Source organism: Panthera onca, chromosome E3 (genome assembly GCF_046562875.1).
Source record: "Panthera onca isolate mPanOnc1 chromosome E3, mPanOnc1 haplotype 2, whole genome shotgun sequence".
In the NCBI taxonomy this organism is placed as follows: Eukaryota; Metazoa; Chordata; class Mammalia; order Carnivora; family Felidae; genus Panthera; species Panthera onca.
Genome location: NC_138354.1, coordinates 28,205,544 through 28,412,021, shown reverse-complemented (window position 1 = coordinate 28,412,021; position 206,478 = coordinate 28,205,544). Strand labels below are relative to the sequence as shown.

Here is a 206,478-nt window from a genome sequence, read left to right as displayed (position 1 = left end):
ATTAGCACACTGTATGTGAATTTGTTTTTTAAAAAAAAGATGGGTCACCCTGGATTGAAATCCTGGCTTTGCTGCTCACTACTCATCAGCTGTGTGGCCTTAGACAAGTTACTTAACCTCTCTGAGCCTCTGTTTCCTTGTCTATGAATAGGGATACTCATACCTAATTCACAGGGTTGTGATAAGGGTTAGAAGATAGGATGTTAGCAAAGTGTCTACCAAGAATCATGTCACAGAATAAGCAGATGTTTCATAAGTGATAAATTAAAGGTCCTTCATCCCTACCTCCTTTACCAGTTTTCCTTTAAGCTTTTGGGAAAAAAATTAATTATTAAGACACAGGGAGAACTATCCTTAAATCGCAGTCATAATCACAGCCAGCATCACTCTGTTCTTGGCACTTTGCTCAGGACCGTATGTCCGCGATACTGTTGAATTCCCAGGGCAACCTCATGAGGGTGGCGCTGCTTTCTTTCCCATTTTGTGACTCAAAGACTGAGGCTTTGAAAACCCATGGAGGTTGAAAAGGGGAGGATGAGAGTCTACACTAGGCTGGAGTTTCATTTCTAGAGCTCATCCACACTGCCTATCCTATCCGCCACCTTCCTTCTGGGGCTCTGTCGGATTTTTTTAGCTGACAAAGAAGAATAATAGAAGGCCCACCTGACTGGTTATCCATATGACATGAATCTGTTGTTCGTTGTATTGTAGCTTCTCTCCTCACGCCAACCCTTGAGAATGAGTCTGGAAGCATTTTGTGCGTACCGGCACACGGAACGGTGGATTGACAATACTTCTTCCTAGGGATTAGGGCATGGTGATGTGCGCTGTTGGTAATTAGTGCATTAATGTAGCATGGATTGTATCACTTACGGGGATTGAAAGGAGTGGCAGGCGCCGAGCACTGTTAACAGCTGAAGTTGCAAGCTGTCGGGTGGTGGCATAGTGTGGCTGGTAGGGGGACTCTGGGGAAGTCCGGGGACCTGGCGTCTTGGCCCGGGCCTGCCGCGTACATGCTGTGAGGCTTTGGACGTGTCATTTCAGCTCTCTGGACTTCAGGTGCTTCACAGGTAAAATGAAAAGATGGGATTCTGGTATGTGCAGGAGACAGGAGGAAGGAAAGGGGGGGAGATGCTGATGGTGAACACCTTGGGTAAGAAACGCGATGGGCTTGGTTGATCCCTTCTTCCCCTGCTGAGACGAGGAACCCCCAGGGAGTGATGTATTTAATCATTGTGGACCAGGCTGTGCCATAATGACAGGCCAACCCAGAAATTTGGTGGTTTGGCACAACAATGGTTTCTGTGTCACTCATGCAGATTCCACAGCAGGTTAGGCAGCTCTCCAGGGCTACCTTCCCAGTGGTGAGGCGGTGGTGAGTCAGAAATACAAGCTGCTTTGATCTCTGCTGCCACAGGGCGCAGATCGCTGGAGCCTGTCACACCTGCTCCTGAATGCTTTAGCCAGGAAGTGACCCAGTGGACTTGCACTCCCATGCCATTGGATGGCCCTCTGCACACGGCCCTGCCCGGCTTCGGGAGGCTGGGAAGTGTGGGGAAGCTCGCGGCCAGCGGCCACGAAGCGAGCGTGGGGAGTGTTTCTGCTACTGGGAATACGGCAGCCTCTGAACCCTTTGAACTGACAGAGTAAGGAGAGGAAATGAGCACCTTCCTACATGCTGAGACTGGTGTACATAAATTATCTCATTTGTTTTTCACTCCTCCTCCTCCTGTCATCCTCATTTTTCCGTAAGAACTTTGAGTCCCAGAGAGTTAAGTGTGAATGCAGAAACATACACCACTGGTAACTTGCTGAACGTGACTTTTAGCCCAGGTGTCTGATACCAAAGCCCAAGAGCTTTGTACTCCCTGTCGGTGTTTAAATGCAGTTACAGGGATCTCTGAGTCTGTGTGATTACTGGCTTCTCTCCTCTCTGAAACTCTGTGCCTCTCACGTTCTTAAATGAAACCCCTTGCTAGAATGAGAAACAAAACAAAACTATTTTGGGGGGATTAGGCTCAGTGTCACCAACGCTGACTTGCAACTTGCTGAATATGTAGGTTTGGTTGATTCGTCTATTTTCCAATTGACTCGAAATCCTTGCTGCCTTATCAAAATTCTTTGTGATGTCCTTATAAGATTAGGAGAGGTAAAGAGAGGGAGAAGGACTCATTAATCTCACAGTAGCACACAGTGGGTTAAAACAGGGTAGAGGGAGAATCTATGGTTTCAGCAGTCATAGAGAGATGAGAAATAAAATCTGACGGTTCTCTGGATCCGTTGTCCTTCAGAGTCCAGAGTGCTGACCATTACACCATGGGGCCAGGATCCGTTGTCCTTCAGTGTTGTCCCCAACATAGGCAGCAGTGTTACAGGTGCTAAAAAAAGCATTTTTTTAAGGAGAAGATGTTGCAGAGATCCAGTGCCGTGGACAGCTCCACAGGTGGCAGGAAGCCCCTGGACGTGGTGATACAGTGGTCAGTGCTGAATTCTTGTTGAGTGGACTTCAGGAGAGTGGTGGGAACAAAGACCCGATTTCAAGATAAGTGAATAGGAGGTAAGGAAGTAGAGATGGCAGTGTGGGATAGGCTTTCAAGAAGCTTTCAAGAAACGGGGCAGTGATGGGGGGGCAGAGCTTGAAGACAAAGTAAGTGCTAATTAAATTCGTTGATTGAGTGCTTTTTTAAATTTTTTTTTAATTTTTGGCTTAGCCAGTTTAGCTCTTAGTTACTTCGTTACTTCCTGTCCATTAGTTTGATTGCTACTTAGGGAACAAGAATTGGTTTTGTCGTTGGCTATTTTAAGTGGTAATTTACGAAGGTCAATCTACTGAAAAAAATCCATATGTGTCACCACGTCCACCAGGGATTATTTTGCAGTTACTTCACTGTTGTGGATGCCTCAGGCCACTGCTTTAAACCATTAGCACAGATAATTAAATGCTGGCTATAACAGAATTCCATTCTTCTGTTATTCGTTACCGTGTTGTGGTTGAGACCATGGACTCTGGAGCTCAGTGGCACCACATAGCTGGACAGGTTATCTCGCCTCTCTGTGACTCCGTTTACTCATGTGTCACAGCGGGGATACTGACGGAACCCGCTGCCTAGGGACATTGGGAGAATTGCACGGGTTAATACGTACGGAAGGATCAGTATACTTGGCATGTAGTAGGTACTCACTGAAATGTTAGCTGTTTTGTAAATACTTACTGAATGCCTACTGCGGATGGGTGTTGTTGGTGGCACTGGGGATGTAAGTGTGGGCCAGATAAATGTGATCCCTGCCTTGGTAGAGCTCACGGGACAGACGATGTTACTGCGAAGTAAACAGGAGATTCCAGAATACCCGAGTCGTGACGCGTGCTCAGGTCGGGTAAGTGCAGAGTATCACAGGGCCTGTGAGGGGCACCTCAGACAGACGTGCGAGTGCGGACGAAACTTCGTGAAGGAGGGGGCGTCCTGGGTGTGTGTGATGAGTTGAGAGGTACTGCCTGTGCCGGGGAACGGGAGGAGCATGCACTCTGGCCCCTCTCCAGTTCCTTTCCCACACTAGTCGGGGATTTTTGTTCAGACACATAACGTGAACCTGCTCATAGGACTTTAATGACTTCCCTTCGCTTTTGGGGATAAGTGCAAACACCCCCCAGCATGGCCTTTAGTGTCCTGCATCAGGCCTCCACCTCTTTTCTGGTCTGTCCTCTCACTAGCTTCTCTGTGCTGTGGCAAAATCTGGCCGTTTGTATTTATCAGAGGTGCCAGCTTTCCTCTAGTCCGTGTTTCCTCCCTCCCTGCCCTCTTGCTACATTAATCTCTGCTCACCCTTCATACTTCTGATGATTGGTCCTTTCTCGGTGGCCTCCAGAATGCCCTGGTTGTACCTCCAGGTACTTTTCCATCAGGGCGCACTGCTGTTTACCTCCTCTGTGTTGACGCTAACCATTCATGTTTGGCTCCCCCCGTGGGATGTGGGCTCTAGAGAGACATGGATCACGTATGTTTGCACCCCCCTCAAACTCTAGCGCTTTGTACTGTGCTGTGCAGCGTGAGCACTGAGTGGGCATTGTGGAAAGAATGATGAACACTCCTTGAAGGCGAGCACATTTTTAAACCTGCAAATCCAACAAACCCCAAGGCCCATCAGAGACGTTCACTGTCGGATTCTGCAGGCAACCTCGGGGTCTGCCTTCTTGGCGGTGGTGTGGGTGGACAAGGCAGCCAGGTGGAGAGCTGGAGGGCGAGGGGACTCGACAAGGCCCAAATCCAGGGTCTTTAGTGAGGGAGTCTGAATGGATTTGTAGAGCAGGATGGGTGGGAGAATGGTAACCTGGAGCATTAGATGCCCAGTTTTCAATATGTAGACCCTTGTTGTGGGCGCTAAGCTGGGAGGAGCAGTTATCTCTCAGGACCGTCTGTGATGGGAAATTGAGATGTTAGGCGTTTGTTATCTTGGCATTGAGAGAGCTTCTGCTGCTGGAACTCACGAGAATAGTGCAAGTGGTTGGGTGAGTCCTGGTGGGAGGAGTGAAAACACTCGAGTCACACAGCTGGGTTTTAGTCCCTCTTACCAGCTGTAGGACTTGGGGAATTCCTTAGTTTTCTCTGTGTGCCTCAGTTTACACATCTGCAATATGCAGATAATGACATTTACTCACAAAGCTCTTAAAAGGATTAGGAATAAAGTAGGTTAAGTGGCTAGCACAGGACAGGCATTATGATAGGTGCTCAGTAAATGGTGGCTGGTGATTGTCATCACCCTCCCCCTTGTCATTAATTTACCTGAATTCAGAAATTTGCCAGCATAAAAAAAATGTGTAGTGCAAATTATTTTGCAAAAAAAAAAACAAGTCAATAAAAATCACTGCATGTCTGTTTATGTGGGAGGGGCCTGTGCTAACCCTGGGTGTCAGGGTAGCAAAAGACAAACAAGGATTCGACCTCATTGATCTTAGAATCAGTGGTATTTTATTTATTTTTAAAAGAGCTTTTATAATTAAAAGAATTGTTGGGGGAGTGCCTGGGTGGCTCAGTCAGTTGGGCGTCCGGCTCTTGATTTCGACTCAGGTCATGATCTCGCGGTTTGTGAGATCGAGCCCCACGTCTGGGCTCTGTGCTGACAGCGTGGAACCTGCTTGGGATTCTGTCTCCTCTCTCTGCCCCTGCCTTGTTCTCTCTCTCTCTCTCTCTCTCTCAAAATAAATAAATAAACATTAAAAAAAATAAAAGAGTGGTTGGGGAAATATATCTATAAAGTTTGAAAAAGTAGAAGGAGGAATTATCAGTAGGCTCAGACTCACTCTTTCAGAAAAGCCATTGTAAACCTATTGGTGTTTTTGACTTCAGTCCCTTAGTGTTTGCTAATTATTTTTACTTAAATATATGGCACAAGTATATTTCTGTGTTGTTGATAATGCTTTGTGTAAGTAATTTTTAATGTCTGCATAATGTTCTATGTAATGGATGAATTTACCAAACCAATCACCTATCATTACGTATTTGTGCATAATGATTTTTTCCCCCTGTATTTGTAAATGCTTCTTCAGGATAAAGCCTCTGAACTGAAATATTTGGGTAAGAAGTTATGGAGATTTTTAAGGCTTTTGAAAGATGCATAAGCAAGTTCCGCTTATGTTTCAGAAAACATTTCTTATAATGTCCCTTTAAAAGGAGATTGAGAATTCTGCAAAAAAGATACAAAGTTAAAGCCAAATTAATCATCATGGCCTAGCTTGGAATGCTAAATATTAATATCCCTCTTTAGCATGTGTGGCATATTATGTACAATTCATCTGAATATAAATAGTCCAGATTGTGACATACATTATTCATGATGAATCAGCTGTCCATGCTCTGTATGGCGCATCACTCAGAAATGCAGTGCTCTTGCTAATTAATCAGCAGGTAGAAATCGGATTGTGGAAGGGGGAGGGAAAGGGTCTAATGTTTATTGAGCATTTATTATGTGCTAGGTGCTTCATATAAATCATCTCACTCAATGAACAGCCCTTGAAGCTGGTAATTGATGGGCCATAGACTCTCCTTCCACTCTTTCTTCGGCTGCCAAGCTCCCCCCTCCTCCACCCCATGCCCTCAGTGGTAGCTTCTACGTGTCAGCATTCAGGCAGTCAGAGAGCTGGATCACAGCATCACTGGAAGGACATTATTTTTCCTGTGACATTAGGACGGTGAGTTGGTGGTAATGAGAAAATGAAGAGCTTGGGAAGAAGGAAAACAGGTCATGCCGTAGTGGCCGAGATAGAAATCCTAGTGGTCAGTTGCCATAAGCTTTTTCCCCTTCATCTGTGGCAACTCAGATGATTTTTCCATCTCCCGTTAACCACTAAAGACCTCTCTACTGCATGTGAGAAGGGACCTAAGGATTCTGCATGGCCCAACCATGCTTTCAAAAATGCTAAATTAGAGTCTTCGGAGAACTCTAGGAAAACAGTGATGTTAGTTCCTGAATACCAGTGTCTTTAATCCTTAATAACTGATTTGGTGGCTTGAGGGTAATTAGCTTCAGTCATATGTGAAAACACAGAAATCTGTGGAATTATGTGCCATTCAATAAAAGACGTGTTGTTGATTTTTTTCATGACATAAAAAGTCATCGTATTTTTGATTAGTTTATGGCCAGTGGAGATGGGGAGACAGGGGGAACCCTCAAGCCAAGTCACAGAGCCTGGCTGTGGCAGCTTGTGCTGGATGTGCAAGTTGCAAGGAGCCAGTTCTCACTTACTTTTGGGTGAGAACACATCTGCAGCTCACGAACCCTAACATGGGACATACGCTTTTTACCTTATTCTGACCGCCCTCCAAACTTCTTTCAGCATAAGGCATAGAAAGAGAGGAAATAAAGGATCGGTGGTCGCCAAACCACTTGGGAACCCCTTTGGCACATCTTCAATGGGGAGGGATAGAGATGTCAGACAACAGGTGCATCTAAGTAAACCTGATCTGAGGTCTTGGCCAAGAATGATAGGGTCAGGTCCTCTTCTGCGAGTCTCCCATTGCAGCCAGCCTCTGGAAGGTTGTAGGAAATCTGAGCATGTAATTGGTCCAGGTAGGAGCCTCTCTGCTTCATGTGCTGCCTTGAGGGCAGTGAGCTGTCAGCCCTGGTGAGGAACTTACAAAATGGCAGCACACACAGGCTCTGGTTTTCCGAGTCCTCCAGGAGAGGGAGCCGCTGAGCTTGGGAAGTCCTCTGTGCTCCCTGTGGACTGGAGAATCCTTGACCCATGGCTGCAAAGCATCTTGCTAAAAGCTGGGATGTTTTCACGACTGTTACTGTTGCCACTGCTACTGCTCTTGCTACCACCATTATTACAACTGTCATTGCTGTGTTATTACAGTTACCATTACAATGACTGTTACCATTTAGAGCATAGGACAAGGTCAGATTCTAGCTGCCCCGGCTATCAAATTTGTAATTTTTGTCAAATCTCTTCCCTTTTGTTTCCTTATCTGTAAAGTGAAGTAACCGCGTCTGTTGTACAAAGATGAGGCGAATTTGCAGAGAGAGGGAGGTTGAAGGCCTTGGAAAATCACATAGTGCTGTATAATATAAGGGGATGTTGTTACAATTTAGTTGATCATCTAGGTAAGAAACATTTGCTGTGTTTAACGGCAAAATGAGAAATGTGTGCATGCTAACCCAAAAGTCTGAGTTTCTGCCCCATGAATTTCTGTTAGAGAAACCAGTCACGAATCAATTGCAGCCCAATATCAACCGAAAGCCCAGTTAACTTAGTCATTTATCTTGAGTCTCCAAGCTCTAAATGAGTAATTCATGGGATTTTCATCAAACTAAGCCTGTGAACCTAATGTTCAGCCACACGGCGGAGCCTTCCTGGAGTTCCTGTTTAAGGTTATACACTGCTTGAAGGAGTATTCCCAAAGCTTTGTCCATTTGAACAATGTTTTCGTATCTTTCCGTTAAAAAAAAAAAAAAAAGCCAAAGAAAGTGTTCACACCAAATTGTCTGGGGGAGAAGAATGCTCAGCCCTGCACATACATTTGTATGCTATCTTTTATCTGAAAGCAAGTGCTAGGGAGTACACGATTTTCGGCCCCCCCTCCCCCCACTTCACTGTGACTTCCAGGAAACAACAAATTCAACCTCAGCTATAACAGTCTGTTGATCTCATGTTCCTCATGACAGCTGATATGCTCTTTTCCAGATTTATCCCTGATTATCTTTTTTTGCATTGTGTTATGTTTAAAAACAAGGTGTGTTTGGGGGAGAGGGAACACACCTGTCTGCAAGAGTCGTTGCTGGTAATGCCTCAAACATTTCATCCATCCATCCATCCATCCATCCACCCACCCACTCATTCCTTCCTTCCTTCTTCATCCAGTTTCAATAAGACTCTTAAACTTAACAGCTCTGCTCAACAATGTCTAGTCCAGTGTTGTCGTGTTTTTCTGTATTTTTTTGTTTTTACCATCAGGAATCAGATTCCAGAACAGAAAAGCACCTTAAAGATAATCTTTTATTGCTTGTTCCAATTGCATGGACTTCATCATCAGACACACCAGGTTGTGAATGCTGGCTTTGCCATATGATAGGTGTGTAATCTTAAGAAAATACCTGAAACTGCTTGCACCTTAGTTTCCTCATCCATAAAGCAGTGATAGTGACACTCTAAATAGCTAGGTTGTTTGCAATGATAATGATAATTTATGAAAGCACTTAGCATCGTAGCTGGCACACAGAAATTGTACAAAACATGGTAATTACTATATTGAAAAATGAGGAACTAGATGAGGCAATGGGGAAACTTAAAAGATAATTAGTGAATGTTAAATGAATTATTGGACTGAAATATAAATACCCCTGTGTGAGGGTCATGCATATCTACCTATTTTAAAACCTTAACAAGTTCACGTGTTGATTTTTCAGTTTATTGGATGAAAGATGAATACCCATATACCAGCCACCTAGTTTCTAGAATTGTATTTTACTCTGCTTGCTTTATCATATATCCCTCTATCATCTCTTTATCTTCCTTCCTTCCTCATGAGCTTCATTCATGATCTTATATTTTTGATGCATTTCAAAGTAAGTTGGAGGGCTGCCTGGGCACTTCAGTCAGTAGAGCTTCTGACTCTTGATTTTGGTTCAAGTCATGATCCCAGGGTCCTGGAATTGAGCCCCCCATTCGTGCTCTCTTTCTAAAAAAAAAAAAAAAAAAAAAAAAAAAAAGATGTTCAAACTAATTTGCAGACATCAGCATGCATGTCATTAATCAGAGTTCAATATTTGTTTACAGTTCTTTTTTTCTTGTAAAATTTGCATACAATGAAATGCATAGTTCTTAAGTGTAGCACTAAATGAGTTTTGACGAATGTATACATCTGTGTTACCCAAGTCCCTATCAAGACATAGGACATGACTGTCACCCCAGAAAATTTTGGGGAGTCTCTTCCCTGTTAGGCCCTTCTCCTTTCTCCACCAGAAGCAATCACTGTTGTGATTTTTTTCCCGCAGTAGCTTAGTTTTGCGTGTTCTGGTCTCACATAAATGGAATCATATAATATCTGCTCTTTTGTGTTTGACATTGCACTTAGCATAACGTCTGTGAGATTCACCTTTATTGTCGCATGTATCAGTATTTTGTTTCTTTGGTGTTTTGAGTAGTACTGCACTGAATGAGGATTCTAAAGTGTGTTCCTGAGTCTCCTCTTGGTGAACAACGGTGCCAGCTTTGGGCTGTTGTGAATAGAGCTGCTATGACATGCTTGTGCAAGCCTTTTGTGGTCCTGTGCTCTCATTTCTTTAGGACATCTGCCTAGGAGTGGACCAGCTGGGTCAGAGTCTGTTTGTGTGTTTCATCTTATAAGAAACTCAGAACCTTTTACACAGTGGTTGACCCGTTTTACCTTCCCACAGCAATGTATGAGAGTTAGAGTTGCTCTATATCCTTGCCAACATACAGTGTTGTCCCAACTTGAGCCATTCTGCTGAGGGTATAGTCGCATCTCATCCTGGTTCAGAGAGAGGCTTTTATTTTTTGCCACATTTAATAGTATTTGGGCTGCATCTTACAATTTAGGTTGGTCTGCTGCTTATTATTGTCGTTTTTCCCAAAACAAAAGTTCCCATTAAATCCATTGTGCTTGTTCCAGTCAAGAGCTTCTTTTATTGAGGAAATCCCATACTCAGAATATTGCTGCTCTGAGCTTCAACACAGGGACCCATCTCTGTCGTATTGGGTATAGCACGCCAAGGGCTTAGGACAGCGCCTGGCACACGGTAACTGATGAATGAATGGATGAATGAATGAATGAGTGAATGAGCGGTCCCTCCTTGCATTGGGCCATTTTGGATCATTTGGGCTTTTCGCGAGGCTTGGAAAACTGAGCATGTGATCTCTATTATATTCCCCGGAAGCCCTCTTTCCTAATTATTCTATGCGACCCAGAAGCCCAAAGGAACACATATGATGAATCCCGAGCCAAGTCTGTTGGAAGGTCAAAAGGCCCCAGCCAACTTCATGTAGACTTTAAAGCCCATGTCCAGGTTTCTGGGAGCCAGTCAGTCAGTACTTGGAAATGCTCAAAAGAGTAGGAAACTAATCACTTGGCTTTGATCCATTAGCTCAGCTGTAATGTAGCAGAGCTAATGCACTCATAGGCAGCAGACAGCTTCTCTGGCAGAAGAAAATCGAGAGCGAGCTCCTTTCACTTTTGCGATGAAAATTAAATGTGGAAATAATTCCCTGCTCCTTTTTGGAATATTACTGTGCTATTAACTAGGCTAAGATCATTAAAAAGTAATGACATGAAGTTGCATGCATCATTATTTTAAGAGAGATTGAATGAAAATATGCTGTCGATCTTTTCTGCTTCTTGCCTCATTCCTGGCTTAATAGGCATTGGTAAGGACCCTGTGAACATATATTTTCATCTTAGAGCTATGGCTTTGGCCTTGAAGAAGGGAATCCGGGTCATTAGAAAATGGACCAACAGCTCTCATAACATACCTTCCTGATTTTTTCTTTTAAATCAAGTTTTCATGAGTACAAAATCAAGAGTGGCTCTCAAAGACGGAGTTGCTCTGAAAAGGAATATGAAGTTCACCACAGGCTTGAAAGAAAAAGCACACTTTCCTCATTGATATTTGCAGAAAAAAAAATGTCAGTGGAAAATTACACCGACCCCTTCTTTCAATCCACAGGACCTATTTCTTTTTCACTGGAGTCGTGGCTTCTAATGTCCTGGGCAAACGTAAATTAACATGGACACTCTACCCCACAGAAACTTAAGAAATTTTACTGACCATGTGGCATGTCTCATATCCAGAATATCTGACAGCTGTTCTGAAAGAAGGTGAGGGGGTTCTGATTCTGAAGCACAGGCTTTCCTAAAGACATCATGAGTTCAAATTGCAATAACTTTTCACATGTCCTCCTCCTTCCTCTTTCCTCCTTCGTCCTTCCTCCTTCCAGCCCATGACAGTAACTACCCCTGTGACCAATGGTGTGGTGGTAGCAGGAACATAACCAGGACTGATTGCAGTATTATCCTTTGTCCAGAGAAGTGTCATCTGTGTGCAGCCTAAATACATGTATGTGACAGGTATGTGACAGGGGAATTAGATGCTGCTCCTCCCCCCTCGTCTGGGCTTGGCAGGAAGACTGTAATTGGTTCCCACACCTTCAGATAAGTTTGTTTAACACAGGTGTTCTTTTTTTTTTAATTTTTTTAAAATGTTTATTTATTTTTGAGACAGAGAGAGACAGAGCATGAACGGGGGAGGGTCAGAGAGAGAGGGAGACACAGAATCCGAAACAGGCTCCAGGCTCTGAGCTGTCAGCACAGAGCCCGACGCGGGGCTCGAACTCACAAACCGCGAGATCATGACCTGAGCCGAAGTCGACCGCTTAATCGACTGAGCCACCCAGGCGCCGCAAACACAGGTATTCGAACTGCATGATCTCCGAAGGAAAGGAACAAAGAGAAAATATGCAAAGAAAATGCTCTCTAATGGTGAATGGGCACGGGAGCCAAATCTGAAAGTTTATTCTCCTTTCAAGTTCATGATCAAATCTACGTTAGACCTCCATGTAAATTTTAAAATTATAACCTAACAGGTTGTAGTTACTTCAGTGTTTATTTTCCTCTGTGACAAAGGCAAATATTTTCATTGAGGAGGATTTGGAAAATTCAACAAAGTATATAAGAAGAGAAAATTTGAAGTCTCCATAACACCATCTGTCAGCAGGCATTGTTAGCATTTTGGTGTGTTTATCTTCAGGTTCTCCCCCGCTCCCCCTCACACACCTTTTAGATATTTACATAATTATCGTCAGACCCTGTGCAGAGTTTCATACCTACTCATCCTTTTTCCTTAACATGCTTGTGTGACAATCTTCTCACATCATTAAAAACTCTTCATGAAACCTAAATGGCCTTTCGAACTTCATACCCAAATTGCGGAGTTTTGCATCATTTTATTTGCACGCACAAGCTCCTTTGTCTAGGGTTTCTATCATACTCTTTTGGAAGTTCTTAGCACTCACCATGAAAACCACACTGATGGCATTTAGTGTTCATTAGAAAGCTTGTCCCATAGCCTGTCCCAAAAGGTAGCCAGAGTTAAAATCTCTTATAGGCACATCTCCAGTAGAGTTCTTCACCCAGATAAAACTGGACTTCGAAGTCAGGAAGTGTTTTTAGACTGGAGAAGTGGCTTCTGTAGCCCCAAAGACCCAGAGGGGCCCTGAGGCAGCACTGGAGCCGAGCACTGGGTTTTTCTGAGTCTGCAGTCTGGCACAAGCAGGAACAAAAGAGTTTGGGACGTGCAGTGCAAGGTTGTTACCTTTTTTCTGGGCGGTCGGTAAGCAAATCGTCGTGCCTTTGAGACTGCTGCTTTGATGGCAACGTGGAAAGGCTTCTGTTTTGGAGTCAGATTTGAGTTCTGTTTCTGATGCCACACTTAAAAGCTGTGTGTGTCTGGCCAAGTTGCTTCACCTCTCTGAGCCTCACTTCTCTCGTCAATAAAATAGGGGAAATGACTATATCTACTTCATGGGATAGTTGAGAGAACTAAATGAGATGCTGTGTGCAAAGCTGTCAGCGTGCCGTAAGTAAATGGTAGTACTTGCTCTAGGTTCAGATGATCATTGTCTTCCCCAAGTTCACCCAGTGATGGGGACCTTGAGTAGTGTCATGTACAGCAGCCACATACATGAGCTTGGGAATCAGTCTTCACTTGTAACGCAGTTCTAGCATGTACCAGCATGTGCACCTGAGGGCTTATTCCCTAGTCACTCTGAAGGTCAGTTTACTTCTATCAAAAAAGTCCATTTAATGAAAAGCATCTTGCTGTGAGGTTGTGAGGAAGGAGATGATACTATGTTCCATAAGTCAAAGGAGGAGCAAGATTTTCTTTAATACAATACCCTGGAATAGCAGGAGTGGTCTTAATGGGAAGGCTAGAGACATGTAAACTGTAAGGAAGAAGGTGAGTACATCTGCCTTCTTACTTTCACTCTGTTTGCAGCGCTGTAAGTCATGTGTGTGTATGTTTCTGCACATTTGTTAAAATGTTCACTTCTGACGAGCCATACAGCTTTTCGAAATCTGTGCCTGGCCTTCCATTCAGAATCTGGGCATCTGGAAGGGGACATGTGTGTCTTTCACAGGCAATTGGGACATCCTAGTGGGGGCTCTGATAGGGACAAGACAGGCCACTGTGGAAGAAAATGAGGCAGACCTGGTCCCAGGAATTAGATAATTGGAAAGTCTTCCTGGGATAAGTGATTTCGAGTGATTTCAGCAACCATGGAGCTGTTCTCAGCCTTCAGTGGTCATGGGGCTCCCTTCCATTGCTACTACGGATTTTCCTGGGCACTAAGCAAATTTTAATATGGTTCTCAGGATACTCTTTTTCAGAATCATACATCACTTCTGGATAAGTGTCATTCTTTCAAGAACAAGATCAAGAAAGAGAAAAGACTTGTCTAAAACTGTGGCTTAGCTAAGAAGGAATGGCTGCATAATAGGATGGAGTAAATATTCCAAATGAAATATTCATGCATGCAGGAAATAGGATCCGTGTTTAATAAAATGTCCATTCTGGGTTCCAGGGCTCCCCTGCACCTCTCTGAAAATTACGCCCCGTCAGCTCTCCCATGCGAGCATTAAAATATATAATTAATGTTCATTATTAATAATACATTTCTAATTTCCAGTTGCAAAAATATAGCTTTTCCCTCTCTTGGAGGATCACCTATATTTTGTCATTAACATTTTGTCATAAGAGGCAAGAAATGATTTAAATGGACAATAAATCGACAGGCAAGCTGCTGCTTTGGGCTTGGGCCAAACTCTTTGGGGAAGGGCTTCATTTATCACCTGGGGCTTAGCATGGGCTTTCTGCTGATTTATCTGCAAAGGAATGGGAGAGGATCCTGTGGAGGGGTCTTGGGGCCCTGGAGGACTAATGACAGGACCTGGAGTGCCTGGAGAAGTAGCTGTCAAAGCCAGAGCAGCTTCAGCTGACAGTGGGACTCAGTGTCTGATTATTCGTCCAGTTCTTGAGAACATATGGCCCCACAGCTCTGTATATGCAGTGGCCTAACCCCACATCTCCATTTGAATGGTTCACTAGCTAGAGAAGCTCAGTTTGAGCCACACTGAATGCTTCTCCTCCAGTGTTTTTCTTCCAAGGTGTCCTGTCTCACTCACGTGATTTCTTGAGCCAGAGACCTGAAGTCCTCCAGTGACATCCTGCTCCCCACCTCCTACAGCCAAATAGCCCAGGTTCCTTTCCAAACACTTCTTCTTCCATTAGCTCCCTAGGTCCCTACAGATGCCTTTGGGGGCAGGTGGTGCAGGATCTTAATCTTCTTATTTTTTTGAAGATAAGAAACTAAGAAACTCACCCCTAACTACACTGCTAGTTAATGACTGTCAGAATCTAGGAGTTGAGTGGATCTTGGATCAGGAACCTGTTTCCTTCTTTATACCTTACTTCTCTGTTTTCATGCCCTACAAGACTTTGTGGGTCCTCATGGTTGTTCAGCCTTCCCTGCCAGGAAGAATCCTATCCTCCCTCAAGGAGAAAAACACTAAGACAGTGTTTTTGTACTTTGTCGCCATCAAAACTTATCTACCCTGTGTCCCATTCTCTTAGAGATCTTTTTTTGAATTGGCTAATGTTGTAATTAATGTAGATAAACTGACAGTGATTCAAGGAATTAACCCTTCCTTGGTAACATTTTCAAAATGACATCTACCTGTGCCTTAAATCTATTGACTCCAGATATGAAAGTTTCAGTCCTGACTAGGGACAAAAAAATCTACTGAGGATATATTCAAGGCAGATCTGTGCTAGAGAATTAGATTAAGACTTAGGCATATCATGAGTATTAGTATCTTTCATTTTGACTTTTTGAGGGAAAGCAAAAGAAACAAACAAAAAATAAAACAAAAACAAACCAAACAAAACCAGTGACATTTTAGGAGTAATTGTGTCCCTTTATGAAAAGACAGTCCAGCTCAACATCACTCATCATCAGGGAAATACAAATCAAAACCCGCAATGAGATACCACCTTACACCTGTCAGAATGGCTAACAGTAACAACTCAGGCAACAACAGATGTTGGCGAGGATGCAGAGAAAGAGAATCTCTTTTGCATTGTTGGTGGGAATGCAAGCTGGTGCAGCCACTCTGGAAAACAGTATGGAGGTTCCTCAAAAAACTAAAAATAGAACTGCCCTATGACCCAGCAATGGCACTACTAGACATTTATCCAAGGGATACAGGTGTGCTGTTTCGCAGGGGGATGTGCACACCAATGTTTATAGCATGGGATACAGGTGTGCTATTTCGAAAGGACACATGCATCCCCATGTTTATAGCAGCACTATCAACAATAGCCAAATGGAAAAAGCCCACATGTCCATCGATGGATGAATGGGTAAAGATGTGGTATATATATACAATGGAGTATTACTCAGCCATAAAAAAGAATGAAATCTTGCCATTTGCAACTCTGTGGATGGAACTGGAGGGTATCATGCTGAGTGAAATTAGTCAGTCAGAGAAAGGCGAAAATCATATGACTTCACTCCTATGAGGACTTTAAGAGACAAAACAGAAGAACATAAGGGAAGAGAAACAAAAATAATATAAAAACAGGGAGGGGGACAAAACAAAAGAGACTCATAAATATGGAGAACAAACTGAGGGTTGCTGGAGGGGTTGTGGGAGGGGGGATGGGCTAAATGGGTGAGGGGCACTAAGGAATCTACTGAAATCATTGCTTCACTATATACTAACTAATTTGGATGTAAATTTTAAAAAATAAAAAATAAAGTTAAAAAGAAAAAAAAAAGACAGTCCACCTGGCCCAATGGAATGATGGTAATCGATGAGTGACCTCAGGATCTTCATTTTTGAATGACTTTGTTGTGCAATACACATTCTTGCACATAATTTCATTCAAGCTGTACCAACATTTGTTTTGTGGGGCTTTTATATGGATGCAGAATCTGATTCAGAGTAGTTAAGTAACTTGTTCAAGATCACACAGCAGTTCCATGGCAGGGCTGGGGCCAGAATCTAGTTCTTTGGATTCCCAGATACATAGTGTATGGGGGTGGGGAGATCAGCGTGGGAGGGCACTAAAGGAAAAGGTTCTAAAGGTGGATGGTAAGGCTTGGACTGTAGGAGCTGACTCAGACACTCCTGGTTCTAAATGAGGCTGTGCCTACCATATGTGAGCTACGAGATCTCGGGACAAACTGAGGACTCTCTCAGACCTTTTGTTTCTTACCTATAAAACTGGCACAACTACACCAACAATTCTCCTTCTTTTTAACCTTATAAGGGCCCCCAATTCATGAAGCTATACGAATGCTTGTGAACTCTGAGATGCCGTGCAGATGTCTGGATGCAAAAACATAGTGGGATAACTTTTATTTCTTCAGATGGAGCAGCATGCATTTGCAGGCACTCTGCGGCAATGGGAAAGAGGAGAAGACAATGAAGAGCTTGTGTTTTCAGCACCTTGAAATTGTGTCTGTTACAGTGTTTTTTGGCTGCCAGTAACAGAAACCAAGTCTGTGCAAAATGGCAGTTTATAAGACAATGTGAGGGCATCTCAGGATACGTATTCAGTGATTATTTGAGCATTAAATGCAACGTAAGACTAGAAGAAAGGGTGGTAATGTGTTGACAAAATTTGTGGATCAGTGACTCCTTTTCCACATGTCCCACTTCCTGGAGACTCATATTTCTACTCTTTTCTCAATATTACAGAAGGGCGATTTTCTGCTTTTTGTTTTGTTTTTGTTTTTTGTTTTTTTTGTTCTTTGTTTTTGTTTGTTTGTTTGTTTTTGTCTCCAGCCTGGGTAAAAAATGGTTTATTCTCATGCTTATCTAGGAAATATGCATGAGGTAGATTGAGAACTCCTTTTGGCCTTAATGCCCCTTTATAGATTAGTGTACCAAGCTGGGAATTTTTCTACAGAAAACATTTATCTCAATGACCTGGGTGAAATTCTCCAGGTTATAGAGCCCCTGTTTCTTGTAACGGTAGACTGAGCCTCAAAGTATCTGAGTTCCCTTCACGGGATTACCTGGCCCTTTCTCTTTTGAATGGCTCATCACCTAAATAGATGGATTTGGTCCCCTACTTCTGAGATTCTGTCCCCTAGATGGACTTGTAGGGGTTTTGGAGTCGTTCTTTCCTTGCCAAATTGGCTAACCTTCAGAGGGTCTATACCCCAACTGCCTGTTTGGGCTGTTTTAGTAATCAGAAGGTCTAAGACCCTCATCCTTTGAGTGGACTGCCCCATTCGAATTAATACCTGAGAACGGATTTGTCTAGTATATCACAAGTCTGAATCTCCAGTCTCCTTGCTAGAATGGTCCAGCCCTCAACTTGTGAGATTCAAATTGCCTGGAGTCCCTGTGTTTCAAAGTAAAATGTGCTTCTCTAGAGGCAAATTTGTCCTAAATTTGGTAAAGGGGCCTTGTTTCCTAAAGAAAGTGACTGCTTCAGTTGAGCTGTCCTGCAGAGGAAGTTGTAGTATGGAAAAACTTTTTTTCTTAAGACAAAGCTTATTTGTGTGCATTTCTTTCCTTCTTTTAAACCTTTGTGAAGCAACTTCTATTTGGAGATATGCTATAGAGCATTCTGGTGGTTCTGTTGTGTGGGCCTTCTCCGCGGCTGCATCAGTGCTGATGTCTGCTCTTTAACAATTTATGCTGAAATTAACATGTGTTGGCTCACTTGCTGCCGTTATTTCCTATTGTATATTTTGGGAGGAAGCAAAACCTTGGATGCATGTTATAATCGTGGAGCCAAAGATCCGATTCCATCTCTGCTGACAAAATGAGAAATGCAACCTGGTGGGCCAGGAAGATAGTGTTATACATGAACATACTAGACCTTTTGGGGGGTTCTGTGAGGGATGATCTAAAATAGGAATTTACACTTAAAACCCTTAGAGAGGCGGGCAGTATTTTTATCTCCTGGCCTTTAAGATGGCAAGATCCACCTGGCCCTTATCTCTTGCTGGTTGCCAAAGTGAGCCCCAAACACAAGCAGATGTTACCGTACATGTTCTTAAATTGTGTCTGACAAACCCTGTGATTCTTCAGAAATTCTTTGAGGCTGTTCCTGGGGCAGGGTGTGTGTTTGTGTGTGTGTGTGTGTGTGTGTGTGTATGTGTGTGTGTGTGTGTGAGAGAGAGAGAGAGAGAGAGAGAGAGAGAGAGATGGATGCCAAATGGCCTGGGTCTTGGATCCCAACTCCCCTCTATCCAGAGACATTCTGTTTTTTTGTTTGTTTGTTTGTTTTTTAATCTGATTTAAATATAGAGTTCTAGATTTCTTATTTTGGAAGAATCTCATGTCAGGTTTTAAGACCTAGAAGCAGACCAGCTTACTTAGGCAAAAAAGGAATTTAGTAAAGAGAATTGAGGGGACATCAAGAAGTTAAAGGAAAGATGGATGGATTTGCAGGCTCCAGGAAGCTTGTACCTGGGAGAGCTCCAGGATCTCACTAGCAGGAATTAAATGGGTTCACTTTTCAGGGCTTCAGTGTTGGGCTTCCCAGCAGCTTTCCCGTCTTTCTGTTAGGAAATGGTTTTGGAATTTGTGTTTAAATTCTCAGGAGCAAGAATCTGATTGGCTTAGATTGGAGGGGTAACTGGGTCGAGTAAGTAGGCTCATTCTTACCCATTTTGTAAAAATTTAGGTTGTGTATGGAGAGCAGTGATGAGACTGTGTTGAAATCTACTAGATAAAAGAAGCAGGACCTTGAGATGCATGGAAAGTGATCACATTATGGCACCTTTTTTTTGATATTCATCTTCCAGCAACAAATGGTGAAATTTCCCCTGCTCCCCCAGGTTTACCTGCCGCCCGGCTTTGCTAGTAGTACATTAGAGACCTCTCTACTGCTTGGGTATGGAATCCACTGTGTGCCTAGGGGAAAGTGGAAATATCTTCACTGATGTTCTCAAGACAACATGGGAGGAGTAGTTTGCTAAAGGAAGGTTGAGGTGATGTGGCCAAAGGATGTGACCATGGATGCTAGGTGGGACCAAACAACTGTCAGGACGACAACAGAGATGCCGTATGGGAAGGATTTTCTGCTGAGAAGAAGCTCACAGGCCCCTGGGTCTTGAATATTCATGCTAGACATTCTCGGTAAGCCAGTGCTTAGGCCACTGCTTCTTAAAGCTTGGCTCCTGGACCAGCAGCATCAGCACCACCTGGCGTCTTGTTAGGCGTGAAGTTTCTCGGGCTCCACCCAGACCTTCTGAATCAGAAGCTCTGAGACTGGGGCCCAGCACTAGGTTTTAACAAGGTCTGCACGATTCCGATGCACTCTCAGGTTGGAGAACCAGCAACCTTGCCAATCATTCTGAATGTTAAGCAGATGTCCAGAGATTCCTTTACTCCTTCACTTCCAATATTTGCTTTTTCTTAATACTCCCACCCGCCACCACTGGTTCTGCGCTCCTGGCTCCACAAGAGGAGCTGGAACTCTTGAGAACACCGTGCTCTCCCTAACTTCACATGCAGTGTTGCACCACCACTTCTCTTGCAAGATTTCTGTGGTAAGCTTACTCCGCGGGCCTCAGAAATATCCTGTTATCTGTGGTGGAGGGAATAGTGTCACATCCCAGTTTCCAAAGAATCCCATTTTTTCTCAAAAAAGAAAAGTATGGGGCACCTGGGTGGCTCAGTTGGTAAAGCATCCAACTTTGGCTCAGGTCATAATCTCACGGTACATGAGTTTGAGCCCCGCGTCAGGCTCTGTGCTGACAGCTCAGAGCCCAGAGCCTGCTTCACATTCTGTGTCTCCCTCTCTCTGCCCCTCCCCTACTCGCTCTCTGTCTCTCTAAAATGAATAAACATTAAAGAAAAGAGAAGTATGAACATAAGCTTAGGAATTCAGAGGTGTTCAGGAGTTACTTTGACAGGATTAGTTTGCCAAGTACTCCTAGATCACTAGACTGGATGACAGAGAGTGCTCAGTGTGTTCTATACTGCTGAACTTCTCAGAACTTTTAATAAGCTAGAGAGAGCGGAGAATCTCCAAGAAGGGGAATATAGTATATAATTTACCTGAATGCATTTAATTAAGCAGGGCTCATATTCTAGGAACGTATTCTGACTTAGACACTATCCCTAGACACTAGCTGTGACTCCCCCCTCCTAAACTCTTTCGCCTTGTGGAGTGTGCTGGGAATTTTTCTGGTGATTGTTTCTGAAATATTTAATGGTGTCAGTGAAACTTGACATAAGGGTAAAAATTAAGTCTTCCGTCATAAATCTTCCATTCCTACATTCGAAACTTAATGAATGAGTTCGCTGGCCCGAGGGTCAAGAAATTTGGCTTCAAGTTCTGTAGTTAGCCTCCATTTTGCCAGTTGTGGGGATTTGGAGATGAGGGTGTGGGAGAACATCTCAAGGGCTCTGTGCATTTCTAACCCTCCACCAATATTAAAATTCCAAAAGAGGCTATCATGTTTTATGGCATTTGAATTGTAGCAATTTATGGTTAACACTCAACTTTACCTTTTTATGACCATTACTGTTTGACATTTGGAGTGCTTAGAACATTCCAATATAGTCTTAGCACCTTTTTACCTCCAAAGCAAATTTCTCTGGACATCTTTAATTGCCTGTTTCTATTCAGAGCAAAATAAAGTAAAATTTAAACTTAAAATCTCTGACCTCAAGCCCCCAAGCAGACTGAATTACCTGTTTTTTTTTTAATAATAAATTTCGATAGGTTATATCATGCCTCCTGTGTGCCAACTGAGAATTTTTCTGAAGAATTATTTGACCTCAGAGCTGGCTTGAGTTGGTTCCATATCTGATGGGCCCTGATCTGGAGGCTTTGGTCATCCAGGTGCATGGGCTGTTCCATTTCAGATCCTTGGAGGAAAAGCAGTTACTGTTCAGGTCACTTCTCAGAGCTGCACTGACTTGTGGGACTGTCACATGGCCTAGGAGTCACATGGCCTAATTTATTATTGAGTGCTGGCTGTGTGGAGATGAGAGTTTAAGACCATGAACTTTAGGGTTGGGTAGACCCAGATTCAAATTTATCTTTGCTATCTATAACTTGAGCCATCTCAATGATGTTTAATATATCTTTACACGCTTTGGTGGCAGAGAAACAAGTGTTTTGGAATGCTGGGGTAGAGATTTTTTTTTCAGGGTGACTGAAGAATTGTCTACTCTTTCCCCTCATTATCTCTGATGATATTGAATTTGGGTTTGAAAGCTTTTTTTTTTTTTTTACAAAAGTGTCCTTAAATGGAAGAATATAGTTTATAGTTGGTGAAATTTATTTATTTTGCAGTTCTGATGTGTGCCTTATGAACAGTTAAGGATTGTAGTTAAGAGGGGGACTTTCCAAATTGGGTGCATGTGAATGTGTACCTTTTAGAGATCCTGGAGCTCAAGGGAGACTAAGCTGAGACATGTTGTAATGGCTCCTGTTCTTTGTGACCACTTTGATTCCAGTAGGTTTCTGTGTCTTTAGCTCAATACATTAGTTACATCAGGCAGAAATGCGGGAGAGAAAGAGGAAGAGAAGGAAAGAGGGATAAATATACATAGATATACAGAGAAAGAGAAAGTGAGAGAGATTCTCACAAACCCATAACCCACCCTAAATGCTTATACATGAGAATATGAATACACATTGTGACCCACATACAGCCAGGACCCTATGTGGCCCTGTCTTGACTAATGTCTCATTTTTATCAGAAACAGAGTTGAAAACAAATCAAAACCTTATTCAAAGTCTTAGAAAATGACAAAGAAGGGAATAAATTCCAATTTCCTACCTATTTCATAAAACTACTCTATTTCTCTGTCTCAGTGTCTCATACTTAGGAATGATTCCTTTTCTCTGTACTGCCCCCAATGTTTCTTGATATATAAGTTAGGAAGCTCTTCTGCTTTTTCCACTTCCCTATCTACTTTAGTATTTTAAAAATTATTTTTATATGTATCAAATAAGCCTTTTTTCTTTACTTTTCTTCCCTATGTACGATCATTTGGATTCTGCCTGGATTAACATTCTTTAGAGAAACAATAGGATAGACATTATATATAGAGAGACACACATACACATCCATATATCATATCTGTATCTATATATCTATACCTATATCTTTATATCTGTATCATCTATATCATCTATATCATCTATATCTATATCTGTATCTATATCTATATCTATACCTATATCTAATCTATGTCTGTATCTAGAGAGAGAGAGGGAGGCACTTATAAGGAATCAGCTTATACAGTTATGGAGACTACTAAGTTCCAAGATCTGTAGTTAGCAAGTTGGAGACCCAGGAGAGCCAAAAGCACAAATTCCAGTCTGGTTTCAGTTCAAGTTCAGACAAGGCCCATGTCCCAGCTCCAAACAGTCAGGGCCAACCTCTTTCTTCTATTCAGGCCTTCCACTGATTAGGTGAGGGTCATCCACATTAGGGAGGGTCACCTGCTTTACTCAGCCTATCTGTTCAAATGTTAATCTCATCCCCAAACACCCTCAGGGACACCAGAATGTTTGGCCAGATGTCTGCCCCCACTCTAGTCAAGCTGACACATAAAATCAGCCATCACACTTACTAATAAACGGGATTTCCCGAGCTAGAGCAAGATTTGTTCCCCCTTAACAGGCAGGAGAGTTATATTACAAACGGAATTTAACACATCTTTCTTTTAATCCAGTCTCAAAAACTTTACAGGATAGGGGCTCAAAGGAAGGAAGCTGTGTTTTCAGTCATCCTCGCTTTCTTTTAGATTTGGACAGGTGCTCATAGGCCGGGTGTGAGACAATGCACAAAACAAAAGAGAAAGAACAGCGAGTCTGCTTTCCAAGACATGCCCCCTCCAGGTGGTTGTGTGGACGAGTGAGTGTTAATGCAGCTTAATGCAGTCAATTGGCGAATAATGGATTACCCTGCACTGTGGTGGGACGGCAGTACACCCTCTGGATACACACAGAAACAAGACAAAGCCTTTTCCTTGGAGGAGCTCACCTTTTAGTAGAAAAGATAGTCTGGTAAACAGATTTAAAAAGAAAAAATAAACCCAACAATGTGTAAAGCGCTAATTAGAGAGAGATACAAAATTCCCAGAACACAGAGGATGGAGTGACAAAATCCACCTGTGACAAAATGAGGAGACTTTGATCTGGGTTTTCAAGGATGAGTATGTGTTCTCCTGAGAAGGAGAATAACAATGATTTTGCCTCTAGTGTGTTAGGCATCTTCATGTCTTTCAAATTTTCGTGCTAAAATTTTTCACTTAATTTATTCCTTATGAGAGCCCCTAGGAGATGGATATTAATACCCCATTTTACAGATGAAGATACAGGCTCAGAGAGGTTCAATTTTACACAGCAGGGAGGAGGGAAGCCGAGGTATGAACCAAGGATTTTGTGGATTCAACCCCGTAGAAAGGAAGAATTGCAAAGACAGAGTGATGTGAAAGGGCCTGGGTGCACTCTGAACATGTTTTAGGAGTGCACGACTAAGGGTCCCATTGCAGGAAAATCATTCTCTGTGGGGATATGGCCTTTGGAGTTGGAGATGGAGCATTGGATCTGGGAGAAGATAGACGTGGGTGGATGGGACACAGATGGGGATGGGGAAGGCGATCGCTGTGCGGAGTATTAATGGTTGTCTGTCTCTCCACTCATAGAGGTGTGGGTGGGGGTCAGGTTTGTAATTAAGAGTGTGGGGCTCACACGTACCTTATTTTGAACTCTGCCACTGCTAGCTCAGAAATGCTAGCTCCACAACCGTAAAATTTGGGTAGTTACAGTACCCAACTCCAGGAACTGTTGATGGGAAAAGGAGACTGTGCATGTAAATTGCTTAACAACATACCCAACATCGATTAATTGCTCAATAAATGTAATTGTTATCATTACTGCCATCCATTCTCTTGGCAGGGTATAGACCCGTTTTCCTAGTGTACCTACTTAGGGAACTTTAAGAATAGTCATCATACATTTTTGGCAGGTTCTCTGTGTGTATCTGTGCAATCATATGCTGTAGATACAGCTGTGCTCTCCAAGGGCCCCTTGTAATTTATGCCAGGCTGCTGGTCTCACAGGCTATTTATATTTGTCCTGCTCTCTTATAAGGGCTGCCTCTGCGACATAATCATTTTTGCAACTCGTCTGCAAGACTGATGAAAGCAAACCCACGTTCATCTGTGTCTGTATGGCAGGTGGAGGTGACTGCAGTCGCCATGGTCATGTGCGGCTCTTCCCCTATGCATGAGGCTGGCGTTGCATATGGGATCTCAGTGGTAATGCAGTTTCCTGGAATGCGGTTAACTAGCCTGCATTTGCCTTGTGCTCATTGCTGTGCCCAGTGCTGCATCACCACACACCCGCGTGCGGATCTTCATAGGGCCCTTTACTGTGTGTTCTTGGGCGATTTCCTTAAATTCCCTGAACTCTGTTTCCCCAACTGTACTGTAGGGATGATATTCTATATCTTGTAGGGAAGTTATGAATATTCAGATAATGTGGTTAAAATATCCGGCATCTCGTAGATATTTAGTGGATGTAAGCAGTTAATCTTACTCTGCACATTCATGCACTGGACTTTGAATTCCCAAGGAAAGGAACTCTATCTCATTAATATTTGTATCCCCAGTGCCTACCACATAGCAGGCACACATGTGTGTTAATTGAGTGAATAATCAACTAAGTAAGGTGGGCATTATCCCCCTGCTTTTTTTATAGGTGAGAAAATGGAAACTCAAAGAGTGATAGTCACCACATGGAGGAGAAGGGACCGGAACTTGATTTCTAGAGGACTCCAAAGGCCAAATTCTCTTCTCTGAAACTGGAGTTTTGATTCTGCCAGATTTTGATGAAAATTAGCATTTAGTGCCTTAATCTCTTTCAATTCTGCTTTGTTAAAGGGATGTTAATAAGAGTAACATTTCCTGAACATCTGTGTACCAGGGGCCATGCTGGATATTTTATGAACATTACATTATTGAACTTGCAAGCAAGCAGCAAGACCCAGGTTCCAATCCCAGCTGGTTGAATGCCAAGCTGATCTTTAAATTCTCTTCCACACTCGTGTTTGCTTTAGCTAGAGATGTGGCTCAACATGGGATGAATCTCTGAGATGAAGGATTTCTAGCAGACTTGTTACAAGAGCTCAGGTGGACAAACCCTGAAAGGCAGATGCTGAATCAGAATCAACACATATGTGAGGGTCTCCTTGAGATGTGGTGGTTTCTCCCTCTCTAATTCCACCAGGACTGGGCTGATCTCCATTTACATGCTGGGTGATGGATATGTCCTAAGGCAGAATTATTTATTTAAACCATCAGGTGCACAAATCAGATTTCAGTTACCAAGAAAAGTACATTGCATACCCATTTCTGTAGAAAAATCAGAGAGTAAAAACCTTGATTAACAATCCATATATATCTCAGCTATCCTCCCCCATTGTTGTTACTTGAAAACTTCCCAAGGAGGCCATGGGGGTTTTCCTTGATAGGAAGAAGTCCTTGTCAAGTGCTGAGATGCTTGGAGAGTACTGTAATTCAGGATAATGAAGCTCCTTTACGCTGGCAATTCAAAAAGATAATTACCTGACATTGATTTACTCTTCTTCCTTATTAAAAGAACTCCAATTTTGTTCAGGGTAGAAGTGTACCCAACTAAAACTCTTGATTTCCCAGATTCCCTTGAAGCTAGAAGTAGCCAAATGATACAGACATGGCTAAGGAGATCAAAACAGTTTGCCGGGTGGAACTTCCAGGAAAGTTTCTGCTTTCTTGGTAGAAGGGGGCAAGTGTCCTTTTATTCATTACTGCTACTCATTGCTCATTTTACTCATTGCTACCGCTGCTATTATACATGCGTGTGCACGTGCTCACACACACACACACACACACACACACACACGTGCATGTTTCCTGCTTGATGTTACTTATGTTGCGGATATGAGGCCTGGGAGCAGAGCAGACCGTAAAGGAAAGCTAAGAGAGCTACAGAGATGCTTATCTTGAGACCATGTGATCACTGAACCAAGTCAGCAGCCTTCTTGTTATATGAAAGGAGGGACCTATTTGTTAATTGGCCATTCTATTACTTGCAGCTGAGAGCTTTCCCAAATGAATTATATGAATTTACTGAGGCATGTCTTATAAGGCCTACCACTTACAGGAGCATGTTGCCTGGTTCTCAGATCACTAGTGTGTGTCCTATAGTAGGGATGGGGGTTGAGGGGAATCAAGATAGCCTGGTCCTCATTTCCTGAGCTGGTTCAGAGTTTTATTTTTGAGTCTTTTAATGAATCTGAGCTTAAGGGGAGAGCCAGGCCCCTTTCCTCCCTGCATTATACATCAGGGAGCAACAAGGTCAATGGGGCATAGAGTGAGCCCATGAAGGAGAACTCTGACAGTCTCTCATATGGATGAAGACTTGGAGATATTTATCAGCCTTTTAAGAGATGTGAATTTCCCAGAGGGAAGGCAATTGGCTTTTTATTTGAGCTATGAGGATGATGGATCCAGAAACAAGAAGCATGGTGGAATGCAGGTATAAATAAAGCTGATCATCTCTGAGGTGGATTCATCAACATAATCTATGAAGACGGCTTGGTTTTTGTGGGAGCTGCCCCTTGCTCATATCACAGTGCTTTCTTAGTGTTGGGAGTGGGGTTTGTAAGCCAGTGAGAACAAATATGGTAATTGGAGAACTTCTATAAAGGGTAGCAAATGAAGAAATGTATCTGTTGCACCATTGACTCTTAAATAGATCTGACACATCTATGCAAAGAGCTTTGGGCCATTTGGAAGCCCTGGCAGAACAACCAACTACAGTTGTCTGGGTTGTGCACTGTGGAAAGCCAGGAGGTGCCAGTTGCATAAAATGATCATATGTGACAACCCCATGAGAAGTGCATGGTGATTTTAACTATCTCTGATGCTCATCTGAGCTTTTCTGGCAACTACCCACATTGACCTTGCTTTTTCCCCCCACTCCTGTTCATTTATTCATCTTCCAATTCAAAAAAAAATTTTTTGAGCTGTTGCTCTATTCCAGACCCCTTGCTAGGGCCTGAGAAAATGATGGCGAAAACAGGCAGATCTGGCCTATTCTTACAAAGCTTATATGCCTAACAAGGAAGATAAATATTAAACACAGAAATAAATGTAAATATACAGACATGGTTAGCATAGAATGGAGAGGCATTTCATTCTAGGAAAACTTAAAATGTAGAGTTTTCAGCTGGTCTGAAAATCCAGGGACTACTTGAACTGCAGTCTGTAGGACTAATGGAAGTTACTGGAGCAAAGAGAAGGAAAAGCATGCCTGGGTGAGGGAACAGCATGTTCGAAGTCCTGTAGTGGGAGGAAGTTGGCTGAGTGCAGGGGACTGAGAGGAAGCCAGGATGACCAGTGTGGTGTTGGAGAGGGGGTGCTCGCTCTCTAAAACTAATTCAGCTGTCTGGTTTTGAAAACCTGTTTGGACACTCTTACTGCTAGCTGTCCTGTGTAGGTCTGTTTTGGCTCCTTCACATCAGTCTCATCTGAGCCCCCATCATCCAACTCTACCAAGCCACCCACACCACAGGATGGGGCCTCACCTCTCACCTCCCCTTGAGATTCACAGCATGAGAAGCTTGAATATAGCCACAGCACTGTTCTACTCCCCAGCGTCCGAAGAACCCAGGGCTCCCAAAGCATTGTTATTTGTCCAGACGGGACAAGACGGACTGTCCAGATCTTCTCCACTTGCCATCTCAAGTAAAACACTAGGATGCTACAAAACGAAGGCTGGCCTTTCCACCCTTGCTCTGTATCTTAGCTTGCAGACCTCACATTATTTCCATTGCCAGTCTTTTTGGAAAATGAACAGTTGGATGAGCCAGGAGGGAAGGGAGAAGGAGGGAGGGGAAAAAAAGAACACACGAACTCTTTCTTAAGAAATCAGAAGGGCAGTAGGCGGACGAAAGGACTCTGTTTGTTCCTTGCTCTTGGCATGGTGGTCAAGAGCATGGGCTTTGATGGAGCCAGGTGCTCAGCCCAGCTGTGCTGTTTTTTATCCATGTGATTCTAGGCAGAGCTTTCTACTGCTCAGAGTCTGTTTCTTCAACTCCTCAAAAAAAAAAAAAAAAAAAAAAAAAAAGGATGATTATACTTACATTCAAGAGTTGCTTTGAAGATGAACTCAGATAATACAACAGAGCTCTTAGGCACGTGGTAAGTTGTCAGTAAATCGTAGCTGTTATTATTTTATTATCATCAACAAGCATAAAGAAGAGAAAGGTAGACTTTTGTTTATCAGAGCAGAAAACTAAAAAAAAAATTGCTAGAGCTCATAAAAGATGATAGAATAATCTTTTGGGACTGTCAGCATTTTAGACTTCAGACATTGAAATATCAACAGGATGGACCATCTGTCACGGGTGTTGTAGAGAAGATTACCACTTCGAGGGTCCTTCTGTGAGGGATAGTAGAGGAAGGCCATTGTATTAAATCATCAGGGCTTCTCCTTAGCTACCAGATGCTCTGAGTTTGCCGCTCTTCCAAGAGCTTACCACACTCTGATCTTTGGAGATAGCTTGGCATCATTCCTTCTGTCTGTCTGTCTTATGACATAAACCTAAAAGTCCCAGATGTAGTATTTCTTGGGTAGTGGAAGATCCTCTGAGTTTTTATCTGATGCAGTTTTGAACCTCTCTTGATGGTGATGCTGTCCAATTAGAGAGCCAGGTCTTCTGGGACACCTGGCTGGCTCAGTCGGCTGAGCGTCTGACTCTTGATTTCATCTCAGGTCAGTATCTCATGGTTCATGAGTTCAAGCCCTGCATTGGGCTCTGTGTTGACATTGAGAAGCCTGCTTGGGATTCTCTCTCTCCCTCTCTGCCCCTCCCCCACTTTCTCTCTCTCTCTCTCTCTCTCTCTCTCTCTCTCAAAATAAATAAACTTGAAAAAAAATTCTACTGAAAAAACAAGCCAGCTCTTCCTATGCCTAGTGCATTCCTATCAGCATGTTACTGACACGGGAGAACCTGAGCTCTTTGGGCAGATAGATTTGGGTTTGAATCCCTCTAGGCTGGCTGTGTGACCCTGAGTAAGTGGTTTACTCTCTCCGAGCCCCGTTTCCTTATTTATCAGGAAATGATACCCCTGTGTGAGTGCTCTGGTTTGGGGGGAGGTTTAGAGATAATGTCCACATAGTGACTAGCACAATCTCTGAAACAGTGTGTGGACTTTCGGACACAGGAACCAGAAATTATAACAATAAACACAATAATAATAGTTAATATTAATGATATTGCTAGTTATTCAACATATTTTTTAAACTATCAAAAGACTGCTTCATTTGAAGCAGCCACAGAGAAATGAATACCTTGCCCTTGGTTGGGGAGAGAACACTGCAGAGAGATGAGAAAGACTTGATTGGCAGAAGTTTGGGGCTCTCTGTGCGTGTATGTGTGTGTGTGTGTGTGTGTGTGTGTGTGTGTGTGTGTGTGTGTGTGTGTTTACAAAATTGGCAGTCCTAAAAAGAAGTTACAAGAGTAGCTACCCAGGGAGAAACTGATCACAAAGCCGAGTGTAAGCAAGAATTATGCTTTCCTTCTGTGCTACAGGAGTGCCGCACCCTCTGGGGGCTGCTTTTCATTTGTAATCTGAGTAACTCAGTCGAGCTGCTGACAGCCAACCTTGCATTGATTGGGAACTCTGCAGGGGCGCTTAGGCACCAGGGCACCCCGGGACCATCGTTTCTCTTATTAGTCATCACTCTCCATGGTGAGCGTGTGTGTGTGTGTGTGTGTGTGTGTGTGTGTGCGCGCATGCACGCATGTGTGTCCGTGTCATAGTGCTGGGACGATTATTCTCGGCCTTTGTGGGACCTGGTGGAGAGAACTGCAGATAAGAGCTCTGTCCAGACGTAGCCTCTGACAGCAGAAGGCCCTGTCCTTAGGCTGACCCCAGCCCCCTATCAAAGGGCCTGCCTGAGAAAGCTCCATGCTGCCCAGAGACTGTTTTAGTCAACACCTGACGTAGACCACTGACTTTTCTTTCTTAGGCCATTTACTAAAAAGGTCTTATAATTGTAAAGATGCATCTCTTAAAACTCAAGTGTTTTTCTCAAGGAAAAGCCTTTCATTTTAAATATACTGATCAGAAGGATAGGACCTCTGTCTTCCAGTCTCTGGAGGAGGGTAGAATCCTAACTTCGATGACAGCCAGCTGGCAGACACAGCTGGCCTAATCTCATTTATCCTGACCAAGCCTTTGTAAATTTCCTCCTCTCTGACTCGGCTGAGCCCCTGCTCCCCCTAACTCTCCCTTCAGAACACCCAGATCGTTTTTGCACAAATGGAATGGAGTCCCGCTTTTCGCCCTGCTGTCAGTAGTTACTGAGTAAAATAGAAAATAAAATCTGTTTTTACCACTTTAATTATTGTCCACTGTGTTTGTCTTGGCCTTGGAGAGGCTTTCACAGGGCAGAGTGGATGTATTTCTTTGATGTCTGGTCACCGGCAGAGGGTCAAGGGATGTTTCTCTTCTTTCTTTCCTGAACAAGAGACTGCGTCAGGCCATTGTGACAGTGCCTGGATATTAACACAATGGACATAAAATGGGAATGATAATAATACCTGCTTAATGAAGTTGTCCTGAGGCTTAATTAAGTTAATGGAGCTAATTGACCTGGAGAAGCAGAGTATTTCAGACTCCTCACCCTCCCCTGGGATGCACTAAGGCTTCCAGGAATCTTACAGCTCTCAGGCACACAGACCCTTTCTTTTGGGGATGTCAGAGAATGTCCCTGGTGAAGGTGAGAGACATGGTATGGTTATCGAGCACGTAAGTATGTGCCAGGCACTAAGCAAGACCCTCTATCCTTTGTCTCAGGTAGGTCTTCCAACAGAACTTCTGTTTGTAAGGTAAGGAGGGAAAAGCAATTTGGCAGATTGGCCACCAGAATTTATCTCTTTTCCCTCTTCTTAAACCCCATCGGAGAGATAGCAGGAAGGAGGGGAGGAATGAGGGAGGGAGGGAGGAAGGTATTATCTTACAAAGAGCACAGAATAGACCAGGAGAGATTTAGATGGATTCTGGGAGGTGGAAAACAGAAAAGGTGATGAGTGGCATCGAAGAACAGAGACAGTTATAACTGGCATTTTGAGGCACAGAGTACTAGGGAAGGCAGGAATGAGTTGGTACTTAGAAACTGTACATGGAGCTTTGACCCTCCCGATCCCCCTGCCCCTCCCTGACACAGTCAGACAACTCCCTCTCCTCCCACCCCTCACCCCTGCCACACGGAAGTAGAATTTCTATATTGATAAACGAGAAAAGCCCAGGACTCATGGGGTCAACAGGGATAGCAGACAGTTGGAAAGAGAAATGGGAAAACCCTGGGGCCTCTCAGCTCCCTTGTCCTCCTCATCCAGATGCTTGGAGGATTTTTATCTGGAGAAACGGACAGATCCATGAGAAAAGACGTCAAGATACTGAAATCTTGTGGTTCTCCAATGAACAAGCTGACTCACTGCCTCATCGTCTTAGGAGAAGTTTCATCAGCCAACACCATACCCCGCATGCGTGGAACTCACGAAGGGCTTTCTAGAGTCCTCTCTTCAGTCTGATCACCACTCAGTGCAGGAAATCTCCAGGCTGAAAGGGAAAGACCCAAATAAGCAAGAAACAAGGCGAGAACAAGAAAAATGTACAGTATTTAAATAAGGGGAGGTAAATATTAGGAGGATCAGCTAAAGCAGTGGAGAATGGCTGCCCCAGGGAGCAAGATTCAGGAGCGAGGAGGATTGAAACTGCTGAGTTTCATGGTAAGACTTTTAGCACTCTTTGATTTTTCTTTAAATGTGTGTATTTGGCAAATATAAAATTCAATTTTATAATCTTACGGGAAAGAAATGCTTCCCATTGAACAGAGGAGTCAACAGAGGCTCAGAAGGGTAAGGTGACTGGCCCAGTATGACGGCAGGCAAATCATAGAGCCAGATTCGAACCCACAAGTATCTGTCTTAAAACCTCAGGATGTTGCTCCTTCTCCTGAGTGATTCCGTGCTCGCTATGTAAAAATCAGTTAAAGAAAACCAGCCTCTGACAGGTAACATTCCCCTTACGAGCCTTCTGTGAGGTCAGTTCGAGTGAGTCGAGTGTTCAGTAAAGTCTTCAAGTCCCTCATTAAGGGAATGAGACTGGGGGCTCTGGGCTGTTCACTGCATGATTCCAGGCACGATCTCCGTTGTGGCCCAGACGGTTATTGCTGCAACTCAATATGGTGGCCCCCAAGGACTCCCGGAAGACAGCAAAGAATGAGAAATCCATGGCCTTAAAATACATTATTGATGTCTGACTGCATTGGGAACCAGGGAGTTTGGAGGCATCCTTTTAGAGTTTTGTTTTTTTCTTTTTTCTTTTTTTCAAATCTCCTTCCTTTTCCAAAATAAATAAATAAAATGGACTCCATGCCAGAAATCCAAATCTTTGTAAGCGTTTCTGTTTCAAGTGTTAGCAGGAGTTTTCATAGTTTGGGTTGCCCCAAGAAATGCCAACCTCTTATTTTCTCTCCTGCCATTAAAGGCAAGCAATGCAGGGCTTCTAGAAGTTTAACCTCTAAGTTGATCAATGAAGACAGTTGAGGAGGGAGAAAGACCTTGAGAAAGACATACTGTGTCTTGATTCAGGGTCTGACAACTCATATGCATTTGGGACTGATATTGGGGAATCCAAGGATTGGTGGGTTTTCTTTTTAGTGGAAAGCACCCTTATCCAGGTCAATTTGGAATAATAATAGTTCTGTTCATCAAAGGCCATCTCTTCTCAGAGGCCTTCTCTGACTGCCTACCTACCCAACCATGGGATAGGTTAGGTGTTTAGGTTTAGGTTTCTATGGAAGCCCTTCTACTTCCTTTTTAGCATGAGTGGTAGCACGAACTGTGCTTAAATGGAATTGTTGGTTTATTTTTCAACTTACTTTCCTGATTATAACCTTTGCAAGGTTAGGGACTGTGCCTGTCTTGTGCAGTACAGTATTTCCTCACCTGGCACACAGCAGCCTTAATAAATATTTCCTGATAGACCAAAAGAATAGAATATTGTAACTCAACGGTACATTCTCCCCAGACCAGTGTTTTTATTTTTTATTTTTCTGAGTGGTATGCCACCTTCCCATCCTTATTACTTAGAATCGCTGAAATGTGACATTCATGCTTAGCAAAGGTTTGTTTGGTTTTTTTTTGTCCTTAAAAAAGCAATCCTAGACAATGTGTGTGTGTAGAGTGGGGTGACTACACACGTGTGTTAGAATAACTGACGCAATCTCCATCTGGAGAACAATCATCACTCCCTCAGCCACTGCCACTGAACCCTTTTTCTGAATGCCTCTTGTGTGTGTCACCATATCCAGTCTTTCAGCTTTCCAGATCTTAAAAATTCGTTGGGAAATTTCTCTGCTCCATCTGACTTAATCCTTTGTTATAGCAGAGTGTACCAGGACCTCTGTCTTGATATGTCTGTGATCTTGTCCCTTTTCACCAGCCTCAGGCTTCAAGCAGTGAGAAGGGAACTTAATCGTTCTTGTTGGCTGCCATCTTGTTTCTCTCCTCCTCCTCTTTATTTTTCCTAAAATAACTGCAACACTAAGTTGTTAAAGCCTACAACTCATAGCAGAGTTTAGCTAGACAAAAGGCTGATAAGCACTAAGATAGCTGAGATGCCAAAGAAATTTAATAGTACCCTAATATGGCTTATGAATGGAATGGAATGGGTAGTTACGAGCCTCTTACCACATCTCATGGCTGGAGTGAGTCCAACACATAGGATCTAGAAGGGATTTTAGTGGATAGAAGGTCCAACCACCTCATTTTATAGTTGAAAGGTGCACAGAGTGGAAGTGAGTCCTCCCAAGTCAAGTAAATCCCTTTCAGCAATTGAAGAATGAATTTGGTAATGAGAATAATATTTTAAGATATTATTTATTTGTTTTCATCTCCTACCACAAGAATCATGTTCCCAGAGAGCTGTTGTACCATTAGAGCCCCAGGGAAAACAAGAGAAAAAAACCCTTTGGCTCAGAAAAGAGCAGGATAAGATATAAGTGAAATTCTCATAAAATAAGAAGGATAGAAACCCCCCTTTAACCCCTGGCTCAGAATGGGTGAAACTAAGTAAAAGTGGATGTTGGGAGACACATGGATCCTGCCTATTTCTTTTCAGGATCAAGCCTGGAGGGTAGGTTGGGATTTGGGGACTTGACTCCTCCCTAGCTGCCCCAATATTAATATGGAGACTTCTGTATCAAAGTGATACTAATATAATAAGATTGGAAGGGAGAGAGACAGATACAGTGACTGGATTAGCATTCCCAAGTGATGTTAGAGTCCTATGTTGTAAAGTGGACCAAGAAATTTTCCTGTGCATCACCGTGGAAGAGAAAGAGTGTAGAGAAGAGTCTATTATTTGGGAAGTTTCCCAGGGTGAGGAAATTACCCTGCCAGTAGGTGCTACCGTACAGGAATCCTGGAGCTGGGACCTTGAAATCAAGTATATCCAGCCCAATATGGGGTTGAGTCAGAATGTGAGTCCCGACAAAATAAGAAGACAGTCACTGAATTCAGCAGCTTCAGACTTCTCCCTCAGATCCTGATTAGTGATTATCTGGGCACAGTGCATTTCTGCAGAGAGTGGGGAAGCCAGAAGTACGGAAGCACCCAAGGTCGGCCTCTTCCCCTCTCCCCAATGCCCATAATCTATCTCGGGAGTGATCAGGAGAAGAGGAGGGAATTGGGAAGTCAATCTCGTCCAAAAAAAGCGTGTGTTTCATATAAAAATTGTTTACATTATTGAACAGGATCTGGCTTGCTGTATTTGGGCTAAATGTAGAGCCCTCTACTCCGCCATTTACCTACCCATCCACCAAAGGAAGGTGGGAATTCCTACAGAGTGTGATGCTAGTCATAGGAGGTAAATAAAGTACACTTTACATACCTCAGTGTCATGGGAGCATATTGGCCACCCACTTACAGGTTTTCAGTGTCATTGCTGAACTTTCTTACCTGCTTTAATTCAGCCTGGTGCTAACGGCAGGTGCTTACTCATAGGTGCTTACTGGTGAGCCTTATTGGTAGGCCATGGAGATCTTAGGGGTGTTTGGAAAATGAGTAAGTAAAAAAGGGTCATGGATTTAGTCTTTTTGTGAATGATGTTCTATATCCCTTCCATGAATAGTGGGCATGATAGACAATTCAATGAAGCCTTCCTTTCCTAGTTGAAGGACAAGTTCATGTGTCCCTATAATAATGATACCTTTGTTCTTCACAGCCTTAGCAGCTGGAGTGATAGTGTCGTTCTTTAATTAGAGGGAGGAATATAAGAATTATTTAACCCAACCCCTTCATCTCACAGGTGGGAAAAGCAAGGCTTTGTGATATAAGGTGGTTTACCCATGGCTACCAAGAAAGTTAACAGCAGAAGCAAGCCCAGAACTCAACGCATCCTAATTCCTGGTGTTCTAGACTAGTCTGCTCTATATTTTGCAACCTTCTCTGTACATAAGAGATCACACCTAAGGAGAAAACCATCTGGTGTACATGAGTGAAGCAGTTGCCACTGGAGGATAAGAGGATGAACTCTGATGACTTCTGGGAACTTTGGTAACTGTCTCACCTCTGAGACTCAGTTCCAGGACACTTTTCCCTTGAGCTTTGGCACATCCAAAACTTGATACCCCTAGGAGAAGAAGCAGCACAGCCACTGGGACTTGAAAAATTCCAAGAAAACACTGACATGTGGATGGCAGGAATCACAGTGTTCTCTTTCTTCTCTAACAGAATCCGCAGGATGCCAAAAAGACAAATGCATTTTTTCTCCTCCAAATTATTCCTCCTACAAATGCTAAGTATCTCCATCTGGGAGACATTTAACATTTCAAGGAGTACTCGCCACGTATCAACTGTCTCCCCAAAATAACTCCCCTTCTTGCTGTAGGAACTGCCAAGATCCAGCCCAGACAGAAGGGAAACAGTGTGTCTGGGAGGCCTCAAGTTAGAGAGCAAGAACAGCCATCCCCTCACCTGGGACCATCCCCTCTTCTCTCTTCAGAGTGTATTTCGATGACACAGAGTCTGGATGTCATTGCATCCCTCTCCTGAAAGGCTGGGTTTCCAGAAAACATTTCGTCCGTGACATCCCGCCACATGATTGTCTCATGTTTCTTCTGACTCCTTCAGTTCATTCAGATACATACAGGAAGTCACATACATTTCCTGATAGACCGAGTAAGAGTGTGTCTCATGAAAGATGGTGGTGATGGGAATATCTGAGCTCCAAATAAGATCCAAGAACTTGTCTTCACCACTTTCCTTTCTGCTCCGCTTGAATTTGCCAAATCCAGCCATGGGGGAAATGAACACTGCACTGACGTCTCCAGGCCATGGATCCTGCATTTATCCATTGCCCACCTCCTGTTTATTTGTTACCTACAGTGTGGTGGTAGCTAGGAGAGAGCCAAGGAGAGAGGAGACACACAGGCTTGGTCATCACAGCGTGCTGTGTGACTAAGGGGGGAGGTGTATAAAATATGTCCACAAGTGTCACTGCATCTGGGTAGAATGGTACAGGAAATCCTGCTAAAGGACCATAAGAATGGCAAGAAGGCACTGCCAGCCTTTGTGGTATACATGGCACTTGTCCTAACAACTTTAAGGAGGAGGATTAGAATTTCAACATGTGGAGATCAGTTGAGTGAAAGACGTCTCCGGTGCGTGGAAAAGCTTGAGCAGACAATTCAATGTTGTAAAGGAGTCCGGAGCTGGATTTCATTTATTCATTCGCTCCTTCATTCATTCAGTACAAATGACATGTTCTTAGCTCAGAGTACGTTCAGGGCCATAGAGCTAGGACCTGGGCATATGAAGATACATAAAAGATGACCACAAGAGTCTTACCTAGTGGGCGCATCAGAGAAGTGGAGGAGAAAGTGCAGTGTAGGGTGGCAAGAACCATAACCAAACAGAGGTGGGGACTTGCTTCAGGCTTGGGAAGCCAGGAAAGACCTTCTGCAGGGGAAGAAAGCAGATGCCAAAGATGGAACAAGTACTTTCCAAGCAGTGCTTGGCTCTGCAGGCAGACTGGGGGGGGCCACTGCCAGGTGGGTAGGTGGCGAAAGAGTGGAACCTGCTTAAGCTGTTTGCGTTTTCTTAGCACAGGAGTTCCTCCATCCATGCTTCTGTTTATGGTGATGCAGTGGAAACAGCAAGGCTGTTGATTCACACCAACACCGGGAGTCCTGCTGTCAGCCTGTGACGGGTAGGAAGGTCTAGCTCTGAAATGTGCGGCACTGCCGTTGACCACTTGTTCGCCAGTGTTCTCGTCCCATTTTATGCTGTTGATTCTCTTTTCCTCAGCACGTTGGTCTCGGTTGCCAATGACTTCGTTGAGGGCAGGGAGTAAGCCCTTAGAGCCGTTAGCACAGGGCTGAGTCACATAATAGATGCCCATTGTATACCTGATGACCCATTGTCATGGGTGTGTGTGTGTGTGTGTGTGTGGGTGGGTGGGTGTGTGTGTGTGTGGGTGTGTGTGTGGGTGTGATTCCATGGGGGCTGCAATAGGGGATTGTTCTTGTTTTTGACAGACTATAATATTTCTCCAGCTTTTCTTTTCATTGGTGATGCTTTCTTATTATGTGCAATCCTTTGTTCTCTTATGTATGAATGATAGTTTATTGGCTGGGAACAGAATCTTCTGAAAGGAAACATTTTTAGGTAATGTATGTGTTTATAGGTGGTCCGTGTCAGTGACTTGCCACCAGAACACCTGTCATCAGATGGTTAAAAATTTTAAAAAGTATCTATTTTGAGTTTTTTGTAAACTCAGATATTTGTTAAACCCCTGTGTATCATTTAAAGGGGAGGAAGTATTGCTTTATACCAAACATTTAAAAGTATTGTTGATTATTAAAAAGAAAGAAAAGTTAAAACTAAAAAATCTAGTGTCATTGTTAATATGTTGCTATGTTTGTTGCATATCTTTGTATTCTTTTATGCATGTGTATATATGCACTGTGTGCTTTTAAAAATTAGGATTGTAGGGGCACCTGGGTGGCTCAGTCGGTTAAGCATCCGACTCTTGATTTCAGCTCATGTCATGACCTCATGGTTTGTGGGTTTGAGCCCCACATTGGCCTCTGTGCTGGCAGCATGGAGCCTGCTTGGGGTTCTCTCTCTCTCTCTCTCTCTCTCTCTCTCTCTCTCTTTCTCTCTCTCTCTCTGTCTCTCTGTCTCTCTTTCTCCCTTTGCCCCTCCACCACTTGTGCTCGCTCGCTCTCTCTGTCAAAATAAGTAAACATTAAAAAAAGAAAAAACATAAATAAAAATTATGATTGTTGGTTACATCCTGACTTAGAGGATGCATTTTAAAATACTGTAAGTAGCATGTAGACATTAAATCCTTTTATGTGAACATAATTTTTAATGGCTGCACCGTGCACCATGTGAGAATCTAAGTCTTGAGGGGAGAATCGGAATTAATCCAATCCACAAATAAATACGGAATTTCTGCTTTGATAAGGAGATGCTCCAGTAAGAGTACACGATAGGGGATTTGACATGGGGGTCAGGAAAAGCTTCCACATCACAAGAGGGTGATGACTCATTGGAATCTAAATGATAATTCCAAGTGCCCCTAGCGCGCTAGGCAGGGATGGCATAGATATGGCATGAGAAGGGACTCCCAGGAAAGATGACAGTATGTGCAAAGTACTGGCAACAGGGAATGGGGGACCTTTTGGGGACTTCTGTTGTGTAACTGATTTTCACTGCTTACTTGTATGTCTTTACATCACCTCCTGGCCATCTTACTGACCTCTTTCATTTTCCTGTTGTGTTTTCTAGAGCTACACGCATATTGTTTCCCACTCATCCTAAGACCATTCATGATTTCAGCCTTTGCCGGGAGTCAGGCCCCTTGCCTGTGTCTGCTTGTGTAATCCTCACTGTCCTTTATGGGAAGGGTTCAGTGTTCCTCATACACAGGAAACCCACACTTGTACCAGCCAAGGAATTTACCAAAGTGGTGTTCAGTTGCTAGTGAGTGATGCAGCTGGGATCCAGACCCAACCCTAACGTCATTGTGTGTGTGTGCATCCGGCCTGGCATTAAGCTAACCTTTTTATAATTTTTTTGATGATAAATTAAAAAAAATTATATTTGATTCTCAACCCCTGTACTAAGAGTCAAAGCATCAAGCAATTTCTATTTTCTTTTGTTAAATAGGGAATTCTTTTTTTTATTGTGGAAAGAACACTTAACATGAGAGCTACCCTCTTAACAAATTTTTAAGTGTACAATACAGTGATGCCATGTGTAAGCATACTTTTGTACGGCACATTTCCAGAATGTACTCTTCTTGTAAAACTGCAACTTTATATGTACAAGTTGAACAGCTGCTCACTTTTCCCTCCTCCCCGCAGCGCCCGGAAATCAGCATTCTACTGTTGCTCTGAGTGTGACCATTTCAGATGCCTCATGCAGTATTTGACCTTCTGTGGCTGGCTTATTTCACTTAGCAGAATGTCCTCAGCGTTCATGCGTGTTGCTGCATGTGGCAGGATTTTCTTTTTTCTTTAAGGCTGAATAATATTCCACTGCATATGTAAACACCACATTTTCTTGATCCATTCCTGTCAGTGAACATTTAGGTTGTTTCCATATCTTGGCTCTTGGAAATCATTCTGCAGTAACATGAGAGTGCATATATGTTTGAGATCCTGATTTTAGAATTTTTTTTTTTTTGGATAAATACCCAGTAGTGGGATTGCTGGATCATAAGGTAGTTCTGTTTGTGATTTTTTTGAGAAACCTCTGTACGGTTTTCCACTCTGGCTGTACCACTTTATGTTCCCACCACCAGTGTGAAAGGGTTACGGTTTCTCCACGTCCTTGCCAACACTTGCTATCTTTTGCCTCTTTGGTAATTGCCATCTAATGGGTGAGACATGATAGCTCGTTGTTTTATTTATTTATTTATTTATTTATTTATTTATTTAACTTCTATTTTAGAGAGAGAGAGACAGAGAGAGAGAGAGGGAGAGGGAGAGAGGGAGAGAATCATAAGCAGGCTCCATGCTCAGTGTGGAGCCTAACATGGGGCTCGATCCTACGACCCTGGGATCACGACCTCATCCGAAATCAAGAGTCAGATGCTCAACCGACTGAGCCACCCAGGTGCCCCATCTCAGTGTCATTTTAATTTGTAACCTAATATTTTGGAGGGTTTTTTTACTTCTCTTTTTAAATATCTAAACTGTTAAAAAGCAGGGACCTTAATTTTGTCCACGACATTAATGGTTGTGTTTCTGGTGTTTGTAGGTGGGTAAAGAACTGGTTATTGATACCTGGAAGCTGTTCTTTTACAAGGTTAGCAAAGTCTCTATTCCAAGATTTCTGCCTTTTTAAATAAGGCAGAGGTGAATATCAAATTTTGTCAGAAACCTTTTAAGTATTTGATGATGGTCTTTCCTCTTTGACCCACTGATATGATAAATTATGTTAATAGACTTCTAAATATTAATTGACTCCTGACAGTAAATCATCCTTGGTTTCCTGGAGTAAAATCTGCTGGGTCCTGGTGAATTACTCTTCCCAAGCATAGCTGAGTCGGGGTGCTAGTGTTTTATTTTGTGCGTTTATGCCAGTAAGTAAGATTGGACTGAAGCTTCCTCCTTCCCTGTTCGTAGTTGTTAGATCTCAGCAGTAGAGTTATGTCAACCTCACTAAAGAAATTAGGACACATTTTCTCTTTTTATTTCTTCTTGAACAAAACATGGGAGTTACTTATTTTTGAAATGTTGAAGTAGTTAACATTTAGAATAATTCAGGCCAAGTACCTTCTTCAGAGGTGATTTTTATATGACTTGTTCAATTTCTACAAAGTTAGTGTTCTACTCCGATTTCCACAGAGTCAATTTTTTATAATTTGTGTTTTCCTAGAACACCATCAATATTACAATTTTCATATTTATTTGGTATATGATTATGTATTTATTATACATGGCATTATCTTAAAAATTACTAATTTGTAGGATTTTTTAAAAATTCGCATTTCTCCATAGTGTTGAGAGGCTAACTAAAGCACTGGTCAGAAGTCCGTTGTGGACCAAGGTGGCCGGATTTTAATCTCACCTCTGCTGCTTGCCTCTTGGGTGATCTTAGGCTCACCAGTTCTCTGTTGTCTTCCTCACTTTCTTCATTTGTAAAATGAGGGTAACAATAGTACCCTCCTTGTAGCGTTGTTAATAAGAGTTAACCAGAGCCAGGCACAAAACTAATAATGTTAGCTATTATTCTGTTTTCTAATTTTTTAACATTTCTGTTTAAAAACAAAATGGTATTCAGGTTTATATATTCACTATGCAGGTTATAGATTTGTTTCCATACATTACTGGGTTTTAAAAAAAGTCTCCCCTTCATTTCTTTCTTATACTTTTCTTAGTTTTCACTTGCTGCCTTTGAAAAAAATCTCATTGAGGTGCCTTCCTTAGTTCATTTCTTTTCATCCTTTCTTGTTTAATAATAAACTTTCAGGCTAAAATCTTGGACCATCACATTTTTGTATTCTGTGTCTTCTCAGAAAATTTATTTCTAAGTAATCTATAACCAATGTTTTCATTTTTCTCTTTGACCAACATATTATGTAGGAGAGAGTTTTAATTTGTAAAAGCTTGGGCTTTTCTAGTTTTTGTTTGTTCATTTAGATTTTAAAGAATGTTTTCTGTTATATATGCTCAGAAAATAGCAATTTCTATATAATTTTATATACTTTTCAATATATTCACAGAGAATGTGACTTGAACTACCACTTTTTGTTTTGAGTGTGTGTGATCTAATATTATATAAATTTGAGAAACCGTACTAATTGAGCTCTTAAAAGAAGTTTCATTATCTTCTTGGTATAATATTTAAATTTTTTTTACGTTTACTTTTTTTGATAGAGAGAGACAGAGCACAAGTGGGCAAGGGGTAGAGAGAGGAGACACAGAATCCGAAGCAGGCTCCAGGCTCCGAGCTGGCAGCACAGAGCCTGACACAGGGCTCAAACACACAAACAGCAAGATTATGACCTGAGCCAAAGACAGATGCTTAACCGACTGAGCCACCCAGACTCCCCTTCTTGGTGTAATATTTAAAAGTCTTCTCTGGGGCGCCTGGGTGGCGCAGTCGGTTAAGCGTCCGACTTCAGCCAGGTCACGATCTCGCGGTCCTTGAGTTCGAGCCCCGCGTCAGGCTCTGGGCTGATGGCTCGGAGCCTGGAGCCTGTTTCCGATTCTGTGTCTCCCTCTCTCTCTGCCCCTCCCCCGTTCATGCTCTGTCTCTCTCTGTCCCAAAAATAAATAAAAAACGTTGAAAAAAAAATTTAAAAAAAAAAAAAAAAAAAAAGTCTTCTCAATCAATCTCATATTATGAACATCCTGTACATTGTTATTTATTTTGGTCTACTTAACGGGTCAAAAACTCTTGAGAGTTAAAATCTCTCAGCACCAAAGTATATATGTTCTCTGTCCCTTGTATTGCTAGAAATTTAGTTTAAGGTATTTAATGATTTCAATAAGTAAGCATTGTGACTGTTGGTGTGCCTTGTACATTGTGTATTTATCAGTATAAAATAATCTGTTCTATTTAAGATACTTTACTTGAATTCTACAGTGCCTGACAATCATTTTGTAGCTCCCAGGTTAACTTTGGTTTGCAATAGACCGGCACCTCTTTCATATTTTTTTCTATTTAACCCAAATAAGTAATTTTGTTTTTTAGGCCTGGCCAGTGGAAACAGCATAAAGTTGGATTCAGAGTTTTTTGTTTGTTTCAAGTTTTTAAATTCCAGTTAGTTAACTTACAGTGTAATATTAGTTTCAGGAGTAAAATTTAGTGATTCATCACTTACATACAACACCCTGGTCAGCATGACAAGTGCTTTCCTTAATACCCATAGCCCATTTAGCCCATCCCCCCCACCTCCCCTCCAATAACCCTCAGTTTGTTCTGTGTAATTAAGAGTCTGCTTTATGGTTCACCTCTCTTTTTCCCCCTATGTTCATCATTTCATTTATTTTATTTTGCTTTATTTATTTTATTTTATTTTATTTTATTTTTAATATCGATTCAAGTTAGTGAACATATAAGTATAGTATTGGTTTCAGGAATAGAATTTGGTGATACTTCATTTACATATAACACCTGGTGCCCTTCTTAATGCCCATCACCCATTTAGCCCATCCTCCCACCCAACACTCTACCAGCAACCCTCCACTCGTTCTCTGTATTTAACAGTCTCTTATGGTTTGCCTCCCTCTCTGTTTTTTATCTTATTTCATGTTTCCTTCCCCTCTCCTCTGTTCATCTGTTTTGTTTCTTAAATTCCACATATGTGTGAAATCATATATTTGTCTTTCTCTGACTGACTTTTTCGCTTAGCATAATACACTCTAGCTCTATCCATGTTGTTGCAAATGGCAATATTTCATTTTTTGTGATCACCGAGTAATATTCCATTGTGTGTGTGTGTGTGTGTGTGTGTGTGTGTGTGTGTATACACACACACATACACATACCACATCTTCTCTATCCATTCATCTGTCAATGGACATCTAGGTTCTTTCCATAATTTGGCTATTGTCGATAATACTGCTGTTGATAATCACTGGGGTGTGGATATCCCTTTGAGTCACTATTTTTGTATTCTTTGGGTGAATACCTAGGAGTGCATTTGCTGGATCATAGGGTAGTTCTATTTTTAACTTTCTGAGTAACCTCCATACTGTTTTCCAGGGTGGCTACACCAGTTTGCATTCCCACCAGTAGTGCAAGAGGGTTCTCCTTTCTCCACATCCTCAACAACATGTGTTGTTTCCTGTGTTGTTAATTTTAGCCATTCTGACAGGTGTGCGTTGGTATCTCATTGTAGTTTTGATTTGTATTTCCCTGATGGTGAGTGATGTTGAGCATCTTTTGATATGTCTTTTGGCCATCTGGATGTCTTATTTGGAAAAATGTATGTCTTTTGTCCATTTCTTCACTGGATTGTTTGTTTTTTGGGTGTTGAGTTTTCCAGTCTCTGAGTCTCTGACTTTTCGTTGGGGAGCTTAAAAAAATATGCATTCATTGCCATAAACATGTTTGCTTGGGTTTATTTCTATCATTTGTTTTCTTGTTTCCTCAGTTTTATTAACTGTTCCCCATCCATTTTTTTTTAACTATAGGTGGCATAATAATGAAGTAGTTAAAAAGAAACCTGGAACAGGTCCAGCTCTATGACTGACTATGGGCATTGTGTCCCATAACCAGGAGTAGTTTGAGGCATAGAGATTGCCTGGAGTGCACCCAGAAAAGTGTGGTCCCAGTAAAAGTTGCAACATATTGCCATATGAGGATTAGATGAAGAATTAGACTGGGGGAAAAGTTGAAGTGCTGATTGGAGAGTTAGGGGCAGGGAGAGGAGGCAGTGGGGGGCAGAGGGAGGAATGGAGAGATTGGAGTGATTTTGTAGAGCTTCTGGATCAGAATCCTAGGTAATATGTAGGTCTTAGGAAGTCAGAGCTATGAAAAATATTCCAAAATTGGACTCTGTTCCTCCCTACAGTTATGAGTTCACAATCATTAGAGATGTACAAGAAACAACTGGACAACATCAGAATGCACTTTAACTGATTCATATTTTGAGCAGAGGCTGCAACTCATTCATATCTACATCTTTTCAAATTCTGAAGATCTTTAATTACTTGAGAGATAGTGATGTTCATAAGAATTTAGTCTCTTCTAAATTTTTTTTAACATTTATTTATTTTTGAGAGACAGAGGAGTGGGAGAGGGGCAGAGGGAGAGGGAGACAGAGAATCTGAAACAGGCTCCAGGCTCTGCGCTGTCAGCACAGAGCCCAACACTGGGCTTGAACCCACAGACCGTGAGATCATGACCTGAGCTGAAGTCAGACGCTTAATCAACTGAGCCACCCAGGTGCCCCTAATTTAGTCTCTTCTAAATTTGAAGTCTTTTAAGCTTCTTATATTTAGATTTAGATTCTATAGAATAGCTTTCAAAAGAAAGTCCTGTGCCCAGGTATCCTGTGTGGATGGGTGGCTTGTATGAAGGTCTGTATTTATACAAATGTACATAGAGTTCTTCACCCTGGCAAAATATTAGAATTGGCTGGGGTGCTTAAAAAATACGTCTAGTTCTCATTCAGGGTGTTTGATTTCACCTTTCTGGGTTAGATCCTGGAGAGCGTTTTGTTTTGTTTTGTTTTGTTTTGTTAACAATCTCTCCAGGAGATTCTAATCTGCAGTCAAGTTAAGCAACATTGGCACAGAGAATGTTACCATTGATTTTCAGTTGGGCACACATGGCAAACATTTGTGATTTGCCTTTGGCACATCCATTTTTCCATTTTGGGGCCACCATCCCTTACTTTGTTTGGGGAGTCATCACTTCTTTCTTTATATCTCTGCAGATTTGAAGGCATTGACTCTGAATTTGGGTGGAACAGGACTGTCAGACTTCACTCAGCCCCACGTTCCCCAGGACTTTTCAAGAGACGTCCTCATTTCAGCTGGATTTCAACCCAGTAGAAGGCTGGAGAAGTGGAGGCCACCCTGGATCCTAAGAAAAGGTGGCACAGAAAAAGGTAAGGTTGAAAGATGGACAGAAACTAAATCCCGATATGACTTGAGCCGTGAATTCAGCCACTCTGGGGTCATCGTGCTCTCCGTTTCACAGATGAGGAAACTGAGACTAGGTGCGATTTGATTACTTGTCCCCCAGTGTCAAGACAGGATTTGACTCTATAAGGGTAAAATTTCACAAGTTAGAGAATTTCTGCCCTACTACACCATCACGGCTAGTAAACACGTCATGTCCTCTGAGTGAAACTAAATAATTAAGAATTTTGAAACGAGTAGGTCTGGGTTTGAGTCTGTCAAGGAGATTTTATGCTGTTTTGGCAATGCCTGTGTTGTATGGGATAAATACTTATTTCTGTTTCTCGGGATAAGTCACAGGTTTTGTTTGCTTGGGTTTTTGATCACTTTCAACAGACAGAGTACTATTACATAAATGGTAATGAGTGTCTCTGTAATTGTCCTCTTTTGCAGATTTTCTTTGGGTATATTCTTGCTGGTTCCCCAAATGTAAGTGCACAGCAGAGAGTATGGAAGGTAGAGAATGCTTTGAAAAGATGGGGAGAAGAGAGCCAAGAAGCAGTCAAATGTACACCACAGTCTTTTAGGATGGTGTGTTTTATACTTTGTAGAAGAGCTTTCCTGAGCAATCCCAATAGAGTCTTAAAAAAAAAAAAACTGAAACCCTGCCAGATAGATCTAGGTGGGCTGGGGAAACTAGGACATAGTAACACCATGTGCTAATAAACCCTTACTGTATCAGTAAGTGACAGGGATGGGATTTGATTTCCAAATGCAGATGCTTTCTTACACTCCACGCCTGCAAAGCACTTCTAATTCCATCACTGTTCCGCTTTGTTGATAACCAGAGTCATTATGAATTTTAAGACGATCAGAGTTATCTTGAAGGTTATCAAGATTTTCTGTTCTTTGGGTGATGTTTATCAGGCTAACCTTGGAACTGCTCAGAAATGGCAGAGTTGTTCTATGAGACGGGGAGCTATGAATCTGGCCTGAGTATTTCTTGAAAAAGAAAGGAAATCGTTTTTAAAAAACATCACATTCCAAGGAGTTCCCCATCTTTCAGACTCAGAGTATCTAATTCCAATAACAAATCAGATGAGAAGGGATATATTCCTATTCTCTCCCAACAAGCACTTTGGTGGGCTCATCTGCTATTCTATAGTGATATTGTCTAACTGTGATGATCCCAAGCATGGCCTTCGTCAGAGCATTTGTGATTCAAAGTCCAAGAAGCAAGTTGAAGCAGTAACACAAACCAATTTAATTACTCTTGACTAGTCACTTGATCAGCTAGCTTACAAACCAATTTAATTACTCTTGACTAGTCACTTGATCAGCTAGCTAGTCAGTGGGATATCATGGTTAACCAAGGAAGAGGCCAAATTAGACCCAGACCCCAGAGATTGTCTGAATTCCCAGCAGTAAGACTGCTCACCTTTTCTCATCTAATTGCAGCCATCAGTTTAATCCTTAAAGAATTATGTCCAATTGGTTTCCGTCTGTCTGCATTTGTAAATGTCATTCTGCCCAGCATGTGTTGTAAAGATTAGCTGTGCTTCATCGTTTTGTTAGCATGAATCAATAATGTGGGATTCTTGGCTCGCTGAATTTTTAAAGTCATCTGCGAATCAATGTATGCTATTTGTGCAGTACCCCTTATAACATGCTAATTGATATCATTGGATAAAATGCCTCGTTTTGGAAGACAGTTATTGAAAATTTTGAGATTAGCCTTAAGGTTAGCTTACGCTATAGAGGAGACATCCTGGACATGCTGTGTTATGTCATTTTGCTGATTCACACTCATGGAATCCATTCTGGGGGGGGAGGGGTAGAATCAAATTACCAAAATTCTGCACAGGAGCTTGGTCAAAGAAAATGCAAAACAAAGGTCCCTACACAGAATTTTTGTGGTGGGCCCTTAAAAATATCTGCCAGCGGTTCAAAAACGACTCACTCTTGGAAGATGTAGCAATGGTGCTGGAAATTACATCCTATGAAGAAAGCAGGGGGTTATAATGCATTTCCTGGAAATTGCACCATAAAGGAGGTTCATCTTTCTTCAAAGAGGGTGAAAAGCAAGCAGTACTTATGTGGTAATTCCATAGGTTGTTTAATATTTTTTTTTTCCATCTCAGGAAATTCAGTCAGACGACTTGATGCTCTCCCAAGGCCAAACTCTTCCTAACCCTGTAGAAATGGGTGTTGATACTATGTTGTTATTAATCAGTAAAAGATGCCTTATAAAAATATTCCAACTTCACTAGTTATAAAAGACAACAATATAATTTATCAAATTAGCAAATACTGAAAAACTATTAAAGCTGCTGAGGATGGGGTGATTCACTGCTGGGTGGTGTGTAAATTATTGCAATCTTTCTGACAAGCCATTTCACAGAAGTATATGAAGGCTGAAAATGATCTTACCCTTTTAGACCTAATAAATCTAGTTTTAGTGAACATTCAAATTTATAGGCAAACATTTATGCTTAAATATGTTTATGACTGTGTTAATTCAAATAAAAATTGTGGCAGCAATCTAAACATCTAACAAAATGAATGATTGAAATCATTATAGTCTCTCCCTTTGAGAAATTATCCCAAATTCATTTAAATGAGAGTTTGTAAAGAATTTTTAATTTCCTGGAAAAATCTTTAAATGTGATGTTAGATAACCAAACCAAGATATAAAGTCATATGCATGACATCATCTTACCTGTATAAGGAATACATTTTGGGAAAGGTGCTGGAAATTAATATCTTGAGATATTGAGTCATTCATTCTATAAACACATTTGTCAGGGACTACTTTTTCAGACACTGTTCTCGAACCAGAGATTATAGTGATACTAGACAAGTCCCTGCCCTCATGAAACATGAATTTTAGTAGGAGACGTAGGCGCGTGCACACACGCGCGCGCACACACACACACACACACACACACACATCAAGGCACTCTCTGGAAGTGATAGTAGTTATAAAGAAAATATAATATGACAATGTTACTTAATGGTGCCAGCAATGAGGGACACACCAGAGGACTTCAGATTAAACGTCATGAAAGCCTCTGAGGAGGTAATCATTAAGCTGACCTGAAGACAGGGAGGGAGAAATGGGAGAATCTGGTCCAAGAGTGTGCCAGGGAGAGGGATGAATAAGAGCAAAGGCAAGGACAGTTGGGTATGTGCTAGAAATGTAAAGAGGAACCGCTGGAGCTTACTGAGTGAGGGCTCAGGAGGCACAGTCCAAAACAAACAGATCTTGGAAGCTAGAGCAAGGCATTTAAATCTCATGTATATGTGAGGAGAAGTCTTGGAGGCCTTTGAGCCAGGGAGTGACTTAATATGATTTACACTTTTAAGGCACTCCTACAGATGCCTTTGGAAATATAATGTAAAGGTCAAGAGAGGAAATAGAGGAACCAGGTTCCCTTTGTTTCAGCAAACCTACTTCTGATAACTTATCATATGGATATAATTGCGTATACAAAAATACAACATAAAAGGCTACTGCAGTATCATTTGTGATTGCAAACCCTGTCGTCAAAAGATAGGTTACTGGTTAAATACATTCTCTTTTAGCCATATAATGGAACACTAAGCAGCTACATAAAGAATCAGGAAACTTGCTCCAAGTATACATATGGGAAGATCTCTAAAGGTATAGGAAAGTGAGAGGAGAACGGGATGCATCATGTGCTCACATGTAAAAACTAAAATTTGGTTACCTGTGAAAGGTCGGGGTGGGAAGGGGCCAACGAAGAGCAAAGGTATATGTATTTTGATATAGTTTGAGTTTTGAATATGTGTCCCATCTATTCAAACAACATTAAAATAGAATATGTGGATTTCAGCAATCCAGGGAGAGATAATGGAGATGCTGAAGTAGTGGCATTGTAGATGGGGAGAAGTTGATAGAATTGGGGTAGGTTCAGTAGATTCTGTCTATGGAATTTGATTAGGGGTTTGATTGTGAGCTGTGAGGGGAAATCAAAGATGGTTCCTAAGATTTTGGTTTGAGAAACTGGATGGTTGTGATAGTTCCAGGACTGGAGTAGAAGGTAGTTTTGGAAGGAAATTCAGAAGTTCTGATTTTTGAGCTTATGTTTGAGTTGATAGAGGCATCCAAGTAGAGATTGGGCAGGCAATTGAACTTAGGAGTCTAGAGATCAAGATAGACATTGGATCTGGAGATGTAAACTTAGGAGGCACCAATATATAGGTGTTTTTTAAAGCCATGGGATTGGATGAGATTATTTAGTGGCTGAGGAGTGTACTCGGAGAAGTGAAGTCTTGGCGGCACTGAGCCCTGTGACAATTACTATTTCAAGTTGAGCCAAAGAGGAAGATCTAGAAAAGGATACTCAGAATGTGGGCTGTGGAGGAGTTAGGAGGAAAACTGGGGTTTTTCAGTGACACAGAAGTTAAGGGGAAAAATGAAGTATTCCAAAAAGATAGTAGTTCTCTATGTCACATGTTGCTGGACAATAAAACAAGAGGTTAGAGAAATGACTGTAGGATTTTTCAATATGATACTCATTGTTGATTTAGAGTGGAGCCACAGTGTGGATGAGTGGTCTGAAGAAATAACATAAGATCAGAAATGAAGAAGTGGAAATGGTGGGGCTCCTGGCTGGCTCAGTTGGTTAAGTGTCTGACTCTTGATCTTGGCTCAGGTCATGATCTCCTGGATCTGCTTGATATTCTCCCCTCCCCCCCGACCCTTCCACTGATGAAGCTCATTTTCTCTCTCTCTCTCTCTCTCTCTCTCTCTCTCTCTCTCTCTCTCAAAATAAATAAACTTAAAAAAAGAAGTGGAAGTGGTGATTAAAAATCACTCTTTTGAGGAGTTTCTGTTTGTCTTGAAAAGAAGCAAAAGGAAGAGGAAATGTCTAGAGAAATTTTGTTTCTTTTCTGTCAGATGAGAAACACTGGGATGTGTTTGTATAAGACTGGGAATGGGATAGTAGAAAGGGAGAAACTGATATTAAGGTAAAAGGGATGATAATTCAAGGATCCCAGACCAGGCAAATCTTTGAGAAGATGAGAGGAGACAGGATCTAGAGCCAAGTGGAAGGGTTGGCCTGTGAAGGAGCCCAGCTCTTTTCCATTGTCAGCGTGCTTGCCACTGGATGGTCAATTTAATGGATTGTTATTGCCTCAGTTCTCCTCATCTGAAAAATGGGGAATATATGGTGCATACCTCGTACGATAAAGTAAATAACAATGTCTAGAAAGTGGCATACTCTCAGTAAATAGCAGGCATTTTTGTTATTATTTTGTTCTATATATTTTTCAGATATTCCCTTTTAAGCATCTGCTACAATAATGTGAAAATGTGTGTTAGTGTTTTGTCTTATATTTCCTGGTCAGTAGGAATAATAGAAATGCAAAAGTGACCCAGAAACCCTCAGCACACTGAGACTTTTTCAGCACCAAGGACAGCAAACTCCATAATAATCAGTTCGCAAGATTTCCGCATAGGATTGCTTAGGGGCCAGTCACTCTTATAAATACATAAAGGTAGGAAGGAAGCAAGCCTTAGATTGAGCCCTGCGGGAAATTCCACTTCCCACTTGCAAAGAACAAGGCTGGGCTTTTTCTTTGTGGTGTTTCTGCCACTTGCACATAGTGCTGGCATTGTATGAAGCACTGCTCCCTATCTCCCGGGAACCCAGTGTGTTTGTGCTGGTTTAGAGAAAACCGAGGGAGAGCAGGGAAATAAGAATCGGTGTTTCAGAGGCAGGCTTACAGGACACCTGCAATGCTGGGAGAATGGCAGATTACATTGGGATGCGACGTGGGCCTGAGTTCTGAATATGTTGACTTTATCTTTTAATAATGCATTTCATTAGGAACAGGGGCTATTGATGTACCCAGCAAACAAAATGCATTCTTCACAGGCAGCCTCACTCTTCGGTAGTTCCTTAAGCAGAGGGAGAAAAAGCAATGCTTGATGACTGTTTCTTTTATTAAAAATTGCCCATTACTGGCTCTGGGGAAGGGAAGGGAACCAAATCTCACCAGCGTCCTGTTTTGAACCAGACTCTTCATCTAATTTAGATCATTTAATTCTCTCACATACCTTTAAGGGAGGCATCAGCCCTGTTTGTACAAGGGAGAAAGCTCTGAGAAGTTTTGTAACTCAAAGTCACATAGCTCATGAGTAGTCAGTTGACATTTGAGCTCAAGGCTTTCTTTCTGTGTTTACTACCTGTTTCTTTGAACCATGGTTTCTCAACACCAATGCTGTTGACATTTTGGGTTGGATGGGTGTGTGTGTGTGTATGTGTGTGTGTTGGAGAAGGGGCTGTCCTGTGCATTGTAGGATATTTGACATCATCACAAGTACAATATCCTCCCCCCAGGCCCTGCTTGTGATAACCAAAAATACCTGCGGAAATTGCCAAATGTCTCTTGGGAAGCAAAATTTCCCTGCCTGAGAACCACTGGTCTACATGATGCTGTCTAAAGAATGCCTCTGCAGCTCATTGACCAGCAGCGGCTTTCTAGATTGTGGTCATAGATCATATTTGTGTGTGCTACATTCATTTTTTTATTCACCTACTCCTTCAGCTGCCTGTCAATACTTTCTGAGTGTCTACTCTAAGCCAGGCACTCTGCTAGGTACTGAGGTGAAGAGATGAATGGATCATAGTCCCTTTCCTTTGGGGCATGCATTCTGAGGATACAGACAGCTGCTCAGGAAGCATAGTGCCAGTGGCTGCTAAGAGAAGAGACATTTATCCTAGTGTAGGGATCCAGGTCTTTGAGAAAAGAATCTACGAGGTATGCAGGGTCCACAGGTTGACCTAAAAGATTACCTTGTCTTATGGGCTTTTGCTTAAGGATTATTGTGAGTTTCTAGTGAATGAATCTTTAGTGACCCAGCTGACAGGATTTTTTTTTACATATTTTATTTTGATATTAACATACATAAAGCAAAAAGCACATTTTATATGTGCAAAGCTTGAATAATTCTTACATATACTCATACTTGTGTACCCACTACCGTTCAGGGTCAAGATAGAGAATATTTCTATTTTCCCAGAAGTTACTTTTATGCCTCCTGTTCACGAGAAGCCCCCACAGTGATAAATACTGTACAACATCTAGCTAACTTAGTTTTGCCTTTCTTGAGGTTCATATAGGTAGAATCATTACAACACGTTTTCTTTGGTGTCTCTCCTTTTTATCTCATCATTGCATTGTGAGATTTATCTATACTGTTGCATGTAGCAGTATTTTATTCTTTTTTATGGCCATATAAAATTCCACAAAGTGAATATTGCCATGATTTATTTATCCATTTTCCTACTGATGAGCATTTAGGTTGGTTTTCAGTTTTGACTGTTATTAACAAAGCTGTCATAAATATTTTTATGTATGTCTTTTAATGGACATGAATATTCCTTTCTCTTGGGCATATACTTAGGAGAATTGTTGGGTTATAGGGTAAGTAAATGTTTAGCCTTAGGAAATACTGCCTGGGTTTTTTCTAAAGAGGCTATACCAATCTGCACCCCAGCTAGCACCTCTTGAGAGTTTTGGTTGCATCGCAGGTTAGCATCGTACATAGCTAAGGCAAATATTTTAACCCTAAGGTTGCAGGAAGCAGGGGATCGATTGGGGGAAAAGATAACAGCACTTTTGTCCCACTGGCTTACTCTCTGTCACCATCCCCAAACCTGGCCACCTAAGGCTCTGGAAGAGAGACTCAGTGGGTCAGAGCCACTAGTGAAGAGGTGGATGAAACTGCTTCTCCAACTGTAAGATACTGCTAAATAACAGCTGGCATTATAGGGGTGAAGAGAGAAATCAGGGTGAGAACATCCACCAGCCTGATTGCTTTTCTGATGCGAGACACACATCAGAGGTTGGTTATCTAAGGCACCGATGGCATTATACAGAGAGCCCTGGGGATCCTGTCTCAGCTCTGCTATGGGACCAAGGAGAATCAACCAATACTCTTTGAGGTCATTTCCTCACTCACAATACTGCCTTGCCCACCTCCCAGGGTTGCTGAGAGATCAAGTGATAATATGTACATAAAGAATAGTGTGTGCCCGAAGAGACGCCTGTTTTTCCAAGGTTGCACTGTGGCCACCCTGCTTTTGCTCCAGGGATTGGGAGCCAGAGAAAAGCTACACACCATGGTGGAAAGAATGTGAAGCTAATAGCACCCTTAGTCAGTCACCACTGTTGGGTCTGGTTTCCTCTGTTCACCTTTCTGGTCCTGGGTGTCCCTATCTGTGAAATCATGTCTTGGACCTGATCAAGTCTGATGGCATTCCCCTGGAGGCATTGAGAGAATGAGAGTATAAATGACTCCAAATCAGTTCCCATTATTTGCTTCAGACCCCCTTAGCGATAACTATGTTGGCTAACTTTTATTGAGTGCCAGCAACTGCCCTGCGCACTCTGCATGCATCATAGCGTTTATTCCTCACAACCAACCTCATGAGGGAGATGCCATTATTATTCCCATTTTACTGATGAGAAAAATGAGGCACAGAGGAGTTACCTGAAGGCCCATAGCTGGTAAGTATAGGCAGTACCTTAGCCCAGGCAGACTGACTCCTGAGTCAAGTTACTAAGGCTCTGATAGGAGACTTGAATGGGTGGTCCCATCATATGGGAAGAAAAGGAATTTGGCGAAACAATTGAGGACCCGGAAAAAACTCTTTGCTGCTTACTAGCTGTGTGCTCGCAAGCCAGTACCTTCAGCCTACTGGATCTCAGTTTCTTCGTTATTGAAATGGGGCAACTATTTTCTCTCAAAAGGGTAATATGTAGGAATCACTTGGTGCCCAAGATGATAATCAACAACCGTTAGTTCCCATGTCTCTAACACTGTGAAAGTCAAGGTAGAAATGAAGCGTGACATTTGGAAATGGCCTTACCTTCCATGTCCTTGCCACAAGAGAATGCTCATGGAATAAGGCCAAGGTGAGAGCTGGAGTGCACTGTAATATGACTGAACAGGAAGGAAAACATGAGGTAAACTGGACTTTCATCTTTTATTAAATTCTCCCCCGCTTCCCACCCTATCACTGGAAAATATGGAAAAAATGAAGGAAAGAAGTATCCACAATGTTGGCATCCAGCCCCAACTGCTGTTGACGTTTTGTTGTATTTCCTTCTAATACACTTGCTTTTTAAAAAATACATGAAGTTGTATTGGGTATCAAGTTTTATAGTTTGTGTCCCTGACTAAATAATATTACATGAGCATTTTCCTTTGATAACGGCAGGCTCTCTCTGTAATCATCCTCAAATTAAGCTGTGTGATGTTTCATTCTATCATGAATTTACTTTCTTCCATACTGTTTCTAAATTTTCCATTATTAGAAAAATACTAAAATGACCACGATTTCATATACAAAACGTATCCACGCTTCTAGTCATTTCCCTAAGGCATAGGCATTTTTAAAGGCTCATGATATAAAACAAAAAATAAAATAAATTAAAGGCTCATGACATACATTGCTGAATTGTTTTCTGGACATGTTTAACCAAGTTAATGATTAATGTTTTAACCCAAGGGCATGATAGCTTTCACTTCACTCATGTCAACAATGAGAATTATGGGATTTGGAATCCTTGTTAATTTGATTGTTAATCAAAATCCTTGTTAACTGATTTAAAAAATCTTATCCTGTTATTTTAAATTTACAATTCTTTGACTGAAAGTGTTGTTGGGGCACCTGGGTGGCTCAGTCAGTTGAACATCGGGCTCTTGATTTCGGCTCAGGTCATGATCTCACAGTCATGAGATAGAGTTCCATGTCAGGCTCTGCACTGAGCAGGGAGCCTGCTTAAGGTTCTCTCTCTCTCTTTCTCTCTCTGCCTGCCCGTTTACCCTGCTTGTGTGCGCTCTTTCTCTCTCTCAAAACAAAACAAAACAAAACAAAAAAGGGTTGTCGAATATTCATATCATTTTTAATTTTTTAAAAAATTTTTAACCAGTTTTTGAATTTTTGGTCTGTTTTTTCTTTTTTTTAAATGTTTATTAATTTTTGAGACACAGAGACAGACAGACCATGAGCAGAGGAGGAGCAGAGAGAGACACACACATAGAATCTGAAGCAGCCTCCAGGCTCTGAGCTGTCAGCACAGAGCCCTATGCGGGGTTCAAACCCATCAACCATGAGATCATGACCTGAGCTGAAGTCGGATGCTTAACCGACTGAGCCACCCAGGTGCCCCTGTCTGTTTTTTAATTTTTCATTTTTATTGTGACATAAATCAGAATCATATGTATGTATGGTTTAAATCATCATCATAATCCAATAAGACACTAATTTCTCCACCACCCAGCTCATGAAATAGAACATTTCCATACCTTAGAAGTCTCCTGGGTATTCCTCCTATGTGTCTTTCTTTCCTTCCTTCTGAGGTAACTATAATTCTGACACTAGTGGTAATTATTTCTTTGATTTTTCCTTATAATTTTACCACACTTTCATGCATCTCTAAAAACAAAGTTTTGGAAAACTTCATAAAAAAAAGTTTATAAAGAAAAAAATAATCTAAATATCCTTCTCTGGCTTATTTCACCCCAAACTGATATTCATCCATGTTAATATGTATAATAATGTGTTAAGTTTTAACTTCATTTTAACATATGTTGTAAGTACAGTATCCAGATTATTTGATTTCTAAGATTATGTAGCTTTCTTTCACAATTAGAAATTGTTTTATTCTACATGAATATTTTTCTTTTGTGACTCTTTCATTGTTTCAATACCTAGAAGGTTCTCTGTCACCCTTAAGTGGATTTTTTTTTCATTATTTTCTTCTGTTTTATTGTTCTTTTCCTTTTCTGTCTTTGAGCATTTATGTATGTATTTAACCCACACCATTTGGAATTTATTTTGCTTTATAGCAAGAAATGAACATGTTTGTTTTTGTTAAGTTTCTAACCAGTTGCTTTAAAAAAATTTTTTTTAATGTTTACTTATTTTTTTTAATTTTTTAATGTTTATTTCTGAGAGAGAGTGAGCGCATGAGCAGGTGAAGGGCAAAGAGAAAGGGAGACACAGAATCTGAAGAAAGCTCCAGGCTCTAAGCAGTCAGCACAGAACCCAACGCAGGGCTCAAACTCATGAATCATGAGATCATGACCTGAGCCAAAGTTAGATGCTTAACTGATTGAGCCACCCAGGAGCCTCACCAATTGCTTCTTAAAACATTATCAAATAACCCTTCCATGCCAGGTATTGTCTCTTGATTCTCAGCCCATACCTGTCTTTATATATGTTCTATTCTACCCTGCCACAGCTGGGAGCTGAAAACTATATTTCCCAGAGTTCTTTGTCAGCTGGTGTTAGTTTCTGCCAGTGGGAGCCAGTCACATGGATTAACAGGTGGGGAAAATGTAAAAGCTATTTTTCTGCTTGCTGCAACAGTAACAGCCAAAATGCAGACTCCCAGGCTCTTGATAATACTACCTTCTATATTTTAATTCTCCAGCCCTGGAAGAGGTAGTGTTCATCTCTTGGCAACACAAGATATACTCCTCTTTGTTCTTCTGGGTTTTCTATATACGTGTAATCAATTCCCTGCATTAAGTCCCTCTCTGTTGGATATACCTGGAGTGCTTTCAGTTCACTTTATCAGTGTATACTGATAAATCTTTTAACTGATTTGCATTGCCAGGTTTATTACATGTATGCATGTGTGTAGGTGTGTGTGTGTGTGTGTGTGTGTGTGTGTGTCTGTCTCTCTGTCTGTGTGTGTGGTGCAGAAGGGAAGAGAGAGAGAGAAAACATGAGAAAATGTATTTGTTTTGGAGCTATATATTTTGGTTCATTGATCTTCTTGCCAATTCGTGCATGCACATATTTATCATTATAATTGTTATAGCTTTAGCATACACTTCAATATGTAGCAGTGAAAATCTTCCCTCATTTTTTTTTCATGTGGTCTTCCCTATTCTCATCTACTTATCAAACTGGGCTTTTAAGAAAAAAAAAATTTAAAGGACATTCGATTATGTTCTCCCTACTATAATTTATTTTCCTGCATCTTGGGGATGCTGAGAGTATTGCTTAAGAAAAGCTAACATTGCTTCACTGTGGAGAATCACAGAAACAGTCACACATATACCTGCACACACATAGCACCTCCCTTTCCCACGGGCATAGAGGGCAGTTGTGTATGGGTGCACAGGTGATCAATTATCATGCGCTCAGAGTGGTTCTTCCCTGCCACCTTGGGGTCACCCTACTTGGAGGAGAGGCTGCAGAACTGTCGTCTCTAACAATGAAAGGGGATCTTATTTTCTCTGAGTCAGCCTGACTAACAATACCCAAGGTCAGAAGAGGTATTTCCTGCCAGACCTTGCAATTTCTCAATAATCCTATTTGGGCTCATTGGATGAAATGGCTGTGGGGAAAATGATCTGATCATTACTTTAAACACTGGGGCAATCATAGCAGAAGACGCCTGTGAAACATACTATCTCTGCTTTGGTAACTACTCAAAGGAAGAAAATTGGACAAAGTGCCTTGTAGTGCTTCTCTCTCTCTCTCTCTCTCTCTCTCTCTCTCTCTTTTGTAAGAGGAGACTCTCATAATATTCTGAAAACACCCCCAAGATCTCCCCAGCAGGCTCCCCTCATGCTCTTCTGTTAAGACTGGTTTGGTTGGAGACAAAGGCTGCCCCCATTTAAGAAGTCCCAGCCCTGGGGAAGCCTCTGGCACTCTCCCCACACTTTTGGCTTTCTGCATGAGACTGCTTTGGAACAAGAAAGCAGGCTCCAAGACCCTCAGGGCTTAGTGCCCTGGAGAGTGGGGCACAGTGAGTGTGAGGAGCAGTGAAACTATTTTAGAGGGAACATGGGGACGGTGCCAAGGCCTCCCTGGCAGGGGAAGCTGTTGAAGGGCAGTGTGACTTTGCACAAACTTGGAGCAGAGTAGGAATCCACCCCTCCCCCCTGCACCCATTATCGCCAGGAGCTTTAGGGTCAGACTTCCTGGGTTTGAATTCTGGCGGCTGTGCCTCCAACTAGCTGGGTACTTTCTGGGCCTCAATTTCCTTTCTTTTACAATGCTAAAAACAACTATGAGTGTGTCGCAGGCTAGATAGGGTTAAATGAAGTAATTTATGTACGAGCTTAGAATAGTGCCTGGTTATAATAAACAATACATATTAGTCCCCTCTTCCCATCCTCATTCCCCAACCTCCTCCCCTCCAACCTTAACTCATAGGTGGTTAACTGCCTAGGCTTGGGAGCCAGACTGCCCGGTTCATATTCTGATTCTGCTAATTCCCAGCTGTGTGACTCTCAGTGAGTTGCCAAACCTCTCTGGGCCTTAATTTGTTCTTCTGTAATACAGTTAAATAACAGTACCTCCTCACGGTTATCACTGTGAGGATTGAATTAATTAATTCACAATAAGCACTTAGACCAGTGGATCTCAAAAGGGGGCAAGTTTGCCTCCCAGTGGACATTTGGTAATGTCTACAGACATTCTGGTTGTCACAAGTGGGGTGCGGGATATTGGCATATGGATAGAGGCCAGGGACGCTGGTAAATAGTCTGCAGTGCACAGGATAGCCAGCCCTTACTCACAACAAGGAATCATCCTGCCCCAAATATCAAGAGTGCCAAGGTTGAGAAACCCTAATAAGCTGATTTGTGCCTGGGAGTAAGCGCTTTAGTAAATGTTGGCTATCACTATTTGAGCAACAGTTTTGTGCACTTATACTGTGCCAGGAACTGCACATATACATATTCTGGGAATACCAAGACAAATCACCCGCTGGCCCTTCGCTCAAGTGACTCGGTCTGGAGGGGAAGGTAGTGTGAGGCGTTGGGACTGGAACGTGGGGCAGCGTCTCACAGGGGCTTGGTCTCAGAGCAGCTGGTCAAAGAAAGCTCCCCCTTTATTCCGTTGTTCCTGTAGTTTCAGTGGGACACCAGGTACACAGATAATAGTGATACAGTTTGGTGGCTATTGTGCAGGACTGTACGAACCCACACGGCAAGGCCCGTATTTGAAGAGGTGAAGACAGGTTTCTAAAAGGAGACGATGCTTGTTGCCATCTCATGAAGGGAACGTAGGAATCAGGAAGGCAGAAGTGGGGAAGGGAAGGGCAGAGGAGACCTCACATTACAAGAGGGCAGAGCTATCATTTATTCCAGAAGTGTCTGTTGAGCATTTGATATTCCCAGGCACAGTGGTAGGCTCTGGGAATATAGCAGTGAACCGAGGAGAGTAACTGGTGCCCCTATGGAGCTTACAGCGTAGTGGTGGGGACTGGATCTAGACAGCAAACAAACACATACGTCATGTGTCAGGTGGTTATGAGTACTATAAGCAGGACAAAGAGAGAGTTTACAGTATTACGTAGGAGAATTAAGAAAGTCCTCAGTGAAGATACTCCCTGAACGATGACCTGAAGAAAATGAAGGAGAGAGCCTGTGGATGTCTGCGTTCCCAGCAAAGCCTTGTGCAAAGGTTCTGAGGCGGGAGCTTTTCTGGCATGTTTTAGGACCAGCAGAAGGATGGCTGGGGGTGAGGGAAAGAAATGGATTAAAGTGGGAGCAGTAGTTAGGTCAAGAAAACAGTCTTGGATGCCATAGTAAGGAGGATGGACTTTCTTCAGAAGGTGACAGGGCATTCTGTCAGCCATCAGGGAGATACCCAGATATCTTCCATAGCACACTGACCCTGCCTGAAGCACATGGTACTTGTTCAGAGTTTTCTGGGTTGCTGTGTCTCCTGAGTGTTGCTTTGATTACCCAGTACAGTTGTTGGTACCATTTGCCTTCGAGATGCATTCAGTACCCGAAGGCTCTTTTTGTCTCCCATCCTGGTAATGTTTCGTGGTGGCAACGGAGTTCCTAGTTTCAGTCCCAGCCGTGTGGCTTCAGGGACATCACTCTGATTCTTCGAGTCTCAGGTTCCTTACTAAAGGAGTGAGGAGACTGCTAACTTCCGTTCTGGCCCCAGGCCTCTAGGGATGCCTCAGAGTTCTTCACAGAAGCCTGTAGAACAATTGCTACAACTTGTGGGGCACTCACTGTGCACCTGGCACGATGCTGAACATTTTACATATACTGGCCCCAGGAGTGCTCAGCATGACCCCGGGATGCATGCAGTGTTACCACCCCTTTGGAGATGAGGAGACAGAGGCACAGAGGGGCTGAGTGATGTGCCTGAAGTGGCACATGGCTCGTATGTGGCAGCCAGTCCCAGCTCTGTCTGCACAGCCCATACTCTGTGGGCTCCAGCGGCAGAAATCTCAAAGGCGACCTCAGAGTGAGGCTCCCCCAGCGTGTGGCATTCTGCTTCTCCCGTTGGGCTCTCACACCTGCTCCACTGATGTACCTTCTGAGGGGCTCGGAAGGCCTGTCTGGGATCACTGGGGTCTCTTCCGCAAAGTCACAGTCTGAGCACCAGGTCATTGAATAAGGATTGAAGTTTTATCAGGGACTTGAGCAGGAGGCCCCTTTGAGCAGTGAGTCACTGGCTTATTTACGAGGCTTCAGGGGGCAGCCCAGACCCCTCTGGAGGGTTGGTTAAGAGCCAGACTTCAGCATCAGACGCCAGGAGACTCACACCCACAAGAGGGAAAAGGCGGCTGTCACGTCGGCCTTACCACCGTGCACGGTTGCCTAGCAACCGCACGTGACAAACTGCCAACTCAGTGATACAATCGCAGCGGAGAGATCAGAGTAAAGCCAGTTAAAACTTCTGTTTGTTTGTTTGTTTGTTTGTTTGTTTGCATTTTCCTTTTTTATGCCCATAATTTCATTTCGTCCTGACTGCACTTAAACGCGGATTTAGAAGCCTGCCAGAGGAGAGCGGAACTTGGTGTGTGACCTAGTCCTGTAGCCCATTTGCCTCCCGCCGTAGTCAGGATTTAGGCTCATCACGTGCCAGTGTGGAGGGGAGGGTAATGTTATGAAAATGTAGGTTCCTGTACCTGTCTTCGGTACTTAGCTTCTTTATGAAGTTTCAAATTTGCCTGGATTTAGAGCTAAATCTGGTTTTCATCGCTGTATGTCAGCGCCTTCCCCACTGCCAACTCCAGTACCTAGAAAAATGCCTCCCATGTAGTAGGTGCTCAACACACGACTGTCTAATGAATGTATGAAGCAGACCCCAGGGAAAATGGCCAAGCTGACAGCCCCCTAAGTGAGTCTGATGTCCCTGAGTTGTCAGACGGTAACAGAAACCTTAGTATCCTCCACTGGATTTGCTTTTTTTTTTTTCTGTTTTCATTTTGTCCATCATATCTCTTCAGCTTTGCAGATGGATTTTAAGAGGCAGTAGAAAGAGTCCAACTTTAGACATAAAGGATGAATGGGGGTCGAAAAAAATGTGCCACATTTATTCTCACGGCTTCTCCAAGCTCTGCATCTCCCCTGCTCCCCAATACACTTCTGTCCTGACTCTGTGTTCTTTCTTCTCCATCTGCCCATGGTCACAGCACTCAGACAATATACCTCTTCCTAAGGACCCCAGAGTTGCATAATTACATCATGTAGGCTATTGGTTTTACTTCCATAGTGTCACCTCAGTGGGGAATGTGAGTGAAGGAGATGTGGGAGGCTTGGGCCTTGCTTGTGGAGATATGTATATTTATATATTTATATTTATACATATAGTTTAAAAAAATCTTTTTAATGTTTACTTAAATATTAAAGAGAGAGAGAGGGAGAGAGAGCATGAGCAGGGGAGGGCCACAGAGAGGGAGACATAACTCTGAAGCAGGCTCCAGGCTCTGAGCTGACAGCAGAGAGCCCGACGTGGAGCTTGAACCCATGAAGCGTGAGATCATGACCTGAGCCAAAGTCAGATACTTAATGACTGAGCCACCCAGGCGCCCCAAGGATGTATTTATTTTTGCATAAAAAAGTGGAACATACATTGGTCTAAGACAGAACAATTCATGGTCTATGCCGGGCTTGTTCACTAACCCCCTTTGTGACCTTGGCAGTTCTGAACATCTGGGTCTTTGAGGTGCCTTTTGTAAGATATTCAAAGAAAGAGGTGCTCCCTTCCAGCTTTAGATATTTATGGTTTTAGAACTATGTTTCTCAACCTTTTTAAAAATTCTATTGCTAAGCCATTTTAGACATTTTTTTCCCTATTTCCCCGTGAAATTTTAACACCATAGATACACTGTGTATCTGTTTATGCACTATATGTGTATCTGTGCTATGTATGTAAAAAGCATAAGATTGTTTTGACTTCCCCCTGAAGAGCCAATTTTCACCCCATTGGAGAGGATATAGTCTCCTTTGAGAAAGCATGTTGTAAAGGCCCCAGTCGTTTCCTTTGGCTTCTGGATCTCAGTGGAATGAAAAACTAGTCTGTGCGTGAAAAGACAACACTCATTGGAAAAAAAAAAAAGACTAAAAACCACTCACTTCTTTTTGGAATGAGGTCATTGTAATCCTTTCTCTGGTACCACTTTCAGAACTCAGCATCTTGCCTGGCCAGTGTCACCTCTCTTATTGTTGGGCCAGCTTGAGCTCACGTTCATACACCATGTACTGGGCCCGTGGTGCGTGCACGGAGACCAGGGGCATGTGATGGTTGATTTTACATGTTGACTTGACTGAGCCCGGGGATGCCCAGATGTTTGGCTACACGTTATTCTGGGTGTGTCTATGATGGTGTTTCTGGATGAGATTAGCATTTGGATTGGTAGACTGAGTGGATTGCCTTCCTCAGTGTGGGTGAGCCTTTTCCAGTCTCTTGGAAATCTGAATAGAACAAAAAGGGGGAGTAAGGGAGAGTTTGCACTCTCTGCTCGGATGTTGGACTTCTCTTGCACTCAGGCTAGAACGGCACTACCAGCTCTCCCGGCCTCCACTTACAGATGGAAGACTGTGGGACTTCTCAGCCGCCATAATCCCATGAGCCGGTTTCTTATGATAAATCTCTTTATATTGGATCTGATTTTCTGGAGAATCCCGACTAATCCAGAGAGCTTGGGGGAAGATAAGGATGCAGAGAGCTAGGTTGTGCTGGCTTTGTAGATCCCTATTTTAGCAGACTTATATTTTGTCTTTCGTACAGTCTCGCCCATCCCTTGTACTCTTTTTCCACACACACTCCTCCCCCCCCCCCCCCACAGCCTCTCTGTGCTTTGCTGCTAGCGGCTACCATTTGTGGCTTTCTTCAGAAGATTGCCCTTGGCCTACTGGAACCACCTCAGTACTGGGAACAGCTTGCATCCCATGGGTGGCCTCTGGTCAGTGACTGAGTGGTGAGGAGCACAGGCCCCTAGTCTCTTTGTCTTGATACACAGCAAACTGAGGCGTGTTTATGCCCATAGCTCCGTGCACGGTTGGGCTGGGGATGGGACATAACCTGAAGTATCACTCTTCCTTATCTCCTCGTCCTTCTTCAGCCTTGTCTCCAGTCTCTTGGAAGCACTTCCTTAATGAGTCACATACTCTAGAATCCTGGGCTCAAGATCTGATTCTAGAAGGAGCTGACCAACAAAGGTCATAGTGAGGACTGGGACTTTCTCGTAAGAAAAGTGGGAAAATGCTGTGGTTTTAATGCAGGAGTGAAGTGATCACATTTTAAAAGTCTGTCTCCTAGTCCTAGTCATGGCCTAATTGCATCAGTGTTCCTGGCTGAACTGGGCTTCTGTCTACCCTTCTCTGGAGTGACTGGACAGACCACTTGAATTTTCCATTCCTCAGAAATCAGTTGAGTTTTTGCATACTTGGATTGGTGTGTGTATTTCTGAACCTGGCTGGTCTACTCCTAGGCCTGCATTTAGTGCTCTTTATCCATTTAACAAATACTTATTTACTGTACATATAGTTCCATATATATATGGCCTGCTCCCTATGCATCTAGTCTTTTGACTTCTTGAACCCCAAACTACTTATCTTCAAGCAACCCTCCTAATATCCTAATATCTGGGTCACACATAGTTTTTTGTATCTCTTGTGTGACCATGGTTTTAAGAAAGTTCTAAGCACACTGATAACATGTAAAACAGAGTTTTGACAATTACGAACCTCCTGGGTACATCAGGTGGACCTCACATCGCTTCCACACCTTGTGACTGCATGTCCTACAAGACCGTGCCAATGTCATCAAGTAATATCAGAAGGAACTTTTCTCTGGATATCACTGAAGGGCATTTTGAGAACAGGCTATGCAAATATACTATCAGGATGCTCAATTTATGTTTGTTTGTTTGTTTGTTTTAACTATCAAATAAGCACACCTCTCTAAAAGTCATTACATGAACTTGACCATGGGCTTTTGTTGCCCTTGTTGGTCTCTGAAGGCTTTATATGAAATAAGAGGGTTTATATCTGTACCAAGGCTTAAAGCTCTTTGGCTAGAGTGCCTGCATGAATTACGAGTATGTTTTTTAAGTTTTCATTTTCCGTAAGGTAAATTCACTTACCACTTATCTCTATCCCCACCTCAGTATTCCGAAATGATTCCACAGTGACCCACAATACGTATTTCCTCAACAAATAGTACACCTTTCCTGTTCAACCCTGTTTTGTCCTGTCGTGGTCCCCTCTTGCGTCATGATTTAGGAATGTGCAGATTCTATCTAATTATTGCTTTCGTGCTGTAGTGCTGCTAGTGTCTTGTTTTTCAGGTAAGAGCACAGCATTAGAACGACAAGCCACTCTGATATGAGTTGACAAATATCCATCAAGACCACGGGGAGAGTGAAATCTTTTTGACAACTCTATTATTTTTCTTTATCTCCGAGTCTTTGGGGGGTAATCTTTCCTTCAGGGAGATCAAACTCTCCCTCCTTCCTTTGCTCCATATGCGAGAATGGGAACCTGGATGGTTTGTAAAGCTCTTTGCAGATATAACTTTTGACAAGTCTGTGAGATATACCTTCCACGAGAGAAAGAAAGATCCTTAGCTGCAGCTTTTTCAGTGATGAAAAATTGCATATACCTATATGCAAGAAGGCCCCCAAATACATGGCGATCGCATTTTCTCCACGAGAAGATTCTCACCTTTCCAGAATTGTTAGCCAAATTACAAAGTTTACAGCTGTGGGGTATAGATTATATCATCTCACACCCACCTCTTTTAAGAATAATAACTTTATTGTTTTGTCACATACATACTTTAAATTACACGCAGGATTATAATTTGGAAACGAAGCTTCTTGTTCACTCAACATCTCTGGAAAGACTTTAACTCAAACGTTCACATGCATTGCTTACGTGATTTCCTGTGGTATGACCAGAGCCGGTTCTCAGTGATTTCGGTTTTTCCCAGCATGCCAGCTTTGCCTCCTTCCAAAGTATTAGCAGCTTTATAAATACTATTTTTTTAAGTTTATTTATTTATTTTGAAAGAGAGAGAGCCAGGGAAGGGTAGAGAATGAAGGGGAGAGAAGATCCCAAGCAGGCTCCACACTGTTAGTGCAGAGCCCGACATGGGGCTCAATCTCAGGAACTGTAGGATCATGACCTGAGCCAAAATCAAGAGTTGGATACTTAATTGACTGAGCCACCCAGGCGCCCCGGAGAGACAGCAGCTTTTTGAGTTCGCATGTGATACTGTAACTAAAAATTGTATTCCAAGCCCCCAGTCCTACTTTACGCAAATTTAGGTTACCTCTTCTTTTATCATGAAAACATAACAAAATACAGAGATATGAGTAAAGCATGCAAATGGTTCAGTGGATAATTATACATTGAACGCTTTTGTCGTAGCCACCCAGACAGAAACATGGGATCAGTATTTCCAGGCACTCAGAAGATCAAAACTCATTTCTCCTCACTGAAGGTAGCACTATCTTGACTTTTGTGATAAGAAAAGCATGAGCAGTTTTGGTTTTTGAAAAATATTTGTCTCTGTATGTCCGCTGGCTGCACGATCCGAGCTCTTAGTCTGTTTTGTGTTAAGTGGCTTTACGGGTTTAATTTGTAACGGTAACCCACGCTTGCAACTAGAAAGGCCATACTCGCAGGAATAATTACTAAATGTGTGTTAAATTTACCTGCTTCCTTGTTTACTGATGCTATCATGGGACCTCAGGAAATACCTAAAGCTAGCATTGAGTAAAGCCTTTTCAAGATAATGTGTTTTCTCACTGAAGTACCTTGTTCTTCGAAGTAAAGTAATTGGCAAATGTGTCCCATGATTTGAGAAACTATAAGGAGACACATATATAAGTTGACTCACACGTTTCTGAGGTCTACTTCTGAGCCGGTATCTTCCATTGTATGAAGGCCTATGAGGCATGTCTTTTTTTTCTTAATTCATGTTTTCTTTAATAATAAAAGATTTCACGTGTGAAAAATAAAAAGGGTTTTTTAAATCTTTTTTTAAAGTTTATTTATTTATTTGGAGAGAGAGAGAGAGAGAGAGCGAGCAGGGGAGGGGCAGGGAGAGAGAGAATCCATGAAGGCTCTATGCTGTCAGTGTGGAGCCCAGTGCAGGGCTTGAACTCAAACTGCAAGACCATGACCAAAATCAAGAGTCGGATGTTTAACCAACTGAGCCACCCAGGTGCCCCCAAAATAAAAAGAATTTGGCACATGCCCATATCCTTACCAATACCCAGATGTCATACATGATGTCATTATGTAATCAATTATGAAAACAAGTAGGGAAAACAGCTTCAAAGTGGTGATTATCTTTGGATGTTGTGTGTGTTATTACATCACAGAGGCTATTCTGCAATTTAACCCAAATGCTATTTTTGAGATTTATCCATATTGTTACATATGGATTTAGTTCCTTAATTTTATTATTTTTAATTAAAAAATTTTTTAATGTTTATTTATTTTTTGAGAGAGAGAGACAGAGCATAAGCAGGGGAGAGGCAGAGAGAGAGGGAGACACAGAATCCGAAGTAGGCTCCAGGCCCTGAGCTGTCAGCACAGAGCCCAATGTGGGGCTCAAACCCACGAACTGCGAGATCATGACCTGAGCCGAAATCAGACGCTTTCCGGATGCCCCTGTTTCCTTCATTTTAAACGCTGTCAACTAATCCATTGTAGAAATATAATATACTCATATACTCCCCTATTGGTGGAAATTTAGGTTAATTTTGTTACAATATTGTATTTATGAAAAATTTCAAACACAGATCAAAGAATTGTGCAGTGAAGAGCCATATACCCAGATTCTGTAACTAATGTTTTGTTACATTTGCTTTTTTGTTCCTTCCACACATCCATCCATCTTTCCTTCCTCTCTCCCTCCCTTCCTCTCTCCCTCCCTTCCATTCTTCCTCCCTTCACTTCATCCTTCCTTCATTCCTCCCTTCGTTCCATCCATCCATCCATCCATCCATCCATCCGTCCATCCATCCATCCATCCATATTATTTTTGTGATGCTTAAAAAAGGAAGCAAAGGATAGTGTTTTACTGTCTAAAATAAGGATTGGGTGCCTGATCCCAGGGTTTACGAGTTCAAGCCCTGTGTGGGGCTCTGTGCCGACAGCTCAGAGCTTGGAGCCTCCTTTGGATTCTGTGTCTCCCTCTCTCTGCCCCTTCCCCTGCTTGTGCTCTGTATCTCTCTCCCTCAAAAATCAATAAACATTTAAAAAATTTTTTTTACATAATGGTAGGAAGAGAACAAAATAGTTGTTCCCAGCAGTTAGGGATGGGTGGAGGGAGCACAGGAAGGTGACTATGAAGGATGTCATGAGGGAAGTCTTTGTGGTGATGGAATAGTTCTGTACTCTCTGGTGGTGGTTTTGTATATGTACACATGTGATAAAATGACATCAAGCTTTGCATGGGCATACTGCACCAATGCCAACTTCCTGGTTTTGATATTGTCTTAAAGGTATGTAAGATGTCACATTGGGAGGGATTGGGTGGTGTGTACATAACACTTCCTTGTACTGTCTTTGTAACTTCATGTGTGCCTATAATTATTTGAAAATAAAAATGTTGGAACAAATGTAAGAGCAGGAATAAAGAGCTAATTTGAAGCCCTAGGCATTATTGTTAAGTCAGGAATGTTGAGATCAAGAGGTGAACAAGTATAGTAAGTTGCTGCGGCCAAGGTCAAAGAGGTTGTTGCCTGTTTTCTCCTCCAGGATTTTGATGGTTTCCTGTCTCACATTTAGGTCTTTCATCCATCTTAAATTTATTTTTGTGTATGGTGTAAGAAAGTGGTCCAGGTTCATTCTTCTGCGTGTCGCTGTCCAGTTTTCCCAGCACCACTTGCTGAAGAGACAGTCTTTTATCCTGTGGATAGTCTTCCCTGCTTTGTCGAAGATTAGTTGGCCGTACATTTGTGGGTCCAATTCTGGGTTGTCTATTCTGTTCCATTGATCTCTGTGTCTTTTTTTTTTTTTTTTTGTGCCATGCCATATTGTCTTCATGATTACAGCTTTGTATAACTTGAAGTCCAGAATTCTATGCCTCCAACTTTAGAAGTATAAGAGAAGGGGTCAGCAAGCCAACCATGGCAAAACAGCAAAATGGAAAGAATCTGGGTTCCTGAGGTCCTCACTGAGTCACAAAATCAAGCAACTCTCCTAGACTTCTAATGGAAGATAATACATTTTTCTCTGTTTAAGGCCACTTCACTGATAATAGAGTAATTCTTACTGGTAGAGGAGTTAAAGAAACCAACTTTGCTACCTTCCTGGGATAACATTTTTTAAAGTACAGATGTTGCATTAGGCAGCATTATCTTTGTGTATAGTTGTTTCTCTAGAGATGTGTGTAGGAATCAAATTGTTGCATCATAGAGTGTGAGTATCTTCAACTTTACTACATATTTTATCAATACTAAGAGGCCATCTAATGTAAGTTGCAACAAAATTGCTATCATTTAGAATCTTAAGATGCTGACAGTTATAAAAATGAATCTGGATTTCAGAAATGTTACAATGCAGGAGGTAGGGTCGGTGGGGGGGGGGGCGTGGTGGAGGTTGAGAAGCATCTTAGAATTAATGCAGTGCAGATACCTCTAAATTCCTTTGCAAAGTGCTTGTAAAAACTTTCACTCCCACTGGCAATATAAAAACCTTGATCCTTCCAAACACCTTGATCATTTGATGATATGTTTTTTTTAATTGCAGTTCCCTAAGCACCTTTTCAAAATGTTTATAGTAGATTTATGTTCCCTTTAGTGTAAATTGCTGTTGCCTTTAAAAAAATTTTTTTTAATGTTTATTTATTTTTGAGAGAGAGAGAGAGATAGAGAGAGAGAGAGAGAGACAGCGTGAGTGAAGGAGGGGCAGAGAGAGAGGGAGACATAGAATCTGAAGCAGGTTCCAGGCTCTGAGCTGTCAGCACAGAGCCCAATGCAGGGCTCATACTCGTGAACTACAAGATCACGACCTGAGCCGAAGTTGGACACTTAACTGAATGAGCCACCCAGGTGCCCTTCTACTGCCTTTTTTTAAAACTCAATTTTGTGTTACTGACTTTAGGAGCTCTCTATATATTCTAGTTTTTCTCATATTCGGATTGTTTTTGTAGCGCTTTTTTTTGTTGTTTTTTTCTTTTACATTATTCTAATTCTCTCTCTCTGCACTAAATCCACATTCTTTTATCTGGGTTGATAACTGGTCACATCTTACACATATTTCATCTCTGTCCTTATTGAAAACTGTCTTGCCTATTCTTGACTCCAGTGTTTCTTTGTGAATTTTTAGGGTCTGCTTGTTAAGTTATATGAGAGAAAATCTTTGAAATTGCATTGATTGTATAGATTCATCCAGAACATTTTCGCCTCTATTACAGTGTATTTTCCCATCCATGAACCTGGCATATTTTTCCAAATGCTCTTATTTCATATCCTTCAATAGAGGGTTGTGTTTTTCCCCAGAAAGGACTTGGAGATCTTGCATTAGATTTATTTCACGGAATTGTATATTTTGTTTGCGACTATGAGTAAGACATTAAAAATTACATTTCCTAACTTATTATTGGTGGTGTTCAAATGCACTAATTCTATTTGTGTCTATACCCATATATTTTTTTAAATCTAATAGTTTGCATACACATATTTTCTTACATAGATAATCCTATCAAGTGCAAATGTTTCTTCAAATGTTAAGGATTTTTCCTACTATTCCTAGTTTGCTAACATTTCTTTTTTATTTTTATTAAAAATTTTTTAAATATTTATTTATTTTTGAGAGAGAGAGTGCGAGCAAGGGAGGGTCAGAGAGAGAGAGGGAGACACCAAATCTGAAGCAGGCTCCAGGCTCTGAGCTGTCAGCACAGAGCCCCACACGGTGCTCCAACTCAGGAACCACAAGATGGTGACCTGAGCCAAAATCGATGCTTAATTGACTGAGCCCCCCAGCCGCCCTACATTCCTTTTTGAAATACATGAATGAATGTGAAATTTTGCCAAATGTTTCTTCTGTCTCTGTGGGGATAGTCATCATTTTTCTCTTTTAGTAGTAATTTATATTAATACATTTTGTAATGTTACACCATCCATACATTCCTGAAACTAGCTCTGCTTGGTTATGGCTGTCTGTCCATTTCTTATTCTGCTCATGGGTGTTCTTTACCAATGTTTTGTTTAAGAGTTTACATCTAAATCCATGCATGAGATTGATTTATAATTTTCCTTACCTGGCTTTAATATCAAGGGTTATGGGGTTTTTAAAATTTTATTTATTTATTATCTAATTTACATCCAAGTTAGTTAGCGTATAGTGCAATAATGATTTCAGGAGTAGAGTCCAGTGATTTATCCCCTACAGGTAACACCCAGTGCTCATCCCAACAAGTGTGCTCCTTAATGTCCCTTACGCATTCAGCCCATCCCCCCACCCACAACCCCTCCAGCAACCCTCAGTTTATTCTCTGTATTTAAGAGTCTCTTCTTATGGTTTGTCCCCCTCCTTGTTTTTATATTATTTTTGGTTCCCTTCCCTTATGTTCATCTATTTTGGGTCTTAAATTACACATATGAGTGAAGTCATATGATATTTGTCTTTCTTTAATTTCACTTAGCATAATACCCTCTAGTTCCATCCACGTATTTGTAATGGCAAGATTTCATTCTTTTTGATCGCCAAGTAATACTCCATTGTGTGTGTGTGTGTGTGTGTGTGTGTGTATCACTCTTCTTTATTCATTCATCCGTTGATGGACATTTGGGCTGTTTCCATACTTTAGCTATTGTTGATAGTGCTGCTGTAAACATTGGGGTGCATGTGCCCCTTCGAAACAGCACACCTATATCCCAAATATCAAGGGTTATGTTAGCCTTATAAAATTAACTGCCATCTCTGCTCTTTTTCTGTTCTTTTAAAAATGCTCTTAAGAAAAGGATTCTATGTGGGTCAGATAATTGTTTTGTTTCCTTCTCATTCTTTTTTGTTTTGTTTCATCAAGTTCTGTGCACTTTAGGTACTGTTTCTACTTTCTTTGAATTTACTCTTTATTTTCTGGTATCCCAAGCTAGGTCTTTAGCTCATATTCTGTTTTTGCTTCTTTTGTAATATATGTATTTAAGGCTATTCATTTCCCTTGAAGTACTGCATAAACAGAATCCTGTAAGTGCTCGTATTCATCCATTCACTCGTTGAACATGCCCCTGCTGTGACTCAGACAATCTTCAGTTCTCTGTGTGCACTGGGAGTACTGTAGTGAATGTAGCTCTTTGACCTCTTAAAGGTTGCATTCACAGAAGAAAAAAAGAAAATATACACACAAATAAGTCATGTCAGGTAGTCTTTGAATGATTTAGAAGCACGATTTTAAATTTGCAAATATATGGTGCGTTTTTCATGTGCCTATCCAATAGTTTGGAAGTCTTACTTTTATTTTCTTACGTGTTTTTGGAACATGGTCTAAATTCTATTGATACCTGGTTTCTGACCAATATGGGGTCAATCTTTGTAAATATTTCATGTGGGGCTGGAAGGAACTATATTCTCTAAATCTCAGGTGTAGGATTGTTAATGTTTTGCCATATTCGACTCATTTCTGCTTCTTGTGTAACCGATCTGGGCTTAACATATGCCCTGACTCTGTAGGATACTTTCAAAGCCTTTACTGCTGTATGACGTTCCCAAGACAGAGTCAGTGGCATATTGCACTAAGCCAGGAGTCCTGAATGCAGGATACAGCATTCACACTATAGCACCATATCTAGTCCTTCATTCGTGGACATTATTAGTCAATCATGGAGCTTAACTCCCCAGTCCTGGCAATCATTAATTAATCAGATTTGGCTCATATAATTAAACTTTTTAAAGTTTTGTATTTATCTTGAGAGGGAGAGAGATAAAGCGTGAGTGGAGGAGAGGCAGAGAAAGAGGGAGACAGAGGATCCAAGCACGCCCCCCACTGGCAGTGCAGAGCCGATGCTGGGCTCGAACCCACAAACCATGAGATCATGACCCGAAACGAAGTCACCCAGGTACCCCTATAATTAAACCTTTTTTAATAAAAGTGACCGCTTTAGGGGAAGAACACTTGATATTTTGCCCTGGAAAATTTGGCTTTTTCTTGAGACGGCTTTGTCAGTGCATCTGGTAGATATATCAGAACACTGTGGATTATCTTGTGTTGGAATTAGCATTGAAAAAAGCAAATGGATGCCCTACCACATCTCCCCATCAAGCCCATGGGAGATGTTACCTATCCATGCTGCCATATTTCTCATCCAGTCTTAATCCAGCCTCAGAATCTTCCTCACCACAGTGTGCCGGACAAGACTGGCGATTGACTAGAGTTGACATGTAATGTGAAACCTTAGATCAGATTTGAATAATTGCTCCCCTTTCATCCGTGCAACTTTCATTGTTAAAATCAATAGTGGCCCTTTTCCTCCAAAGGAAAAATGGGGACATATTCTTCATATTCATATGAAAAATGTACTCCTTTTCTCCTTAAGTAATATTCTGGAAAGGGATATTAAGTAACTGTGCTGGAAAGAGAATCTTAGTCATGTACTAGAAACAACCAAAGATAGCAAAATCTAATTTCCAAGGATGAAGTTCAAAAAAAGAACAAAATGCAATTCAGCACGGAGAAATATGCATGCTGTCACTTCCCAGTGGTGAGGGTGATAATCTGAAACGGATATTAAAAGGGCATAAGACATCTGGACATCAGAATTGCTGAAACCGAGGGGGGAGCATGCCGACTCACTGGGGCTGAGTATAAATCCTTCTCCAGAGAAGATGAGGGACAAAGATAGGTGTGAAGAAGCATCACATCGTAGTGGGAGAACAGGGGTCCCTCGATGAGGCCAGCTGAGCACCAGCTGGGTCGACCTTTCCATCTTAGGCAGTTTCTATATCAGCACATCCTGGATTGGCTTCCAGAACTTCACTAGGTAGTAAAGGACAGGAAGAAGGGTGAAGGGAACATGGGACGAATTTGAGAAGAGAAAACGGAAGCATGCAACATCCATTATGTCCTTGACTGAGTACTTAAGGAAGACCAAAAGACACGAGGCAGTTGTAGTTCATCAAGTGAGAGTGAAGATTAGATATTTCTGGGGATAATCATGTAGTGAAAGGGGTCTTCCTTGAAAAACAGGAACTGAATTAGAGGAGAAATATTCATGTCCCTGCCCATCTAGGGTAGCAAGGGAAGCAGGAAGCAATAAATACAACATCTTTTCTTGGGGCCTTCAAAGTACATCCAGAACAGCCGTTACTCAATAGCCCAGTCTCAGAATTAGATTGAGGCGTGGGCCCCCTTCTTCTGTCTCTAGTTTCTCCATATTTCATGATGTATTTTTGGAAAAAAAATACTTTTAATGATGCCAACTTGCCTCCTTTCAGCACATTAAAAAAGGGAACGATTGGCTGAGGCTGTCATGATGATGGGAATAATTTTGTCGCTGTGCAATTTGGCTCTTGCTCCAAAGTGAAGTGCACATTTTCCTCCAGTATATTTTAAGCTGGAGACTTCTAAGTAAATGGGAGGTGGCTGATTTTATTTCTGTATGCAGCCAGCCTTCACTGGCACGAGCTCTGATTTGGCCCAATCAATTTTGTATTCATGCTGAGAAGCAAGTTGATCAAGTTCAAGGAACATCTGTATGCATTTATCTGGATTGGGTGCAAACATGGGAGCTGCTCCCCTGAAAGGTTCCCAGCCCTCCGGTGACGGCTGCAAGACTCCTGGACAATGACCTTTACAACTCTGGCAATTTCACTCCATCTTTAAATAACCACGGTGGCTCTTTAACGCACCATCTTCTTTGTAATTTATAAGGTTGTTTTTAGGAGTCTAGCTCTGGCAAGTTTGAGAGTTTATTAAGTAAATCTTCATTAGCTGGTTAAATGATCTCCAAAAAGTTATCCAACTGAGTGTGCCAGTGTCGGGTCATCAACCCATATATTAACACGACATTTCCATAGGCACATCTGTCTTGGTCTTCCCTTTCTTTTTATTTCCCCTCTCCTACTGCCATAAATTTTGTGTGCCAGCAGCTCTATGGCTCGAAGAGGGTTGTAAACATCTTCTTGTTCAATTACATCAGGATTTTTCCCTTTATGTCAGCAATTAAATTTATGAGCAAAAAAAAAAAAAAAAAAAAAAGTTTACTCTCTAAAACCTAAAGAGGCACAGTCAAGTTCAAAGTAAATAAAAACAGAATGCAATCAACATATAGTTGTAGAGTATAAACAAGGCAGTGGAATCCAAAAGACCTGGCTTCAAATCGCAGTGCCACCAACTGGCTGATTAATTTGGAGGGGAGGGGACTTATCCTTACTCCCTAAATTATAGTTTCCTCCTTTGCAGCGTGGCATGCATGATTGCAATTTCATAGAACTTTTGGGAGAATTAAATGAGATGAAGTACATGAATCGGGCTGTGCAGAAATGGTCAGTCCCTTTGTCCTTTCCTTCTCCATTTGCATAGCAGGCAAGCTGATTGGGTACACGACCTATGGTGTATATAATTTTCTTTATCCAAGGCCTGGGATACAGTAGGTGCTTAGCAAATATTTAACGGAAGGATGAGTGAGTAAGCCAGTTAGCGAAAGGTATTGGGTTTGATTCTTACTCTTGGTTTGGGCAGTGTAGGTTCGGGCAATCTCAATGGATTGAGGCCTTGCTACCGCACGGGTGGTCCTCGTCAGTGGTGCACGGGTATCACGCATGGCCCTCCACAGTGCAACTGAGTCAGAATCTGCCTTCAAGTTTTTTTTAAAACTGCCACTTTACATTTGTTTTTAATTTTTCATTTTATTTTACTTTATTTTATTTTATTTTATTTTTTGCTTTTTAAAGAACTCAGATATAACTCACATATTATATTACTTTTTAAAGAACTCAGATATAACTGACATATTATATTACTTTCAGTCAGAATCTGCCTTAAAGTTTTTTTTAAAACTGCCACTTTACATTTGTTTTTAATTTTTCATTTTATTTTACTTTATTTTATTTTATTTTATTTTATTTTATTTTATTTTATTTTATTTTATTTTATTTTTTGCTTTTTAAAGAACTCAGATATAACTGACATATTATATTACTTTCAGGTTTACAACATAATGACTCAATATATACATTGCCAAATGATCACCACAATAAGTCTAGTTAACATCTGCTGCCACTCATAGTTATAATTCTTTTTATTTTTGTGATGCCTTTTAACAAGATCTCAGGTGACTTGTGTGTACATTAAAGTTTGAGGAGTGCTGGGTTAGAGCCCTTAATTATGAAGCCAAGATTATGAGTTGGTTTCCCAAATCCGCTCTGCCGACGACAGACCATCTTGACCTTGCATTTGGTCTTGAAGGGATCCTGGTGTGGGAACACAGATGAATCTGTGCCAATAAATCCTTCCTGCAACAGAGTGGGAGAAACAGCCGTGGTCATGACAGGTCACCAGGATCAGATTTCCCCTTCATCTGTTGTATTGTAATATCCTCTTAAGTGCTATACTTACATCCAAATCCAATCCAAAGCATGCCAGTGACAGCTAACATCCACTCCTTACGTGGGTCTCGCAGCCACCCATTTGGCGGCTGAGGCTTGGCAGGTCCAGTCACTAATTGGCGAAGGTCACAGAGGTAGAAACGGATATGAGACTCGAGCTCAGAGCTGTCTGATTCCAGGGGCCTTTCTCTCAACAGATCTGCTTCCCTCCCTCCCAGCCAGCCCTCCACACTGATGCCAGGCACCTTCTTAAGGTGCAGCCAGGGAGAGGTCTGCCAAACAGCCTGATGCTGTTTTTTTTTTTTTTCTTGGTGTGTCTGCAACGCAAGAAGGCAGACACCCATACCCAGCAATGGCTCAGTTGGAACACAGGACCCTCCTCTGTGTACCCTCTCCTTGCTCTGCCTTCCTTGCTTCATCTGCTTCTGCCCTCCCTTGCAGCTCTGTGCCTCAGCACTTTTCTGATCAGCCCAGCTTCTGTGTACTTGCTCAAGCGGTCCCTCCACCTCGGGGGCCCCTTCCCCCACTCACCCACCTGGCTGACACATGCAGCCAGGCATTTAAAGGTCTCTCTCCCCAGTATTGCTCTCCCTGATGTCCTTAGGTAGACCTGAATTCTTTCTCTTTGGATCATTCTCAAAATAGCTTTTGCGCAATTAAAAAAAAAAAAAAAAGTGATTTGCTTGTAAGTTCCCCTTTCCTGCTGATCTGTGAACTTGAGGAGCAAGACCCCACAAAAGGCCGTGCGGTTCAGAGCACGGTGCTGGTGCCAGACCTGGCGGGATGCGAATGCCCCAAGCTGCATGACTTTGGGCAGGATACTTAAACTTCTCTGTGCCTCCGTTTTCCCTTCTGCAAAGTGGAGATCCTCAGAGTCTCTACCTCTTGGGTTTTTGTGAGCACTAACCTAGTTAATACAGGCTTAGAATGGTGCCTGGCACGTAGTAGGTTTCGTCTTCCCACCCCAGCCACCTACGCTGTGCGCGTTCAGAAAGTGATGTTCCAATGGATGAATGAATGTCTCGGGGGCTGCCTTCATTGTCTCTCTCTCTGGCCAGGAAACTCCTACATACGTTTTAAAGCTTTAAGAATGGAAAAACGTTTGCCCAAAAAAGTCTCTGTCTCCTTAGTATTTCTAATCTCTTCCCACACATCTTTTCCTGATACAGGAACCTACCTTTGCATCCCTTCATCTTCACTCCCCGGTTGTTTGATTAATGATGGTATCAGTACATTCCTACCCTCATCCCTCACGCTTTCCTAAGTCTGTATGAAAACATGCAATTTGCAGAGCTTCTACCCTGTTCGGATAATGAGCAGCCTGGGCTGTGCCCCAGAGCAGGTCGAGGCGTGACCACAGGTGTCCGCTCCACGGCCTCCTGAAATGATAGGCGGGCTCTGCTGGCTGCATGCAGGTGTATCTGCTGCACCGAACAGCTGGCCTTTATTTCTGTCCATGCTTCCTCTCTCTTCATTTTGAAGGGAAGACAGCCTGTCAAAGCAAACCCGAAGGCGTACTAGCTGCAAGGATTTGAAAGGGCAGGGTTTATATTTTTCTTTGCTTTCCTGGGGTTCTCTGAAGAAGCACAGAGCTATCTTAGTGTTTGGAAAGAGGCGATGTAGCATGGTGGTAACCACAGAGGCTGACTAACCTTGGTTTGAAACCCAAACCTGCTACTTACTGGCTGGGAAGTGTTGGGTAAGTGCTAGAACCTCTGTGAGCTTCAATTTGTTTTTGCCTTTTTTTCTAAACTATAAAACGGTTCTAATTTTTAAGCAAATAGACTTCAGAAGTTAATTCATCATACAAAATACCTAGCACTATGTCTTACCCATAGTCAGAGCTCAGTCTGATTATTTTCAAGCGTATATATGTGTATACACGCACACACACACACATGCACATATAATCACATGTTCTCTTGACACTTAATCAATTCCATTTCTCTTTAATTTAAATATCTTTTGCATAATAACTGTATAATATATGTTTGAACAAATGGATGGATAGAATGAATAGACTCGTGAGAGAAACCGTTTTATGTTGTACGTACAACCCATGTGTCAGTCAGGATGAGCTAAGTTACACTGTAGTAACAAACAGCCCCACCTGTCCATAGCTTGAGCAGAAATCTATCCTGGGTCAGCCAGGAGTTTTCCTCCTGTCTCTGGGACCCATATAGATGAAACAGCCAGTCTGGAGTGTTGCCAGCACCATGGTCAGGGGGAAATGTGCATGGAATATCACATCCTGGGTCTTAACGTTTCCACTCAGAAGTGAAATGTTATATTTCTGCTCAAGTTTTGTTTGAGAAAGCGAATCACATGCCCATATGTAACCTCAAGAGGGTGAGGAGGTGCCCTTCTCTAGGTGCCCCTGGTGAGAGCCGGCAGCGTCTGGTGGAAAGCACTACCCGACGAACCTGTCACACTCTTGTACCCAGCAGACCTCAGCCCATCTTTCGGGTTGTCATCACTAGATGGTATGCAGATGACTAGCTGTATATTAAGACCCCATTTATAAGTACAAGCCATGTAACATTGCAAAGAGAGTGATTAAACCATAATGCCACTAAGTGCTCTTTCTAGGGCTAGCAAAATATGTAAAGGCATTATACAGAGAGTATCACGGCTACATTTCCCTATGCAACAGAGAGCCTATTTACATCTCAGATCTGACAGAAGAATAACTACTTCTTCTCACCCAAACACAGTAACCAGCCCTCACTGAGTTCCACAAAAGAATATTAATTCTGCAGGAAAGAATCTAATGCTAAAGAGGACAGAAGTACAGCAATAGGGCGCTTGGGTGAGGGAGCTGATGGGGGAGAGAGAGAGAGAGAAAGGGAGAGAGGGAGGGAGAGGGAGGGAGGGAGGGAGAGGGAATGAGCTATAATACTGCAGCACAATGGGAGGAAATAGCGTCTGCCACAGAAATAAACTACTACGAGTAAATTCAGAACAAAGCTTAGGGCTTTAGAATAAAAGCAAGACGTGATTATTCCAACATAGAATAAAATGATGTGGGGCTCCGATCCCTCAAACCAGACCAGGATAATTCTCCTAGGCTCTCTGATAAAGGGTTCTCGTCACTTCCTTAGCAAAGGAGAACTGGAGGCTGAGATCAAGTTGGAGTGTCTGCTTAATCTGTATTTCCTTTGGAATGTCCACTTGTCATAGTCCTTACCTGATAGACAGCACTATTTGTACTGTATGATCTACCCTTGTGGTTACAGCTAATGGGACCAGGGTGAGTCCATTTAATCCAAGATGAAGCAATTCAGAGTCTTGTCTCAGCCAATCGGATTTGTTTCTCAAGATTTTAAAGTAAGACAAAGAGAAGATACCTAGGCCACTTAGGCTTTGACTTCTGTAGTGTTTATTCATTCATTCAACTAATTTTTATCAAATGCCCACTTGGGGACACAGGGCTCCCAAATCCAGACTTCACAGAGTCCATTCCCATTCCACATGACTGTCCTTAATTCGATATCCCTGGTTATTTATTGAGATTGATAGAAGCATATGTCAACCAATTTGATGGTTCTCCTCCCACAGTCATGCTGTATTATTCCTAATTATTCTGCCATTTTAATAAATTTAAAATTTTAACATTAAAAAAATTTTCCAGGTAGGTACCATTCCATAGAGACATCTGACTTGAGAAGCTGTCTTCTGATCTATTTCAGTGGGAGAATGCAGAGGAGGGAAGAACTCAAGACACCCCACTAGATCCTCTAACTTCCTTACAGAACTCTGCCTTCATTGTTTACCCCCGCATGTTCTGTGTTCCCTGCGCATGAGGGAGCTTCCGGTTTCCCATCCCCCACTCCCTGTCTATCACAGAGCATGTGCACGCACAACTGCTGGCAGGTGCTGTGGACGTGTGAGAAATGCACAGAGACAAAAGCTAAAATTGGTTGTGCAGAATGCATTAGAGCGAACCCCTGCAGTGGCTGTCAGAAGCTTACACCCCAGATTTTCTGGGGGAGTTCCAACTTAAAATAGCCTGTCTTGCTATCCCCACAGACACTTATTTTTGGCAGATTGTGCATCCCAATTTTTGGTTTAGGAAACACTGTCACTTTACATATACTACACACCCAGACGTACTCTGGAAAGGGTCCTAATCCAGCTGGATTAAGTCACTTTCTCAGTGAGAGAGGCACTGCTCTCGTCTTAATGATCTCCAGATTCCTAGAAATAGTCCCTGTATAATGACTGCCCTATACAATGGTTTTCTAAAGGTCCCAAAATTGCCCCCAGATTAAAACCTTGTTTCCCAACAGTGCCATCAGTAACAGGCCTGTAGTTAATAGTGTTCACAGTAGCTGGAATCACTAAGTAATGCTGCCTAATGTGTCTTTTCTATCTCTTCAGGGCACATAATAGATGCTCATTAAAAGACTGATGAGTCAGGGCACCAGGGTGGTGCAGTAGCTTGAGCGTCCAACTTCAGCTCAGGTCATGATCCTCATGGTTCATCAGTTCGAGCCCCACATTGGGCTTTGTACTGAGAGCGTGGAGCCTGCTTGGGATTCTCTGTCTCCCTCTCTCTGCCCCTGCCCCTCCCCACTCTCTTTCAAAAATAAACAAACATTTAGGGGCACCTGGGTGGCTCAGTCGGTTGAGCTTTCTACTTCGGCTCAGGTCATGATCTCGTGGTCCGTGAGTTCAAGCCCTGTGTCAGTCTCTGTGCTGACAGCTTGGAGCCTGGATCCTGCTTCAGATTCTGTGTTTTCCTCTCTCTCTGCCTCTCCCCCACTCATGTTCTTTCTTTCTCAAAAATAAATAAACATTTAAAAAATTTAAAAAAGAAGATTGATGAGTCAGGTGTCCACGCATTAAATTGAATCTTTGAACTGATGAGGCAAACCCCACATACAGACTCTGCTCTTTCTTTCACCTTCCTCTATTGTGGTCATCCTTGGTTCTGTGAATGTGGCTGACCTCAATTCCTGCTTCCTTTTATCTTGCAGTCTTGACCACGTTCATTTTTAGATCTCTGTAAGCTTCCTGGTCAACGAGTCCCATTTTGGTAGTCATGGCTCTTTGGGGTCCTAAGAACAACACCGAGAAGTCAAAAATTGTTGCACTTGGACAGGCAGGTTTTTTTCCCTATGCACAGAGAATGCATCACGCAGACATTTGGGGACCTCTGTTGCTGTGCGTATGAGAAGCATTTCTGACCAAGGCATTTATAGATCATAAGGAGACCCCAGGATAGCACATACAGTCTTTTTCTGGGAGCATCCTTCCTCAAAATTTCAGCCCTCCCTGTACCCATATATCATCATAGGAAAGAGAATGGGGAGAATGCTATTGAGGTTGCTAAGGAGAGTCAAGAATGCTCACCTTCTAAGCTCCGTTTGCTGTGACATGGAGACATATGTTCTGGTTGGTGCATCAGCCCTCAGAGACCCAAATGGTAGAGGATATCATAGCACATGCACCCAGACAATATTAAAATTATTTCAGTTTTTAAAATTTTTATTCACTTTATTTATTTTTTTAATTTAAATTTTTTAACTTACATGCAAGTCACTTAGCATATAGTGCAACAGTGATTTCAGGAGTAGATTCCCTAATGCCCCCTACCCATTTAGCCCATCCCCCCCCCCACAACCCCTCCAGTAACCCTCTGTTTGTTCTCCATATTGAAGAGTCTCTTATGTTTTTGTCCCCCTCCCTGTTTTTATATTATTTTTGCTTCCCTTCCCTTGTGTTCATCTGTTCTGTGTCTTAAGGTCCTCATATGAGTGAAGTCATATGATATTTGTCTTTCTTTAATTTCGCTTAACATAATACCTCTAGTTCCCTCCACGTTGTTGCAAATGGCAAGATTTCATTCTTTCTGATTGCTGAGTAATACTCTGTTGTATATATATATATATATATATATATATACTACATCTTTTTTTATCCATTCATCCATCGATGGACAGTTGGGTTCTATCCATACTTTGGCTATTGTTGATAGTGCTGCTGTAAACATTGGGGTGCCTGTGTCCCTTTGAAACAGTGTACCTGTATCCCTTGGATAAATACCTAGTAGTGCAATTACTGAGTCGTAGGGTAGTGCTTTTTTTAATTATTCATTTTTGAGAGAGAGAGGGAGACAGAACGCAAGCAGGGGAGGAACAGAGAGAGAGGGAGACATAGAATCCAAAGCAGGCTCCAGGCTCCAAGCTGTCAGCACAGAGCCCGACACGGGGCTTGAACTCATGAATAGTGAGATCGTGACCTGAGCCGAAGTCTAATGCCCAACCGACTGAGCCACCAGGTGCCCCAATATTAAAATTATTTCAGTTTTACATTTAAAATCATTCCAAACAATGAGAGTCCCCAGGCAACTTTATTACAGTATTGCCAAAACTTTGGTTGCTTTCGTGCCATTATCATTCATTTTTGATTTATCTGCATTACATAGTAACTAGGATTTAGTCATTTTTAAAAATATTGGCTCAGTTATTTTTTAAAAATACATTTATTTTATTTTATTTTTTAATTTTTTTTTTACCATTTATTTATTTTTGAGACAGAGAGAGAGCATGAACAGGGGAGGGTCAGAGAAAGAGGGAGACACAGAATCCGAAACAGGCTCCAGGCTCTGAGCCCTCAGCACAGAGCCCGACGCGGGGGTCGAACCCACGGACCGCGAGATCATGACCTGAGCCGAAGTCGGCCGCTTAACCGACTGAGCCACCCAGGCGCCCCTAAAAATACATTTATTTTAAAAGGAGATGTTGAATTGCATTCATGTTTTATTTCAGTAAAAGTTAGGTTACTTTATTGGGTGCCTGAGTGGCTTAGTCAGTTAAGCGCCTGGCTCTTGACCTCAGCTCAGGTCGTGATCTCACAGTTCGTGGGTTCAAGCCCCATGTCTGGCTCTGTGCCGGCAGTGCAGAGCCTGCTTGGGATTTTCTCCCCCCAGTCCCCACTCCCCCACTCACATGTTCTGTCTCTCTGTCTCTCTCCCAAAATAAATAAATAAACTTAAATTTTTTAATTTGCTTACTTTTTTTTTTTTTTTCAACATTTTTTATTTATTTTTGGGACAGAGAGAGACAGAGCATGAACGGGGGAGGGGCAGAGAGAGAGGGAGACACAGAATCGGAAACAGGCTCCAGGCTCCGAGCCATCAGCCCAGAGCCTGACGCGGGGCTCGAACTCACGGACCGCGAGATCGTGACCTGGCTGAAGTCGGACGCTTAACCGACTGCGCCACCCAGGCGCCCCAAATTTGCTTACTTTTTTAAAGGAAACTTCATTTCGAGATTCCAAATGTCAAATCAGTATCCCCTGTCATTAATAGATGGAAAGGAAGGAGTAAATTAAATACAATGATATTTTTACTTACTCTTATGCTAATTGAATAGAATAATTCTTTAAAAAAATAAAGTTTTCTCTTCTCCTTCTGGATGCCCCAGGGTCCTTCCCACCCTGGCCCTCCGTCTACATAAACTCTGAGGCATTAGGTGGGGGAGCTAGGATTTAAACCCGGGCCATCTGCTGGCAGAACCCACGCTTCTCACACCTGAAGCCCAGATCTGGATTCCAAAATATCAGTCCCCACCGAGAAGAGCCCTTTTCTTGGAGAAATGGCCCCTTCCTGATCTGGGACAGGGGGATACAAGGTGAGCCATGGCCATCTACTTGTTGCAGGAAGCAAAGATGTGTCAAAAATGATGGAGATGTGTCAAGAGGGCCCCTGACCCAGTTTTAAGGGACTTGTAATGTCCAAATTTGGGACACTTTTAGCATGAGAAATGACAGAAGTTGTCATTCTACTTTGTTGATTGTTATACATTGAATGGCTAAAATTTCCTGAGTCCATTGTTGGACTCTTGAGACAGAGAGCGGGAGGGAAAGGAGAAAGGGAGTGGAGAGAGAGAAACAAAGAGACCACCAGCTAATACAGAAGGGGTAACAGAATGACTTAGAAAAAAATATCATTTTTAAACTTGACGTTTGGTAGTCGTTTCAGGCAAGAATTAACAATGGATGCTCCCTCCTCCGGGAGAGAGTTTACTGGGGACAGAAATCTTGTCCAGTGCCAGTAAATCACCTGTGGCTGCCTTTCTAAAGTAAAGGGGGTAAAATGTGTCTTCACAATGGGTGATTTGGTACCCCCACCTTAATGTTCTGTATCTCCTGACATGGTGCACTCTGAGGTATAGAGCCTCATCTACAGAGGATCCTTGCCAAAAAGGTAAAACTTGAATCTAATTCAAACTAACTAGAATCTAATTTAACCTGAATCTAATTCAAATTAACTAGAACCTAATTTAACCCGAATCTAATTTAGACCCAAATTCCACTTTACAGAAAGAATAGGGGACAGGGGCACAAATCAAATGGCAACATGGGAAAATAATCAGACAAATTCAGAATGTGGGCCATTCTACAAGACAACTCGCCCAGACCCTACAACAAAAACCACAACAACGGTGTCCTAAATTATGCATGTGTTGGGTGCGGGGGACGTGCGGGTAGAGGTATTAGTGTCACTCAAAAGACATAACAGACCACAAACAAATATAGTGTGTGGATCTTGATCAGATAGTGGTTTAAATAAGCTTTAAAATGCATTCTTGGGACAAATGAGGAAATTTGAATTTGGAGATTAGGTGTTCTGGAGTTGTATAATAATGATGGATGTGGCTGTGTACAGGAATGCCTTGCTCTTAAGAGGCTGGACTTTTAGTAAAGAGTCATGATGTGTGCAGTTTATTTATTTATTTATTTATTTGTCTGTTTGTTTATTTGCCACGGGTTCAAGATTTTAAAATCTTGACAGATTTGTGTAGATTTTTTTAAAAAAAAATTAAATTTTTATTTAAATCCAAGTTAGTTAACACATAGTGTAATAATGATTTCAGGTAATAATCAATTAGTGGTTCATCACTTATATAAGTACCCAGTGCACATCCCAACAAGTGCCCCCCTTAATGCCCATCACCCATGTAGCCCATCCCCCACCTCCCTTCTTCCATCAACCCTCAGTTTGTTCTCTGTATTTAAGAGTCTCTTATGATTTGCCCCCCTCTGTTTTTATCTTATTTTACTTCCCATCCCCTACATTCATCTGTTGTGTTTCTCAAATTCCACATATGAGTGAAGTCATATGATATTTGTCTTTCTCTGACTGACTCATTTCTCTTAGCATATCTTCTTCTACCCAGTCGTTGCAGATGGCAGGATTTCATTGTTTTTGATTGCCGAGTAATATTCCATTGCACATCATGATGTGTGCAATTTAAATGGTTCAGGAAAAACTGCACACACTTGCATGTGAATAGACCACAGACTGATAGGTAGGTCGACCGAGAGCTGATAGACCAATCATCACAAAATGTTAGCTATTGAATCCAGGTGACCTTTACTGCGTTACTCTTACAACTTTTCTGAATATTTGAAAATTTTCATTAACATCAAGTTTGGAAAAATACAGCAGAACTTGTGCTCTAACGGCCCTTCCCTGCTGCCTGAGGTCAGACAGCAAGGCAGCAGCCCACTGTGCATCTGTCCCCTACAGTCACCTCGTGTCTCACCTTGTGGCCTTCAGGCTGCACATCAGAAACCCGCTGACCACAGCGTTCCCACAGACGAGGAAATGTGCTCAGGCTGTGAAGTGTGATATGATCCCTTCCAGAAGTGATAACTACAGCTCTCAGCTCTCTCTGCTTCTGTGGGGAGCCCACAACGCTCCCCTGTCTTATGGAAAAGCTCTAGCTTGCCGTGTGGCCCTTAGCACCCCTGTTTGGTGGCTGCAGAATCACCCTTGCCGCCGCCCCGCTCTGTATCTCCCGTCTACACTGCAGGTTAGAGAGGGGTTCAGAATCGCCTGGACCCTGTAGCTTCCCTTTCTGAATTGCCCTCCTTCCCTCTGAAGCACAAAGACCTGCCGTGACATTCATTTGCAGAGAATCTGCTGTAAATCTGCCCGATCCCAGACCCGACGCATTGTTACTTGGCAGGTGAGAGGCACATGCCGCGGGGCTCCCGGAATTGGAAGTTAAGACCTTGTGTCTGCAGCCTGGATGGCTATCATGAATCTTTCCATAAGAACACTTTCTCCGAGATTAGGTCGCGAGCCATCAAGCATATGCCCTCCCCTCAGTCAGAACCCAGTTGAGCATCCTCGACGAGCCTCTGAGGTCTGGAATTTGGAAGTGTGCTCCTGGCTCTGTGGAAGCTGATGGTCACAGGCCAGTGGAGACAGAGTTCAGTCTGTCATGGGGAGCAAACAGCGGTTGGCACAGCCATTTCTTCCAAAGAGAGGCGCTTTCCTGTTTGCCCTGGCTCCCTCCTGGGCTCCGAGCTTCCTTCTGGGCTGCTCTGGGCCCGCCCAACCTTGCCTTCCGTTCAGCAGCCAGGAAGTCCTGCATGAGATCTGACCTCAGCCTACTGTGCTGTAGCTTGACTCCAGTTCTCTTTTTTCTTTTTTTTTTTTTTTTGACTCATGTTAATTTTTGGAAGAATTAAATATCATTCCTTTAAACCCTCGTTTAGGGTGACTAACTCATCCTGATTTGCCTGGGGCTTTCCTGGATTGACCACTGAAAGTCCCATATACAAGCAAACTCTTCAGTCCTGGGAAACCAGGATGTTCGGTCATCTTTCCCTCCCTCCCTTCCCCTCTCTCCCTTCCTCCTCCCTCTCTCCTTCCCTTCCCCTTCCCAAGAGGAATCCTTTCCACCTGTTCTGTTTGCTCCATACCAGCACCACCTAGGAGGTGACCGTCAGGGCCAACCACATCAGCACATATGCATTTTCCTGCGACAGGCAGACTGCCCTACCTCAGCCAGTCCTCTCTAACCCTGGGGGATGGTGCTCTGCCTTCTCCACTTGCAGAGGAGAAAACCGAGACTCACTCAGGTCGCGGAACTTAGGTGAGGTCACACAGCTGGAGAGTGGGGGAGTTGGGCTTCTGATGCAGATGAGAGGCCTTGACCCCAAATCCCTGTCGCCCACCCAACTTCAGACACAAGGCCACTGTTGCCTGTGGTTTCCAAGTGGGAGCAGAGTCGGCAGGACCCAAGGGCCGGACGTCAGGGACCTGCGCTCTAGCCAATCCGTGTCTGTGTGGACAGAGACCAAAGTCCTGAGTGAAACCCTCAGTCTTCTACACTCTGTCCAGAGCCCTTGGGTCCTGGCCCTGCTCACCTTTCCCTCTTCACCTCCCCACTCCTCCACGTGATGCCTACACCACCCTGAACCACGCTCCTTCCTGCCGTGTGCGGGGGCTCCAACCTCTCCTTCACTCACGTCTGTACAGCCGGTGTTAAACCCTCCTGCCCAGCACCTTCCCAGCGTGCTGCATAGACTACCTGTCTTCACTGGCTCCGGAGCACTAGGTTGAACCCTCCCACTTACACCTAGACCCTCAGATAAGTCTCCTACTCTCTCTGTACCTCAGTTTCCTCCTCTGTCAAATGGGGATGATGGCGAGGGTAAGAGTGGCCTAGGTCTGTAATGGCGTTTATACTCCAGGGGGCAATAAACACAAACGAGGTAATATTAGTAGCAAACACGGACCCAGTGCTCACTCTGTGCCAGGTCCTCACTCTTCTCTGCATACTGTATTTATGAACTCATTTAGTCCTTGCCAGAACTCTTGGGGGTGTTACCTTTCCCACTTTCCCAAAGAGGAAATGGAGGCACAGTGAATAAATGACTAGCCCAAGGTCTCCTAGCTACTGATCAAGTAGCTGGGGGTGGTGTCCTCGATCTTAGACTCGACTCATGGCAATCTGGCAGGCAGGGGAGGAACTGTCTAGCTGGGCAGATCTCAGGTCCTGGTGACTCAAGAGAATTGCCTGCGGATAGTTTTACGAAACGCAGTGCCCGAGCCCTACTCCAGAGCAGTTCAGGGAGGACCTTTGTGGGTAAGCCCAGGCCTCCATATCTGTGAAAGTCTCGGAGAGAGTCCACGCAGTCAAGATTGAGAACTGTTGGTCTTGATGGGGAAGGCATCGCCGGGAGCAGGAGCACGCGTCCACTTCCCGTGGACACTTGTGTCTCTGCGGTCTCCACCCCCACTGCAGCCCTGCCCTGAGTCATAAATGAAGGGCCAGAGCGAGGAATTAAAGCCCCAGTCAGGGGAGGGGGGCTGGAAAGGTTGAAAGCAGCTTTTGCCTCCTGAGTTAACGGCAGCCCCGGAGGGGGCTGAATCAATGCGGCTGCCCGTCAGGCACCCGATGACAAATGACATTCTGAACTGGTATCTCCCCAGATACTTCTAAGCTGACCCTTGGAGATAGCTAATAAAAGACCAACCTGTCTTCCAAGATTAACGACTTGGGAGAAAGACACAGGGAGGGGGAGTGGGCGAGCGGGGGCTCTGGAAACCTTTGCTGCCCCCAGAGCCCTCCTTGTTGACAGTGAGGAGCCAGAACAAGAGCGGCTGGGGGGCAGAAAACAGGACTGGCTCCATTGTTTATTTACACCCTGCCCTTCTGCTGGGAAGCCCACCTTGGCCTCTTTCCCTGCCCTGGGCCCCTGCCCCAGGCCCCTGCCCCGTGCCGACCAGACTCCCCCCTCTGCACCAGCGCTCTCCATGCTTCTGCCAGAGTCTTGGGTTGCTCTCTGGAACTGCTTTTCCCCCTGTGTCCACTCTCCCCTGAGCTGCCGTCTCCAAGCCTCCTCTGTGCCTCTCTGCCCATGCCCTTCCTAGCTCTGCTGTCTGCCTTCCTCTGTCCTCACTGTCCTCATTTCCCCATTGTGCTTTTCCCAGCTCTTCTTCGGGGGGTGTGTGTGTGTGTGTGTGTGTGTGTGTTACTTGTGTTTTTCTCTGACTCTCAATCTAGCTCTGTCTCTATCTCTTTCTTCCTTTCATCTCTGTGTCTTCTGTCTCTGTGTCTTCGCTGTTCTCGGCTCTCAAGTATCTGTCTTTATGACTTCTGTCTATTTCCGTCTTTTCCTTGTCTCTCTGTACCCCTCCTGTCTCTGCCCATGTTTGTGTTGGTTTCATGTCCCCTCCCCTCCCTGTCCCTCTCTGTCTCTCCGGCTCCTTATCCTTGCCCTTCCTGGGGCACTTGGTCCCTAGAAGAGGGGCTCCTTTTCATCGGGTATGATCAGTAGTGGGCAGAGCTGGTAATGGAAAGAGGCAGCACCCGCCACCCCCACTCTCCCACCAGTGCCCAGGACCCTCTTGCTGCCCAGTGTATATGAGTGTGTGTGTGTGTGTGGGGGGGGGGGTAGTTCTGAATGTGAACGTGTCCTGCCGTTGCCCCCCTGCAGGCTCCTCATCACTTTCCATAGGACAGCACAGATCAGACCCCTCAGTTCTCACCTTCACTTTGCCCTCCCAGTGTCAGCGAGAAATCCCAAGCCCATCGTGGATTGCACTTAATAGCTAACAGCTCTAGCTATGACGTACTAAATGCATATGGCCTGCTGTGTAATCTGTATGTGTAACTCATTTCCACAATAATCCTGCCACGTAGATACCATCATCCCCATATTTCAGGTGAGGAGACTGGGGGTCAGAGAGGTTAAGACACCTGTCCAAGGTCCCACAGCTAGTGAAAGGTAGAGGCGAAATTCAGACTCATTCTGGGTCGGCCCTTTTCTTTCCACTGAATCTTTCAGCACTGTGCTTTCTCATGAGATAACCCCTAGCCACATACACCTATTTAAATTCATTTAAATGAAGTAAGATTTAAAATGGAGTTTCTCCATTGCACTTGCCATGTTTCAAGTGCTCCGTGGTCCAAGGTAGCTAGTGGCTGCCATATTGGACAACACAGATACAGCACATTTTCATCCATGCAGAAAGTTGTGCTGGACCGTGCTGTCTTAGATAAACACAGAGGAGTTTTCTGTATCGTTTATTATGGGAGAACAAAAGAAAACCGGATACTGAAATAACCCTGGGCCACTCCCAGGTCCCAGTGCCACCTACGGGAGGGGCTGCATGGAAGAATGTGGACTGAAACAGTAATCCTGTCTCCAAACACCTATGGGCAACATCACCTGTGCCATGCAAACCTGCCTTTACAGCCCTGTTTATGTCGGGATCACCACTGAGGAACACTCTGCTTTCATGAGAGGGCGGAGGGCTGGATGTGTATATTCTCCTAGAAGGCAGAAAAAGCACAATCTTATGCCAGAAATTGAATTTTCTTATTTCAGCTGGTGTCCAGGGCTTTGAACCCTTCCAAAACATGAGCAGCTTATCTTGTTCTACTCGATCAAAAACATTTCATAATGCTGGCTCCTTCCTCAAGGTCACCTTGAAATCTCTTCCCTGCTCAAAGCATCCTGAATCTTCCTTCCTCTAATAGAAACATTCTTGAAATCTGAGTAAAATGGACTTGCCCAGCCCTGTTCCCTCTCCAAGAAAATTATATCTGGCCTCTCTGTAACAAGTCACTAAGAAGAGGGAAATATTTATAGTTTCTTGACAGCTCACCTATCAGGACAGTTGGAATACCCAGCATCTTCTGGCCCTACCTATACTGGAGATCTTGGCCTCATGCAGATCGCTTTCCAGGGGGCTCTGAACCCCCATGCTTTCTCGGATTGCTCAAGAATGCATTCCCTCCTAAAAAAAAAAAAGAACACATTCCTTCCTAGAGTTTTCATGTACCCCTGTGCCACTCTGCTGGGCACCATCATTCCTGCCCATAGAGTTCTTCTCCCCTCCTTGCTCTGCCTCCAGGTTGCCTTTAGATGCCAAAGCTAGCCTATGGTCCAGGATGAAACCAAAGCTAGCTTACGGTCTGGGAGAGAACTTTCTCTCCTGTCAGCCCTATTCTGATAACCAGTTAGAAGTGACCCAAGGTAGTGTTGTTTGGCCCCAACATGTTGCAGTGTTTCCTGGAGTCCTTCCTACCGATTTGATTTCTAATAGTGAAGCCTCATGTACAGTGGTTAAGAGCATGTGCTATGGAGCCAGGTGGCCTCAGTTTGAAACCCAGTGCTGCCACTTCCTAGTTGGGTGACCTTTCATAAGTGACTTAACCTCTCTGTGCCTCAGTTTCCTCATCTGTAAAATGGGGATAATAATACCAAACTCCTAAGTGTGAAGACTAGATCTGAGTTGTTGTTACCTCGGTCTGCTCTTGGGGCTTGGAAATGCCTCCTGGGATGGTTTCAGCCATGACCACCAATCACCCTGTGCTTAGATCGCCCCTTCCCCTGACCTCAGAGAAGTTTGGCCCCCAGTTGTTTGCTGCAGCTGACCTTTTTCACCCTGTCTTCCAGGAGGCTTTTCCACACCATTCCTACCCTTGAGGAATCTTCTGTCCACTCCCACCCCCCACCATCAGGTGGCTGGATATGCCTACAGATATGCCCCCACATGTTTGAGGTTCAAGGGGGTGGTGGGAGGCTCAGCTCAAGCAGACATGCCATCTGCTCTCTCAGCCACAGACCCCTTCTGCGTTTTAGACATGAGGGAAATGAGGCCTAGGGCAGCGAGGCCACCTGCTTATGCTGACCTTTCTGGTACCCTTCAGAAAGGGTACAACCCACAGCTGCTTTGTTTGGCACAGGATTCCTCTCCCTGCAGACCTCAGGTGGTCTCAACATGGTGAGTGAAAGCATCGTGAGTCTTGGGAGCGAAGCGTGGACACAGCTGCCTCGGGAGACTTGCCTCTGGCTGTCGTCCGTCCCGTTTGGTCGAGTCCTTCCAGTCTCAGCCTTTTCGATGCATCCGGTTCACCCCGACTGTCCGTGATTCACACCCACTTCACCTTCCTTCCCAGATTCTCCAGCCATCACGAGACTCCTTACTGAGATCTTGACTCCCGTCTCCTCCCCAGCCTTCCCCACCTCTTGCTTGACTGTGTCCGGGTGCTCTCTCCTGTCATTCAAACTCGGCATCTTGCCTTGGACGTGGGATCAGCGTTTGCCTACAGCTCAGAAAGGACACTCCTGTTCCTGGCCTGGCCCCAACAGGATAGAAAGACCAGAGTTACCTGCTCCCTCTTCTTTGCATGGGGGAGGACAGCACAGGGAAGGACACAGGGACCCCCTGATTCCCAAGTTTACTCTGACAGTACAACCTCAAGAAGTTTTTCTTTCTTTCTTCCTTCCTCTTTCTTTCTTTCTTTCTTTCTTTCTTTCTTTCTTTCTTTCTTTCTTTCCCCTTCCTTCCTTCCTTCGTTCCTTCCTTCCATTCTTTTGTTGTTTCATTCGTTCTTTCTTTCTCTTTCTTTTTTTTTTTTTTTTACAATAACCTCTAAATCCCTTTCCAGGCTGGAGGGACTCATGACTTTTTATTTAGTATCTACTCTCCCTCTTTCTCGGTTCATTGGCTCCAGACTTATTATCTTGCATTTGTCTGCATTACACTGCCTTTTCCTCTGACTGCCTGAGTCACCTGCTGTAACCCAGGCCAGTCCCATCCCAATCTATTTCTGAGTGTGTGTGCATGCACGTGCATGTGCCCACCCTTGCACTTGATTCCGTTGTTCCCAGCAGAGCAGATCCTCTGATGGAGGTGAAGAATATTGCCCTGAGTATGGGCCACATTGGACACGTAGTCGGGGGAGGCCTAGTGTCACAGCAGCTATACTTCTGCCTCAGTTTCCCGACATGTAAAATGGGGATAGTTGCTACTTCACAGTTATCGTAAGGACCAAATCAGTTGAATCATCCAACAGTGTTGGCATGTAATCAAAACTATATGGAAACGTGCTCTCATTGTTGTGTCATGACCACTGTTCAAGAAGTTATGGTAGATGAAGCCCCAGGATTCACAGAAGGATAAAATAATGGCCACCGCCAAGTACCCTCTAGATTCCAAGGACTATGTGCTAAGTAGTTCATTTTTCAACAAAGATAAAGCTCCTTATTTCTCTGCCCTGATTACAAGAATAATGCGAATTGTAAGGAGAGATCTATAGAGCTGATTACTCGATAAAACTGAAAAGGACGAGTGCCTAGCAGAGTGTCTCTGATTTACAGTGAGACTTTCATGAATATCCATAAAGTAATGGTAGAACTGAAGGAATGATTAAGGGCAAGGCTTTATACACCATCCAGAACAACCACTGTCAGTATTTTAATGTGTGCGTTTCCAGAAGCTTTTCTTTACATAGAGTTATAAACTTCTTTATTCTTGTAGAAAAGTGTAATTATATTGTTCATAATGATTTGTGAATCACTTTTATTCCCACTCACCAATTTATTGTAGTTACATTTCCGTGCCGGTAACTCTAGCAGGAAGGACGTATTGTGTGGCTTCTCCACCATCAGCCACGTCGGAGTAGATGGCTGGGAAAGGGAGTTCCTCAACCATACAGTGTTACCAGCTGTCTAGTTAGGGGGAGAATGTGGGATTTAAGTTTTGAAAACCTATAATAAGCACATACTGGTAATTGTCATGTGTTATTTGAATTATGTGAGTGATAGCAGAAGCACATGCACACAAAGGGGGTATAAAGACCTTTGAATAGCTGCGTGCTGTTCCATTATGGAGGTGCTATATTGTGTTTAATTCCTGTTTGATGGATACTTAGGTTATTTCAAAAGTGTGACCCATTTGGCTAACAGCCATTGATGCATGGAAGAATTTTCTTTTTCTAACTAACTCCGCTTTGTCAAATCTCCCCCTTTTCTGTCACCTAACAGGCTTCCTCAGGATCTCTGACCTAGACCAGGCAGACACGTTCTGGTAGGAAAAGTCTCGCCTCCATCATTAAGACTCTGTCTTGGTCAGCAGCACAGTTTCAATCCCACGCACTGTTGAAAGTCCCCTCCCCCCACCCCTTCCACCTTGAGAAACTGGAACTAGAGAGAGCAGGGTGGTTCCTGTCCACTCTGCCTGCTGGTCAGTCTGCACTATCACTGCATCCCATTTCATTCCCTTCCTTTCCTTGCCCAGAGTCCTGGACAGCAAGCAGGGAGGGAGAGGGTCACCCCTTTTATAAATATCTCCCATGACCTCCCTTGTGGCTCCCTCCATTCGCTGCAGTGGGGAGGGGAGAAGAAGAAGACACTCACTTCCCCAGCACTGCACCCCTCCAAAAGGTGACCTCATGTCCCTCCCTGTCCTTTTATACTTTCACTGGGGGCGTGGCTAGAAAGGATCTTTGCCCTTGCAATGAAGCCACCCCTCTAACCTAGGGTCTGCTGAAGTTCGCTCCTCTTTGCTTCCAAGCTCCGTGTCGGTGGTGGCACATTGGTAGCTGGGCATCAGCCCCGGTGGGAATGTTTACACCATGGAAGCTGGCGTCATCAGACAGACCACCCTTACCCCGACCCCGGAGCCCGGTGTTAGACACTTACGAGCACGCCACTGCCTCTTACCTGTCCAGCAGGTGGTTGTCACCGTATTGACAGCGTGGGATGCTTACTACCTTTTTGTTCTCAGCCTTTAGAGGCCAATTATAGGAACTTGGGAAACATCACACCTTCATAACAGGCATTTCATATTATAATTGATGCTTCAATGAGCCATTTTTTTTTTCTGTTTAACCTGCCCATTTGAGTGATTATTTCCTTTGGCTAAGTTCCTGGAAATGGAAGTGCTGAATCCAAAGGTACGCCTAGTTTAAAGTTTCAGATCCATATGGTTGAGTCGTCCTTCAGAAAATACGTGCCAATTTACACTCCTGTCACCAGCAGGCCTGCCATAACTAAATATGATTTAAAAATATATGTTTTACTTTTGGGGCAAAGGTGCATTTGGTTTTCATCTGTATTTCTCTGACTACCAATCTGCCTGAGTAGTTTTATGGAACATTCATTTATTGATTAATAGCGTTTCCCAAATATCCTCTTCTTTCATGAATTTCCAAAAAGGCAGGCAGGAAGGCCACCAGCAGGTGACGACAGGGGACTAGAGGGCTCCTCTGTCGAGTGGCCCCCTACTTGTCCCGCACCTGCCCTGAGAAGAGCACCGAAGTCTAGGAACCTTTTTAGAGGCCGTGCTTTAATTAAAACCTTTCTACATTATCTATAAAAGCAATTTGGGTAGAATATTGATTCTGCTGTGTGGTTACAGTTCTTATAGGATGTCTTATTCTACCATCTGTGGCTTTCTGGCCATGATAAGCTTCTTTGTAAGGATTCCATCCTCACTCACACTCATATGCCTGGACACACACACACACACACACACATGCACACACGCACAAATGCACACATGCTGTCTCACACACACACACTCACACACTTGCACTCATGCATCTAGCCTTTTCTCCCCGTCCCACTCAGTGCTGCTACCATGTTCAACTTCCTCTGGCTCTTGGAACGTGTGCACTTGCTCTCTTCTTGAGAACTCTGTACACAGTATTTCTTCTGCCAGACTCCTCCTTCCGCTCCTCATCTGGCCAACTCTCATGCACTCTTCATGTCTTGGTCTGATGATCTCTTCCTTCAGACACCTGCCATAGCTCCCTGGGCCACCCTGGGGTCTCTTACACCCATAATGCCCCTGGTGTACATGTATCCTCCACTTGGAGACACTCGCTGTCCTTTTGTTACACTTAATTCTGGCAGCGGAGGTTTCTGTAGGCTGTGACCCCATGCCTAGGAAGCGCACATGGTAGGTGTGCCAAAAATATTTATTCTCTGAATGAGTAGTCTGGGCAACGGGATGCTCTGACTGACTAAATACATGTAGTTACTAAACAACAGAAGCAGGACTTGAATATCCAGACTCTGACTCCAGAGCCCACATTCTTTGTCCTCTGTCCCTGGGCTCTTCCCTCACCAACACTTGGTTTTTCAGTGCATCTTTTGATTGTTTGTACACACACACACACACACACACACACACCAAGCAGAGGAAAGGGTACTTATGTGACTTTCCAATTGGGAGTTTATTCATCCAGCAGTCCATTATCTCCCCCACAATCCTAGTTCCCTGAAGAAGTGGATTCTCTACCCTGTTTACTGTGTTAATAACCTCTTCACATAACACAGTACCTTGCCCATAGCAGGCACTCAAAAGTATGTGTTAAATGAACAGATGAAACTGTTCAGTAAACAGTCACTGAACATCTACACTGCACGGGGCTAGGTGCTAATAGGATTGCAGAGATGAATAAAAACAGCCCTTGACCTCAAGTATCTTGCTGTCTGGTTGGGGAAGCTGGCAGATAAATCTTTGCCCTTTTGGATATGCAGACAGTCTGGCTCTTTCGTGACCCTGCCTTATTCCTGTGTGCACACCAAACAAAGGCACACACACAATCGCGTATGTGTGATTGAAACTCTGAGTGCCCTCCACACATGCATACGTACACCTGTACACCCAAGCCCCCTGTCCGAGCTAGAAATAAACAGGCTGAAGCATTTGCAGCCCAGCCCGGTTTGTTTCCTCTGAGTTCAAAGGAGTTTATTAATTTCAGCCCCTTCATGTGGAACTTGCAAAGCCTCCCAGAGGAGATATCCATAGCAACTGTGGTAACCATCTGAAAAGGAAGATGTTAACCTTTTGGAGCCTGCTGCCCACTTTGCACGTCCCCCTTAGCATATTTACAGTGTGTCTCAGAATCTCTGAAATAACAAGCTCAACTGGGGAGTAGTGAAGTCTGGGGCTGGGGGATGCCTCCCTCATGGAGCCCTGGACCTGTGCCCCACGCAGGCTACTTCCCGATGAGTTAAGCCTGGCACCAGCTGGTATCGGAAGCTGGAGGTAGAGAAGAGGACTGGGATGATGTGGGAATTGGCTTCAGCTTTGCCCCCAAGCTGCAGGCTGAACTTTCTGAAATTGCTAAAAGGTCTCACTTTGGGCCCCACTGCCTCTAACTTGACCTTTTCAACGAGAGTGAAAAATGCTCGGTGCCTCATCTTTGGATCCAGAATGGATTGTTTCTTCGAGCAGGTCAGCCATTTCTACTCACTTCCTGGCCTTTGGCACACCACCCCAATTTTCTGATCTCATCTTGGGGTGAGGAATTCATTCAAGAATGGCCTCCTTTCCAGCTTGGGGGAGAGGGGAGGATTGAGCCTACAGCGCAGGTTGGGGAGAAGGTGCCTCGTTTCCTGCTCTTGGGGGATGCTTGGTAGAGAGGAGAGGTTTGGGGGCCATGCAGACCTGGGTTCAAACCCCAAGTCCTTTTACATTCTTGCTGTGTATCTCTAAATGAGTTCCTTTTCTCTAAGCCTTAGTTTCTTCATTGGCAGAATGGACATAATGATCTGTCCCTTATAGTCCTATTGAGAAGATTGAAAGGAATCATGCATGCAAGCAGTTTAGCAGTTGTGGTATACAGTAGGTGCTCAATAAATAGTAGTTGACTTTCTTCCCTGTCTGCCCTGTCTACTACCCTCCACTCTGTGCCGACTCCAGATACAGATATAAGTGAATCCAGCCCTTGAGGGGCTGTCAGTCTAGCAGACCAGACAGATGAGCAAACAATTATGTGACAGTGGAAGGAGTGGCTAATTAGACATGAGGAAGGCAGGGCATCTTCCCAAAAGAGGTGACAGTAACCAAGAACAGAATGACCAAGCAGGCTCAGGAGGGGAATCCATTTCCTGTGGAGCACTAGTTCTCAACTGGGAGCAGCTTTGCCCCCAGGGGACATTGGCAATGTTTGCAGACATTTTTGGTGGTTACAGCTGGTGACAGGTGCTACTAACACCTCATTAGCCAGAAATGCTGCTAACATCCTACAAAGCACAGGGCAGCCCCCGAAACAGATAATTATTCATTCCCAAATGTCAGTAGTGTCAAGTTTGAGAAAACATGGGGTAGAATATCATTATATTCATCATCATAAAAATTATAATCAGTATAATTCTAGGATATCTACTCTGTGCCCAACATGGCCCTAGGGGCATTATTGCATTTACTTCTTATAACCAGAGTATGGGATAATTGTCAGTGACTCCATTTGAGGCTCAGGGAGATTAAGAAACTTGCCTGAGACCTCCCAGAATCAGAAGTCAGGTTTGAAATTCAGATCTGCCTGACTCCAAACCCCACTTTTTTTTTTTTTTAAATCTCTACGTGCTATTTCAAACGTCCATTGTGGAAAGACCTGAGGCTTGCCTTGACCACACACTGGACACGTGGTATGTGAGTAGGTTAGACTGGCTTCAAGCTCCAGGGAAGAGGGACCAGCACAGCCTTTGAAGGTAGCACCTGGGTGCTTTCTTCAGGCAAGAAGACTGACTGGGTCCGTCTAATCCCATGACATTTCTGTGAGTGGAGAACAAGTAGAATGGGGGCAGCTAGTCCTCCGGCCCCATCACTCACAGCCTGAGACAAATTTTGCTGGTGCTGCTGTTGCCACCACTATGCTTCCTACTGCCAAGTCAGCCAACAGTGAAGGAGCGCTCTGTCAGCTGTGCCTTTTATCACTTTATGTCAGTCCGTGTTCCAGCAACCCAGTGGAAGAGGTGTGATTGCTTTTGTTTCACATATACAAAACAGAGGTCTAGGGAACTGTCCGGCATGAGTGGAAAGGCTGGTAATTGAACCCCTGTCATTCTACCAGTGGTTCCCACCGGGGGGGAAGACTCCCTCCCAGAGGGGATATTACCTGAATATCCAAATATTATGTGGAGACAGTTTTCACTGTCACAACTGGAGTGAGTGAGTGAGTGAGTGTGTGTGTGTGTGCATGCGCATGCTGCTAGCATCTAGTGGGTAGAGACCAAGGATTGTAAGCATCCAACACCGACAAGACAGCTGCCCACAACACAGAATTTTCCGACCCCAAGTGACAGCTGCACCATGGTTCAGAAACTTGAATTGTACATCTTAAGCCCCTCCTCTGCTTCAAGTGCATTATCTCTTCAGCATGCAGTGGGATTGATAGTTTTCAATTTGTGTTGAATAAATGTTTATTGAAAGTTTCCTCAGGACACAAAACTCTTTGCATCACTCCTGGAAGCGTAGAAGAGCAGCATGAAAGTTAAAAATTCTTTTTTTGACTCGTTGTTGACAATGGGGTGACTTTTGTGGCAAAACTATGAGAGAGGCCAAGAACATGAACACTGCAAATCCACCTGTTTATGGCTGTGTGAGGGCATTTTGTTTTTTTTTAAGATGGTAATTGGGAAGGCTAGCAGTGAGCCCTAGTGAAATATTCATGACCCCCATCTAATTTCTAATTCAATTAAAAGGTGCTAATGTAGTTAACTGTGACAACAATTATTTTTGTTAATGAATATATTTAAATGCTTATCAGCAAAGGTGATAAGGAGTGCCCACAAGACCCAGCTACAAACTTGAATTTCAAATTGGTTTCAAAGTTTAAAGGTTGTTTTCAGAAAGCTGTGAACCAAATTCTGAATTTACAAAATGGATAATTTCTGAATTAGCTATTCACTTCTACAGGCAGTCTTCCATTTTCTTGAAGATTCAAGACAGGATTCTCTTAAAGTGCAAGTTCTTCCACTGCATTTGAAATAGGATTTGATTTATAAAAATTCAAATTAGAGTGACTTTGCAAGAACCCAAGGCCAAGAAATGGGGCAAAATCCAGTGTTTGTTGCCAAGCAGAGGACAGAGTTTCTCTGCCTGGGATGTCACAGGACAGATGTATAAATGGCAGTTCTGTTCCGGGGGCCCCTTTCAAGAGGAGTTGAATAGCATCTCATCCTAAAAAGTGAGCTTGTCCTGTGGGATGGAGGGGCGGACAACGGGCGAATGTACCCGAGCTGGTAGACCAGATGTCTAGACTGGCATTTAAACCATGTACTTGATACTGCCTAGTTTTAAATACAGTCATCAAAATGTGAAATTGCCTATTTTAAATTTTACAGTGTTTGCGTGACTTTTAAAAGATAGGTTTCTAGCTTCTGGATGAAAAATGTCTCCTTTCATGTTCTTGATTCTTACTTTCACTGTTCTGCTAGCACCAATAGCTACAATGTTGGGTGTGAGGCCATCTTTGCGACCAACAAATCTGCTTTGGACACTTAATTCCACCACTCACTAGCTGTGTGACATGGGGCAAAACATTAAACCCGTCTGAGCCGGTTTTTTCATCCATGAAGGGAAGGTTATAATACCTTGCATACCTTGGCAGGCTTGTCGGAGGGTTTAGAGAGGTAACCCCATAGGTAACCCCTGAAGTTAAGTGCCTAGCAACCTAAGTGCCTAGCAGTGTCTTGACATATAAATAAATGCTCAATAAATGATGGTGATGGTGGTGTTAGCACTAGGAGTGGTTGTTATGGTTGTTGTTAGTCCCAGCATACTTTAATCTCAAAACATCCCTCAGGATAGGGAGCATTATTTTCATTTTATTGATAAAGAGACTGGGACTCGGAGAAGCTTTAGTTACTTGTCCAATGTCACATCATTGGTAAATGGTGGGATTGAGATTTGAATCAGATTGGTTTGGTCCAAGAACATGTTCTGTTCACATAAAGTGTCCCTTCCATTTACATTACATATTTATCTTTCCTCCACTAGACTGAAGTTTCTGTGAATCTTACAAGTCCTGGTATTTCCAATTCGCTTGTGGATCTTTCATTGGCATCATTTGAGAATGACCAGTTTTCACCATTGCTTTGATCAGAGCTCACTCATTTCCTATATTTTTACACTGGTTTCTTCTCTTCAAGACAATGCAGAAAATAGAACAAAAGGTTGTGAGGATACATCAGGCAGTAATGTCTTTGATGCTGTTTGGAGAAAGATCCAGGGTACTGGGCTCTGCATGTAGACCTCATTCTAACTATAGAGACCTCTTGAGTAATGTCTGACATAATTGTTTATAAATCTAGCCCTTCTCCTGAATCTAGTCAAGCTCTAGAAATGTGAAATTCTTTAAAAATTAGGAGTGGGAGGAAAGAGCTAAGACATGAGCATTTGACTGGTGATATTGACTCTGTAAAATGAATCAGCAGAGGACGTCTGGCTCGTGCTCTTGGAAGTCCCAGGAGTAGCCCAGTCTGGAGCTTTCCCTGGAGATCCCAGGAAAGGGAAAGTACATAACATTCAACTGTTTCTGGTAAGGACTTGAGACAGGAGTGCTGTTGGTGTGGTTTACAATGACAAAAGAAGGCTCAAAGACTTGACTTGAAGAAGTCCGCCCAAATGACCCATTGAGAGAGAGAAGGTAGTTTTAAAGCCATTCAGATCTCAACAGCCTGTGAACCTTGAAAACATTATGCAAAGTAAGAGAAGCCATTTACAAGAGAATGCATATTATATGATTTCATTCACATGAAAACTCAGAATAGAAAAATTTGTTTAGACAGGCAGTAGATTAGTGGTTGCTTAGGGCTGTGCGAGGAGGGGGAAACAGGAGTGTGATAGCTGGAACGTTACAGGGCTTCTTGTGGAGATGATGAAAATGGCCTGAAATGGACTGTGGTGATGGTGGCATGTGTCTGTGAAAATACTAAAAACTACTGAATTGTTTACTTTGAATGTGTGCATTGTATGGCATGTGAATTGTATCTAAATGAAGCTGTTTTGAAAACTCTCAATAGCCAACATGGGTAGTCTATTGCCCATGACCATGATCCCTGCTCTCAGTGCCTGTTCATTGCTTTTTCAAAGCTTTTTGTGATCTTGCCTTCCTTATCCTACCAATCTTACCAAATTAATACTCTCCATATGGTCCCAGAGTACCCATAATGATAAATATCTTGAAAGCTAAAGGGTCTTTTTTTGTTTTTAGAGCATGCTGATTCTTCTGATCACCTTAATTTGTTTTTGTATATTTCAGATATACATTTGAAAGTTTAGGGAAATTTATATACTATCACCACCCTAAAACCATCTGTTTTCATACTTTTAAACCTACTCTGGGAATCATTGGAAATTGGGAGAGGAAATCACTTCAGCATTATGTTGAACTTCCCACTCTGTGTCCTCAAGGGAGGCACAGAATAACACGTAGACCTTGGGAGCTCGTTTCCTGACAATATTTAGAAGTTACCACCTGTGAGATCTAGCGAAAATTACTTAACCTCTCTGAGTCTGCTTTCTCAGCTACAGAAAGAAGATAATTATAATACCTCTTGAGTTTGTTGTGTAAATGAAATAAGATGATGTGTATAAATCACTTAACGTAGTAGGCCCTCTGTGGATCAAAGCTATTTATTATAATTGCTGTGGTTATATTACCTCTGAAGTTTAATCTTTATGACTTCCTTAGGACCTCTACCCTAGGGAATACCCTGGGAACACACACCTTCTGGCAGACACCCCCTTTCTTGAAGTGACTACCTTTTTAACTCCCCTAGGAATGCAGATAACACAAAGGGCTCTCTGGTAGCCGTGACAGGGGTGTAGCAGAGAGCTGGAACTTCCTATCGGCTGCATCTGTTTAGATGTTGCAGACCCAGAGAGGGCCTGGTAGCCAGAGGTGGTGGTTTCTTACAGAGTGAAAGGCAGACTTACTATCTAGATTTCTGATTCCTCTGGGATGATTGAGCACACATTTCTGAATGGCAGCAGCCCGCTGGAACTGAAAAGCAGCTGCCGCCTTTTACACAGGATGTGCCTCCTCCAGTTCTCTCATCTTTCACCCTTTTCCTTGACTTATTTATGTTACCTGTCTGGTGTCTGGATGCACTTGAGTTTGTGATCCCCAAACTAAGCCTCTGTGATCCCCGTGAATGAATTGCTCATAGTAGTAGATAGCCTTTCTTGGCATCCCTGGAAAAATCACAGTGTATGAGACCACGTATAGGGATTAAGGTGTTTTGTCTAGAAGTATACAGGAACAGGAGCCCAGCTAGGACAGGAAACTGGTTCCAGTCTCCATTCTAGGGTGTATGAGGCTAGGAGATGAAGCTTGTAGGACAGAGAGAGCGTACTATCTCTGCCCAACTTGAGCGCAACATCATCCTTTAATATGTCATCGTTAAATCAAACCCTCTAAGGGGAGATGCCAGGGAATCTGCACTGCTCTCTCCCTTCTTCACTGTGTCAAAAGAGGGTTGACTCTGCAGCTCTGACGGTTGCTGGCGGGTCTCACAGCACAGCTCTGAGGTCCTGTCCTCCTCTCTAGTCCAGAAGCAGATCAGCTCACATTTTAAATTCTCTAATAGAAGCACAAATGAGGTTTATGAACCATTAAACTTAGGTCAGTTTTCCAAAGTCTCAAAAAGCATTTTAAAACAATTAATTACTTTGCTTCACTGGAAACAGATTGCAGACCAGTGCAAGTAGGCAGATGCTGGAGGTGAAGCATTTCACTAAGATGGACAGCGAGCTCCCACCCCAGAATTTTTTGTGGGGGGAGGAGAAGCTTGTTTCTCACATCTACCCCCACCCCAGCCTGGCAATGTCATGATCATTTCAAAGCAAGGTCTGTTTGCATTTTCCAAGCCCCTTTCTTCTTATAGTTTTGAAGAATAACCTTGAATTTTCACTGTGCTTAGGGAATGGGCAGTTCTGAGCAAATAAATGAATTTGTAGGTTAAGAGGAAGATGCTCTTAAATTCCTTCAGTTCTGTTTAAAATTTCTTTTAGAAGCATGAGTCCTCCATTGCTTTGTATTTGGAGAAGCTTAGAAAAAAGCTGATTAACAAGGTACCTACTACGCTGAGCCCGGGGTACAGGTGGAGATGCTGACTCCCTCTTGTAATTTCTCAGGGCTCTTGGAGCAGAAGTTAATGGCCCGAGACCAGGATACGGGGCGAATGACTTCCTTCTTTGTCCCAGCTCTGCTACCATCAATGCTGTGGAGGCTTGGACAAGTCAATTTCCTTATATGAGTCTCCCTCTGTTCTTCTGTAAAATGAATGGATTGGAATGGATCTCAAATTTCCTTTCTAGCCCTGACATTCTATGATTACTTACGAAACTTATTCTGTAGACACAAAAGGCATAAGAAATCAGGCTACTCCTTTCAGTTCAAGATGGCTGATTGAGCACATCTTGACAGAAGAAATATAAGAGCTAGAATAAGTCAGTGGCAGTGTGAGAAAATGGGGAATGTTGCAATCAGCGGGCAAAAATGTTGAGAAAAGTATGGAAGAGATAAAATATATGGCATCAGATTAATGGTGATTCCTTAACAGCCTTTAGGCAACTATAACCCCAAGTAGATAAAAAGGACATGATTGTAAACTGAGTTCTCACAATAGAACTCTGGAGAAAAATCAAAGTCAGAGACAGCAGTCTGGGAGAAGCAATGGTCTCTGGGTAACAGAGACAACAGAATCGTTATACACATTCCTCTTTCAAGAGGGGCTGGCTGCAGCACTCACTGACGGGTTCTCAGTGAAGGCAGTTTTCTATAGAAAGCTGGGACTGGAGCTTAGGTGGCTGGAGAGAGAAATGGGTCACTGCCCAAGTAACCGTTGCTAGATGCAGCTGAGATGGAGAACTTTCAACCAGAAGTCAGGCTTCCTTCCCTCACATCATGAAGGGAAGCTCACATGGATGTACCTCCTCTCCACTCAAAGCAGCCACTTCCACTGTCTGGGGGACAGCGACTGTCACATGGTTGGAGGGAAAACGAGTCAGTGCAGACCAGCACTGCACTGTAGAACAGCCTGCGGTGATAGAAATGCTCTATCAATCTGTGCGGCCAATAGTATAGCCTCTAGCCACATGGGACTCTTGAGCGCTTGAAATATAGCTAGTGCAACTGAGGAACTGAATTTTAATTTCAATTTAATTAAAAAAAATTTTTTTTAACGTTTATTTATTTTTGAGACAGAAAGAGACAGAGCATGAACGGGGGAGGGGCAGAGAGAGAGGGAGACACAGAATCGGAAGCAGGCTCCAGGCTCTGAGCCATCAGCCCAGAGCCCGACGCGGGGCTCGAACTCACGGACCGTGAGATCGTGACCTGAGCTGAAGTCGGACGCTTAACCGGCTGAGCCACCCACGTGCCCCTCAATTTAATTTTATTTATCAGATCTGAGAGGATGTATGCTCCATACAGAAACCTGAGTTTATTCATAAAGTGCTTTAATGATATAAAATAAATTGTGCATATTAAACTGATTGGTAACATTACCAACTGAGTACGAGGTCTGAATGGGAGAATTAAAAATTAAATAAAAGAGGGTGCCTGGGTGGCTCAGTTATTTAAGCATCCAGCTTTGGCTCAGGTAATGATCTCACAGTTTGTGGGTTCGAGCCCCATGTCTGGCTCTGTGCCAGTAGCTTGGAACCTGGAGCCTGCTTTGGATTCTCTGTCTCTGTCTGTGTCTCTCTCTGCCTCTCCCCTGCTTTCACACTCTGTCTCTCAAAAGTAAATAAACGTTTTAAAAAAACATTAAAAATTTAAATAAAGGATCGACTTAGTGATCAGAAATATCTAACCAAAGCATTCTGCCAACCCCCCAGAGCAATGCCCTGAAAATGACAACACAAAAGCCGACACACGGACGATGGATCCAGGAGACCCAACGTTCATCAAAGAGAGAGCAGACATAATGGAATTAAGGAACAAGCTGAAAAAACAAAACAAAACAAAACAAAATGGAAAAACATACAAATAATTGCTAATAGTGCAGTTGTTAAATAGAAGTTAATAAAATAGAAGAGGCATGCCAGAAAACCAAGTATCTAAAATCCATGCATATCTACAGCAAAATATTAATCTTATACCCAAATTCGACATCATAAGATGTGGGAGGTGGAGAGTGGAGGGCAGAAGAGATGAAGATATTCCATAAGGGTTGTGTTTTCAGAGAGGAGGCTCTAGACTACTGCTGACTTTCTGGCATTGCTAAGAAAATAGGATTTGAAATATATTTGTGTTTGTAAAAGTACATCTAAATTAAAATATAAGTATAAAAAAAAGGAAGGTAGTCTTCTATTTCACTGGAGAAATAAAAGCCAGAAAGAATATTTGCTTAATTAGCTAGAAGCTGGAAAGGGTAGCCCTCAAGAAAAGATGAAAAATAAGCAACATAAATGAAGATGACAGAAATAAAGCCAAACATATGGTGATTATAGTAAATATAAATAATTTAATTTCTCCTGTTGAAAGACAAACACTGTTAGCACTTTTTAAAGGAAACATGTTACTTAGGAAACCTTAAATAAAATCATTTCAAAAAAGTTTAGAAATAAAGGATTAGAGAAAGCTATAAATATTGAATTAGGTTGGCAACTATATTTTCTAAGGAAAGATTTTCTTTGTTTAAAGATTATACGTCCCACTGTTTTTCATTCTCGCCCTATCAGAATACTCTTATTTTTGTAAAATGTCACCCTTAGATGAGTTGCTGAATTATTTTGAAAATTTGACTCGTCTCTACTCATTTCTCCTTCTAGAAAGACTTTTTGACACAACTTCTTGTCCAGAAAGTCTAAATTCAGGATTTTCTACCTGTCTCCTCCTACAAAACTCTGTGTTTACAACAGTAACTCAGTAAAATACTCCAGAATGTTAAAGCTGAAATTTCTCCTTCATCTGAGGAACTCCTGATGATTTTTATCCAGAGTTTCTCCTAGATGAGGAAACCCAGTGGCAGAGGGATCAAGAGGCTTGCACAAGGTCATGCCGTAGTTTGTGGCAGAACCAGGGCTAGAACCTAAGTGCAGAGCTCCTTTTTGTTTTAGGTGAGAGAAAACCAAGACAGTCTCCTTTTAATGCCTATCAATGAAAAGTTGAGGATCAGAACTAGGTTCAGATGGCACCTGACCCAGGTATTAAAATTATGCCATCAGAATGAGGTCTCTGTCTGTAAAATGCTTGCTTCTCTATTAGCTTCATTCTCATGTTCCATGTGGTGGCAATTTGCTACCAACTTCACCACCTTTAACTCCAAATTCAAGTCTAACCTTAAAGAACCTGCTAATCTTAACCATCAAAAGTATCTCTTTGTCTCACTGGCTCAAGTTGAATCGTGTGACCATCCCTGAACCAGTCAGTGGCATCACAGTAATGCTTGCTCCGTTAGGTCTGGCCTGAGCCACATGCACATCCCTAGGGTAGAAAGGGGATCCAACCCCACCCAAAACACATGGGCTGAGAATCAGGAATGTTCCCTGGAGGAAAATCTGGGTGCTCGAAATAGGAAAAGGCTGAATGTGCGTTGAAGGGCCAAGTCAAGTCTCCTTCCTCCTGGTGCAATAAGTTCGCAGTGCACCATCACCGAAACGTGTCCAGTCCTCCACTCAAGGAGGCAACTGGCGCTCAACCTCCTCATCCTGTTTCAGGGGCGGGAACAAGCAGGCAGGTGAACTTGGCCTCTTTTTTTTTTTTTTTTAATATTTTTCGTTTTGTTTTGTTTTGGAATGCTTCCTAAAGGGCACTAGTGAAGGATGACAGTAGCAAAGCCATTGTTCATTGTTCTGTCATCATCTATTGCAATTTCCAAATCAGCAAAACCAGCGGCTGTCTGGAGTGACAAATCCCTTGACAGATGGGAGCCTTCCTGGTTGCCAAGCAGTAACCCTGCTCCAATCAGTGATTGTGAAAAATCCGTGGAGAATATGGAACCTGAGATAATAATACTCTCAACTCCATATACTTGCAAAATTGGCTTGAGTATCAAGTTTAGACAGCCTCCGGTCCTACAGATGTTGCTTATGGAATGCTTTCAGTCTTGGTAATGCACTTTAGGAAGATATGTAGGAAGGGTGGTACCAAGTATCCCGGCCTGTCTTGGAGCTGGGCTTGTACGGAAAGACCTCTGTAGTTTGTGACCACTTAAAAACAGGGGTCTTGTGGAAAAAACAAAACAAAACAAAACAAAAACAACACTTTCACTCATCACATTCCCTAGAGAATATCCTCCTCCCTGACTACAATCCTGCGTTTTGTGTGAATTTGAAAAGCATAGCATCTTGCCTACAGGACTGGACATGACCCAGGAACTGGACAATCAGTATTTCTATTCCTTCTGGTTAGGGTGCCTGGACCCAAGTTGGACCCATGAGAAACCAATGAGAAAGGCTTGGAAAAATTACCTTGGAATTTTTATATGGAAAGCTGGAAGGAACAGTTCTTTTTTTTCCCTGGAGTTAAGGTTGTAAATATCTGACCCTATAGCTGTTGGTGATTACAATGAGTGGGGTTTAGAAAAGACATGTGCAGGGAGGGGTGGTATTGGAAGAAAGAATGTCCTCCGCTCCTACTAGTGAGGCATTTGCATACACATTTTCAGTTTTTATCCATAAGCCTCATTAATGGAAGCTTCTCTCTGATTCTGACAATAGGCTTATGCTAAGTCCTTGTGGAGTGGAATAGCCAAACCAGATTTTTTCCTTCTTTCGGTAAAGAAGCTGCCAGCTGCTCTTTGTTCTGGTGGGGATAGATGGTCAATTCAGAGCAGATGTTTATGCTCTCTCTTTAATATGCAGATATATTGCAAACAAACTTAGATTTGAAAACTGTTATGACGAGGCCTTTGGTTTGACTTAGAGGAGCTACCTATATACTCCTCTTTGCGAAGACATGAAGGCCGCTTTGCATATGGAGATCAGGGGTTTTCTGGGAGAGAAGACACTAATGTTCCCACAATACTTGCCCCTGATTATTTTACTTAGGAAGCTCTTGTGGAGAGGACTGGAGCAGACCTGGACAAGATTCAGTGAAAGAGAACAGCAGTGGGGCCAAGAATTAAAGTAACCATAAGCAGAGAGAGATGTTAGACCAATGATCTCTTTCTGGCACTGACTCAGGAGATAGTAGTAGAAAGTGGTTCTGGGGATCCAAGATGAATAAATCTTAGAAAGGCTTCTGCTTTAGCATTTCTAGTGTCAGCTCATGTCAGGAATCAATTGTGTGTTAGTTGGTGTGAAGGGCCCAAGCATCTAAGTTTCCTATGTACAAGGAGGTTTTAGAGATGTGGGTAGGGCCACCTCCCTAAATTCCGTTCTCCACCCACACTACAGATAGTAAGTTCAGTACAAATACTGAACTAAGCCACTCTTGGGTGCCCAATGATGTTCTTTCTCTCCATGTCTAATTTCTGGTGCTGATAGACCAAGAGGCTACCCAGGTGGAACAAGTGCCACCCCATGGAAGCAAAGGCCTCTTCAGGTGGGACCTTGCACCGTGATTATCATGGTGTGAGATGCGTATGTGTGAATGCATGTGTTGGTGGGTTTTCCTCATTGCAGAACATGCTAACTGTTCAAGTTGCATTCTGTTACCTAAACTTATAGGGCTTGGCCAACGTTTGTAATCCATAGAGTATGTCCCCCATGGCTCGTTGGCTTTCTGTTTGAATACATACAAGTAGTATAATTTGGCACCTGGGATGCTCATAGCTACTGAGTTGGTGGTTGTTTTTAGGAGTTTTCAGGAAAAAATTATTACAAAAAATCTCAAGGATTCATTGTTGATACTTCCAGTTTTAAGTTAAGACTTTTACTTGACCTCTTTTTACTACATCAATATGTCCTCTCTTCCATTCCAAGAATCCTGGCTTTCCAGGGTACAGGGGGTGACGGAATTAGTATTTATCATTATTTCTCACTCATTTTATCCAACCTTACTCACACAATGGTCTTGGAATAACAATACTAATTTATTATTACAGCTGTTATAGTTACTGAAAGTAACTCCACCTCCATTATTTCTATCGAAACCATCAGCACAATTTTGCTATATGCTCTTCTCATGCCCCTCCTTTTTGCCAAGTTTATTGAGATAAAACCTACATATAGGAAAGGTTACCTGTTGTAGGCACACAGATGTATAATCTTGATGTTTAAAAGAAAAAAAACTTATATAGACCCTCCATTCTTAGTAATTGTGCAAATATACATTGGCAGACATGTAGCCATTTCATAGTATGTTTCTCCTTGTGTGTCCTCATTTGTCTTTGTCTGTCTGTATGAGTAGCTATTTGTTTAATGCTCATTAGCCATCATTATGTCACTGGCCCTTTAATTATTTTGGTTGTCTAAAACTCATTCCATAGTAGATTACTCAAGAGGGGCTTGTGGGAACAATATTTCTTGAGTTCTTGTGTTTCGATAAGTTTATCTATGCGCTTTGTACTTAAAAAATCAATTGTGCCGCGTAATAAAATTCCTCAGTGCTCTTTCCCTGAGTATTTTAGATATGTTACTCAATTTTCTTCTGACATAAAGCCTGGCTTTCATTGGCTAATAATAATCTAATTTTCTTTCCCTTTTAAGTTGCATGGTTTTTTTCGGTGCTAGATGCCAAAAGGGTTATTTAATGTCTCAGATCATACTGGAATGTGTGTTGGTATTAATAATCTTGGGTCAGTATTCTCATGCTTGCATTGTGCTCTTTTGAAATCTAGTTTCCAGTTACATTTTTATTTCAGGAATGTTTTCTTGAAATAGAGTTTTTGGTATTTCTTCTGTTTTCTCACCTTGGTTTTCATCTTTAGAAATGCCCATTATCTGTGTGTTCAATCTTCTTTGCCTGTTTTCTTTTTTTACCCCTTTGAAGTTTCAGTATTTGTTACTGTCTCAATTATTTTTCTCTCTAAATCTCTTACATTGAACTTTAGGGTTTTTTTTTGGTTTTTGTTTTTAACGTTTATTTATTTTTGAGACAGAGAGAGACAGAGCATGAATGGGGGAGGGTCAGAGAGAGGGAGACACAGAATCTGAAACAGGCCCCAGGCTCTGAGCTGTCAGCACAGAGCCCGACGCGGGGCTTGAACTCATGAACTGCGAGATCATGACCTGAGCTGAAGTCGGCCGCTTAACCGACTGAGCCACCCAGGCGCCCCTGAACTTTAGTTTTTTAATTGTGAAATCAATACAGCATGAAATTTAACATTTGAATAACTTTTAGGTATACAGTTCCATGACATTAAATACATTCACATAATCGTGCAACCCTCACCACTGTCCCATTTCCATAACTTTCTTTATCCTGCAGGACTGAAACTCTATATTCATTTTAAAAAGAATTCCTAGGGCACCTGGTGGCTCAGGTGGTTAAATGTCCAACTTCAGCTGAGGTCATGATCTCATGGTTTGTGAGTTCGAGCCCTGCATCGGGCTCTGTGCTGACAGTGCAGAACCTGCTTGGGATTCCCTGTCTCTCTCTCAAAATAAATAAATAAATAAATAAACTTAAAAAAATAAAATAAAGAGGAATTCCCATTCCCTACGACCCCCCCCACCCACCTCCTGGCAACCGCCATTCTACTCACCGTATCTGCGAATTGAGCTACTCTAAGTACCCCATGTGATCGTTATTATGCAGTGTTTGCCCTATTTTCACTGGCTTATTTCACTGAAGGGAATTTCTTTCCCTTCTAAGGATGACTAATACTTCATTGTGTGGCTCTACCACACTTTGGGTATCCCTTTATCTGCTGTTGGACTTTTGAGTGGATCCCACCTCTTGGCTACGGTGAAGAAATGCTGCTGTGAACACGAGTGTACAAGCACCTGTTTGTGTTCTCCGTTTCTTACTGACTTTTCAATTTTCCCTCCTTCTCACCTTCTGCTTCTTTTGTTCTTTCTGCTTGCCTCTCCTGGGCTCTCTTTTCCTCGGGTCTCTGAGATTCTGCCTCTGTCACTTCCTCGGTCTCCCCCATAGACAAGACTATAAGGCATGTCTTATACCTGTTAGTGGTCTGTCCCCACCCTCCTGTGTTTGGGGATTCAGGGGTATCTTGTTCCCTGGATTTGTTGCAAAATGTTGTCCATGTGTTTCTAGTCTTCCTAATCGACTTACTCTGTTTTCGTGTCGGGATTGAAAGAGGCTGAAAAACTGAGCTGCCATTGCTACTATCTTCCAAGAATCTCCCATAATTGTTTCTCTTTCTCTTACTTTCTGCTCCTTATGTCTTATTTCCTGTGTGCTCAGACATTTATTACTGTGTGCTGTTCATTTTTCCTGGAAATTTATTTGTGGCAATCCCTTGGGGACTGTGAAAAGGGTGCGTTCTTCCGAAAAGCATTTTCAGTTGTGTTAGCCGGACACCTGGGGGCATAGCCTGCAAATGTGTTAAACCAATTGATGGCTTGGAGTTTTCTGGTCCCCATGGGTTGTCCAATTTTGGCTGTAATTCCTGTGATTATTAGGGCCTTTTACAGAAGGTATTTTTCTCCCTACTGTGCTGAGTACTGAAGAATTTTTCTTGCAGACTCCAGGAGCTGGGGGCTATATAGGTGCAGTCATTTTACCTCTGGTTCATCCTTACATGGCTGTTGTAGCTCTTTGGGTCCTGGGTTTTGGAGGTCTTGCACTTAGCTTCCCACTTTGGGAAGGTCCGAGTCCATTGCGCCCCACGAGGTTATGAAAACTGAAGCCTGAGTTCGTCAAGTTTGAGAAATGTTTTCAGCACAAAAATGGTTCAGTACCATGCTTCCCCTTCTGGATTTCTTCCTTCCCTGAGATTTTGCCCTGATAATTCTTCACCAACAGCATTTTTAGTTGTTTTCTGTGGAAAGGCCTGACTTCCACTTGATCAGAAATGGAAGGCCCAAAATAATTTTTTACATGTAAGCTTTTGTAGAAATATTATCCCTTTGTGTGGTCATAAGAACTGTTCTTCCAGCTAGACAGTAGGAACCATGTTAGGTGAGGCTGGGGCATCCAGGCCAAGTACTGGAACCCACAAACATCTAAGAAGGCTTAAGGGAACCAGATCCAACCCAACAACCCAGATCCAATCTACACACAGGACAAGTCCTGTTGAACAGCCTTTTTTAACCTTTCTTCCTACACTGTAGGCACTGGCCAGAGAAGACTCACTTCAGTTTTGAGATGGCATGAGTGCATTTTTCTTAGTTGATACATGACAGGTACATGGGATCTGGAACCAGACTGCCTGGGTTTGAATCCTGGATCTGCTATTTATAGTATTACGATCTTGAGCATGTAAAGTCATCTCTCAAATCTACTTCCCTCACTTTCAGAGGGGATGAAAATAGTTCGTGCTTTATTGCGATGTTCTGAGGATTGCATGTGATAAAGTATTTAACACAGTGCCTGGCACATTTACACGCCCACAGTGAGGACTAATTGTAACCTCAATATCCCCAAAGGGAAAAGTCTTGTGGCATTTTTTCTCTCCGCTCGTTTTCCTCTTTTAGAGGCATACCCCATCCAGCATCTCATACCTTCATCCAGAGGAAGATCTCTTTTGTTTACCGCATTTAGTCTTTGCCATAATAAAAATGCTGAACCAAAGTTTTAGGTGTTGAGATGGGAAAGCAATTTGAAAACACAAGGACAGAGTTTTCTGAGTGAATGGGAAGGCATCTGATGGAGTGAAAGAAGCCACACCACAGAGATGAGGTCTTGGGGGTGCTCAAGGGAGAAGACAAAGGTGTGGCTGATATGAGGGGTGGAGGAGCAGGACATTGGGAACAGTCCTGTGCATTTAAGGCACTGAGTCATTAATTATTTAACAGTGGTGTATTTGGGTGCTGAAGTCTCATATTTACTGTGCTACTGATCTCCAGAATTCTGCAAACGTTAAGTTTGAGTGGGCCCCAGGGAACTGACCCCTGAGCTTATGTCTGAGTTTTCTTATTTCCTGAAGTCTGCTTGTCTGCTCTCTCTTCTTTTTTTTACTTCACACCTTAATTCTTACCGTCAAAAGACCCAGTGCCCTTTTGGTAGCTTTGTTGCGATGGTCCCAAACACCCAAGCTTTCTGAACGTCCTCTCCACATCTCCATCCAAACTCCTCTCTCCTGTGAACTATCTGAATTTTCTCTCCCTTGCTAATTTGACAAACATGACGGATTCATTTAGTCTCCATTCTCAGAACATTCTAACGAGGGTTTTCTGGAAAGCTGCTCGCTTCAATCCCAAAGTGGCTTATTGATCCTGTCGTGTGTGTCGACTCCAGCCCTTGCCGGGGAGAAAGGTGAGAAGCAGGCTCACACCATACATTACTGGCGGGAATATAAAATGGTATAGTTACCCTGGGAAATACTTTGGCAGTTTCCTATAAAACTCAACACACAACTGTCTTATGACCTGGCAATTGCACTCCTGGGCATCAATCCCAGAGAAATAAAAACTCAATTTTACACATAAACCTGTATGCAAATGCTTATGGTGCTTTTATTCATGATGCCCCCGCCTGGCAACAAGCCAGATGTCCTTCGGTGGGAAAATGGTTAAACAGACTGTGGCACATCCATACCATGGAGTACTACTCAGCAGTAAAAAGGAGCATATTGTTGATACTGCGACAGCCTAGGTGAATTTCCAGAGAATTATGCTGAGTAAAAAAAAAATAAATAAATAAGTCTCAAAAGATTGTGTATTTTGTGATTCCATTTAGATAGCATTCTTGAAGTGGCACTCTTATAGGAATGGGGAAGAGATTAGTGATGGCCAAGGATAAGGAGGGGTGGGGCGGGAGGGCCATGGGCAAGATGAGAAAAGGGCAATATGAGGGATGCTTCAGGTGATGGGATTGTTGTATGTTGACTGTGTGAATGCCAGTTTCCTGGTTGTGGTATTGTGCTCTAGTTTTGTAACACGTTACCATTGGGGCAAACTGGGTAAAGAGCACGTGAGACCTTCCTATCCTTTTTTATAACTGCATTTGAATCTACATTTATTTAAAAATAAGAATTTAGGGGCCCCTGGGTGGCTCAGTCAGTTGTGTCTGACTCTTGACTTCAGCTCAGGTCATGATCTCAGTCATGAGATCAAGCCCCGCATCGGGCTCTGTGCTGAGTGTGGAGCCTGCTTAAAATTCTCTCTTTCTACCCTCTCTCTGCCCATTCCCTACTCATGTGCTCTCTCTCTGTCTCTCTCTGTCTCTGTCTCTCTCTCTCTCTCTTAAAAAGAAAATGCTAACATACACCAAATACTCACAACAGTGAGTGGCACAAGGTCAGAGCTCTATAAGCCTTTGCTATTATTAGTAATGATAGTATATTAATTTGTCAGTTCTGTTTGGTTCCAATCCCACAGATGCTAGAGCTGATCTCTATCTGTGCACATTGAAGATGAGGAAGTCGTTAGGCAGGCCAGCTCCTCTAGAGGCAACCACAGGAAGCCTCTCTAATAACATGGAACCTCCTTGTCGTGAAGTCCAGAAAGCTCATCCCTTCCACTCGGCTCCTTCTTGGCCTCCAGAGGACTTTGCATGCCCTGACAGGCCCACATTGGCCTTCCCAGAAGGCCGCAGATGTCTTATGACTCCCAGGATCTGCTGTTTGAGTCCAGAAGGTACAGGGCTCCCTTAGCTTTTGGGAAAGAAAGTTCCCCAGTTCTCTTCTCGAGACCCAGTCCTTCCCAGAACTTTTTAAGCAGAATCCAGAGCTTTGTTTGCTTCTGCCTGTGCCCGGATGATGTAGATACCTTAGGCCTGCAAGTGGAGAACACGGTCTCATTCCGGTTGCCATGCTGAGGAATGTCTTATCCTCAGAACTTTTCTCTCGCTCCTGTGGTACCATCATGACCCATGTTCCCAGCATCCTCCCTGGCCCTCCCTCTGGAGGACCCTCATGTCTCAGGAATGTTCGTGTTTGGCCTAGTGGTTCCCGATGAGGGCTGATACCATCCACTAAAGAGCAGGGCATTTGGACACAGTGCCGGGCTTTTGGTTGCCCAAATGAAAAGCCACCCTCTCTGCCCACAGAGTGCCTGGCACATAGAAAACAGTATCTCCCTCCTCCCTTTCCTTGGCATTACTGCATGGCTTGTCTCTCTTAGTTGTGCCACATTGCAATATGGTTAAAAAGCCGTAAAGTCTCAGCACACATGAATGAAATGTAGTGTTGACATTAAGATTTTTAATCAAGGTCTTCTTACACCTATTGAATGATAAACATCAGTGTCTCCAGGCTCTGGGACAATTAGGAATGCATTGCACACCTTGCATGCATAAAGGAAAGCTTTTCTTTTCTTCCCCAGGCCACATACTCTTAGAGTTAAGAGAACACCAGCTGGGAAGATAGTGTAACTCAGTACAACCTTCATCCTGGCTGGAGGAAGACATTTCCCTTCCTGGTCCCCAAGGGTCTGATCTCACATTCTTTAAACTCATACCAGGATCAAGACCAACAGGGAGCCTGCTGTCATCTCTCTGACATCCTATGCTTCTCCCTTCCTTAAGAACCAAACCAGAATTCAGACTCTTACTCAGTTTAGTCTGGTCCATCTCCAAAATTAGCAGGATTTTCTTCTGGTAGGTGGAAGTTGCCATGTGCATAGGTCTGTAGGTGCTTTTTACCTTCAGCCCCCGGAACTTGCTCTGGAGAGTTTACACAGATGTGAACTCCCCACCCTGAGACCCGGAAAGGTACAGTAAAACCTTGGCTTGTGAGCACAGTTTGTTCTGGAAACATGCTTATAATCCAAAGCACTTGAATATCAAAGCGAATTTTGAAAACCATTGGCTCAGTCGTGATCGTGTGATGTTTGGCATCACGTACTGCTCGCATTGCAAGACTCCGCTCGTTTATCAAATTAAAATTTATTAGAAATGCTTGTTTGTCTTGTGGAACATTCGCAGAACAAGTTCCTCGCAATCCCAGGTTTTACTGTTGTTTGTCTCTGGAGTTGGAGAGGTCTGCGTTCCTTTTTGAGCTCTGTCGCTTACCTCCTCCCTGAACGTGAGCCCATTACTTGCCTCTCTGAGCTTCAAGGACGTAAACTCTACAATGTGGACATACTTGCTTGGCTAGGTTTGTTTGAAGTTTGAGATCATGCTTATTTAGTTCCTGGTACATCTCTGACACTTCGTGGCCATGAGCTCTAATTATTCATCATAATTAAGAGAGAGAGAGAGAGAGATGACAGAGAGCCAAAGCTCTGTGATCATTGCTGACACGTGTAAACTCGATGTCCACTGGGATTTCTTTGTCCTTTAAAATTCAAATGAAATTGGCTTTACCTCCACCCTACATATGGTTGGAGAGCCAGCGTCCCTTCCCATGTCACTAGGACTCTCTGAGACCTGGTGCAGATCAGCCCTTATGCTTCTCTGGTCAGTGTCTTTGTGTTTCTCCTCTCACGGGATTAGGTCAGTTTCAGGCCTACCTCACTGTCTTGCAAGCCATGTCCACAAAGGGTGCAACCCCAATGTTTTCACTTCAGTTCCCCTGAGATGACATTATATTCATCAGATGATTGGTAAAGTTTTAAGGCAATGGAGTTTTATGTGACAATCCGCCCCCCAAACCCATGCTGGAGTATTAGACATTCCTGCTCCAAAAAAATGCCCTTCAACCACCTGCCGTTGGGCACTTGGCACTGATTACGTTTCTCTCCAGGCTCCATCTTCCCATCCTGGTACTTAATCCCCTCTCCTTTCCTCCTCACTTCTCTTATTTCAATCTAACCGTCCTCTTCCTGCCACCCACCAAATTCCTGCCAACTATACAGAGAGCACCTTTGTCAAGGGAGCCGTCTCCTTCCACATGGATAGTCTTCCTACACAAATGTAGCCCATCAAGGCATTTTCCTAATCAAACATGGTTAACACGCTAAGGGGTTCTCCAGAGCCAGCTGTTAAAATAACATATCTTATTCCACTGCTTGGGAAAAATCAGAAGTACAAATATCTTAGGTCTCTGGGTCAGGGCTGCCATATAAGGTTTTGCAGGTTGTGCACTGCACAAGGATGTCTGGCCAAGAAGATTAAGTAGGGGTCAAAATGTAGCCACTTTTCAGTCTTCAAGTTGTGTGTCCTTGATCAATATTGGGTGCATTCAGAGGAGTACTTTTTCCTAGGTCAACCACTAATGTAGGGAGAGCTTATTCTAATTTTCTACTGGGGCCAGGGGAGTAGTGGCGGTGACAATGGCAATTTCTTCTGATTTGTCTTTCCAGAAGGGGTGCCTCTTTCTCATTCTCATAAGGGTGTATGCGTTAGCAGTGGCCTTGCTTGAAGTCAGGGCTTTTGCAGTCACTGGGTAAGTCAGAGTCCTGAACTGAAGTAACACGGCGTCAATATCTGAGTGGGAGCAGCAGCAGGGCTGTGTCATTTTGAGGGAAAGACATCTGCAGTTCTCCCCAAGCTGTCACTGGGAGGTATCATTTGCATATTAAACAAATATTTAAAATTAGCCATGCAGCAAACAATCAGAAGCTGCATTGCAGACACCATCCCTTCAAAGCAACAGCAGGAACTAAAATGTACCTCCAGGTGTGCACATCTGGATTCAGGGTGGCATGACTGGAGCTGGGATCAGTGGCTATGACAGGTGAACTTGTCAGGTGAGGAGAAGGGAAAAATAAAAATAATAAAACTGTTAATAAAAATGACAAAACTTAGTTTTAAAATGAAATAATAAAATAAAATACGCACTCCTTTATACTCCCGCAATCCCAGTGGGCTCTTTGGGGGTTAAATGAGATAATACATTTAGAATAGTGCATGGCTGCAGTAAGAGCTCAGTAATGTTAGCTACAACTGTCATTATTCCTAGGGTGACAGCCAGATATTTACAAACTGATCAGAATGGACGACGCCTACAGTCAGCGCAGACATTACCTGACCTGATTTGCCTCACTTGATCAAAATGTATCATTCAAATAATAGACCATTGTTTGCGTAGGCTGAGAACTTTGCATGTTTTTATTTTGTCTAATCCTCATGAGAGCCTTGTGTAGTTGGGAATAGCATTACCCCTGTGTTACAGATGAGGAAACAGGCTTAAAGAGGTTAAGTGAGCTGGCCAAAGACACAGTGCGGCCCCTGGGACTCAAGCGGGAGCTCATGTCCTTGGCTTCTCCACGATAACTGTTTCCTCCACTTCTGCTTCAGGCGCTGTGTAAGGACGTGCCCACCTTTTTGATTCAACAGGTAAACCCTGTTGGCGATATAGTCACTGTGCCTGGATAAGTACGTTTTTCAAACCACCTTATGCTTTCCTCTGTTTTCCAATTTCCCACGGTTGCCCCACTATTTTTGTAATTGGTAAAAGAGCAATTAATAAAAGAAACAGTTAAATTTAAAGGAGAAAATAAACTGATGCGTCCCGCCCAAACAACGGGACTATCGATTTGTGTCATTAATTAAAATGCTTTCCCGGCACACGCACTGCATATCCATTAGCTCACTCCTTCTTCATGGCGCGTTGGGGTTGGGGGGTAGGGGGAGTGGCCATCTATCCAAATCTGATCGAGATTAAATATGTCAGGGGAAGCGGGTGCTGGGGATGTGCTTCAGCTCCCAAGCCTCCAGGGTCTCCTCTCTCATGCTAATCGTGTTCAGGATTTGCCCTTCTGTGTGGGCAGAAGAAACAGGGAGGACCCGCTCTTGTGATGTGAAACTGCTGTTTATTCTTTTTCCAACGAGAACAGCATTTGTTTATTTGTATAATTTAGTGAGCGGAAGGATGGGATGTGTGTGTGTGGGGGGGGGGGGGTTGAAAATGTAGATAGAAAGAAAGAAGGAAAGAAAGAAAGAAAGAAAGAAAGAAAGAAAGAAAGAAAGAAAGAAGGTTCCCATACTAAGAAACACTGGCTTATTACAGTGAGGGTGATCCCAGGGGTTTTCATGCCTACGAAGCACCCCAGAAGGTTCATCTGTGCTTTGGATGCGGCGTGGGTGGGGAAAGGGAGGACAGATGACTGTTTTTCTGAGCCATGCCTGGGCTGAGCATTTTGGAAGTAATTTCCCATTTATTTCTCATGACCACCCTCCAGAGCACCATTTTACAGATGAGTAAACTGAGATTCAGAGAGTTTCAGCCAGTGGCAGAGCCATGGTTGGGGACCAGAACTGCCAAACCCCAAGGCCCACCCTCTTGGCCGGCATGTTGACAGTCATTTCCAGATCCAGGCCTATCAGCTGGTCCCATCATGGTCACTGAGGAGTTTTGTTAAAGCACATATTCCCAGACTTCCCCTAAGCTCACGGAATCAGAACCTCAATGCAGGGCCCAGAATCTGAATTTTTAACAAGTGCCCCCAAGTGGTTTTGGATGTGACGACAGGCTTATGCTCCAGAATTCTGTCTGAGCAGGGCTGTTTTCGGTCGGTGTGCAGCTGGCACGGTTATCTAAGCTGGTTAAACTCTGAAATACCTCCATTTTGATTGGTAGGTACCGGCTGCCCTGAATCTCTGCCCCCTGCCCTGCCTGCACAGTCCCAGCCACTCACCACTTATGACTTCTCACGACCAAGCCACCGGAGGGCTGTTGGCCCGCTTACTTGGGGTGAAAGCTTACTTACTGCAGCTTCTGCTTCAGTACTGAAGCTACTGTATCTCCTGATTTGTGGGTGCTCGTGCATAGCTGTTAGCAGATTTTGAATTTCATCCTGAATATGAGTACATGCCCCTGTTTAGATCATCGACTCTGGCCGACACATTTTACATTGCACACAGGGCTTTAGACATAGTTAACTGCTCATTAAATTTAGTGTTTTTTAAATTTTTTAAATGTTTATTTTTGAGAGAGAGAGAGACACACACACAGAGTGAGAGTGGGGGAGGGACAGAGAGAGAGGGAGACACAGAATCCGAAGCAGTCTCCAGGCTCTGAGCCTCCAGCACAGAGCCTGATGCGGGGCTCCAACCCATGAACCGTGAGATCATGAGCCAAAGTCAGACGCTCAACTGACTGAGCCCCCCAGGCGCCCCAGAGAGAAAGGGAGCAAAGGATCCTAAGCGGGCCCCGGGCAGACAGCAGACAGCCTGAAGCAGGGCTTGAACTCACGAACTGTGAGATCATGACCTGAGCCAAAGTTGGTGGCTTGACCGACTGAGCCCAGGTGCCCTGAATTTAGTTTTTTAAACAATCGTAACTGTATGATTTTTTTTTTCTTGTATTCACTGTAAGAGGGGCTGATATGGAAGGGGAGGTGGGGGAGGAGGACCCAGAGTTGGTTTCTGGGGGCTGTGCATCAGGGTGGTCTCTGGGGAGACCAGGGCAGAAAAAGAGCCCCAAACTTCGAGGAACTTGGGAAGATGAGAAAGCAGTGATATCGCTGGAAAAGAAAATGGGGTGTTCAGCAGACAACAGGTCCTCAAAGAGACATTTGTTCAATGTTAGGTGAGGGAACATAACAAGAGAATTGCAATTGGGCTCATTTTTCACATAATCTAAAGAGAAGAAAGGACCCGCGGGTAGAAGGATGTCAGTTTCAATTCCGTTGTAGCTGTGGCATGTGGAAAAGACATTAAATTCTCGGGAAGGAACCCATTAAGCCAAATAAACGTCACCATAGCCAAACATTATTGGCTCTCTGACTTCCACAGATAACTTTAGAGATGGTTATTTCCTTAGTTGAGAAATCATGGCCAGGTATTTTCAATGGAAATGAGTTTTGCAACCTCTAACGTGTTTGAGAAAAAGAAATATTTTGACACACCATTCCAATAATAGATAATGCAGAATAATCTCCCGGGTAAATCACCAATGTGGAACAATTTGCTTCATCACAGAAAAGCTCGTTCTCCCCCACCCCCCACCTTTCCTTTCTGGAATGTCTGTACCCTCTCCCATGCTGCTCTCGGTGCTTCAGAGAAGCAATAAGAAATTTAGGATAATGGACTGTAAGTGTATCTGTAGCACAGAGCCGCTTGTCCGCACTGGTGGCCCGCCCACCAGCTTCCTTGGCACCTGGTCAGACTCACTGCCCAGGGTGTTGCAGTGGAATCTAAGGATGTCTAACTAATTAACCCCTGATTATGGCAAAATGAGGTTTATAATAGAGGAGAGTGTGCCAAAGCTGCATTTGGGAGACTTAGAGAAAAAATAAAACCATAAAACTGTAACCAAGCCAACTCAGAGCATAAGAAAGAAACCACAGCAGAATGCAAACAGATGACCAGACTGTTATTCCCTGCCCCTCAGCTATGGGATTTTTAAGTTGAGGTCAGCTTTGGAAATAAATTCTCTACTCTGGCTACTCAGTGCAAATTTCTAACCATTTTCCTGGCAGGAAAATGAATTCAGTGTTAATTCTTGACCAGAGAGATGATTCCCAAGTAGGTGCTAGTCCCTAAGGAAGAGGAGTACCAAGAGAGAAGGGTCAGTGTTGTGCGCACTGTCTCTGCTTCCTGTTTTTCCATCCCGCTCCTCAGTGGCAAACTAAAGGACGTAAGCCTTTTTGGCAAGGAAAGCTTTCTATTGCCTCCTGCAGAAGTGAACCCAGCGTTTTTATGTTCTTTCCACAGCAGTGGGTTGTTGGTGGGAAATGAAGTCATAGGGTTTGCTGATGTCCTAGAAATAACGTGAAGAGATTTTTCAACAAGGAGGCATCCCTAAATGTCCAGAGAAATTGTCAGGGAGCTATCAAGTAAAGATAAAATGTATATGTATAGTTCTGTTCCCAGCCCTCTCAAATACTATGGTTTCCTGTCTGAGAATCAGCAAAGATTTGGGGTTTAGAAGGCCTGAGTTCAAATCTCAGCTTTTCTCTCCTGAGTGATGCTGGGAAAATCCCATATTTTTTCTGTACCTCAATGCTCTCAACTGTGAAATGGAGATGACCATTTCTGGCCAAGGATGCGCCAGAGAGTTCAAATCAGAGGGAGGGACAATGGTCTTCTCCTCAGCCTTTCCTTACACTTTGTCATCTGCCCGTGACATAACTATGAGAATACCCAGAACCCATAAACTGTAAGGACTAGGCAGTTTGTAAGCTTCCAGGACATACAAGGAAGGAGCGATCCAAGAGATTTCTCTGTCCCCCTGGGGTTTGATCCAACAAATACTGCCTCCCCACTCTTCCCCGATTATAAAACAAAAGCCTCTGTGTCTATCAACTCATGCACATCAATGCTGAGCAGAAAAGAAAGAAAAACTTGCAACATTCGGTGACTGAACATAGTCGGCCAAGACGTCCTGACATTTTTATCATCATCGTGGCCGTCACCATAAATTCCTTATTATTAATGTTGATTGTGGAGACATGCCACCACCTGGCTTTTGGCAGAAGACGGGGGGCACAAGTTTCAGAACAAAGAAAAATGATGCTCTGCTCTTCAGAAAAAGTTACATGTTTCAAAACTGAGCACAGAATGAACACGTACCTATTTTATATTTTCACCATGAATTTTGTAAGACGAATCACCAGACCAATACAGCACAGTGCTGATTAAACTGGAGGCTTTAAAATAGTGATTTTTACACCTGGCTACACATTAGAAACAACTGAAGGTCTTAAAAAAGAAACAAACGAAAACAAGCAAACAATGTCCAGGCATTCTCCCTACCCAGAGATCCCGATTTAATTGGTGCCAGAAGTGAAGTTTTGATAGATGAGCCTGGTGTGAGTCTTCCCACTGAGCTGTGGCCTGTCTTGTCTGCCTACGTTCATCAAGGCCTGGGAAAAGCACCCCACCCCCATTCGCCTCCAGCAGTCTCTCATATACCTGGTCTCCTCCTTGGGCTCTTCCCCATTTTCCTTCTTTAATGCCAAGGGCACTCTCTCATACCTTACTTCACTCTTCAGGGCAGATCCCTATATCCTATAAAGCAAACACAATTGATCTTTGGGGTTTGTAGTAGATTTGATTATTGGTCTTAATTATTCCCTCCCCTAGAATGGTATTAGGCACCCACCCCCTTGCCATAGTCACACAGTGAGCAGTGTTCCCCTACCCTCTGTCTTTGGGCCACGTGAGTTGCCTTGGCCAATGGATAGTATGAATGGAGACTTGATATGTGCTTGTCTGAGTGGGTTTACTGTCTTATGCTTTCGTCATTGCTGTGGCATAAACCTGCCCTGACGTGTCTGTTGGTCCAACGAGGATAAGAGACATGTGGTTAATAACCTGAATTCAGCTTGCAGCTTGGAGCAAAGCATAACTTAGATCAGCTGAACCCCAGCTGGCCCACAAATCTGTGAACAAGAAATAAATGCTTGTTGTCATATGTGACTGAGTTTTGGCATGGTTTGTTACGTAACATTATTGTGGCGATAACTGTCTGGTGCTAAACCCGTGTCTAAGCACATGGCCTTCAACCATTGGACTTTTCCTACTGTGATACCTGAAGTCATCCTTTGATACCCTCTCATTGTGTGTGATCTCCATTCTGAATCAGCGTCCTCAACCTGCTCACTCCACTTGCTGGCATGTTCCACATCTTTCTGACTTCTGATCCTTGGCTGTGGATGGCCTTATCTTGCTCCACTGAAATTGTGCCCTTGGCTACCCATCTGATTTTGCCTCCTTTCCTCTTCAGGCATGAATTGCATTTGGTCTTTTTGCTCGCACTGGTTAGACATCTGTTGAGGATGCTGGGACTGTGCAGCCGTTCTGAAAGCCTCAGAGGTGGATCCATACCTGAGCTCACCTGTTCCTGTGACTGAGATCCAGATACATGTCCATTTCCCCTCGGTTTTCTCCCAAGCACAGAATGGAGAGGCAATACGACTGGTTAGAGCACAGACTCAGGAACAAATGTGCGTCACCTTCCACAAGCATTTCTCTTTCTTTACCTATAAATGGGGGAGGCCGATGCCAATCTCCTAGGATGGCAGTGAGGATTAATCTATGGAAAACACTTAACACAGAGCTTGGCTGGCGCATAGCAAGCACTACATAGGTTTTTGCTATTACTATTCTCCTCCTCCCCTCCTCCTCCTCCCCTTCCTCCTCCCCTTCCTCCTCCCCTCCTGCTTCTCGTCCTCCTCCTCCTCCTCCCCCTCCTTCTTCTTCACCTCCTTCATACTACTGCGTTCTACTTAAAACTCTCCACGTCCTACTTTGTGATTAGCATACAACATATGAATAGTCAACCAAGGGTTGATTTTCTGAAATGCAAGTCGTGGCTTCATGCTGTAGTGTGAGGCTTCTAAATCTGAAGTACGCAGTACGGCAGTATCCTATACTGAAGTACAGGATTCTGCTAGCAAGGACTCAGAAGCTGTGGAATAACTATGGTGCAACTTTCTAGAATGTTCTTTTGGCGTGACTGCAAATTATTACAAACACTACCTTTATGTGCTGAAGTTAATTTTTTTAATCTTAATAGCTTCAAGAGAGTTTCTGTTAGGAAAGGAAATACCTGTGTTTACCCAAGGGGCTTTTTAGCCTTGGGATAGAAAGAGAGGCCCCTGACATAAGGAGCCAAAACATATAATAGAAGTTAAGGATATATTTGGTTTAAAGTGACAGAAAAATCAACACAAATTGGCCTCAAAAACAAAAGGAATTTCTTAGTTCTTGTAACTAAAAAGCAGGAAGATCTGGTTTTAGATAGGGCTTCATCTAGTAGCTCAAATGATTGTATTAAGGACCCAGGTATTATGTATCCTCTTTGCTTTCTATTTTGTTTGTCTTCATCTTCAGGTCTGGTAGTTTCTCTTTCCCCGGCTCTGACCTCTCTCCCTGTGATAATAAAATGGCCGAAGTAGTTCTCATCTTGCAGTAAATACATTGTCCAGAGGAAAGGAGCATATCTTTTCTGCCATCTCCTCCTTAAGTCCTGGGATTACCTCTCTCTCATTGGCCGAAATTGGGTCTTGTGTTCAACTCTGAACCAATCACTCTGTCCAGGAAGCTAGGACTCACTGATTAGCTTAAGCCAAACACAGCCAACTGCTGTAGTTTGGGCAGTTAATTCTACCCAAACAATAAAACTGAGAAGGAGGGAGAGGGGCATTCCTCTGAGATGCTATTTATGGGAGAAAGGGACAAGGATGTTTGGGTGGTAACCCACAAATGTTCAATACTCCAGCGAAAGAGATGATTGAATAGATTTGTAGGAGATTTAGAAAAGCATTTCATTTTGCACAGATAGAGAAGTAGGGAGAAGAATTACCCATTCTGAAGGGAGGAAGTATAGATAGATAGATAGATAGATAGATAGATAGATAGATAGATAGATATTTACTGTTCAATTGTGTTTAGGGTTATGATATAAACCCCTTTTTAAAATGTTTTTATTATTTATTTATTTTGAGAGAGAGAGAGAGAGAGAGAGAGAGAGAGAGAGAGAGAGAGAGAACACGAATGGGGGAGAGGCAGAGAGTGAGAGGGAGTGAGAGAATCCCAAGCAGGCAAGCAGGCTCCGGACTCAGTGTGGAGTTCAATGTGGGGCTTGATCCCACAACCGTGAGATCATGATCTGAGCCGAGACCAAGAGCTGGACTCTCACCTGACTGAGCCACCCAGGCGCCCATATATAAACCCCTTCTTAGTGGTAGGCTGGTGAATGTTTAACAACTAGGTCTCTGGGAACCATATATAAGTATATTTTAAATTTTACTGATACAGAAGAATATGTAGCATACAATTTACAATGATAGCAAAGTATACACTATTCTTTCCCATATAGCTGATTGATTCCCACAAAATGCTTCCTTGAATTTTGCAGAATTCCTGTATCTATAGCTGATCTGTGCTTGCAATTCAACCATGATTTGACAAAATCGGGCTCTAAATAAATAGTTGATTACGAGTGTAGTTCTGACATGAATGTTGGCTGATATTTTCATTTATGTTGTTGAATAAGATGGAAGAGAAACAAGGGAGACACGCAAGTCAGAACTTCATTTGTCAGTGATGTGAGGGACTGTTTTGCTGAACTGGGTAGCGATTTTCAAACACTGAAAAAAAAATTTCTTCAACTTTTTGTGCTCGTCACAGATATGACACCCTGAAATTTAATTGGCATTATTAACATATTTTCCATTATGTTTAAAGTCCAGATAATTAACAAAACAATAAATCAAGCCTTGCTTTGTAGCCTTTGCTGCTTTAGGTGGTATAAATACTCCTCTCACAGCCAATTCATTTTATCAGTGTGAAATCAGTAAACACAGAATTGGGAAGAAATGCACTACCAGCCCATTTTTATGGTATTTCTGCCACACAAATATAGTAGGCAAATAACTCCAACAGCACAGATAATAAAATGTAGTGAAATAGTAAGTAACGTTTTTAATATTTATTACCTTTATTAATCATATGGTTTATTTAATTGTTTTTGTATTACTTAATATTTAATAACAGCTGTGTTTAACCACCAGATTGCAAAACCCCTGAAACTTTAATAGCTGGCTCTCGCAAGGCTGTGTGAGACAGGGCCAGCACATCACTGCCCCTCCTACATGCATTCGTCCCTTGTTGTCCCCAAATGATCACCATTAGCGTGTGCCTATGGGAGTGAATTTTAGTGGCAATCAAGTATCGATCACTTTATGTGCATCAAAATGTAGAGATGATATCCACGGGATGATCAAAGAATCCCGAGACGAGTGTGGTGGGAGAAACAATTTAAGGCCCAGAGGTGAACCTAAGGATATGAGCACTTACGCCTACCCCACCAGGTTTTTCCGAAATCCTGGGCAGTTTATGTAAGTTCACTGGCTAGAGCATGGGCTGTTGTAGGAAATGAACAGATATTCTGGAATCAACTAATATCTGGGGTATGTACACACACACTCACACACACACACACACACACACACACACACACACCGTTATATAATGCTTATTATTAAGTGGAATCCACAATTACATCATTTTTAGGATAAATGAGAAGATCTCAAAGAAATTCCCCTGTGGGAACCACCCAGGCTGTAAGTTCCAACCTCTTGGGAGCATGTTTCATTCTTCTCTGCTATTTGGGACACCTAGTGCATTTCTCTTCCCTGAAAATGTGTATTTTTCATCTGGTCTTGACATTTTAATCGGACTCCCATGCCTGGCTAGTCATCAGAATCTCCCTGGAGGCAGTTGAAAAATAGGATTCCAGGATCCCACCCTTAGATGTTCTGATTCAGGAGATCGAGCCTAGGGATTGAGAATCAGAATTCCGAAGGCCCTACCCAGGTGACCCAGCCATGTCCAGGGTCTGAGTGACATAGAGGTCTGCCACTCACCGTGTGCCTTGGCACCTCACGTCTCCTGACATTCTCTCAAGCTCTGACAGTCAGGGCAGCGATGGGTGGCAGTGCAGGGTAAGGAGACCTCTCCTGCTCCTCCTCATAGGAAGATCCTTTCCAGCTTCCCCTCAGCCCAGCCCTGTCTGCGTGGCCTTTCCATTTGACAGGAGAAAGAATCGGCTTTGCCTTTTGCAGCGAGACATCCCGATCGCAATACACTTTTAAAATTTCTAACAAGAGTAACTTTTGCTCCCATGTAATTTGCCTGGACCAGAGGGGCTGCGCAAGTCTGACTTCCTTCCAGATGGAAAAAACTTGGTGTGAACTTTCAAATCAGTTTAAAAAATTATTATTAATCTGCCTCATGGAATACACACCATGCTCCTACTAAATGCAGGAAGAGTAAGGGAGCCCCAAGTATGTAATTTAACACCTGAAAATTCCCGAGGATGATTATACCATGGAAAGGAGACATATTGAGGATTGTAAGAAAAGGTTTAATAAAAAAATGTAAATGGAAAGGCCATAAAATTCAAATGAGGCTCATTCCCCGGGTTATAACAAGCTCTGTGCTCAGACCTTGTTAATAGCTTTTTTTTTTTTAATAATTTTATTGTAGCTTCTATTTTTTCTGTTGGTGTAATTAGAGCTTAATTAATTCCCCCCTAAAGGGGAAAAAGAGGACAAAATAGTATTTGATCTGAGACATGTATAGCGGGCAAAGCAATTAGGATCAGCAAGTTACTGTCTGTACCTTTTTTTCCTATGAGGTCTTCTGGGAGGCAGGTGGCTCTGGACAGACACTCCCAGTCCTGCCCTTAGACCAGAGAATCAGTAATGCCAGGTCATGCATTAAGTACCACAGGACTTTATTTAGACAAGAGACCATGCAATTTAAAAACAAACAAAACCCCCACAGCTATAAAAGCTCGCTGCATCAAATCTCTGATAAAAAGAAGGGTTCTTTTTATTTTTATTTAAGTTATTCGCATAAGTACCATATAGTTCAGAGTACCAAAAGTGTAGCTCAGGGAGGATACCAGAAGGCACATGGGCTCAGTTATAGCTTGGACATGAGAACCAATCCCAGCTCCTGCACTGAAGCCATGTGACTCTGAAGCCCTCTCTCCGTTCCTTAGACACTTGTAAATTGGGAAGAGCGATGGTACCTAATGGATAGGCCAGTCGCGAGGAGTAAATGGGGTCATGTAATGAAAAGCACCAGGTGTAGGAAGTTGCTAAGTGATAGTATGACTTTGTGTGTGTGTTCTGGTTTCACAATATAGTTTTAGTGGAATTAGTCTTGAGCAGTTCCCAGCGTTAGAATTAATTACCTTCAGCTTGCCTGGCAGTGACTTATGATACCAGGCCTGTTAATGCTACCTCTGGTGGCCTCATAGGCTCAGGAGAAGCCACAGCGGTACAGGCTTGCTAATTAGGGGAGAACCAGTGTGCCCCGGAGCCTGGTCAGTTCACACTCTGGGGTCCAGGGAACAGCATGTTGGAAGCCAGGCAGTTGTGAGACCTGCTGAGTGGCCGACAGTGTTCTATGGTGGGGATGGGGGTCACAAAAGGATAGCGGGAGACATTTGTCTTCCAAAAGCAGGCAGAGGAGCTCCCAGCTTGACTCCAGCATCATGCCAAGGGCTCCATGGTGATGGTGAGAGACAGGCCGAGGGAGGAGCCTGGGCTCCAGTTTCCCAGCATGCCCTGAGCCCAAACTCTAGAACCAGGACTTTGGTCTGCTTTGGGCTCCTGGCTTTTGTGTCCTCGTTTCCTCTGCCCGCAGTGTTCACTTCACCTATTTCGCTGAATGAACGCCTCCTCTTTCTTTCCTATTTCGGCTGGAAGACCAATTCCAGTGTTACCTCCTCCCCGCCCCCCCAGATATTCAACCCAAGACCGCTGTTACAAGCTCTCATGTCTCTGTAGCACTTTCTCTAGGTAAGTTTATGTGATTAAGGTCTGTAAGCTCCACAAGAGCAGAGATCACTGTGTTGTTTTTGCTTATCTTCATATCCTCTATTTCAAGTTCCATTTAAGATTTTTTTAGTCTGCTTCTGACTTTAGTGTCTGCCTGTCCACAGACCTTGGCTTATGGCCACATTACTCCACAACCCACTTCTCCCATCACATCTCTTTTCCTGACTGTGGCACTCCTTTCCTCGTCTTATGACAGACATTGGATCCATCAGGATCATCCAGAATCACCTTAACTCCCTCAATTATATCTACAGTAACCCTTTTGCGGTGTAAGGTAACATTTTCACAGGTTATGGAGATTAGGACAAGGATGTCTTCTTGGGGGTTATCCCTATACTTACCACACTCCCTAAAATGGTCTACAGATTTAGTTCAGTCTTTAATCGACTATCACGGCCAGACTTTTTTCTGAAAAAACTGAAAGGCTGACCTGAAAACCTATATGAGCTAGAATATCCAAAACAATCTTAAAAAGAACAAAGTTGGGCTTACAGTGCTAAATGTCAAAACTTTCTCCAAGGCTACAGTAATCAAGACAGTGTGGTACTGGTATTACAACTAGACCTATAGATCAATGAAATAGAATTCAGAGTCCAGAAATATACCTTTACTTTTATGGTCCATTGATTTTTGACAAAGGTGCTAAGACAATTCAATGGGGAAAAGAACAGTCTTTTCAACAAACGATGTTAGACAACTATATATTCACAAGAATGGAACTAGATCCCTACCTCACATCAAAAATTAACTCAAAATGTCTCATCAAACTAAATGTAAGAGTTGAAACTATAAAACTCCTAGGAAAAAAAAAAAAACAAGAATATATCCCTGTAACCTTCTGTTAGACAAAGCCTGCTTGTTGTGACTTTAAAACAAAATGACAATGACAAGAAAAAAGATACAAACTGAACTTCATCAAAGTTTAAAACTTTTGTACCTTGTAAGGACAACATGAAAAAAGTTAAATAAATAATAATAAATAAATAATAAAAAATAACATTTGCAAATCATATATCAGATGAGGACCTTGGATCCATAGTATATAAAGAACTTTTACAACTCAGTAATAAAAAGAAACTCAATTTAAAAATGGGGAAAAGATTTTCATAGACATTTCTCCAAAGAAGATAAACGGCCCAATAAGCACATGAATATTATCAGTCATTAGAGAAATGCAAGAGAAAACCACAGTGAGATACAACTGCACACCTACTAAAATGTTTCTGATAAAAAAGACAGATAATAACAAGGGTTAGCAAGGATGTGGAGAAATTAGAACTTTAGTGTGTTATCGGTGGGACTGTAAAATGGTGCAGGCACTTTGGAAAACAGATTGGTAATTTATCAAAAGCTTAAACATGGCTACTGTATGACAGCAGTGATACTCCGAGGTATGTATCCGAGAGATTTGAAGATTTAAAAAGTGTGTTCATAAATGTTGACAGAAGTCTACATACATTAGCCCCCAAATTGAAACAACCCAAGGATCCATCAGCTCATGAATGGGAGAGTCAAACGTGGTGTATCTGTCCCTGTAATATTATTCAGTTATAGAAAGGAAGGGATCACATGCTCTACCATAGATGGACCTTGAAAACATTATGCTGAGTGAGAGAACCCATCACAAAAGATCACATATTTCATGGTTCCATTTATACGAAATGTCCTGAACAAACAGATCCATAGAGACAGAAAGTAGAATGTGGTTGCCAGGGACTGGGAAGAGTAAGGGTGTGTAGAGATTGCCTAGTGGGGATGACTTTCTTTTTGGGTTGATGAAAACATTCTGGAGTTAGATAGTAGCGATGAATAACTCTGAGTTTACTAAAACCCACTGAGTCATACACTTAAAAGGCTGAATTTCATGGTACGTGAATCATATCTCAATAAAACCGTTAGGAAAAAAAGAAATTGTAAAATATACTGAATCCAACATAAGGAAGAAACAGAAAGGAAACACACAGATGGACCTAATTAAAAAATAAAAACAAATTGAAGATGATCAACATGAATCTAACTGTATTTAATAATCATATTAAATGTAAATGGCATTTAAATAGATTTTCATGGAAAGACAAGAAGGTCAGTTTGGATTTTAAAGAAAATCAGGACTTAACTATATGTTGGAAATATAAGAAATGCTCTTTAAATACAGATACAGAAATAGGTTAAACCTAAAAAGATAGGAAAAGATATCCCATGCTAACACTATTTTTATGAAGAGTTGGAGCTGTTATATTAGTATCAGAGAAAATAGATTTCACAGCAAAGAATAAAGGTTACTTTATAATACAAGGGGGCAATTACTCTAGAGGACATTTGTGCACCCAGTGACAGATTCTGGAAAGACATGAAGCAAACATTTAGAGAAATGCAGAGAAAGAATTCCACAATTACAGTTAGAAAGTCCCAGCTCCTCTCTCAGTAACTGATAGAACGAATGAATGGAAAATCAGCAAGGATACAGAAAGACTTCAACACCCTGAACCAACTGCACTGAATTAACATTCACAGAACACTCTCCACCCAACAACAGCAGAATCACGCGTTCCTTCTGCCGTGCCCTGAATGTCCACACAGAACACTGAGCATATAGACCATATCCGGGACCAAAACACAAGTTCCCCTGTAGTTAAATTAGAAATGAATAACAGGTCTCTGGGAAACTCCGAATTTTGTGGACACTTAACAGCATATTTCTAAGTAAACCATGGGTCAAGGGGAATTGCAGAGTATTTTGAACTGAATGAAAATGAAAACACTGTACATGGGAAGGTCTGGAGTATTGTGAAAGCAGTAATTAGGCAGATATTTGTAGTATTAAATGCCTATATTAGAGAAAAAGGATGGTCTGAAATGAATGATCTCAGTTTGCACCTTGAAATAGAACATAAGGACAAGTTAGACTCAAAGTAAGCAGAAGACATACTGTAAGAAACATCAGAGAATAAACAAATGAAGTAGAAAACAGAGAAAAGCAAGAAAACCAGTAAAACTAAAAGGTGATTCTTTGAGAATATCATCAATCCAATTGATAAACATCTCATCAGACTGACAAGAAAAAGAAGACACAAATACCAATATCAGGAATGAGAAAGGTGATCTCGTTACAGATTCTACACGTATTTAAAGGATAATAAAGTGAATACTGGGAATAACTTTGTGTCTGCAAATTCAACATCCTGGTCCCCTGAAAGACACAAACCACCAAAGCTCATCTGCAGTGGAACAGATAGCTTGAACAGTGCTATATCAATTAAAATGAAATCGTAGGGGCACCTGGGTGGCTCAGTCGGTTAAGCGGTTGACTTCAGCTCAGGTCATGATCTTGCGGTTTGTGAGTTCGAGCCCCGCGTCGGGCTCTGTGCTGACAGCTCAGAGCCTGGAGCCTGCTTCAGATTTTGTGTCTTCCTCTCTCTGACCCTCCCCCGTTCATGCTCTGTCTCTCTCTGTCTCAAAAATCATTAAACATAAAAAAAAAATTAAAAAAAAATAAAATGAAATTGTAGCTTCAGTATTTCCCACAAAGGGGGTGCCTGGGGGGGGCTCAGTCAGCTAAGTGTCTGCCTCTTGGTTTCAGCTCAGGTCGTGATCTCATGGTTCATGGGATCAAGTCCCACGTGGGGTCTGTGCTGATGGTGCAGAGCCTGCTTGGGATTCTGTCTCTTCCCCTCTCTCTGTCTCTCTCTCTCTCTGAAAATGAACAAATAAACATTAAAAAAAAGTTTAAAAAATTTCCAACAGAGAAAACTCTAGGTTCAGATGGTATCCTAGTGAACTCTCCCACACATTTTAGAAAGAAATGATACCAGTTCTGCACAAACTCTTCCAAAAAAAAAAAAAAAAAATTGAAGAGAAAGGAGCACTGCCAAATTCATTGTATGGGTCTAAGATTATTCTGCTACCAAAACTCACCGAAGACATTGCAAGAAAAGGAGAACTGTAGTGAGGTTCTGGTCACTCCCAAGATACGGTCTGGATGTGAAAATATGAAAGATCCACCTAGGTAAAAATCCTATGGGACAGTGGTTAAGAGGAAATGCTTGGTCCCATATTCAGGTTCAAAATTCCTTCTGTGATACTTGATCAATTGTGTGACCTTGGGCAAGTTACTTTACCCCCCTGACCCTCATTTTCTTTATCTATGAAGTCAAGGCAGTAACAGGACCTGTGGCTGAAGATTAGGGTGAAGATTAAATTAGATAATATATTGACAGTGCCCATAAACAGTGCCTGGAGCATAATAGGCAGTTCAATAACTATTAACTGTAACAAGATAATATTCTTGTTAAGATAAAGAAGGCTTATGCCTTTTGTGGTGTGAATAAATGTTTGCAGCCAGTAGTTATTTTTTGATCAATGAAGCCATCTCAGAAATTACTGTTTTTCTTTGCATTTAAAGAAGAATTAAAATCCTCTGCAACCACATAACTTATATAACAACATAACTTATCTGCTCAACAGGAAACAGTGGCCTATTTTTTTCTGTCTTAGGAAGAAGGATTTTTCTGCCTCAGTATAATGTAAAAATTCCTTGTGGCCATTTGTTTCCCTGCTGGCCGAGGACCTGGCTTCCCCACATAGCAGTCACTCATTTCAAGCAGACATAAAGTCCAGAGGAGTCTTGCTCACCAGAATCTGCTGGTTGACCCAAGGCCCTGTGGTTGACAGCCTTACTTGAGGGGAAACAAACAAACAAACAAGCAAACAAAAAACAAAACCTCAAGAAAACCTGTTTGGAAGAGAGCTTCCCCTGGCTCTGCCCAGAGCCTTGCCCTCCGTATGGCCTGGGTAGTAAAAACCAAGGAATAGCCTTGAGGGTTTATCCTGGTTATCTATGCCTCATATCCAGTCACCAAGGCAGCCAAATGTGAAGTATTCAAAGTTAAAAGGCTCTTCTTCCCCACCCACCCCCTCTGGCCTGGCTACCAGGATTTACACAAAGGACTGGGACCTTGAGCTTTATGTATGATTTGCACCTTTTCCCCCACCCCCCCCACCCCCCTCCCCCCTTCCCCCATCACCACCAAATCCTCATCATCTGGTGAAACTGTATTAGGGCCTCCCACCCCAAATGGCAACCTTGGAAAGGACGCATCTCTTGTCTATGAAAACATGCAAAGCACTCAGACCCGGTTGGGAGTCCACACTCCCACGTGCTTTAGGGACAGGCCTCAGTAATCCACGAGAGGCTGTGTCACTGCCTTCCTCCTGCCCCCGGCAGAGGTGTCCTGCTTGTTATTTTTGCTGCAGGAGTTGGCACCAAGGCGGGAGGGAGACGTGCTGTGTCTGAGGGAGACGACACCAGAGGAAGTAGGCTGGTTTTTGGTTTTGAGGCTCTGGAAGCATGAAGACCCTGCCTGTGTATTCATGAGCCTCAGGAACTGTCCCATGTTCTGAAAAATAGGACTACTCACTCCCCGTCCCGTGGAGAGGACCAAGTAAATCTGTACAGAGAGAGAGAGAGAAAGCCACTCGGGTTATTGGTATCTCTTCCCTCTCCTTTGGGGCTAAGTCAGGGTTTCTTTACTGTAGCACTGTTGACATTCTGAGCCAGAGAATTCTTTGTTGGGAGGGAGGGGCCTGGGCACCGGAGGAGGCTTAGCTCTGTCCTTGGCCTCTCCCCATTAGATTCCCAAGCTGTTAAAACCAGATGCCTCCAAACACTGCTAAATGTCCCCTGGGCGAGGGTCAGGGTGCAGATGTCCCCTGGGGTGCAAAACCCCCTAGGGGCTGAAAATTACTGACTTAAACAGCAACATGGGAATAAAGACATTTCTCATTCGAGCCGCTGTAGCTTTTTCTTAGAAAAGGACGAGAAGGAAGCAAATTCCTTGACGTCATACAACAAACCAGAGGGCGATGGGAGAGGACAGGTAGGTTTGCAACCGTCTCTTTAGGATGGCCAAACACTGTCCCAGTAGTAAATAAAGTGCCGGTGTATTTCACTGGAAAAATACAGACTTGGCCTCTCAGGGCTCTCTCCTAAGGGCTGCTCTGGGGGACGCAGAATGACTGAACAATATTTATGAACATCCAGTCCCACCCCCAGGGTAGGGTGGCCAGGAATGCATCACAGACCCAGCAGGCACAGAGCACTCCGACCCAACAGAGGTGCACACAGGGGTCAATTGCCTCCAAGGAGTTCTCTCCCCTCGAGTAAACATGGCCCCGAGTGGTCAGAGGACAGTTCCTCATCCCTGAACAAGACTGGGAAGGGCCACTGGAGAAATGAGCTGTGAGAAAGGGAGATATGGTCCCCTCCTCCAAACAGAAGTCACCAGGAGGGTGTGGTGCAGGGCATGGGCTGAGGGTAGCAGATTGACACCAGCAATGAAGGAAGGATGGGGCTGTGGCCGACTGAGGAATGACCTCCCAAAGATGTCCATGTTCAGATCCCTGGACCTGTGAATGGGTTCCCTTCAGGCACATGGGATTTTGCAGATATGATCGAGTTAAGGATCTTGAGGGGGAAATCATCCTGGATGCCCCTGGTGGGGCTGATGAAATCACACGGTCTTTCTAAGAGTGAGGCAGGAGGCCCTGCAATGAAGGAATCAGAGGGAAAGAGAAGGAAAGACTTGAAGATGCTACCTTGTTGGCTTTGAAAATGAAGGAAGGGGGTCACGATGAAAAGGCGTAGGTGATCTCTTGGCAGCTGGAAAGGGCGAGGAAACAGATTCTCCCTCCAGAAGGAACACAGCCCTTGCAAGACCCATTTCAGACTTCTGACCTTCAGGTGGGAAAGATAATAACCTGTGTGTGCTGTTTTAAGCTGCCACATTTGTGATAACTGGTCATAGGACCCTTAGGAAAGAAACATGGAACCCTCCAGAGAATACTCAGAGAGTTCAGGGTTAGAGACCAAGCTTCCAGATCAGCTGAATCACCAAGTACTTGGGGTCCCTATCATCGGAGTCTCATTTTACTTTGGTGAAGTAACCAATCCCTAGGTCTCCTCTGCTCTGACTCTATATTCTGTCATTTCACCACCCAGATGACACCCAGCCAGCTGGGGTGACGGAGGCAGGGGCTGTGGGGTCAACCTCAGCCCCTAAGGTATGATTTTCAAAAGGAGAAATCTGACCTTTGTCCCTAGGTCCTGGCATAGAGCTTTCAAAACCTTGGGAATTTCCTGAGTGATGGGGTGTCTCTGTTATTCTTAAGAGGAGTCTCTTTTGACCACACCACAGTTTGTGGTAATGAGGTGACTCTTGCTGGACCCCAGGTGCTTTCCAGTCCTGTGATTTCAATTTTTTTTTAATGTTTATTTTATTTTTGAGAGACAGAGAAGGAGTGGAGCAGGGTCAGGGAGAAGGAGACAGAATCCGAGGCAGGCTCCAGGCTCTGAGCTGTCAGCACAGAGCCCAACACAGGGCTTGAACTCAGAAACCGTGGGATTCTGACCTGAGCCGAAGTTGAACACTTAAGCGACTGAGCCACCCAGTTGCCCTTCCAGTCATGTGATTTAAAGGGTTAGACCCTTCAGTCTCAGGCTTGCTCAGGCCTCCTGGAAGAAAAAACAGCTGGAGACTGAATTCAACCTAGTGGCCAACGATTTCATCACTCGTGTCCAGGTAATGGAGCCTTAGCAAAAACTTTGGACAGGGAGACCCAGAAGACAGCTTCCTGGTTGGTGAACATTTACAGGTACAGGCAGGGTGGTGCACCCCAGCCTTTACAGGGACAGAAGCCCCTGCACACAGGACCCTTTGGAATCTTGTCACCTTATAAATCTCTATATGTCGCTCTTCATTTGTATCCTTTATGATAAAAGATACACATTCATGTGATAAATTAAAGCAAATTTCAGACCATGAATCACTTCCAAATCCTCCTTCCTCTTACCCCTGAAATGCCTTTGTGAAAACCTAGGGTCCTACTGAATAATTGAAAGGCCACTGGCCTAGGTGATCTGGGATCCCCTTTTCTCTGAGGCAGTGCTGTTCTGTGCTCTCAAAGTCTCATCAACACAGATCTGATTTCCCCGAAGGCCAGTGGCCCCTTCCTGTCTCAAGCAGCTGCAAGGGGAACCAATGGGGAAGTAAGCAGCCTCTTGACTGAGTTGGAAATGAGCCCTTGCTCCTACTCAGGTTCTCCCCGCACACCCCCAAGGTCAAACCTGTGTGGTCACAGAGAGCCCAGCTCTTCATGATCTGAAATAAAATAAATCCTGCTCTTCTCTCCTCCCCCATACAAGGCAGCAGCATACTCTGGCCCTATCTCTGGTAATATCAGGTTTATAAGAACAGTTTCTCACTTTTATTCATTTGAGAATTGAATTAGCTTTCACATTTGCTTCCTCAGCTTCAAAGAACATCTCCAAGCCATCATTTACCACACTATTAAATCGAGGAGCATCTTGTCGGTACATCTGATAATTTGATTCTGAGTGATGTTTGTGTTGTTGCTAAGCATTTTAGCCGGCAACAATAACGTTACAAATGTATGGCTGGGCCTTTTAACTACCAACTCAAAAGAGATTTCAACAACTGCATGTAGCACTGGTAATGAAGAGACTAGATTACTTTAAAAGTTATTATGTTTCAATAGGAGGAACCGGATTCAATTTAAAGATACTCCCAGGTCTGGCCAAAGTAACATCTTTAGTTTCTCATGTGAAACTAGGTAAAAATCGGATGTCGCAGCAGCAGGAAGAATGTCAAGTCCCAGCATATTAAGTAGGTACAGGATTGGCAGCGTAAATTTCCCTGCTTAGTCCAACCTTGTAGATAAGACGTGCCAAGAGTTATAGGGTAGATGGTAAGAACATAGGATTTAGACCCCAGAGAAGGAGGTTCAAATCCCAGCTCTGCTGCTGGCACAAAGCACCTATAGTATTCCATATTCCTCATTTTCCTCTCCTGTAAAATTAGGAAAATAATAATAATGATTTTAAAATAATAATGAGTTGTAGAAGGGATTGCTGTAGATCAAGATTTCTTAACCTTGGTATTTCTTTTTATTATTATTATTATTATTATTATTATTATTATTATTGTGGTTGTTTTTTTAATGTCTATTTATTTTTGAGGGAGGGAGGGAGAGAGAGAGACGGGGGGGGGGGTGGGTACAGAATCAGAAGCAGACTCCAGGCTCTGAGCTGTCAGCACAGAGACCAACACGGGGCTTGAACTCACAAACTGAGATCATGACCTGAGCTGAAGTCGAATGCTTAACCGACTGAGCCACCCAGGAGCCCCAACCTTGGCATTTCTTAACCTTGGCATTATTGACATGTGGGTCTAAACCATTCTCTGTTGTTGTGGGGACCCATCCTGTGTTTCAAGGGATGTTTAGTTGAACACCTAGGCTCTACCCACTAGCTCCAGAAGCAGACCCTTTCCTCAGTGACAGTCAAAATTGTGTCCAGCCATTGCCAAATGTCACAGGGGGCAAAGTCACCCTGATGGAGGACCATTGGTTTAGATCATGTTTTCAAAGCTCTTAGATGGTGCCTGACAAGCTATAAGGGCTCAGGGATTGGCAAATGTTATTAAGATTTGTTTTTAAAAAACATCTGAGCAGGCCAAATCACTCTAATTAATGCTGGGTTGAGAGTTCTGTCCTCAGGTCTCTGCTGTACTTGCTAGACCACGATTGTCTGTGAATCTAGCTCAGGAGAACATCTGAGGAGATGTGAATTCTGCCAGCTTTTGTGTGACCTGACAGCCTGAGTTCTCTAATCTGCAGGCTTCTAATGCCGAAGTCAACATAGTCACCCTTTTGCTCAAAGCAGACTGTGATCTCTGTGGACAAGTGAGGTTGGCCAATGCAATGTGTCTTTCATCCATCCGTCTATCCGTTGATATATCCATTTACTTTTATGGAGTGTCTGTTATATGCCAGGTTTTGTGCCGAGCATTTGGAATACAGTGACTAAGGGCTAGTCTCTGTTTTCTATAAGTTATGGGGTAGCAGGAAACACAGAGAAGTAAAAAATGATTGTACCACAGAACTATGATGGAAGAAAAAAGAGAGAGAGAAAATAAGTTGGCCTTCAGCACAGCCTAGAATGTTAGGGAAAGATTCCTTCATGATAACTAGGTTTTTAAAATTTAGGACCTGGTTTTCCTCTCCCAAAACTGATTGCAAGGATTTATCTCATATTTAAACCATTTACTTTTCAGATAAGAAAACTCAAGGATAAAGAGGAGGTAACTCTTATACAAAGAAACACATGAATTTGTACCAGAGTTGAGTTCAAGTTTCTTTACACGACAGGTTTCCTTGTAGGAGGGAAGTCAATACAGTAGAGTGAACATGGCCAGCAAAATGTTTTATTCCCTAGAGGAAAATCTGATGATTGCTCACTGTCTAGTGGGGCATCCTAGAGTGTGTGTTTGACTGTTGAGAGACTAGGATGATCTGTGTTATATTTGTCCATTGCTGGATGTTTCAAAGAGAATGGATTTCTCAACAGGAGGAATCACTGGCATGAAGCAGTCTGCAAGCTCCCGTACACAGTTGAATGGGGCTGAGTGCCTCTCTCGCAGAGGCACTAAAGAGTATGAGTGAAAGTCTTTGTGTTTTAGAAATGTCTCAGCAGCACAAGGGGGGCACTTCGCTCCTCGTGAAACCCAGAAAATGGCCACGATCTGACAGATAAGGCTCTAATAAATGTTTGGTGTCTGAACAAATGAATGCATGAAGGATGAAGAGATGAATAAACAAATAATTGAAACTTGAGGCAAAATGCCCTCCCTGTGTTTAGCACTAGGAGAGAAATGTAGAGTTCACCCATGGTTTTGTCTGTCCAGCCTTGCTCTTTTTCTGGAAACTGCCCCTCCACCTACAAATTCCGTTTGGTTTCCTTTTGAGGGACCATGTTCCCTGCATCTCCAGCCACTGTTAATTGGTCCCCATGTAGGCATGTGATCCAGAATGGACCAATCACAGTACACTACTCTGTACTGGAATCAGCTGATTGGCCCTAGAATGGGCACCTGACCCAAGCTAAGACATTGGGTTCATTCATGAGGACATTTGGACCATCACTAAAGGAAAGAGCTCGGTATCCCTTGGAGGACTGACATCATTAAGTAGAAAACTCAGGAGTTATCAGAGGCCAGTGTTTTTGTTGTTGTTGTTGTTGTTGTTTTGTTTTGGAAAACCCACTGGTAGTGGGAGAGAAGAATAAGGAAATACGTAGACAAATGTCTACAGGAAATAAGAAAAGAATCACAGTATGTCTTGAATCCTTGGTTTTACAGTTCCTAAGAGCTCCCCCGAATTCCTGCCTTTACCTTGGCTTGGTTGTCCCATTGTTTCCTGAGATTCCTCAGCATCCTTATGATTCCACTTTCCCTTAAGCCATTTTGAGTTGTGTGTCTGCCCTTCGCAATCTGAGTGCTGGCCGAACACACAGGCCAGACATCAAGATAAGTTCATTTCCTTTGCATGATTTGTCGCCAGTGTGGAGGATCTCGGGCAGGCACACACCGCTATGCTGTAAATCATAAACACAAGGCCCTGGCTTTGCAATAAAGCAACATTCTCCCTCCAGTGCATCCAGTATGCCTTTATAAGAGTAATAGATCAGAAGTTGCTTCGTAACAAAGATGCCAATATTATAGAAGCTCAAGATAGAGAATTTACTGGGAAGAGAATAGTGGTCTATTGACTTGCTACAAATGTTCTGGCTCTGCCGTTATTCAAATATTTCTATTGCCTGGAGTCCTGAATTTTTTTTTTCTCCACTCTGTGAACACTCATCTGTAGCTCCTAAGCGAAGGGAAGAATCTTTCAAGTAAGCCTCCTCTGCCTGTACTATGGTTTGTTTGTTTGTTTGTTTTTGTTTCTTGTTTTTTTGTAATTCAGTGTAGTTAACAAACAGTGTTATGTTAGTTTCAGGTGTGCAGTATAGTGATTCATCACTTCCGTACATTACTTAGTGCTCATCAGGATAAGTGTACTCTTAATCCCCTTCCCCTGTTTCACCCATCCTGCCACCCACCTCCCTTCTGGGAACCATCTGTTTGTTTTCTGCTTTTTAGTTTGTCTCTCCCTCTTTCTTTTCTTTCCTTGTTTGTTTTGTTTCTTAAATTCCACATATGAGTGAAATCATGTGGTATTTGTCTTTCTCTGACTGGCTTATTTTGCTTAGCATGATACTCTCCAGATCCATCCATGTTGTTGCAAATGGCAGGATTTCGTTCTTTTTTATGGCTGAATAATATTCCATTGTATGTATAACCATACCTTCTTTATCGATTCATCTATCCACGGACACTTGAGCTGCTTCTGTAGTTTGGCTATCATAAATAATGCTGCTATAAACATAGGAGTGCATGTATCCCTTTGAATTAGTGTTTTCATATTCTTTGGGTAGTGTGATTCCTGATTGTAGGGTAGTTCTATTTTTAATTTTTTGAGGAATCTCTCCATACTGTCTTCTAGAGTGGCTGCACCAGTTTGCATTCCCACCAACAGTGCATGAATGTTCCTTTTTCTCCACATCCTTGCCAGCAGTTGCTATTGCTTGAATTTTTGATTTTACCCATTCTGACAGGTATAAGGTGATATCTCATTGTGATTTTGATTTCCATTTCCCTGATGATGAGTGATGTTGAGCATCTTTTCATGTGTCTCTTGGCCATCTGGATGTCTTCTTTAGAGAAATGTCTGTTCATATCTTCTCATTTTCAATTGGATTGTTTGTTCTAGTTCTGTGAAAACTGCTATTGGTATTTTGATAGAGATTGTATTAAACGTGTAGATTGCTTTGGGTAGTATAGACACTTTAACAATATTTGTCCTTCCAATCCATGAGCATGGGATATCTTTCCATTTCTCTGTGTCATCTTCAATTTCTTTCATCAGTGTTTCAGAGTTTTCAGATACAGGCTTTTACCTCTTTAAGTTTACTCCTAGGTATGTTATTATTTTAGGTGCAATTGTAAATGGGATTGTTTTCTTAGTTTCTCTTTCTGCTGCTTCATTATTGGTATATAGAAATGAAACAGATTTCTGTATATTGATTGTATATCCTGGGACTTTACTGAATTAATTGATCTGTTCTAGTAGTTTTTTGGTGGAGTCTTTTGGGTTTTCTATATGTAGTATCGTGTCACCTGCAAATAGTGAAAGTTTTGCTTCTTAATGATTTGGATGCCTTTTATTTGTTTGTTGTCTGATTGCTATGGGTAGGACTTGCCGTACTATGTTGAATAAAAGTGGTAAGAGTAGACATCGTTGTCTTGTTCCTGACCTTAGGGAAACAGCTCTCAGTTTTTCCCCATTGTGTGTGATGTTAGCTGTGGGTTTTTCATGTAAAGCCTTTATTATGTTGCGGTATGTTCCCTGCAAACCCTTTGTTGAGGATTTTTATCATGGATGGATGTTGTACTTTTGTCAAATGCTTTTTCTGTATCTTTTGAAATGATCATGTGGTTTTTATCCTTTCTCTTATTGATGCGATGTATCACATTGATGCCTGCACTATTTTGAATTAATGCTACATTGTGGAAATGGCTGTTCATGATATAATAGTTCATGGCAGTGAATAGCTTAAGTTGCCGATGAATCCACCTAGTCTGGATGCCTCTCTGAATGGAGATAAAATCAACCTTTATCTACTGCCAACCACTTTTCGGGGCACTGTCCAAATGTTATCTGTCATTTGATTTTCACATCCACACAGGGAAGTATTGGTCTTCCTAATTTGCAGGTGAGGAAACTGAGGCTCAGATGAGTTAAGGAAATTGTCCAGCTGGTCAGCTAAAGGGCAGGGTTTGGAAATTGGGTTGGTCTGTTCCACAGGCCATGTTCTTTGTTTGTTGAGATTCTTCAGGGATATAGAAATACTGCCTGGGAGAGATTCATCGCTTCTCAGCGTTAGGAGTCTTGGTTCATTTAAAGCACTTCTTCTTACTGAAATTTGAACACTATAGGGGAAGAAGGATCCAGGCACAGTCTGCGGGACCTGTAACAACGGAAGCTCTTCCTTACTCTTCTCAACATGGGAACTCTGTGCAAGGAACCTAAAGGTTTTATGAAATAATGGAAGAAAATGTTTGAATACCTATTATCCCATAATTCTGGTCACTGGCTTCTTCTCCCCATTGCTGCTAATATGGCCGTTCTTCCTCCCACTCAAGTGGGTTTAAAGCCCTGGAAACATTTTGCTGGCTTTTTTCTTTCTCCACATTTCTCCTTTGCACCCCATAGCCAAAATGGGACCTAAAAAAAACTACAAATCTGCGTGGTATTGCTACTTTGCTTAAAACCCTTCTCACCATGGTGTCCCTTTGCTTTCGAAAGTATCCTGACTTTCGAATAAAGTCTAAGAGCCTGAGTGAGGCTTACAAAGACCTCCACGATCATCCAGGACTTTTCTTGCCTCAGCTGTCCAGCTGTCATTGTTTTGCTTTGCTCTTGCCGTGCCCTAACCCAATTGTATTTTCCTAGTTCCCTTCCTTCTCCCTCTTTGACCCCACCCCCTTCACCCCAGAAGTCCCAGTGGAAAGGTCTTTTCCTCTGAGAAGCATTGTCAGACCCTTGAGACCAGGTTACGCACCTGCTTTATGCTCCAGCGGCACCCTGGGCTTCGTCTTTTGTAACGCCACGTTAGTCCCTATTTTTCCACACCTGTCGTTCTTACTAAACTGCAGAATGATACGCGGCTCTTGTATTCCCAAAGGCAGCCCTGTACTTATCACCTGTAATCACCTGTCTTTTCTTCCCATAGAGAATCTTTGGTATTTGTTGTTTCCTTTCTATTTCTCATCATCCAAACCTTTTCATAGAATTCATTTCATTTCTGGATCTCTTCACTCCAATTCCTTGTGTGAGCTGGACGACCCATTTACCTTCTTAAAACACTGAACTTGAACATCCTTGCTCTGCAGTGTTCATTGACTTGCTTTTGTCTACCCCAAGTATGACAACATAATATTCATAACTTTTCAAATATGGTCCCAGCCTAGGTTTCCAGCCTTAATAGCCAGATTTTTCTTATGAGTCACAGTCCAACAAAAGACTTTGGGTTTTCTTTCTTCCTTTCCTTCTTCTTTCCTTCCTTTGCTTCTCTTCCTTGTACTTCCTCCCTGTCTCCCTTCCCTGCCTTCTCTTTCTCCCTGCCCATCTCCATTCCTCCCCTACATTCATCAAGTAAAGAGTTTAGCAATGGACATCTACTTTGGTGATTATTAACCCCAGCTGCACAAGAGATTTAACTTTTTATGGATGCCTGGACCTCAGTTCCCCCCCCCCCCCGCACCCCTTCCCTTCAGAGAGTCCTGTTTACTTAGCATGGGGTTAGATCGTGCATCATAATTTTTTTAAAGCTTCCTAAGTGATTCTGAAGTTCACTTGAAATTGAGAACCATGTATCTACATTTACCAGGCATACTGGATCGGTTTCTTTCCTCATGGAGTTTCCAGTGCAGTAGGCTGTGGAGTGGTGGTTTTTAATGGGGACACTTTTGCTTCCCACCCATCCACACAGGAGACCTTTGGGCAGTATGAAGACATGTTTGGCTGTCACAACTCAGGGAGGGGTGCTTCTGGCATCTGATGGGTAGAGGTCAGGGGTGCTGCTAAATATCCTTTATTTATTTAAAAAAAATTTTTAATGTTTATTCATTTTTGAAAGACAGAGAGAGACAGAGCACCAGCAGGGGTGGGGTGGAGAGAAAGGGGGACACAGAATCTGAAGCAGGCTCCAGGCTCAGAGCTGTCAGCACCAGAGCCCGACGCGGGGCTCTAGCTCACGAACCACAAGATCGTGACCTGAGCCAAATTCGGACGCTCAACCAGCTGAGCCACCCAGGCACCCCTTCTTTATTTATTTTTAATGTTTTATTTATTTTTGAGAGAGAGAGTGCAAGCAGGGGAGGGTACAGAGGATATGAAGCTGGCTCCGATGCGGGGTTCAGACTCACACACTGTGAGATCATGCCCTGAGCCAGTCAGATGTCCACTGACTAAGCTACCCAGGAGCCCCTAAATATCCTTTAATGCACAGGACAGCCCTGTCCCCCACAAAACAAAGAATCATCTGGACAAAAATGTTAATAAATCCAAGGCTGAGAAAACCTACTCTTGAAGGAAGAGTCATTGGTGAAATAATCATGCAAATAAAGTTTAATTTACTAACTGAAATGAGGCAAATAAAGCTAAATATGGGGTGACAGTGTGTGAGAATCACAGGGAGATCTCAACTAGCCTGGTGACACTGTACTTCCTGAGGTAGAGATCTGAAGGAAGGGTATAAATTAATCACTACATGAAGGGGTTGAGATGGGGCAGGGGGCATTTCAGGTGGCCTCACCAGCATATCTGAGGCTTTGGAAAATTCATATAACTTAGAGAACATCCACTGTGCTGGAGTGCAAAGAAAGGAAAGTAGGTAAGAATTTTAATCTAGATCATTAGAGCAGTGGGAAACATGGAAAGGCAAGAGGGTATCATTATCATCAGATTTGCATTTGAAAAAGTTCATTCTAGTTGGCAAGTGGAAAATGATTGGAATGGGGTAAAAGTGGATGTCCTGAGTCTGGGCGAGGCCTGACACTGGGGCATTGGGTGGGAGAGATACTTGGAGGAGATACTTGGGGTAAGCTTGACGCTTTTAACTTATTCTTGTACTTTTCAGCCTCTAGGTATTTGATGACACCATTTTCTTTCTTTCTCTTTTTTTTTTTATTTTTTTAATGTTTATTTTTGAGAGAGAGAGATAGAGTGGGAACGGGAGAGGGTCAGAGAGAGAAACGCAGAATCCAAAGCAGGCTCCAGGCTCTGAGCTGTCAGCACAGAGCCTGACCCGGGGCTCAAACTTACAAACCGTGAGATCATGACCTGAGCCAAAGTCAGATGCTTAACCAACTGAGCCACCCAGGCACCTCTACACCATTTTCTTTAACTGGAAATACTCTCCCTGTCTATTTGAAACCCTAGCCATTCTTTCCCTACATCCCAAGCCAAACAAAAATCGAAAAGAAACTTCTTACTTACCTTAGTGTCATTGCCTTTGAAATTCTGGGATTCTTTGTACCTTTGAAACAAGCTTTTACTTGTGATGTACAATTTATGTACATTGGGTTTATCTTCCTTATAAAAAGGTAAGGTCTTTGACAGCTGAAATCTGTCTTATTCATCTTCATTTCCTGCACATTTTTCTAGATGTTTAGTTAAGGACTATTTGGTGACGAGAAACAGAATCTTCTCAGACTAACTTAAAACAAGAGTTTCTTTGAAGGGAGACAAGGGTATAGCAGACATTCTTTCTTGTTACCTGCCCAACATCCATCTTCTGGGAACAACACCCCAGTGTGCCTTTGGGTGGTGTCCCTTTGCTTTCTATCCCTTCGTGCTCATGATTTGGGTGAGGCTGATGCCTCTTCACAGTGACTTCTAAGGACGGACTGATTGGTCAACATGTTCCACTCAGTGGCTTAGCTCCTTGGTGGTTGTGACCTAAACTATTCGATGAGCATCAGTCTCCCAATTTTTCTAAACCTACTGGAAATGAGGGGGCACTTTCTTCATTGTGGTTGCAAAGCCAGAACTTCTGAGAGCATTTGGTGAGCCCATCTGAGAAGGAAGCCAGCCGAGAGGAAGGCAGAAACAGGAGACAAAGAAGGAGAGCCCTGTTGACATTGAACACTTGCAGTCATCTGTCTCCGTACTGACAGCACTATAAGCCAGTACACCCCCGTGTCTCTGGGACTTGCCACTAAAGGACACTGAGTAAAGCAATGGAACGTCATTCTGAATCCAAGGGCAGGGATTTAAGCCATGTCTCCCAGGGACCTGGAATCTAAGAGACCTGGTGTATAGCTCTACCTTAGGGGCATGGCTAGATAGGGGGACACGTGTGTCCCCTCTTTGTGTCTGAGGGTTTATCTGCCCCGTCTTTTTTCTCTCTCTGCATATCAGTGATGCCTTTTTTGAGCCATGCATGTCTCAGAATTGTGTGGCTCTTCAGTGCAGTGCCCATTAGCAGCCACATAGAGTGCCTGAGCCACATTCTCAGTCTCTAAAGCTTATCTAGACTTAGACTTCGTTTCTATCCTTGGCCCAACCTGTGGTCAGGGGGCACAACCACAGGCTCATTATCCTCTCTGCAGGCTCTGTGGGAGCCCACCAAAAGATTGGGAGTGGGGGTACAGCATGCAAAGTGATTAGCATGCCAGCTACATGATTGACCCCAATAGTAAGTACAGATGGAAAGCATTCAGAATTGCACCAGCTTCAACACCAGAGCCTACTGCTTGAAATATCAAGTGATCCCTCCAGCAAAGGGGAGGGCTGTATCCTGACATTTTATTATGAGTCCCAGATAAACTCCAATTACAGCTTCCTTTTGCCATATCCAAGACCCAAAGTTCCATCTGTCTTTGGAGATGTGCATACCAAACACAAGAACCAAGCTGGATTCCCAAACATGGTGCCTTGACCATTCCATACCTGTATCCCTCATCTGTGGCGGAGGTGTGCAGGCCCCCGTTCAGCAGGGGTGCAGAGACCTTGTCCAATCTCTGGTTAAGAACATTTCCCAGTCTAATGGTCTTATCTGTTTCCTTGAAAAGGAAAAAATATTATGGGGCAGTTACAGAATCCCTGATAACAGATTTTCCGAGGAATCCTCCATAATAGTCCTTGGGAGCCCGAAGTCTCTAGAGCGGGCATAGGGTAGGACCTCAATAACTGTAAGCATCTTCTGTGTATACCTTTTAGTCCTAATATTTCATGATCCCACCTAGGTCACTGGGAATGTTGTTGGGATGAGAGCAGGGACAGGATATGATGCCAGTGTCATATTCTCTCTTTGCTTTGAGCTGGAGAATTTTGCTTGCCTGCCTTCTCTCCTTCCTTCACAGTGTCTCTGGAGGTCCTGCATGTATGGGCTGAAATTTTCTCTCCCAACCTGCTTCAGAGACTGCCAAAGAATCTGGATGGAGGGGCTGCAGAACCGGGGATGAATTGCCAGTCTCTAAAGTCGATACCTGTTCAGAGGCTACCCTGAAAGTGAATGATTACTGGCGGGGATAGCTTGCTGAAATGGGCTGATGAATTGGGACCCATACAGTCACAATGAAGATTGTGATGCTGTTAGGAGACCAGATTAGATTTTTCTGGACTGCAATAGGCTGCAATCATCTTGTTATGTCAGCTTGTTTATTGTTTTGGGTCCTGACTTATTTTCTCAGTGCAAGGTGCATACAAAATAACTCTGCTGTGAGCACTAAAATTATTTGGGTAGGAGACTTGAATCCCACTAGTGTCCCCCATTAATTAGTAGAATGGGTCATCCTAAGGGGACAGTTACCCTGTATTATTCAGGGATGCCTTATCATGGTAGAAATTTCACACCCGGTAAATTGCTAATGAAAATGTCATACTCCCGCTGAGTTTACCTGACATACTATTTATCTTGCCACTGCCATTAGAGATAGAATTACTGTCAGATTTACTACAAAAAACAGAATTGATTTTTAATTAGGGTTTCTAGAACTAAAGGTTAAAGATGGTTTAAAGAAGGGAAGCTGTGGTTTTCTACGTAAGTATCCCAGAGATTGCTTCCTTAGCCTGGTGAGAGGCCAGAGCATCATCTGCACGGATGATGTTTCACGGTTAACCCTTTATACTTCCCATTGGTACAGGAATGTACACAAACTCCTGTCCATCCCTACCTCCATCCCTTTTGCCAGCCATGGGTGTCAGAGTGTCAAAGTAGAACAGATTGCTTTGGTTTGTGTAACAAGGGTTGCTAAAATTGCAATCTTTCCTTCACAGGCGATTCGGGGAATACTCCGATAACCTCATGCAGGCATTTCATATACAGGCAATTATAGGAAGATAGATTAGAGTGTCCACAAGAATCATAACTTCCCTTTGCCTGATTTATAAGCCTTATCCTTATTTTTTATAATACCATTTATAACATCAACACCATCTAGACAGCTGTCTACGGGAGTTGGCTTCTCCAAACCATATGCTGGTGCCCGGCTGGCATGGGAGAAAAGATCCTGGAGGCAAGGTCCGTGGGAGAGCTGATCTAAGGGAGAGGTTATGATAAGCTCAGGTTCTGGGGTCAGGCCTGGCTGTGTCCCAGCTCTGCCACTCGTGAGCTGTGTGATTGTGGGCAAGTGGCTTAACCTCTCTGAGCTTTAGTTTCCTCTTCTGTAAATATGGAGTGACAGTCAGTACTTACTACACTGCAGGATTGTCATCTGCAGTAAATGAGCTGAATCTTGTAAATTGATTAGCATTGTACAGGATACATCGTTAGCATTCAGTAAATATTAGCTATCTTGAGAAAAGCAGAATACAGTGATAGAAATCAGACCTAAAACCTTAGGGGGTTTCAGGGGGGGAAATAATTCATTCTCCCAAATATCTGTTCATTTGTATGATGTCAGCAGACACCCACCTCAGATGTAGTCCCAATTATTTTTGCCATGGTGGAAAAAACTCTTTCCACTGCCTTTTCTTCTCTCTTCCCTTAATGTTCTCCAGCTCTTTCCCTGTGGCCAGGCTGAGTGCCGACTTGGCCATCATTAGCCTGTCCTTTCTCACCCTGGTGCTCGTCACATGGAGCCTGGGTCCCTGGTGACCTCTCCCTGTGGTTTCCAGTCTGTGAAGATGAGAATGAGACACTGGAGAAGACAAAGGGCGTCCACTGCCCTCAGCATTATGAGTTAGAAAGCACTGATGCCCTGGGGCAGCAGGAATACTGTGACAACCTCCACACTGCCCTTTGGCTCCTTTCCCATAGGAAGCTACTACGGCTTGCCCCGCCTGACAAGTTCTTTATGCTTTAAACAAAAGAGATTATTGGAAGGAAAGACATGAGTGTCTCAAAGTGGTATTTTGGTACAAAAGGATGTCTTAAAATAGCATCCTTACGCTTCCCATTGGGGCAGGAAGGACCTGAGGAGAGAGAACATTAAGTCTGGAAAAGCCAAAATGATTGCTGGGCATTATCGTCCCCTGATGGGTAAGAGGGCTCTCTTTGAGAAGTGGCCAGGCACTCTGGCTGATGGGCTGCTGGGAGAGGAGGGGACCCCGTGATTAAGTAAAGGGGGGGGGGTGTGCCCTCACAGAGGACAGCACCAGTTAGACCCAGCAGGCTGGAGCTGGTTTAGGCAGTAGGAAGAGAAGAAGGGGGATGGGGTTGTATTGTTACTCTCACACCTGACTTGAGACCCTAGAAACAGTAACAGGGAGGCCCTAAGTGACCGGTCGATGGCTTCTCTCTGGGACCCCAGCCTCTGCTTCTGCGTGCCCTCTCCCTGTTGTCAGATGCATACATCGAGTCCCCTCTGTGTTTCCTGCCCACCAAAGGACAGGTGACGGGTAAGTTTTAATGGCCAATCTAGAGGTAAGACGGATTCCCTAGGGGATACAGAAGAAGGGAATTGCATGGCACATCCCACTGTAAGCAACTTAAAACTCCAAGTAGACATGTCTGTTCACCAGATTCCATCTCTGAGAAAGTCTTTCTCTCTTATTATACACCAGGGATCAGTAAACTTTTTCTTAAATGGCCATATATAATAAACATTTTAGGCTTTGCAAGCCAAGAGGCAAAATCAAAGGTATCACATAGGCACTTATCTAACCATTTAAAATATAACCATTAAAAACCGTAACAACCATTCCTGGCTCAGGGGCCATAAAAAATAGAGCTGGATTTGGCTTGTGGACTGTAGTTTGCTGACCTCTGTCCCACATAATTCTCAAATTTCTGCCTCACCATTTTGCACTAATATACCTGAGGCACTTCACATTCTCAGCTCTGCCCCAGCTTGTGTCCAAGACAAACCCAATCCCCCCTAAAACAGTCAGTCCTCACATAGTTAATGGGCTCCAAACAGTTAACAGGAACACACTTGTTTGAAAATGATCAGGGTTATGGATACTTTTTTTTTTTTTACCCTGTCATATGAGAAAAGATTGGGGACATTGGTCAAAAGGGACCAGCATCTCAGGGTTTCTGCCCATGAGTCAGTGAAATTAGGTCATGTTTCAAAGTGAGGGTAATGCCTCTTGGTCCGCTCTAAGGGGGACAGGTCCAGTGATTTGTGGAGGAGAGCGAGACCCACTATTGCTATATCCGTGTTTATGTCCAGCTCAAACACGAGGTACATCCATCCATGGGGCAAGATAAGACCCCTTAATGCTGGACTTATTTTTCTTCAGAACCCTTCCAAGACAAATCACCCAGCTACCAAACTACAGAGAAGTCTGGACGTCTGCAGGTGTAGCAGTCAGCAACAACTCAATCATGTATTCATTCATTTGTTCAACAAACATTTATTAGACACCTGCTGTCTTCAGAGATTAAAAAATAAGCAAATGCAACCAGTGAATTCTTGTGGAGCTCAAGTGTAGGTGGGGAAAGAGTTGCTGAAATGGACAAATGAGAAGAGTCCATTTAGACCAGAAAAATCCTGTGAATGCAATGACATCTGCCCATACTAACCTGTGAGAGGGTGGGAGTAAATGGGAGGCACCTTCCCAAACTGGGGAGGAAAAGAAAGGCTTCCAAAAAAAGGGATAGTTAGTCCAGGTAGTCCAAAAGGCAGAGATGAGGGATAGTGCCCAGGACAAGGGCAAGCCTATAAAAGCTTAAGAGAACATAGTATCTCTAAGAAACCAAAGTATTTGGGGTAGAAGGAGTATTTGCACTGTATGTGTGTGCATTGGGATGGGGACAGTGCCACAACAGTGGCAAAAGATCAGGCTGAAAGAAAAAAAGGAAAGAATGGAAGAGAAAGAAAACTGAAGGCCCTCTCTGCTTTACTTAGCATTTGTCCTTTCTGCTCAAAGCAATGAGAGACCACTGAGAGACCTAAACAGAAGAATGCCACTTTTGTGTTATTAGATGTGAAAAATGCACAAGTCTTACTGCCCTGTGGTGGCCCAAGCAAGTCTCATCAGAATGAAGGTCAGATTTCTGAGCGTGCACTTCAAGGACCTTTGCAACTTGACATTTCCGGTCTCTCCTCCCCTCTGCCATGCATCTCCAGTGGTAGAACATTTACTCCTTCCCTCAACATGTCAGTCACTTTGTGTTGGTTATCTATTGCTGTGGAACAAACAGTTAACAGCTTAAAAAAAAAATTTACTATCTCAACTGGTTTCCGAGGTCAGGAATCCAGGAGTGCCTTAGCTCGGTGGATCTGGCTCAGAGTCTTTCATGAAATGGTAGTTAAGATGTCAGCTGGGGCATCAGTCATCTGAAGGCTTGACTGGGGCTGGAGGAGCTGATTCCAAGATGGCGTACTCCATAGCAGTTGACTAAGATGCCTCAGCTCATTACTGGCTGCAGGCAGGAAGCCTCAGTCCTCACCCTGTAGACTTCTCCACAGGGCTGCATTTGTGTTCTTGTGACTTCCCCTGAAAAAACAATTCAAGAGAGAAAACAAAGAGGAGGCCAAAATACCTTCTGTGACCTAATCTTACACATCCCAATTGTATCTACCGTATTCTGCTTATTAGAAACAAGTCGCTAAATTCTTCTCATTCTCAAGAAAATAGGAATTATGCTTCAACCCTTTAAAGGAAGAGTATCAGGGCACCTGGGTGGCTCAGTTGGTTAAGCGTCTGACTTCAGCTCAGGTCATGATCTCTAGGTTTGTGAGTTCAAGCCCTACGTCAGGCTCTGTGCTGACAGCTTAGAGCCTGGAGCCTGCTTCAGATTCTGTGTCTCCTCTTATCTCTGCCCCTCCCCTGCTCACTCTCTCTCTCTCTCTCTCTCTCTCTCTCTCACTCTCTCAAAATAAATAAAAATAAACTTAAAGGGGCACCTGGGTGGATCACTTGGTTGAGTGTCCAACTTCGGCTTAGGGTGATGATCTCATAGTTTGTGGGTTCAGGCCCCACGTCAGGCTCTGTGCTGACAGCTCAGAGCCTGGAGCCTGCTTCGGATTCTGTGTCTCCTCTTCTTTCTGCCCCTCCCATGCTCATGCTCTGTCTCTCTCTCTCAATAATAAATAAACATTAAAAAAAAATTTAAAGGAAGAGTATCAAAGACTTTGTGGGCATATTTCAAGTCCACACATCATTTAACGTTGATGTCCCTTTCCCAAAGCTAGTAGTTCTCAGCTGCGGATAATTTTTGCCCCTCTCCCCCTGGGGGACATTCGTCAACATCTGGAGACGTTTTTGGCTGTCACATGTGGAGGGGAGTGGTCTACTGACATGCGGTGCTAGAGGCCAAGGATGCTGCTGAACATTGTGCAATGCCCAGGGCAGTCCCTCACAACAAAGAATTACTCAGCCCAAAGTGTCACTAGTGCTGAGTCTGAGAAAACCTGGCCCAAGCTGTTAGCTCTGTGACTTTGGGCAAATTAAGTATTCTCTGTAAGCCTCAGTTTCCTCAGCAATAAGATAGTGAGATAATATAATCCATCTGGTAGAAACATGAGGGAAAGCATGTAAAATACTTATATAGTCAATCAGAGGAGAGCCTTCTCTGTGCCAGGCCCTGGGCTAGATACAGGGAACTTGGAGGTGAACTAGCCAGGTGTGTGCCTGACTTTGTAGCGTTATGTATTTGGAGCTTTAATCATAACACCGGTATTTTAGTGTGATTTATCACACACTGGTCGTTGTTCTGTTTATCTGTGAGAATCTTGGAGAGAGGAGCGGCTCTCTCTCCCTGTCCAGCCCACCTCAGTGCCTCGCAACATGTTTCACACTGACAGTGTACTCCATCATGCTCGTGGGATTGCTTTCCACCCGCTCGCTTCTTGAAATGACTACTTTTTATATGATTTTAAGGTGCCGGAGATCGTAAAACGTACAATCTTTTTAATAACAGCTTTCAATTTTGTCGGGGGGGGGGGTGGGAAACACTATTAACTGTATGTTTCAATTGTGAGGCACACCCTGATTTGAGAAATGTTAAAATTTAAAAAACAAATGTGCCTCACAAAATTGGGGAAATAATGGTGACGTTCTTTGTTTGTGTCCCATACTACTAATTTTGAGTAAAAGCAGCCTGTGTGCCAGTCCTGCCATTATTCTTCCTACGGAGGTGGTGTTAGCCTCGGCATATTAGTTTTCTCTTGCTGTTGTAACAGATTGCCTTCAGTCATGTGACTTAAACAATGCATATTTATTATCGTACAGTTCTGCAGGTGAGAAGTCCGAGGGAGATTTCACTGGGCCAAAGTCAAGGTGTCTACAGGGCTGTTTTTCTTCTCGAGACTTTGGGGGAGGAGTCTGTTTCCCAGCCCTTCTCCAGCTTCTAGTGTTTACTTGCATTCCGTGGCTCACGGTCCCCATTCTGCATCTGGAAAGCCAGCAATGGAAGATTAAATCCTTCCCTGTCTTCCATAATCACTTCCCCCTCTGCCTTAAAGTCAGCAGACTAGCAACTTAATTCTATCTGCAACCCTGATTCCCCTTGGTCACCTCGCCTTATATATTCACAGATCCCAAAAGATTAAAACCTGGGTGTCTTTGGGGGGCATGGTTATTCTGCCTACTATGGTCAGTGATACCAAGAGAATTGCAAAATCCCTTTAGACATGTAAAGTTAGTCCAAACCACATCTCATGACATAGGGAAGTTTGAACATTATGTATAATGTTTATGTATATGTATAATTATACATTATCCAGTTGGATGGGTGAATTCCAGCCACTGCTTTCAAATGGCGGGATCCAGAGAAATATTGCATATCTGTGCTCCTTGCCCCTGGGTGAGTGAGATTCAATCCCTTTCTACATAAGCAAACGGAACCTATAAACCTCAATTTGGCTACTCCACTGTTCCAACATAACATTGCTCAGTGTCGTGAAACGTGACTCTTCAAAAATCTATTATGTGACAAGCCGAGTAGTTTATGACACAAATATTGTATTTTGCACACTTCATTTGCAGTTAAATTATTGAACATCTGACAGCACAGGCCACATTCCGTTTCTTAGTGCAAATCCATTAGAAGGTATTTTGTCGTTGTTGTTGCTGCTGTTAAATTAGGGCTTTAACATTTCCAGACGTGAAGAGTGAATGTATTTTACAATGATTAAAAATCATTTTGTAATTAGATTTGAATGAATAGGGAGTTATTGGAAAAGCTCAGCCTAGTGTTAACTTCTTAAGGAACAATTCCAGGGCACATGTCTTGATGGTGTCTGCTGTTGTAGTCATTTGGCAATTACATAAAAGAGGAAATTAAGGCCAAAGGGGAAACAACCAAAGAGAGTGGAGATCTGGGAGGCAAATCTCCAGGAAGAGTTTAATATGGAATCACTTCTTGAGATAGGTCTGTCTTTGGATTTTTAAAATCCTGAACTTCCCTGTGCTGTCAGTGATTAGGCCATTTGTATTGCCCACAACCAGGGTCGTAACATCAAAGTCTGTTAGGGCTAGGCATTTAAAGCAAATGAAATAAGTGATGCCGGTGCATTATGGTATATTAGGGAGGGGTGGGGACTGTGGAAAATCGCAAAGCACTTGCCTTCTCTAAATGGGTAACTGCTCCTCAGCTCCCACTGATTTTTTTTTAGAAGAGTGTGGGAGACCAGTCTTGCCAAATTTTCCAGCTTTTCACAAGAAACCAAGATTCTTTTTTTCCCAAGTTTTTATTTAAATGTATTTATTTTATTTAAATTTATTAAATTAGTTAACTTACAGAGCAATATTAGTTTCAGGTGTAGAATTTAGTGATTCCTCACTTACATATCACACCCAGGGCTCATCACAAGTACCCTCCTTATTCCCCATCACTGATTTCACCCATTCCCCCACCGTCTGGTAACCATCAGTTTGTTCTCTGTAGTTAAGAGTCTGTTTCTCGGTTTGTTTTTCTTTTTCCCCCCACTATGTTTATTTGTTTTGTTTCTTAAATTACACATATGAGTGAAATCAAATGGTATTTGTCTTCGATCGACTTATTTCACTTAGCATAATACACTCTAGCTCGCTCCATCCACATTTTTGCAAATGGCAAGATTCCATTCTTTTTTATGGCTGAGTAATATTCCACTGTATGTACATATCACATCTTCTTTATCCATTCATAGGTCAATGGACATTTTGGCTCTTTTCATGAAATTTGGCTGTTATTGATAATACTGCTATAAACATTAGGGTGCATGTATCCCTTTGAATCAGTATTTTTGTATCCTTTGGGTAAATACCAAGTTCTGTATCCTTTGGGTAAATAGCAAGTAGTTTAATTGCTAGATCATAGGATAGTTCTATTTTTAACTTTCTGAGGAACCACTGCCCCCATACTGTTTTCCACAGTGGCTGCACCAATTTGCATCCCCACCAACAGTGCAAGAGGGTTTCCCGTTGTCTGCATCCTCGTCAACATCTTTTGTTTACTGTGTTGTTAATTTTAGCCACTCTGACTGGTATGAGGTGTTTTGTTCTGCATTTCCCTGATGATGAGTGATGTTGAGCATCTTTTCATGTGTGTGTTGGCCATCTGTATGTCTTCTTTGGAAAAATGTGTATTCATGTCTTCTGCCCATTTATCAACTGAATTATTTGTTTTTTGGGTGTTGAGTTTGATAAGTTCCTTATAGATTTTGGATGCTAACCCCTTATCATGTATGTCATTTGCAAATATCTTCTCCCATTCCACAGGTTACCTTTTAGTTTTGTTATTTCCTTCACTGTGCAGAAGTTTTTTATTTTGATGAAGTCCCCAATAGTTTATTTTTGCTTTTGAAGAAACCAGAATTATTGATTTTTATTTAAGATCTTTAGATTGCAAAATACAGACTATTACTACAAAAATAATTTTTTAACTATTCACGTCAAACAAAATGCATGTGTAGATCCAGGATAGCCCAGAGAACATTTGATTTAGATTTCTAGGTTCCAACATACTAATAAGCTATATGCAGTAGCTCGTTCAAAACTGCAAACTTTGAAGTGTGCACTGTAGTGCAATGAGGTGTGGTTCACAGAATAGACTCTTAAACAGCCTATGAACAGAATTGCCTGTTTCAACCTTAGTTTGTGCATCTTTTAACTGTTAATGGCCTTGGGCAAGTTGCTTAACATCTGTCTTCATTTTGGTTTCTTCTCCAAAGAAAACGTAACTAATATCTATCTCATAAAGTTATTGTGAAGGTTTAGAATTAATTCCTATTTAATTCCAGTAGCGACTGAATGTGGGAAGTGTTTGTGTTGTTTTATTGTTGTTGTTAATAATAAGGAAACTAAAAACTTCGTGTTCAGAGTTTAGGTGACCTTCTTCAAGGTCACATCGTGTGACTCTACATTGCCTCCTGTGGGTTGCTCCTGGTGAAGGTGTCATTGACCTTCATAATTGGTTTAAAAGTGGGACAAATCAGTGCGCCTGACCGGCTCAGTTGGAAGAGTGTGCGACTCTTGAGTTTGAGCTCTACGTTGGGTCTAGAGATTACTTAAATAAAAACAACTTTAAAAGAATGAGGGGCTCCTGGGTGGCTCAGTTGGTTAAGCATCTGAGTCTTGATTTTGGCTCAGGTCACGATCTCACTATCTCTCAGGCCACGTGAGCCAGCTTGGGATTCAGCATGGAGCCTGCTTGGGATTTTCTTTCTCCTGTCTCTGCCTCTCCCACACATGTGCGGAATTCTCTCTCTCTCAAAATAAATAAACATTTAAAAAAATAAACTTATTTTAAAAAGTGGGAAAACTGTAAGCCCATGATTTGGATGCTAAGATGCCCAAAGCCTGTTTCATTAACACTTGATAAATAAACCACATGAATACAAATAAATGCCTTTTCCCCTCATTACTGGAGTTTAGAATAAGATTAGAAACAAAATCATGTCACTTGTAATCCTTCAGTGACTCCCTGTAATCCTAAGAGCAAATTGTGATTATTTAGTATGGTTTTGGGGACCCTCCATGATCTGGCCTCTCCCTACCCCGGAACTCTCTGACTTACATTCTTTATTCTAGCTCTGCTGTATTCTCTCTGTGTCCAGGAGGCAGCATATCTTCTTTTGCCTCTAGGAATCGTATTCTTATTACCTTTGCCTGAAACACTGTTAGAAGCCTAGACCTGAGTTAATCACATTCTGTAGCTCAGGAAATATCATCCTATTTGGTCAAGGGATGGCCCTTGTTTTATTTTATTATTCATTTCTTTCTTTCCCTATACACCTCATTCCCAATATCATTTCCTTCGTTCACGTGTTTGATATATGTTTGTAAACATTGTAAAGTACACAGTTATTTTGACTGTGAGTGTATTTTTAATTAACATAAACAGCGTTATGTTATAAATCTCATCCTGAGGCTTTCCTCACTCAACACTGTTTTAAGGTCTGTCTGTATTTCTTTCTGTATATTTAGCTTGTGACTTCCTCATGCTGTATGATTTTCTTTAATCACATTCATTTATCACATTTTAGTTATTCAGTTCTGGCCTAAGGATGGACACCTGGGTTGCCTTCTTGGTGTTAGAAAAAAACTTCAAGGTACAGACTCATCCCTTCATGAATCGATGTGGCAACTCCTCTGGGATGTATACATAGGTGAGACCGATTGATAGGTAACAGGGCAGACACTAACCTAAGTTCACCAAGTCTCGCCAGCTAGCTTTTCCAAATGGTTTTGCCAGTTCACTCTCCCACCAGGAAGAAAGGAGAGTTCCTGGCTCCGTGCTTCCCGGCAATGGCCACCTGTCTAAAGTTTTGCCATTCTGATGGGTAGGTGAGCACCTCGTTTTAATTTGCATTTCTCTAGTTATTGAAGAGTGGCAGCATCTCTTCTGATATCATAGAGTTACCCAGGTTTCTCCATATCTGAATCATCTGTTCATGAGTTTTTTTGTTTTGTTTGATCTTTCCCTTGGGTTTCCTATCTTTTCTTCGTAATTTACAGGGGCTCCTTGTATATTCTAAATACCTAAACCTTTTTTGGTTCTGGATGTTGTAAATGCCTCTCAGTGTCTCTCATGTTCACCTCCCTCTTCCTGGGCTAGCTGACTCCAACTCATTCTTCAGCATCACCCTAGACATCCCTTCCTGCCTGAGCTTCCTGGATTCTCTGTTATCTGTCTCATGTACACTCCCACAGCCCCCTGCTTCCCCTGTCATATTGCTCATCAATCTGTCAAAATCACCTGTTGGAGTCCCAGCTTCCCCAAAGTGATTTTGAGCTCCCTGAGGCTATAGATCACTTCTTGTTCATTGTGACATCTTCAGTTCCTGTATCAGGGCTTAGACTGAAGGGCCAGGACAAACATTTGTCAGATCAGTGAGAAGTAAACTCATCTATTAAATACTTCCTGTGCATCAGATTTGATACATGAGAATTATAGGCAGTGCTCCATTAAACTACCCCAGTGACCCTGCAGTGGAGGATTTGTTGTCCCCATCTTACAGATGAGGAAACAGAGCTGACGTACAGTCTGTGTTGTCGGGGAGATGGGTAACTACGAGCATTAGCTATTTTCAGCACTGGTTGTATTTTTACGACCCTGTAGCTCAAGCTGCCAAATTAGGGTTTTAGTAGCTCTTGCCCAAAGCATAATCATTTATTTGCCCTCAATTATTTTTCTTATTTTTTTGCTTAACATGGCTACAAGAATCCCATGTGGTCTGCCCTTCTCTCCAGCGTCAGTTCTCCCACCGTCACTGCCACCTCTTTCTCCCTAAGTCCCAGGAACACCTGATGCCCTTCTATTTCCTCAGATGCTATTTCTTTTCTTCAGAGCAGCACTTCTCAACCCTCAATGCAAATACAAATCAACTGGGGATCTTGTTAAAAAGTTCGGATTCTTGTTTTGCTAGATCCCAGGCGGGGTTTGAGACTTTGCATTTCCAGCAAGGTCCCAGGTGATGCTGATACTCTAAGACCATACTCTGAGCGGCTAGAATTTAGAACACTCTTTACTCTATCCTACCTCCCAACTGTTCATGCTTTGGAGCTCAGCTTAAATTCCACTGCCTCAGGTAATCTATCCCTAGTCAGACTAGACCAAGAAATATATCCTCACTGCACTCTGCCCTTGTTTTCTGAAGCTCTTACCACCATCGTATTAATGAGCCACCAGATGAATCATTAAGTGTCTGTCTCCCTAACTCACATACAAGCTTCGCGAGAGAGGGAACATCAGCAGTCTTTGTGTCTGAGCGAAACTTGCCAGTAATGGGATCTCAACAAATATGCGTGGATTAAAAGGACTGGAGATGAATGCCCTGACATTTGATTCAGAGGCCCCATGATGGTGGGTTTTTCACCTCCTTTGGGCTACAGATCCCTCTGAGAATTTGGAGAACTCTATCCCCAGGAAAAAAACAAAAAAGCCTCTCCCAGAAAATAGGAGCATATCAATAAGATTTTCCCCGACCATTGCCCTCCTTTTCAGAAGGTGGGCATTATTACGACCCTGTGTAAATATAATTGGGGCGCATCTCTTCTGGGCTCCAGCTGCCCCTTAGATCTTCCTTCCCTCCCTTTTATTTCAGTCGGTCTAATACGGAGGAGCACCATGGGGACTCCTACCATCAACACAGCATTTTTACTTTTTTTTTTTAAGTTCATTTATTTATTTTGAGAGAGAGTGCGTGTGAGCGGGGGAGGGGCAGAGACGGAGGGAGTGAGAGATAATCCCAAGCAGACTCCACACTGTCCGTGCAGAGCCTAGCTGGGGATCGAAAGAACCGAACTGTGAGATCACAACCTGAGCCCAAATCCAGTCGGATGTTTAACCCACTGAGCCACCCAGACGCCCCCGCAGCATCTTCACATCTAAATTCACTGCACAGGCAGTGGTGGAGAGCACGTAAATGTGGCCCCAGCAAGGCAGTGGTGTGTGTGCTCCTGGGGGAAGGACTAAGTCTTGCCAGATCCACACGTGAATTAGCCCAAATTAACTGAGACTTGACGTGAGCTAGAAATCACTTTACCTGGAAACAGGCTGGTCTTTCACTTGGGCTTTGGCAAATGAACCTGATTCTAGAGCATCTTAGAGACCGGCTTCTCTCATCATTTCTGTGCCTCTGCATCTCCTGGAGACAAATGCCTCGCTCAGGGGACTAGAGTGGATTTCAGGGATGGAGGCACCTGCTTTCACAGGCAGCTCACCAGAGTCTGACACCTGTGGGCGAGAGAGTTAACTTCCCTGCACCTCAGCCTCCACATCTGTAAAATGGGTCCCATCACAGTGTCCTCTGAAGTCCTGGGACATATTTTCAGTGCTGAAACAGTGTCTGCCATTGATACTGCTCTTGCTTTTAAACAGAAGCTTCCTCACTGTGTCCCACTGTCCCTCCTATAATAGAGCCAGCTTACAGGGGCTTGCTTTGCCCTTTTAGGCTGATTATCTAATTTTTTTTGCTCAATTCTCTCCTCCCCGACTTCTGGGGATGTAGTACATTATAATCTGTTATTGGCACTGCTATTTATTTGCAGCCAGGGACATTTTATTCTTTTCCAACTTGTACAAACCTGGGCTTGGCTTCCATCCACAGCCAGACCTAGAAATTATAATGCATTACCAGGTAGGTATTCATTTCCTGGTATTATTCTAAAAGACTTCAGGGGCTCAAGAGATTCTGAGCAGTGAATTTGAGGAAGACACCCTGTAGGTTGCAGTAAAAGCCTGTGCAGGTACTATTTAAGGTGTTTTTTTTTTTAAGTCTTTGATATTCGTTCAGAGGTTCAATTATTTACCATGCTAGCTTCAGGTAGAGAGTAATTTGAATATCACTGTTGGTAAGAAACGGGCGGAGGGGAAGGTAGCAGTTTGCAAATCACACAAGTCAGTCTTGGCTTTGGTGACTACCACCAAGATGCAGAAATGTAGGCTTTCTACACTCTATTCCAGGTTATAGTTTACGGATTTTTAAAATAAAATTATACAGGTAATATATTGCTGTCTGTAGGGGTGATATTTAGAATATACAACTATGTGAGACAAGTGATCTAAGCTTAGGCTGGAGCAAGGATCTGGGGACCCCCTGTTGACCCCCTGGGCAACCAAGGTGTTAACTCTGTACCTGCTGGGTCATGGGGAGGCCTGGAGGGCGGGGTAGGCTCCAGGAAAGGGCCTAGGATGGTTAGGATAGTAGCGGACATACTTTACCAACTGGTACAATAATATTTTAGTATTTTAACAACTGCTGTAGCCATGAGCTTGCCTAACTGCTGAATATCAGCCATATTAGTTGTAACATTTCAGTGGTAAGAATATAATGATGAAATGCCCAATCTCCCCCTTCACGTCCCACCTCTCCTTCCTCTGTTACATGCCCCTCTCCCCTGCAGGTTGTTTTCTCATTCAAACACTAGGAACATCTACATCTATGGGCAGTTTTTTGTTCTGTTTTGTTTTGTTTCGTTTCGTTTTGTTTTATTTTAATTGTGTCACCCAGAGTGTAATCCCACATTATGAATTGTAATAGCCAACAGTTGTTAAAGCTTGTTAGTTACCAGGCATGGTCTAAGCAGTTTACATAATGAACTCTTCTAATCTCCCCACTGGTCTTCCCAGCCGACAGATGAGGAAACTGACACAGTGAAGTTAGTTACCTTTCAAGCCCGTAAATGCTGAATCAAACCCAAGTGGCCTGGCTCCAAACCCCCGCTTTCAGTATCATGAACTAAGCTAGATCAATATGTTACCTGCACTTTCTGTTAAATATCTGATTCATCCCTTTAAATGACTACCTCATATTATCTAGCAAGGTTTACAATATTTCATTAACCCTTTTTCCTTCTGTAGACATTCAGAATGTTCCCCATTCCCCCCCTCCCTCTCTCTCCCTGCCCCCCCCCCACTCTGCCCCGTCTCCTTTTTGCATTTTTCTTTTCTTTTCCTTGTAGGGGGACACTACAAATAGTGCTATAATGTGGTTATGTGTCCTTGTACAGATAAGTCTCTGTACAGCTTTTGTTTCTGGAATATGTACTTCAGAAAAAGGGAATTGCTGGCCCTAATGATAAGGATATTTTGAATCTTAATAAATAGTGCTAGAATTACATTGTAGAAAAGTATATGCAGTTCTAGCCAGCCTCACATGCCTTTCCCATTTCTCCAGACCCTTCCCAGCACCAGAGGCTGTCTGTCTTTCTAATGTTTTGCCAGAGACGGAGGAAGAATGTTGTCACACAATTGTCAAAATTTACATTTTCCTTATTGTCAGTGAAGTTGAGCAGTGTTCATATGTTTAATGGCCTCCTGCTCAAAAATTACCTGTTCCTCTTTGTGTGTTTTGCCCAATTTTAAACTCATTTATCCTCATTCTTATCAGTTCACTAATAGGAAAACTAACCCTTTGTCAATCGTGTGTACTGTAAAGGTTCGATCCCAGTTATCATTGCCTTTTGTTTATATGTGGTCTTTGGTTGAATAAGTTTAAAAAACAATATTTTTAATAATCAGCTTCTCAATCATTGACTTTGTAGCTTCTGGACTTCCTGTCTAGCTTAGGAAGGTCTCCCCCATTCTGAGTTATACACACAGTGTCTCTCCTTATTTCTTTTTCACATTTACGTATTCAGTCTATCCAGGATTGACTTCTGTATCTGATTTGATGTGTGAATCTGTATTTTCTCCAGACAGAGAGCCAAATATACAGTTCTGTTGGTTAAATGAAATGCAGCCTTCCCCGTGTCTCAAGATGCTACAGCCAGGAGTGAGTACAGAATCCCAGAGCTGGAACCTCAGAAAGGCAGAGCCCGGCCATGACTCCTAATCCCTCCCTCCTCTGATTGGCCACATGTTTGGCAAGATCTGGTCCAGGGTCTCCTTGGAAAATGCCTTCCCCAACCATCTGCTCTCTAAAGAAAGTAGGCAATGTCTAGGGAACTAATGGAAAGGAGGCCACTGAGTCTAGACCAAAGGGTGCCCCACCTCCACATCACCCCAAATGCACAGAATTTGGTCTGATTCAGGAAGGCTCAAGCCCAGCAGGCACTCGTAAGGAGAACATCTGTGAAATCAGATCATATTCTGGACTCCACAGCAACCTGGTGGGAAGGGCACCAGCACCCTGAAAAAGTTTGCATTATGCAGTCAGTTCCTGCCTGCTCTTTGAAATATGCACTGACAGCTACAAACCTGTGTGCAGGTGAGCAGGCAGTGTCTCTCTGCTTTACCTGGGAGCCTGTATAAGCAAGAACGTGGGGCAGGTTTCAGCATGCACATATCTGTAAAAGTTTAGCCAAAGGCTAGAGGCAACTGACCTTTGCCAACCCAACTAGAAAGCTGGGAAACTGGTTTGGCCCCTTTTTCTTTTCTTTTTTGTTATTTTTCTTGTCTCCTCTGCTTCCCTTCCTTCCTCTCTTCCTCCCTCCCTCCCTTTCCATCTCTCATCCTCTCATCTTTTTTGGGAAGATGAGATCCTGGTGATCCCTAGAGAGCTCATCTCCAAGGCAGAGAACCTCAGCAGCCCGGCTATGTGTTTGATCAACACTTGAAGTGCCTGCAAATACTCTTGCTTCTCATTTAAATTTGTATCAATCTCCCAAATGGCAAACAGGCAACCAAAATAAATTACCTAAATAGAGTTAATCAGGAAGGAGCCAGTGCACGAAGAAGAATCTGGTGTTGGTACCACAGATTTTGCTGATGTGGAAAAGCTGCTGGAATGAAATATGTATGCTTTGGACAGAAGAAAATAAACAAAAGTCAGTCCCTGAGAAGTCAGAATTACTGAGAAATGAACCAGGGTCGCCTTGTGCAGAATTGCTCTGTGGATGCCAAGACCTGGAGGTGGGAATACATGGGTCATTAAGGGCTGCCTCCTTCTTGGGAACAGGCCTCAGAAATCCTTTATGGTTAAGGGGAGATCTGCTTATAACAGGTATATGGTTTTGTGTGTGTGTGTGTGTGTGTGTGTGTGTGTGTGTGTGTGTGTGTTTCCAGATCAAGCAATTTCAAGCTAAACAACGCATGGCATTAGAAAAAAAAAAAAAAAAAACAGTGGGAGAGCCCAGGTGATAGTTATCTTTTCAGTTTGTGCCTTAGAGCAGATAGCTCTAATTGTTTTTGTCTAATTGTTTTCCTGAATGTGATGGAAGGGAATCATCTCAAGAGAGGGGCGCATGTAATGGAGGCTTTGCTGGTCAGCTTTTGTTCCCCTTCTCGAAGGGGCTGGTTCACAGGTGGATCCAGTAAGAGTCAACGTGAGTGTTTTGTTTTGCCAACACTGTTTGGGTTTGTTGGCTTATTTGAGCCATTTGGTTGCCAACATCTAAACAATTGGTATATTTGATGTAAAATCATGGCTTCTCTTTAAGAGATCCACTGATTGGTTAACTCTGGGCTGATATCCCCACCAGGCAATAGTCTGCTGATGATGCACAGCAGCCGTCCTCTTCAGATGGGCGAGGGCTTCCAGTTTGCCAAATTCCATACCCGGGCCATATTTACTTGAGTTTCTGACCTGGTCAAAGATAGCAGTTCTATCTAATTTCATTTCACAGCAAGTGTCAAGAATGATGGAGACCTCTGAGGTCCTGAGAAGGGAAGTAACTAGACTAAGGGCACACAGCAAGTTGATAGCATACATGGGAACGGAACCCAGGATATTCTTATATTAACTATCCCAGAGCAGACAGTACTCTTTACATTTCCTGCTAGGGAAGAAAGAGCTGGTTCCCTGAGGAGGCTTCCAAAGGTAATATTCTGTGATGCAATCCACTAAAAGTGGTAATGGTGGGAATTTCAGACCCAGTGGGGTGGTGGATATTTTTAGGCAATGGGACTGAGTGTTCCTCTCTCTAGATGCTTTTCACAGGTGAGTGCCAACTCCTCTTATGACCAGAGTTGAAGTCTGGGCAAATAAAACTCTTCTTTACCTGACTATTTAAAAAAAACAAAAAAAAAAAAGCTATGAGCCTAGTTGGGATTCTCTTTCTCCCTGTCTCTCTGCCCCTCCTCCAATTATGGTCACTCTCTCACTCTTTCTGTCTCTCTCTCAAAATAAGTAAATACACTTAAAAAAAAAAAGAGCTCTGACAACATCACTCATTCTTTCTGACATGGGTGTGTTCATAAGCTTACAGATGGAAGAAAATTCTGTCTTTATTCATTTCTCCATTCAACTGCTTGTATGTGTTTTTCCACCCCACATTTACTGAGTATTCACTATGTGCCACGTTTGGTGCTAAACTTACGGAGACACAAAGATTGGTCCCTGAAGCTCTCAGTCCAGCTACAGGCTGTAATGCACACACAAAGGAGGACTGACTTCACTGAGAAGGTGAAAGGTTGTTACCAACCTTTCCAGGACAAAGAAGAGGCCATTTTGGGTAGGAGTCAAGAATTAGTAGCTGTCAACTGCCCTAAGAGCCCAGACCCACTTGGGTTGGCCCTAACATTTAAAAAAGTAAATTAAAAAGAATGTGTTTACCACATTTAAAAATTGGAAGATTTCAAATAAAAATCCAGATTTCCAACTTCTCTTTAAAAGTAGTGGATCTAGGGGTGCCTGGATGGCTCAGTCGGTTGAGCGTCCGACTTCGCCTCAGGTCATGATCTCACAGTCCGTGAGTTCAAGCCCCCCTTTGGGCTCTGTGCTGACAGCTCGGAGCCTGGAGCATGCTTCGGATCCTGTGTCTCCCTCTCTCTCTGCCCCTTCCCCACTCATGCTCTGTCTCTGTCTCTCAAAAATGAATAAATGTTAAAAAAAATTTTTTTTAAATAAAAGTAGTGGATCTCAGGGCGCCTGGATGGCTTAGTGGGTTGAGTGTCTGACCCTTGATTTCAGCTCAGGTCATGATCTCAAGGTTCATGAGATCAAACCCCATGTCAAAGTCTGTGCTGACAGTGTGGAGACTGCTTGGGATTCTCTCTCTCCCTCTCCGCCCCTCCCCCCAATAAAAAAATAAAAATAATGGATCTGGGTTCACATCCTCTTGTGGTGATGTTGCTGAGTGGTGGCTGCTCTTTTTGGAGAGGGCATGCACTCCAGCCCACTATTTCCTATTACATCATTTTTGGCCCCCATCATAAAGTTACATAACTTGGCTGTTCTCTCTAGGGATTTGCATTGGTATTCTCTGATTTAGCATCTCAAAGAACATACAGTGGTCACAGGGAAGAGGTGGGAAAAATGTGTAGGCAGAGGCCCAGAGGTGGGGAACATGTAATGTATTCAGGGAACTGCATGTAGTTTCATGTGGCAGGCAGATGATTGCATGGGACAAAGCATAGGTAGAAATGAAGCAGAAGTGGGCAAAGGACAGATTGCCCATGGAAGGCCCTGTGGGTCATGCAAAAGACTTTGTACTGAGTCCTCTACTCAACGGGAAATCCTTGGATTCTTGGCACTGGAGTGTTATGATGCTATTTGTTCTCAAAAGACCGCTGTGCAACCATGGAATGAATGTAACTGGCAAAGGTGATGAAAGAGGTTGGGAGACCTTTTGGGCAGCAATTGTACCTATCCAGGACGGAGATGAGGGATCCAGTAATCTTTAATATATGCCCAGCACGTGTTCATGATAGAGAGATGAATAAGAAAGTCTCCAGGGTCACTTGTTCCTTTTACCAACCAAGAGTCACCATGGTGGCCCTCCAGGCTTCCTGTGGCCAGAGTTCAGCACATGTTCACAGACAGGGCACAACTGAGTACTTCCTTGTCTGTAAAATGCTTTTTGGCAAAGTACATAGGAATTTAGACTTTCTTAGTAGTAATTACACTATAATGCCCCAGGTGCCCCCAGGGTGTACTCAGGGAATTAATGGGCCTACCAGTCTCATTTACTTCTTAGGGTCCCAGGGTCTCCTTCCACAAATGAGCATTCTCAGCGCACTGAATGAGACCCTGGAGGACCAGAAGAATGATTGCTTCTCTCCAAGGTGAGCCAGAGGTGAATATCAGCCCCTGGAGGATGCCTCTGGCCTACTGATTGGGAAATACTGCAGTGACCGAGGCAGAAGGCACTCCAAATGCAAAGAACATTATTCCAAGCAAACGAGGGAGCTCAGCAATTATTTCCACTCAAAAGTTGATAATGAATAGGCATGTTATTTATTCATTCATTATATGTAGGCAAACAAGCAACCAAAGAGGAAGCCGTCTGGCCATTCTTTTCATGAATCTGTCCCATTTCTGAGTGAAATGTAGGCCATGCAGATGAAATGCTGAACTCTGGAAATATATTACCCACTCAGGAAGCCATCTTTCCAGGCTTAATTAAAGAAAATCAACAACTTCCATTTGTAGTGGATGATGATGGGAATCAAAGAACTGAAATGCAGACTTGCCAGGCAAGCTGAGTTGGGCTTGGCTGGGCTTGCAGAAGCCTGGGAGCCTCATGAGTTCACTGGAAAGATTGTGCCTTGGGTGTCCAAGAAGCTTGTAGCATCAGCAGTAGCCAAGATACTGCAGAGAATTGATGTTGTTACAGGACACCAAATCTTTTTTGTTGAAGCTTTGGTTCATTCATTCATTCATTCATTCCCTCAAGTTTTTAAAAAGCTTATTTATTTTGAGAGAGAGAGAGAGAACATGAGCGGGGTAAGGGCAGAAAGAGAGAGTGAGAGAGATTGCCAAGCAGTCTCTACACTGTTAGTACAGAGCCCACCACGAACTGTGAGACCACGATCTGAGCCAAGATCCAGTCGGATGCTTAACTGACTGGCTGCCCAGGCACCCCTCACTCCCTCAGGTTTTATTAGTCCATATGCTCATTCATTCATCTACTCAGTGAGCACTTATTGAATACCTACTATGTATTAGGTATTGCACCATGAATATAAAATGCTAAGCAAAAAATAGACATTGTCTCAATTCTGTTATTCTTAAATTTTAGTAGAGATGATGTTTACTAAGTGAATAATCACATAAATATATAATGACAAACTGTAAAAGAATTCAGAGTGAAAACTACAAGGTACTCTGCAAACTTGTACCCAGAAGCTTTAACTGGTGTGGGGGAATCAAGGATAGATACCCTGGGGCATTGACCCTTGGGCTGCAATCCTAAAGAGGTCGGGGTGTAACCGGTTGAGGACAAAGAAGAAGACATAGAACAATCCAGGTAGGGAGAACAGTATGTGCTTATGTGCCAGTATCCAGAAATGGAAGTGAGCATCATCACCAGAGAAAATGCCCCTTGGTTTTGGTTTTGCCTCACCTCTGTATACCAAATAATGGGACTCTATTTAGGCGATTCAATTAGGGACTGTTGATGGGTGAAAACTGTCATGATAGCATAAGGCTTGGTTTGAGTGTGTGGGTTTAGATGCCAAAGAGACTGTTGGGAACCCTGATTTCACTCTATTAACCTCGTAAAAGGAGGACTGAGCTTGCCTTGTTGAAGTAGGAACATGACCTCTGGACCTCCTATCATGTGGGTTGCCTACACCTTGGCTGAAGCCAGTGTTCTAGAGACCTCTCAGGTCTCACGAAAAGCTCCCATCCTCCTCCTCTCTCTGAGTCCGCCAAACACTAGTGCATGAGCTCTGGAGACTCATCATGCAATTAAAACCTGGACCCTCTGCTTGTAAGCTCTGTAACCTTGGGCAAGTCACTTAATCTCAATGTGTCTTAGTTTCCTTGTCTAACAGTTGGGTGCGATAGTAGTGTCTGCCTTAGCATTGGGTGCTGTTGTGAGGAGGGGCTGTATGGAAGCACAGAGGAGACACAAATACTGATGATATTATTATTATTATTATTACTTAGAGAAATACCTTCATACCCATTTCAGAAGCAAGGGAAAGAAGGAAGCTTATGCTGAACATCAAAAAGGATGGATGGATGGATGTGTGTGTGTGTGTGTGTGTGTGTGTGTGTGTTCCATGTTGTTAGGCACAACTGGGAGGTAAACATTCCTGAGACAGGTGTAAAATGTGTGTGCCTCAAGTGATTGTCCTTGGCCATGTCTAATGCAGGGGCCCTTGGGGAACTGCAAAGTCAGGGTGGCGGGAGTCCACAAGACTTGGAGTATTTTAGTAGGATTCTGCTGATGGCATCTGCATTGCAGCTTGTGACTGCATCTGCCATAAGAACACATGCTCCTGAAAGATGGCGCTATTCCCGAACTCTATCTCTTCCATGGCCCTACCCGCTTGGTTCTGCACTGAGTTACTTCTCCCAAGCTGTTCTTTCTGCTCTGAAAGCTCTTTTCTCCTGCTTCCTTTCTTATTCACAACCATCAGGCAACCCCATTCATCTTCCAAGACTGGCTTATGCACCTGCCCCTCCAAAGTATCTCTTGGACTCAACTTCCATACTCTGTCCTCAAAAAGCCAGACATTTTCTTCTTTATTCCTGACTGAAATGTATATATAACTGTCTTGGCATCTGTGATGCTATAGAGTCTTCTTAAATTTGTAAGTCTGTCTCCCAGTGTAGACTCTAGGAACATCCCTATAAGACAGAGCCCTCTTATGTCTCCTTTATGCCCAGGATCTAGCACAATACTTTGCATGCACTTGGTACTTAAGAAATGTTGGTTGCATTACTGAACCACTGAAAGGACACGTGAAAATCTATTTTATCATCCCTCGAGTAAGAAAGAAATCAATTAAACCGCTATAAATGAGTGTTTGAGAATGGGGGCTTATTCTCTTTTCAAAGCTCATTTGTGGAATGCTACTCAACAGTTAAAACGGATGGCTCTGATACGTGTAACAGCTTGGATGGATCTCAAGAGAATTATGCTGAGTCAAAAGAAATGTTACATACTGTATGATTCCAAGTATAGAGCACTCTTGAAATGAAACAATAGGGATGGAGACCCGATCACTGGTGCAGAGAGGAGCAGGAGGGAGCAGTGGATATAAAAGGTAGCAGGAGAGGTTCTTCTGATAAGACTGTCTGTTTCCTGACTGGTGGTGGTCACTGGGTCTACTCAGGTGGGAAACACACACACACACAAATGCATGCACATGAAACCAGTGACATCTGACAAAGGGTGGTGGGTTGTATTAATGTCAGTTTCCTAGTTGTGGTATTGCCCTATCGTTATGCAAGATGTTACGACTGGAGAAAACTGAGTGCAGGGCATATGGGATCTCTTTGTGTCTTTCTTATCCCTGCGTGTGAATCTTTCACTATCTCAAAATAAAAAGGAACACACATACACACCTACACACACATTTACACAGTGAGATCCCACTATACATCCACCTGAATGGCTAAAATTAAAAAGGCTGACCACACCTAGCGTCGGCAGAGATACTGAGCAACCAGAACTCATGCACGCTATTGCTGGGAGTGTTGATTGGTACAGACACTTTGAAAAAAAGGTTGACCGCTTCTTCCCAGGCTGAAAACATACACACCTTACTATCCAGCATTTCCATTCTGACAACAGAAAAACACAAGTATGAGATGATCTGAAGCAGCACATTTCATGATAACTCTACACTGGAAGCTGTCAAATGACCACCAACAGTATGATGGATGAATCATTTGTGACATGTATCCGTTGTCTCAGTCCATTTGGGCTCTTAGAACAAATTACCATAAATTGGGCGATTTAAACAAAAGGCATTTCTCTCCCACGGTTCTGGAGGCTGAGAAGTCCAAGATCAAGGTGTCAGTAGATTTAGTGTCTAGTCTACTAAGGGCCCTCTGCTTGGTTTACAGATGGCTGTCTTCTTATGTTTTCACATGGCCTTTCCTTGTGCAAGCATGAAAGGGGGGGGAGAGAAATCTCCTGTCTCTTCCTCTTTTTATAAGACATTAATCCCCTCTTGAAGGCCCTGCCCTCATTACCTACTGTAACTGTAATTACTTCTCCCAAGTCCTACTGCCAATGGGGATTAGAGCTTCAGCATATGGAGGGGAGAGGGATAGTCCACAGACATTCAGAGCACAGCACGTATGATAGGATAGTATATAGCAATTAGAACAAACAGCTTTCAGCTACATGCATCAGTGTCAATGGATTTCAGAACCGTAACATTGTACAAAAGAAGACAGTCACAAAAAAGACACGCTGTATGATCCCATTGATACGAAGTTCAAAGAAGGCAAAATTAGTCTGTGCTGTTGGAGTCAGTAGGGTGGTTATATGTGAGGGGTAACAACTGGAGAGTGACAGGAGGGAGAATGCTGGGGTTATAGTATTGTCCTGTTTTTTTTTTTTTTAATCTGGGTCCTAGTTATAACAGTGAATTTAAAAATTTGTCTGATTGTACCCTCACGATGTGTGTTCCTTTGGGTGTGTGCATTATTATACTAGAAAAATAAATTTTTAAAGGACAAAAGTGTTGATTCATTCTGTTCCATAGTCACTATTTATTAGGTGCCTACTCTGTCCCAGATAGCCTGAGTGCTTGGGGCACCCATATAGATGCAGAAGCCCTATTCTGGGGGATTCAAGTCTCTGGAGAGGCCATTTATTTTCCTTTTCTTTATTTTTCTCTTGCAAAGAGTTCTAAGTATCAGATAAGATCAGGGGAAACTTTTCTGTTGGTGGTGGCTGTGATTTTAATTAGTTATCGAACTAAAAGAACTTGCATAAGAGAGCTCTTTACAGCAGAGCATCAGAGAGGTTTGAGATATATATATATATATATTTATTGAACTCTAAATCCTGAGTTCCAGCATCCCTCAGATAATTCCTTTTAAGACTTCCTCAAACTAATTTCCAATCAAAAGAAGAAAACATAGTCAAATGTAATTGCTGCAAAAGAAAAAAAAATCCCCTTATTAGGAAATCTGTAGCTGCCTTCAGGAATTCAAAAATAAAAACAGTCAAGTGAAGGAATCTTTGCTTTGCTTCACATGGAAATATCTTGGCTGAGAGGAAATTCTGCATCTGTGTTTTCAGCCCTCAGGCCTGGGTGAGTAGACCCCCAGGACAGATTACCCCCTGCCATTTAAATGAAGGACAGTTCATGGCCTCTGGGACTTGATTTGGTGGAAATGGTGTTTCTTGTCATTCTATCCATAATAATCCTGTAATTTGCAAAACACAGGAGGCATTAAAGCGTGGATAATATCACCTTGCCATGCCAAAGATGGAAAAGAGAATTAATGAGATCAATAAAGCTACTCTCACAGGAAAAATAGAAACGCAGATGGGAAATGGTGGATGGGTTGGCAAGCCTGAGAGAGAGCTGGGGACCTACTGATGGCCCTGTCTTAAAGCCAGGACTGTTCCATGGAACAGGTGAGCCGACCAGCCTCACCGCCACGCCTCCAGCAGAGTCCCACCTTGGCAATGCTCAGGTTTCTGGCCCGGATGAGAGATCAGTCAACAGCAGGTCAGCAGGTATTGGTGGGACACCACCATATGCTTGGCATCAGGCACGCATCGTGGTGATGCTAAGAAATTACGAAATATTGTGTGTTTATCAAGGAGCTTATGTTCTGCTTTGAAAAAAAGTCAGATGCCCTCACCTCTTTTTACACCAACATTTACGTGAACATGTATGACGATAGACATCTGATCAGTAATCACAATTAAAAATGTGTTAAAATGTATCCAGGGCTCGCCAAGAGTTGAGCACACAGGGTTGGCCATCACGGAAAAAGGAAACAAGCATGTGTCCTGATACATGTATTGGGTCTTCAAAGCAACCCTTCGGAAGAATAGATACAGTTGCAGCCACTGTGCAGATGGAAAAACTGAGGCTCTGGGAATTAACACATTTGCCCCAGTTCCCACAGCAAGTGGTGAAGCCACATCAGATTGTAATAAATCTAAAGTCCATGCTTTCTCCCTGTGGAGTATTTCCCAAAGAGAGGCAAGCCCATTTAGGAGGCACCTGGGTGGACATTTTAATTTGTGTACTTGTGCATTAATGTTAATATGTACAAGAAACATACATAAAACTAGGATAGCAAAGCCCCAATTTCAGATATTACTGCTTCAGATGAGGCTAAAGTATTTAAAAATAATGCAATTTTTAAGAGACATAGCAAGTAAATCATGCAGGTGATATGTATTGAGAACAAAAGCATGAATGACTTTCATTATAGAAAGCACCTGTCCCTGTCATGGGGCGACGAGTGTTTTATAGGGATCTAGGTAGGGATTGGGGAATTTGGACATTACTAGGACTCACACTTGCCGCCTGAGGCAGAGGGGGCTTCTGGCAAGTGGAGAGGAAGGTCCAGATGATAGGCACAGTGTGGGGTTAGAGTGAGCATGCCCAGCATAAGAGGGGACACCATGCCCAGAGAGTCTGAATCAACATCCGAAACATCCGTATCAATTAGCACCAATACCCAAAAGAGAAGCTCAAGCTTTTCCATACAAAACTGAAGAGACAAGGAACTATGAGTAATTTGAGAACTTAAGGACATTAGTGTGTCATTGGATCAGGAACATGGTCACCTGGGACAGCCTGGTGAGTGCTCACCTTAATGGGTGTGGCAGCTGATCCAAAGGGCAAAGGTAGGGGAGGCGAGGAGGCCCCGCAGCCACAGGCCTGTGAAGTCATCCTTAGGTGGATGCTCATTTTCTACCCAGGGGGATGGTGATGGCCCCTAGTTTGTCACTGCTCCTTCTGAGGTAGCACTTGGAAGACGCATGAGAATGAGGGCAGGGAAGGCAGGAAGGAGAGAGCAAAGGGAGTAAGGAGTTAGAGTCAGAAGGAGAGAAGGATGGCAGGAAAAGAGGGAAGGAGGTAATAGAGAAGGAGGGGTGGGGCGTTATGGAGGGGAAGAGAGAAGGAAGGAAGTGGGGGAGGGAGGGAGAGGAAGGAAGGAAGGGAGGGGGGAACGAACGGAGGAAGGAAGGAGAGCAAGACGTAAGAGGATTGATCCCCAGCAGACTGGCTATGCATTGTCTGTATTCACACTCTCTATTTTTCCTTCCTTCTCTGTCCCCCATCACCACCTCTGAAATTAGCTTCTTGTTGGCAGTTCCACCTTCTCTTCTCACTAATTTCCTTTTTGATATTTTAATTTATTGCATTTCACTGGGACCTCTTTCCCTTTAAGGCATTGTAATTAATGGACCAGTCTAATTTCCTTTGAGACAACATTCTTAATTGCCGTAATTCTCACTTATGTCTTTTAGGCATCCCTGTTGGCGTTGATTCATTTTCATTTGCATCCTCAAACTCTTCAATTAGAAATGCACCGTGATCAGGCAGACAGTTTTCCTTCCCTCCACCGCAATGCCACATCGTGGTGTGAGCGAGCTTCGGGGGCCCTGTCTGCCTTTTAACGTCTCATTTATAAATTGAAACTCCTCTCAGTCTCCATGCACATTGGAATTTTTATGAACGTCGGCAAAGAGGCTGGGTTGCTATTATTTTTTTTCATTTTTGAAAAGTCAATACTGTTTTTCAGTAACTTTTTTTGTGGGTGGACCTAACGTTGCTTTTGGCTTCTGTTGTTGCTGCTGCTGCTGCTGCTGCTTTAATTTTTAACCAGTGCTTATGGGATATGGCTTGGCCCCCCAACCTAGTTTGTGTGCCTTGGGTGACAAAGAGTTAGTGGCGAGATTCCCCTTCTTCTCTCAGAACATTGACGCCAGTATGATACTGTGAACTCACATACCCTCCCCTCAGCCCACACCCCTGGCAGGCAGCCCCTGATCCACTGGTCCTCCACTTTTGACATTTTTAGATTATTCTATAAGTGGTAGCTTTGCTGTTATTTTTTCTTCTAGTTTTTGGTGATGCCTGTTTTCCCAATTATGTCTACTTATTTTCAAAGTATCCTTAAACCTACTTTTACATTATAATATTAACATATAGAGTAATATAATTACACAAATATTATTATATTGCATTTTTATTTAATTGTATTCTCCACCGCATACCATGGCACTCTCTTTTCTTTTAAGGAATGTACAAAATAATTGGGGGGGAGGGGAGCAGGACCAAAAAAGAAAAAAAAAGACTAAGAAGCAGAGAGATAACCATTAAGGTTTCTATGCAGGGTTGACCTCATGGTGGTCCCTCTGCCTCGCCAGCACTTGTATGCAAAGAAGAAGAAAAGAGGTTTGGGCCCAAGCAGAGTAAACTCAACAGTCTCAGCTGTAAGCTGTGTGGCCTTGGGCCATTTGGTTTGCCTCTCTGAGCCTCAGTTGCCTTACTTTTAGAGAGGGGTAACTGTTGCTTTGCCTACCTTAGAGGCTGGGTCGTGAGGATTGAGTCAGCAGACCTAAGGGGCTCAGAACCCATGCCAGGCACACACGCACCGTTTCTCAGCCTTGCCCTTGTCCCCACCTCTACAGAGGTTCACCCCTCAGGATCCTTGTCTAAAACCAGCCCCTCAGAGAGGCGGGCCTGTAGGGAAGGCGGTCAGCAGGGACTGGAGATGCGTATGGCCTGGTGGGGGGTTAGAGGGAGATTCCTGTGGTGCCTGGTTTTTCTCCAGCACTCACACTGGCCTCCGATCTTACATAAAATCTGATGCCTCTCCTCCCCGCTCCCTCTTCTGATCCCATTCCGAATTGCCCCCGGCCCCTCCAGCATGACCCTGTGCTGCATCCCAGGGGAGACCCACAGAGCTGTTCACACTCAACTGTCCCTCCTTTATGGCAGCACCAGGCTGACTTTGGTGTCCCGGCCACTTTGGTGGCTGCAAAAGTCATTCTCTTTGGTGATAACCTAAGGTGGCTGGTTTTCTTTCCATCCTATCCTGTGGCCCATCCTGTTCTGACTCTGTGATCGAAGCTACTGGAAAAGTCAGGCATCGGCTTTCCATCGTATCTCGTAAAAAACAACGAAGTAGATCTTATTTGACTGCTGCTAATGTAATTTTTTTTAACTTTTAATTTTGAAATAGTTTTTGAACTCACAAGAAGTTGTAGGGTCATAGTCACCGGTCTCATTTAATTTTTTCAACCCACTTGAAGAGGTAGGCGCTATTGCTCTCTGACTGGTGCTGTTATTTTATGGGTGAGGAAACTGAGGCACAGGGAGATCGTGCGAGCTGCATAGTCATTGCTACGTACTGGTGGAGCCAGGCTGGGAACCTTGGTCTCTGAAGTACCACCACCAAGAATTCACCTCTTTCCCTTTCTCCTGTAACAGGGACCCACCCACGCAGCTGCAGGAAACTTCGTGAAAATTCACGAACCCCTCAAGAGTCATGGATTTTTCACTCACGGCGAGACCATGTGATTCCATTCCCTAATTTTACAACTGAGGAAATTGAGGTCTTGCCAGCATTTCGGGCTTCCACAGGGTCACTCCGCAATACAGAGGTCAGCTAGGATTAGAACCTTGGGTATTGGAGCCTTTGATTGCTTTTTACAGAAGTATTCCTTTTCCTGGCTTTATCGGCATATAATTGACAAATAAAGATTGTATATGTTAAAGGTGCACAATGCGGTGATTTGATACACATTGTGAAGTGGTTTCTGTGGTCATGCTAATGAACATGTCCTGCATCACCTCATATAGTTTCATTTTGGTTTTGGTTTTTCTGTCTGTGAGAACAATTAAGATATGCCCTATTAGCAATGTCAAGTTTACAATACGGTGTGGTTAACTGTAGTCACAACACTGTACATGAGACCTCAAGAACTTATGCATACTTCAGAATTCCAACTTCGTAGACTTGAACACTGTCTTCGGGGTTTGGGGGGCTTGGGTGAAAATTAAGTTACAGGACCAGTTACCTTCTTCTGCTTTGGTCTTTGTATGAAAGTTTCCATCATTGGCTCTTGTTTTCCTCACCCAAATATAGAATTTCTGTGTGTGCGATCAGGATAACCCTGTCATTTTGTGATTAGTCACTAACCAAAGTCACTTCACTTGTTCACTTCATCCCTGCTGTTTACTGTCTTCAGAGAAGCAAAATCAACAGGGTATTAGTATAAAAAAGACATTTATTTTAAGGAATTGCTTGTGCAGTTATGGAGGCTGAGAAGTCCAAAGATCTGTAGCAGTTGGCAAACTGGAGACCTCACACACACACACACACACACACACACACACACACACCCCTATTGTGTTATAGCCGTTGAGATTTGGGTGCTTGCTTGTTAGAACAGCTTGTATTACCTTGATTATTACGCGGCATGAAGTCCCATTCATTGTAATCCAAGTGCCCTGAGTAACTAACTCCTGAGCACGTATGTGCCAGGCACAGGGCTGGGCAGTGGAGTTAGGGCACACAAAGCATAGATAGGTTTCCTGCCCTCACAGTGCTTTCGTTGTGGGGTGTGTGGCCCTACTCTGGCCTCTTCCAGTGTCCTGTGCTTCTGTCTCTCATAACACTTACTATGCTTTGTTGTCACTGTATAATTACCTGCCTAGCCTGTGAAAAGTACGGAACATGGCGTAATTCTGTTTCTGGTACCCTGGTGCCTGAGACACAGTGCGTTTGGTAAATGTTTCATGAATAAACGCACCACCTGCTGTCCTCGTGTTTTGCCCCCTCAACCCGGTCGGTGGGGAAGGCCCTACCCCGTGTCCTTCTTCACACCTGTGGCTTACTGACTCATCAGTGCAACATAGACTTCTCCCCACAAGCAAGGCAGATTCATTGAATCCAAAGGGAAATTTTATGCCTCACTCAAATGGCTGCCCCCCCTAATGAGAAAATAAAATATTTGACAATTTTCTCCATTGTCCTCCTATTTTCTTTTGGATTGGGCTGCATTTTGCAGTGTTTCTCCTGCTCAGACATGATGAATACCCTTTAAAGCAACACAGTGTTATTTGCAAATGAACTTTAAGAGGAACAAAATTGCACAGGGCCAGAGTGGGCTCCAGCAGCAGCTTGGAAAAAACACATTTTTCAAGGTACCAAGCAAAAGGAATTTATCCAATTTAATTTTCAGGTAGGTCTATAAAATTAATAAGTATTCTGACTGAAAAGCATAATTAAACCAACGGTGAATGTAAATGAGGAAGGGAAGTATCGTGCTATGCCTGGAATATCGTTTTGCAAGCGAATGGCCCATACCAAGAAAACAAATTATTAATGCAGCCTTATTTCTCGAGAATATTTGGGGAACCAGGAAAGCTCTCGCTGTTCTGCATAATCATCTTCTTGGGAATGTATGAGCAAAGAACAGCGGGCTCAGCTGGAACAGGCAGTGGTTTCCACAGCACTGAAGCCAAGAGGGGGCTGCCTGCCATCCTTCACATGCAGGGGAAGACCGTTTGAATAAAACCAAAGCCACCCCACTCCCACCCTACGGCCGACACTGTTAGCAGCTGCTTTTGATTATGTCTGGAGGGGAGAGGGGAGGGAGGCAACATGGAAGGTCCAGAGCATGAGTCATGACTGGTCTAAGCCATTCAGGCATCTGTTTTCCTTTGCTGGATAGCTTATTTCCCAGCTCACCTTGCAGCTGGGAGCGGCCATTTGGGCCGTCCTGGCCAATGAGACATTAACAGCTATCTGCTGGGACACTCTGGAAAATGTTTCCTCTGTAAGAAAAGAAGAAAGATGCAAAATGGTCTTCACTTCATGGCCTGGCTCTCCCGTCTTCACCTTCTCCTTCCTGTCCTTGAATGCAGCCATGATGCCTGGAGCTGTGGCAGCCATCTTTCAACCACGAGTCAATGCACACGAGTATAAAAAGCCACTATGTTAAAGACTGGAGTCCATACTGAAATGGATGTGGATCTTTAAAGTTTTTTTGTTGTTGTTGTTGTTGCTGGTGGTGGTGGTGTTTTTTGTTTTTTGTTTTAGGTGGGGGGGAGCACGCGAGCAGGGAAGAGGCAGAGAGAGAGAGAGGAAACCCAAGCAGGCTCCGCATCATCAGTGCAGAGCCCGACACAGGGCTCAATCCCACAAATCATGGGTCATGACCTTAACCGCAATCAAGAGTGAGATGCCTAACCAACTGAGCCACTCAGGCACCCTGGATGTGGATCTTTAATGATGCAAACGAGTTGCTGAACCAACCTTGATGTCTGGCTCCAGTCTTCTTATTAGTGAGGCGAGAAATGTTAATTAGAATTCAGTGACTTATGTTTGGCTGAACATAATCCTACCTCACAGCGACCCCAAATTTAGCCCCTCTGTCATGTCTCTGGAAGCCACCTCCCCCTCGCCAACCTCTCCTCTGCTGCCCAGTTCAGGCCTGCTCATCTTTTATCCGAACTTTTGCTACAGCCTTTTAACCAGTCTCCCTGCCTCCCGGCTCACCCAGACCATCTCCCACATGGTTGCCTGGGTGATATAATGCTCTCCCCAGATTTGTGTATCTGACAAACCCCTGTTCCTTCGTTAGGATCCTTTAGGGTCAAGATCAGCACCTCCTCTGAGAATCCATCCCACTTTTCCAGACAAAACCTACTGTTGCCTTCTCTGTTCACATATATAATTCTATTTCCATATGTATTTCAGAGTTCCGTCCTGTCTCCATCCTTCCTCAAACACTCCATGTGCCAGAAAGCATCAGGGCTGATCCCTTCCAATTTTGGCTGCATGTATTTTGGGACAGATCTGTCTGTCCAGCCATCGCGTGGTCAGACACCACATCATACTCTTTCTGTATCCCCAGCGCCTAGCCGAGGGTCTGGCGCCTTCTAAGAACTCCGTAAACATTCATGGAATAAATCAGCCTCCTAGGAGCAGGAGATAAAGTGGTGAACAAGGCAGCATGGTCTCTACCCTCATGGTCTACAAACTCCAGTTGGAGAGGCTTCAGTAAAACAAAGATTCACAGACACATAGGAGCTTGGGAAGTGTGGGGACGGCTGCCCCCCTTGAAGGGAGAATTCAGAAGTGCCATGAGGATTTCATCTAGACAGTGGGCAAGGGCTCAGACTGGGGCACTTTGAGGAAGCCACTCATGTATGCTGAAACCTTCACAGCCACAAAATGGAAGAAATTGAGTTTTTTCAAAGAGCTGGATGAGTCACCGTGGTCATAGCACAGGGGGAAGGGAGTGAGAGGTAGGAGATGATGTCAGTGGGGCGGGACCACATAAGCCTTGGAAGACCCGCAAAGGATTTGTTTGTTTGTTTGTTTTAATATAAAAATATTTCCTTTTTCCATGTTAAAACTGTCCAGTTGTGCCACACATTGTGTACATTTTAAATAAATGTAGTCACATGATCCCAATATATAGGAAACATTGATGATCAAGTTTATCAAATCAGTAATACCTTTCCAGCATCTCTTAATAACGTCCATTCAGCCTGTCTGCTTGCTGGCCTAGATGAGTGGGTGCCTACTTTTTACATGAACTGTGACATAGAACACATTGGTCTTTCATCCGATTTCAGTTTTAAAATAATGATCAGTGGTGAAACTTGGTTTCATTCTTAAAAAGACAAACAAACAACAACAACAAAAACCCTAGTGTTGTGTTTAGCAGCTCTGCCTTCCTCCTTCCCTGCAGTCCCTGGAAACCATACATCCATTTCTAGATTTCTGTGAATTTGCTTACGTTAGTTTCCTCAACCAAGCGACATCATGCAGCATTTGTCTTCCTGTGACTGGCACGTTTCACTCAGCATCATGTCCTCCAGGTTTGCTCCTGTTATTGCAAACAGCAGAATTTCCCTCTTTTTTCTAAGGCTGAACACGATGTATGTTGTATGTCTCTAGCACATGTCCTTTATCCACCCACGCGTGGACGGGCACGTAGACTGTCTCCACAGGCGAAGGATTTTTGCTGTTTGTCCCTGTGCAATTGGAAGCAGCTGAAGGGTTTTGAGGAGATGAAGGGACAAGGATGTACTTTATGTTGTAAGATGGTCACCCGTTGGCTCAGCTGAGAAGATACTTGGAGGAAACAAGAGTGGAGCTTGAGGGTGAAGTCAGGAGTCTGTTTCCAGAAAAGACGGCAGCTTGGGTTGGGGCAGGGGGATGGCAGAGGAGCTGAGAGGAATGAGCAGATTGGGGGGAGCTTTGGGAGTGAAAGTGACAGGACTTGGGACAGGTTGGATATGACAGTTTCAGACCCCCTGGACTCTCTCTGCTCTCACCCTCCTGCCTGGCTGCCTCCCAACAACCTTCCTTGGAAGCAACTCTCCACTCACAGGAGCAAGGTCAAAGAGAAGCCTTTTCCTTCTAGAAAAGTCGATGAAACTCATAAACCAGAAGAAAAGAACATATTAAGCCTGCCTCCCTTTCTTTGCACACATCTGTCCCAACAGAAAAGTGCATGTGGTATTTCCCAGTAATTAAGTCATATGGTTGAGAGCAAATGCAAGAGATCATTTAATTCTCCAATGTCTGTTTGCCCTGGACGATGCTTCTCAGCTTCTTCTCCAGCCCCCACAGGAGTGAAGTCTGTGCAGACTGCCTTAAGCCTGTGGCCCAAGCCATGCATCCGTGTTGTAGTGGTTTCCTCTGACCCAGACTCAGTCAGTGCTTCCTGTTTTGAGTGGTTGCCGTGGACCAGACGTGTTCTCAGTGGCTGACTCATATTAACACAGCCACCTCGAGAGGTGATGCTGATAATATCCCCATTGTAATGTGAGGAAATTGGAATGACTCGATAAATATTGGATAATAATGCCACCAACAAACTTTCAATCAGCATCTACAATCTACCGGGTACTCCACTCAGCCCTGAGCATACAAACGTTCTTTCCTTGTAGAAATTCACAGTCCGGCAGAAGAGATAGATAAACACATAACTATCTGAAAATGCTGTGTTCACAGTATGAATAAAATCATATGCAAATATTGAGTTAATAAACATTTTTTTTCTGAGTCAGTAGGAGAGAGGATTAAATCTAACGCATAGATAAGAACTATGTAAACCTGAAAGCACACACAAACAAAGTGAGAAATAGTATTATTGGCAATTAAAAATACTCCTTACCTACATACGCAGAGGAGGAAGAACATTCCTCATGGGTGAGGGTAAGAAGGCCGGCTTAAGTCCCCTTTGTTGCCATTGTCACTTCCTTGGCTGGTTCAGGAGCGTTTAGAGATGGCCCTTATTAATTCATGCACGAATCGGGGATGATCCATTGAATTCCAAAGTGGTGACCCGATGTTAATAATAACAGTGGCTTCTGAGACCTTTACGAGGGAGGCAAGCAGTTTTACTAGAATTATTTCATTCATTCGTTCAGTCAGTCAGTCAGCCAACAAATACTCATTGGGTGCCATGTTCTAGTCCGGTGCTGATCACTCTGCAAAGTCTAGACAGAACCCATGCTGTCATCACACATATATTCCAGTAAGGAAGATGGACCATGAGCAAATAAAACAGTTTATGTTCTGTAATCATTTAGCGTATCTGATGGTGTTGAGCGCCTGCAGAGGAAGGTCAAGCAAGATAAGGAGGGGGTGAGGAGTCCCAGGATGGAGGTGGAACTATTATTTTATGTGGTGTATTTATTTACTAGGGTGTTGATAACAAAATACTACAGGCAGGGTGGCTTAAATATCAGAAATGTATTTTATCACAGCTCAGGAGGCTCACAATCCAAGGTCATTGTGCTGGCAGAATTGGTCTCTCCTGAGGCCTCTCTCCTTGGTTTTCACATGGTGCCCCATCCCCCAGCTGCCTCTTCACATGGTTGTCACTCTGTGCATGTACACTCTGGTCCCCTAATCTCCTCTTCTTGTAAGGTCCTTCACATTGGCTTAAGGCCCACCCTAACAGCCTCATGTTACCTTCATTGCCTCTTTAAAGACCCCACCTCCAAATGCACATCTCCCCATTCTGATGTACTAGCGGGGTCCTTCAACATGTGGATTTTTAGAGGGTACACGGTTCAGTCCCTAACAGGTGGTGAGCGGAGACTTCGCAGAACCTGGAGGAGTGAGGAATCACGTGGACAGTAGGAAGAACATTCTGGCAGAGAATCAGCAAGGGCAGAGGCCCCGGGGTAGGTTATTGACTTGGTGAATTTGAAGATCAGGAGACAGAAGCTACTCAAGCTAATCGAGTGATGGCTGTCAGAGAGATAATGGAGGTGTACGAATCCTGTAGTCCATGGTCGAAATGTGAATTTTATTCTTGGCTAAATGGAAAGGATTTTGGAGGGTTTTGAACAGGGGAGTAATACAGATCGCATCACTCTTGGTTTTAAAAGATTACCCTGGATGCCATTCCAGGGGCAACCTTGGGAGGGAAGGGAGAAGAAAGGGAACTAAGAAGCTACTGCAGTAATCTGGGTGAGAGATGAGGTGGCCTGAGCCCAGGGCTTAGCCCTGGAGGTGGTAGGAGGCAAGGTGAGGCAGGGATATGTTTTCAAGTGTGGCTGACAGGACTTGCTGGCTGGTTGGATGTGCAAAGAGAAAGAGAGGAGACAGGGAGACCCCAGGTTCTTTGGCCCTGACCACCAGAAGCATGGAGCCCCATTTAGTGAGATGGGCAAGAAGGGTGGGTTGGACGGGTGTGGACGGGAAGACCGGCAGCCCATTTAGACACATTTGGTTTGAGCTGCCAACGAGACACCCATGCCGAGCTCTGAAAAAGGAGCTTCTGTGGAGAGACCCAGGTCTGGAGGTAGAGCCCTGAGAATCATCAACAAATAAACAAAGACATTAAACCCACAGGACCAGAAAATATGCCGGAAGGAATGAATGTAGACGAAATGAATTCAGAGGGGACAAATAAAATGTGACTTCATTTTCACTCATTCCTAACTGAAATTTGATATGTCCCTCAGTTATGAATGAGGGAATAAACCACAGTAATGTTAGTGTAGCCGTGAGCATGTGGCCAACAGGAATCCCAGCCAGTTATCATTAGAAGTGATGCAGGTATTTCAAAATATCATTTACATGTATCACTGTTTCATAATCCGGGAGTCTTTAGACCCACCACTGGATCTCTTTTTTAATGTGTTAATAAATAAGGCCACATATTACCATTTCACACAATCTTTTTATTAAATATTTTGATAACTCTTTCAAGGTAATTAGTTTCTTTGAAATGCAATGTACTTTTATGGATTTTTTAAAAAATCGTTATTCTGACAAGGTCTCTGTAAGCTTCATCTGTCTGCCTGAGGGTTCTAAGCTGCTCTTCCCACCCCCAAAGAAAGTCTCACACCTCTGGTTTCAAGGTCTAAGGATCAACAAAGGAAGTGGAGTTGAGCCAGACCCCCCCCCCCCCCCCCCGGCTGGTTGACAAAGCTGGTCTCTCTCCCTGTCTCCAGCCTCTCTTCCTGATGACCAAAGTCCTGTTTGGCTGGCCCTCCACTCAGTGCCACTTGGATTCTATATGAGCAAGCCAGAGCCTCTTCGCCCAGTGACCCTGTTTTCCAGGAGGCGGACAAGCATTTATTTATTTTTCTGTTTTTAAATGTTTATTTATTTATTGTGATAGAGAGTGAGAGTGCGTGTGAGCAGGGGAGGGGCAGAGGGAGGGAGGGAGAGCGAGAGAGAGCAAGAGAGAGAGAGAGAGAGAGAGAGAGAGAGAGAGAGAGAGAGAATCCCGCAGGGTCTGTGCTGACAGCAGGGCTCGATCCCACCAACCATGAGATCATGACCTGAGCTGAAAGCAAGTTGGGCGCTTAACCAACCGAGCCACCCAAGCGCCCCAGGGAGCCAGTATTTACAGACATGTTATACTCATCAGACATTCTTGCAACCTACAAAAAAAGACGCTCAGCCACACCATGCACATTCCCAGGACGACCCTTGCAAAGCATTCAAGTACAGGATTCTAGAGCTGGGGAGCAGAGAATTGACACTCTCGTTGTATTCTTCTGTGGCTTGCTTTCTTGGCGAAGCGTTCGGCGCAGGGAGATCTCCTTAGAGATCATGTTCTGTCTGCATCGATTCCATCACAGGAGGGATGCATCCCTCAAAGAACACATCATGCATTGAAAGGCCACTCACAGAAGTTAAGTTCCTTTCTTCTAGCAGCATCCTCTGTTTTCTCCTGGCTCACTTACCTCCCTTTCCTGGCCCAGGCTGGAGTCAGGCATAGGGGGAGGGGACCCCCAGTGAGAGCTATTTTGATTGTTCTTTTGCAGATTTTCCATCCAAAAACTCGTGGGTGCCATTTTTCCCTCTGCACCTCTGAAAATAGAAGCACCCGAATGTTCAGATCTGCATTTGGGGCCCTGCTGCTTGAGGCCTTCTATCGCAAGGATGCCGTTTTGGGATGTAACAAATGGCTGAATAGATTTTCTTGGCTCACTCCCACTGCCTCAAGGCAGTAGTCAGTGGGGTAGTGCATTTCAGAACATCAGCTGTATCCCAAAAGGAAACCAGAAGTCAGAAAGCATCATCCTGCCTGTATTGCCAGGGAAAGTCTTCATATCTCATTTCCATAGTTTGTAAAAGAAAATACAGAGAAGAGTTTACCGCAAAACATGTATTATTAAGCTTTAAGAAACATTCTGGACCGGCTCTATTTGTTTTTCTCCCATGGGTAAAATAAGGGAACTGATCCCTAGTAAATGAAAGAATGCATATATGAGAGGTGGGGGTTTCATTATGGATTCGCTTTGGCTGAGAGTGGGTGATCTCTTCTCAGGAAAAATACCTTGATAAGTGGGAAAGCGTTCACAGGGCAAGTGTGGAAGGCCTGAGCCGGCAGAAACTCATGTTGATTAAAGACTTGGCTAAACCGCTTGGTCTAGCAACAGACAAGAATTTGGTGAGAAACAGACATGCCCTTTAATACATTATGGAAACTTGTTCTTAATAACCTCGAGGTGGGAGAGGCCTTTCTAACCATTCGTCTTCTCAACAAGTATTTTTAAGTGCCAGGCACTGTTCTGGGCACTGAAACACAGGGCTTTGTCTTCTGGATGACCTCCCACGCATATAAATGGGTGTCGGACCATTTGGAGAAATCTTTGCAAACATAAGGCGTCGGGGACACTACAGGGTGCTTATAAGTTGGCGAAGGAGAGTGAGGCCTTTGCCATCAGCTAGACCTGCCAGGGTTCAAAATCGCACCCACCAGTCATGTCACCTTAGTCAAGTCACTAAGTTCTCTGGGCCTCTGTCACCCACAGAGTTGTTGTAAGAGGCAGGTGACTTAATGGGGGTGGAACACTTAGCATCATAGCACTCGCTCATAATAGGTACTTCCCAGTGATAGCTGCTGTTGTTAAATAAAACTACCCGCTGTATTTGTTCCCAGAGAACTTACCCTGCAAAAGTGCGCTTTTATAATAAGCCAGTGTTATTACTGAAGTTCAGTCACTAGAAAATGTTCTTTTTTTTTTATTAAAATTTTTTTTAATGTTTACTTATTTTTGAGAGAGAGAGAGAGAATGAGAGCACCAGCAGGGGAGGGGCAGGGAGGGAGACACACAAAACCCAAAGCAGACTCCAAGGCTGTGAGCTCTCAGCAAAGAGACAGAAGTGGGGCTTGAACCCGCAAACCATGAGATCATGACCTGAGCTGTAGTCGGACACTTAACCAACGGAGCCACGCAGGGTGCCCCGAAAATGTTCTTTTCTTTGTTTCCTTACAGCAAGAATCAGCATTGTGTTCATCTGTGTATCCTCTCATGCAGTCCATCATGCATCTTTGGGGGCAATTTGAGTTGTCTTGATGGGGTGGGGGTCCTACTGGCATCCAGTGGGTAGAGGCTGAGGACACTGGGAAATGTCCTACTATGTCCTGTCCACAACATCCCTCTGCAACAAAGAAGTATCTGGACAGAAATGGCATTAGTGTCAAATTTTGAGAAACCCTCCTCTAGGAGGGGTCTAGAGTGTTGACTCACATATGTGTCAAGCCCACCCAGTATGTGTCAAGCACTCGGCTAGTGTTAGAAATACAGTGTGACCAAGAAGGACGTGATCCCCATTCTCGTGGAGATTGCACTTTAGGAAAGGAGAGAGAGTCATTTGCACTAATAATCACGGAGCAATTCTAGCGCAAATCACCCAGGGGTAGGTCAGGTGGCGGAGTCAGAGTGTGGAGTAGCAGAAACGATCCCGGTGTGTGGGAGCCTGGGAAGGCTCTCCGTGGAAGTGGCATTTAGGCCGACACTCGAAGGATCTGGCTGGATTTAACCCATGACCTTGGTGCTCTAATCATTGTATTTTGGGCCCCTGGACTGAGCAGTTCCCTGGCATCGCTATTCACGAAATCACAGTGAGGTGGGAATGGCGTGGCAGTTAAGAATGTGGATTCTGGGACCAAATTGCCATGGTTGGTAACCACCTCGGGTGGCTTCTCTGTCGCAGTTTCTTCATCTGTAAAATGGGAATGAAAAGAGTGCCTGCCTCATTGGTCCTCAGTGGAGATTAAAACGAGTAAAATAGTGTAATTAAATAACGGGAAACATTTGTACCATAAATACTACCTAAGTATTAGCGATTATTAACATTAATATTGTCATCTTGGATGAAGGAGCAGGTCTTCTCCACGAGAATCAGCCCCACTCGTCTGGGAAATAGTGAGAAAACACAAGACAACAGTGAGCTCATCAATTCACTTCCATTGTTTTTAGAGTGAATTTGGCCGTGTTTCTTTGAAAATGGCAGATTTGAGACTGGAGTGGGACCTGCTTTCTTCCCAGAAAAGTGAACAGTCAGTGTGAGAACTGCCGTGGGCACAATGTCAAACAGAGACAAAGACACAAAATCCAACTGTTGTCATGTGGTGGTATTTTCAGACTCCCCTCCTTAGTCTTGATTCTTTAAATCCTTTGTAAACTCACCCAAATCCTCCCTTCTCTGGAGCTCCCACTCCATTAAAACAGGAGTTAAATGTTATTTTTATAGTTGGCATGAAAATACTCTTTAGGGAATCCTTTTTCAGAAAAACATCTTGATAATAAGCTTTAAATATGGAAGGACAGTAAAACAAAGAGACAGATGACCAGGTCTAGACCCCCAGAAATTTTCGTTGGGAGAACTAAGAGATAGGAAAAGGCAAAAAGTTACAGAAAAACATCTGGCAAAAGGGCCAGGAATGGCATTAAAAAAAATCATCAGTAGGGAATAGCTGAAGGATTTTCTAGATCACATGTGCCTAAAAATCAATTTTCAAGTTACTTGCTGGGTAGAAGTCATCCATCACCTCGAACTTCCCTTTAAGACTGTTACACACCCAAATAAATGTCTTTTGTAAATTTTGGACTCAGAAAATCAAAGAACGGTTTCTGGTATCCACATCCGCACTGGCATCCCCAGAGTGAAATTAACAGGAAATTAGAACCAGAGGTCATGGTAAGAATATAAGACTCTGGAATCCGCCGAAATCTTGGAGCAGAGATTAAAATTTCCAGCCCAGTGCGGAATGGAGGGCTTGAGTCAACTGTAAGAGAATAAGGCTGGGTGTTCTCGGCTGACTTGTGAGCCACGTGACCCTCTTCTTTGAAACATTTCATGCATTGATGCATGGATCACTGGAGGAACTAGGTTTATAGACCATCCTTATGATTGTTTGGGGAAGATTAGACATAAAAGACAGTGAAAGTAGTCATTAGGTTCTCAAAACAAAACAAAAGCATAAAAATCTCAACCTAAAAAATTATAAAACAGCCTAGCTAAACCTTCCAAAAAGAAAGGCTTCTTGTTGGCTGAAACAAAGAAGTCAGAAAGGCACAAATAGACCTTGGTTGTACTGATTTAAGATTCACAGTGAATCTTAAACTTTTATTTGCTTCCCCCACCTAGGCTAAACTTTGGTTTGGGGTGCACTAAGTGAGCTTTAAAGAACAGTCCTTGGAGATGTCTTTTGCCTGACTGATCACCCCACGATCAGCTATGTCCTTTTGAGCACTCAACATGATTCAATCCAATCAGCAAATTCTAGAATCAGCAAAATTGTGTAGAAGGAGCATGGATGATTAATTCTGACAGAGCCGAGTTAGATTCTAAGTTCTGTGTGATGATGGGGAAGCTAGCTTAGCCTCTTGGAACCTCAATATTTTCATCTGTCAAGTGGGCATAAGCATACTTACCTTACAGGTTAAGGGACCATAAAGTGAGACCAGAAGAGGGACGTGTGTGTGTGTGTGTGTGTGTGTGTGTGTGTGTGTGTCTACAGTTGATTCACATCACGTGTCAGAGTGAGGTACCATAAAGTTGCAAGAACAGCAGTTTAGGTTCCTGCGAGCCTTTGGTCACAACATTTTCATCTGGCAGTCAACACAAGCCTTGGCTATGTGTGTTTCTATTTAAAGACAGCTTATCTAGTATTATTGTCCGAATTTTTAGCCTTGAACCCACTCAGCCAGCAACACTGTAACTCCTGCCTGTTATCCAGCCTATCTGATGCACCTGCTTTCTCTTGCAAGCACATCACCTCCTTGCACTTTGAAACTCTAGACGGCACTTGAGCACTATGCTTGGGGGACCATTTTGAATAGAGAAATAACGAATAAAAAGTACAAAAATGAAAAAAACCCCACAAAACTCTAGCACTAAACAGACTGGGGAAGGACCCTTGTTTACAACATGAGAAGTGCAGCAAGGCTTGCTCGACCAGAGCTGGAAATGTGCACACTGAGAGGCTCAGATTGCTCGCAGCTCTTCTCACGGCTGCGAGTGACTGCCAACACACCACATGTATTGAATTGGGGATTACAAATAAATTTTAGTGGGAAGGTGAATTCACAAACACAGAATCTGCAAATCATGAGGACCAACTGAAATGATATAGATGTCCCACACTCCAGTCCTTATAGGCCTTAAGCAGATCTCAAACCCCCAGGCTCAGCCCTTACAGGCCTGACTTTCGTCTCTGTCTTCATTTCCGGCCCCTGGTGAATTTCTTCTCTTTGAAGTTTGGGTTGGTATTTTTATGTCTTTGCTCTGTGTCACCTTGCCTCCCTGTATGTTTGTAGCAAGAGAGGATGCCATCTGCCTCACCTTAGCCTAATAACTTGCTGGAAATCACGTGTGGTTCATTTTCTCCCTCTCTTACTGCAACTTGTGCCCCCATGGCGATGCTGTGCAAACCCCATCACAGCCCCACGCACGCTGACCCCAAGTGTCCTGGGTCTGCCACTTACGGCCTTTGCACCCCATGTAGGGACAATACCTGTTCCAGGTTTTTCATGACAGAGGCCATGGCACCTAACTAATATCTTCAGTATGAGCGCATCAGGTTCTGGAAAGATCTCAGCTGTGGCCTCATACTCTCCCAGGACCAAACTGCCCACTGCCCCTCTCCCCCCATGACAACTTCAGCCTGGTCTCAGCCTCTTGCCCCAGTCTAGCTTCTCCCCATGCCTTGGGGTGCATCCTCTGCTGGTGTCCCCATGGTTTATGCTGCTAGCTGACCACAGTCAGAGCCACATGGATCAGCAGAGATATAACCTTGATCCTCAAAGGTGAAAGGACTAGCGCTTCAATCCCTTTTTCCCCAGTCTCTGCCCCCTACGCAACTCTAACCTGTCCCCCATCAGTAACCCTCCAAATTCATTTCCTATCAATGCTGTAACAAACGACCTCACGCTTTGTGGCTTCAAACATATTTATTCTCTTGCCATTCTGGAAGTCAGAAATCCAAAATGAGTCTTCCAGAGTTCAAGCCCTGGTGTTGGCAGAGTTTGTTCCTTCTGGAGCCTTGAAGGGAGAATTGTTTCCTTGCCTTCTGCACCTTCTAGAGGCTGTCCTTATCCCTTGGCTCATGGTCCTGCATCACATGGCCTCTTCTCTCTCTCTCTCTCTCTCTCTCTCTCTCTCTCTCTCTTTCTCTCTCTCTGCTTCCGTAGTCATCTCACCTTGTCCCTCCCCTGACCTCCTCGCCTCCCTTTTGTAAGTACCCTTGTGATGACATTTAGGGGGCACCCAGGTAACCCAGGATGATCTCCCCATCTCAAGATCCTCAACTTGATCACAGCTGCAGAGACCCCCCTTGCCATACTAGGGAGCCTCCTGGATCCAGGGACTAGGACTTGGATATCTTAGCGGGGTGTGGAGGGGCATTAATCAGCCCACCACACCCTCCGTCACCTTATAAAGGAGAAGGGGGTGTGAAGGCCGTCAAACTAAAGTAGGACAACGTTTACATGCTGCTGTGTACACCCTGCCTTCAGGGCCAGTGCTGCCTCCTTGGATGGCACCAAAGGCACCACTCAAGTGGTTCTCAGGGATCCAGGGACCTCCCCACCATTGGACCCAGAAGGGCTGACAAGGTTTAAATGGAAGTTTCTCACCCTGTGTTAGTGATCATTATAATAATGTGTCTTACCTTACCCTGAGTCCTGCTGATCAGAAGGTGCAGAATTCTAAATAAATGGAACATAAGCATGCCAAGTTTATACATGCTTTGTGTCATTGGGTTGTTCTCAGAAGCCTGTTAGTGGACACCATTCTTCTTCCTGTTTTCTGGATGAGGTACCTGAAGCACAGCTAAGGATCGTGCTCAGAGTTCCTCAGTTATTAACAGTTACATCCAAGAGTGAGAGCCAAGCATTCAGACTCCAGAGCCTGTGCCTCCAACAGCTACAGATCATCGTGCTGCCAGGTTCTGCCTCTAACTTGCTGTGTGACCTCGAGGAAGCCACTTTCCCTCTCTGGTCATAGATTATGAAAGTAGGAGCATAAAGCCAGGTCAGAACTTCTCAACACTAGCACTTCTGACCTTGGGACCAGATTACTCTTTGTGGTGGAGGCTGTCCTGTGCAGGGTATGACATTTGCCAGCTTCCCTGGCCTCTGCCTGCTAGATGCTTCCCCAACACCCTACTCGACTATAATAATGACACACGTCTCCAGACGTTTCCAAACATCCCTTGTTTGGAGGCAAAATCTCCCCTGGTTGAGAACCCCTGGGAAGTAACCCATCAGGACTTGCCACACGTACAATATTCTGGTATTTCCTTAGCTTCAAGTTAGAAAATTGCTTTACATTCAAGAAGCTCCCTAGGCAGGCAAGAGTTCAGATGCAATGTGCAAGCTAACCAGTCTTATAAATTAGCACAAACATATGTCAGTGGTAATTAATTAAATACCTCCGTCGCATCACTAATAGCACCAGCTGAGGACAATATTACCATTCACAGAGCACTGCCGCCCATTTCTCAGCTTCACGTCGCGAGAGGTATGAGTGAACAGTTTGTTTAGCGGGTTAAACAAAAGCTGTTGCTTCCTCGCTTTGAAGGAAAGGGAGAATGTCCCCCAGAATGGACACGGAGCCTTCTCACCCTCTATTCCTGCCACCTTCCATGAGATCTTCCCAGGGAGCCAGTTTCCAGGCAGCGGACAAAGGAACTGGTCCTCAATGTTGGCTTCTCCTGTTCCCTCTCCAAGTGAGAGTTTGTTAGCTGCCGAGTTCAGGCTCTCATGTCACATTATTCCGTAGCAGCTCTCCAGCCCCCTGCTTCTACGTGGTACGTAGATGCTATTTTCTTATTATCTGACATCATATCCCACTTAAATCAGTGTAGGTTTTCGTTTGTTTGCTTATTTAGTTTTTTGTTTGTTTGTTTGTTTGTTTGTTCGTTTGGAGCATTTTGGAGTTTTATTTGGCTTCGTTTTGTTTGGTGCTGACAGAAGTCACGAAAAACATAGACAAATATCTGAGTCTGTATTCCAAGTCTTCCTACAACTTGTGTGAGCCTGGACACGTGGCTTAACGTCTCAGCCTCAGTTTCCTCTCATCTGTAAAATGGGGATAGGAACACTGATCTCAAGGATGGCCATAAAGATTAAATTAGACCATACCTATTCAGCACCTAGACAGTGCTGGGCAGGTATGAATAGTGCCCTTCTGCCAAAGTGGTTAGCCAACAGGCGAATACTTGGCTTTGAAATTTTCCCTTAGCTTCTGGCTGTCACTGTTGAAGAACAGTGTTAATATACACAAGATGGTTTAAGTCCACACTAAGAGAAGGAAGAGGTGGAATAATCAGCCCCTGAATAATGAGCGTCTGACTACATACTATTGCTTTGGGAAGCACAGCTCCAAAAGGCTGAGTCCACGCTGGCTTTAAGTAGGAAGATGTATCCTTCCAACTTGAGCTCAGAGTGGGAAGCTTTATCACACACATGCTTCGCATGCACACATAGTCAGACTGCAAAATCGAATCCCCTGGGCCACCACACTCCTGAATCCGTGGAAAGAGCCAATGTAGTATTCCATAGCATTACATTTGAGGAGGTTAGCATAAGGAGCAAATCTCTGGCCTCTGTTATAATGCTGAATGATCAGCGCTTTGGCTAATGACCACCCCCCCCCCCCCGCCCCTGCTTTTCTCATCTTCTGTGTCAGTTAGCTTTCACCGGGTTATGCTGTGTAACAAGAAGCCCAAAAATCTCAGTGGCTTACAACAATTCGGTTTTTACCGTCTCCTTATCTGCTGGTAATCACAGGTCAGCTGCAGCTCTGTTCCACATGCCTTCTCTTTCCAGGACCCAGGTTGCAGGAACAGTCCCTATCAAAGCCCAGTGACAGTCATAGGGCAAAGGGAAAGAGCAAGAGAGCTGACGGGAACACACCATCTTAAACTTCTGCTTGAACATGGTTGGCCTTATACCTACAGGTCTGCCACTGGCCAAAGCGAGTCCCGTGGATGAACCTAACATCAGTGGGTCAGCAGAGTATAACCCTCTGACAGAATGACTGAATACTTGGAAGTATACTCCCAAATTGGGGGAAGTGATAGATTATGCTCTAAGCATTCCCAGGCCTTCTCTGATTTTAAACTAATTTTCAATTTTTAGAAGGCAGACTAAGTCAAAGGCTTTTTAAAACTAAAAAATCATTAATTTATTTTTAAAATTCCAGTATAATTAACATACCATGTTATATTAGGTTATATTAGTTTCACATGTACAGCCTTCGTGATTCAACAATTTCATACGTTACTCTGTGCTCATCATGATAAGTATATTCTTAACCCCCTTCACCCATTTCACCCTTCCTCCACTGGCCTCTCCTCTGGCAACCACCAGTTTGTTCTCTATAAATAAGAGTCTGTTTCTTAGTTTGCCTCTTTTTTCCTTGTTCATTTTGTTTTCTTAAATTCCACATATGAGTGAAATCATATGGTATTTGTCTTTCTCTGACTGACTTATTTCACTCAGCGTTATACTCTGTAGATCCATCCATGTTGTTGCAAATGGCAAGATCTCATTCTTTTTATGGCTGAGTAATATTCCACTGTATGTATATATGCTGCATCTTCTTTATCCATTCATCTATCGATGGGCACTTGGGTTGCTTCCATGTCTTGGCAATTGTAAACAATGCTGCCGTACACATAGGAGAGCATACATCTTTTCAAATCAGTGTTTTCATATTCTTTGGGTAAATACCCAATAGTGGAATTACTGGATCATAGGGTCGTTCTATTTTTAGTTTTTGGAGGAACCTCCTCAGTGTTTTCTACACTGGCTGCCCCAGTTTGCATTGCCCCCAACAGAGGAAGAGTGTTCCTTTTTCTTCACAACCTTGCTAACACTTTCATCCTTGCTAATAAAAACACTTTGTGTTTTTGATTTTAGCCATTCTGACAGGTGTGAGGTAATATCTTCTTGTGGTTTTGATATGCATCTCCCTGATGATGCGTGATGTTGAGCATCTTTTCATGTGTCCATTGGCCTTCTGGATGTCTTCTTTGGAGAAATGACTGTTCATGTCTCCTGCCCATTTTTTAATTGCATTATTTGTTGTTTGGTACTGAGTTGCATAAGTTCTTTATAGATTTTGGATATCAACCACTTATCAGATGTATCATGTGCAAACATCTCCTCCCATCCCATCCAGTGGGTTGTCTTTTTGTTTTTTTGATTTTTCCCCCTCTGCACAGAGGCTTTTTGTTTTGGTGTAATCCAGTAGTTTACATTTGCTTTTGTTTCCCTTGCATAAACATATATAGAAAAAATGTTTCTACCGACAAAGAGATTACTGCCTATGTTTTCTTTTAGGAATTTTAAGGTTTCAGGTCTCACAGTTAGGTCTTTAATTTCATTTTGAGCTTATTTTCTTGTATGGTGTAAGAAAGTTGTCCAGTTTCATTCTTTTACATGTAGCTGTCCAGTTTTCCAGCACCATTTGTTGAAGAGACTTTTTCCCATTGCATATTCCTACCTCCTTTGTTGTAGATTAATTGATCATACGATTGCGGGTTCATTTCTGGGTTTTCTATTCTGTTCCATTGAGCTGTGTGTCTGTTTTTGTGCCAGTACCGTACTCTTTGGATCATTACAGCCTTGTAATATAACTTGAAGTCTGGAATTGTGATACCTCCAGTTTTATTCTTCTTTTTCAAGATTTCTTTGGCTATTTGGGGGTCTTTTGTGGTTCCATACAAACTGTAGGATTATTTGTTCTAGTTCTATAAAAAGTGCTGTGGTATTTTGATAGGGGTTTCATTAAATCTGTACATTGCTCTGGGTAGTGTGGACATTTTAACAATATTTGTTCTCCCAAACCAGGAACAAGGGATATCATTCCATTTGATTGTGTCTTCTTCAGTTTCTTTCATCATTGTGTTTTATAGTTTTCAGAGTATAAATCTTCTACCTCTTTGGTTAAATTTATTCCCAGGTGTGTTATTATTTTTGGTGCAATTGTAAATGGAATTGTTTTCTTAATTTCTCTTTATGCTACTTCATTATTAGTGTATAGAAATGCAACAGATTTATGTATATTGGTTTTGTATACTGTACCAATCAAAGGCTCCTTATACACACTATGAGGGGTCCAAAGCTCAAAGTTCCTCTTAAGTATTCTTAGGGTCTGTGGACTCCAACAAGGTTTGTCTAACAGATTTCTAACAGATAACTTATCAATCCCTAAATACTCTTTGTCAGAGCAGGAATCCATTTATGAGAACAGTAATCCATGGTAAAACATCCCTTTCAGGCATCTTTGTGACTTCTAGGTACTTTTAGCTGAGGGAGGTCACGATTCCTTTCTAAAATTGCTATGGCTATGATAGACCTCCCATTGATACAAGATGGAAGGACATATACAGAATATAGGATATGCGTGCACGTGGGGAGGGATAGGCTCCTGGGGGATACAGAAATGCTGTCACCAGATGGAAAATATGACAGCTAGCCAAAACTCCCAAGTGTGTAAGAAACATCAGTTCTTCCACTGGTTTCTGAGGTTGCTTTCACATCTAAAATGTTACTGATCTACGTTCAGAAACCACCTCCCCCATCCAGACTTCAAATCAATTTCAACATCTTTTTCTAGGTATGATCCAATCATACTGCTCTCCCCCTCCACCACCACTTGGAAGGAAGCTTTCAAACTGTCCTTCATTAATGCTTCTACTTAGATCTAGGACCCTTTTCTTCCCGTTCAGCAATACCCACTCCAAATGCCATCACCCATCTTCCTAGTCATCGGATCTCCCACTTCTCCCCAATGCATTTACCTTGGAAAACTTTGCTGTCCTTGGATGTGTAAGCAAGCCTTTCATAATATTGTTAAAGCAGCAGTCTGAATGCTCACATTGAGCATGCATGCATGGCCTTAGAAGAAAAAACCTTACCCGTCTTCTATGTTATCATCAATAACTATAATGTCGGCTATTTATTGAGTCCCCTATGATGTTCTAGGCTCTGTTCATAATTTTCATTTATTGTATCTACTCTTGAGTACAGGGGAAAATATATTATTACCCCAGTTGAAGAGAGGAGCCAGTGGAGACTCAGAAATGTGAAGCAACTTGCCCAAGTTCACAGATGCTAATAATTGGCAGAGCAGGAATTCAAACTTGAGTTTTGCCCGACCTCACTATCCATGCCTTCCTGCTACCTAGTGTTTCCTTCTACCTTAATGCTTCATGGAAAAGCGTTACGAAGGGCACGCCACCCTGGGCCTGAACAATGCCCATTAAGGAGAACTCACACCTTCCCTGCTGTTCCTGTACACTTCGATTCACTCAACAGACTGAAGAATGGAACTGGAGACACTTAGTCCTCTCCAGACAATAAATCATTGGCATTTTATCTGTCACCGGCTCGATTTTCCAAAGATTTGTTTTCGTCAGTTTAATGAATTATTGGATCACCTGGAAATTGCTCAGAATTAACCTGTGGCTGACATTAATGGATCTGCAACACAAGTGTCGAGCTCTCTCTAACCAGTCCAATCCATCCTTTTGTGAGGGGGCCGGCTGCCCGGCACGCGGCGATCCGTCCATTTTGCTGCTCTGTCTGCCTGTGTCTACGGACGGCGAGCAGGCACCAGAGGAGTCTGTCAGGAGCCCGGGTACCGCCTGCTGCTTACCCTGCCTGTGCCGGCAGGAGGTGAGAATCCTAATAAATCCCTTCACGACTTGCCACATGATCCCCTGGTTCTCTGAGAAGCCTTTGGCAAGGGTTGGGCTTCTTTGTTAGGATCCACTCTACATCCCCGACTACCCTCGAGCCCTCTTAGTCCTAGTTCCAAGTATTTCCCTAACCCATCTGGTTCTCTCCACCTCCCCCAACACCAACCAGCCTCGTCAAGCTGCCACTACTTGATGCCCGAGTTGATACAAAGCACTCATTCTCCTTGTTCCCACCTCTGCCCTCCAATAACCTGCTGTCCACAGAGCGATCATTTTATATCAAATAATCACATCCACTTTGCTTAACATTCTCAGGGGCTTCCCCCTGTGTTTGGAATAAGACCCCACAAGAGCATCCATGACCTGGCTCTGCCTCCCTCCCAGCAGACCTAGGACCTTGCCCTGAGCTCTTGCTCGGCCCCAGTCACTTTGGCCTTTGGCCTTGCCACATACCCTACTCATATTTTGGCCTGTTTTGCTCACAGCTGTATCCACAGGACCTATGACAGAACTTGACACACAGCAAGTACTTACTCCATCGGCTTAATTCATCAATCGGTTATTTTCAAGGTCCTAAGAACATTGTAGAGAATGAGGACACAGAGGGCTTCTGACAGCTTGTTAAGGTTTAACAACCAGGGTCAGCTCATAGGAAGTCCCAGCTCACTGTGCTCCCCTACCACTTCCCTTCACCCTCACACTCTAGACTGTTACTAGACTGTCTCTTTGGTCTGGAGAGTTGCCTCTCTAGACCAGAAATCCGCACACTTTTTTTTTTTCTGCAGAGGGCCAGAGAGTGAATATTTGCAGACCATTCATTCTTGGTCCCAGCTACTCAATTCTGCTGTTGTAGTGCAGAAACAGTCATAGACAATATGTAAATGAATGACCTGGTGTGTGCCAGTAAAATTGCCTACCTGCCATAGGCTGGATCTGGCCCGGTAGCTGTAATTTGCTGCAGTCTGCTTAAACTCTAAGCTCCTTGGGGAACCCTAATACACGGCTGGCCACCATTCAGGGTCTGTTGGAGAAAGTCCAATATGATGGAGGCAAGAATTCACCCAGTGATGTGGAAATCAAGAAAGCCGTCTTCATAGCCTTCCATGTCTGAGACCAGCCTTTCACATCTTGAGCGTTGGAATCAAGTCTGTCTTCCACAGTGGCTTGCCCCACTCACAAGCTGTGCAGCTTGGGACAAGTTACCAAATTGTTTTCCGTCTTTCTCCTATAAAATGGGATGAACTAATCTCTTAGGGGTCTTTAAAAGAGCAAAGGAGATAATGTAAGTGATTTCAGATGAAGTGAGAATCGCCCTTCCCTCCACCCCCCACATGTGCATACATGCATGTATGTAGGCTGGTGCAAAAATGGTTGTGATTGTCACTGTTCAGTTAACAACCTGGCTTTTGTCCTCCTGAGTGATGTTTAGGATCTAGAGTAGCAGCTGAATTCCTCAGGACAATGGAAGGCATTTCTTTTGTGATGCTTTAGGGGAAAAGGAGAAAAATGAGGTAACTGGCAAGGAGAGATTTGGCTGGAAAAAAATAGGTGGTTGAGGGAGATTTTCATCCTGTATGTGGTGTCTGATTGTAAAATCGCTTTCCCTTTACTACCCATGGGATTCCAGTTAAACGTCCTTTTCTTATTACTGCACTGGGTCCGGGGGCGGTGGTGGGGGGAGGGAGGTTGGATCTATTTGTTTTCAGGAGGGGCTAATCTGCACAAAAGCTGAACCCTACTCCTTCTAGGCATGAGCTGAGAACAAATGGCTCTCTTGCCTGGCACATGCTAGGGTCAGTAAATGCTAGTTAGTTCCATTCTTACCTCCCCTTAATCATTTCATCTTTACAAAAAAAAAAAAAAAAAAATCATGTACTTCAGACTCTGCCAAAAATCCCTAAGTCTCAAGTACTGGATGTTTGTTGAAGGAAGAGAATAATTCAAATGAGGCTTGCCCGGTAGAGATCCCTCAAGGATACCTAAGAATGGCTCGTAATTAGCATACTCATTCTTAATATATAAATGGATGCTTCTAAAGTGCTGAAGTGTGCTTAAAAGCAATTTGATTATCAGTAGTCACAGCATTCTTTTTGCAACCTTTCCCCCACACATTCACACTGCCTATGGGGAAGTTTTTCCAAAGGGTGGAGGGAACTAGAGACCAGCCCTTGCCAGTATCATCACAAATTACAAATAAATAGTCCTAGCCTCATGCTCCCTGGAAGAGAGAACTCAACCAGGTTCCAATTGTCATTTTTCCTTATGTGAATTATATGATCTTGAGTAAATCACTTATTCTCTCTGTGTTTCAGAATCCTAATAAATTGGAAAAGATCCTGTGCCCATGGATTGGAGGATTTAATATTGTTAGCGTGTCACTATAGCTTTTCCTGGCATTTTCTCACATCGGAACTGTGATTCAGTTCCTGGGTGAAGGTGCTCTAAAAAGCTCTTATTCTTATTTTTTTGTCCTCCCATAATTCTGGAGATAGGCAAACACACACACTATTTAATTTTTTGCTAGTGCTTTAGTATCATATATAAGAATTTTGCTAAATCCAAGATCATGAAAATGTACCCTTGTGTTTTCTGCCAAGAGTTCAATGTTTTTGGCTCTTAAATTTAGATCATTGATCTATTCTGAGTTAATTTTTACCTAAGGTGTGAGGTCAGGGAGTCAAACTATGGCCATGTGGAAATCCATTTGTCCCAGAACCAGTTGTCAAAGAGACTATTCTATCCCCACTGAATGGATGTAACATCCTTGTCCAAAGTCAGCTGGCCATAGCTATATGGGTTTATTTCTGGACTCTCAATTCTGTTCCACTGGTTTATATGTCTAGCTTTATGCCAGCACCACACTGTTTTAATTACTATAGCTTTACAGTAAGTTTTGATGGGGAGATATGAGTACTCCCAACATTGTTCTTTTTCAGGATTGTATTGGCTGTTCAGGGCCTCTTGCAAATCCATATGAATCTGAGTACTAACTTTTTCAATTCTGCAAAAAAGGGCCATTAAGATCCGATAGGCCATTAGAAAAGATTTGATAGGCCATTGAATCTATAGATCACTTTGTGTATGTCAACATCTTACCAATATAAATCTTCCAGTCTTTGAACACAGGATGCGTTGCCATTTATTTAGGCCTTCTTTAATTTCTTTCAACAATATTTTTTAGTTTTCAGTGAACAATCCTTCTTGCCTCCTTTGTTAAATTTGTTTCCAGGTATTTCATTCTTTTAGATGCTATTGTAAATGGGATTGCTTTCTTAACGTCCTTTTTGGGATTATTCATTGCAGGGATATGGATACACCATGTGTTCATCTTGTCCCCTGCAACTTGGCTGAACTTGTTCTTTAGTTCTACTAGCTTTCTTTTAGATTCTTTGGGATTTTCTGTATCGTGTCATCCATGAACGGAGATAATTTTCCTTCTTTTCCAGTTTGGATGTCCCTCAATTCTTTTTCTTGTCTAATTGCTCTGGCCGGATCTTCTGGTACAGTGTTAAATACTAGGCAGGAAAGCAGGCATCCTTGTTTTGTTCCTAGTTTTAGGGGAAAAGCATTCAGACTTTCACCACTGAGTGTAATGCTAAGTGTGCATTTTTCACAAATGCCTTTTATTGTGTCAAGGAAGTTCCTTTCTGTCCTTTGTTCTCTGAGATATTTTATCATTAAAGTGTGTTGGCATTTTGTCAACATCATTTGAGATGATTATATATTTTTATTCATTCTACTAATCTCATGTATTACACTGATTCATTTTCTTATGTTGAATCACCGTTGCATTCCTGGGATAAATCCCACTTGGCCATGGCATAAAATCCTCAATAATATGTTGTTCAGTTCTATTTGCTAGCATTTATGGATTTAAAACAGTATTTTTTTCTCTTTCTTATTATTTTCTTTCTTTTTTTTTGATATATGAAATTTATTGTCAAATTGGTTTCCATACAACACCCAGTGCTCATCCCAAAAGATGCCCTCTTCAATACCCATCACCTACCCTCCCCTCCCTCCCACCCTGCATCAACCCTCAGTTTGTTCTCAGTTTTTAAGAGTCTCTTATGCTTTGGCTCTCTCCCATGCTAACCTCTTTTTTTTTCCTTCCCCTCCCCCATAGGTTTCTGTTAAGGTTCTCAGGATCCACATAAGAGTGAAAACATATGGTATCTGTCTTTCTCTGTATGGCTTATTTCACTTAGCATCACACTCTCCAGTTCCATCCACGTTGCTACAAAGGGCCATATTTCATTCTTTCTCATTGCCACATAATACTCCATTGTGTATATAAACCACAATTTCTTTATCCATTCATCAGTTGATGGACATTTAGGCTCTTTCCACAATTTGGCTCTTGTTGAGAGTGCTGCTATAAACATTGGGGTACAGGTGCCCCTATGCATCAGTACTCCTGTATCCCTTGGGTAAATTCCTAGCAGTGCTATTGGTGGGTGATAGGGTAGGTCTATTTTTAATTTTCTGAGGAACCTCCACACTGCTTTCCAGAGTGGCTGCACCGGTTTGCATTCCCACCAACAGTGCGAGAGGGTTCCCGTTTCTCCACATCCTCACCAGCATCTATAGTCTCCTGATTTGTTCATTTTGGCCACTCTGACTGGCGTGAGGTGATATCTGAGTGTGGTTTTGATTTGTATTTCCCTGATGGGGAGCGATTAAAACAGTATTTTTAATAAAAGGCAAACACTTGACAATTCCATTGCAACCATAATGTAATGAACAGTAGTCCATTCTCTCCTGTCTGCCTGTAACTAACTTGTCTCCCTAGTACTAGCACTAGATTTGTACTTTGATGATATGTTTGCTGTATAGAGGGTAGTTTAGTAAAATAGCTGATCTTTTACATCCTTAAGTGTGTGTGTGTGTGTGTGTGTGTGTGTGTGTGTGTGTGTACGTGAAGCAGCATAGCATAGCAGTCAGCTAGGGGCTTTGCTGTCAGAAAGATCTGCACCAAACTGCTGGTTCCGTCACATACCATCCTTGGGAACCTGGACAGTATTTTAGCTTCACTGAACTTCGGTTTCATCACTGGATTATTTACTCTCTAGCTCTCAGAGCTGTTAAAAAAGAAAAAAGCAGATGAGATGTTGTCTGCAAAGCACAACACAGTGCCTAGCATCAAACAAAGTCTCAATAACAAGAGCAACTCACTTATCAGGATCATTTAGATGTAACAAGTTGTAATTATGTTCTGTTTGAGTATGTTTTCCCCAGGAAGTTAGTTTTTTTCACAAAAACTCTTAACATGACCTCCTGATGGAGGCTATGATTACATCTACCCGGCCAGAGGTACTGTGGAAACAGTTCCATAGGCCTCCAGATGTGTCCACAGTGTAGACTGAGGGTATCGACATCTCACCCAGATGCTAGGTGCAGAGCTTCAGCCTCAGATTTTCCCTGATGTCCTGCTTTGTCAGGGCAATGGGGGTTCAGCCTTGTCCAGCCTGGCCCTTCCAGGGTGATCGCCTTCCTGGGCCAAGGGAAGGGTGCAATTCCTCATTCAGCCACCAGGTGGCAGATGACCATTCCCAGGAAGGAAGTTTAGGTGGGCGGGTGCCCTGAACCTGAGCCTATTGGAATTTTTTAAAAAAGGTCAGGTATTTGAGCCACAGCCTAAAGTCGCGGCCTAATTACAACTCAGTAGAAGAGAAATGGCTAATGCTGGTGCTTCCTTTGTTTCTCAGCCTTATCTCAAGAAATGGCGCCTTGTTGGGAGTGGACTTCCCTCTCACCATCCAATTCCAGGAGTGGTGCAGCGGGCGTATCCAGAGAACCTTAAATACAGTAGCAAAAATTTCATCCCGGGGCATTTGGACATGCATTTTGCTGGGTAGCGGGGAAGGCTTCGGGGCCCAAAGGCGTTTCCTGGTGGGATTTCGGGTACCACCACCAGCTGTGCCAGACGCTGATGCTTCCTCCTGACCCAGGTTTCCTAGAACAGGGGTTTTAACCCTTAATGTGCTAAGGACCCCATCTGCAGCCTGAGGTCACCTACGGGCTCCTTCTTACAATGATGTTTTTAAATGCATAAAGTACACTACATTGCATTACAAAAGAAGCCTGTAGTTTGATCTTAGCTATGATTTCTGTAAGTGAAAAGTCACAGATGTTACTAATATTATAGTCATTTTTCTTTATATTCATCATTGACTGACATGCTCAATGTTAGGTGGAACTTTGTGACAACCGATAAGCAAATTGTTCTCACCCAATTCACAGACTCCGGAATTCTAGCCACAGATATCTTGGGTCAGTGGATCTCAGGTGAAGAACAAAAACACGTCGTTATTGCTACCACCTTAGGCGTCCTGAGCAGTGAGATTTTGTTGTTTATTTCAGCAATATACATTCCATTTTGCCCCAGTGGAATCTAAGTGAATTGATTCAGAACACATCGCTTATCACCTTTTTTTTAATTATGAGACTGAGAAAAACTACAAGTGCACCTTATGTTGAGGGGAAAATCCATCTAATTGGTATTGAATGGTATCAACAGCTAATTTTTTTAACACAGCAATTCTACATAGAGAAAATTGGTTTAGATGGTCAACGGAAAACAATGCTGTTTTAGGGCTTAATGAGAACAATTCTTCCTTTCCTTAAAAAGTTCTCACTTCGTGGCCAGATTGATATGGCGCTTATCAATTGCCACATTGCTTTTCGTTAGAAAGAAAGAAAGAAAGAAAGAAAGAAAGAAAGAAAGAAAGAAAGAAAGAAAAGAAAAGAAAAGAAAACGAAACTTTCCTGAAAACTTTTAGCCCTGTGGATGTGTGTGTGTACACGTGTGAACATGTGTGCATATGTGTGCCTTATATCCCAGACTTGTGATATGGGATGAATAGTTCCATACCTAGTAGAGAAAGCCTTTTGAGATTGTTTCCAAAATAGCTAAAAGAGGGGGAAGATACAAAGAGGCTTGGAAGGGCAAGAGGGCAAAGAGATTCCTCACTCCTGCCTGACTCCCCTGAAATAGCTTCCTTTGTCACATCCGTTACGGTGACTTCATATTGTCACAGGTTCCACCCTCAGAACACTTACCTCAGTTTGAAGGATCAAAAAAAAAAATTAAGAGTTGTAAGTGTGTTCC

The 206,478-nt window shown here is 43.2% G+C and overlaps 1 long non-coding RNA gene across 1 annotated transcript; it reads left to right on the top strand.

Moving 5' to 3' along the window:
- The first annotated feature begins 31,963 nt into the window (after positions 1-31,963).
- Positions 31,964-205,248, top strand: LOC132689129 (uncharacterized). Its single transcript, XR_009614875.3, has 3 exons — positions 31,964-32,350; positions 46,032-46,205; positions 205,076-205,248. It is a non-coding gene; the product is annotated as an uncharacterized LOC132689129 (long non-coding RNA).
- The last annotated feature ends 1,230 nt before the right edge of the window (positions 205,249-206,478 follow it).